Source organism: Podarcis melisellensis, assembly GCF_964234715.1.
Source record: "Podarcis melisellensis genome assembly, chromosome: 2".
NCBI classification, from domain to species: domain Eukaryota; kingdom Metazoa; phylum Chordata; class Lepidosauria; order Squamata; family Lacertidae; genus Podarcis; species Podarcis melisellensis.
In genome coordinates this window covers 60,608,369-60,896,726 of record NC_138529.1, presented here as the reverse complement: position 1 = coordinate 60,896,726, position 288,358 = coordinate 60,608,369, and the positions used below count along the sequence as shown (strand labels likewise).

Genomic DNA, 288,358 nt, shown 5'->3' with positions numbered 1-288,358 from the left:
TGCCAGTACCAGCACTGAATGATCCCTACTTGTCCAAATAGCAGATCAAGGGATTTGTGAGATCAGGCAGCACAGTTCAAATGAGGGATTTAGGCAGCAGCCCTATAACAACTTGCACAACTTTGAACCTCATGTCTGCCTGGTACGGCTTTGTGTACATTGCTTTGTACTAAATCACTCACCACAAAGGTATCATCTGATCGCTGCCTGACACCTTTTAGTCAGTTCTTTGTCGTTTATTTATTTTTAATCAGCCAGACAGCTAAAGCCACATTCCCAAAGGAAAGGTGAGAGATAGGGCTATGCTCTGAAGATAGGATACTCTGTGAAAAGATCCAGACAACACAGCCAGGAGGGGGCAGCCACCAACACTCTCAGTTCAGCTGTGTTGTTTTCTTGATGATTGCAACAACGTTTTACATTTAGCGTGAGACAGCACTCTGCTTTTTCCAAATCGGTGCTGTTTCGTCATGTCAAGCATCTGGCTCAGGGGATCAACAGAAACGGCTGTTTCTTGTTTGGTGTGATGTTTCTTTGAGACAGAGGAAAGTGAGGGGCAAAGGGAAAGTACAGAGGATTCACAAAACTGCAAGTTAAAATGGAACGCCCCGAAGCACCACAGAGCACAATCTTCAGCCCACTCCTCAAGGACCCCTTCCATGCTCAGTAAGCCAAAGACCCTGTCAGTGGCGTAGCGTGGGGGTGCAGGGGGGGCCGGCCGCACCGGGCGCAACATCTGGGGGTTAGGGTTAGGGGCACAAATCCACAGGTTAGGGGGCACAAATTACTTGCCTTGCCCTGGGTGCTGACAACCCACGCTACGCCACTGGACCCTGTGCTAAAAACCCAAACAAATCTTCACACTTCTGGACTACAAATCCAGCAAAACAAAGAGCTACGTCCGACACCATATTCATGACGTCTGTCATAGCCTCATTCTGTTGAACCAACCCAACCCAGATATTTCCATCTGAGCAAGCTTTGTTTTTCTCATGGGCATCAAATGCTTGTGAAATGCATTTGAAGATGACACCAGATATTCTTAAACATGTCATTTCGTGGAAATTTAGCTCAACAGGATTCACTCCTTAGGACAAGTGCAAGAAAAAAACAGCTGTTTTCTGGTGGCACTTAAGAGTAAATTGCAAAGCGGGGAAACAGGGTGGGCAGCAAATGAATTGTGCATAGGGTATGTTATGCATCTGGTCTTCCCATTATAAGGAACACTTGTAGGGGTTTGCTTTTTTAAAACCTATGCCCTCACTGCTCCTCAAGCATGAGTTTCCCATACAGTTGGACTAGTGAAATACTTTCTTTGCCAGGAATAGGTCAAGAGCTATGCCTGCGGATGTGATCTGCCATGCACTTTGCAAAGGGAGGACAAGCATGGTGTTGGAGGAAGGAAACAGAGAGCAAGAAAGCACAGCTGGAAGTCTGTACTGTATATCCCAACAGGGAGGTGGGTGGTCTTGTGGGATCAATGCTCCTCATGCATGCAAGTTTGCTTTTTGCTGTGTTCACATGACATCGTTGGCATCAAAATGCCAACCCAAGTTTTTCTACCACTGAACCTGAAATTTCCCTTTCTGAGGGAAATCCCTTAAGTTGTGTTTTTTAAAACTACCTGTTGCCAATTACTTTCTTGTGATATCTCAATGGCCTGTTTGTGATATCTGGAGGCACCTGGAGTCTCCTGAAAAGTCACTCCCTCTCTGTTGCATTTAACTGCTACACAGAAGCTGTTACAGGCTGCAGAATGCTCAAGAACTGGCCCATTCTTTTAATTCTATGTGTAGGATGCAGCCCAGAAGCAGGCTGAATGTAGCTGGCAAAAGAGCAGGCCAAGGTGCACCAGCAAGAACCTTGTCCCTCATTCTGTAAATCCAGCATCTGCAGATAAAGGAGAGTGCTTATAACTAGTCAGTGACCAGAAGAATCAGACTTTGCACTGTTTTACAAAAGCTGCCTGGGAAGGTGAATGAGACCAGAACCCTCCAACATTGCTGTGCTGTGCTCTGGAGATCGGAAGAAGTCATATATGCTGACCAGTGAGTGACCCACCTTTTGCATATCTTTCTCCATCTCATCCCACAAACATTTGGAAACTCCTAGCACTATTGCTTGCAGCACGTGCCTCTGTACCACCACCTGAGGCTTAGCAACAGACAATATTCCTTTCAGAGAAACAAAGGCGACAAGGCTACACTGCGTGAACAATCACTCCCCTATTGTCTCAGTTCGTGGGTTTTGCAAATTTGTGTAGCAGCGGTTAAACGCCCCCCCCCCCGCAAAACATGTTCAACCAGAGACGAAAGAAATAAGGGTATATGGCTCCACAGTGAAGCTACGCTTCCATGTTCCCACCTTCAACTCTCTTAAAAACTATTGTCTGTCTTCAGACTAAAATTAGCTTTCCAAGAATGCTGTTTTATAAGTGATGGCAGGGGATGATAAAACATGCTAATTCTCAGCTGCACAGTAAGGTACAAACTCTTCTCTCCCACCAACAAAATAAGACTCACAAAAAATGAAAAAGCAGTTCTAATTGTCCTTCCTGGGTGATGAATAAAAGGAAAGCCACTTACCTGAAGTTACTGTTTCATTGCTGCGACGAATCAAGCTCCTTGCTTCTGTCTTTGCACTCTTCTTCCACTTTGTGAAATCTTGTGGTGGCCGAGACAAAAGCACTTTCTCAAAGTAATTACTTTCAGAGAGCAGCCTTCCTCCCCCTACCCAATTACAAAGGAGCCCTTTCCCCAAGAACCTGCTTCATTCTTGACAAAGGGAGAGGTGATGAGGAAGGCTTTGACTTCTGAACATGACTGGCAATCCCTATCCCTCAAAGCTGGATGCTCTGTGATGCTGAAAGAGAGGGGGAGTGTGCTTAACCAACGGCAAAGCACAGAGAGAGAGGGAGGGAAAGAGAGAGAGAGCCAGCGGTTGCTGCTGCTGCTCAGGGATTGCTCAGCCCCCCACTGGGCTTCTTACTGAGCTAAAACATCCTATGACAGTGACCAAACTGGATTCTCTGGCAATGAAATATAGGTTACAGATAGCATGGTGCACATCAGCTAGAGCACCATCTATATGGCATTCAGAAGATCAGTGCTAGGTCTGCCCCTGGTACTGAGCAGCTTGATAGCCCTTGGCAAGATCTCCTTTTCTTTGTGCCATTATCAATGCCTTCTCATTACGTGATAAATATTTTTAAATACACATGAGGTATTATCGTTTCCTAGCTGTTGTATATCTGCAGTAACTCACTTAGGTCTGCTTGCATATTAGCATATCATAGCAAAGTATGCCATTTTGGATATGCACAATGTTTCCTACAGTATGTGATGTGCTTGCATCTGGCAGCACTATTCAAATAACTTGTTTATTTATTTGATTATTGCATTTCTAATGGCAAAGCCTCATGATTTCATTTGGAGGGGATGATATTTTCATCGCTATAATAATCCAATGTATACTTACTCAGAGGAACTCCCATTGAACTCATACAGCTTACTTTCAAGTACACATGCAGCAATCACAATACCAGAAATAAGTGCATGGAATGCAGAGTATCATGTAAACCTTTTATTTATTTATTTTTTAAGAAAAGCAATGTGGACCAGGCCTAGTTCCATTGGTCCTTATTACATATAAGAACATGAATCTCACCTTTAAGAACTGTACTGATATACACACATACCCTGTCCTTACCATTTTCAGAGTTAGGGAACTTCCACAGTTTATTGTGGGTTCACACATGCAAGTTTTTCACAGCATCTACACGATGCCATCCTCATCAAAATGCCACCCCATATCTCCCCTACCCCAATTTAATCCTGATTTACCGTTTCCGTGTTTTGTTTTGTGTTTTACTTATTAGACTTTCTGCAGAAAAGGTAAATCCAGAATAAGTGGGAAAATAATATGGGGTGGCATTTTGGTGAGGACAACGTTGTGTATGAGGCAGCCCCATAACTGGAAAATTGGTAAACGTTTGGAGGAATTGTGGCAGCACACTTGATAACAAAAGGAATGATGTGCTGGTGAATTGGATAACATAAATAAGTATCCTAAAATGGATACCAAGTTTCACCACATGTGAAATTTCAAAACTAACCAGAAGCTCCTGCCAGAGCAAATGATTCAAGGAATTCTGAAGGGGGAAGAAGAAAAGAAGATGTTTTGATAAATATATCAAAATTTCTCAAGGGGGTTGTGTGCACTCCTAACCCTGGTGCATGATTTACATGTAAATATATATTTCACGGCAACCGCATTGGTTCTCAATTGTTCTGTTATTAGATAGAAAGCAATATAAAGAAAAAAGAAACAGGGGAAAAGGTGGTATGAAGCAGAAGTTCACCCAAGATTGAAAGCCAGCATAGCAACCAACCACAGATCTTTAGAAAAAGTAGTCTTTCGAATAACAGCTATGCAGCTGAGCTTCCTGTCGGCAGGGCCTGCAGAGATACAAGTGCCCAGACTCTTCAGCTTGAAATCTAGGAACAAAAGCGGCTGCTTTATACTGAGTCAGACCAATGAGCCATCTAGCTCAGTATTGTCTAAACTGATTGTCTAAACCTGGCCTCCCAATGCCGAGTGCAACTGCTGCTTACTGAGAGCGGGGAGAAGCAAGGAGCTCAGCAGTGTGAGCACAGCAGCACTGAGCCCTTCACGTCTTGCCCAGGGCTGGATTTACGTATAAGCTAAACAAGCTATAGCTTAGGGCCCAACTCTCTTGGGGGCCCCAAAAAAATTTAAAGAAAAAAACCCCTGGATGTACATTTCCAAAATATAAGATAAAAAACAAATAAAATAAAACCTACATACAGCAAGAGTGTTTTGTGTTGTGTAGGCTCTAACAACAACAACAATAACAACAACTTTTATTTGCATCCCACCCTCCCCAGCCGAGACCGGGCTCAGGGCGGCTAACATCAAATATAAACATTGATATAAACCACCTCTTAAAAACAAATCAGAATAGAATTAAAATCTGAATTAGATGGCTTTCTGCAGGATTTGGGTTGGGAACAGTAAATGCTCATCAGGCCCAACTGTGTATGCTGATCTTATATGGGCCTGTGAGAATGCTGGGAGGCCACTTTCATACTAGTTCTTATACAGAAAGGGCTGAGCCCTGACCAAAGGCCTGGCAGAACAACTCCATCTTGCAGGCCCTGCGGAAAGATGCCAAATCCCGCAGGGCCCTGATCTCTTATGGCAGAGCATTCCACCAGGCCTGGTTGAGGCAGCTCATTTCTATATACAGTGGTAACTTGGTTCTCAAACTTAATCCATTCCAGAAGTCTATAACAGTGACAATTTGTTGTTGACAAAGGACAGCTGGACAAATAAAGGGCCTCATTACCTTCAGTAGCGTAGGGCCTCATTAAACCTAAATCTGGCCCTGGTCTTGCCCTGTCTCTCCCCCAGTATGTGGCAGTGATTGGGAAGTGAGGTGTACAGTGCTGCCCTGCCTGTCCTGTCCCACCAACTATTGCTGACTGACTGACAGCAGCTCTTCAGGACTTTGGACAGGAATCTTTGCTGGCCTGCCTGGAGACACAGTGAAGATACAGCCCTTCCCCAGTCTAGTATTGAGAGGATAAATATCAGTGCTATTTTTCTAGAAAAAGAGGTGCCAGAACTCACCATGAATGTCTTGTTCTCTTATAATGTTCTTGTTCTCTTATCATGGCAATGGCACCCACCAAGGAGCTGCAGGAACTGAGTTCCGGTGAGTTCCAGGTGAAAAAAGCCCTGATAAATAAGCAACGTAGAACCCAAGAATGAAGAGCTTTCATCTGCTTTCAAGAAACATGAGCCGACATAGCTTCAACATGCACTCAGGTGCATCTCAAGCTGCAAGCCCTTGCCAAAGAGGCAAAGCTAGGCATAGCGAGCGTCTGGCTCCAAGGAGATTGTTGCTGGAAACCTGGCAAGGGGTTCTTTGTCGGGAGAGGAGCCAGATGGTGCAACAGACAAAGGAAAGCAGCGAACATGTTCAAAATGCAATTATCCTTCCCTTTAGCACATTAGCATCTCTTTTCAAGTCACCTGCGGCCTCCAGCCATTCAGTAAATGAGCATATGCAGCAAATATAAGCGTAACCATACTTGTTAATTTACAAGGCAAGCATTACTCAGAAGTCTCTGATGAGTGCTTTAACAACAAATGGGACCATATGTACCCCTAATAAAGATCGCCTAGAGATTGCCCAAGTCTGTGATGCTCTGTAGGAATAGCCAGGAGCAAGGAGTGAATATGTCACAGCAGACTTCCAAGCACCCTAACCATATGCTCTGTCGGACCCAAGCAGCCGTACCTTCCATCTGGCAACAGCTAGACTACGCAGTACAGAATCGGCGTTCTGTCTCCATCCACCTGGCAGGCTGCTTGGATATTGTAAGCATTGTGCAGAAGATAACTGAATGTCAGTCTTTGGCCCCTTGAGAGAAGGCATTTGAGCATGAGTGCTCACTTGAGATAATCTAAAGACAATGAAGTTTAATGATCCAAAGTTTAATGGTCCGGCAAGGTTGTGTGAGAAAACAAATATACACAGGTCTTTTCACCATCAGGTCTGCCACATACCATTTAGCAGCCATTCAAATGTGTGCCTGACGAACTCGCCTCTAGAAAGCTGGTTGTGCGTTCCCCCACCTTATTGCAGGTAGTAGATATGCTACATAGGAGAGGCGTAGGAAGCGGGCAGCCTCTCTGAAGGCTCCTAACTTTGCCAGATACATTTCGAAGGGGGAAGGCAACAACTCTGTACCAGGAAAAAGCACACATAGCATTCCATCCTGATGTTGGGAGGAACTAAAAATAATTCAGGCATTTTAAAGCAAATTTGCATACATTACTTAATTTGGATACTTTAGTTTGACGGCAAGATTTTGATTTCGGAAGATTTTGTAAATTGCTTTCTATAGTAATAAATGGTGCAGAGAAGAAGTGAAACACTGAGGCTGCAATCTGTTATTCTCACTTGCGAGGGAGTAAGCCCCATTGAGCTCAATAGGACTTCCTTCTGGGTAGGAATGTATATAATTACAGTGGTGCCCCGCAAGACGAACGCCTCGCAAGACGAAAAACCCGCTAGACGAAAGGGTTTTCCGTTTTGGAGGCGCTTCGCAAAACGAATTTCCCTATGGGCTTGCTTCGCAAGAAGAAAGCCCATAGGGAAATCTCCGGGGACCTCTTTTAAATGCTAGCGGTGGGGAGCAAAGCCTTTCCCCCCCCTCCGGCCTTCAGAAGAGGTCCAGGAAGGCTGGCGGGGGCCGAAAGGCTTTGCTCCCCACCGCCAGCATTTTAAAAGCAGTCCAGGATAGCAGGGAAGCGCTTCCCGCTATCCCGGATGGCTTTTGAACGCAGGCGGGGGGAGCAAAGACTTTTGCCCCCCCCCCCGCCCGCCTTCAGAAGAGGTCCTGGACCTCTTCTGAAGGCTGGCAGGGGGCAAAAGTCTTTGCTCCCCCCTGCCTGCCTTCCCGGGAGAGCGGAGAAACGCAGCGCTGCGTTTCTCCGCTCTCCCGGGAAGGCAGGTGGGGGGGAAGCAAAGACCTTCGCCCCCCGCCGGCCTTCAGAAGAGGTCGGGGGACAGACTGTCCCCGGGCCTGGTCTGAAGGCGGTTTCCATAGGAATGCATTAATTGATTTTTAATGCATTCCTATGGGAAACCGTGCTTCGCAAGACGAAAAACTCGCAAGACGAAAAGACTTGTGGAACGAATTAATTTCGTCTTGCGAGGCACCACTGTACATGCCTTTATTCTATTCTATTTTCTATTCTGTTCTATTCTATTCTATTTATTTAATTTACTACATTAAATCACACCTTTTTGTCCAATATGCCCAAGGTGGCATGCATTCAACCCCACAACAACCTTGTGAGGTAGGTTAGGTTGAGAGGCAGTGACTGGCCCAGAGTCACCCAGTGTGCTTCATGGGATCCAGGATTTGAACTCTGGGCTCCCAGGTCCAAGTCTGGCACTCTAACCACTGCACCATACTATGCTGTAAAGTGTTTTTTTTAAACAAACAAACAATTGAACCCTACTGGAATCTTGTACATATGCCTGAGAAATTTATGAAGTGTGTATAATTTGTGGATCCTGAGGTTGACTACATCAATAGGATCAGATTCTGGCCTGGCATGGTATTCAGCCTCCTCAGAATCCAAATTCTGGTTTTTGTGGCCACAGGAAAAGGCTGAGAATGTTGGGCAATGTCCAGTCAAAACTCAAAAGCAGAGCAGAAATTCCAGCATAGAACTCCAGTACATAGCTTTCCCTACCTACACTTACCCTTCATTTCCTCATCTTTCCCTTTTCCTATTGCCTCAGTGCATTCAGTGTCCTTAGAAATTAAAATCATTAGGAGCAGAATAAATTATGCATAGTAAGTAAAGTACAGGGTATTTTGCTTAATTTCTGTATTATTTTATTTTGATCAATGAGCACAGTTTTGGGGTTCTTCATGAGAATTGAAGGGTTTTATGCAAAGTGGCTGTTCAACTCAAGTAACAGATTTACCCTTCCAGTAGCACCTTAAAGACCAACTAAGTTAGTTCTTGGTATGAGCTTTCGTGTGCATGCACACTTCTTCAGATACTTTTCGTGTGCATGCACACGAAAGCTCATACCAAGAACTAACTTAGTTGGTCTTTAAGGTGCTACTGGAAGGAATTTTTTTTGTTTTGACTATGGCAGACCAACACGGCTACCTATCTGTAACTAGATTTACCCTTGTGCAACTGGATTTACCCAACCTCATTTTCCCCTCTCACCCCCTCAAAATCTGCTCCAAATGCAGAGTACTTGTAAGTAACCGAAAGGAGAAGGAACCTGCAAGTTTCTTTTCCAAATTTGACATGCTGATCGAAACTTGCATCACTTCACATATTTATTTAGGGGCAGAGTCCTAAAATGGAATAATAGGTTTGCCTTCTGCTCATTTCACTGACAAAAAAATTATCCATACCCAAAGCCATTTGTTGGACTTATTCCCCCTTAATTGGAATGACATTTCTTCATTCAGTCACAAGAGCAGTCTGGGGTAGGGAGAATTAAGCAAGAAGGACTCTTACTAATTTGGGGAATGTGGCGGCGGTGGCGCAATACAGAATCTTGACAGCTTGGATGCCAGCAATATTAATGCAGAAACTTCTGCCAGACTACATATGTCCTTTAAATCAATCCTTTCTCTTCTCCCACAGCTAAATCGGGTCCCAGTGGAGGGTTTATCAACCAAAGATTAGATGCTGGGGGGGGGGCTAATTCTGAATTTTCTGGCCAGTAAACAAATCATATTTTGTTGCAGACTCCGAGTTGCTTAATCAGAGGGGAAGTCTGAATTTCCACCTCTCCCACAGCTACACAGGGTCAAGGGGCATGGGATATTGAGAAATCACCATGGAGCACTGATGGAACACAGAAGCCATTCCTGGTCACAGCTTTGGCCCATCCAAAAAAGGCTGCAAAGAAGGGGACAGTGAGAAGCTTCTCAATAGTGTTAAACCAACGACCTTGTTGTTTTATGTGCACAAGGCCATTACACCAGCAAATGAAATAGATGAAGAATAAAAACAAAACCTTATCACCGAGGAGCACTTCTCATTATTGCTGGAGGATAATAAACCTGGTCAAGCTTAATTTCCTCTTGATCTGCGTAATATAGAAATCTGCTGCAAGCCGCGCCACAGGTCATAAACCTTTGCCAACGCATTGATTTGCCATTGTGGTGCTCAACACTGCTGTGATTGTAGGTTACAGATAATTATCCTGACCTGGATTTCTTTTAGAAATCTCTATGCAACCTTGAGTCAAATGATGGTATGGGAGGATGGGGGGGGATGAATGAGCAGGTGTAATTGAAGACATTCTAACTGTGTGACAAGCACTCTGTATGGGCATACCTACATGGATGTCACCTAATTCTGCAACACCAAACATACTGGAGCTCTCTGTAATATACAGTGGTACCTTGGGTTAAGAACTTAATTCGTTCTGGAGGTCTGTTCTTAACCTGAAACTGTTCTTAACCTGAAGCACCACTTTAGCTAATGGTACCTCCTGCTGCCACTGTGCCGCAGCTGTGCTGCCACTGCATGATTTCTGTTCTCATCCTGAAGCAAAGTTCTTAACCCGAGGTAATATTTCTGGGTTAGCGGAGTCTGTAACCTGAAGCGTCTGTAACCCGAGGTACCACTGTATGCTAGCTGTGTTTCAGTTTGCATATTGTTTCAGAAGGTCTGAATTAGATAGATTTGGCTTTAAATGCATATTGAATTACATTTCTCTTCTATCCCCAGTGGTGGCACCGCAATACCAGCTTGCCTGGCACAGAGTTTGATGTCTTTTCAGCACCAGGTGATTTTTATTCTTTTATTATTATTTTTGCCCAGCACTCTGTGAACTAGTGAGTTCTTAGATCTGGTGGTTTTTATAGTTTTAAGCTGAGGCTCTTGTGGTACTATTGCTGTTATCATTTTTAGACCAATCTTATTGGTATGTGTTTAACTAGCAAAAACCACCCTGGAAATCATTTGATTGAAGACCTGGGTAATAAGTTTTCATCATCAATAAATACATTGGGAAGAGAATTAAAGGCAAGATTTCCACTAAGAAATCTTTCCCCCATAATTCAAGCATTGACCAGACCATTCACCTCTCAGAAAAGCTCTACTAGATGACACTCCAAAATGTAATCACATCTACTGCTGCAGAAATAGTGACCATTCTTCTTCGTTTCAGCTTTTCAAGGGTGCAGCTAGCACTGAAAACCCAAATTTGGCCAGAGAACAGAAAGCAAGCAAACATGGGCACCGAAAAAACTGCCTGAAGGCCTCTGAAAAACTGTTGTCTGACTCAGTACAAAATCTAAATTCATATTTCACCTGGTTATTATCACTTTTCCACTAAACATTCCATCTTGTGGAGAAATTGTGTCCCACAAAGTCTTGCTTTAGAAGGGGATGAGAGAGCCCAGAATTCCTAAGCCATGTAGCAAGTCATTGTGATGGATAATACTACCACCTTTCTTCAACCCCACATCCCTAAACCTGGCACAATGGGGTGTGTGTGTTTTAATATATATATCTTCCCCACCACCACCATGTGATTCTTTGGAATGAAAAGCAGTCTAAAAGCATAATCAGTCAATCATTCAGACTAACCAAATGCTTCTGCAATGACGCTGTCTACAGATCTTTGCTTCCTAACTTCACTGTGGGGTCGGGATGCATACAAGCATCTTTAATCTTCTTTGTACTGTAAAGTAATTATGATTGAATTTCTGTTCCTTCAACATCATGCTGAGAGCACCAGTCACATCCTGTGCTTCTAATTAGTTATATGAACCCCAGGAAAGTCTGTACTGTGAGAAAGCCAGCCAGCTAGCTATAGCTTTCCTCCATGATCAATTAGGGAATGATTTGTAATAAATATCCTTACTTCTAACAGGTCTGGAAAGCAACTTACAGGCTGGTGCAGATGGGCTCAAGGCCTAGCTGCATCATAAAGCTTATTGCCACTCCTTCTCTTACCTCTCCTCACCACAGCTCTCTTAATTCTGCAGAATTCTGACACTGATATAAGCCCTTCAGCACAGAATGTGCTCTTATCAGCATTCTTGTCATAAATCAAGCCTGGTATCCTGTTGTCTCTAAACGCAGTCAATACTAGGAATTAATGCAAAATGCTATAGAGTCTTGCTCTAACTTAGAGACAGGGTTATAGCCAACTAAATCAGTGTGCCTGGAAGTGCAATGGGAACTTCCCTTCCCTTTCCTCTGCCTAGGCACAGTCAAAGAGAGTTTCCAAAAGCTACAATAATATAATTCCCTATGTATTTTCCTGTATATATCATACAGTATTAACAAAAAAATATACTGAAGATGTACTGTCTTAAGGCCTGCAAGCATTTGAAAGTTCTGTGGTGCACAATGGAAACAAAGATATCGATGCTGAAGATCAATGCTGTGAACTTATAATGAAAGCTCAAAGACATCCAAAGTCCATCTGCCACAAGGAGTACTTCTCTTCATCCTACAACAAAAACTCTTGGATAATGTGCCTAATGTTTCTGTTGCTCTAAAGGATCCTTCTTATACTTCCAGTGTCAGCGGTAAGTGGTGAACAGTTATAAAAATTTACATACACTCAGCATTGTTGCAAAAGAGACTAGTTAGCTTGACAACTGTATCAACTGAACATGCAGAGCATCAGCACTTGACCTGAAAGAATTGATGACAAAAATTAAGAGACTTAAATTTTAACATCACAATTCACAAGATTATTCAAAATGATTTGCTTCTTGAAACATTTCCTTTTGTATTTGCGAAAGATAATCAAGGATTGTTGTATTATTTATTCTTGCCATTTAAAATAAATTTAGCAGTTTCAGGTTTTGCGCTTTTCATTTTTTTCTACAACATATCTATTTTTGAAAATTGAAGTTAGCAATTCTTGGCAAACAAATCAGGGTGATGCGTCAATGAACAGATCGCCTGGAAGCAGCCTTAATCCACAAAGCTGGATTCAGTTTATTTATATGTCAGACAGGCTTTGAAGGGATGCGGGTGGCGCTGTGGTCTAAACCACAGAGGCTAGGGCTTGCCGTTCAGAAGGTCAGTGATCTGAATCCCCACGACGGGGTGAGCTCGCATTGTTCGGTCCCAGCTCCTGCCCACCTAGCAGTTCGAAAGCACGTCAAAGTACAAGTAGATAAATAGGTACCGCCCCAGTGGAAAGGTAAACGGCGTTTCCGTGTGCTGCTCTGGTTCACCAGAAGCGGCTTAGTTATGCTGGCAACATGACCCGGAAGCTGTCTGCGGACAAACACCGGCTCCCTCAGCCAGTAAAGCGAGATGAGTGTGGCAACCCCAGAGTCATTCATGACTGGACTTAACTGTCAGGGGTCCTTTACCTTTACCTTTTTACAGGCTTTGAAATAGAGGGACTGTAGACAGAATGGGCAAGACCAGAGACATGCTTTGTAATACTTGTGACCATGGCTCAGGTATTAGAAGAAGGAACTGTATACGTTGCTGACACTTCTTGCCCTAGATGTGCATGTGGAATTGGGAATATATATATGAGTGCAAAGACAATTGTGTCAAGGAAAGGATAATTCTTTTGTAGAGTGGAGGCTATGACTGTCTGATGCTCCCTATCTTTATAGGGAGAAGAGAAACTACTGTTGTCTTGTTATAGAGTTATATATGCCCACTCGACCACTTCGAGCTGCAGAACTAGCGCTGTTACAGATACCACGTAATACTCATTCTGCACTTGCAAGAAACCAACCTTTTAGTGTGGCATCACCCACACTTCGGAAATCCCTGCCCATTGACATCAGGCAGGTTCTTCCACTGTGATCTTTTTGGCACCTGCTAAAAATATTTTTGCTTAGGCAAGCTTATCGGGAGATAGAATCATAGAATTGTAGAGTTGGGAGGGATCCCAAGGCTCATCTAGTCTAATCTCCTTTTCAGCTTCTTGTTCATTTTTAACTTTTTCGAAGGTTTAAAATATTTATTTGCTTGCTTGCTTGCTTGCTTGCTTGCTTTTGTTTTATTCCTTTTTATAAACTGCTTTGAGCTGTTATCACAATCAAGCGGTATAGAAATCGTGTGATGTATTTTAAAAAATGACTATCTGAAATGGCTAAGGTGTCATTTCTGTCTCTTCCCCAGTTACCTGTGCTGATGGGGAAAGGAGCTGGCATCTAGGGTTTGTCACTGAGAAGAACCACCTACGGCACGTCAACAGCATCTCACAAAATGCCACAGAGGTCACCCCAGAAGTGAGGTGAATGGGAACACCATCATCCTATCTTCTTGTTATTAGCTAACTTGCTTATTTCTCCTTCCCATTGTGATTCCTCTCTATCTTCCCACTCTTCTTCAACTTGGAGAAATTTTCAGTTGTGTGTCTGTCTAGTTGTTTGGGGTGTTGTTTGCTTGAGCTTGTAAGGTCTTTTTAATTGGGTTTGAAAAACAACTCAGTTTTTCAGGATAATGTGCCCTTTCATTTGATCTGAATCTCTGCTATGTTTCATGATGGATGTTGTGGAGAGGTATTTATTGAGACCAGAGCTTAAAGTAGAAGAGGAAGGCTGAGGAGAAAGCTTCCCCTTTATCTTTTGTGTTGTCTCCCATTGCTTTTTTCAGGGAAGATTGTGAGGGGCATGATTCAGCTAAGATTGGGCACAGTCGGGGTGTGGAGCTTTTTGGCTTTACTATAGACCCCCTACCTTTACTTCCAGCATTAAACACTGACCCAGACAACCAAAGGCCCAAGGATTCTTGGGTAGGGGGTGCTTAAAGCCAATGTGATCTGCAATAAGGACACATTAGACCAGGGGTGCACAACCTGCAGCCCTCCAAATGTTTCTGCACTACAACTTCTATCAGCCCCTGACAGCATAGCCAGAGTTCAGGGATGAGGGGAGGTTTAGTCCAACAACATCTGGAGGACCGCATGTTGTGCACCCCTCCGTTAGACCTTTGTACCTGGTCCTTGGTTCTAATACAATTTTCCATAGAACGACTAGCTGCCTCAAGCACAATATGGTGAAAGTTGAGCCAGCAGAAGTATGAGGCTAATCTTGATTCTGTGTGGTGAAACTTGTGACTGTATTTTGACTCTGTGAGAAAAGCGTCACACAGCTCTTCTAAGCAAGATTTTTGAGTTCAATACTTCTTCACAAAGCTAGTTTTCAGTTATATAAGACTGGCAAATATTTCTAAAGCATCCTCTCCATCTGTTTAATTCTGTGGGTGAATGTTATCACAACAAGTGTTTATAATATTCATTCAAGCTCTTCATAGCCTTACTCCAGATAGGCAGAAATTGCGTCACATAACTGAAGAAATCTTCCCTTTTGAACACAATAATGCCTAAATGCAATTAATTCAGCTGTTTCTGAGCACTCTTAAGAAAATTACCCACAGATGCAATAAGGGGCTATGTTGACAGAATGAAATGTGGCAGAATATTGTGCTATCAAACGATAAATGAGCCAATGATGTGATGCAGTGACAAAATAATGAATGTTATGAATATTATATCAGAGTTTAAAGAAATAACAATAGCACCCCTGGAAAAGCTCCATGGAGAACCCTGTGTTCAGTTCCAGGTATCACCGTTCATGAAGGAACATCAAGAAAAGTGTGTGAGAGAAAGGAGCACAATGGGAATGAAATGGAGATTAGAAAGCAAAGGAAAAAAATACACAGAAACTGATTATATGTAGCATAGAATAAATTGGTCTTAAGAGCTTTCAATTCTAACATATGGCTTAGGATTCACAGACTATCATTATGATCTACATTGATATCCCCCTCCAATGATATTCTAACATTCATCACTTTCAGACCCTGACTGTACCCACATTGCCTTGGTAGAGCCTACCAGCACTGATGCCTCCCTATACCAGAGAGGTTGCTGATAAATATTATAAAAAACTAAGACTTTTTTTAAAAAAGGAAATTAGGGTAGTTATGATAGGAAGAAGGTGAAACAAGGGTGCTTTTCATTCACTGAGAGCATGTCATTCAAATAAAACACACACAGTCTAACAAAGGAACAAATATGTCACAGGTTGGAAATTAAGGTAGAAACCTCAACTAAAAGAGTTGTTCCTGTGCTTGTTCTGAACAGCTGCCACATGGAAGGAGATAAGCAAAGCTGGAGATTCTTGAGGTTGGGTAACCCTAGTCCCCAAAAGGATCCAGTAGGAAGAGGAGGTGAAGCCATGAGGGATGATGGAGAAAGAGAAAGGAAAAGAAAGGAGTTGATGGAGTTGTTCATTAATAAAGTTTGCAGTTCAAGCTATACTGCTATCTTATATTTGTGCGAGAACCAAGATACAAACTTCATATTATTATTTTTATTCTAATACCCACATGATCAGCATCTGAGGCCCTCCTCTCTTCAAGACATGTTCAGAGGGTAGAACCCTGATTGCTTGCAGTTTTCACGTATTATTTTCTCCTAAAGTCAGAATTGTTCATCCTAGTAACAGTGCCATTGTCACAATGACCAAATATGGTATCATAACAATGTCACTGAAAACAAACAGACCTAATTCAGAGTGAGCGCAATGACTGCTGCAACTTCAGTGGCAACCACCCCAAACAGCATCTTCCTGGCCTGGATGTACATGTTTCCTGATCAGGTCTCTAGGAGACAGGTAACTCTGACCTTGCTTGCCTTAACTGTCTTTCATCGTCTGTATTGCTTGTCCGTTTCTTTGTTAGCTTCCTTGCCTGCCAACCCTCTGATATGATATTTCCGTACATTCTGCTTTCAATCGCCGTCAACGGCGGACCCCTCAGCTCTCTGACCTTCGTGATATTGTTGGTATCCATCTGTCTGGAGAGACAATGCAGTGCACCTCCGGGGGCGGGTAGGTGCTTCATCCTTCCTCCAATTTAACAAATAGAAAAAAGACATACAAAAAAGTTCACATGCAAAATCTTAGTAAAACTATTATAAGAATGGCAGCAATCATAAAACAGTTATCAGATCCAAAGCATCAAAAGATCAAGACATCAGAAATTCAGATTATCCCACAGCAATCTGTCCCATACATCAGCCAAATCAATATACCTGGATAAGTATTATTATTATTTTAATGTATTACCCACCCATCACCCTAAAGTCCCAATTTAAAACAGAACATTAAAAACAGCTTACAATCACAAAAACAGCATGTGTCCTAAGAATATACACCTCAGGTGTCAATGTAAGAGGTGTGTCTTTTTCTTTTTAATTTTTATTTATGATTTTCAATTTTATACATTTCAATAATTTTACAATCATTTTAACATATCAAAACTTGACTCCCTTCCCCCTATTTCTGCAATTCCTTAAATTAATTTTTTATTCTTTCTGCATATTCCAAATTAACTTAACGTAAGCATGTATTCATCTGCTTTAAATGTATACTCTTATAAAACTGAAGGTTTTTACAGAAATCCTGCCGATGTTCTTACCTGTTTAGAGTTTGTTTGTAAATATTCAATAAACCCTTTCCCATTCTTTTATAAAAAGTTTATCTTGATTTCTTATTTTTCCAGTAAGTTTTGCCATTTCTGTGTATTCCATAAGTTTTTGTTTCCATTCTTCTTTCATCAGGACTTCTTCTTTCCATTTTTGGGCAAATAACATTCTTGACTCTGTAGTCGCATGCATAAATAAATTTCTATACAGTTTACGTAGTACTGTCCCTATAATTCCCAAAAGGAAAGCTTCTGGGTGTTTGTTTTTTTACAAATGTTATTCTAAACATCTTTTCCAAATCATTGTATATCATTTCCCAGTAAGCTTTAACCTTACTACAAGACCACCACATATGATAAAAAGAACCTTCTTTCTCTTTACATTTCCAACACTTATTTGATTTTGATTTATACATTTTTGCCAGTTTACTCCAATGTAAGGATATTTGTCTTAATCCGACACCTAAAAACCACTAGCATAGTGAACAGCTTGATCTCTTTGTGTTTCAAATCTGAGGTGGCACAAAAGAGAAGGCCCTGTCCCTCATTGTTGCACCATGAGCTATGGATGCAAACTACAGTGGTACCTTGGGTTACAGACGTTTCAAGTTACAGACGCTTCAGGTTACAGACTCCGCTAACCCAGAAATAGTACCTCAGGTTAAGAACATTGCTTCAGGATGAGAACAGAAATCATGTGGCGGTGGCGCAGCGGCAGTGGGAGGCCCCATTATTTAAAGTGGTGCTTCAGGTTAAGAACAGTTTCAGGTTAGGAAAGGACCTCCAGAACGAATTAAGTTCTTAACCCGAGATACCACTGTATGAGCCCCTCTTCCTGTCTCTTCCACAGTCCTAAAAGCATAGGATGTTCCTGCCACTGTATGCAACGCCATGCTGACTTCCCTGCGCCACACTCCTGCCCCTCTTGGTAAGCAGCAGTAACCCACAGTTTTTAGGAAGCTGGGAGAGCAATCAGGGCTGTCTTACCCATAGGCGCTAGGGGTGTGGGGCACCCAGTCGCTGGGCTCTCAGGGGTGCCAGGCCAAGAGTTCGGGGCCTGAGAGTTGATTCCAGGGAAGAGCCCACCCGAGTGCCGTGACGGGCTCTTCTGCTGCAAGTTCGGGGACAACCGAGCCAGCGAGACATTGAGGCAGCTGGCCGGCTCCACCCTCCTGTGCACCTGGGACTGGGCAACCTGGGGAGGGGGACTGGCAGATCTTTGCACCCCAGCACCGCATATACTTAAGACAGCCCTGAGAGCAATGGATCTTCACCCATGCCAGCATACAAGCCACTACTAATGAGATAGCAGGTAATAGAGGAAGCAGTGCTTCAGATAATTGAGTGGGCTGCCTACCATTCTGTACTGCTATTTCATAACTGTGAGAAAATACAGCAATAGAATGTGTTACCTGGTAAGGTTATAACATCTTTTTTTAAAAATAAAATAAAATTGGACAGATATCAACAGGGAATGTCTAAGGTGCTATAAATTGCCCTGCCATAAGAAAATAGATTAAATTAGCTGTTCCAGCATCCCTCTCAGCCCTATGGCAACACCCATACAACCACTCAAGACCAGAATTTATATATCCCTTTGCCAGTGTCTTATTAAACTTATTCCTGTACAGTTTCATAACTAGAGGGATCTATACATAGAAGATATTTTTGCTAGAATGTGTGGCAGTACTCAGGTGTCAACAGTCAAAACCAGCATACAGAGTAGATAAAAGAATATGATTTTTCCTGCAGCTGTGAAAAGGGGAAAGAATCAGGCGTGGAAGTTAAGAGTGTCTTCCATAACTGCAAAGCACAAAGCACCAAGTAAAGAACAGAGAATCAGACTTTAAAAGGTTAAAGTTGGAAGCTCCAGATGGGCTGGTTCTGAGCTGCAGTAGATTAGATCAGCTGTCAGTTAATATGGCAATTTCTTGCATCAGGGAAAAATTGATTTCTGTGGCAGAATATCACAAGCCATATCAGTCTATCAGTCGGGATTCCGGCCTCTACAGCAGGAGTTCCTGAGCTGTTTTGCAAAGCTTTCTTTCAGATGCCGAGGCCTGGGCATGCTACCAATGCAGATACAATTGCCATCCACAGAATTATTTAATACACATTGTTCCTGTGTCCAGTCAATCTTTTTTCCGCATCAGATACTTTTGATTGCTGTTCTGTCAGTATCTGCCCCTTTTACATATTTCTAGAATGTTTGCCATGCAGAGGGTGGGGGGAAATAGGCAGGAAATACAGACTGGTTATTTTCTCCACTCAGCCTTCACACTGACCTCAAGCAGGTCAGGGGTGCTTCAAATAGAGGCCATCTTTGCAGCTAGACTACATCGTTGGGGCAACACCAGGAGTAGGGCTTTGCTAAAAGGTTGGGGATTTCAATGAAATGTGTCACTTGCCAAACTTCACTGAGAAAGGAGCCGCACAGGTTCTGTTCCAGTTCCGTAGCAGTCAGTACTGTATTCCAATGGACCTAGATGCATCTGGGTAAAACCAAGAGTTTCTTGATTGGAAAAAGATGTAAAGTTTTTCCCTAGCTTCCTGACTGGTGTGATCTTTAAGCCTGCATCTAGCAATTACTCTTAGGAATGCAAAGTGAACTCTATAAGTTAGACATGGAGTAATGATGAAGGCAGCAGCAGCACAGAAGAAGATTGGGAGGGTGCTGGTGCTGGCATAAACACTGCCTAAATGACAGCTCTGCACAAGACCAAAATCAGGGCTATTATTAGTGAAGTGTAAGTTGACGACTCCTTTGGATTCAGTGGCTCAGAAAAGCTGCTTGATTGACAGGCAGAGAGTTAGGATTTCCCAAAGTGCTTTGCTCACTCTGAAAACATTTGAAGCGTGAGTTGCTGCTGAACAGGTGCTTGTTGAAGGCTGACTTTTTTGGGCACCAAAACTGGAGGCAGTGCACCTGCTCCCAGAAGACCAGTAATTTCAAGGGGCTCACATGCACCTAAATCCAGGGGTGGCTCAGGAAGGGAGCAGCGGCAGTGCTGTCCAATGGTACTGCATTTGTCGGGAAGACAGATGGGGCAGAGCGAGGGAGGCTCAGGGGGAGTTCTCGGTTGGCAGTGCCCCACAGGTGCACCACTGCTAACCCAAAGTTTCTCCAGTCTTGTCTCCATCTCACCCTATCCCTGCCCTGCTGAGTGCACAACCACCACTGCCAAGAGGACAACACTGTCTCCACCACCGTGCTGCACAAACCAACCTCATGACAGGAGAAGTGGGCCCTCTCTGCCCCCCCCACCCTTACAACTTGACACTGAACCTGGGCACCAAGGCATCTGATCAATTAATTTATAAGAAGAAAAATGTAAAGGTTTGGTTTTCAAAAATCACATTTTAAAAATCCTGGAAAAAACTGTAGGAAATATGAAGCCTTTTCTTTTGAAGATCTCTCTCTCTCTCTCTCTCTCTCTCTCTCTATCTATATATATATATATGCTTTCGTAGATTTTCACGGGTACAGGAATGCAGGTTTTGGTGTCCTCGGGTGTCTTCCCGTGTAAAAGTTGGGGTGTCTAGGCGACGTTTCGACGAGGTCTCACTCGTCATCTTCAGGCTGGTGCTTTCGGCTTCTTGTTACTGGTAACAAGAAGCCGAAAGCACCAGCCTGAAGATGACGAGTGAGACCTCGTCGAAACGTCGCCTAGACACCCCAACTTTTACACGGGAAGACACCCGAGGACACCAAAACCTGCATATATATATATATATATATATATATATATATATATATATATATATATATTTCTGTCTCACTCACTCTCTCTGCCCTTGAATTTCTTGAGTCACTGCCCTTGCTGATCAAGTTAGTTATCTCTTTCACTTCTTTCATAAATATTGCTCTATAAATTCAAAGGAGTCCTGGATTCTAGCCAGGAAAGACAACGAAAGACAGTTCTTTGATTGCATGTACCACTCCTATGCATGTACAATTTGTACACTCACAAGTTCTGCTGCATCCATATAGTGCTCTAGCTATCAAATGAATCTATTTATCTAAGGGTAGGGATAAGTAGCACTAAAATTATAGGGGAGGTAAGAGCCCATAATGAAATAGGTGACCATGGGCATCCACGGTTGTGGCAATCACCCTGTAGAAGAAACTATGCCAAGAAGAACACTTTTAAAATCAGCAAGTTGAAACATTTTAATTCAGGAAAAGTGAGTATTTACTTCCAGTGAAGTATTACTGGAAAGCTAATTTTTTTATTTTAAAATAGGTATTGCATTGCTATTGGCTTTCAGCTGCTGCCAGTTTAAAATGTTTTTATCAACATACACTTTTAATTTTCTGTTTTATTGCCTGTCACTTTGGGTAATAGAGAAGCAACTATCAAGCTCCATAATAAAATATAGGCTCATTTGGTGTTCTCTGGTTCCCATGACTACTGCAGCCATTCCCAGAGTTCGTTAGTGTCTGAAATCAAGTGCTAACGTAGTGTTGGCACATCTGAGCTTTCAGATCTTTCTCCTCTGATAGTGAACACAAAAGTCCCCCTAATCAGCATACTTTCTAAGGTTTGTCCTCAACTTTCACAATGCATTTGGCAAATGTGCTTCTCAGTGATTCTAATGGTAATATACAGCATAATCCTATAATGCTTACTCAGAAGTAAGTCACATTGAGATCACTGGGATATACAGAAGGGACGCTGGTGGCGCTGTGGGTTAAACCACAGAGCCTAGGACTTGCTGATTAGAAGGTCGGCGGTTCAAATCCCCGTGATGGGGTGAGCTCCTGTTCCTGCTCCTGCCAACCTAGCAGTTCGAAAGCACATCAAAGTGCAAGTAGATAAATAGGTACCGCTCCGGCGGGAAGGTAAACAGCGTTTCCATGCTGGCCACATAACCCGGAAGCTGTCTGTGGACAAACGCCAGCTCCCTTGGCCAATAAAGCGAGATGAGCGCCGCAACCCCAGAGTCGGTCACGACTGGACCTAATGGTCAGGGGTCCCTTTACCTTTTTAAGGTTATACAGGGTGAGTCTTTTAAAAGAGGCCCTGTGGAACATGTGTACTCTGTATCCATGGGGCCTCTTTTAAAGGACTCACCCTGTCCATGATTGCAGCCTTTAGTTGTATGTTTGGCACCTCCCAGCATGCTTCAGATGCTTAGTCCACCTTATAAAAAAATAATAATTGCCACATAATTCTTTTGCATTTGTTTGCCATTAATTTCTTTTTTTAACCCAAATCTATTTTAAGTTACAAAACCACTGCAGCAATTGGAGGTAGGGTTGGGACACTTCAGGTGGAATCCAATTATTGCAGTGCTCAGTTGACCTCTACTGAAAAGTGGCAGAGCTGGTTTTCATGGAGTTTAACCTTGGACAGAAAATTGTTCAGCATTCTGTATACAACAACACCTCCACAGCAGCTTAACCTCAAATAATGTTCATTTATATCCACCATCTATGAGTGTTTTCTGCCCCAAATCTAGTTAAGGCAAACCTTGGGCTGAAATCTTGCATCATACAATCTTGACTCAATTGCCTTGAATTCAAAGGAATTCAAAGGAGCATCTCTCTGATCATCAAAAGAATAACTGGACAAACTTGTTTTGAATTTCTATTGTTACTAAAAAGAAGGCTATCTAAAATTTTAGCTGAAACCTTCCCTGTGTTTGTTTTTTTAGTTCTCATTCCATGTTATACAAAGATTTGTTGTTATGGTGATAATTCCAGTAGGGTTCCAGCACAGCACAGTTCTGGAGATGTTATTGTCATTGTTATTATAATTACCTTGCTGAAAGAAGATACCATTATCTTTGTTCTGTATTAGACTATGCCCCATTTCTGACCTTTCCTTTCTTAACATTGTCTTCAACTTGTATTGGGGATGCTAGCGATATCTTTGCACAACCTTTAAAATTAAAAGCATCTCATAATGTTTTAAAAAGTAATCATGGAGGCATTAAAACCATGTTTTCATGATGAGCAAGAAAGCCTTCTGAAAGTTTAGCTAAGCCACAGTTCGGAGCAAATTAGGGTTTCAGATTGGTTTAGATTTGTAACACAATATGAGTCAGTGAGCCGGTCATGCATCCACATTCTTCTCAATGATTGCAGCATCAAATAGCAACTTGCACATTCCATGGTTCGAGTTTTGCAGATGGAAATTTTCATCTAATCTGCATAGTAAATCCAGTGCAATCAATTAATACATTCGGTGGGTCATCAGACACTGAGAGATGAAATGGTGAAAAATCAAGAGGTGTGAACAATTGTTTCTATCTCACTTAGAGCTGGAGACAAAGCAGCAAAATAGGTTTGCCTTCAACACGCACTGTTGTGGGATGGGGAGCACAAATAGATCAACAATGAGGCTCCAAACAGAGGGATATTATGTGGATCTAATTGATTCTGGTGGAACCCACAGTGTAATAAGGATAATAAACAAATAAAACTGCATGACTTCATCTCTTTATTCTGTCTATTCTTGTACTTTAGAAGTTTCTCCACTTGCCTTGCTCTTCTCCCAGTAATGATGCAGCCATTACAATAAAGGTACTGGTACTTGCTAATTTGCCAAAAGGCAAGGGAAAAAAATTAGTGGGTTCCCATTTGTATGTATAATTATTCAGTTAGCCCTTTTGGAATTGCCCAGTTTTCATTTTAGAACTGTTTTTTAAAAAGTCTGGGCAGGAAAGAGAACCCTAGGCTACATGGAAAGCAGATTGCTAGCAGTCCTATTAACAGCTCTGGGGGTGCTGGGAGTTCAGTGCCTCACCTACAGGTCTCCCTGTTGGAGTTTGGCACGCAGCATGTATGAAATGCCCCTGCTTTGTCTAATGCCAGACAAATTCATGCAAAATTTGGAACAAATGAAGCAAACAGCAGAGAGGTTATCTCATATCGTACTCCCAGAAAACATTGGCTTTGCAGCTGAGATCAAAGCAGCACTAGGATTCCACATGGAATGCTCACACGGATTCCAAACTGTCCACAGAAGGGCTGGTATGGTAAATCTCTCTCATTAAAATGCCAGACTCCTTGACAGGCCAGCTTGTGATCTTTGCAGGAAGGAGGCCAAGCCAGGCAAAAGCTCTACATCTGTAAAGTGTACCTCTCTAGAACTAAACACACAGAGCAGCACCAAGGGTGGCAAGGCACACTACAAACATGGCAGGAGCTGTCACCCCAAAGGGCAGCCCCTTGCCAGCAATTTCCCTCCCCCGCCATCAGTGCAGCTTTGGAGAAGAGGGATTCTATTCTAAGAAACAAAACAGATAACAGAATGCATCTCGAAGATATATGCTTTATCTGTGTTAAACGGGGGGGGGGGGGGTTGAGGCAATTTGGTATGGGCCATTGCACAAATAGTGAGAGTTCCTCCCCACCTCAACACACACACCTATTCCCCTCTCTTCAAAGCCAAACATACAGTCGCCTGTACTGTGTATATGTATGTTTTCACCTTAGTGGCTAATAGCAGGCGCAAAGCTTATGCTTACGCAGTAGTTAGACCATGGTAAGCACATTGTAATGATGGCCAGGCATGGGATAAATTGAACCAAACAAAGGGAGGAGGCAATTAAATATGAGGCTGCTCCCCATATCCACACTGTTCTGGCGAGATATGCCAGCGTTTGAAATACTTGATGCCTGCCAGCTAACAGTGATGATTGATGGTGGAACTTTGGATCATTTTTGTTCTTTTATAGATTTTTGCAGGAAGTCCAGGATCCAAAGTTCCGTCATCAATCATTGTGGAAATAGGATTTGTTTCCCTTACAGGGTAGTCGTTGGTTGTGTTTTTCCTCCCTGTTTCTTTTCTTTTTCTATTATTATTTTTTTAAAGTCTTGCTTTCATTTGGTTATAAAAAGGCATATGTACCTATCTGTTTATGGGAAATTAAATTTAAAAAGTTAAACAAGGTGGGAGCTGGCGTTGAAAACATAATTTGCAATGTGTAATTTCATCATAAGGGAGGGGAGAGTCTACGGTGAGGAGCCACACAGCAGCTCATCTAGCTTGTTGCTATGCAGAAACAAATTTTAGGGATACTTTTTAAATAAGCAAATTTCCCTAATTTGAATTTTCTTACAACCAATTTGATTTATACCCCTGAATTCAATTATTAATGATCTTCCTGAAACTCAACAGTTAATGGCCACTCATTTCTTTAGAGTAAATTTCCAGATGAACTTAAAAGATAAAGATGAAGCTGCTCCATAGCCTGCGGTACAATTCCCTGCTACATATTGTTATGAGTTTGTGGGGATTCCCCTTCTAATTCATGGACCCCACCCCTTCTAATTCCTGGGTACCAGACGCTGCATTTAGCATGTTAAAATAAAAGCCAGGAGCTGGCTTGGTAATGGCTTGTTGAAAAAGAGTCATTAGGGAGAAAAGGGATTGGTTCTGTGCCAACTCAGAATTAGGACAAAAACATTTGAAGTAGTTTTTAGAGTTGGAAGGAGAGCAGCTGTTTTTAGGATTGCAGTTAAGGATGTTGTGGGCTGGAAGAAAAATAGTTGCAGTTGGTTAAATGCGGCAAGTTGGGCAGTGGGACAGAGGGCCATCACTAATTTCTGCAGGCTCCAAGACTGTGGCTATGGGAGAAGCAAGACTCCCTTGGGGTGTTAATGCTGTGAGCCCCTCCATCACAGGCTCAGGTTGTATATGTGTGTAAATAAACCATAGGCCATAAGGATACCACAGTATCCGCTGTGCCTCATTGTCCAAAAGGTAACACAAACCCCTGGGTGAGCGCCCAGAACCCCTGGAATCTTGCACCGCTCAGAGAGTGGGGTAGCATGTAACAATATATTGTGTCAGTTTTATTTGCAGTCATATTGGTATGCAGGCATAAAATTCTGTGTAATGAAAAATGTGGTGAGGAAGGTGTTTTCCTCTGCCCCCTCCCCTCTTAAAACTGGGAAAGTTGGGGTCATCCAATCAAATGAATTGACAGTTGATTCAGAAAAGTGCTCCTTCATGCAAAGCATAATTGATTTGTGTTTTTCACTGCCACAAGGTTTGTTGATGTTCATTAGCTTAGATGGCTTTTAAAAGAGTTTAGACAAATTCATGGAGGATGGACCTATGCCTCTGAATATTTGTTGCTGGTGGGCAACAGCCTTAGAGGACTGTTGCCTTCACACCCAGCTTCCTGGAGTCACCTGACTAGCCACTGTGTGAGGGATTATATAAATGCTTTTTCTGATCCAGCAGAGCTCTACGTTCGTTCTTACGAATTCCGTAGCAACTGCACTTCCACATGCTGCAGCTTGCCCTAATACAGGTGTGCCGCAGCTGGATAGAACTGAGAAGCCAGGCAACGGTTCTGAAAGAGGCCTCTTAACAAGGCTTTAATGTTTACTTTATTCTAAGTTATACAAAGGATAAAAGGCTTTAACTGTCCACGGTGCAGCTCTGACTTGGGAATGGTGGTGTTAGGGGAGCTAAGCAAATCCATCACTCAGTCATATGCTGCTATAATAACAACAGTTTATGGAAACGGGTTAGAATTACAGTGGAGCCCTCCACATTATATACTGGTGTTGCTTATTTTTATAAAGCAAAAGCAGTTCTTTTTATATTCTATGGCCTCTATGGAGTTGAATTCCACCGCTGCTATGAGACTGTTTACAACAAAGGGCAAACAATTCTAAAGGATATTGGATGAAGCCCATTAGCATTAAGCCAAATCCTTCTAGACTGAGGTTGACACTCCATCTCTCTGTTAAGACTGCTGCTGCCAAAGACATTAGTATTTTCGGACCTCGTTTTTCAGAATCCTGAGCCCTTTGCCCATTAAGGAAGAAAACTGATTTCATTTTGCATGAACCAACTGGTCTAATATGGATATACTCTGAAATTGGGACCAGATTTTAAAGCTAATATAACAAAATGCCTTGTGGTATGCTATCACCCTGACAGCAATCTTCTGCTCTGTCTATAGGACAAACAGGTAAAAGGCGACACAAATCTGACACAAAAACTGGCAAAATTCAGAAACCCATGGAAGGCCATTTCATTCTCTCAGGACACTCTGCTGACCTTAAAGCCATTATTCTTTGACAAATCAAAGGGAGAGTCCAACATGAAATTGCTGGACTAGAATTTATCGCCAGTTTTTTAGGATTCATTTGGGATGAAGACCTTTTGTCCCACTGCAAGTGGTAAATTATAACAGAAAAACTTTATTATATAACAAGGCTTTACTGTTCCTGTGAAGAACTGCTGTTGTAAATGGTCTCTGTGCTTATCTGTGCTTATACATTTTAGCTTTACATAGAACTACAACTGAATCACAAACATTGCCTCTTGCATTTTGCATCCTTTTAGTTCCATTATTTATATATCTTCCTTTACACCAGGGTATATGTTCGTGTATTATCTGCTGAGGGTAATACTTAATATATTATCTAATGAAGCAGGCTATAGCCCTGGCATAGGCAAACTCAGCCCACCAGATGTTTTGGGACTACAAATCCCATCATCCCTAGCTAACAGGTCAGGGATGATGGGAATTGTAGTCTCAAAACATCTGGTGGGCCAAGTTTGCCTATGTATGCTGTAGCCCATGATAGCTTAGGCCACAATAAACCCATTAGCCTTTAATATGCCACAAGACTTTCTCGTTTTGTTCTTTGGAAAGTTTCAGAGTGGTGCTTGGTTGCATTTTTAAGTTTTTAAAATTTAATGCTCCAGCTCTGTAATGGGACTTTTCCATCTTTGGAGGATTGCAACTGAGATGGTCACTTTGCTGTAAGTTATTTACAACCTCAGCAAAAATGTGACCAAATAAATGCCCTTGGAGTGCCAAGTGTTGAGATCTATGTTGGCTCTTAGTAATAAAGGTCTCTTTGTTATGCAGTTTTGGACTCGCTCCTAAATAAGCTATATTGTCTGGTTCACCAGCTCCAGAAGCAAAAAGTATGGATAGAAACTGGGGTTTGCAGCCAATTCACAAATGCATGTTTTTGCTAGACAAGCACAGGGCTAGTACACAGAGACTTCTTAAACTTGTGTCTCCTCCTTTTCCTCGAAAGCACTATTGAACCATGATATATAACTCCCCCCCCCCCAAAAAAGTGGACCTTCTGTGTGCTTGCCTTCTCTAGGTGGGAATTCTGCAACAAAGGAGATAATTCTTTCTACTTCCTCCTGCTTTGAGGAGACTTTCTCCCCACCATGCTTCCAAACTGATCAGACATGTGTCTGGGGGCTCCAGACACCCACAGCCTATTTTGAAGCCATCTTTTGTATTTTGTGTTAATGAAGTTTTCTTATATTTACTGTATTTTCTGCCTGCATTGAAATGTAAGTAAACTTTTTGTTTATTTTGCTGAAAACATGTGGTTCATTCTCTGCAGCGGGGTGAAGAGGCAGAGGTCAACATACCACAAATAAAAAGGATTAAAATGTGTAATTGCCTTATTGCTAGGATATAGTAAGCTGCAAAACGTACAAGTGTTTTACTCTGCTAAAAAGGCTTCAAAGCCTGCTTACTTTTTGCATCTCTCCCACATACAAGGGATAGGAGGTTTAAATTTTAATCTGCAGATTTAACCATCAGTCCATGTCTTACAAAAACAAACCTACATGTACAGCTGGTACACATGCCTTGTGGTGGAAGGATTAGCCAGAGGGAGAGAAAGAAATGAGGAGACAGCCCATTAAAATCACTGTTCTAGATACATACTTTATTCCCACAGCATGCTGCTGACACAAACAAAATGATGTTTAATGCGTCTAATGAGCTATATAGCATTTGATGGTTTCCCCCACAGTCAGTATTCTGTCTGAAGTGTGGGGAGGTTTTGAACTGATAGTAAACTAGAAGTAATTGCAAAATGCCAGATATTCTTTAGAAATCTCAGTTTATAATAACTTGCCACAACATTGATAAATGCATGGCACACAGTTTCTACTCTAGTACAGGCTTGGGCCACACTTTAAAATCAGCTATACATCCTACATTTCCAGGGTTAAATCCCTTCCAGGCCTATCCATCAGGCAGACTGAGGCAGCTGTCTTAGGCGGCAGAATCTAAGGGGCAGTGCCCCCACAAGCAACCACCACCACCAGAGAAGAAAGGAGAAGCAACTGTGGTGGCAAGATCTCTTGTGAGATCTCACCAGAACCACACAGAAGCTGACACCACACCCACAGGATCCTGGTAAGCAAGGCTTCAGGGGAGGGTAGCACGGAGGCTGCACCTTCCCATTTCAGGTTACAGTCTCAACTAACCCAGAAATATTACCTTGGGTTAAGAACTTTGCTTCAGGATGAGAACAGAAATCATGCAGCAGCAGGGCAGCGGCAGCAGCAGGAGACCCCATTAGCTAAAGTGGTGCTTCAGGTTAAGAACAGTTTCAGGTTAAGAACAGACCTCCAGAACGAATTAAGTTCTTAACCTGAGGCACCACTGTAATCTCAAAGGGCAACTGCATCCCTGTGTCTCCTCCTTTTCCTCAAAAGCACTATTGAACCATCATATATAACTTTCCCCCCACAAACCTGTGTTAAACCTAGTTAACACAGTGTTGCAAGGAAGACTTGTGATGTATAAGGCCTACCACTTATACTGCGGTCCGCTTTCCTCTTTTTGATTCTGAAAGGGTCACAACCTTTTTGGAACATAAGCTTTACATGTACAGTACATGCTGAAAGCAGTCGCAGTGCACGAGGATACAGGGTGACAGAGGCACCTTTCTGACAGCAGTGCTACAATCGCCAGGACAGGGGTGGGATGGGGTGAGGCCAGGGGAGCTCTGAGTTGGTGGCAGCCTGCAGGTGGTAGAGGCTGGCCCATTAGGGTGAAGGAGGCCTCCAATCTCAACCTGCCCTCACCTGCCAACCTTCTTACCCACAACTTGTCCAGGGGGTGGCAATGCCTACCAACTTCCTTCTTTGTTTCCATGCTGCCCTTGTAGAACTCAGCAGAGAGGAAGGCAGGACAAAAGCTAAAATCAGTTGGCTCCACCTGTCGTTGGCTCTGGCTCCACCTACTGGTGGGCTTCCTGTCTTCTGTCCTACCAGTCCCCATGGGCAGCAGTTATCACTGCCCACATGTGTGCTTACCTCAGGCATAGGCAAACTCTGGCCCTCCAGATGTTTGGGGCTATAATTCCCATCATCCCTGACCACTGGTCCTATTAGCTAGGGATGATAGGAATTGTAGTCCCAAACATCTGGAGGGCCAGAGTTTGCCTGTGCCCGGCTTGCCTGGTTGGAACAGGTCTTTGAACTGTAAAAATATTGCTTCTTGCGTGTGGTTTGTGTGTGGTTGGAATGTAGCATGCAGTACAAAGATAAGTCATATCTCTTGCTCCATCCACTTGCTTGCCTCTGGTTGTTCTCAGCACTGGCATGTGTTTCTAAAAGAAAGAAAGAAAGAAAGAAAGAAAGAAAGAAAGAAAGAAAGAAAGAAAGAAAGAAAGAAAGAAAGAAAGAAAGAAAGGTGACCCATTCCTGCAATAACATATCCTATAGAAACCCTGAAACCCTGTTAATGTTTAAAAAAGAATGCCAGTATTTCTTTTTAATCTGTCTGCAGACAGTTCTCTTGGACAGAACGCTAGAAGGCTTGTGCTATATTGCAGGAGGCTGAGATAAATAATGTCACACAAATCACGGGATTATTCAAAGATGCAATGAGCTGAGCTTGGTTGGCTCTTCGCTCTAAAGGTGTTTATTACTCCAGACATCTCAAGAGCGAAGCATAAACTATGATGACAAAGCCACCTGCCAGCAGAATAGAATTTGCATTATTGAACAATCAATTCATTTTAAAAAGTCGTTCTGGACTTGACAGGTTAAGATCCATTTAAGATATGTTAGGGTTCCCATTATTCTTGTTATCACCGATTGCCAATGACCATGTATAGCTCACAGACAAACTCTATTAAAATGAACAGGATTTTTGCTCAGAAGTGCTTACACAGCTTTGCTACATCCATCTTTAGTGTGCTATGTGGGAATGGTCAGTTGGTAGAGCATGAGACTCTTAATCTCTGGGTCATGGGTTCGAGCAAAAAGATTCCTGCATTACAGGAGGTTGGACTAGTTGACCCTCATGGTCTCTTCCAACTGTATGATTCTATGCAGCTAGAGGTACAGGGTTCCTGAACCTTTAATAGTTCAAGAGAGGACATTTCAGCTGATGCAGGTTTTTTAATGACATATTCCCACTGCTATTAAAGGTACAGAAGCCCTGTCCTTTTTTACATATAATATCTGAAGTATGGTGAGCATAAGTTTGTCAAATATATATAATGCATTGCTCCTGTACCTTTAACAGCTTATGAAAACAAACCACAACAAACAAAAGCAGCTGAAGCTTTTCACACCATGCAGATACAGAGATAGGAAAAGCATACCCTGTTGGATTTCTACATCTTATGCAGCTGATAAATGCAAAAAAGTGATTTGCTTCCCGCACAAGTCCCATAACACTACAACATTGGCAACCCTATTGTAAAGTATTTCAAATTCAACATGGTGTCAAACTAGAGTTCAAATTACCAACAGTAATGGCATCTGCATTTAAGGTAACTGGAAAGATTTATTTCTTCCTCACATCATTATTTAAGGCTCATTTTCTCTTAATTTATCTATCCATGTTTTGGGGGGAGAGCTTGGTGTAGCTGTGTTCTTTATAACTTCAATATCTTAAAAACCTGTAAACTGTAATCTTTTTACCTTTCATAAATAACACCACTTTGGCATAAATACATTTTTTTAAATTAATTGTTTATATCTGCCCTACAACAGAGTATGGTTGCCCATCCCAACAGACTCCAACATTGGTCAAACAGCAGACTCATTACAAATAAAAAGCACAATATAAGCAAAATTATTAAATCTTTCTGTACAGACAGAAATAATAAATAAAAAGCAGGATTCATCCTTTATCCGGGGCAGAAGAGGACAAGGAGTTTTTATTTGCATTTTGAACAGATCAGTAAGTCACCAGCTCCATTTCTTTTCCATCAGTGCACAGACCAGAGTAATGAGATGCCCCAATGCACGTTTACTGCTGGATCCTATCCTTTTCTCCTGCTGATCAAAAGCATGTATGATCAAGCTGTTTGTATGTGACTGCATGTGTACAGCTCAATTGCATCACTTTAATTAGAGTTGGTACATTGTGGCTTCTTTTCACACTTTAGCCTTTGAATTCTCCATTCTATCTTTTCTCCTTTATCTACTTCATAATGTATTTTCTTAAAGATGGGATCTATTTTAGTTTTGCATGCTTCTCCACCGTGTACAATAATGGCACAAGAATAACAAACAGGGGATTAGACCCTGAAGCACAACCACAGTCCTTCCCAGCAAGAATGCAGCCTAATGATAGAAAGCAGAAATAAATAAAATGAGAGCACTTAGCCCACTCATGAGTTATACAAGATTATCAGTAGGTGCTGCATATTATGGTACAAATAAGAGCGGGGAGAGACAAGCCATGTTTAATGTGGAACACAAACAATGTTTTCTCACAGAAATAATTAGATTGTTTTTATTCATTGCATTCTGAGAATCCCCCATGCAACGTCCATTCCCTCTACTGCTTCCCTATTTAAATCAGTCGTGCTTCCATCTACCTAGCCCAGCGCATTTGGTAAAAATGTAACATCCGCAGTTCATAGTTTGGTCCAACTTCACTGAGGCTTAGCATTAACTGTGAAAGGCAAAATAAGTCATTTAGAAGCTGCGATTCAATATGAGCTTAATTTGGAGTAAGCCTCATGGATCGTATGAAGATGTTAGGTTGGTGCAAACAGGCAGAGGATTGGGCTCTGAGAAAATCCAAGTGGGTAGGCTAAACCTGAATCTCACTGTAGAAAGTTAGCATTAATTGAAGGTTGGGGACATGCTGTTATAAGTTTGTGTGGGTACCAGGCCACTTTAATACATGGATCCAGCAAGGGTTAGAATTTAATCAAAGCTTGGAGTGTTAAGATGGCTGCCAGACAATTGGAGTCCTTGGATCCAGCAAGTGTTAAAAACTAAATATGGGAAGAATTAAGGAAAAAGAATAGGAAATTTACAGCCTGCGAAGCCCTAAGGGAAAATTTAATCAACATGTTTTATAGATGGTACTTAACACCTGCCAAAATAGCTAAAATGTATAAAACAAAAGCAAACCTGTGTTGGGGGTATGGTAAAGCAGAAGGGACACTTATACATATCTGGTGGACCTTAAAACACCACATTCTCCGCTGCGCCTCATTTTCAAAAAGAAACATGAACTCTAGGTACCGTAAATGCCTGGAACCTGTGGAATCTCGCACCGCTCAGAGACTGGGGTGGCATGAGCCAATATTTAGGAAGTCAAAATTATACTTTCAGCTTTTGTTGGGCAGAGAACACACCTGGATGCGACTAGTGCAAACCTCCTGGCATGCTTTCAGCCTGTTGCCTTGCCCTCTGCATACTTATATACAAAGCCACCATCCTAAGCTTCCCCCCTTTTGTGAAAGGAAAGACGATGTTCTCTTTCTAGAGGTAGTACCTGTGTGTTGCAGTCATTATGTTTTCTTCTGTTAAGAGTAATTGATATTTCTTGAAAAGGTGTGTTGCTCAGTTAAAAAAGGCGAAAATAGCCCCCTCTTCATTCATCTCAGATCGTTCCTTTCCTTTGTTTATTTCATTACTGTGGAGCAGAAGCAAGAAGCGGAAGTGCATAAATGGATGACACTAATAGACCCTCTGTTACTGTTCATGTTGGGGAAGAGGATGTTAAAGAGCCCTTTTGTCTGTATCTTCACTTAAGTGGCTGAAGTGTATAAGGAAGGGCAGATCTTGCCCCCAGTTAACTTTTGCTAGCCTAACCATGTTTCCTGTACTGCCACCTCATGGGGTGTGCAGGTACTACACCCAGCACATTATAATCATACCACAGTACCTCACGCTTCAGGTTACAGACTCCGCTAACTCAGAAATAGTACCTTGGGTTAAGAACTTTGCTTCAGGATGAGAACAGAAATTGTGCGGTGGCAGTGCAGCAGCAGTGGGAGGCCCCATTAGCTAAAGTGGTACCTCAGGTTAAGAACAGTTTCAGGTTAAGAACAGACCTCCAGAATGAATTAAGTTCTTAACCCGAAGTACCACTGTACGAGACACCTTAATGTTAAAGATGCTCTGCTTCCAAAATTATTCTTGGACATTTGCTTTACACATGGAAAATACATATGAATTTCTGTGGTTTTTAAGGGCTTCCATGGTAGCCAAACATTTAATTTCACAATTTCACTAAACATCAACTTTAAAATGTAGACAAAGACTCTTTATTAGATATGGCAGTAAAGGGAGGAAATGTCATTTAAACAGTAAGGTGATTTTAACAGTATATGACATGAATTACTTAAAACATGAATCATTTTGGTAGAGGATTATAAATCTGTGGAGAGGGTGCGGGGATAATGGGGGATAGAGGTGGGGACTATTATGGGGCTATTTTCTGTTATGTTCAAAGGAGAGAAAACGCTGTGCTTAAAAAATGGTGATACCCAAATATGCTCGAAGGTAGGATATGGGAGGTTTGCTTGTTTTGCCTGCCTATGCCTGTCTTCTGTTTGTTTCCTGTGCACTTCTGTCAGTTTATCTCACATTTTTCCACAGAGGAAAATGGGCACAACAGCTTTGGTCAAATCTGGGGTGCTACCAAAAAAAAGCAAGCCACGCACACTTCAGTATTTCCATGTTCCTTGTGGGTTCCAGGATTGGAGTGCTCCAATTCAATATACTACACATACTGCAGGATATGATTACTCTGTGAATGGCAACATTGCCTTGCTTAATTTGGGGAAATTAGCAAAAAACAATAAATGCCAATCTTAATGAATACAAATGCTTATTCACATAAAATGGCAGACTGTGAATGAGATGGCTTTGCTGCTCGAAGCGCCAGTACAGAAATAGAAAATAATGACATGGTTTGTTGTCACGAATGACCCAAGCTACCCAAGGCACATCTGCCTGGGCCATGTGCTTAAGCAGTTCCTATCACAGAGATGGAGAGAGGTGGGGAAAAAATGCCCTAGCTAGATGGAGTAGAGGTGGGCATTAAGGAACTAAGCAAAAGGCAGTGGAGTGGAGGTTTAAAAGCATCAAAAGGAAGAACACTTGGGCTGGGTGATAAAAGGCCTCCCATTTGAGCCTTCCAGTTACTGGCTCCTTGTTCCTGATTTCTGTTTCCCTGATTTGCTGTGTTATTTCTTGCCAGAATTCCCTGTGCTATTGACCCTGAACTACTGTGCAACTTCATCTCTAGATCATGTTTAGGCCTAGACTGATTCTCTGTGCTTGACCTTGATTTGTTTGGACTGTATAGCACTTGTAACCCTTCCCTTATGGTAATTGGTGGCATGGGTGTAGCAAGGATTTATGTTGGAGGGCAGGCTTTATGTTGGCAGGGGCAGAACCTCAGTTAGTTAAGTATTTTGTATTGATTTACTTAAGACGCCTGCTTCTTGGGAGAAAAGTGATGACAAAGCCTAGATAGCACCTCAAAAAGCAGAGACATCAACTTGCCTACAAAGGTCCGTATAGTTAAAGCTATGGTTTTTCCAGTAGTGATGTATGGAAGTGAGAGCTAGAACATAAAGAAGGCTGATCGCTAAAGAATTGATGCTTTTGAATTACGGTGCTGGAGGAGACTCTTGAGAGTCCCATGGACTGCAAGAAGATCAAACCTATCCATTCTTAAGGAAATCAGCCCTGAGTGCTCACTGGAAGGACAGATCGTGAAGCTGAGGCTCCAATACTTTGGCCACCTCATGAGAAGAGAAAACTCCCTGGAAAAGACCCTGATGTTGGGAAAGATTGAGGGCACAAGGAGAAGGGGACAACAGAGGACGAGATGGTTGGACAGTGTTCTCAAAGCTACCAGCATGAGTTTGACCAAACTGCGGGAGGCAGTGAAAAACAGGAGTGCCTGGCATGCTCTGGTCCATGGGGTCATGAAGAGTCAGAAACGACTAAATGACTAAACAACAACAAGCTGCCCATGGACCTTGGGGTCCCAAATTTCAGCAGTGCCCATACCTATCACCTTCCATTCTACATTATACTTGCAGTGCCCCCTGTGGCAGCCCCGAGACTCCGCTCCCAGTACAACCAAACTAGCTGTGATGCCCTAAATCCACCTCTGCCTGTTGGGCAGAATGCAGTGAAGGCTTATATTTTCTAGAACTGGGACCCTAGTCCTTGAGGGCCTCCCTTGGACAATGGGCACTAGTACATCACCTTGTAATTTTTTTAATAGAACATGCCTATGGTCAAAAGTTGTATGAGTGGGGAAGGGATTCCAGTTTGGGACCAGTGGCATAGCATGGGTTGTCAGCACCCGGGGCAAGGCAAGTAATTTGCGCCCCCTAACCTGTGGATTTGCGCCCCCTAACCCGTGGATTTGCGCCCCCTAACCCGTGGATTTGCACCCCCTAACCCTAACCCCCAGATGTTGCGCCCGGTGCGGCCGGCCCCCCTGCACCCCCCACGCTACGCCACTGTTTGGGACCAAGGCCAAAGCCCAAGTTAAAGCTCCCATTCTACCCACATCACAATCCTGATCCCAATTAGGGAACCCGCAACCACAAATTACTTTTTTATTTTAAAGTCATTCACACAATCATTTATTCATATAGATTTTTTTAACCCTGCCTTTCTAATGCGTATGCATTACTCAGCATGGCTTACAATAACCTTCAAATAAAACACAGTATCTGCCTGGCAGGCTAAATGCCTGTTTGAACTAAAGGAAAAAAAGAAAAAGTATTAACCAACTGACATAAGACAACCACGGGGGATTGGACAGTTTCATGAGACAAAGTGTTCCACAGTATTAGGAAGCCTGTTGTGTTCACCAGACACAGAGTATGACCTCTTTCTTGCCTACACCAACTGTGCTTCCACCAGATACAGATAATAGCTTCAATGCTTGATATTAATGAGCAGGCAGCTAGGTATAAGAAGAAGTGATCCCTCAGCAATTACTGATTGCCCAAATAACATCGCATCTGTTTTAGTCAGTGGGCGACTTGTGTCAGAGAAGGCATTCTGAGCAGAACAACAGTACAATTTGTTTCAACCAAGTCATATGGCTGAATGCCTAGCAGCTTGGATGCAAAACAGTTACCCCCAAAATAAGAGAACTCCCCAGGTATATTGAAATACAGACACTTGTAGATTAAAGGAACTCCGGAAAAAAGTAGAAGATGGCTTGACAAGGGCCTATTAACTTCCATATTATCTGTTTATTGAGCATCCATTCTGGGGGATTTGCACAATGCTTGCAACGTTAGACAAGGTCAAACTTTCCAGTTCCTTTTCCTACCACTTTCCTTGTTGAAAGCCATCCAATTTAGACTGCTAGTATTTTTGGATTGGACTCAATACATACCAGAAAATTCAAGTGTTAATTATTGTTGATTAGGAGGTATTGTGCAACACACCTGCATTCCCCAAAGATTTGACTTTTTTGTGATAAGGATAGCAGCAGATAAAATGGCTGGAAAGTGCAGGATATCACTTTCCTTGACTTGGCATCATCTAACCTCCCTGCAAACTAATCATAATGAATGCTTAATAAATAGCCAACATCATCTAATCTTCCTGCAGACCAATCACGATGAACACTGATAATAAACAGGGTCTCTGGGAACGTCCTTAGCTGGGGAAGTAAGGCTTCTTGGGCTAAGTGTCAAATCATCTTTAACTGTGCAACCTGAATGTGCCAGTATGGGACCAACACAGTGTCTAGAGGTGCATTTACAGGTATGTTGATGTGTCAAGCTGAAGAACAGGATGGCATTGGAAGCAGAGGACTGGCCTGCTCAAGCCCTCCTGGAAAAAGGAGATCCCTCTCCTCACCACACTGGGATGCATTTTGAAGGCAATGTGACTACACATTTTATAGAGTGAAACTCAGCAGACTCTTCAAGAGACCAAGCTCTTAAAAACAGCAATTCATTTTTGTAGAGGATTATAGATGATGGTGGGCAGGGGTGGGGTTGTTATGGAATTTTTGTTGTTGTTAGATATGTACAAAAGATAGAAAATGCTGCGCTCATACACACACATACATATGATGATGCCCAAATATGCTTGATGGTAGGACATGGTTGTGGATGTTTAATTCCTGCTTCTGCCTATGACTCTGCTCTGTTTGCTTCCCCTGTACTTCTGCCCTGTACTTCAGAACCATCAACGCCACAGCCAGCAGCTGGCTTTTGAGTCCTAACTTTCTAACAACCTTCCTTCCTTTTGGTGGGCGAGAATGATGCAAAGGTTTTTATTAGTAGTAGTAGTACCACCACAACCAGTTGCTCAGCGACACTGCCCACGTTGATGAATCACACCACCACCAAGGAGATCTCCGGCCTAAAAACAACCAGGTGTTTCCCGTGTTTATAATGTATATACAAAATCATTGTGAACAGGTCAAAACCTTGGCAGGATTTTAAACGCACTTGTAATAAAATAACAGAACGTATAGATAATTTAGGAAGATGAAAAACTGGAGAAGTACTGATATGCAGTTGAAAATAGAATTAAAAGGACCCATGGAAGGGACAGGGGAAAAGTCAGGAGATTCAGAGTAATCTCGAGATTTGGATTTTGTTTTATGTTTATATGTTTATATCTTTGAAAATCAATAAAAACGATTATGAAAACAACCACCACCAGGTGCCGAGACTGCCCCTTTCCGCCTCCCGCAAGGGCAAGCCTGGTGCAACAGCCAACCCGCCGCCTGGCGTCCTAGCCGCGCTCTCGAGACCCGCCGAGGGCCCCGGCGGAGCAGATCTCCCTCGCCGGCCAATGGAGGGCGACGCAGCCTCCCAGGGCCTGCCCCAATTGGCGGGGAGCGCCCGTCGCTCAGCTACCGCGGGGCAGGCGCGCCGTGCAGGGGAAGTGAAAGTTGGAGCGCCTGGGCCGAGGAGAGCCAAAGCGCGAGAGCGGGCGGCGGGTGGGGTTCCGGCGGAGGAGAGCGGCGTCCCCGTCAGGCGGTGAGTCCGGAGGTGGGGCTCGACGGCAAGGAGCCCCAGCGCAGCCCTTCTCCTCTCCCGTGGCCTGCACAGGGGGAAAGAGGGATTGGGGGGGGGGGGAGAGAGAGCTGGCGTCTCCGCTCTCCCGACTGTCTGCTTCGCTCCTTCCGTGGGTCTTCCGACGAAAGAATGAGCAGCCTTGAACGAGCAGCAGTTCGACAGGTGTTGCTTTCCTTGCCGTGGAGGTGTTGCGCTGCATTTTTGCCTGTAGGGCAGCTGCTAAGGTGGCAACCTCCTATTTATTGTTATTGTTATTACATTTGTAGCCCGCCTGTCCTCCAAGGAGCTCGTGGTCTCCCTCTCTCCATTTTCACCTCACAACAACCCTGCGAGGTGGGTTAGGCTGGGAGATAGTGACTGGCCCAAGGTGGCTGAATGAGGGTTTGGACCCTGGTCTCCTGGGCCCTTGTCTGACATACTAAGCTGGGGTAGCTTACAGCTTCCTTCATCTCTGACCTTTGGCCAAGTTGGCTAGGGCTGGTGGGACCAACAATGTATGGAGGGCACCCTTTCTAAGCACTACACTGCCTTTGCGTGTAGGCCAGTGGTTCCCACTAATAATACTTCTTATTCAAAAAGTGAACTCCAGTTCAGGTGGAGGAAGTCTAAAAGGCCATTAAGTTGGTCTAACTCATTCTCAAATTGCCCCCCTTAAAAATCAAATTGCCCCCCTGTGGGGTGTGTGCCCCATGTTGGGAATCATGGGAATAGGCAGAAATGCATCTGGTGCTGCTTTTCTCCTTGGCACATCTGAATTTGTAGAGGTCGTCCTAAAACTCTTTTATTACTGCTGTTAAAGGCCTAAAACAGGCATCCCCAAACTCAGCCCTCCAGATGTTTAGGGACTACAACTCCCACCATCCCTAGCTAACATGACCAGTGGACAGGGTTGATGGGAATTGTAGTCCCAAAACATCTGGAGGGCTGAGTTTGGGGATGCCCAGCCTAAAAGGACAGCTGTTTGTTTCCGTACCTGCCACATTTTAGTGTGAGTGTGCAACAGAACCATGCACACAGCTGGCTTGTTTGCATGTGTTGCAACCGCAGGGTTTTGTGAATGTGCAGGAGAGGTTCGGACCTTGGAGTCTGGAGGTTTGTGGCAGGTAGAGTGAGGAATGTATCTTGTGTCTGTGCAGGAAATGGCCCATAGGAGCGGGGAGCAGAGCCTCCGGGAAGAGCTGACCTGCGCCATCTGCTATGATCTGTTCCGAGACCCAGTCATGCTGGAATGCATGCACCATTTTTGCAGGGAGTGCATCCAGAGCTATTGGGATAAGAGCTCAAAAGTTGCCACCTGCCCCCAATGCCGGCAAAAGTTCCCCACCAGGTCCTTCCGTCCCCAGTACCTTGTTTCTGGAGTAGTGGAGACAGTTCGGAGGTGCACCTCTGAGGAACACAAGAAAAAAATGCAGGTGAGCAGCTGAGTGGCAAGACAGTGATTATTACTTCCTTTCCTCCTGGAGTGCTTCCCTCAATGAATTGTGGGGCTTGGCATTTCTCTCAGGTGGTCAACTTAGCTACAAAACAGGATGGTCAGATATGAACTAGGCAGGGGTACCTTGTACAGTAGTATGAGGGTTGCTTGGGACTGTACAGAAAGATTCAAGGAAGTGTGGGACAGACTTGTTTGGACCAAGAATTCTGGACAAGTGGAAAATTCCATTTGTCACCTTCTGATTCTATCAGAATCTCCCATCAAGCATTCTCCCCTGCAGCCTCTGAAGCAAAGACAAATAGCACTTTGACAAAGATATTTGTGTGTCTTTTTAAAATCTCAGCTCCCTGTTTCCAGCTCAGTTTGCCAGCAGATGGCTTGCCTGTCATTTGGCTGTGCAGAGCCCAGTGGATTTCTTTCCCCTGCATAATTTGCCCTACTCCTACCCCATGGTCTTAACTCCCTGGGAGTTTCAGTCCAATGGCTGATTGTATTCTTTCTGTAGTTATTCCTCTTTGCTGTCTTGGGTCATTGCAACACTATTGTTTGCACTGGACTACCACATCATGTGAGGCGCTTAATCAAAGGTCACGGGATTCATATTCTGTTGATTCTGCACAAAGGCTAAAAGGCATGTCAAATATTCTGGGAAGGTAAATTCCCATCATAGGCCTAGTGTGGGATTTTCAGCTTTGTGGATTTCAAGGTAAGTCAGTGACATTGAGCAAGTCATGCTCTCGTAGCTTAATTTACAGCTGGGGTTATTGGAGAGTGAGGTTTGGGATTGGCAAGTGAATAGAAGAGGAAAGGGTAGCAGTTGATCAAGCAGTAATAGAAGAACAGGAAAGCTGGGGCTGCAGAAGTCAATTCTAAAGGAGAAAAAGAACATGGCAGTTATTGTTAAGGGTAGTACCCTGGCTTTTATTTAAGAAACTCAGGGAGGTAGGACTTACTTCATTTTGCTCTTCTATCAACCCTATGAGGTGGGAAAGCCGGCTAGGCCAGAAGTTCCGCATCCTTGCTCTGTTTATTATTATGCCATCCTGGCTCTAAAATTGATAGGCAGAGACTGTTGCACACATAATGATTAAGTGTTCTATCTATCCATCTATTTCACTCTTAGACACACCTCCAAGAGGCATTTCAGTCTTGCCAGGTGGAGTGTGAGAAACTGATGAGAATGAAGCATGCAGCTGAAGAGAACATCTGCACCCTGCTGGTACCAGTACATTCCCCACTTTTCCTTCTGTGGTCGCTTTTGTTTCGTGTTGGCTTGCTCAGATGAGAAATGCCAAAGTTTCTAAAGGTGGAGGCTTCCCTACAGAGGAAGAGATGTGTTGCTCTTTTGTATTGCCGGTGAGAAAGGGCTGGAAGAGATCAATTGGGGAGTCTTAACTAGAGAAAAGAATGGACAAAAATAGAAAACAGCTGAAAGCTGGGCCTAGGCAGGCTTATCAAATCAGCAGGGCTGCAATTGGGGTGTCTTGCTGTTTTGTGACCGCCCATCTTAATGGTTGCTTTAAATCACAGGCAAAAAGATAAAGCCGCCAAATAAATGACAGTTGCTTTGGGGTTGGAGCAAACTAATTATCTGCCCAGATAACCATTGATCTGCTGACGCACCTCAGCAGAAAAGAAGATTAATACCTCTAATTGCAGCACTTTCACAGAGGGAGCTGAGCAGTAGGGAAATTACTTGGGAGTGGTATAGAGAGAGACAGCTGAAAGCCACTAAGCTTCAGCAAAGAACCTCAAATTTCCCCATGTCACCAGGCTTCACATGCCAGATTTCACTTAGTCAAATCCAACCTGTTGGGTTTTTATCTTGGGGAAACAAGCAAAATGCCTCTTAAATAATAGAGGGAAGAGGGAAGCTTTTGTACACCAGGGTTTATGACACAGAATTAAACAAGACAAGTTGATTTTCTAGAAGCTTCTCAGGGTCACGGACAAGGAAGGCGGGATTACCCCAAGGGCCTTTGGACAACAATGCCCATCAACACTCCCATCAGTCTTTTCCAAGCATCTTTAGGCAGGGGCATCAGAGCCACCTCAGCCTCTCCAGCACCAAAGCAAGTAAGGACCGCAGTGGGAGTTACACTGAACATGCAGCTGTTCTTAAACAGCTCTTAGCCGGACAGGTGGCAGGGAGTGCCACACAGCTGCTTGGATAACCCCCACCCACCTCCACCACCACAGCTTCAGAGTTGGAAGGAAGGAAGGGTTGGCCGCTCTTCATGCTCGCCATGGGGTAGCACCTCACTCACCATGCTGAGTGGAATAATGGAAACCCCTTAGGGCTAGAGCGTTGGTGTAATAGATGTCCTTCTTCACAGAGCACAGAGTCAAACAAGAGGCAGTGATGGCCACCAATGCAAATGGCTTTAAAATAGGATTCGGCAAATTCATGGAAAGGACAGCTGCTTGTGGCTACCAACCCTGAGGGATATGGTCTCCTTCCACTGTCGGAAGCAATATGCTTCTGCATACCAGTTGCTGGAAACCAAAGGAGGGGAGAACACTGTTGTGCTTGGGTCCTTCTCATGTGTTTTCTCAATTGGCATATGTTTGGCAACTGTGAGAATAGGGTGGTGGAGTCAGTGGGCCACTGGCCTGATCCAGCAGATACTTCTTATGTGGTGAGCTTGCAGCTGGGGATTTGCCAACTAAGCGTAGTCCCTGGCTAACATCTTGGGTTGCGTCTTCCCAGTGACTTCTGTGTATTGGCAACTTTGAGAGTTGTTGGCACTAGTGACTCTTCCAAATTGTGTTTTTCATTCACAATTATTTGTTCAGCTCTAAAAGTCCAAGGGAGCAGTGCCAAGCTAATTCAAAACAGCACCCCATAGAATCTCCAGTAAAATTGTCTGTCTGCTGCTCAGAGCAAAGAAATATGTCAGCAAGACTCCTGGCAATGTGAGCACTTAGTAGAGCATCATTAGCTGGTAGGGCAAGTCCTAGACAGGAGCCAGATGGTTCAGCGACTGCTAAAAGCAGCCGATATCCGGCCTGAGCAGGCGCTAGCTTTGGAGAGCTGCCAGTCCTTGATTAAAAAGGATCCCCATCTCTCATGTCTCATTCTTTCCTCCTTTTATGCTAGATATGTTACAATTATTGTCATATTTAAACATAGTACACATTTGAAAGATAACATCGCCCCTGAAAGCATTTATGTACACTCTTTATATATTTAAGCCTATCATGCTCTTTCCGAGCTCATTGTGCACTGTGGCTTTTTCACCAGTCGAGGAGACACAATGCAACAGTTCACTCTAAAACAATTGTCAGGGATACCTAGAATGCCAATCTGAAAGCAACCAGAACCTGTGATCAGAAAACGCAAATTTTCAAATGAAGCAAGTTATAGTAACTGGCATACAGATGTTACACACACACACAGACAGTTTGTTGGTTTCATTATTATTTTATTTTGAAGATTGACCAAATGGGCAGATAAGAGATGGTTATGTGTTCATATGTTATGCATTGAGTTTGCTTGTTCTGGAAAGCTGCTGTTGCTAGTGCTCAGTGGCATGCGCACACATGCAATAATTTTGCCACCTATGACATGGAAATGGGTTAGATACATCCTTATAGTCCCATGGAAGAAGGAAGAAAATGGTTGCAGTTGCAACAATGTGTAGTTGCTGTTCAGACATCTGTCTCTAAACTGTGGTGACCTTCTGACTTTCACACTCCCTTATCTTCTCCTTTATTTGTTACTCTGTTTATATCCCACCTTTTCTCCAAAGAGCTCAAAGTGGCATATATACTTCTTCCCCTCTCCATTTTATCCGCACAAGAACCCTGTGAGGTAGGTTAGACTTGAGATGTGTGACTGGCCCAAAGTCACCCCATGGGTTTCATGGCTGAGTGGGGATTTGAACCCTGGTCTCCCAGGTCCTAGCCAATACTCTAACCACTGTTCCAGGGTGGCTCTCTCTTTGCACATGACAGGATGAGAGTGAAAGCTTTCACTTTTGACTGAACCACAGTTTCTTGTTATATATGAATTCAGGAACTGTGGTCTATTTCAAGGGAAAGCTTGGGTGATCTTTTTAAGGTAGGATATGAACAAGCATTTCTCACACATGTTTTCCCCTTTGATCCTCCATTTGTTTGAGCCAGCAGACTTTTGGATTCTTACACTGCTTGTAGACTTCTCAGAGGTAGCTGGTTGGCCATTGTAGGAAATGGGAAACTGGAGTGGATGGAACTTTGGCCTGATCCAGACAGGATTTTCTTATGCTCTTATCTGTTTGTACCAGAAGACCCCCATGGGTTTGGGGTGGGGATAGTTAGTAATTTCCCAGGAGGCAAAGGCAGTGTGATTAGTGACACAAATGGATTATCCTGCACCAACCGTTCTAATTAGTGGGGATTGAAGGTTGGATAAAGATACCCTACCACAAGCAGGGTTGAGGGAAAAGGGAATTGAGCTGTGAGTTGGCCTAACCTTAAGAGACATAATATTGTGTTAGTTGAGGCTGAAGTCTGCCAGCAACATCAAAAGGACTTGGGTGGCCTAGTTTAGGAAGCATTACTAGGCACTGTTGACATTGGCAAGCTGCAAGTAATGTGCACTTCAGAAGGAATAATTTGAAATCAAAATGAACTCTAATCACTGATAATGCATACTGATGTTCACTATGGAAACCCTCATATGTGATGTGTAGCAAAGACTTTTTAAAAATGGCAAATCAAATAATGAGAGACATGGATAGAGGATATATATATTGAGGCTGTTTTGATGCCATCCGTGAAGTGGCTTCACCTGGGCCTTTGTATTTCATACTAGTCATGTCATCAGAAATGCAATACTGTACCGTTGGAGGTCAAAGATGGACAATGTGAATGATTAGTACTTTGATAGTATTTCTTTGTCTCTGTAGTGAAAAGACCTGAATTGCTTGCAGGGGAGTAGTAAATTGGAGAGGCCAAAGGCTGTAATAGATGGGTGGGGTATAAATAATAAATAATAAGAATAGTCAATACAAAATAACCCAGTGCTACCAAGAATACAGAAGAGATGAGGGAGCTTCTGGTTATTCTTCTCCAGTCCAAGAATAGGGGCACCACCCACCACTCCATTTCAGTCTGGTGGGCTCTGGATAGAACATTCCACCTTGTGAAATTGTTCTTCAGAATTAGATGCTTTTTATTCTTCAGAATTAGATGCTTTTGCACTACACAATTTACAAGTGCTCCCACTGGTGAGTTGCTGGAGGTTCTGCTTCAAATTCTAGACCATCTTGCTGAGAAGTTGCTTTTAGGATGGGCTTCTGGAGTGCATCTGGTCTCCACAAGACACCTGTGGCCAAAGCTCAGCTCAAATTGGGGTTCTTGCACTCCGCATAGCAGAGATGAGCATCAGCGGCACCACTTGACAGGAGAGGAGTGAGTATCTCAGACTCTCACTCATGCTGCTATATCGATAAAAAAAGAGAAAGAAATAGCAGGCCTTTCTTCCACTCTTTACTCCCTTATCAGAGACTCTGCCTCTCCCTCTGCACTTCTTATGTGGAGAAGGAAAGCTGACATGTCTATCCATTTCCAAACCTTCCTGGAGTTCAGAAAATGCTCCTATCTCTTCTTTGAGTTCTCTGTCAAGCATGGAGAGAGAGACACATGGTCTTGCAGGAAACTTTGAAGGATAGAAACAGCAGGCATCTCTGGAACTGATTACATAAGGTCAACTCCTGAGGCAATTTATCAGAAATTTATCAGGTACACTCAGCAGGAAGCAATCAGAGGAATAAGCCATAAAGAGGTATGTGGCGATCACACAGGGTCCCCGGACGTTTGATGGTCTATTGACCCTGTGGCACCAATGTGATTGCTTTCTTCGCTGCCACCAACCCGTTTCTCACGGGTACACACGGAGTCCAGTCAGTTGTTAACATTAACAAATAATCGAGTTTATTTTATAGGCATGAACAAGCTTATGGTTTCAGTTAATTTTTCTTGTCAGTTTCTTAATCTTAGTTCCTTAACTGTCCTATTCGTTCCTAACAACTTCAAACTGATTATCCCAACTAACTATCTGACTCCACCTAACAATTCCTCTCACTCTCTCACCACACAACTCGACGAACCCACAGACTGTTCCTCACTCTTCCTTCTCCAACTCCCCACTCTCAACTGATTTTCACACACCTCCGACTCTAACCCTAACTCCTCCTATCTGTTTCCACTGGCCAATCACATCACACTCATTTTAACCCTTTCCTTATGACCCACCTAGGAGGCAAACACCGCAAGGTAGCTTCTAATTAAAGCTGTAGCAGCTCTGAAAAAGTTTAATCCATGCCGAAAAGACTGGCAGTGCAGTTAAGTTTTATGAGGCCAAACAGTTGCCACCAGTCAAAAAAGACAGGCGGGCCGAAGAAAAATGGTATTGTAATGAAACAGCATCAGCAGTTTCTTGTAAACAGTTCTTGAATGATGGATGGCAATTCCCGATTACCGTATTTTTCGCTCCATAAGGTGCACCTGACCATAAGACACACCTAGTTTTTGGAGGAGGAAAACAAGAAAAAAAATATTCTGAACGAAATAGTGGATGTATGATTTTTGTGGTTCATGCTGTGGCCACAGGCATGTGATCTGATGGTGAATTTGGGGTGACCCAATGCAAAATCCTGAGGATCCATGTGGATCCGTGCTTTGTAACCACATTTTTGCACCCAGGAAACAGTGGATGTGTGATTTATTTGGTGCAGGCTGTAGCCATGGACATGATATGTGATCTGATGGAGAATTTGGGGTGACCCAGTGCAAAAATCTTGAGGATCCATGGGCTTATACCTCCCCCCTCCCAGACAGCCTCTGCTAGCGGCCCTTATCTCTCTTCTGATCCCACCGATCAACTGTTTCCTTTCAATACTCCTTTCCCTCTTGTTTGCCTTAGTGTATTAGCTGGAGCAGTTTTTTGCTGCTTCTTTTCTTCTAATTTCTCTTCTTATTGCTTTAGTCTTCCTGTTTCCCCCCTTTGCAAGTTTGCTGTCTTTATCTCCCCCTCCCCCTCCTTTATCTCTAGCGTCCCTTATCTCTCTCCCTGATCAGCAAATGATCAGCGGCTTTGTTTCAACACCCTCTTCCCTCTTTCAAAAAAAAAAAAAAAAGCATGATCTGCTTTTTGCCCCTGTGCAATTCAGCTCCAGGGACCGCACATTCACTCCATAAGACGCACAGACATTTCCCCTTACTTTTTAGGAAGAAAAAAGTGCGTCTTATGGAGCGAAAAATACGGTACACATCTGGTATGGAAGCAGCCTAGCTTTGTGGCAGCAAAAATCGCTATGAAGCCAATGAACATGGATGCAAATGTTTTATATTAGAAGGGCCATAGGCTGCTCTCCCCTTGACCGACACCATATTGTGTTTTCTGTCCCACAAATGTTTTGGCTTTACAATCCTCCTTGAAGTCTGTGGATGTGGTTGAACGTGCTGCTTTCATACATAGCCCTTTTGCTGTTTCAGACAACATCTCGTGAAATGAACTCCAAGATCCGGGCAGAATTTGAGTATCTTCATCAGATCTTGCAAGAGGAAGAGAGAGCTGTGCTGACGGGGCTGGCCAGAGAGGAAGAACAGTGGTTGATGAAGCTGGACGGAGATGCCACACGTCTCAGTATGGCGATAACTGAGCTGAAGAAGAGCATGGAGCACATTCAGAAAAAGCTTGATGAGCTGGGGAACTCATTGCTGCTGGAGGTGAGACTCATCGTGCTTACAAGGCTGAGGTGGGAGGAGTTTGGGTCATGGGTGTCGGAGGCAGATTTGTATTTTCTTGCGTTTTCTCAGTCATAGGCTCCACCCTCTCCACATTCCCAGACGCGTATCACACTGCACACTGGCAAATGCTATAGTTTTCTATGGATTGATTTACCAAGCAAGGGTATCATCTTGTACTTCATTCTATGCATTCAGGAAGTGAGGCTTAAAAAATCCTGGAGTCGGAGCTGGAATGGACCTCAGAGGTCATCTAGTTCAACCCCTTTCTAGTGCAGGAAATCCACTGTGGCAGCATACCTGATTGGTGACCTTTTGGCCTTTGTATAAGATGCAGTGAGACCTGGGAGTGGGTCATGTTTTTGTGTGTGTGTGTGGTTTGGGGGGGGGGGGAGAATGCGTGTTCAAAGAAGTCTTTCTATATTTTAAATTCCAGACTGAAAATGTTTGTCTCTATCAATAATATGTTTTTCTGCCCTAGACCAGAATTAGGCCTTGTCAATGTCTGCCAGATAACATTGTCAAAGAAGGCAAATAACTGTTGCCCTTTGCACTGAGATGTAAAGAGGTTTATCTGCCATTAAAAGTGTGGCCTCCCAAATTCCCTCTCTCTTTTAAACAGAGGTGAGACAGTGGCTGGAACACTTCTATCACCACAAAAAACCCCCAACATTACAGCTTTCTATTTGCCACTTCCCTCATAAAGGAAAACGAGTGCCTGCCATTTTCTTCCCCAGGCCCCATGGTAAGAGGCAGCCCTTTCCATCTCCCTCTAAGATTGAACTATCGCTGGTTGCTTGGTGTGATGCTTTTCCGTAGTTGGTTGCCACGGTTACTGCAGCAGGATTGTGCTGTGAAGTGACCGAGGTAGCCTTTGCTAGGAGGTTTAAGCTTGCTTCTCCAGCAGGATCTGCTTGTGCATGCTGTGAGATTCATGGTCCTTAACCTCTGACAGGCATGAAGAAGCAGTTCAGGCTTGGAGACTGGTTCTGCCTTCTCTTGCATCTCTCTTTTGCTTACAGAAGCCAATGTTTATATATCAGAACTAGCCCATACCCCTTCAGAATTTGCTGCCACCTCATTCATTCATTTATTCATTATATTACATTTATATACCAACTTTCATCCGTCATGCAACTCAAGGCAACATCCCATGTGGTTCCCAGGCAGCCACTTGAAATTGTAGGGCCATAATTATGTTTTTAATTGTCTGTACTTCAGTACAGAGGCAAAAAATGGACAGGAGAATTTACTTGAGCAGCTGCAATAAGGATTAAGTGAGGGGTTTTGTTAATTTTCTCCTCTTTTTTCTTTTCTTTTTGCAGGTGGAAAATGTGTCTGTTAGGTACGTGCCTGGAAAGAAAAAAAGCTGCTTTTGTTTTCATGAGCCTCTTATTTTACCTGCTCAGCTAACGGGGCGGGGGGACCGTTATCGCTGTAGCTTTTAAAGCATTGGAAAATAATTGTTGGGAGAGAAGCTGTTGAGGAATATAAGAGATCTCTCCTTCTGGGCATTGTTGCATAGATGTGCTGACCTCAGGGTTCAGGATGTAAATTCAAAAGCACTGAGGTACACCCAGGATTTAACTGCTTTCATAAGGTCCTCCCACATTACGTCAAGGAAATGCTCAGAATGGTCTTCTGGGGCCACTAGACATAATGTTTATGTTCTAATAGCCTCAGAATACAAGTTGCTGGAAATCACAGGTGGGCAGAGTGTTGTGCTCAGGTCTTGTTTGCCTGCTTCCCATGGGCATCTGGTTAGCCACTGTGGGAAAAGGAAGCCGGAATCGGGGCCTCTAGTCCTGCTGGCCTCTTTTTGTGTTCAACAAGGAGGGCTGGCAAATGAGCCTAAATAAATTTTGCAGGTCACCAAGCTGAATGCACCTCACCTGCCATATAATGTTGTCTGTCAGCTGCTTGAAAACCTTGCTTTTTTAATTTTATTTTATTGTAGCCTAGGAAGGCAAGGGGAGGGGACAGGACAGGTTTAATGAGCCACCCAGGGGCTGTGTTTTGGTGGCCTGCCTTAAAATGATTATCGCTCTCTCAAGTTGTGGATTTGCCAAGCTTCTCTAATGGCTAAACTTGGGCGAATCTCGCATGCACAGCCATATCCCACCTCTTGGCTGAAAGATTGCCAGAGCAGTTCGTTTCCCAGCTCACTTTGCTGGGGAGAAAGGAGAGCAAATACATCCATATAAGATAGGTTTGAGACTGCTCTTTGGCTGCTGTCAGTGTTGAGGAGAATTAGGGCATTTGGCTCATGTTTCTATGGAGTACTGTGCCAAAACTGGTGGATTCTATTTTATTATCATGCATGTTTCAATTCTGGAAGTTGGCTTCCATGGAACTTGTGTCCGACCACATTCTGTCTCTCTAGGCAGTAGGCTACTTAACCACTAAGGCAGAGGAGAACCAGTGGCCTGCTTATGTCAGAATCCACCCCACTCCAAGGTGGAGTACTGAAACCCCTAGGAGTTGCGTCCTTTTCCAAAGATACCTCACTCTTGAAATACCTGCATAAGAGGGGTTTTTCAGCAGAGATAGTTTTTTGCCCTTTGACCTAGGATCCCAGGGAGTACTTAGATTGCAAGGACAGGAGAGGCACATCTTTTGTGATGGCCTCCTTAGCTACTGTTTTTGGAAAGGTAGAAGGAAAGGGGGAAATACATGATTTGGCCCCCACAATAATTTGAGGGCGCTCCCTGCCATTATGTGCGCTAAGCGAATGGCACTGGCCAAGTCGCAACTGCCTTATTGTCCCATCCTTATGCTGGCTGAAGCACTTTCAGATTGGTTAGGAGCCACTTTCTAAACTCCAGAACTTCCTTACCTGAAATCTTGTTTTGCTCAGAAGACATTTCTTTCTGCTCCAGGCCAGCGGTGCAGGTGAAAGAGTTGACCGCCTTTAATATAGAGCAGCACAAGGACCGGTATGATGGACCTCTGCAGTTTATATTTTGGAGAAGGATGCTGAAATCGATCTGCACAGGTGAGTCGCACCTGCCCCCCAATTGCAACAGAGCATACTGGGGATATGGGAACAGGACAGAGTTCATAGACTCATTTGACGACACCCTACCCAGTTTCTTTCTTAGAATTATCATTAATTCAATTAGTTGAATCCTGGTATATTCTCTTCCTACAGCTCCTGCTCCTCTGACCTTGGACCCTGAATCGGCTCACCCTAATCTTGTCCTCTCCAAAGACCTGACGGCAGTGACAGAGAGGAAGACGCCCCAGTCTGTGCCCAGAAGCCCCAGCCGCTTCCTGCAGTGTGTGAATGTGCTGGCGAAGGAGTCCTTTGAGAGTGGAAGACATTACTGGGAGGTCTGGGTGGGCACCAAGACCAAGTGGGACCTGGGAGTGGCGGCGGACTCAGTGGACCGGGCAGCAAGAGTCAAGCTATGCCCCAAGAATGGCTACTGGGCTATACGGCTGCGGGAGAAGTCTCGTTATTGGGCTGCAGCCGCTCCCTGGGTGCGCCTGAATCCTGGGCGCTTGCTGAGAAAAGTAGGTGTCCTGCTGGACTGCAGGGCAAGGAAGGTGGCCTTTTATAATGCCGAGGACATGTCCCTTCTCTTCACCTTCCACCAGGCCAGGGCACGCAGGTTCTACCCTTTCTTCAGCACTTGTTTTGGCGATGGCGAGAACGCAGAGCCCATGAGGATCTGCCACCTGAACCTGTAGGAACATCCTGAAGTCTGATTCCGTTCAGCAAGACTTGGTGGGTCCCTCTTGTTTCCTGGGAACACATAAGTTCTATCCTGTGTGTCTCCCCGCTGTGATGAACATGTTAAGGGAAACTGAACGGTTTTGCAAAGAGGTTTAAAAAAACCACAACCCACTCTTCTATTTCATAGGATGAACACCACCTCTTAGAATGCATAAAACAATATCAACATGATGGAATGTATTAGAATAGATATTAAAGCAGATGAGTAAGAAGAATTACTCGGTTCCTGGTTCATTCCCCCCCCCCCTAATTATAATTACGTCCCCTTCTCCAGGTTAATGCCTTCTTCTGTCTGGTGTACTTAAAGGGCCTTGTGCTTTGTAGATGGTGCTGCCTGGTCATTTCTGCCAGCTGTATAAGATGGGAATACAGCCCAAAGCACTAGGGGTCAGTAACACACAACCACAACCATTGGACATTTTGACCTGCGTTCTGACTTACAGACACATACAAAAACACAGGTGTAGAAAAGCTGGAGCCAAAAGTGATAATGGCAGAGACAAGGATAGTTTGTTGGTTGTATTCATAGCTCGCCTTTTCTCCAAGGAGCTCAATGTGACATATATGGTTCCCTCCCCTTCTCATTTAATCTCCACGTCAACTCTGCGAGGTAAGGTAGACTGAAAGACAGTAACTGGCCCAAGGTCACCCAGTGAGCTTCATGGCCAAGTGGGGATTTGAACCCTGGTCTCCCAGGTCCTATTCCAACACTCTTAACGACTACGCCACACTTAAAACTACCCCAGGCTCTGCAACACATACACTCATGCAAAAGCACAGCACAACATAATCGTTCATACTAGTTGTGGAGGAAATTAGATTGTCAAAATAAGACTGGGCACAGTGAAGAGCTGAATAATGGTGCTGAATAAAGCAGTGCAACTTAACAGTGGCAACAAGAATGGCAGATTGCAGGAGAGAGGATTGGGATTGGTGCACCTTCATGGACTAAGTCTGCATTGGCAGAGCTATGCTCCATGGACGAACCATTGGATGATAGAATTGCATTGACGCGTTGCAGCACAGTACGGTGGTACCTCATGTTACATACGCTTCAGGTTACATACGCTTCAGGTTACAGACTCCGCTAACCCAGAAACAGTACCTCGGGTTAAGAACTTTGCTTCAGGATGAGAACAGAAATCGGGCAGCAGCGGCAGCAGGAGGCCCCATTAGCTAAAGTGGTTCTTCAGGTTAAGAACAGACCTTCAGAACGAATTAAGTTCTTAACCCGAGGTACCACTGTAGTTCAGAGTAGCTTGTATATTTAGCAGAGATGCGTAAAGGTCTTTGCGCCAGTTTTGGCCTGTACCAGGACGCCATGATTTGTCTTCATTATATTTCACATCATCTTGCCGTACCACTTTTTAAAAATAATAATAAATGCTTGCTTCTGCCCATTCTTCCACAAGAGTTTTCAGTTTCACAAGCTGTCATTGTTTTTGCAGCAGTGCACAAAATGCTCAATCAATCAGTCTTTTACCCAGTGTTGACACTAAAGAATTTCTTCATACAAAGAGTGGAATTTCCTTTTGCAAGGGTGTTTTTTCAGTGGGTATAAGGAGTTCCTGTTCTTGGTGCAGGGCCGCATTTTGCCAGCAGAGGGCTCTGCATGCTAACAGAAGGCGCTGAGTGATGGCGTTGATGCTCAGCAGTTGCTGCATGCCTTTCATATTTGGCATTGAATTCTTAGCCAGTTATTTGCAAGATTGTTCTAGTCTAGCATGCAGCAGCCTTTCTTTATCAGGAGCCATATAGAAAGAGTTAACAAAGTTAATCTGTTTGTCAAGATTAGCTATTTCAAAGTATAGCGAGCTGAGTTGTCCTCCTTCTGCCTCCCACTAAGATAGTCAAATTTTACAGGAACAGCAATTTTACAAATCTGCCTCTCAAATTTTACAGTAACTTCCATTGCTGCCCCCAAGACTTACTTGGTCATAAAAGATCCAAAATTCTGCCAATGTGTTTTAGAATTCTTTACTAAATCTGACAGTAGGAATTTTTTTTTTAAAAAAAATTGACAGTGTATAATTAAATTAATGGAGTTGAAAAACTATTAATTTAGTTTTTAATACAGATATATGTATATATAATTATAGTTTTAATTCTATTAATTTTTACTTGTTTTTAAATTTATTTTTTCTGTTTTTAGCTGTTCTTATAGTACAGTGGTGCCCTGCAAGACGAATGCCTCGCAAGACGAAAAACCCGCAAGACGAAAGGGTTTTTCGGTTTCTGCGACGCTTCGCTAGGCGATTTTCCCTATGGGCTTGCATCGCAAGACGAAAGCCCATAGGGAAATCTCGGGGACCTCTTTTAAATGCTGGCGGTGGGGAGCAAAGCCTTTCCCCCCCCCTCCGGACTTCAGAAGAGGTCCAGGAAGGCCGGCGGGGGCGAAAGGCTTTGCTCCCCACCGCCAGCATTTTAAAAGCGGTCCGGGATAGCAGGGAAGCGCTTCCCGCTATCCCGGACGGCTTTTGAAGGCAGGCGGGGGGGGAGCAAAGACTTTTGCCCCCCGCCAGCCTTCAGAAGAGGTCCAGGACCTCTTCTGAAGGCTGGCGGGGGGCAAAAGTCTTTGCTCCCCCCTGCCTGCCTTTCCTGGAGAGCGGAAAAGGCAGCGCTGCCTTCCCGCTCTCCCGGAAAGGCAGGCAGGGGGAACAAAGACTTTCGCCCCCCGCCAGCCTTCAGAAGAGGTCGGGGGACAGACTGTCCCCAGACCTGGTCTGAAGGCGGTTTCCATAGGAACCCATTAATTGATTTTTAATGCATTCCTATGGGAAACCGTGCTTCGCAAGACGAAAAACTCGCAAGACGAAAAGACTTGCGGAACGAATTAATTTCGTCTTGCGAGGCACCACTGTAAGCTGCCTTGAGTCCCTTTGGGGGGGGATGCAGGGTATCAACAACAGCAATCCTGCAACACAGGGTGGACCAGCTGCTCAACTGATAGAACACAATAACTTAAGTATTTAAATGAATATTTTCCCATCTAATGTCCAGTTTTACACGCTGTATTAAACCATTATTTTGGGTTTATCACAATACAAACTAAATTATCTTAGCAGCCTACACAGTTCAACCTGTAAATCGGAAATTAAAATAACATCATTAGCACAATAAAAGGATAACTATCTAATTGCAGCCTACTTTCACAGTACAAAGATGATTGCTTTTTAAGAAGGGCGCTACATCCTTTAAAAACAATTTGAATAGTACATCCCTAGCAACAGTTCTAGCTGGTAAAGTTATTCCAGAATACATCCTTATGAAGGAGTTTAATAGTTTTAAATAAATACCTACTGATTGCAACTTTCTCCCAAAAGCGTTAGGAAGGGATAGAGTCAAAGTCTGCTTTCAAGTCATTGAGAGCCGTGAATCTGCTTCTCTGTGCTTGCCAAGGTATTTGTTGATAATGCGCTTCAGCAACAAGCATTGATCAATAGTTGAATAGTCATGACTCTTCCACTCGGAGAGATTCAGTGCCTGTCTCATGCAACCCATGCGCATGAAGCCATTGCACAACCGCTCTGTGTTAAGCACACAACTGCACAAGGGAAGCTGAGAGGTCACACTCGATGTGACTGACTGAACCCCTTTTAAATGAAGGCAGTGGCACTTTGAAGCAGGGACCTAAACTGGTGCTAGGCCTTTCCCGTACCAACCTGTGTCCATCCAGATAGAGCTGGATTCCCAGCTCCCATTATCCTTGACCATTGGCCATGCTGGCTGGAGCAGATGGGGTTTGGAATCTAACCTGTGGGTTAACCACCAAGGACACACACATTGTTGGGGGCACATTGCTAGTCTCTGAGCCTGGCCAGGACAAATGTGAATGGGCGGGGGGTGGGGGAAGGCAGTAGATGCAAGAAGAGATCAGCTAGTCCCCCCCCCGCTCTTTCCCTGCTTGAAATTGCTTCCACCCCTGCAATGTGGTTCAACTGAGTTTTGAAAACACAAGATCCCATCTAGATCTGCCCCACAGCCTTCCTAGAGCAGCTTTAGTGGCTAGTGCACAACTGTACTGCACAGGGGTTAGAGGCACAATGTGCTTGTTCAGGCTCCATTGCTTCTCCTTGACCTGCTAGAGCTATTCTCCACAACTTTTGACTTTTGGGGTTTTTTAAATATAAAAAATACTGTTCTCAAAATGAAAGATGAGAGTCCCATTCGTTTGAGGAATGTAACAAATGGCGCCTGATTCTGCTATTTGTTTAGATTCCTAAGACTGAGGTTGGAGTGACAGGTTTGGACTCTTTTCAGAGCTGCTTTAATACTTGGAGGAAAGGGGCGGGGGTTGGGGATCACCTCCTGGCTAAGAAACCCTCGTCTGTCAGCAGCCTTTCTAATGGGTGAGATTATACGGAGCCTTTCTGTAGCTCAAGGCTTTCAACAAGCCTGGTGGATCCAGGCCCAGTGGGCAAAACAAACATATCCATTGGCAGAAGCCAGCAGCTTTGAGGGGTGAGACACTGGTTGAAGATACTGTACTTGATGGATTGGTCACAGTTATCTAATCTTAACAGCAGCCAGGGATTGCCAGTGTCCTATTATTTTACCCTGGCACTGAATGAAGCAGATCTGTTCGTTTCCCAGAAGCTCATCAATCTGGTTTAAAAGTGTTACAGGAAGGCCCAAAGGCTTTGTGAGAAGGCTCCTTCCCACTTTTCCCAGTGCATTTCCTAATAGGAAATGTACATTCACATCTCAAACCTGTCCTCATTAAAACTCAAAATTTTAATAAAGCATGCCAAATGTATGTGAAGTCAATGAATGTAAGCTTGATTACAAAGTGTGAACAAAAGCAGTAAGTGGGATAGACAAAAAGTGTGGTGGAGGGATTGATCCAACCAAGTGGGCTTCCTTCAGGGAAATTCAGAGGACGGTGTTTCAAAATTCAGGTGTGCTACACCTCTTCTATTTCTTAGGACAGCATAGGAAACAATTAGAGGTAGCACATTTGAATTTTGCATTACTGTTCGCTGAATCCCTATAGCGTCTGAAACATATTAGGTCAACAAATCCCCTCCTTTCTTTGGTCGGCCCCATTGCCTTTTGCCTTTCTTTGGTCGGCCCCATTTGTTGCTACTTGCTTTATTTTGAGGGCAGGTTCCCATTTTTGTTGGGGCTTTGATCACTCAATGTGCTTGTTTTTGCACAGTTTGGAATATTTTAGTAATGACTTGGAGCATGTAAGGAAGCAGGATAAATGCATTCCTGCGGCAAACAAAAGTACTAAGCTTTTCTCATTTCTGAGGTTCTACAAATGGTAGGAGTTTGTTCCTTTTTAAGTGGAAGCCGAGAAACAGGGCACTATGGTTCACCTTGGGGGGAGCGTTGTTCTTATACACATACACCCCTGCAGGTGTCCATGCATCTCCTTGCATGAACATCATGGTATCTGGCCTTGGCTCAGTCTGCCTCTGACACATGTAAGCCATATCTAAATTTTCTAACAATACCTAAGTACAGTACAGAAGAGTTTGTTGGCATATTTTTTACATTTTGCCCTCCAAGATCCCAGATGACAGATTTACCCAAGTTCCCTTCAATGGCAGATACGATCCTTGTAACCATTTAGAGTTTGAAACACTCTTAGGTCTTCTACTAAAGCTTCTGTCAATGTTAGAGAACCCATAACGGGTGGAGGAATGCATAATTTATCTCCTTAGGAGGCAGTTTCCTGGTTGATCCTTGGAGACCCTTTCAAGTGTCTACTTTGAGGGGTCTAATAAATCCAGCGCTTTATTTTCTAAAAAAAAAAATGTTTAGGGGCACTCTCATTTTCCTACTCATATTGAAATACTGCCCCTCAATGAGGCCAAATTTAGATTCACAAAATGTTTAGGGGTATGCGTACTCCCACGTACACCCAGAAAAAAGGCACTATGACCAAACAGGTGGCATTCATCATTTGAATGTTGTAACTAATTTCCCTTATACCTGCTATGATTGTGAGTTCCCAACTTTTCACTGTTAATAATTAATCATTGGTTCTACTGAGGCTGTGATTGTACACTACTTTTTCATTTGTACTTTCTTTAATGGTTGATCAAGCATAATAAATATTTGATTGATTCAATTGATTTACCTAACCCATTCTTATGGAGCAAAGTCTTGTGGAGCAAAGCAACTTAGAGTTGACAGAGATGCTGACTTTGTGTATAGCAAACCAGATTGGGTGGGGGAGAATAATTTATGGAACAATGTGTGTTGCAGATACTGTATTATTTGAAGGTTGGGGGATCTCTTTGAGGTGCATCCATGTGACTGCTACCCACGTTTTTGGTTAGGCACTGTAGAATATAGTCAAAAATTAAGGAAGAATGCTTGGGAAAGGCATAGAACCCTTTCCCCAGAAAGTGCTTAGGCTGAATGGAAAACTCACTGCTTGTGCTGGTCATGTGAACATCACCATAAAACTGAGTGGATGTATCCATGTACAGGCTAAATTCCCTTAAAACAAAACTTTATTGAAAAATTTAAAAATGATTACCAAACATAAAGTGTTGTCTTCCAAGACAAATACATGTACAGATGTTAAGTATTATATGCAGTCATACACATGGCATCAAAACAAACTTGGAAAATCTTTGTACATTACTGAATAAGTTTGCATCTACAGGGTAGACTTCAATCTAAAGCATTAAGATAATTTATGTTGTAAGTGGCTGCTGTAAGACAGAAGGGAGATTACTGTACTATTGTTAATAAATGATATAAATTGAACCATAGAGAGTCAAGCCCATCTTTGTTGTTGTTCCTCTTATCACCACTCAGTGGTGAGTTAAGCATTTCATAAGTGCCATATGCCCCACATATAGGTTCTGAAATGTGGGTTACAGACAGTGGAGAGAAGACACACTCCCAGCCACACAATAAACAACCCACAGATCTTAAGAGATAAGAATATGGACCATAGCAGCCAAGCTTCTCTTTTCCTGCTCCTGAATCATTTCATTACATTTATGTCCCACCTTACTGAATGGAACCCAAAGTAGTGTATATGTGATTCTCAGGCAGCCACCCATCCAAGCACTGACACACACACACACCCAGCCTGCTTAGCTTTGCATGCTTTCAAACCACATCCCCTCAGAGGAAGTAAAAAGAGTGGGCCATTATCCCATGGTCGCTGCTTCAAAACATCCTACATGGAGGAGCTGATCTAACCTGTACAGTGGTACCTTGGGTTAAGAACTTAATTCGTTCCGGAGGTCCGTTCTTAACCTGAAACTGTTCTTAACCTGAGGTACCACTTTAGTTAATGGGGCCTCCCGCGGCTGCCGCGCAATTTCTGTTCTCATCCTGAAGCAAAGTTCTTAACCCGAGGTACTATTTCTGGGTTAGCAGAGTCTGTAACCTGAAGTGTCTGTAACCCGAGGTACCACTGTATTAGCTTAAGTATACGTGTCACATTCAGCTTGCCAAATGGCCAAAGTCTGCCATTCCCCTGCAGTGACCATGCAATAGGCCACCATCTGTTTTCTCCAAGGTATGCATCCGCTGTGTATGATTTGTGTATGATTTGTACAAATCGGAAAGGGAGCTGCTTTTGGACAGAAGGAATACTCTCGGTGGGGGAGCCTCTGCTGGGTGTTTATTTGATTTTTCGTTCTCTCGGGCTGTTATGCTAGTGTGTCATCTTCCAAGAATCAGCTTCTTTTGTGTTAAACAACAGCTCTGAGTCTTGGCCTCTTCCTTCCAGAGTCTCAAGCCATTTGTAGCTCCACTACCCAGCGTTGCCTGTGCGGGACCTAGGGAGTTTATGCAACCCATTTTCGTCTGTGGATGTCCTGGAACAGAGCTAGCTCCCTTACAGCCTGCTGGCCACAGATGAAATGAAAACAGAATAGCAAAGGGGTTGTTTGTTTGAGATCTCCTGTGGGGAAAGGAAAAATAAAGTTCCTGGGGATGTTTTGTCCGTGTGCAGCCTGTAAGAAAAGGTGAAGACTGCTTAATTCAATGAAGAAGCTGGCTGACCCACACATATGCAGCAACAAGACTAAATCTAATCTCTCTGGAACAAGAAAAAAAAATCATTTTTTCTTTCCTGGCTGTACCAACACAACAGTGATATAGGGTTAGCCTGGGTGATTTGGTTCTGGCTGTTGCAGATGCAAGAGCTTGTTGAGAACTGTGAGCTGCTGCTGTTGCAGGCATTTTGTTAACAGCAATAATATGACTACAATGCACATTTGTATAAATTTACCTTTACAAAAGACTTTACAAAACAATATTAGCTTATGTTTTTTAGAAGCCAGATAATTTCAATCTCTGCTTTAAAAGGAGGGAAGATTGGAAATGGCTGGCCCAAGGCATTGTGCTGCCTGTGACAGAATAACAAATGCCAACTGTCCCAGTCCCCAAGTCAAGCTGCAAAATTCTCAAGGCTGACCAGCTTGTTTTGCCGCCTCCCATAATTTCAAAATCACCTGCTCACCACAATCTCCATAGTGATATTTTGTTGCTGCCCTGATCCATGTCCTGCCCTGAGCACTTCTGACAAAAGAAACAAAAGGTACCCATTTACAGTGGTACCTCGGGTTACAGACGCTTCAGGTTACATACGCTTCAGGTTACAGACTCCGCTAACCCAGAAATAGTACCTTGGGTTAAGAACTTTGCTTCAGGATGAGAACAGAAATCGCGTGGCGGCGGCACAGCAGCAGCAGGAGGCCCCATTAGCTAAAGTGGTGCTTCAGATTAAGAACAGTTTCAGGTTAAGAACAGACCTCTGGAACGAATTAAGTACGTAACCAGAGGTACCACTGTACCTGGATAGTTACCTGCTCTGCTCCCGCTTGCCTTTCTTCCTTTTTTTGTTTTTTGTTCTTTTTTTGCTTCCATCGCTCAGCTAACCAGGCGCTCTATGGTAGCCTAAGATATTTATGGAGCAGGAATTTTATGGAGGGCAATTAGGCACTGCAACACACCGGCTTGTCATGGGAATGAAATAACGCTAAGCACATGTTTTGATGACGAATAAATGAAGAGCAGGTTTAGAAAGTTTCCTTTTCTTACTGAACTAACATGATTCTGGAAGAGTGTTCTGTACTTGAATGACAAATTGTGGTGTTGGGAGAGAATTAAACAGTTTTGTGGTGGTTTTTTTTAAAAAAAAGGGGGGGCATAATTTTATGCACATTCCCTGTGCAATGGACTTGGAAGGACTTGTTCCAGTTCCCAGCATGCACTTCTTCTTTGCTCCATGGGATATGCCCTTGACCCATCTGCCTCCCACACAAGGAAGAGACTTGTATTGGGAGAGAATGCTCTTTGGGTCAGGAGGGGAGGAAGCACATTGAAGCTCCTGCTGGGGTCACTGTGAGGAAATGGGTTGCTGACAAGCATTTTTTTGAAAACAAAACAAAACAAAACCCTGCCAACATGTCAAAATATCTATATATTAATCTGTTTACCCCAGGTGATACCATAATTCGGGCCCTGTAGCCCCTTTCAGAGCTGGCAATGTGGTTGAAACAAATAAATTGTGCTGTGGATGGATTGTAAGTTTCACATGCTGTATGTGCAGATGAAATTCTGGCTTTTGTCTGTTAGAGGATGTATGGGGCAATTTTATAATCTAATAAAAATCACAGAAACAAGCACCATTCATGAACTTTTATGTGTCACCTAGTCCTACACTGAAACACATTTTAAAAATAACCCCAAGCTTTCCTGTTTTCCCATGATGTGTGCTTACTCCCCCCTGCTCCCCCTATTAAGAATGAGAATTGCTTTGGGTATCATGCAAATCCTTTTATTTTCCAAACACAGGGTTGCAATGCAGCTCTGTGGGTTCATATGCTTAAGTTAGCAAGGACAACCTAAAAATCAGTTTACCACACGCCTTTGGTGTTCTGGTGCAAGAAGGATAGGAAGCTTCTCCTATGTTTGATCTTGCTGTGATGACAGTGGTGCATCGCTACATACACATGTATCATACAATCCATAGTTTTATAGGTGGATTTTGTACACACACCAGGACTGTGCCATCAGTAGCGACCAATTTTTCCAACCCCCAGGTATGCCTCTGCCCATCAGTCCCAGCCAGCACAGTGATGGAAGTTGCACTGCAAAACATCTGAAGGGACCAGGTTGGTGAAAGATGCTTTAGGGTGCTTTCACTGAGGGCAAACATAATTTATCAGCAGACCTCCTTGGGGAGACAGCCTAGAAATATGTAGTGTGGCCTACCTGACCCTCTGTAGCAAAACATTTCTGTGGTTCTAGACAGGGCAGTACTGGAGATTGAAAGATTTTTATTTTCATTTTGTAAGACTCATGTACAATATCATTATAAAACTGGAAAATGTTTTAGTATGTTTTGTCAACTCTTCTCCTTAAAAAAAAATAATTCAGGGAAAAGTTGTAATTTTTGCTAAAAATATTTTAAATATTTTTCTTCTTTTTATTTGTATGTGTGCAAATAAAGTGTGGCCAGTTGTACAATCTCAGTTTATATATATGTCCTGTTTCTACCCCCTTATCTCTGAGTTGTTTTGCTACCCTGATTTCAGTATTAAGCTGTCTCACATTTCCTAATTAGCTACTTTGAAAAACCTGAAAGATAACAAGAATATTGTGGAAACAAAATTAAAAAATTCCTTCCAGTAGCACCTTAGAGACCAACTACAGTGGCGTAGCGTGGGGGGTGCAGGGGGGCCGGGCGCACCGGGCACAACATCTGGGGGTTAGGGGGCGCAAATCCACGGGTTAGGAGGCGCAAATCCACGGGTTAGGGGGCACAAATTACTTGCCTTGCCCCGGGTGCTGACAACCCACGCTACGCCACTGACCAACTAAGTTTGTTATTGGTATGAGCTTCCGTGTGCATACCAATAACAAACTTAGTTGGTCTCTAAGGTGCTACTAGAAGGATTTTTTTAAATTTTGTTTCAACTACAGCAGACCAACTCAGCTACCTACCTATAACTAAGAATATTGTGCATCATTTCATGTCTCAGGTCTGAAAGCACATGAAGCTCATTGCTGAAGTGAAACAGGTCTAGGTCTGGTTAGTGACTGGATGGAAGGCTGCCTGGAAGCCACTTGGGTTCCATGATGGAAGAAGGGCAGTATATAAATGTAAGAAAATAAATAAATCTCAACTCTCAAAACAGCAAGCAACTAATAGGCACTTCCAATCCTTTACCTTATGTTGTTAACTGGTCATACTGGGCTTGTCAGGGGCAGTATTTTTCAGATTATAACAACGAAGAGTTCCTGTTGTTCACTAATAGCCATTTATCTACAGCTTATGTGTAAATAAAGTCCTAATTGCTTCCCACCATTAGGTGGCAGTGTGGTAAAGCTGGGTATTGAGACCTTGGCAATTGCTTGCATGGCGTGTGATTCAGCCATTTTGCATATAACAGATTGTACTGCCAGGTGACACCTTGTCCCTGTCCTTCAGGTTGAACACAATTTGCCCCTCCCCACAGTCACACTATTGAGGGTTGCCAAGCGACCAGATAAATATGTGGAACTGAAGCCAAGTTCTCATGATCCCCCATCCTTTGCTTTCCACTGCCATCAACACTCTTTTCAGTGCAATAACTCTTTATTTCCTTTGGTGTTTTAATATATCCCAGTGCCATCTCTCGGTCTGTTTATCTCTCTGTCACACTTTTGTTACCTCTCTTTCCCAATACGAATGTTTGTATTAATTCTCACTCTTTACAGTCCAGTAAAACAGAGGAACGAAGGCATTTCAGTCTTCAGCCTCAACATCAGCTCAAAGAGACAGGAAGTATAAAAGGTGTCAAGTGATGTGAAAGACCTTCTTCCTGAGACCCTGGAGAGCCACTGCCTGTCAGATTAGATGGTTCTGGAATAGATAGACATGGTAACCTTGTTTGCAGGTAATGCTAAGCCAAACCATGGCTTAGCACAGACAAATACATGTGTGCGCTCCTGGAGAGAGGAGATTACAACCACTTTGCTCCACTTCTGGCCAGGTTGCTGCTGTGCTACTCTGAGCTAAGCCGTGGTTTGGCTTAGCATGGGGGCCAGCAAACTTTTTCAGCAGGGGGCCAGTAGTCTACTGTCCCTCAGACCTTGGAGGCTGACCATGTATGGAGGGCCACAGGTCCCTCACTCTTGCTCGGAGTGGAGCACAACCTCTGAGATGGGACAAGAGAGCCATCAATAAGATAAGCATTCAAGGAACCATTTCTTGTTGCACTCTGTTCAATCATACTCACGTGTCTAGGTGTAGGTTCCTGCCCCCTACTTTGTGTTCTGGGTCTATTGTGTGTTTGGCCTTTATTTTGGTAGTTGGCTTGAAGGTACTCTGGTTCTCTGAACAGGTTGAATCCCTGTTCATTCTTACAACTGGTGTGGAGTTCAGTTTCACATCTTGCTCCTGGAAAGGTCTGTTCCCTTAAGCCTTGCCCGTGACACTTCTGAACAGTTGCTATCTGTTGCAGCTTGTGGGGTCCGAAGGAGGAAAGGGCTTGGCTTTACAGAGTGATTGTTGGATCATGTAAAGCAGGGGTCAGCAAACTTTTTCAGCAGGGGGCCAGTCCACAGTCCTTCAGACCTTGTGAAGAGCCAGAGTATATTTGGGGGGGGAGGGGGAATGAACGAATTTCTATGCCCCACAAATAACCCAGAGATGCATTTTAAATAAAAGCACACATTCTACTCACGTAAAAACACCAGGCAGGCCCAACAAATAACCCAAAGATGCATTTTAAATAAAAGGACACATTCTACTCATGTAAAAACACGCTGATTCCTGGACCGCCCATGGGCCGGATTTAGAAGGGGATTGGGCTGGATCCAGCCCCCGGGCCTTAGTTTGCCTAACCATGGCTTAGCATGTCATCAGAACCTGGGTTCATGGTTCAGCTCTCCCAGACTTAAATAGCAAACCGTAATGCAAACATTGGTTACAGGTCATGGTTTGGAGAGAGCTAAACCATGAACCTGAGCTCTGATGCTACTCTAAGCCATAGGAGCCAACTCCTAGGAGTCTTTGCCCCCCAGTAAATATTTGAGGGGCCCCCGCACTGTGTCATGTGATTATGTGGGGCAGGGCTTACCTGCCCCCTACTCCAATCTTTTATTCAAGTTGGCACCCCTGCTCTAAGCCAAACTATGGCTTAGCTCAGTTCACCACAGCAGCAGAAAAACTGGAGGAGCAAAGTAGTCAGTCTTCTCTGGCAGGCCCTAGTAGTTGATGGGAGACATGGGAGGAGTTGGAGGAAATAGGAAAGAGGAGAAAAGAATATGCTGAGAATGTGCCTGGATGTTAAAATGAAGATCTCCTTTGAAATAAGTTATATCTATTCTTAAGTAGTTATGAAAGACTGGGCAGAGAGGCCAGAGCTACATTTGGTGCCTTCCCCAGCCCTGCTTTCTATGAATGCCTTCCAGGTCTTTGTCTCATTTATGACTAGTGTCAAGACATTGCTCAGCCTGGCCCATGAGCCTGTGGCAGTAGCCAAGACTATAGCTGATCTAATACATGAGAAATGAGAACAAGAATGGCCCAACATGAAATCCAGTACATCTCCCTCTTGCTAAATCAGAAAAGAAGCTTGTAGAGAGAAGTCTGCTGGTTCATCTGGGCATAAATAACTTTTTGTGAAGTGAAAGAAGTTGAGCCTTGCGTTTCCTACGTTCTGTAGACGTACAGTCGCCTCTCCACTGTTTGTGAAATTCATATTGTTTCTTTGATCATGGTGTCTGTTGAGTAGCTGTTTTTGTTTTTGTGCAAGAAACATCCCAAGAGACTCAGGTGACCTTTGTACTGTTCTTTAATGGAACTTGTTAGAGCAGTTCCCTGCTGACAGGCATCCTTCCAGACTCCACTGTCATCTCGACTGGCACGACTGAAGCCCCTCACCAGCAGTGACATGCGGAATGAATATAGGTGTTGAAGCAATGTGTTTTCTTGTCTCCGAAGGCTTGCTTGACTAATGGCCTGGAAAGGGAATGAATAGCAAAGCGATTAAAATGTGCACAGGAGGACCTCTCAAGGCTAGGAGATTGGGTAATAAAACGCAATGCTTAACAAGTGCAAAATTATGTACAAAAAAAACCCTCGACAGGCTTAACTGTCCTTAACAGAATTCTGGGTTCTGAAGTAGGTCTTGTCATGGAAGAGAGATTATTATTTAATTGTGGACAGCTCCCTGAAGACTTGATGCAGTGGGCTGCAGCTGTCAAATAAGCAGATGGGGCATTGGGAGAAAATATCGCAATGCACAGTGTCTGCCTCAAGTACTGTAAGGATATGACAGACTAGAAATGTGTCATGCATAAACCACATTGGACCAAAGAATATTTGCTATATGAGGCAGTGGCTTTCAGCTTAGAAGTTAAATGGAGGAGAGGGGGGGGGATACTATAGAACAGGGATGAGGAATCAATGGCCTTCCAGATGTTATGGAACTATAGTTCCCATCAGCTCCAGGCAGCATGGACAATGCTCAGGGGTGATGGATGCTGTAGTCCAGCAACATCTAGTGGGCACCTGGTTGGGGAAGGCTAATCTAGAAAGTGACAGGTTTTCTATCCATTCCATAGAAACAAAATTGATGAAGAAAAATAAAGCAAACAGAAAATTTCTTGCAATGTTAGGGGATGCAATGACATTATCATAACCCAGATTCAAAAAGATGAACAGGAAACATTTTTCTCATTGTGCACTGTTATTCTTTATGGCTGAGATGAACGGGAATTTTAGTAGCTTTAAAATAGCCATTGTAGAGGTCTTTATCGCCGACAGTATCGGTACTGGATTTGAAACTGGTTTTTTATATGCAGTTGTTTTATATACATTTTTATTGTATTGCGAAATCACTTTGAGATGCCTCAAAGGAAGCTGTTCATAAACGAAATAAATAACAGCAGTAATATTGGTTCCATGGGGATAATAGTAATCTGCGAGAGATGTGAGCATAAATATAAAACTCTTGTATGCAATGGGTGCAATCCTGTTCCTGCTGAATTCAGTAAAACAAGAATTCACTAAAACAAACATACATTTAAAAAATACTGGAACCTGTGCAAACAGGTGCAGAACTTGTTGTTGTTGTTGTTTAGTCGTGTCCGACTCTTCGTGACCCCATGGACCAGAGCACGCCAGGCACTCCTGTCTTCCACTGCCTCCCACAGTTTAGTCAAACTCATGCTGGTAGCTTCAAGAACACTGTCCAACCATCTCGTCCTCTGTCGTCCCCTTCTCCTTGTGCCCTCCATCTTTCCCAACATCAGGGTCTTTTCCAGAGAGTCTTCTCTTCTCATGAGGTGGCCAAAGTATTGGAGCCTCAGCTTCAGGATCTGTCCTTCCAGTGAGCACTCAGGGCTGATTTCCTTAATAATGGATAGATTTGATCTTCTTGCAGTCCATGGGACTCTCAAGAGTCTCCTCTAGCACCATAATTCAAAAGCATCAATTCTTCGGCGATCAGCCTTCTTTATGGTCCAGCTTTCACTTCCATACATCACTACTGGGAAAACCATAGCTTACAATTATGTATAAAGTATTTATATTAAACATGGGGGGAAAGCCCTATTTATTTGATTCTAACTAGTACATAGATTGCATGAAGGATTTTGAAAGAAACAAATTGCAGCAGAAATTTTAATAGTTGCAGAAAACAGTTCCCATGTCTCTCAGACTCACCACATTCATACTGGTGGCATACATAGGAAGGTAAAAGGATGCAGGTGGCACTGTGGTCTAAACCACTGAGCCTCTTGGGCTTGCCAATCAGAAGGCTGGTGGTTCGAATCCGCACAGCGGGGTGAGCTCCTGTTGCTCTGTCCCAGCTCCTGCCTACCTAGCAGTTTGAAAGCACACCAGTCCAAGTAGATAAATAGGTACCGCTGTGGCGGGAAGGTAAATGACATTTCCGTGCACCCTGGTTTCTGTCACGGTGTTCCGTTGCCCCAGAAGTGGTTTAGTCATGCTGGCCACATGACCTGGAAAGCTGTCTGTGGACCAATGTCGGCTCCCTTGGCCTGAAAGCGAGATGAGCACCGTAACCCCATAGTCACCTTTGACTGGACTTAACCATCCTGGGGTCCTTTAGCTTTTATATATATAGAAAGTGATTCTGAACTCAATTCACATAGCCACTATATATGACTGCATAGTGTTAGGACTGTACTCCTTCAATGTACAGTGTCATATGGTACTCCAGCTCCCATCTGCTCCAACTAGCATTAAGCCACTTTGAATGTATCTGTGGAGGAAAGTGAGAGATAAAGAACCACAGTGTGCTTGTGTTGCTTAAAAGCCTTATTTCTGCCTTTGAATCTGCTCACTTAATTCTGAACAACCAGTCTTTCAACCACTGCAGGGGCAGAAAATTAAGGACATGATACTCTGGCATTGTGCTGCCAATCTATGTTGCTCTGCAAAGGCTAAAGCAAAGCAGGCTTCACTGTGTCCCCCGCCCATCCACCTCCAATCAAGCATTTATTTACTGTGGCAGAGAAACTCAGGGTCAGAGTGCAATCCACAATATACCTAAGAAGTTGTACTAACTTTAATAGCACTATTCAGAAATAAAAGGTTGTAGGTTGAGGCTACATGGGCATATATGGCTGGGTTCCTACATACACTCAGTCAGAAGGATGCCATGTTGACCTCTGTGGGACTTACATGTGAGTAAACATACATAGGGTCAGCTCTTAGAATGTTTAATACTTCTGGGGATTAAGGGGAAAACTGGACATTATATATGCCATTGGCAACTAGATTTGTATACTGAAAATGATTAATACTACAGTGGTACCTCGGGTTACATACGCTTCAGGTTACATACGCTTCAGGTTACAGACTCTGCTAACCCAGAAATAGTACCTCGGGTTAAGAACTTTGCTTCAGGATGAGAACAGAAATCGTGCTCTGGCGGCGCGGCGGCAGCAGGAGGCCCCATTAGCTAAAGTGGTGCTTCAGGTTAAGAACAGTTTCAGGTTAAGTACGGACCTCCGGAACGAATTAAGTACTTAACCCGAGGTACCACTCTACTACTACTACTACTGGCCATTCAGAAATAGTTAAGACTATGCAGGAGGGCTTGATGTGGCAAATCTCATTATGATATAAACAAGACACAAGGTAACAGCTACAAGCTACTTTGCACCCGGCCAAATATGTGTCCCATGTTGCCACCTCATATCCATGCTGTGATCACCATTATTCCTGAAGAGGCTTGCAATGATGCACTAGATATATCCTGGAGAGCACAGGCAACCACAGCAGAACCCCTGCGCGGTATCCCTATATGTTTACAGAGGCATATCTTAACTTCCATACATGACTGCGAGACACATGGTGGGCACATGGGGAAACATGCTTTCCATGCAAAGTGTGAAATGGCCTTCAATCCTTTAAGCTTCTAAAAAGCCGGAATTCTGTTATCTGCCATCAGGGAATTACTTAAGAATAATTGTCTTCTCTGCAGGACATCCACAAAAGGATAACATCCCATAAGAATGGTGGACAAAGCCTGCACTTTACAGGCTGTCAACACCTGTAAGTCCACAAAAAGAAAAAAAAAGAAAATTGGTAATAAGCTCCGCTTTTAGAATAAGTTGGTTGTATTCTCCGGGCCAACTAGAACAAGAGGCTACTGGACTCATTGTTTTCTAGCCTAACTGCTCTTAAGTAATCACAGCAAAAGAGCAGCTTAGCCGCAGATGCCAAGAAGTGGTCCTGATCCTTGGCACAGCTTGGCTGCCTTTGTCCTTACTGTGCTTTGAATGGTTAGTGATGCACTTATTAAAGCAGACTTCTCTAAATGGGGCGGGGGGGGGGGAGGAGAGGAAAGGAAAGGAAACAAAACAAAACAACAAACAGCTGGAGGAGGAAATAGCAGGTCAGGTCCCCTAGGCGCTGGTTTCTGCAGATGGAGAGAGATCTTTCAATGACTCCCATGTGTTTAAAATGGTCTTTTACATGGTGAGAGCTACAGTGTGTGCTTATCTCTGTGTGTTTCAGACACACATATGAATCCATGTGTATGTACCTGGCCATGCAGTGGCAAAGTGATACACATACTTATGTCAAGCATTCCGTAAGTTTGTCCTGATTTGCACATTTGTAGGGCTGGGTGACCACCCCCTTCTACTCATCTATTTCTGCAGCTGGCAATATGCATGGCAAGTGTGTTTGTTAGCATGGAACCAACGTCAGCAAGTATGATTTTATAGGGTCACTTAGTGTCCCTGTCCACATGTCTATGCATTCCTGTCAGTGTACTTGCTCTGTTACTGGGATTGTTACACTGCATTTTCATGCTTCCCTTTCTCCCAGGAACGAAGGGTAGTGTACGGTTGATTTTATCTTCACAGCAGTGGCGTAGCGTGGGGGGTGCAGGGGGGGCCCGGCCGCACCGGCCGCAACATCTGGGGGTTAGGGTTAGGGGGTGCAAATTACTTGCCTTGCCCCGGGTGCTGACAACCCACGCTACGCCACTGCTTCACAGTAACCCAGAAAGGCAGGTTAGGCTGAGGGATCATGACTTGCCCAAGGGTCACCCACCAAGATAAAAGGCTGGGCAGAGATTTGACATCACCTCTACCCACTATTTTTGTTATCTATATGTCTTATGTTGCCTTTGTGTTATCATCACTACTTTTTATATAGCAGGGATGGTGGACCTCAGTCCTAGGGTTCCTCTTCAGGCCTCTCTTCACGATCTACCTGTGGGACATGCCTGCTCTAAGGCATAGGCTGCATTGCTTATCCACGTGGAATCACAAAGTCTGCACGCAGGTAGTGGAGTCCACCCCTCTTCCCATGGCTCCATGGAAGAGACTATTTCTGGTGCTTCTGGCTTTGCACAGAAAGCACAGCAGGAACTGGAAGAGCATGTTCAGGAGTGAAAAGGGATATAAGCAAGGAAGGACATTATTCTATGGCTGCCACTATTTTCCTGGCAGAGCTCCTGCTTCTCTAACACGGGCAGCGTCGGCAATAAAAATAAAATAAAATCCAACAGGTGAAGCTTTCCCCTCATCGAACGTCAGTGTCAGGAAATTGCTCATTTATGGTATTGTCCCGTTGTTGTTGTTGTTGTTAAGCGCACACAGAACCGGCGTCCTCAAAAGAGAAGACTCCAGACTCCCTTTGCCTGAGGAAGCCATTTGCCTTTATAATAATAGCAAGGCGGTGGTGGAGCCTCTCACCTGCTCCTTGCCGCGTTTCCCCCGTCCCACAACGCTGCGTCTGCCCATCGCCTCCCTCAGCAAACTTCTCGGCCTCCCACGGGGAGCCCATCATTCAATCTGACTCGCGACGTGATTTCTCCCGCCGTCCAGCCCCCTGCCCGCCAACTTCTAATTGCGCGCGCTCCCCTCACACACCTTAACGCTCCTGCCCACCCCGTCGTCGAAGAGCTTTTATCTTTCCCCACGCCCACCCCCGTCTCCCGCCGCTATCCCTTGGCGGGTGAGGGAGAAACTCCGCTTTCCGACCCAGCAAGCCCCACCCCACACTCGGTGCCCTTCTCGTCGTCGTCCCCCTTCTTCACACTCTCCCCCCTTTGCCCACCAGCCCGCCCGCCCGCCACCTTCGCTCCCCGCCCCCGCCGCGCGTTTCCCGCCTTCCTTCCGCCCCTCACACCGGCTGGGCTGCCTCGCGCAAAGACGGAGCAGCTCCCGGCCGAGCTGCTGCGCCGGGGCAAACTTGGCCAAGCCGCTCCAGCGGGATTTGCTCCCGGCAGCGGGAGGAAAAGGAAAGGGAAGCGCGCCGGAGGCATCGAGAGAGCGCGTCCGCTCTGCTTGAGGCGGACGGAGGAGGCACAGCCTTGCGCCGGCCGTCGAGTAGAAGCAGCCGCGGAACCCCCGTGGCCAGACGTGGCTTCGCCTGCTGCCGCAGCCCCTTCGCTGGAAATGAAGAGAGTGTGCACGCTCTCCCTCTGGCTCTGGATCGGCATCGTCTCCGAAGCAGGTGAGTGAGCGCAGGCGCGCCTTCGACGGAGCGCACGCCGGCGGCGCCGCGCAAGCCGAGGAGCTGCTGTGGGCTGGCAAGGGATGGGACGCGGGGCGGGTGGCGGCGGGCATCGCCTGGCTGCAGGATGAACCGGGGTGGAAAGCTCCAGCCCAGCAACTCCGCGCTCCCTCCGCCCGCGTGCGCGGAGTTGCGCCAGCGGCTCCCGACCGCCTGGCACCGGCGGGGACGGGCATCCCCTGGCTCCTCTCACCCTTCTGCTGCTCTTTGCATGCTCTCCGTGGCCTCGGTCCCCAACCTTGCCTTTTGCCTCCCTTTCTAGATAATATTTGGCACTTTTCAGCTCTCCCAGCTTTTATCACTTCTTTGGATTCTGAGTCCCCAGCTGTGCGCTCTTCCTCTGTCCCTTCATTCCCTTTCACATCCCTTTCCCTCTTTTGTTCAACTCCGCCGCTCTCCGGGCAAAGCATCTGCCAACTTAGTAGTACTCTACCCGCTTCCTTCGACTACTTGTTCATCTTTTTCGACTTCAGCTGGATGACCGAGCGCCATTCAACCACCAGAGGGCACTCTTGGGTGACTAATCTTTTCCTCCAGCTGCACGCAAAGTTCGGGCAGGAAAGGGGACTTTAGACATCCCTTTGGTTTAACCCCGCAACAGGGATCAAACCTGCGCCTGTTCCTCAGGAAGTGCCTTCTGGTGTGATCCTGTACAGTTTATCCTGCCTTTGTGTTGGTTTTTTTCTTTCTTTTCCTTTTTAATGCATTGCCTGTTGTTTTTGTGCTATGATATATAGTCTGTGTGCAGACACATAAGTTGGTTCAAGTTACTGCATTTATTACCAAAACACATTGACTGGCCCAACACTAGGGCTGCAGTCCCAAAGTGAACAAAGTGGGACCATAGGAGCCAACTCCTAGGGACTGAGGTCCTCCCTTCACCCTCCCCCAATAAAATACTGGAGCCCCCCTTCCCATTGATCGACATTGCCATTCAAATGGTGTGTGCACACTGCTTCTTGCTATTGATTATGTGGGGTGGGGCTTACCCCCCCCCCAATATTTCATTCAAGTTAGCACCCCTGAGTGGGACTTTCCTTCTGAGTAGATCTATACTGGCTGAGACTGCATGAGACGCCTGTCAGACGTGGGAGTAGGGAGGTTGTCTGCCTGCATGTCGGAGCTACTAATAAAATAAAGCTGCAGGTAACATTTGCTGAGATGCAGAAAATGTTTCCGTGGAGGAGGACTATGACACATGATTTGCTAGCGTTCAGGTGGGAGGCTATAAGGAACCAGAGAGACCACAGAAAAAGTCATAGTGCAGGAAGCTTTGCAAGCGGTAAGATCAATTTTTGCAGCATAAGACCATTTTCTATAATCACAGCTCCATGATTCATCACTGTTGTGGTGTATTGTTTATTCCACACAAAAAAGTGATTTAAAAGCAGGGTCTTAAGCATCAGAGAGGTATAGAATGCAGCACCATGCTCATTGCAAGTCCAGACAGCTGCTGCTCAGCAAAGGTGCTTTTAAGGCATAGTGCTTTGCAGCTGGAATTGGACATTGTGATGAATTATTTGTGGGTGATGTTACCTTTCTCCTACTAACCTGAACAAGGCTAATACACACTGAGTTGCTGCCTCCGGGGTGGAGTGCACACAAGCAGCGCACATGCTTGGTTTTTCATGTCCTGATACAAAGAGAACTGAGTTGATATAATGCTCCCTTCATAAGGATCAGAGTTTCTGTGAGGCAGGAGGGCAGTGTGGATTGAGAACACTACCTTTCCTAAATGAATAGCTAGAAAGAAATGAAGAATAAACAGGTGTGAGATAAATCTGGCATAGGGGCTTGAATGTGTTCAGAAAACCGATGGTGGTGATGTTCAAACCCAGGTTCAGCCATGAAGCTCACCTGGTGACTTTGGAGTACATTAGTTTCAATGGCACACAGTTTTTTATAGTAGCTTTAACACTCTCTATCTGTCTCTTATGCTATCATGAATGTCTTATGATCAAGTGCCACTATTGGCATACTTAGCTTTGATCTGTAAATATTTCCTTTTACATCCAGACAGTATTGCACCATAGTTCAGGGGTGGGGTAGGTGATTTTAGCCGGTCACTTTGTCAGCCTGTCCTATCTCACTGGGTTATCGAGAGGATAAAGCAGGAGAGATGAGGAGATCCATACATATTCCCTGGAAGAATTGTGTGTGGCGGGGTAATCATCACACATAATGTTAAGAAATGTTAAGTCTTGTGGTTTGGGTGAGCAGGTTTACAGACTCCTGTATTTGGGCTCTTTATAATAGGGATGTCTAAACTGTGGCCTTTTGGATGTTGTTGGACTACAGATCTCATCAGCCCCTGGCAGTAGTGGGGGCGGGGAATCACAGGGGTGGTTGCCCCAGGTGCAAAATTCTTAGGGGTGCAACATTTCAACACCCGGTACTGCCTCAATGCAGTGCATGCTTCCATTGGTGAGTTCTGTTGAAAATGACTTCTCCATGCAAACCAGGAAGTGTCCTCTCCAGGCAGCGGAATTATTTCTCTTTTCTTAATCTCTGCGGCTGTGATCTCCTGGGTGCCATGGTGTCATTAGGAATGTGCATGCGTACTCTGTCCTTTTCCCTCCCTTGTCAGGCCCTGGGCACTGGCAACCCACGCTATGCCAATGCCTACCAGCATGGGACAAGGCCCATTCTTTGTTGCCATCTTATTTTGTATGATAAGTTGTAAATAAACATGCACAGTCTGTTCTCCTCAGGCCGATCCAGCCACTTGGTTAAGGGTGCACCAATTTCTTTGGCCTGTAGTACATAGCTGGACTGCAGATCATACTGACTCGCCTGGCTCCATGGATCAAGTCTCCATTTACAGTGAGAGTGCTAAAAGCATCCTTTTGGCATGAGGCCAAGTAAAACTCAAACCTACCGCTTCCAGGAATGTAGCTGAGGGAGGCAGACAAATCCTTGTAGCAGACGTAGTGGAGCATGCTGACATGATTGCAGAGGGCATATGGAATATATTATTGCCGCACTTTTCCCCGATAGATCCCCAATTGCCGCAGCACCTGCTGCAAGGACGACGCTTGACACAATGTGTTAAACAGATACCCCCTGCTCCTTGTAGCCTGGGACTTGGTGCTAGGCATTCCGATGGATTGCAGCGCGATCATAATTTCTCCTCTGTGGGCATAGAAATACTTCTGCAGCTGCTCTGATATCCAGTGACTGTTTAAATTAATCCCAGGATTTTTATTGCCTCTGGCTATCTTAAAGCTTTGTTTCTTATTTCAAGCTGCTAATGAGGTGGGTTGTGTTAGTCCCGTTGGTGGATTTCTCCTAAGGTCAAAACTGTAATGGTGCTTAATGAATTGCAGTGGTATCATTGCTCCTCCAAAGTGCCTCGTCATTAAAAGGACACAGCCAGGCTCAGTGCCTAGGCTGGCTTTGTGTTCTAAGCCTGGCTCTATTGAGCGGCAGAGGAAGCCTCTCGGGCACCTGGGGCGGTGCGCCCATAGGGGCAGGCAAACCGCCCATAGGGACGGCACGGGGCATGTGGAACCCATAGGGACGGGGTGCACAGCGCCCATAGGGAGGAACAGGGTGCACGGCACCCATGGGGGGGGACAGGGCGGAGAGCACAGTGCCCTTAGGGAGGGATGGGATGGGGCGCGCAGCGCCCACAGGGACAGGATAGGGCATGAGGTGCCCTTAGGGAGGAACAGGACAGGGTGTGGGGCGCCCATAGGGATGGGATGCACCACGAGGGCCAGGGCCTCAGCCACCCTATAGCTGGGGGGGGGGGGAGGCAGCGGGCAGACATCGTGGAGCCTGTGAGTGCCCAAAACACGCTGCAGGCCCTGTAGTGAGTGCTCCCCGCCATTTTGTCACCCCCCTCAGTGGGGACACCTGGGGTAGACCGTGCCTACTGCACCCCCTTGCTACACCCCTGGTTCTACCCCCTCACAAAAATAAGTCTACATATACTCACATGCTTTGCATCCAGAAGGTCCCCCCACACTTTGCCAGTAGGGTTGTTAAAAGTCAGAAAAGTCAGAAACTCTGGAGAGCCATTATTAGTCAGTGTAGACAATACAGTGTAGGCTGTAATGGCCTGACTCGGTATAAGGCAGGTTCCTATGCTCCTATTGTGAGTGCAGACAGCTTACAAAGGGAGATTTCCAGTCCACCGTCCCACCTTATAATTCCTCAGTCCTTTTAGTTTTCTTCTTCTTCTTGCAATAGCCTTCTCATGTTACACTTGACTAAGACATTCAAAGCCAGCTCAGCACAGTTGTGGCTACTTGGCAGTGAGGCCAAACCAAGAGATGATGGAAAATCCAAAACAAGCTAGCAAGTGTCCAAATGGAATTCCAGTTATTGTGCTGCAGTCCATTGATGCCCTTCATAAAAAAGAGACAAAGATAATATTGCTGCAAAAGCAGAAGGATATCATGAATCACCAGCCACTGGAGAGACAAGAAAGAATGCAAAGTTGTGTAATGCAAAAAGGGCAGAACCTGGAGAATTAACTTATTGAATCTGCCCCCCTCACATTCTGCAACTGCAGTCATTCACTTGCCCTTCTGACTATTTCCAGTATTTTAAACAGTATTGTTTTTCCACAGTTACTCCTCCTATATAAATAATGCCTCTTTACTTCTCTCCATCTGTGTTATGAATTTACAGCAAAGATTTATCCCCCTTTCTTCCCTAAAAAACCCCAAGTTATCTGATCAGACAGGAAAAAATAATAACCCAATATGTTATTCACAGAAAAGAGAGTGGACCTTCTCAAATTTATCGTTAGACATTAGGAAGTTTCTAAAGGATACAGGGATTACCTTTTCATAGTAGTAAACCTAGAGTTCGCCAGATGTCAGTTTATTCTGTTAATGGCTTCATAATAGGAAATAACCTGTTCAGCATACTGGAAGTGTGTGAGTATAGTTGTTACATAGACAAGCAACTGTAAACCTGTCTATAAGGAGATAAAATAATCACTGAATGCTTTCAAGACATGCATATGCTTAACTTCCTGGCATGAACTTAATAGAGGTACATAGTCAACTGTTTGCTGTTACAAATGGGTTAAATTTATACACTGCTGAGACAGGCATGCACTGAACTGAAGTTGGGTGATACATTATAGAGATCAAACTGTGCCAATATTATGCTCTCTGAACTTTATGTAAAACTGAGTCACGCACTATGATTAATCCAGGTATCTGCAGGTCCCTGGCTTTTAACAGGTAGCCTGCAAAGAGTTAAGTGAAGATGCTTAGCTATGATGCCAGGCATGATGTCCAAGCCTTTGCTGGCGGAGGTCAGCAGTGGTTCATGGGAAAGGAAAAATTGGCAGCTGGGCCGGATGTCCTGCATTTCCCCTCTTCCTGCAGCCGCCTGAACTGCGGTCCTTATTTAGCTTTCCTGATGGGCAGGAGGAATCTGATGGCGGAAACTGTCATAGCCTGATAACAGTTCAGGGACCCCTTTATGATGGGTGTCTAGGTAGGCAATGGGTCAGTTTTCATTTTGGTGATATGGGGGAGGAGAACAGCATTCCTGGCCAACTCAGGCATGATTGACACTGGCCATTTAATATACATTTTCCAGGGGGAGAAAGTATCTGCACTTCAGTGTGTTGATCTGCTCACTTACTTGTACACAAATCACGCTGCATTTCTAGTCTGAAAATAATCCAACAATGAAATGATGACGTCTTTCAAGGAGGTGTTTTTCCCCCCTTTCTGTGGGCGGTTGAGCCAGCTGACTCAGGGAGGAGTTCATGGGGAGAGGGGAAAGGGGGATCCTGGAGTAGAGCCTTCTGGCTGGAGTCCAGGCCCGGGCAGAGTTTTCCACTGACTTATGGTGACAATGTGTCAGCAAGGCCAGCAATAACAATGGCATGGTACATGGTGACGCAGGGCTTGTCAGAAGTGAGAGGCAGTCAAGAAGGAATCTCTGTACAAGCAGCATGAACAAAACATTCGGACGTGTATTTTCACCATACATGGTGCTTTGATATGATCTGTGTACTAGAGTCTACGTTTGCAGTTACATACAAAACAAACCCGTATTAGAACTGCTGAAGTAAATATATTTCCAATAAAAGCAACTCCACTATATTTGTATTGACTTCTGCCATTTTTTCATGGAGCAACATGCTCCATGAGAATGGTCACCATATGCACTCTTAGCTATTCCTTTACCCCATGTATCAATCTCCATTTGGAGAATGAAACCTTCAGCATAGAACAGCTTAAACTGCAGGTCAGAGCTAGGCAAGCACTGATGATTTGGGGGGTAGCTATGGTGAAATTCATTGTGGACATCCTAATGATCACCAGTGTTTGCCCAACTTTGACTTGAAGCTTAAGCATTTCTGTATCTGTGGTTTAATTTTCCATGTGGTGACTGATACATTAAAAATAATAATCCAAGAAAGGCTGCTTGAAATAAGAGATAGGAAACGTGCTCCAATTTCCACTTCACTGAAGAGGGCAAAGTTACTCTGGATTTAAAACAGGACAAGATGGGGCATGCAATTTTGCAAACATATCCAATTAGCATAACTCATGTTGTTCACCAAATGTTGGTTTTTCTGGCTGCAGAATTGTAAACTGCACATTAGTAGGCAAACACAGGTTCCCAGTTTGCCTAATACTGTTAATGAATGGATAGGCAGGGCATTAGCAAGGGAGTGTTACTGGGCAAGAGTGAGTGCTTAAACATTTTCAGCTCACCAATGTCCCCCATAACCCTTCTCTCCCACCAGTTCCCCACCCCTCTCTTTCTCTCCCAGCTCCCTGCTTTGCCCAGGTGGCTCCAAAGCCATTCATTAGCCCATCAGTCAAGCAACAAGTCCAGGAGAATGGTTGTAGGGAAAGGCTAAGCACTTCCAGCCTCTGATTCTCCTCTGTAAATACCCGCTGCAGCATCACTGTTGACTTTGCTTGCTGAGTTAAATTGTACATATACCCCGACTTTATGTATTAACAGTGCACAGGATTGTTTGAGTTGCTTCAATAAACCTCTAAAAGGGAACATGGAAATAAGTGATTGTTATTTCCAACAATGGCTGTGCACACATTACCCTGGCTCCAGTGTGCTCTCATTCTGGAGGTACACCTGACATTAGCCACAATCCATATCTATCGTGTAGTTCTTGATGCTTGATGTGTTTTCCCTCAAACCAGTTGCCATATGATTTGAAAACATAAGCCACATTCACTTCCCAGTTAAGCTGAGGTGTGTACCTTTGAGACAACCATTGTGCATGTGCAGATGACAGCTTCACGAGGGAATTGCAGGCGAGGGAAAATGTGCATTGGATGAAGATATCCTTGCCAGGCAAATGCAACTTGAAATGCAGCAGGCGGGCATGTCTCATTGTGTTTTAAGTCACTAATATGTACATAGCCTACGTATTTTGGAAGAGCCTACTGCCTATTCCAAAGAGTAACCATATTTGCTCCAGCTTGCTGGTTGTTCTGTTTTCCTTGCAGTTTTAAATCGTACCTCATTTCCACGCTAGCAGCAACTGCAGGAAGGAATAAGGGTGATCAACCAGAATAGCTGATGGGTCTAGTCTCAAGAGTTGTAGACAGAGCAGAAAGGAACATAGCAATGCCCTGCAGAGTGTTCCACAGAAAGAAGGAAGGAAGTTTTTATTACTAGGCTATATCCTAAATTTCTTGTTCTGCACTCAATGACGTCTGAGGGACTGTTGGCTGATTGAAATTGAGAATAAAAATTCCAGGAATCACTGCAAGGGCCTAGGGTATGTAAAACGTTTGGCAAACCAGAAGTTTTCAGAAATTGCACTTTAGTAAGTTGAAATTGCACTGTTTCCACAGGTAAAACTGAGATGATGTGGACAGCCAAGGCTCTTGTGGAATATAGGCCCTAAATCTAGAGGAGGAAATAGTTGTACTTTAGTCCTGTTGAAATAAGTGGGTTAAGTTTAGCCATGGCTAAGCCTAATAAGCCTGACTGTATTAGGGCCAAAGTATACAAGGATTTAGTTGTCCTTCCTCCACATGTCTATATTGCAAATTATAAAATGTACAATTCAAGTACATATGCGATTTGAGAACCAAATGTTTCAGCCCTTGTAATTTGATTTTCTGATCAATCAATCATTTTATTTGCATGCCATCTTTCCATAGTTAAAACTATGCTCAAAGCAACATATAAAAAATGCATAACTACAAACATAAGAAAAGTAGTTATAAACAATAAACAAAACATCAAAAAGTACACAACCAAACTGAACAATTTCCACATAAATCATAAGATCCAGTATAAAGATATAAAAAACTAACATCAACAACAGCAGCAACCCCCCGCAACAAAATCCCCTAAACAGTTCCCTGGCCCCTAATAAAATGATATTTATTTTATCGGTTGGATCAGCCTTTATATTTTTATTTATACAGGCAACAACAGATTTATGTGCGCCCAAACGACATGTACACACGCACAGCACCGAACCTGGAAATACCCTAAAATGTCATAAAGACATCACAATATGGGGCAGAATGGGGTAGGGGCGGAGCAGGCTTATGTGTGCTCTGCCAACACATGGGAGGATCTGGGATATAACCCCCTGCACAAAACCGAGGATTGCCTGTATACTAGGGACTGCACCACTGTTTAGGTTTCTCACCAACCCCTGCCTGACCACTTCCCCTTTTCAACCCCTCTCATCTTACACCTGGCACTAAACCCATCCCCTTACACCTAACCCCAGCCTGCCTTCTCTCTGTTTAGTTTGTTATTCTATTTTTACTGCCAGGGGAGACTTGCTTTTGAGATTTTCTGTCTCAGATACGCAATAACTTGGTTGGCTTTGGATACTATGCACATTGATTTGTGTGTGTGTGTGTGTGTCCATTTATTGCTCCACCTTTGGGCAGCAAAATGTCCTGAGTTGGCTCTGTTTCTGCATAATGTATTAATATTTCAGGTAAAATATCCTTGAGATAAGAATACAAATGAAGGAAGCAGGGTTAAGACTTACCAAAAGGAGTGAGCGTAAAGATGGTACAATATTTGAAAGAGGTGCTTTGCTCAAAGTATTGTCAAAAATATATTTGGGAGGAAAACGCGTTTGTGTGTGTGTTTTAAAGTTAGTACCTTTCCTTGTGCCTTCCTCATTCTCGAAGAATGAGCATCCACTGCCTCATGCAGATATGTAGCTTTGGCATTCTGCTTGCTCCTGACTTTGCAGTTCAGTGGCAGAGTCAGACAAGGACTGTGCTCCCAGGGCTTGGCATTTCCCAGTATTTACAGCCCCCTCCTCACCCCCAGCTGGTTAGACAAATAAAATCTAATGCCGACTGAATCCCCAGCTCTCTGTCCTCAACAGCAATAACAAGACCTGGGTGGCATTTCAAAGAATGTATCCGTAGGAGATGGCTTGAAATTAGCTAGCATTGGAATATATTCTTTTAATTTTGGGGGCTGGAAGAGAAATGTAATACTTTCTTTGTAATAGACTGGAGACTCTGGCTTAGCTGCTGTTTAGCTAGTATTGCTATGAATTGGAAAGATTGCTTAGAGCATTGACCTCTCACTAACCCCTTCCCCAATCCCAATGAAAACATGTTTTATTGCAAGAGCAGATAAAAGGAATCATAAATAAATGTGGTCTTGTGCAAGCTCTATGCTACCTGCCCAAGTGCAAAAATATGTGTTAGCACTGACAAGTTTGATTAAAAATCGGTGGCTAAAGTTCCTGCTTGCACTACATTTACAGTTTTATAAAGTTTTAAGAGAAGAGATACTGTATCATCCGCTTTAGAATACAAACCACCAAGCTTTGAGAAAAAGATTCAGCTCCATCGCTGATACAACAGATTGCTAGAAATGAAAGTTTCTGAATTCCTCCTTGCAGCTTCAGTAGGGGGTACATGGGCCCAGGGGGAGACTAGGCCCATTTTTATAACACTAAACTGTGGTATAGTGTTATATCCAAACCATGTGTCCAATTAATTCATCAAGACAGCAGATTATAGAGTTTTTGGAGACCACATTGTTGTGGATTTCCCTATACCTTTCTGCTACATCTTGAATGAATGAGACCAGCTAGTTCATCTGATTTTCAACCCCTTTCAAGCACACTCAGTTATTAAGTACAACATCTTTGTTAGTAATTACGTTCCTTAATTGAGTCATTAGCATATATAAACATTTATCTGCTATTGTATTCTACTTGTGAGTACCTCTGGGGTTTGAGTTATTGTGTATGGAAACAATTTTAAATAGGAAAACAACAATCAGTAGAATTAGATTTTTTTTAAAAAAAAAATATTGGCAATTTATGATGGCCTGCAAACCATTTATAAAAAAATATTTTCAACTTGAAGTTCTAACTATGAAAATATGATTGATCTGAACACAAGTAGCCTGTTGAGAAAGCCATAGCATGGCATTTCAATGGACATCTTTTTTGTTTGAGGGAAAAAATGAATTTCATGCCTGCCTGTGATTATTAGTACCGGTAGTTCTAAGATGCCTGAGGTATCTGTGCAGATTCATTGACTGTCTCTTTGAACTTGTAATCATCAGGATTTGTACTCTGCAAAGGTTGCACTATTTAATTGTTTTATTAAAGGGGGAGGTAACTGAAATACTTCAATCCTGAGAGGCTTCAGAATAAAATATTAGATATGCATTCCTTTAAGAATTAATTATATGATCAAAGCATTTTCCATCCATTTCCTGCTCTCTATACTGCTATGATTATAGCTCATCTCTCCACCAGAGAATTCAAGAAAACTGTAATGTATTTATAAACCTAAATAGGGAATAATGTTTGCACATTGGGGGGAAATGGTCTGTTTCAAAGGCTATAAATTTAGCCAGTAACTCCAAAGTAATGAAAGTAATCAAGGACCAAACCAGGGATGGCACCTCCTCACCTCTCTGCAAGTGCTCGAGCATTTTTCACACCTTTGTGATGTGAACAAATTCAACAGATGAAGTGTTTCCCAATATGGAGATGATATGAAGTATCTCCTATTAGGTTTCTCTGTCAGGCAGCTGTTAAAAGAAGTCATGGGAACACTGATTTTAGAAAAAGGTCACACCTACATTTAAAGTACTTATTCAGCTTTAATGGTAATGGTTTTCCACAAAGAATCCTGTAGTTTGGTAAAGGCACTGAGCTCACAGGCCTACAGTTCCCAGCACCAGCTCCCAGGATTCTCCATGTGTGGTGCAATGAGTGCTTTGAAAGCATGGGGTGAATGTAACTAAAGAGAACTGGCAGTCCTAGAGAAAGAGATGGCTAGCCCCCTTGCCATCAGTTGTTGGCATGCCAGATCCAAAAGGAAACACGTGCTGTCAGATGTGCAAAGAGCACCCTGCCCCTCTAACATAAAAGCAGCACATATGGAGCTCAGCAGAGGGATAGAAAGGCTGCTGACAGCCCAGATCCGAGAGGAGGTCTGCAGGGTGGCCCTGGCTGACCTAGTGGCTCTGGGCCGGACATGTGGCTACCTGACAGGCTAACTTTGGCCCAGGACATCTCCTCTCTGAGAGGATGGAGCAGGGGAGGGAAAGGGCACTGCGGTGGGGCAGGGGGGAGAGAAAGGAAAGCTGACAGGGAGAGAAATGCAAACACGGCCTAGCAGTTATGGTGTGGGGGAGGTGTGGAGGAAGATGAAGGGTAAACCTGGCAAGAGATCTCAGGAAGTCAAGCTGAAGCAAAGTAAGGGGAATGATGAGATAGAGTTTCCTGGAGAGGGCTGGAGAGAAAGGCAGACAGATAAACAGCCAGGAGGACCCAAGGAACGGATGCTGTTCCCTGAGCAAAGTCCTAGAGGGCGCTACGCAGCTGGCAGCTTGCCAAGGCCTGGTTTCTGTTCTCTCTCCTTGTCTCCTTATGTCTTTTGATTTTACTTCAAGGACTTCCACATATGGCAAACATATTCGAAAGAAGAGGTGTCACTGCACCCCCCCTCCCCACTACTGTTTCCTAAACACTAAATATTGTTCATAACATCTAGCAATGTGCCAGTAATGCTGCATATTTCAAGGGAAGGCCAGGTGTTAGAAAGGTCAGGTTATATTCTTCAGCCACACAGCCATCAGGCTTCCTAAAGGCTGCAGCTTGTAGTGCTGCCTCTTATGATATCAGTGCTATATTGTTCTGTCACATCTTGGTTGCCTGTGTACACATTACTGCAGGGCTGCCCCAAGACATTTTGGAACCTGAGGCAAACCACAAAGCGGCACCCCCTATCCCTGCCAGGTGAGAAGGGGTGAGTTATAATTCCTGTTACGTTATTTTTATGAAGAATGCATAGGTTATATAATGTTTTTATTGTAAATTGAAAATAACAATGGTGGTGGGGGTTTTTAAAAACTTTTGACAAAATTATACTGACCTATAGTTACACAGAAAATTATCCAGTACAATTATACTTACTGATCTACCTCACGGTGATAATGTGAACATGGGATTGTCATTTCTCATCTAACCTAGCATTTCTACCAAAAGCTTTGCTGCAAGGAAGGATATCCAGGATATGTGTTGCCTGTTCTAATGCTGTAGGGCTCAGGATGCAACCTTTTTCTGGGTGTGGTATTCTACAGGAAATGAACAACCAGGAAAGGCAACAAAAACTCTATAGCACTTGAAGCAAGCAAGAAATGCAGGATTACCCATCTCCTTCTTGCAATGTAGTCTTTATAAATGTTGAGAAATTAGATGTATAAATGGGACCTACAACAAAACGTTGCAATATATTTTCTCTCTCACACATCTAACAATAACGTTCCTGTTGAGGGAGGGGAACAGCCAGCCAGCCTTCCTCCAGCTTCCTAAAATCTGCTAAGGGCTCAAGCAAGCCAGTTCTTTTCTCACTCTTCCATTCTTGGTTTTCCATTTTTCTTTTCCAATTGACAGTCGTTTCATGGCTCCTGATGATCATGGAGCATGCTTAGTCTGCATTGAGCTGTTTGGGGGCATGGGGTTGCCCCATTTTGGTATTTGTGGACTTTTAAATATTGTTTGTACTTTTGCAAACTTTGGGGTCGCCCTGAGCATTCTGATACCTCCCTTAGATTTCTTAGTAGCTGCATTTTCTATTGGCATGAGAGCACGTAAGTTCACCAGCCAAATGCAGGCTATGAATTGTAATCCTTGTTTTAATTCTGCCTGAGTTTTGTAAGACTAAATGAACTGCCTGTGGTGGTGTGTTCCACTGTAACAATTTCCAGAGGAGTAGGGATGTTAGTTTTCTTTAGCAAAATCAGCAAAGTCTTGTGACAACTTTATTATAGCATAAGCTTTTGAGTTCAGGTGCATGAAGTGTTATCCTGTCAATGCATCTGATGAAGTGGACTGTAGTCCACAAAAACTTATACTATAATAAATTTGTTGCCCTTTAAGGTGCTTTACTGCTTTTTGTTCTTTTTGCACTATTGGCTCTGAATAAAGGGCCTCAGACTCCACCCCGCCTCTGGAAATTTGGCATTTGTAAGGTTTTTTCATTCTGTTTATCTCCCAAGACAGTCCCGGGAGGGGTGGGTTTTTTGTTGCTGTAGTTTTGAGGAACCTAAACAGGCAAACTGATTTTGGTCTCTTTCTCCAACTATAATAATGTTGTATCAAGGAACAATTAGAGTTGCCAGATTTCCCATATTATTATATCATATTTCAAAATATCCCAACTCCATAAAACAGGCACTCCTAGATTCTTGGCATGGCCCATTTTGATCTAGTGGTTTCATGACAGTTTCATGTACAGCATTAAAATATCTGCCTCCCCTCCCCATACTCTTGCCCTAAAGTATTAAGAGCTGAGACCAAATTTCCCCATGTTGTTCTAGTAGCTATATTTAACCAATAGTTTCACAGTTTTCAGACGGGAGAGAGGCCTCCCAGAGAATATATGGGCAGCTGGTAGGTTTGAGAAATAGGACATCTGCTCACTCAGCCCAGTAACCAATTCCTTTCAGTTGTGTTTCATCTTGCCCAGCATGATGTATTGTCATATCCGTCAGTATAACTTGGGTGTCTATGCAGTAGTCAGATGCTGCGTGTCTTTATTGTTAATCCGAAAGGTCAAAGGAGCTGCCACCTCTGCCAGTTATTGATGTGGACTTCTAGCTTCGAAAAACCTCATTCTTTGGGGACATTAAAGCACTGATACCCAACTGACACCTTCCCTTTCCCTGCCTTTATCTGCCCATGCATCCCCAAACTACAGTGACAATTCCAGCTCTGAAGTTGACTGCCATCTGCATCCACCCTTTGTTATTTTAAGGAGGCTCCTTTATGACAAACTTTGAGGAGCCCAGGTTTAGGTTGCTGCATCTGCTCTGTAAGGCCTACTTTGCCACAAGAAGCAGCTCTCAAATTTGTTTGGGCTCTCATTTAGGCCACCTAGTTAGTCGCCGCATACACCAAAACAAAGGATAAGTACATGTCCTTGAATTAGGTGAATGGCCTATTCTGGGAGGGGTTGCACTCCACGAAAAGTTTAGGACTCTGGGAGTACTTCTGGATTTCAGCTTGTCACTGCAGTCCCAAGTGGTTTCTGTGACTAGGCCTGCTTATGTCAGCCTTAGGCTAGTACATCAGCTGTAGTCATTCCTAGGCTGAGAATGTCCTCACTTCTCCATGCTGTAGTGACTTTCTGCTTGGACTGCTGCAATGTGCTATATGGGGAGCTGCCCTTGAAGATGGCTTAGAAGCTGAAGCTAATGCAGAATGTTTCTGGAGGCTGGCATCTGCAGCAAAAGAGATCTAAAGTGAGATGATTAAAACCTGCCCTCTATGCTTTCTGAGCAGGGAAAGTTGTGAATATTGCTGCTTACAACACTGGATGTTCTGAAGTTCCACCTAGAGGTTTTGTGCGTTTATTCATTTGTATAAATACAGTTTTATTTTTTCCCAGACTACAAATTATTTCTAAGTGTCATTTAGCTGGGAAAAGCTCTAATCTTCATTCCAACATCACTTATATTGAGCTACTTATTTAATTAGTCAATGAGTGGACTTTACAACCTTTCAGTGGATTTTTTTTCAGAATTTTAATTTAATGGTGGCCGTTTATCTTAAAACTTCTCAATATTGTCGTTGTAGAGTAGATTCCATTTTGGAAAGAAGCCGGACATTGCCCGTGTTAGGAACTATTTTAGGATAGGTCTGGGAGCTCACAGTTTAATTAATACCATGTGGAGCAGGTTGGAGGCCATTAACTAATCCTTTACTTATTTTGTTTATCATCACTTGGGATAAACAAAGACTCTGGACTAACTCTCGGCATGATTAACTCTGAATGGGTGGGCAGACTTGACCTTGTTATAATCAACACCTTGTAAATTATGGCAAAAGTGTGACTATTAGCTATACATTAGCTATACATTTCTAAAAGCAAGAGTGTTAGCAATTAATCTTGTATGGGACGGGGGCAAGACAGTGATGGAAGACTTAAAATTAACCCCATGTGGGGCACACATGGGATACTGTCAGATGCCCTCATGTGAGAAACAGAAAAAGGATATTGGCACTGATCCTATAAAAATAGTACACAATATAAATTGATTGTCTCCCTGTGGTGTGGATTTATTTGTTTACATGTGTATTTAGTATACTTGAAAATTTTCCTCACTCACTTGCTACGACTCAGAACAGTTCACTGTATATCTCCGTATCTATACTTTACAATAAACTAAAAATATATAAGTAACATGGTTAGAATAAACCTATCTTCATTCTTATCTGTATTTGTAGAAACTTACAGGGCACAGCCTAACTCCCTCCCTCGGCAATCTTCGCGGAGCTCTGGCCCAATGGTTGCCAGTGGCTTGAATTAATTAATTTTAGAATGAATGATTTTAGAGTGTTGCTTGTGCTGCACTTTTGTATGGTTTTATTGTTGTTAGCCACCCTGAGCCCGGATTCGGCTGGGGAGAGCGGGATATAAATAAAAATTATTATTATTATTATTATTATTATTATTATTATTATTATTATTATTGTTACAGCACCCAGGAAACATTTTTGTGTGTGGAAGCAAGCTTCAGAGTTGGGGAGTCAACATAGGGTACATCAGACTAGTGGCCCATGTGTCCTCCATCGGACACATGGAGGATACAATCAAAAAGTCAGCTAGCTTGGCTGACCACTCAGACTGCAGAGAAAAGAGTTGCTCTGGAATCAGACAAGCATAACAACAAACTGAGCTCTGGTCCAAGCCTGCCAACCTTGCCCTTTCCCTCTCACTACCTTGCTTGCTCCCACTGCCTTTTCCTGCTGATTGCTACAGAAAGCATCAGTATCTGGGTTACTGAAATGGAACACTGGCTGGAGGATGCTTTGTTAATGGTCTCTAGGTCGAGGCAGTGGTGGACAGGTGAAGGAAGCAACACAGGAGAGGGGAAACAAGAGTGATGGGCTTGAATTAGTACTTGCTGGTGTTGATTGCCTTACAGGAGTTGTGGAAGCAGCCATAGTGAATGGAGCCCTGTTTGTCTTTTATTTCCGCTTAAGGCATTTACAGCCCAAACAATGTAGATCTTTATAGGTTCACAATGGTAGCTAGAACTGTAGCTTGATAGCTATATTTCCTGAAATTGTGAAATTGCTGTTTTAGCAAATGTACCTATCAAGTAGCGTCACTATTGTGCTGTTGGTTTTACCTCTTTTTTGCCCCCTAATTATAAATGTAGCTCTATTTTGTGAGACCACTTTGGGGCAGTTGTGGCTGTTAAAGTCTGAAATAAATTCTTTGGAAGGTGTTTGTCTGTGTGGACCAACTTTGTGTTTATAGAAAAATGATTTGGTGCAGGACAGGGTGGAGGTACAATTCCTGCCACTACATCTGCAAAGGAGAAGCGGAAGAACGCACACACTTTGAACCAGGAAGGCAAAATCAGTGGGCTCGTCCTGACACTTCTGGTGCTGACATCACTAGTCAGCAGTAACCTCTACTCTTGTTGACACAAGGAACAAACCCCAAAGGCCGTCTAGACATTGAGTTGGCTGCCAACTTATTCACTAATATCTGGAAATGCTCAGAGATCCACTTGGAGGCAAACCAGGGGGAGAAGGAGGCTTGAGAAGGGAAATGCCATTTCCCGTGTTATTTTTTAAAAATGGATTCCAATCCCTAGGCCAAAGCTGATTCTTGCACCTCCCATTTCCCCACCATCTGCTGACTGTGAGGTTAGAACAAATGCCAGTTTTAAAACTCTGTTTTCACATCATAGTTGCTGCTGGTCTCTTCTCTATGCCAGAACTTCTCCACCTTATGCAGTTCCTTTGGCTGATTCTCTTGCCTAATGAAGTGGGGTGGGTGGTCATGAGGAAGAGGGCCTTTTTCAATGGTGGCCCCCCAGCTGTTTTTTTTTAAAATTATTTTTTTAAAATATTTTTCTCATTTAAAAAAGCACATGCATTGTCTCTTTCTTCAAGTTGTGTTTTCTACAGATCAGTTACATTTGTTGTGAGACATTGGTGTTATATGCAGTATAGGGTTGGGAAGAAAAGAAGTGGGGGGCGGGAGAGAGGGGGTAGTGTGGTGTTGAATGCCTTCCTCAGAGAGGCTCAGTTGGTACTTGGTAGCATCTTTTGGCACCAGGTGAATATCTTTTTATTCTCCTAGGCCTTTCAATTAAATGCTCTGGTGGGTTTTCAATTCTGACATTAATCATTCTTTTAAAGCTGGTTTTATAGAGATGTTATACTACTCTGTGTTGGTTTTATGCTGAATTTTGTAAAATAGCATAGATATTATTAGTCTTAGCTTATTTTTTTATTTTGCATTTTGTTTTGGAGTTTTAAAAAATATATATATTAAGTTTTGTAAACTTCTGAGAGGATTTTGTTGATGGCAAGTATAGAACTAATGTCTAAATAAAAATAAAATAAATCTTCCGCGGATCAGTGGCAGCTGCTAACTCTGCTGAGATTGGCTGCATTTATGAATTCCTATGTGCTGCTGATCCCTGTTGAAAATCAGGTTTGTATCCAGTGCCGATCAGCTGATGGGCAGTGCCTGCAAGCCCTGTTTTCATTCTGGATCTTCCTTTGCAGCTTGACTTGAGTTCAGTACCAGACTGCAAAAGAAGAAAGGAAAGAATTGAGATCACACTTAGAGCACTTGCCCAATTCTTTCCTTTGAAGCTGGGTCAGGTGATTGATAAGTGAGTGCCCCTGCTCACTTGTCAGAGTGGCCCACATGAGTGTGGGAGCCGAAGATGTGGCTGACCAGATCCTCATCCCTAACCCCACCTGTGTTATTTCAATCAGAATGGGCCAAGTGGACTTGAAGAATGATTAGGGCTTGCTCTTCTAACCCCGTCACAAAACCAGCCCATGGTTTCATCAGACTGGGAAGGGAGTCAGCACAAAGGGCATAGTGTATACTAAATACTTCACTGAGAGGAAACTCTGTGAATCAGCAGATCTGCCAAATCCTCCAAGAGGGAGGCAAAAGGAAGTGCAAAAAATGCTGAAGCATTTTGAGACTTAGGGATGAGGATGCAGGAGAGGATTTCCTGCTGGCAGGAAGGGAAGCTTTTAAAAATGGCTCTGAAAGGTCTTGAGTATTTCATCCTCAGCTTTGAAATTCTACACAGCTCCCATTTGCTTCTGTGATCTTCCCACTTAGCAAAACAAAGAGTCCGTATCCCTCTAGCTCTGACCAAACACCTGTTTTCGAAACTGCAGAGTGCATAAATGGAATTAAGTGTGAAAGTTTCTTAGACTGAGCCGTCATGAGCTGTGACAGCTGAGTGATGATAGGTATGTGGAGCTGGGGACACAGTCATGCAGCCAGGGGTTGACTTTACGGAAATGCCCCCTCCCTGAATAACATGCACATGCAACAACCAGGAGAGCAGTGGGAGCAAACTGGGAACCGGCCCATATAATCTGTTGCTCATGGGTAGGAACGTAGTGTTTAGAAGATAAGCACAGAAAGGCAGAAATTGATCATAAGAAAGAAAACCCAAAGGCTCCTATAATAAAGGGCAGGGGATAACCAGGAAGGACAAAGGAAGAATTCTGTGTAAGCCACTCACACAATTTGTCTTTGGCAAATTACAATGAATTGCCAACATCCTTGGACCAGTAAGGAACAATTGTTCTACTCACCTGTCAGTTTGCCAAAGGGTCTTTCTGATATGTACTAGTCACTGGCCAATGTTATGCTGTGGGGTAAGGGTTCATAGTCCAGGGGTGCCAACTTGAATAAAATATTGGGAAGCGTGTGTCAGATAAACCCCTCCCCACATAATCAATCACAAGACATGGCACGCACACACCATTTGAATGGCAATGTCCATCAACTTGGGGGGGGCAGCCCCCTCAAATATTTTAATGGGGGCGAAGGGACTTTGACCCCTTGGAGTTGGCTCCTTTGGTTCATACACATAACCAGGTTGTAAAGGACCAATAGTCACAGATTGTAAAGCGCTATGCAAACTCTTTAAAGTGTTTGCATGAATTTCTGTAGCAGATTCTGCATTACGATGCCAGTGTGGGCACAGCCCTACAATTCATGGCAAAAGTATATCAGTTTCTGCTTGCAATAAGCATCAAGTTGCATCAAGAATATACTTATGCATCAAGTGGGACTACCAGAGCAATGGCACAGAATAATTGCAAAGAAACTGTGCTGTCACTGAGCAATCTGAATGTTCCCCAGTAAGTCCAAGGAATCAAATTAATGGGAAAATGGGTACCACCTAGGGAGGGCATGAGAAAGCATCCCCCTCCTCTCATGACTACATAATCATTTATCATCAATATCTCTGTGAAAGTCCAATGCTTCTTTGTAACTTGGTGTTGAATATATTCAATATCAGGACTTGAAGTTTGCTGTGAACTTTATTCCCACTTCTACCACCAAAATTTGAAATGGTACTCTTGAGGAAAAACATGATAATCCTCTTCAAAACTTCCAACTACAGCACTAGTAAAAATTTGGCCCCATTGGAGGATTTCAGATTGATATTCACGGATTTCTCTGCCACCCATATGAAAATTAAAAAATGAGATTTGCTTATCATAAAAAATATTGCAGCTGTTACATTTTCAGGTGGTTTCTAAAGATCTTCATTTACAACGTTGCAGATAAATCTGTTTGAGTTCCCTTATGTAGGTTAGAATAATAAGGGTTACATGAGGGGCTTGTGGAAAAGTAACTGCATGTTTTAAAAGAGACAGAACCCCAACCACAAGATTGATTCCAGAAAGAAACAAAAAAGTATTGTGGCACCTCAAAGATAGGAATAAGTGTATCATGGCTTAAGCTTTCATGAACTTATGAAGTGAAGTGTGGGCCATGAAAGCTTTTGCTAATACTGTAGTTAAAAGTGCTACAAGATTTTTTGCTTTTGCTGCACAAACTTAACACAACTACAGGTACCCCTGAAAGAACTCGACTGTGCATTTTCTCTCTCTCTCTTTACAACTCATGACCTGTGCATATCTTGGTATTGTTTAGTTCTCAGGAGTGTTTTCTGTAATGTTAAAAATCAACTAAAACATAGGTGGGGTGTTCAGTCCCCCCTTTACTTTGTTTTAGTAAAAACAAATTACAGTGAACAAAAAAAGTAACTGGACCACTAAATCTTGTTGCTAACATGTCAGTACATCAAGGACTCTTTCTGATTATGCATGTTGCAATCATTAACAAATGCTGTTTTAGGGAAATTATCCCCCCTTGCCCAGCAATGAGCTATCCATATCAAGGATAAAGAGGAATGGAAACATGCCAATAATGATATGGTTATGCACAAGATATCTTGAGTCAACAATCTCAATTAATAGAAGACGTTTGGTGACAAGTACATTTAAGCAATGGCAGACAATGAATCCACTTTGGATAAAGACCCTTGTCTGCAGTTTGCCCCTTTAAAAACCATAAACTGAAAGATCAAGGATAGGAATAGGAAACCCAGTTTTCCAGAAATAGACAAGGTGTCAGGAGCTACAGAATCCTGCTTCCTTTTTCAATGTCCCATCAATCCAGTTGTGTTTATTTTACTATCCTGCTGCCAGCTCTCTTGGAAACCATCTTGAGAAAACAAATATTACTGGAGTTGCTGCATGCCTTTTTAATTACACTAATTCTTTCTCCATGTTAATAGTATGTGAATATTAGAATAATATATGCACATATGAGACACAATGACTCATACTTTTTACAGCTGCATGGATGCTATATGTTAACTCGTCATCATGTATGCGTGTGAGCTCACTTGGTTTCCTCCATGAGGCTCTGGAGAAAAAACCCAAAGGATGAAGGTCACAGCATATAAATCTTGGAGAGAGAGGAAGGGCATTATAGTCTAGCAGGAGTATCTCCTTCACACCTTGGGGTTTTACTTGAGACACAAACCATCTGCATGTAAGTCAGCTGCCATTTCATAGCAGACCTCCCTGCGAAAATCAACTGTCTGGAGGGGCTTGTTGTACCTTTGCAGGCACCAGTGAGAATTTCAACCTGGTGGGGTCAACTATACAAAGTGTCTATACAAAGTGGTGATTTTGGATTAGAGGGAATAGAGTTGCAAATGAATCTGGAAGAAGGGATTTTTAAATTTGAGGATCAGATCCTGCCTTTGTGTTTACTTCCAAAGCTGTGAATGTAACAGCAAAATGACTACCCAAAGATTGCGGTCAACCCTCTGAAATGCGCTCAAGCATCCAGTTGTTGCCAGACAACCATCATTTTAAGGGGCTTCTTGTTTTAGAGCAGAGATGTTCACCTTTTTTCGCCTGAGGGGCACCCTTGGTCAACTCTCACAGTCCCCTCTCTTGAGCTGATCCAAGTAGCTGAGCTGAGTAGGATGCTGTCTCCCCAATTATCAGATGATTAATCTGATAACTAGGAAGGGGTGAAAGATCCATCCCATCAGGGTCATGGGATTCTAGTGCAGTGTCAACTTTAGTGTTTTTCTTCTTCTCTTTTTGCTGCTGTTGCAACAAAAATGGGTGGGGGGAACGACAGAGAAAGTTTGTTTGGAGGGGTGTCATGTGGCTCCTAGGCCAGGTATTTGTTGTTGTTGTTTGGTCGTTGTTTTAAAGAGTTGCTTCTCATTTAAGCAGGGAATTAGCATCGTCCAGTAGATAAAATGTTTGAATGCAGAAGTCATGAGTTCAACTAGAGATCACCTAAGGGAATCTCTTGAGCCTTCTTTGGCTTTCTATTGTAACTTTTGAATAATTGTTGTGAATATGTACAGGATAAATATTTAAAAGCATCTTCTTCATTTTTTTAAAAAATGCAATGTAACTGGTGAATAATAATTATTTCCAAACTATAGGAGTATAGAATACCATACAATGGATATCCCACCACTCACCATTATTTTTTTTATACTTAAGCACACTTTAGACCACAGCATAGCAACCTGTGTTGTTGGTGTGATGAACTGGCAATGTCACACCCTGTCATTGACAGACTTTAGAGAAGAGGTGGAGACACCTGCCCATGAAGTTGGAAATGATAATTAGAACCAATTAAGCATAAACAACAACAGCTGTTAATGTACTAATCATTTACTATTCCTATTTTAACTCTCACACTTCTCTCTTAATGAACTTTACTCACTGCCCCTCAGTTGAATTTAACACAGGCTTCCTCAACCTCGGCCCTCCAGATGTTTTGAGACTACAATTCCTAGCATCCCTGACCACTGGTCCTGCTAGCTAGGGATCATGGGAGTTGTAGGCTAAACACATCTGGAGGGCCGAGGCTGAGGAAGCCTGATTTAACAGATGTTTTAACTCCCTAGAATGCTGCTGCCTTAATTCTCAGTATCACAAACACTTTGAATACCTACTTTGAATTCAAAACATTTTGAATACTCTTGGGACTAAGCTGGATGTACATGTGATTATTGAACATGGGTTTGCCAGGGTAAGGGTTAATTTCTGAGTCTTAAAGAAGCAGTAATTGTTGTTGTTGCTGCTGCTGCTGCTGCTGCTGTTAATACCCTGCCCTTCTGGCTGGGTTGGCCCAGCTACTCTGGGCAGCATGCAACATATATAAAAACATAATAAAACATCAAACATTAACAGTAACAATCTGATCTAATATAAAGTCACCATAGATTTAAAATAACGTATATCAAATACGTAAAGCAATATTCAGTCATCCTTTAGAATCTAATAGTAAACAGTAAGCACATGGTTGACAGGAACAAAACCTGCCCTCTCCTTTACTCCACATGCTTTGCTGCTTTAATGTTCTTTCCCCTCCAGCCAGCTTACTTCTGGTATCAGAACTAGGCTGAAGGTAAAAAAGTTTTAAAGCAGCAGGGCATAGAACATACGGCAAGAACAGGCTTGATTCTTATAGGGTTTATCACTTTAGAGCCAAACTGGCAAGCATGAATGCTATAAACACACATGCATCTGGTTTGGTCCTTCCTTCAACACAACAGTACATCTTTAGTTGCTACTGGTTCAATTTAAAATGTTATATTTACAGCCCAAGAAACCATGATTCACTGGTGTAGGAATGAGTGAAAAGCTCCACCACTCCCTCCTCTGAAACCTTCCCTCTTCTTCTTCTTGTATGTTTAGCTGCAGAAGAACTTTCCTGGTTTGTTGAGACATAGTTTCCTGTGATGTCTGAATTCAGAAACTTATCCTGATCTGAAGGGAGCACTTAAATCAGTTTCCCAGGTTGACATCATGGTAAACCGTGGCTTAACAAACCAGGAAGTCTTATTTAAAGCCAAGCATAGGAGGGGGGGAGAAGATAAAACACGCAAGCTCATTACTTAAGAATGAGATGCCAGGATGCTCAAGAACAGGGCCAACCATCCAGATGTGGAATCAGAATAACAAGCCTTACTTATAACATGTGCATTTCCAGATTATTTCAAAGGCAATGTACCTAGAGCAGCAATAACGATTGTCACTAACTTATTTTGAAAGCTCCTTTTTACTATGGCAAGGGACAGCAGTTAAAAGGGAACAAAAGATGAATCAAGGAATGTAGGACACATTGATATGAGGGGGGGTTCCAAGATGACTGGTCAATACTACTGTCATCCTATGTTTCCCGCATTCCACCCCCCCCCCCAGTACAATAAATGCAGTTTATGGTGTATTCCAAAGGATAGTTTGTTCCTTTTCCTGTTGTACTTGTGGAGAGCCTCAGACAGGATACATCTGGAGGAATCCCAGAACCTAAACCTGCACAGACCGTACATTTTCTTTCTCTCCCCCCTCCCACCCCCTGCAACCCTAGTATAGTGCTGTTGCCTAACAGGTCATAAAGCTAAGAGAGGTGTCTTCAGTTTTTGTTATTTTGCATCCTTCCTAGTATCCTCCACCCAGTTCCACGGGACAATATTTGTGCCCAGCCCTCTGATCAGTTCTCATGAGCAGAACAGAGGAGCACCTATCTCTGTCCCAACCATTGTTTGCGTGTTTTGCCTTTACCTAAAGGAAGCAACATGGGTTAGTTGCTGGCAGGGACATTGTTTCTAACAATGTGTTAGATAAATAAATAAATCCCAGCATTCGTAAGGAGGAGAGCTGTTTTGCAAGAGGCCCATGAGTGACACAGTTACATCTGCTGTTTCCCCATCTTCCTGCTGATGTAGCTCCGCTCTTTGAGAGCACCAACAAAGAACCTCCAGCAGCAAAATTTGTGGAAGCATAGAGAAGGGTTTAGTGTGCAAAGCAAGATGGTGTTGTGCCTTAAATATGAGAAAGCAAGACATTTCACATAGGTTTCTAGAGGGTACTTAACCCACAACACTTAGAGCTGTCATCCTTCAGAACCAATTACCTCCCTAATACACACACGCATTGAATGCAATCCTATGTATGTTTACCCAGAAGTAATGGGGCTTGTATCTCAGTAAGTTTGTTTAGGATGCAGCTGCAGGTACCCATGTTTTAGAGGCAAGGAGTTCTCTCATTATATAGTGATAATGCCCTGCTTCAATGGGGAGGGTGTCCTCAAGCCCTTAGTACACTGATTTCAATGCCTGTTATGATTCTCCTCAGGACACCTCTAAACATGTACTGAGGGACAGTGAAATTGTTCATGTGTCAATAGTGTCTAGCCATCTGGAGCCCAGAATTTATACTGGAGGCAGATATGTCCAGCAGTAAATTGGATATAAAGATTTGTATTCAGGACGGATCAGAATTATTTTTGTTTCAAAATGGTTATATTTTCATGGGATTTCACAAAAATGCTTTCATTTATTTTCATTAACACAGAACACATTTTTTGTACAACATCCAAATGTTTTCCCCACCCCTTCTGTCTTTTCAGTCTAACTGTTTTGTTAAGTGATAGCTTCAGGGAGCAAAAGGATGCTTAACCCTTTCTAACTGTACCTCTTCCCTTACTCCCACTCAGCCATTCTGTTTTCTTTCATCCTGCACTGCAAGTTTAGAACAGGTTTCCATCTTCCATTTGCAATTCCATCTCATTGTCAGGGACGCAGGACTTGAGCTAGGAATCTTCATGTCCAGGGAAAGGATCTTGTTTTGTGAGCCACCAAGCATGGATTACATGTGCTCAAGCCACATAGACTGGTTCATGTTCATAAAGATGTTTTGCATGAGCACCCCAGGCTTTCCTATGGAGGGAATTATTTATTTATGTTCACAAGGACTGAATCCCCATTCTGCACCTCAAAATGTACCCTTTCCTGAGAAGAGACTGGGGAGGTGTTTCATGTACACTGCATCACAGCCAACTTCCCACTCCATCTACTTCTGGATATATGGATATGTTATTAATATTTATTTTTCATTTCATTTCTATACTGCTTTATATTTTTACAGAAAAATCTCAAAGCGGTTTACAACACATTAAAACATCAAATAAAACCATCCAGAATAAACATTACCAAAGAAAGTCAAATATAAAATATACATTAAAAGTGACATAATTAACAGGAAGCTAAAATATTATTTTAAAGATTTCAAAATAAAACATTGTGAAGGAGGTCAACTACATACAGAAAACATATTTAGCACAGGAAAGTTCACAAAAAAACTTGAACATTTCAAAAGAAAACATTACTAAAGGAAGTCAAATATAAAACCACCATAATTAACAAGAGAATAAAATATGATCATAAACATAGAACATATCTTCTGCTGTTGCTGCCAAGTCCTGCCCATAGTAATTCATGGAAGGTGATGGCTGCGGAAACTCAGGCTCAATGACCTGGGTCTGCACTAAGAGAGTTTCTGATGTACGTGGTGCTCTGCATGCACTTCTGTGAGAGGGGTAATACATCCTCATTGCACATGGCCATTGCCATCTTCACATTGAAATGAGGTGGGAAACGTGAATGCAGGAGTTGCTTGCACATGTCAGAATGCTCACAAAGCTCAAAGATCTACAATACTGAAAATTAGATGTGTAGCTTGGCAGACAGAACAAAGCCTCCAGATACTAGGAGCCAAGACTACGCTTGCTCAACTGAGCAGTGCGTTCCTCTTGCTTTTAGCTTCAGGGCCTAACAGTTCAGGCCACTAACTCCATTGGAGTGTCAGGGGCTAGATTTGGGTGTGGCTTTAATTGAGGAATGAAAGACACAAGTTAACCATTAAAAAAAAAAAATTAAAGCCCTTCCTCTTGACTAACGTGGTGAAAATGAAAGCCAGAAGGACTTCAAAAAGCAGAAGGCAATAAAAATTTGTAACCGTGACCCTGATTCCTTTAAAGTTAGTGGTGGAAAAATGCATGTATATAGGGACAGACCTCTCAGCCCAGTGTCTTCTCCATCTACATTATCTTTCATCTCTCCACCTCACACACTCACATGCAGCCTTGTGCGTGATGTACATGGATGCTCAGTCTTGCTCTGATTCTCCATCTCATTATTCTCTTATTACAGTTCATTGGTTGCTGCTGAGTGGCCATGTGCTAAGTGTACCACTGAGGGTCTATTCTTGCTTTACTTTACATGTTTTGCTTTCGGAAGCCACCATGAAGGATGCTACCTCAATGGTTTTGCACAGTGAACGTTTTCCATAGGGGAAAGAACCTCTGAAAACTAGAAGTCAGAAACTCATCCACCTATGACAAGTATTGGCTCCTGGTGCTTAAGGACACTTCCTGAGCTGAATGCACTGATCAAAGCTTTCTCTACTATTTTGACCTCTAAGTAGTCTACCACCTGACTAGGCCTCTGTAGTAGCTATGTTACCAGCACAACTATGTATCTGACAAGTGTCCAGGTACTTGTATGCCAAGGCCGATGGTTGACCTATCAGAGCGCTGATCTGACTCAGATCTGCCGAGCATCATGTGCTTTCAGAGCATTCATTGGCCCCTCTGGACCTACCTATGCCCACTGTGGGAAATGAACAGTGGAGGTGCTATAACTTCCACTTGTTGCATCTGGGTCCTTGTCAACTGCTGTAAAGTTTTCCAAATGGAGGGAATCTGAGCATTGTCTAAAATATAGCCCACCCTAGCAATAGGGTGATGCGTGTTCCCTCCACCGCCACCCTTCCTTCTGGAAGTTTCTTCACACTTTAGAAATCATGGTTCTAAATTTTGTGAGCAAAGTGGGGCAGGGGGGAAGCCACAATAAGAAACTTGAGAGTGGGATGTGACGGATCCACCCCCATCCTGCCATTCTGTATTGCTGCTGTGGCTCCTGTCGCTCCCATTATTACTCCTATTACTCCGGCCGCTACTACAGGAAAAGCATGGTTGGGAGACAAGCATGTCCGGCAGAGATAGAAGCTCGAGACTGCTGATGCCAGCCCAGTTTCTAAAGATATACCTAGTCAAATGACCACAGTCTGTGTGGCTTCTTGGCAGGAAGGAAATGTAAAACAATTAAAAGGAGCAAGGATGTCTACACAAAACTAGGTTTTGGACAGGTCATTCTTATGACCTGGGTGCTGCCGTGCACGTTTCTCCGCCGCCTGTGGGAAACTGCTCCCCTAATGCCTTTTCTCTTCTGATTCCCTGGTATTCCTCTTACCTGCTTTCCCAGATTCTAATTTAGCCTGGGGGAGCATGCCCTTTCTCTTCCTGATTGCCCTCCCCCTCAGCATCCCACTGTTGTTGTAAGCATATAAGATGAAGCAGCTAAGGAATGCAAATATTTTAAGTTCCTCTGGCCATGGTGTTCCTGAAAAACAAATACTGTTTTACTTATGAAGCACCATGTATATAGATGTTCGAAGTGTGATTTATTTCTTATCATTTATTAATACTGTAAGGGGATATTGCACTGCTTAACTCATTCATTAAAGTTGCAGTCAAAAGTGTTACTGGGATATGAATCAACATAAGTTCAAGTGCTTACAGATATTTTCTCCTTTTGTAAAAGAGAATGTGTGAATTTAAGGTGACAGATCTTTCCTGCTTTTGCAGGATGCCCGTAACCAGTAGACTGAAACCCGTGAAGCAAATCTTGATATACTACTACTAAGTGTTTCCTCCAACGTTAATTTATTTTCTATTTATAAAACACTTTTAAAAAACCACCTCTTTAAGTTTTGTGCAGCCTAAGGGCTTATCCACACTTACCTTTCCTCTGCTCTTTCCAGACACAATCTGCGCTTTAAAGCTCTGTGTCTGAGCACCCTTGTGGTTTTTTTGCTCTGCAGTTTCCCCCTCCCACTCTTAAAAACTCAGTCAGAGCAAATGCAATCCAAATGGACATTTGCTCCAGTTGAGCACTAAAGAGTAGGTTTGGGGTAGAGATGGGAAGGCCTGGGGTGGGGAAGAAAAATTGGGGGGAGGGGACCAGTCCCTCCCTTTTCCGCCCAAAGCCATTTTTTCCTCCCAGTTTGGAAAAAAACAAGGAGCAAACCTGGTTTTCCAGGTTTTTCCCCGGCCGTCCCTTCTCTAGTTTGGGGCAAAAAACAAAAACAAAACACACAGACACTGATCTTTTAAGTGTGGACCTGTGCCTGGAAATAGCAGGTTGTTGTTGTTTAGTCATTTAGTCGTGTCCGACTCTTCGTGACCCCATGGACCAGAGCACGCCAAGCACTCCTGTCTTCCACTGCCTCCCGAAGTTTGGTCAAAGGTAAGTGTGGATAAGCCCTAAAAAAGAACAATGTATAATTACAACACTGAAACAAAAACAAAAACACAACCTAAAACCTATAAAACAACAATAGAAAAACACATATAGAAGTGAATAAAATTAGACAAACCTGAAATATCAAACGTAGTTAGCTCATGATGGATGATTGATAGAACTACTAGAGTAGATAATAATGAGTGACTGTTGTTCTGTACTATGAACTTGTTTCTTTCTCTCCCTAGATCTAGTGAGTGGCTATTCTATGACCCCACCCACACTGAGCATCACAGAAGAAGAATACGTGATCAACGCTAAGGACACACTGAATATTACTTGCAGGTAAGATTAAAAGAACAGTGCCTTTCACAGTTGCCAGCTGTTGTGCCAAAGATTCTGAAAGACCTTTCAAAGACACTCAGTGGGAAACCTCTTTCTGGTTTCTGGACTGGTAGAAAAGCTGAACTTAAGTTGACTGGTTTGAATACAGTGGTGCCCCGCAAGACAAATGCCTTGCAAGACGGAAAACCCGCTAGATGAAAGGGTTTTCCGTTTTGGAGGCGCTTCGCAAAACGAATTTCCCTATGGGCTTGCTTCGCAAGACGAAAATGTCTTGCGAGTTCCTGCAGGTTTTTCCCTCTCCCCCCCCCTTTTCTAAGCAGCTAAGCCGCTTATCAGCTGATCCGCTAAGCTGATAAGCCGCTAAAAGCCGCTAAACTGCTAATAGCACTAATCCGCTAAGCTGTCAATGGGCTTGCTTCGCAAGACGAAAAAACCGCTATACGAAGAGCCTCACGGAACGGATTAATTTTGTCTTGCGAGGCACCACTGTACTTGGGACAGAATTGTGGCTTTCCATTTGTGATGGAGGAATACTGGGTCAGGGCAGCCAAGAACTGTCAATCATAGCCTATTATACAATCAGGGGGAACACTATACATTATGATCACAACCTCCACATTTACTGATTACAGACACTTGAGGGCTTATAGTAATATTTGACCAATGGATTTTAGTAGGCTTTCAAGAAAATGCATGGAATTAGTATTATTTTCACCTGAGCTCCAAAATTCAAAAAAGCAACAACAAAAGCAAGTTCGAGGGCATATATTATCAATGGCTGAGTGCCAAAGAACATTGCAACTCACTCTGCATGCTGAAAGAGTCTTGAACAGCCCACATAGCAATTCGCTTTGGAAATGAAAAGGGCTTTCAAAAGCGTGTAATCATGACAAAGAGCAATCGCATCTTAGTATTGCATGCTTTCCACCAGTTTACTTGGAAGGAACAGGAATTAGGTTTGTAGGTCTTTGCTGTGGCAGGCAACCATGCAGCCAGGACCTAAAAATTAGTGCCCGTTCAAGCATGCAGAGGCAATGTGGTCATGTAGCTGCACTTTCCACAGATTCCTTCTACCTAAAGCCTGTGTTGCCTGTTCTTTTCTTCCCCAGGAAACCCTGATCTGCACCTTGAAAAATGTAGCATAGTTTAGTATGGTTGAGTGCACATCTCCAACCTACTATGTACCCACTTACCTTTTTGCACATATGCCCTTATCCTAAGCCTGTTGGGTAAAACCCTTCCTTCATTGCCTCCTCCCAAGGACAGAGCAGCAACTATGCTAAGGTTATATCTTTATTTATCTGACAGAGGCTTACAGGGAGCAGGAAAGTGTCTTATTTCCAGTCTGAACTCTTATGTGCAAAGCTGCCCTTGCCAAAGCAAAGAGGCTGATCTGTTCTTTGAGTTGGCCAAGGGAATCTTCCCAAAAAGCAGTTAACTCTGTTTTGAGCCAGCTCATCTTTAAATCCCAAGGGGGATATGACCAGAAACCTGCCTCATGCTAGGATGAAAACAGCAGGAAGGAAGTATTCCTATCTCCTGCTTCCAGACCACATATTCAATGCAACTTAAAGCTGGTCAACAGATCACTGGAAAAGAATGGGGCCCATATCCTTCATCAATAGCATGGCTATCCTGCCCACCAACACTTACCTCCCCCAAAGTTCAGCTTCCACATTTTTCATTAACTTTCAATGATGTGGAAGAGCCATAGCTCAGTGGTAGAGCTCATGCATTGCATGTAGAAGTTCAGTCTCTGGTGCCTCAACCCCACAGACTAAGATCCCTGCAAACCCTGCTTGTTCTGTCTGGGTGATTTGAAAGCAAACAGCGCGGACAATGGCTCAGGGTTGTGTGGACACAGTTGATCAGTGCTTCCTGCAAACAGTGCTTTCAGTAGGGAGCTGCATCTCTTTACTTGCTCCACATCTAAATGTTGTATATGATGTCAAGCTGTAGGGCACATGGGGAAAATAGCCTTGTGGGCGAAATGGTTTCACCAAGAAGGAGATTTACCATATCATTCTTGCTTACCTAGTGCCGTCATCTCCACTACCTTCTCCCTGCAACAGCTGCTTAATTTGAATCAAATTCCTACTTGTTCAGACGTCTTTAATCTTGCCCAGCTATGCCTCAGAGTCTCTGCTCTGGAGCATAGACCATCCTGAATGGACATGGTTCACATTAGTGAGAGCCGGGGGAGTTGAAATGCAGAAATATGCAACATGTCGGCCGTGGGGGGAAACATGATTGGGAGGATGCTCGGAGGAGCCAGTAGGAGATTTCTGAAATAAAACATAATTATTTCAAATGAGTATGAAGCAAACGCTCTCCTCAGATTTCACTGGTGAATTGGAGATAGATTTGTTTGTCCATGTTGTAACTCAAAGAAGAATGTTCTGGCTGTTGCTTGTGAGCAGCATTTAAATTTACCTTAACCATCCCAACTTTCTTTGCAAACCTCTGAAGTTTTTGCCTGTTTGCACATGTAATATGATACTGGTTTTCATTTACTAAGTAGCAGTAGAATATGCACAGTACACCAACTGCTAGTTCCTGTCCAAACGTTGAATCCAGAATGACTGGATATTCCCCATTCTATTTTGTTATCATCCTGACCTTGATTCCACTCCACATGCCTCACACTTTTACTTGGAGAATTTATACAAATTAGTTTTATAACTTGAACATGTTCAGTTTTCTGTGCTCTTTGGGGTACCATATATCTCCAACATGTCCTGTGCTAGTTATTGATGTGAAGAAACTTACATGTGCATTGATTATACCACAGCATGAAAAGGAGTCTCAATGCGATTGTATACTTGCATAGCGATTTCAACTATGAATATGAGCATTGATAAAACCACAGTGCAAAAAGGAATCTGGATGTGTTCAAGTAATCACATCAGGATTCCTTTTTGTGGTATGATTTCATCAGTGTCTGCACATTGGCAACTAATAAACGGGGCAGGGGGTTATGTTGAAGTGAAAACTGTAACAATGCACAGCCATTGAAAGTCCAGGAAAAAACCCCCAGAAAATTAATCACTAACTCATCAGTGCAGCTCTGCCAACATGATTAGGTAATCTGGAACCCTGGAGAAAAATCTCTGGAGAAATTCATATGAGGATAACTTCACAAGCATCCCTAGATTAAACAAAAAGATTTAAAACAAATTCCTACATAAACATGCCTTGGGCAGCTTCATTATAGAGAGGATATAAAAGATGCATGCAATTCTTATTCAAGAACTGAGAAGTAGAGCATATGGAAACTGACAGCTGAGCTCCAATAAGAGATGCATAAGAAGCTGGTACTACCAGGCCTTACTTTGTACAACATGGATAAAGCAAGTACCTAATCAGTCAGCATTCAGACAGAAGTGTGAACTTCTGCTATCTGCAGTTTGATAATATGACTGTACAGTGGAGTCTTGTAATTGCCACAATAGAAAAGAGGGAATATGAACACACACACACACACACACACACACACACACACACACAGAGTCCAGCAAAGATAAGCAGTAGCCAAATATAATTAGTGGCATGAAATAACAGGATGGGCCTGCCTTGCAAAAGTGCCTGGAGGAATTTGCTGTTGTGGATTGTCAGTTTTCCAAACTATCAGCATCTCTAGAAGCTGGGAGCCTTTAACTGGGATACTTCTGTGAGTTGGATGACACAAGGACTGTCAGCCTTCGTAATCAGACGAATGTAGTGACCACCACTTTCCCTCTTCCTCTCAGATGATGAGTGGTCCTTGCTTGTGACATCTCACTGTACTTTGGGAATGCTCACCCACCTTCAGGGTCCAGTACAGCTGCAAGGGCAGGCCCACTCTCCTTCTCCAGCTCTAAGTTGGGAGACAGGCTTAACCCTGGAAGTGCTGGACTGTGGAGAAGCTTGCAAAGCAATGAGACATCTTGCAGCTCTGCAATTCTCTCCATGGTGGCATTACATTTGTGACACTTTTTGGGAAAAACAACAACCATATTTGCTGTTTTTATAGTAATAAATAATAATTAATGCTGAGAATCATGCACTAAATATTTCTCACTTCTACATGCTTAGTGTGCTAGATAGAAAGGGTCAAGCTTTCTGCACAGGTGAGACGTTGTCACACTTAGGCTGTGTACACCCTCCTATTTACTCTTCATCCAGTGTGCTCCTACCACTGATTTGGAAAGCAGCGTACATAGGACATGTTAGCCACAATCCACATCTATCTTGTGGATTCTATGATTCTGTATTAGAGGAGGAATGCAGCCGAATCCCTTAATTTGCAATGTGGACATTAGAAATGGAGTAGTAAAGGAATTTTAGAATGCCATACCTATTATAGAAGGCCATAGTATCACATCTAATTCTGCTTCCGTTATTCCTTTTGTTCTGGTGAAGAGGGCAGCACCCCCTGGAGTGGTCGTGGCCTGGAGGCCAAGAGGACACCGTCCAGATTGGGAAGGAGAGCGATTCAGTGGTGTTGGTGAGTCTCGACGGTGTCCAAACAGTCAAGGAAGAGGATTGTGAGGGCACTGACACAAAGCCCTACTGCAAGGTCTTGACACTGACAGGGACTCAGGCTAACGACACGGGCTACTACCGCTGTTACTACAAGTACATCAATGCCAAAATCGAGGGCACCACTGCAGTCAGCACCTATGTATTTGTGAGAGGTAAGAGGGTAAAAGACCTGCACAGCCAAAACAGATTGAACTCCAGGTGGAAGAACATATTGGCCAAACTGCATTACAGCCTTAAAAATAATAATTTTTTTTTCTAATTAAAACTCTGTATTACATGGCAGGTTGCTTAAGGAAAAGCTACTTGGAGTTAAAATCATTGTGAAGAGACAGAGGTTACACTGTTCTCTGAAAGGGAAAGGTTATTGCAGTTTCAAATGATGTAAGATTGATGTGCCCATGTGCAATTTTGCCTGCCTGCCTCTATCCTGACTTACTCTATCATGGCATGGCAGTCAATTTGCAGCGTTGTTACTGAGTTCCTACATCATGCTGTTAAGGCTTCTCTGTTATCTAGGTCAGTAGTTTCAGACCCAGGGTGCCCACTTTTAACCTAAACATGCATTTGGAGACCCAATTCTCCCCCCCTTTTTTTCCTTGTGCCATATATTTGCATGGCGGTATTGCTGCTGTTTCAGCCCACATTGGATCAGGCCACAACCCAGTCGTGGTCCCCAACCACCAATTGAAACCAAGGATTTAGGTGGCTTGGAATTACATTAAATATACATAGTTGCATATGTTGTTCTGGAAGGGCACCACCTGTACCTTTGTGCATCAGATAGAAGGGCAGTGTTAAAAGAGGCTGCAATTGCAGCTATCCAACCTATTTGCAGCAAAACTGTGTGTATGTTTACCTGAAAACTGTGTGTATGTGTATGTTTACCTGAAAGAGCAGGAATTCTACATCATGACTGAAACTCCATGCTGCCTATGCAGACACACCGTGTTTATTGCTTTATTGTGTAGAAGACATTGAGAGGGCTGGGGAAGACTGCTCTAGACTACTCAGATGTTGCCTGTGCCCTGGGCATAAGGAATGGTGGGGGTGCACAGCACATGGTGATAGAGGCTGAGGACATACATGAAATAGGTTTTTTTGTTTAGGTTTCTATGGTGAAATCGCTTTGAGTTGTTTTAGTGATTCATAAATGGAATGAAATAAATACTTGAATAATAAGAAGGGGGAACCCCAGAGTATATAGAGGAATCTGTAAGAGAAATTTGATGTTTCCCCATTCCCACCAGTTCTGAGGTGGCAAAGGTTCCTCCCGCCGTCCATCTCTAGCACCTGGTCATCCTTCAGGTCTGCAAATGCTTCTCTGTATTCTGGTTTCCTCTATCATCTGCATAACAATGGTTAAATCCAGGGGAGTTGAAGAGGGGTGTCAAGTCTTCTGCTGAGAACAAATCAGTATTCATCCTCTTGTGTGGGATTTCTGATTATAGGCTCTGACTAGGGGATTCAATTACACTGGTGCCTGGGGTGAATGTTTCTGTCAGGCTGGAATGCAGGAATTTTTAGTTCAATGGCACCCTAGAACCACAGCAGTGGCCTTGTCTAGGCTTTTTTGGTTGTTGTTTTTTTAAAGAGAGAAATTAAATCAATTGTTTAGAAGGGAAGGGTGAAACGCAGGAGCTGTTTTGAATAAAACTGAAGCAGAGAAGGATGAAAAACTGTGGTGCTAGAGTTAGAGAGAGTGTAGGAGGTAGAGATTCTCTTTTCCCCAATCACATATTATTTTGCCTCTGGCACCTGAATCATAATTTGTGCGTGATATAGCTGGATCTTCCAAACTCCCTAGATTTTTGCCAGTTAATGAAGTCATGATGTGCTACATTTTCTGCTTTTAAAAGTGTTAAAATTATCCGTTGAGTATGTCCTGTCAGTCAAGCATAATTTTAGATTAAAATTAGGAAAGATTGTGCACTAGGGGTAAAAATTCTAGACTCTCTTGTTCATATAGACCTCACTAGTGCTTTGTGATTTTTGTGACTGTGAGGACATATTAATTATCTAGATTTCTTTAAAACACAGAGGCTGTAGGATTCTGAGGACACTTTCTAAAGCATTCCATTTATCCAAAAAACAAATCCTAACCTTTCGTCCCCATTCACCAACTCTGTTTGTATGATCAAAAGTGGTTAGGTAATCTATGTTTTTATGTATTATATGTTTCGTTTTTCGTTTTTCTTTTTTTTTCTTTCTTTCTTGGCTGTGTAAGTATGTTTGTGATATGTATGTATTTTAAAAAGCAATAAAAAATATTTTTTAAAAAAAGTGGTTAGGTAATGTAACTTGAAGGAGCAATCCTAATACCCAGACGGGTTTTGCTGTGCTAGCTCTTGACTGGTTCAGCAGAGAGGTCCAGATTAGACCCCTTACCCCTTCCCCACACAGGAATGTCCCTTTCTAAGGGTTTACACTGACTACCACCAACTGCTTTTAGTGAGTGCAGTGGGGAACCAGTGGGTGGACTAGAGTTTGCTCTCCCCCCCTCACGCCAAATGAAGAGGCATATCTTCCACTCTGGGGCAGTGGATTGCATGTTTGGATTGCATGTTTGGATTGTTCTGCCATCTACCTAGTAAACTTGGGGATGAGTTTCAAAATGAGATATAATAATTCTAAAGCACAAAAATGCATTCATCTGGTTTGTGATAGCTAAGTGAAGAGCAAGCATGTGCTGTGCAGAGTGCTGTGGTGAGCCGGTCATCTCTATCTGTTTCAACACAGATTGGCAAGCACCAGAAAAAAATGGCAATGCAGTATTACGATTACATCTCGGTGCCAAAAATCTGCCTGTACAAGCAGTAATGAGAAATTAAAGGCCACTTCTAGTTCTATAGTTCTGGTGGTTACAATTATCAAAAAGAAGATAGACGTCATCTGTGAGGTCACTAGGCAGGGTGGGGGAACCTGTTGGACTCCAACTCCCATCAGACTCAGCCAGCATGGCTAGTGATTTTGGGAGTTGTGGTCCAACAACATTCAGAGGGCCAGCAGTTTGCCCAGCTTTGCTGTAAGGGGAACCTGTGCATTCTCTGTCACTTCTCCACTCCAAATCACTCTCCTAACTTCTTTCCCCCTGCACACTTCCAATTGCCTGTTCCCCCTGGCAAACTTGTATTTGGAACTGCAAAGAGAAGGAGATAGAAAGTGCCTGCATGGGCAATTTGGAACAAAGAAGGAATGAGCGAGAAGGGGAAAAAACCCTAAGCCTTGCCTGGTCTCTTCTCCAAATTCCCACCCTCAGTGCTGCTTTTCTTTATAAAGTAAACAACAGTATATTAATACAGCTTATTGACACTTATCTGATTTTTCTTTTTCACAACAATCCATTCATGGGTGGTCTTAATTTTTGCTATACTTTGGGATCAGAGTATCTGACCAAAATTTGCTGGGAATCGCAACCACATGGTAGGCTCCCATGCTGCTCAGACCAACTTTCCTTGCCAGCGTCATTGACCTCAGAGGAAGGCAATGGTGTTGGTACTCAGGTGACTCCCTCTGTATGAATGTTGAAACATGGAGCACCATGGGAACCAGGAATGCAGAAGTGGCCCTGATGCCATTCCAGCATTGGCCCTTGAAATTATACGATGTGATAAGCTGATGGACAGAGTCTTCATGCTGCACTGGCCCCCAGTCCTTGCCCCACACCTCAGCCCCCAAACTCAAAGCCACACTTTAGCTTTCTCCTCCATAATAATGTTCATCATTGCTTCTTCTCACGTGCATAAATGCATGCATACATCATTTCTTTCTCATAAGCATGTCCTCCACAAACTTACATGTGTCCCATCCCCCTGTAACTGTCCGCCCTTCAAATACTTAGAAAACAGGGAGTCAGTGTTCAAAGAGAAATTGCAATTGCTTTTGGGTTATGTGGATATTAGTGTAGATTATGGACTTTGGATATTCAGAATCCAGTCTAAATATAATATGGGCAATTAATAGTGAGCCCCTGTGGTTTGCCAGCTGAGCAACTGTTGCTGGTATTTTAAAATAAATCATTCTCCGATAACAAACTCAAAATAACAATAGCCAGAGGCATTAGAAGTTTGGCAGGAATTTCCCCTCATGAATGTTAGTTCTCTCTTAATCTAATCTGCCCTTGGTCTTTGCTATGAACATCTGTGGCTGCTCTTCAAATACATCCTGGAGGAATATTTATATAAAAACACAGAGATGGAATAAAATCCAAAACCTCTAGTCAGGAGCACTTAGCAGCAAAGAAGCTGATGTACAACACTGCCCATGAAAATATGTCTCAATCATGACCTCGTGCTACAATTGTAGGATGGTGAAATGGGTTTCTTCTCTCAGTTTAGAGCTAACTTGCTCTTTGCTAGCATACCGGGGGCCTAAGTTGGAGATTTGTGTATATGTTACAAACTTCTGAAGAACAGTGGGAGGCAGCGTGGTTAGAATGTCAGACTAGGATCAGGAAGACCTGAGTTCAAAACCTCATTCATTATACGTAGAGTCTTGGGCCAGCTGCTATCTCTCAACCTAACCTCCCTCACAGGGTTGTTGTGAGGATAAGAAGTGGGGCAGGAAGACCAGTGTATGCTGGCCTGAGCTTCTTAGTGGAAGGTTATAAATGTAATAAGTACATAAACTGTGGTCTGATATCTGAGTTGTCAAAGGGATGGGGAATGGTACATTTATTGTCACTCACCTCATAGGATAGCTTCCGCAATCTGCATCATGTCTCTAACCCTAACCCTAACCCTAACCTTAAATTTCCCTTTCTTTCTCCAACTTCTTAAGGATGTCATTGTTACAAAGGCAAGAAGTGTCTTCCTCCAAGTGCTTGCTACCAAGTTTATACTTGTTTTATCTCTACATTTAAGGGTTGTGGCTCAGGGGGTAGAAGATCAGCTTATTGAGCTAGGTAGACCAATGGTCTGACTTGTTATATAAGGCTGTTTCCTATGTTCCTACACACTGAACAGCCATTTTAAAAATATTCAGACAAATGACCATTTTTCCTGTGTGAGAGTGAGAGAGAGAGAGGATATAATCAACCACTACAACAAGTTTTATTATACTATCACAGACCCAGTACAAGCAAATTAAAATGCCAAAATCATACAGTTTCTAATATTCACTGATTTAAAATACTGTATATGGTACGATGAAAACAAATCAAGATACCAAGTAAACTGACACAATCCCTTTATGGTTCTATGCAGCAGAAAAGAGAGATCTTCCATTCCAAATTGTTTCATTACATTATTTTGTTTGTGTTAGCCAATAAATAGCCCAAATACCATTCACAGGTACTTCCTGGGTATTTTAGTAGCATATCATTAGTATATCATTCATTCTGCTCATCTCTATGAGAATATAATGATGATAGCAGCTAGGACCTTAAAAGCGTCTGAGGCCTGAGTCCAGCACTCTCTCTGCCTTTAGGGGCAATGCTAGAGCACCGCATGGACACCCACACAGTTGTCATGCATAGGTGGGGAGCTTCACTGTAGCCTGTGAGTGACAGACATTTTTAAAAAACCACCGTCCATTTTTTCTTCTGCCTTTTAAAGCCAAAGTTGTAATCTGGAGTCCACACTGACACTGGATATGACTGTGTGGGTTAAAGAAGATTGCCAGCCTCTCCACGCATGTGGAGAAGGTTCTCTGAAGCTTTCTTTGTGTCTTCATTTTAGCATTCGAATTTGTGGTTTTTTAATTGGAATTTGGGGAATAGGGGTTTTGTTGTTTCTACTAATGCTAAGCTCATGGCCACAACAATGGATTTGTATAGATCAGCCTTAACTACAGGAATTCTGCAAGGAAATCTGGCCACATGAAATCCAAGTTGCCATTCAGCTATCGTATGGCTTGCTCCCCCCGCCTCCTTATTCCGTTTTCTAAAATTCTACACTGCAGGATAATCTATTAATTCCAAATATACTGAAAAAGAAAGGAGCAATAAAAATTTCTTGAATGCTTCTGTGGGGAAAAGAGTTTTCTCTTAATGTCAAGAAAGACAATAAGCAGGAGCATTCTAAGCTTGGCTGCTGATAAATTGGATTGACAAAACAGACATGAAAGGCAGTTGGCCTACTTTCCTGATTCATTTTATTGTTCTGCAAGTCAGGGCATGAAAATTGCTGAGTTATGAAGCTAAAAAGATTGGGGAAAGGCATTATTCATGCTAAAGAGATTAGCAGTAGTACCCATATTCAGACTTATACTTAACTAATTTCCATCCTGTCCTTTCTCTGAGGGGCTCATAAAGGTATATATGGGGCTGTCCTATTCTGTCCTCTCAAAAACCCTATATATGTTATTCTGCGATAGACACTTTGGTTGAGCAGAGATTTGAATCCAGATCTCCCCCTTTCAAATCAAGCACTCTGTCCATTATAACTCACATCTGAAGTGATTACTAGGACATACGACCACAGAGCACTGAATTCAAAATAAGAATTAAGCAGACAACTTAAATTAACAAAAAACAGCTAAACATATTATAGCTACACACAGGTCTGCTGCCTGAGTTAATGGCAGTTTCCTAAAGTTTACTATGATTCCCTTTGCTTTCTGGGTGCCCTATCGTTGTTGTTGATCATGGTGATGATTAAATGAACTGGTAACCTAAGGTTGTAATCCTATACCCTTTTTGCCTGGGAGTAACTACCACTGAAATAAGTGGTACTTATTTTTGAGTAGGCATGTACTGTATGGATTTGCACAATAAGACTGTTCATACATTTCCCATCTCATATTTGAGCCTGACTCAGTACAATGTCCTGCAGATTTTAGCTAACTTTATTTAAAAAAAAAAAAAAAGCAGCAAGGGGAAAAAATAACTACAGTATATTTTCCTTGTTTTCTCCAATTCTGCGGCTCTTCTTTCATTCTCAGATTATGAGCGGCCATTTATCAATAAACCAGAGGCTCTTCTTATCTACAAGAAGGAGAATATCTGGGTCCCATGCCTGGTATCTATTCCAGACCTTAACATCACTTTGCTCTCGGTAAGAAATCTCCCTGCGGGATGACTCAGGAATCTGCCTTATTTCAGTGTGAAGGGGAACAGAGAAAACACCTGGGGGTGTGTATGTGTGAAAGAAAAACAGAAAAGAAAGAAACCCACTAAAGGTGTTGTCCTTGCAAATCTGGATGAAATCCCTGGATGTAACCCCTGTGGATGTTTCCCAGTAACAGTTGTGGTTCCCCCATTTTGGATTCCCTTGCAGTGCTGATTTCAGAGTCCCTTCAGATTGCTCTGAAACAGCCGTCCTCCAACTCTCATCAGCTCCAGCCAGTATGGCAAATGGTCAGGGGGAGGATGGGAACTGCAGTCCCAACAACATTACAGATTACCCATTCCCACTCTACAGTGTTAATGATCTTCTCTGAAGAGATACTCCAGCATTATAATATATTATAATCTGGAGAAGGAAGTGGAACTCCTAGGGAGGGGAGGAAAACATTTCATATATATATTCAGTTATCTCTAAGGCTTCATTTTCTGGCACACCAGCATCAATTTATGTAGTTCTCCTTTTCTGGGGGTCGTACTCCACTTTCTGCAGGCTGTGAGAACCATTTCACATGCATTGTTCCATCAAGTATACACTTTTCTGGGAGATGCATCCAATCATAGCCCCTGATGTTTGTTCCTGTATGATGCATGTTTTTGAAAATACATCTTTGCTTACATTTTACAGTTTTACAACCTATTTGGTGCATACCCAAATATAGCATGCGAAGCAGCCCTTTGCTAAAATGCATAAGCTGCAATCTTTTAAAGGGTTTCCCAGTTCTTAACAATGCTTGAAATACTATAAGAGTCCTGGGAAACTATGGAAAGGACCAGCACATTGTTTCATTTGCTGCTGTATTTACACTTCTCATGAAATGCAAAAAGAAACATTAGTCCTGGAAGGCCAGAACCAATTTCCATTACCTGAGGGAAATGGCAGCCTGTGCACAATGTAACCTCACCAGTGTCGTAAATTCACTCTTTGCTTCACTCCTTCACTCTTTGGGGAAGCTGTCCTCTCAGCCATTTTTCTTGCCTCTTCCTCTCCTAGAATGGCAATAGTTGCATGACCAAAGCTTCATTGGATTTATCTTGGGGGTGTCAGTAGACACCACCCCCCTCAAAATAACCCACAGGGTCACATACTGTAACAGAAAGCTCTCTATAAGTTTGGAGGGATTTCCCCACCCCCATCAGGTGTGAAATATTGGAACTAGTCTTGAATAGCTCTTCAAAGAAATGGAGGATGCAGTAGTAATGATATCACCCTGCACGTCTCTTAAAAATAATTTATCTGTTTCTAGACAACCTCTCCCATATATCCGGACGGGAAGAACATTCTTTGGGACAACAAAAAAGGAATGCTGGTCCCCACTCACCTGATCAAGGACTCCTTGTTTGTTGAGTGCGAAACTTTCATTGATATGAAGCCCCGCAAATCAAGTTTCTTCCTTGTCCACATTGCAGGTGAATTTTGGAACAGAGTCAGTCACTGTGACAATCGACCTCTTAAAAGTGCTCAGGCAGTACGACAACCATTTTTCACACATGAGGCTTCCAGCCATTCTTGCTGCAGTCCCTTTGTAATGTGATTATGAAACCTGCTATGACCAGAAGGCTTGTTTTGTATTATAAATCCCTCTGGTTTGCCTGCTACATCATCAACAAACAGATTCAATTGTCATGTCCATGGCTTCAAGCCATGATTGAAGGATTGATTTAGAAGGTGAAGAAGGCTCCAGGCACAGGCTCCAGGTGCTGGTTCTGGACCTAATCACCCAGACAATCGCCTCCAGTTCCCTCTGAGCCATAGGCCCCTACAGCAGCACAACTGTCCTTACTCTTAAGGGCTTATTAGTCTCCATGCCTGGCCAAGATGCCACTAGATGTGGATAGGCATTGGCTGAGTAGTGTATCACTCCAGGAACAGGGACTGTCCCTTTAAACTTCTCCATCCATCTCAGTGAGGGCAGAACCCGGCAACCAAGCCAAAAGTAGGAGACTTGGATGGGTTTCAGGCATCATCAGAACAAGTAGTCACTGCGGAGCTGTCTGAGGTGCTGCCACTCGAACATGACCTCCCCCTGCCCGTAAGTCTGATAGATGCACATTTGTGCCTAAGTACAATTGTGAAAATGCTAAATCTTACATGTTAAAATCCAAAACACACATGCATTCACAATCTTGGGAACAGGCAGCCGGTGGCATCAGAGAACATTTCAGAATAAGGTAGGATGACGTGAAATGAAATTAAAGTTTAAAAATAAGGAAGCAAAATAAGCAATGTCTGGGTGCAAATAAACCCTCACATTCTATCTGTTCTATCTACAATGGCAGTCATCGTTACCCCTTCAAATGGGCACATATTCCTTGTTCAAAATGCACTTTTTGATATGGCACACCCTCATTCCTATTCCCTGCATATATCTTTTATTATTCTGTAGGATGTCAATTGACAGTTGAATAAGGAAGTAATCAACAAACTTTTAAGGCAGGAGGTTTGACCATCCAGAACCACAGTAGTTTGATAACACAGACAAATGGCTACAGAATTAAGCAAATATATGGTGGGGGGCATCTTAGACCAATGAGCCTGTGTTGTGTGGTTTGATTTTATTTTTTTTATAAATTTGTTACAATTTTGTAGCAAGAGTTCTGTCCCCCCCCCCCAAGGAAAAACTGTATTTGTTTAAGTAGTTGCCTTACTTTTACACCAGGGAATGAACTTTATGACATCCAGTTGTTTCCAAGGAAGGCCATGGAGCTTCTAGTGGGAGAAAAACTATATCTCAACTGTACAGTATGGGCTGAGTTTAATTCGGGAGTTGATTTCCAGTGGGATTACCCTGCGAAACAGGTAGGAATTGACATTATCCTAGTCAGTTTTTGCTTCTATGAGTGGTTTGTGTGCACTATTTTTAATTTTGGATCCATGGAGTGGAAGCAGAACACACACACACACACACACACACACACTCCAATTCATGCATAGTTGACAAACCTAATTATACTGGTATAGTCACATCTGATGTTCCTTGTACTCTCTGCCTTGTTACTTGCATCCTTCCTTTCCCCCTAAATTTACTCCTTGCAGAGAAAAAATGAAATAGCAATGCCTTCCTGAGTACATGCCAATTCAATCCAGTTTGGGGCATGTTTGCGTTCACAATATCCCTGACACCTCCATCACTGTTGGGATGGGCTGCAGCTCTCTGGCAGAGCATCTGCTGTGCATGCAGAAGATCTGTGGCATCTCTAGGTAGAGCTGTGAATTTTCCCCTCCCTGAAACCCTGAAGAGATGCTGTCCGTCAGTGTAGACAGTACTGAGCTGGAGGAATCAATGGTTCTAACTCAGTGAAAGGCAGCTTTCTGTGTCACAACAGCCCTACTCATATGTTTAATAGAATGGGCGTAGAGAAAGACGTGTTTGCCAGCCCTGCCCCAAAGGTTGCTGTCGCCGTAGGCTCCATCCCCAACATTTCTGGGACATTTTGCTGAGCAGGCTAAATGAGATCAAAGGTTTACCAAGGAAGATGTAGAGGGAGGCTCCCGTGCAGGAGTTTCTTTGGGGAAGCAAGCTAGGGTGATAGAAAAAGGAGACTTGCCTCCTCCAAGTCACAGTGAGAGTCTTTGCTCCCCTATTGACCCACCCTGTAGACTTGCCTATGCTCGTCTTCATCGCTCCTTTTTCTTCTTGACTCCTTATCTGGGAGGTAAATTATTATTATTATTATTATTATTATTATTATTATTATTATTATTATTTATTTATTTGTACCCCGCTCATCTGGCTGGGTTTCCCCAGCCACTCTGGGCAGCTTCCAACAAAGACCAAAAATAAAATAAAATGTTACACATTAAAAATCTCCCTGAACAGGGCTGCCTTCAGAAGTCTTCTGAATGTCAGGTAATTGTTTATCTCTTTGACATCTGATGGGAGGGCGTTCCACAGGGCGGGTGCCACTACCGAGAAGGCCCTCTGCCTGGTTCCCTGTAGCTTTGCTTCTCACAATGAGGGAACTGCCAGAAGGCCCTCGGCGCTGGACCTCAGTGTCCGGGCAGAACGATGGGGGTGGAGACACTCCTTCAGGTATACTGGGTCAAGGCCGTTTAGGGGTTTAAAGGTCAACACCAACACATTGGATTATGCTTGGAAATGTACTGGGAGCCAATGTAGGTCTTTCAAGACCATTCTTATGTGGTCTCGGCGGCCGTCCCCAGTCACCATATGTGTTTGCAGAGGTGTTCGCACTTCACATCCACACAATTATGCAACACCTTATATGTCTGGAAGTTCTTCTATGCATGTACAAAATATCCCTCCACACAGCAAGCTAAAGTGTTAGGGGAAAACTTTTTAGCCTAAAACTCTCCTTGAAATGGTGGTTTTCCTATACACAAAGAATCCTCTTGTATGAAGGAACATCCAGTCATCTGAGCTCCCTTGCTAGCTGATGTGGTTTAGCCCAGATACAAGTTTACTTTACCAGCTGGGATTAGGTTTTTGACTACTCTGTCATTCCCCTTTTAAATCAGCCTTCTCCAACCTGGTGCCCTCTGGGTATTGTTTGACTACAACTTCCAACATCCCTGACTGTTTGTCTTCCAGCTGGGGTTGGTGTGAGTAGTCCAAAGTACCAGGAGGGCACCAGGTTGGGGAAGCCTGCTGCGGTGGGGAGGGTCTACTCCAAGCTTTATATTTCCTAATATCTTATATGTTTATTCTTTTCCTTCTGTTGCCTTCTTCTGGCAGATGAACCGGAAAGTCACAGAACTGCCTGAGAGGCGCTCCCAGCAGACACACACTGAACTTTCCAGCATCTTGATCATCCAAAATGTGAGCCTACAAGACCTGGGAAAATATACATGCAAGGCTAGCAATGGGGAGCAAGACTTGAAGGAGAGCATAGATGTCATCGTACATGGTAAAAACAATTAACTCAGGATAAGAAAACCTTGTAGGTGCTTCTGGTGTGTTAGCATGGTGGCAAACAGTTTAAAGGCAGCTGGTGTCTTTGTGAAACAGTGGAGATCAGACATGATAAAGGAAGCAGTGGAGAACTTCCTGTGAAGACTGCCTTTTGTCCTCTGTTCCCTGCCATATGAAAGTGTGTGTGTGTGTGTGTGTAAGTGTGTAAGAAAGAGGGAGAGAAATGTTCCTGCTAGACAACAGCAAAGGATACTGTATGTTCCCAGGAGTAACCTGACATGATTCTGAGTTAAGTCATGCTGGTACTGATACCAAACTCCATATTATCACTGAGATGTCAGAACAGATGTTTCCTTTCTCTCTAAGGACTGCCGTTTTTATAGCAGCTGAAACTGTCCACTTGCCCTCCTTATGCCTATGTCATTCTATAGGTAGTAACTATAAACTAACCACCACCCATACAATGAAAACTTTTACTTGAGCTGAAAAGTTCTGGCAAAGGTAGCGGTAAGGGTTAGTTAAAATATCCATCCGATGCAAGGTTATTTGCAGGATAAGGAATGGTAGCATTGTCAATGTTTAAGAAAGACAGGTCCCTGTACCTTCACAGAGCAAACTGTGAATCAGTGTGAACAACTGTTCTCATGTCTGCACAAACGCATGGATACACAGATTCAGTATCTAATGGGCATCTGTGCATACGTGATGTTTATTTCCAAGCAGTGCATACTTCTACTATGTGTATGGATTAATGCTATCTAATCTCTGCTGTAGCTCCAGCATGCTCATCTCACAGCTTTCACCCTGCTTTCTTCTTCTTCTCTCTTATCTGTCTGGTTTTCACAGAGAAACCCTTCATCAATGTGGAGTGGAGGAAGGGTCCAGTGATTGAAGCAACAGCAGGAGATGAAATGGTGAAGCTGCCGGTGAAAGTGGTTGCCTACCCCCAGCCTGAGTTCCAGTGGTAATGCACTCCCCCTCTTAGCATATGGGCTTAGCAGGCTTCAGGGCTGACCTTTGTAGAGAACAGGAAAAGAGGAGGAGAAAGGCCCCTGTCTTGCTGAAATCGATTTTGTGAGAGGAGTGACACTGCCCTCCCACACGGCTTGAGGGTTCTGATTTGGAGGTCTGTTTCAAAACCTGAGCGATTCTTCTTGACTGCCGTGATCCTTAAGCTTGACTCATTACCCACCATTTTAACATTGTATAGCAAAGCAGGCTATTCTTTTAACCGGAGACATAAAAATTCTTCCTCGTCTTTTCTCCAGAGTTCTGGCAGACGTTAGAGGCAGGGAGAAACAATCTTTCTCATCATTCGCTTTGTTGGCAAATGCACGCCACACAAACACACAAATGTTCTCCACCCACACACAAGTGCTGTCTCACATTCCCTGTGGCTATGTAAACACCTGTTAACACTTTCAGAAAGCTGAGGCCCTCCTGACTAAGGGAAAGTCGTGGAATCTGGTACTGAGGTGGCAAGTGTTTGGGTCTAGACTTGCACCTCAGTCCCAGTCAGAGGGGATAATAGCTGAACTCCCTGGGGGTGCCACATATATCCTGATCTCATTCTGATCAGCCAGTGGATTCCATCTCTCACAAACTCACTTCATTCTGTCATATCAGCTTGTGCTGTGTGTAAAATTATAAGTAGTATAAGCCCTTCACTTCAGCCCCTTGCTCAGCTATGTAGCAATGACTTGCCATAAATGGCACTTTTGCAAGATACCACAAGGCAGTGAAGTGTCATTTCATAAGGGCAGGACACGCCTGTCATTTTAAATTTCTCTCCTTTTTTTCCTCTCCCTTTTTTCCAATCTCATAGTCAGTTCTCCATACTTCCATTTCAGTTTACAATTTTAAAAAAAATTCTCATGAAAATTTATCAGAATTTTAGTACGCACTTCTCATATGTACATTTTTACAATTTTACCTATTAAAGACAATTTTGCAAGTGATTTTCCGTAACATTTTTGGATGTTATCTTCACTAATGTATGTATTTTTAAATGCACATATTTACCCTTGCATATACATTTTTTAAAAACATTATTTGGTTTGATAATGCATTGCAAAATTTGGAGAAGTGTGGATTTTGAGGAAAAGCTGTTTTTTGGGATCTTGTATTGTTTTGAGAAATGCAAATTAAGTAATTTGACATTACATTGCAAACCTAATTTCCCCTGCATTTTATACATCTGAATTTTGCCTTGGGTGGTTGTCAGTGTTTTCCCTTTGGCCAGAAAACGCAGCAAGCTTTTCCTGGAAGGGGAGGAATTCGTGAGAGGCCTCCCTTTGAGGAAGTGCCTCCTGCCATGGACTGAAGCCCTGTGACTGCCTTTTGGGAGGAACGTGCTAATCCACACACACCTCTCTCTTTCTCTCTCTGCTTCTGCCCAGGTTTAAGGATGGAAGGTTAATTTCCAACAGGCAGTCTCAATATTCCCTGCAGATCAAGGATGTGGCAGAGCAGAACTCTGGCTCCTACACGTTGGTTCTGAAGAACGGGCCGGCTGGACTGGAGAAGAGCATCAGTCTGCAGCTGGTGGTCAACGGTAAGGAGGTTGGACTAATGGGAGAGGAATGTCCTGAAACCCTGTGCAGTTCGACAGGTGTTTCTACCTGATGTCATTTGGACTTCTGTGGTTGTTTATTTTAACAAGTCCGTGCTATAGAGGATGGAGGCCATAGTCCTTTGCCCCTCACCCCTGGCCCCAGTCCAAATTGGCCCCATGTGCACCCTATTCACAATGGGAGGGGAGCTGTCATTGGCAAGAGGGGAGCTGGCTCTGTCTGGGAACATGGCAAGGGCAAAAGGGTTGGAACCCTTCTTCTCCCCACACAAGGCTGAACAATGAGGATGAGATTGCATCTAGAATGACTCCTTATCGGTTTGTATTATCTTTCCCTCTCTGGGATTTCTCAGTCCTTTCAGATCAGAAAGTTATAAAATGAATGCCATTGGGTCAATGGGTTTTTTTAAATAATAAAATAAAATAAAATATGACGAGTAGGGCAAAGAAAGGGTGTCAGGTTTGGAATGGGGGGACCCTCTGTTCAAATACCGTTTCCTACTGCACATAATGGCAGCAGATCCATGTCTCAGGATTTGATTGCCACCAAAATCCCTATATAAAAAGGTTTAGTGCAGGCAGGTGGGAGAAACTGAAATCTTCTCCCACCTCCATGTTCCCACCCTCACTGACACTGCATTCTAAACAAAGTTCTCTTTCATTAGGGCTTTGTTACTATTGCCAAGGAAAGGCTAAAAGGTAATTTGGAGGTGGGGAAAAGAATTTCACTTCTCCCCCCCCCTGCACATTAAATCCCCCCTCCCCGCCCTTCTCTGCTTTGTAGGGATTCAGCACCACCAGTCTGGGTCACATTTTATTTGGCCAGGGGTAGGCAACCTAAGGCCTAGCGGCTGGATGCGGCCCAATTGCCTTCTCAATCTGGCCCGTGGATGGTCCGGGAACCAGCATGTTTTTACATGAGTAGAATGTGTCCTTTTATTTATTTACCTGGGTTATTTGTGCGGCATAGGAATTCGTTCATTTTTTTTTCAAAATATAGTCTGGCCCACAACATGGTCTGAGGGACAGGGGACTGGCCCATGGCTGGAAAAGGTTGCTGACCCCTGTATTTGGCCCTCAATAGCAGCAGACAGAAGAGTGAAATGTGGGAGGGGTATGAGGAGTAAAATTGGGGGGGGGGTCTCATTCAGGCTACCAAAGGATCTGCAGTCTTCTGACTCCATGAGGTCAATGCACAATAAAGAATTGCAATAAGCGAGTTTTCCTGGAGCTAGTCCAGCATCCATAACATGCCTGGCAGTCACATCACTGTAGTGTTTATAGAGGAAGAAAATAACTTCCCAGTGTTTTAAATTAGGATTGAGCAGAAGGTAGATTGGGATCTAATGGCAGACCTTTGGATGATTTGCAGTAGATCAGCAAGGGCTTCTGATTCCCAGCTGTCTAACAATAGCAACAGTTTAAACTCTGCACACCCTCACCCCCATGCACCAAATTAGTTGAAAAAGAACACCAGGAGCAGGATTCTCCTAACAATCCCTGTCAGCAGAAGCCCTGAACAAGGACTTTTGCCTGTGCAATGGGACTTCCCCACCTCTCCTCCCACCCACCATGAACTTGGTTCAGAGGGGGCTGGAGAACTCCAAGAACAGCACACTGAGGGAGAAGAGGGGGGTCATTCGGCAAGCTGAATTGCTTGCACACTTGGAAGTCTATAATAGTGCAGTATTGAATTCCACCCAATGAATGGGTGTTTTGTGTGAAGGACTTGTGAGCTTGGTTATGGGAACTGCTCATTCATTCCTAGACTGAGCATGTGCTCAGAGGCTCCTTGTTCCTTAATTCTGAACTTACATCCACGTACCTGATCCACTAATTTGCACCTGGTTCTGGTTGGTGGTCCTTGAAGTTGTAGTAGAAAACAAAGTAGATCTCGCAAGCCTGACGCCCACCCAGCCGTACTCTAAATGCACCCATAACTTAAGCTCAGGTTATTTTATCCATTGCATTTAGTAGATAATTTCTTAAATGAGAGGTGTGCCAGGTAATTGTACATTACCTGCTGGTAGTTCAGCATTTGCTTGCTCTCCTGTAACAGTTGCCCTCAAGCAATGATGTGTAAGAGCTGTTCAACAGTGGAATTTGCTGCCAAGTGTGGTGGAGTCTCCTTCTTTGGAGGTCTTTAAGCAGAGGCTTGACAACCATATGTCAGGAGTGCTCTGATGGTGTTTCCTGCTTGGCAGGGGGTTGGACTCGATGGCCCTTGTGGTCTCTTCCAATTCTATGATTCTATGATTCTATGAAAGCAATGACTTCCAACAGGGGCAGGGAAAGACCAACGTACACTGCCTCCATAGTGCTATCCTGCTTAATAGAAGGCAGCACCAGCATTGGCCTGTGGGGTGGGGTGGAGCTGCAGATCCACCCTCACAATGCCAGCATCACTTACATTGCACCTTACCTGTATGGAACCTCCCCACCCCTTCCCCACTCTCGCCTGGTAAGCAGCAACAACCTTGCTGCTGGGAAGCTAGTGTTGCAGCTCCACCCCACTGGGTGAGATGCTTTTGGACAGAACACGGCACTGGTGAGGTTGAGGGTATACAGGAGCACCAGCTGAACCAATCAGGTGATCCCACCCTGACCTTGCTGCCCCACTCCAGCCCTGCCCAGGTAAGCTGCAGTGACATCAGTGCTGCTGGGACCTAGAGCAATTCTAAGGGAGAGGAAGGAGTATAATTACTACTACTACACAGCAGCAACACGAGGTTGGGAGGGGAGGGAGAAGATTGACGGAGATAGTGTGGGTGATTATTGGCAGAGAGAGCAGCAGAGGCAACCATCCCAGAACAGTTATTACTTACAAGGCTGATACATCAACATTCTTCTTATTTCAGTTCCTCCACAAATCCATGAGAAAGAAGCAACTTCACCCAACATCTATTCCCGTAAAAGCCGACAGGTGCTCACCTGCACTGTGTATGGCATCCCAGCACCAGAGAAGATCCAGTGGCAGTGGAGGCCTTGGACACCCTGCCCAATGTTCTCCCGTCACAATCTGTAAGTGACTGGCCTCCTTTGATCTTTGCCGTGTTCTTGATGCTGCAGCAAGGGAGGAAGACCTCGGCATGTTTCTTCATGCAAATGCATATGAGATGGTCACCGCAAGAGGGTCACTAGGGATGTGCATTGGATGAATGCCAAAGCGGGCTACTTCGGACAGATTTCAGGCATCTCCGAGCTAAAGTGGTATCCCTTCAGTATGCCCCAAACCGAAGTGGGATTTGGGGCACTTCAGTTATTTGGATATTTAAAATGTTGCTGGTTATGTTGTAGAGGTGTCCCTAGGAAAGTATGCCATTTTCATAATAAAATAGTTGCCCACAAAACCAGAGGGAGAGAAGCAAATCCCTTTTAGTTCTTCCCATTCTCAAAAAGCACCCAGCACAAAAAACATTTTGTATTTGGGCAGGTTTCTTACAAAGAGGGGGCTGTCTGGTGTATGCCATTTGCATACAGATTGCATACAAAATAAGAGGGGAGCTTAAATGATTTCTTTTTTGACCATCCTAAAATGGAAAAGCCTGCCCTTGCAGGAAAACCACTATGGCTAGATTAAAAAGTGCCAGAGTACATCCTCTCAGAAAAGGCAAACAAGAGAGCAAATTTCATACACTTCTGCCAAAAGGTAAAATAATTGTAGACAATTCTGGTTTTGTTTTTAAAGGTGCCTAGTACAAAAACTAATGGAACTATTTGGCAGGCTTTATCCACTAAGCCTTGAAATTTAATGCAAGTCCATTAAAAACGAAACTGTTTTTTGTTTTCCTATTTGTTCCTTGCAAATTTGGATTTGGACCCAAATCAAAATGGGTAGCCTCCGTGTTGCTGTTGCTAACTGTTGCTGTTGCTGTTGCTGCTGCTGCTGCTGCTGCTGCTGCTGCTGCTGCTGCTGTTACTTGCCTACCCTTCACTTTAAGGTGCCAGGACAGGCTACAACAATTAAAACACAATGTTAAAAATGGATTAAAACAACTTACAGTAACAGAAATGAAGCCATTTGTGTGCAGTGGCTTCTTGCACTTACAGGACAATATTTCTCCACACTGCCTTTTGGAGAACATTTGTAGTGGCATGGAGAGTGGTGTGAGTACCTGTCCATTTGAAGGGCATGCCATAAATAATGTTGGCCAGGAGCTAAATGCAGCCTGTTCCTTCACTTTAAAACCTATGAATAAGACCTAATTCAAATGTCATAATAAGCTGTTATTTTCACCTTGATCTCAGAGAGGTATTATTGTCCAGCATCTGTAGGTGAAAGTACAAATGGTGGTCCTTGTTGCAAGAGCATCAGTTTTTTATTCATATGAGTGGAGCAGACAATGAGGTTTACCCTCCTGCCTGTATCTTCTAGACCCAAGAGAGGGGGCTATTCATTTGGCCCACAAAATTCTCCCTCCTTATGGGTGTGAAACCTGACTACTGGAAAAGAGATTCCATGCTTCTCTAGCAACTAATTGTGCCATGGGGGTGCATTTTAGATTTCTCATGGAGCAACACAAAGGAGCAGGGGTTTAGACAGGGTTTTCTTCTGGTGTTGAGTATGTAAAAATGTTGCTGATTACTCCTGCAGAGAATTATCCTACTAGTGCTTTTTCTTTGATTTCTCTGGCCACTGAGGACTGAACTATTGGCTTAGGTCCAAACTAGGCATGCCATGGGAGATTCAAGAACTGGATGTCTCATTTTTCCAAATAAAAACAAGCAGCTACAGAGGGCTCATATTTGGATTGAAACTGCTGTGTTTGGGAAGGGAGAACATATCAGTACTGTATGGGTAGATGTACATTTTTGCCCTCAGAGTTGATTTAAATCAGGGAAATGTAATGCAGGCACAGGGGTGTTAAAAAGCAAAACAATTTCCCCACAACATGGCAGTGACAATCTGAATGAGGGGCCCTGTGGCTACTTTTAAATATTTTTAAAAGCTGGGGAACCTGAGCCCATAACTCCTGCATCAATTTCAAGTTTGGCCCTTCTGTGTCTGAAAACTGGTTAGGATCTAGGCCTAGTTTAAAATAGAGCTGAGAAGCAATTGTTCACAAACATGAACAGGCCAGCAGCTGCATGAAAAGGCAATTTGTAAAGTGGACTCAATTCAGCCATTTGACAGAAAAAGAACGAGAAATGCAGTGGTCTAACATGAAGAATCGCCTATAAATAAGTGGCTCTTCAGTCTTCACAGACATCTATCAAACCAAAGCTGCTTTGCCTGGTGCAGTTTGCACCATCTTAGGAAGCTGTAGAGATTTGTTAGCCTCTTCAAGAGATTTGTTTCTGAGCATGCTAGTGGCAGAACTCAAAACTTGCCTGCTGCTTGTCTGCAGGGACAATGAAGGCAGAAATTATTACCGTACAATGGCAGAGTTGTGAGGTTTTCAATGTGTGTGGGTTTTTCCTGCAGAAAATTTATGTAGCTGCCAGAAAATGTCTAGGTAGGAAGTGGCATCTAAGGCGTTTAATACTCTATTTAACAGAAACAGACTTAGAAAGATCGATGGGAGTCTGATACAAAGTTTTACAAAGATGTGTTTCAATGCCCTTGTTGCTTACCAGAACAATATCTCATAAAAACAAATCTATATGAGTACTGCTGTATAATTCATGCACCTCAGAAGGTTCTAGTAGTGCTAATAGATAAAGGGGTTTTTTTAATAGTCAGAATGCAGAGTGAGATGATCCAGTGGTTGTTGAAAATAAAACTAGATAAGAATATGTTTGGACCCCAAAGTGTTGGTGCAATGAAAAAAGGGGTATAATGTATAAAGAATTCCCTAGATGCCAAAATCCAGGTTTGGGGCAAGTACAGAAAAAGCTGCACAGGCAGTAAAATCTGAAATAGTTACAGTAGTGAAAGTTCCCAAATTATTGGTATAGGAACTCAAGAGTGGCTTGTTAGAGCCATGTGGCTAAGTTGGAGCAACCAGCTTAGCCTCTTCACATGCTGAGCTTCTCCCACAGACTAGGAAGAAACGATAGGCTTGATTACCTAGTTCCTCCCAAGGTGAGGGGAAGTGGGCATAACTAAGCCTGGCAAAACAGCTTACTCTATGGTATTAACCCCTTCATGTGTTAATTAGACTTAAGCAACTTGGTTATATGAGGCTGGTTATCCCACACAAAGAACTTATGTTACTTCAGTAAATTCCACAAAGGCAGAAGCTTGAAATCGCAAATCTGTCAAAGTAAAGTGTGAAAGCCTGCAAAAATGACTGAACAGTATGCTACCCCAGCAGTGGAACGTACGCTCCTGCCACCTAAATTGGGTGCGTAGGGCATGCCCTAAGGGGGCAGGGGTGGTGGGAGCCTGCTGCGCCCAGCCAGGCATGATAATGCTGCCTTGGCAGCATCCTCACACAGCACTGCCCGGCCGAGGAGAGGGGCAGCAACACTGCTGCTGTGACTATCCTCCTTCTCTCTGCCTCCCGGGTCAGACCTGGCCCAGGAGCTGGAGCCAGGCCCAATAAGGGAGTCTGGGAGGGGCGCCTAGTCATGCCCCTCTCAAAACTGTGCCCAGGGCCATGCTCCCCACACACTATACTGTACCTCTGTGTGACCCCAAGATCATATTTGATTCAAAGTGACAATGAAGCTTCAGTAAAAGCTGAGTGAATGTAGAAGTAGCAGATTCACGCAAGTTAAAGTCATAAGGCAGAATGCATGGAGCTGTTGTAATACTAAGTGATAGGAAGACTCATAAAAAGTTTTGGACTCCAAGATGCCTATGACTACATCAAGAAGCAGAGAGATAAAAAAAAGCCCATTAGATTGGGAGAAGAAGAATGTGTGAGAGAAAGAGAGAACAAGAATACAAAGCAAAGTGGTCCACTTTGTTTCGACTGTGTGGAGGGAAACAGTTCTTGGAAACATTAACACAGAATTGAAACATAGGGCAGCAGCCATTTAATAAATGAGAATTTACTGGCCTCCAGCATTTTAACTCCAAAACAAACCCCTTAGCGCAACGGTTCTGAGAATGTGAAGTAGGCCTGTCTCCAAGGAAACTTGGGCAGCTTGCTAAGAAAGGCTTGAACTGCTTGTTTTTCCCAGACTGTTTAGTATCTGTGCTTCAGCTGGGTGAGAAGCAGGGTGCTTATTTTCCCTGTCCCAAGCAATGTAGCCCAAAGAGCTGTGGAGGCTGCTAAAAAGGTAAAGGACCTCTGATGGTTAAGTCCAATCACAAACGACTCTGGGGTTGCGGCACTCTTCTCGCTTTACTGGCTGAGGGAGCTGATGTTTCTCCACAGACAGTTTTTCCGGGTCATGTGGCCAGCATGTGGCCAGAGCAGCACACGGAAACGCCATTTACCATACCTTCCCACCAGAGCGGTACCTATTTATCTACTTGCACTTTGACACGCTTTTGAACTGCTAGGTTGGCAGGAGCTGGGAGTGAGCAACAGGAGCTCACCCCATCACGGGGATTTGAACTGCCGACCTTCCGATCGGCAAGCCCTAGGCTCTGTGGTTTAGACCACAGCACCACCTGCATCCCTTGTGGGTGCCCCATAATTTTCCTTTTTCCCTTGCTGGTTGACTGGAGAAGCTTGTGGTGATTTGCAATGGCATTCAGCATGCACCAGAGGTTCTTTTCCTCATGGAGGCTCTGTTTGACCAGGTGTGACAGACTCTGGATGTGGCAAAAGTAGTTGTGGAACTGCCCTTAGAAACAAGGACAATTTATATGACCTCTATCTCTGTCTGAATGGTTATTGTGCAGGAGACAAGCTGCCTCCTGTTCCTTTGGGTACTGCTGGCAGGACATTTTACAGCAAAGGTCTATTATTATTGAGAAAGAAAGATAGAAAGAGGCCTCTAAGATAGAGAGGAATGTGACAGGGAAGCATTATTGACCCAGGAGGAAGTGGGGCATCTATAAAAATACTGATGCCGTAAATGTACTGTTTGACTGGCTGAGGAAACAAGGGCATTTCCAGTCCCATCAGAATGCTTTGTGGCCTTGTCAGGAAGGAGAGGAGTTGTTGAATTATTAGCACTGTCTCCCAAGGCCACAATCTTTATGCTTATCCCAGCTTCAGAGGATGCATCATGATTTCCTGTTGTTTAAACAGATTCTCACTCTTGTTATGGTACACTAAGTGTGCTAAACATCTGTCCCCTCATCTTCTCTAATGAAGGCATGTTGTTTGGGCGGAGGAGCACACTATCTGCCAGATGTTAATTTGGGTGCCAGAACTATCCAACACTCTCAGAAATGTTTTGGGCCACCACTTGTCCATACCTGGTCTACTGCATACACAGCAGTGCAGACACTTTATCCAGGTACCCACATTGCATTACATTTGAACCCGACTTTCCAGCAGACGCCTTCTGACACATGTTGCAGGATGCCACACCCTGTAGCATACTCTCTCTTAACTCTCAGTCAGTGTCCCTTAGATGCATATCAATCCCCTGACCTCCCACATTAAAAATTCTTTCAGGTTGTGTGCACACCATATATCTAACACGAGCATCCACACAGCACGGCATGAAGGCTATATTCTTCTCCTGCTTTTGCTCCCCAGACACTGGCACCCCATATGGTCAGGGTTCCAGGCAGAGGGAGGGGCAAGGTGCAGGGAGCTTAACTGTGCAGGCATGGCAAAGGAGCCAGTCCAGTGCTCTTGCCACACATCACCCTGCCTGCACTACCTTGAGCTTTCTGGACCTTACCACCCCACCAACTGCTGCTGGCTCCATATAACAATCTGATAGCTGTATATGAAATATCCTTTCATTTTTTACCCCCTTTTAAAGCAATCTAAGCTAGTGGTTATCACCACATGAAGTGGAGTGAATTGTTCACTACATGAAGAGAAGTGCTTATATTCCATCTCTTCTGACTCTCATGCTATCACTGGTGATCCTTGATTTCTCATACTGTGGGAGAGGGAGAACATTTTCTCTTTATCCGTTTTCTCTGTACCATGCAAAGTTTTATAAGGCCACCTTGTGCTCCCCCTTAGGCATTTTCCCTCTCCTCCTAATTATATTAGAGGCAGCATTGTATGTTAATGCCCTGTAATCTTCCCAGTAACGTCTTTTATTGGCTAACCAAATCTCCTGTTTCTCTCTGTCTCTTCTTCTTTCATGGCTTCTGGATAAATAGGAGCAGGAGGAGGACTGTCCGGCGCCATCAGCGAGACCGGATGCCCGAGTGTAAGGACTGGAAGGATGTGTCGCAGCTGGATGCTGTGAATGCCATTGAAAGCATTGACACCTGGACAGAGTTTGTGGAAGGAAGGAACAAGGTGAGGACACATGTTTCTCTTTGTCCTTTCTGCGTTGGAAAGAGGTAGAAGCACCTCGAGCTCATGAGACGGAGCCTTCTCAGGCCAAACCGTTTTAGCTGATTTTGCAGCATGAAGCCAAACTGTGAGTTGACTTCCATCGTGTGGTCAGTTATATTGCAGCTAAATGATTACACATTTAGTAATCAGTTTTTGTCTTATCTATACGTTTATATGAAAAACCAAAGCCAGTTTTGGATAACCTGTTAAGATCCTTACTACCAATTATGATACTTGAGAGAGGTATAAAATGTGAAGACTGACATTTCTGAATACATTCACATGAAATAAAAAATAGTTCACAATGCGGGGTGGGGGTGGGGGGAGGACTCTGAAGAAATGAAGGCTGCAGAGTGTGAAACTTCCATAGCTGTCATGTACTCCTAATATGGCTGACGTTACTCAAAGGTTAAGAATTCACCAGATTTATGTGAATGGCACTGGCAAATGTGGGGGCAAACATTGTATGAATGTGCAAAGGAAGGAATACTAGAGACAGTGATAATAATGATCTAAATTTGCATTGCTTTCAGTGAATTTAGCACTGAATGTATGCGTATTTAACAGAGTGATTTAAAAGGTGAACATTAAATTAGAAGGTATTGTCCACTGTGGTTGTTTAAAGACAGTTCCATGAGTCAGAGCATGGCTTTCTTCATAGAGGAATGAGGTCATCTATGAGCAAGCTGAATGGAAGGCAGAGTGCAGTGGAATATTTCAATACAATGAATATCTATGTATATGTTTATGTAAAATATTTCTAACCTGAACTTAAATACTGAACATAAATGCATCAAATTCCAAACTACCATAAAAACAAGCAGGAACCATGTTTATTTGGTGTTAGTGATATAGTAAATAACAGCAATCTTCATTCTTCAAAATAAATTCACTGCTGACATTCTATAAATGGCTGAGGAAAAACATGAATTTTGAGTTAGTGCCAAAAAGACAAAAGACATTCTGTAACTGGGGTGCCACCACAGAAGATGCCCAACAATATTCATTCCAAACTCCATTCCATAAGAATATATATCACAACTGTTTTTAAGACTCAGGCCAGCATTCTGATTATTAAACTACACTTTGTCCCACATTAAGCTAGATTCAGTGAAACTGCTGAAAAATAAATTTGATGTCGCAGTGGCAGAACCACCTTGGTCCTGCTAAATATAAGGGGTGGGTGGGAATTGGAATTGAGAACTTGAGGTGGAATGGCAGGGAGAACCCTTTTCCTATCCTTATTTTTTGCCCCCAAACTACTGTGCTTCAGCCATTTTTCTCCTGGTTGGAATTTCATAAAGCCACTCAGGGATGGTGGGACAGCTGAGGTAGGACATTTAAGGGGTAAAAAACATAGGCAACAAGAGTCCAACTCTTCCCTCTTGCTTAGGCTGTGCTTTCAGTCGCCCCACTCACCTGCCCCCTACTTTCTCTCGATTCAACTACCAGACTCAATGGGCCATTATGAACAGTTTGGCCCTGTACACTATCCCAGTACAAATATGTGGATCCAAGTGTATGAAGTGTTGCTTTGAAGTGTGAGAGGTTCCATTGGACATTGCACTATATTTCCTTTCTGGAATGATTTTTTTCCCTTTCTCTCCAGTCCTGATGCATGACTAGCTGGCATTTAAAGGCTGTTTCTTTCCATCCCCCCTGTATAAATGCCAGAGTCATGTGTGCTTTTCTATGACTAGTTTCCTGTTCTAGGTGACAATGTCAGTTACCAAACACGCGTGCATAATAGTGATGCAGGCTAAAGAACAAACAAATGGTTCCCAGTTTCCTGAAGTCACTTCCTGTTTTCATACACCCCTCCAAAATCACTTCCTGTTCCAATTTCAGTCAGGAGTTGGAAAGCAACGGAAAGGATGATGGGAAGGAGAGAGGCATGTTTCATGCTCTGATGCAGGCTGTGTTAATGGCTTATACCAAGAGACAGTCTGTTTTCTGAACCTATCCTAATAATAGACAAGTCATATTTGGTGATATTATTTGGGATAGTAATTTAACATATATTACATTCACTTCTTTTACTTTCCTTTCTCTCCTTCAACCCATTTCCCCCCCCCCTGCTTTGTCCTTTACAGGATCCATTGCCATATATATTTCTTTATTTCCTCCCCCCGCCCAAGTTACTAGTAGGGAAAGCAGCATGAATAGAAAACATTTGTAAATAACTTGCAATTCTGACTCAGCCAGTCAGCCCCTCAAATGCTTGGGCTCTGGTAATGCTCCTGGAGTGGTGAGTGGTGTCTCCAAAAGCTGTCTCGCATTTCCGTTATGTGATGGCATTTTTGCATTTGTTTATTTTATTCTTGTTAGCTACCTGAATCATATTCGGTGGAAAGGTGGGCTATATGTTTCATAATATGAGTATGCCAGTATAAGAAAATAGCTAGTCTTCTGGCCTTCAAAACTTTTGCTAATGGAATTGATACTCCAGAACATTAGGAAAGTCTCCTGTCTATGAACAGGTCGCTAGATGCAGCCCTGGGTACCACTATTTAAATTTGTTTGTTTCATTGATACCAATTCAAGTAGAGGAAGAACCCAAAGTTGCTGGTTTTTCCACTGAGCGACAGAATGGCTCTGCTTCCTTTCTTCTTCCTCTGTGGACAGTCTGACGGAATGGCTGCTACTAAATGACCACTGATGTGGGGAGAAACCTGATGGAGCTGGTTTCTCAGCAGAGCTAATGGAATGGCCCTGCTTCCCTCCTTCATTGCAACCTGAAGGAATGTCTGTTACAAGACAACAAACGAGGAATAAACTTCCCAGGGTTAATTGATTTCATTTGATGAATGAATTTCTAACCAGCCTTTCAGTTTACAAGAAGGATTCCCTAAAGCACAGACTGAAAGCCACTCCTATGTAGTTTCTGAACTAGAAGAAAGCAGGACTATGCGGATAGGTGGAATAGGCTTATAACACCAGAATAGTTAATTTCCAAGCATAGGTTATAAGACAAATTGGAAGCAATAGGAATTAAATCTAGATGATGGACATTGTGCATACCCTGTTGTGCATGGTTTTGTAGTTTTGTACTGTAGAATTTGTTAAATATTATATTATTTGGTTTATATTATAAACCAAAATATTATGTTAGTTTAATTGCACTAGCCAGCAGCTGTGTTGACATTTTGTGGACCACTGCATATATCATTAAAGGAACTGGAGCTATCCTTCCACAGATGATCTGCAAAGGTCAGCAGAGCAGATCCATCTTAGAGTGGGCTTGTCCACGTTTGAGCATTACTTAGTTCTTAATCCACCCCACCCCAATTCAAATTAGACTTCAGTGGTCTTTCCCATTCATACTAGCAGGCATTCTTTTGCGTTTGTTGTAGCCTTCTAATTTCTTGATTCTATTATGCCAGTTAAGGACTGACAGGGCATGCATGCAGGTACGTGCACCTTGTTTTGTTTTTTTGTTCCTTAACATCTTTGCCCAAGAAGTGTGCAAAAACACACTGTCAGGCAATCATAAATTTGCTTGTGCAGTTTTCTAGTTCTGTGGAAATCTGAGGGATCAAAAGAATATCAAAAGAATAAAATATCAAAAGAATACACACACACACACACACACACACATATATATATATATATATATATATATATATATATATATATATACTGTATATATATATATATATATATATATATATATATGAAAGAATGACTAGGCTCCTGACTCACTATTACTAGGATGCTGGAAAAGAAATGAAATCAATTGTAAAATTTCAGCACCCACTTTTCAGATGGCTGCCCAATGTAATTGGTGTAGAAATTTTTCATGTGCTTTGTTTGTGCAATTTTCTGGTTAATGCAAATCTGTGGGATCAAAGGCTGGGGGTGGGGTGGGGTGGGGTGAATCCTGCATTCAGGAGTACACCAAAAACAGTTACGGGCACAGCTGGAAAAGCAATGAAAGCACCGATGAAGTAGCAGGAATGGAAAGAGCAGTAGCAGAAAGTGACAATTGATTTACCCATCCAAAACACACCAAAACAAATGATCTGCAACCCTGGGTGAAGTGGTTTGCAGCCAAATTTTCCCCAGTTTATCAAAGTATCCCCATATTGCGTAAACCTAAATTTACAGGGGGAAAGCCCTGAGATTGGTGTTGTTTGAAATGTGGACTAAGCAAATTAAATGGGGATGCAAACAGCTGCAAACACACTGAACTGTAGTGTGGACAAGCCTAGTGGTCCCACCCATACATTTCTCATCTGTTGCTTTTCCTATAATTTGCACTACATCTGCAATCCTCTCTTTAAACAGGAACAAAAGATGGCATTTGTCTGGTGTACACCTCTTTGTTCCTGTCCTTGGCTTCTCCAAAATTCTGTGTCAGGTCATTATGCACCATCTGTTTGTGTATGGCTACTAACCCCCTTTCAGCCTACTTCCCTGTAAGCAGAATGGCAGCACATAAATAAAGTTTGCTGCCCCTGATTTAACCCTTTTTATTGAGGGGAGTGTCTCAGTGCAACAGCAGCATTTCAGTAAGGGAAGTGGTGAATGGAGATCACAGGACAATGCTGAATGATAAGCAAACTATCAGTGGAAACAAAATGAAGAGATAGGAGAAACTGGACATAAATTGAATGGGTGGTGCAAACATACCCTTAAATATTTCATCATGCAATTCCCCAGAGCATAAGAATGAAGCTAGAGCATCCTCTTCCTTCCTGGAAGGTTGGTAAGAAGCTGAGAAGTCTTGTGTTTCCATATTTTAAATGTCATTCATGTTGCCCATTCTGTTTCTTTACCAGACGGTCAGCAAACTTATCATCCAAGAAGCCAACGTTTCTGTCATGTACAAGTGTGCAGCCTCTAACAAAGTTGGCCGTGATGAACGGCTCATCTATTTCTATGTAACTAGTGAGTATCATAAAGCATGTATATTTTGTGGGGGGGGTCAGTCCTTTGTCTTTGCATCTGACCTTCGCTCACAGACCATTTGAATGGTTCATGAGTGTTTTTAAAAGCATTACTGCCATGATGTGCTCACAATCAGACAGCACTGTGTGTGTGTGTTTATATGGCCTCCTCCGGGACTGAACATACAGATCACTGAAAGACATGGACCTTTTAATAAGGCCTAGTGGTGAATTAATTTTTTTTCTCAGATTTCAAAATCTGTACAGTTTCAGATTATCAGATTTTTAATAATATAGGAGTTCCTCAAACTTTGTCAAAATGTTGAGTTTGAGGGTAAACCTCTAACTTTGGTTCTTATAGTTTAGTCAGTAGAGCCACACATTTGCCACCTCAATTTCTTTTTTATAATCATGATCAAAATTTGAGCTTTGTAGCTGAAAGATGAGTTTTCAAATTGGGATTTCACAGAATCATAGAATTGTAGAGTTGGAAGGAACCAACCGCCTGCAATGCAGGTGTCTCAACTAAAGCATCCTTAACAGATAGCCATCCAACCTCTGCTTTAAAACTTCCAAGGAAGGAGAATCCACTGTCTATAGAAGGAGACTGTTCCACTGTCAAACAGCTCTTACTGTCATAAAGTTCTTCCAGACGCTTAGTTGGAATCTCCTTTCTTGTAACGTGAAGCCATTGTTTTGGGTCCTAACCTGGAACAGGATAAAAGAATCTTGCTCCATCTTCCAAGTGACAGCCCTTTAGATGTTTGAAGATGGCTATCATATCTCCTCTCACTATCATCTTTTCAAAGCTAAGCATACCCAGCTCCCTCAACTGTTCCTCATAAGGCTTGGTTTCCATGCCCTTTTGAAAAATTCACTTTGCAGATGTTTATATTTGAGCATTCATCGTTTGATTTGGGATTTCATTTTTTCAAACTGGCTTCATCTGTAACAAAAACATGGGCCTCCACCTCCTTAGTAAAGTCTGCATCCAGAATAAAACATATCCACTATGAGATGTTAAAAAGCCAGGCTGGTTTCCACTGCAAATAAGAGTATGCAAGAGATATCCTGGAGCTAGAAAAGAGAAAATACAAACTCAGTTCCTCTCTCATGTTTCCTGTGAGCAGATATTTGCTAGTGAAGAGATCAAAGCTCCCTTCCACGAAAATGCTGGAGCATGCATTTCCCAAGTGTTCCTGGTGCAGTAGCACCCCCTAGTGCCCTGTCGCTGAATAGACTCTCTTGTGGTGTCCCAGTTTCATTACATATTTAGGAAGTTGGGTTTTTGTCTCTTTAACAGATTTCTTCAACCAAGTTTGGGACTACAACTCCCAGGTTTTGGATTACAACTCCCAGGAGCACCCAGTGGACTGTGCTATTTGAGTCAGCCTCCTGACACTGGTGTCACTTCCACTTCCCAGAGTAGAGCAGCACAGTGGCAAGGTTGGGGCTGCATGATTGCACCAGTGGGAGCTCCAGAGGGGCTCTGCTGGTGTGCCAACACAGCCCTGACCTTGCCACTCATAGTATAATAGTAAATCATAGTATAATAGTAAGTCATAAATCATATTATACTAAGACATAGTATAATAATAGTGATTTCCTCTTATAAGTGTTTGGATTGTGGTTTTATTCATTGGTGGCTTTTTTCATTCTTCTCTGTGTGTGGACAAAGCCAAACCTTTCATTCAACATATTTGAAGCGACCATTGTGCATGCATTTAAATAAACACATACAAGTAAGTGGTTTCTCCCATTCCTTAACCATACAGTCTTGAGCACATAGAATAGAATTCCATAAGCGTAGCCTGAGATTGAGACTTGTATTTCAACTTTTGCAATTCCGTCACACATCTGTTTCCTTGTCTTGTTTTCCTGGCAGCCATTCCAAATGGGTTTGAAATTGAATCGCAGCCTTCAGAAGAGCCCATTGAGGGGCAAGACCTGAGGCTAAGCTGCAATGCTGACAATTACACCTATGAGAACTTGCAGTGGTACCGACTCAACCTTTCGACGCTGCATGATGAAGAGGGCAACCCGCTGGTCTTGGACTGCAAGAATGTCCACCACTATGCAACAAAGATGCAAGGAGAGCTGCATTTCAAACCCAACTCCAATTATGCTGCTTTGACACTCACCATTCCAAGTATCTCACTAGAGGACGAAGGGGACTATGTGTGCGAAGTGCAAAACAGGGAGAACAGCGAAAAGCACTGCCACAAAAGATACATCTCTGTGCATGGTAAGGACCACTCTGAAAGTACTCGTCAGGTTAGTTGGCAGGACTTCATGATGCTGAAAGATGTATGGAAAAGAGAATGTGGTAGCAATGGCTATAGGGAATTTCAGCCACTAGGTTGGAGCCTAGATTGAGATATAATCTTTGGGCCACAGATTGATCCAGAAGGCACTTCTTTTTGGATCACATATTCTTGTTAGAATCCTGAAACAACATAGTTTTTACCAGAAGAAATAACAAGGGCAGGTGCTAGCCCTAATAGCTGGAGAAACATCAAGAAAAGGAGAAACTTAGATTAGGAGAAAGTAATAATTCGAATGCCAAATAAAATTGTGTCCAGTCATATGTCTGGTTTATTATTTCTGTATTTTTATGAGAGTGACTCATGATTTAAAATATCCAGTTTTACAATAATAAGGTTCATAGTGGTCCTGAACACTCCAGGAGTCTCATACTGGCAACAGCAGGAATCTTGTTAAACTGCTTACTAAAATTTCAAATATTGTTTCATGATTAACAAAATGCCCCCTGTCACAGCTGTAGTCCAGCTATATCAGAAGAACCAAATGTTTCCCACCCCTGCTATAGAGTGTTTCTTCTTGACTGTTCTGCCAAACTGTTTTTTTGTGGTTGAGCACCTTCATTTACCATAACGTCCTTCTTTTAGCTCTAGAGGTCCCCAGGTTGAAACAGAACCTGTCAAACATCTTGGTGAATGTGAGTGATTCCATAGAGATGCGCTGTAAAGTGGATGGCACACATATTCCAAACATCAGCTGGTATAAGGATGAGAAGCTTGTAGAAGAGGTCTCAGGTATGGCTGGTTGAAGATATCTGTGGGGGAGGGAATGAGTGGCACATGAATTTTCCTGCTTCCTAGTGGAGCCTTGCAAGGCTCTGGGTTGGGATATTCAAATTCAAATTCAGGCTGGGTTGTATGCCCAGGCAACGGTGTGTTGGTGCATTCAGTTCAGTTACATTTCAATTCAGTTACATTTATATGAATTACATTTATATCCTACCTTTCTTCCGTTGTGGAACCCCAGGCAGCATACATGTGGAATCCTTGTGGTCACCCATCCAGGTACTGACCATACCCAGACCTGCTTAGCTTCAGCGTCATGGGGCCTCATGTACCTTCAGCCCATCCCTTGGGAAATGTGGGCAGCAATCCCAAGGAACTATTTGCATGCATGTAAATGCTTGAGCAGTCACTTCTGTTTTTGCTACTGAAATTCTGATAACTATGGGGTAGGATAAGATTAAACAGCTTACCTCATCAGTCGTGTGCTTAAAAGCTGCAGGAAAATATTTGACTACATGCGCAATTCCCATTCACCAAAGTAAATGGTGCATTTGGACCCCAGTTTCATTCTACTGACCTACAGTGGCAAACCAATCAATTTTCAAATCTTTCTTAGAGAAGATTTATGCCATAAAGATCATGGAGAAAACAATTTGTTCTATGGTTTGTTACTTTACCATTAATGTGTGTCATGTTATACTCTTTGACCACTGAAAACCTCCACAAGCTTTTTCTATCTGTACGGCCTTCAGGAGCTATCTAACTAGTTTCTGACTTTTATCCATAATGAGGTTAGCTAAAATAAATTCCAAAAGAAAATTGGAAATTGTAAGAGCTGCAAAAATTAAGTGTTGCAGAACTGTGAATTGTGAAGCCACAACCTGTGATTTGTTTATATCTCCGTAATGGCACACTGCATTTTGTGAAAACTACGTATTGCCTCTGGGGGCTACTCTTTCACAAATATTACTTCATTGCTGGGGGATGAGGCATATGGAAGTGGCCAAGTGCTGTTACAACAGCATGTGGCGAGCAGTGGTGAAAAGGACTGGTCCCTGTTTGATTTCCATACTCTAATTTTAGTCCAGGCTTCCGCTTTGAACTAGGCCAAAGGCCTGAGGATCCCAGCCCTCCCTAGACACCACTAGTTCACACCTGAAAGCCCTTCCCCTTCTGCCTGTTTCAGGAATTGACCTGGCAGATTCCAATCAGAGGCTGAGTATCCAGAGGGTGAGAGAAGAGGATGCTGGCCTTTACCTGTGCAGTGTCTGCAATGCCAAGGGTTGTGTGAATTCCTCCGCCAGTGTCTCTGTAGAAGGTACTATTACTAACTTCAACCCCCTAAGCCTGTAGAGGGAAATGTTATTTGGAAAGAAAGCAAAAGAAAGACAGAGGGATCCCATCAGAATAAAGACCATGCCGAGACAACAGTGCAAGATTCATCTTCCTTAACCCAAACTATTAAAAAGAAATCATATTCTCCGATATTTATCCCAACTGGAAGGAAATCTGGAATATTCTCAACAATGTTTCCTCTGCTGTCTCTTGAAAATGCCCTTGGTTTTGTCATGTGCCTGCTTTATTCTCTTGCTAATTATTATGTGGTTCTTTCCGACCTGTAGGCTCGGATGACAGGACCAATGTGGAGATTGTGATCTTAATTGGGACAGGTGTCATTGCCATCTTCTTTTGGATTCTCTTAATCCTCATCTTCTGTAACATCAAGCGAGTAAGTCTCCTGTGATGCCTCCAACAGAGCCTGATTTGGTGAACAGCAAACAGAATCATGAGCAAGAGATGATCCCATAGAACCCATAGAACCTCAGGCCTGGGGCCCAAATGTGGCCTTCAATGACTCTCTATCTTGCCCTCTCCACAGGCCACACCTCCTCACTGGCCAGTCTTCATGCTTCAAGTGGTTTTGCTTGGCTGGAAAGTGTCATTGAACTCTGATAGTGCCTTTTGCTAGCCTTAATGGATGAAAGAGAGAGCTGTACAAGTTTATGTAGAAACTAGCCTATTACACAAAGGTCAAATTCCACCTCCACCCACTACTAGCATGTGGCCCTTGGAATGTTGCCCAGAAGGGAATGTGGCCCTAGGGATGAAAAAGGTTCCCTGTCCCTGCCATAGGATGGCTTTGTCTCCCTCCTCTACATTCCCACTGTCTTATGTTTGCAGTTCACCCCATTCACCTAAGGTAGAGAAGTATCTGGTTTCCAGCAGAATGAGAAATCACCTTGGTAACCACCACTGAATACAGATTGCATTGCCATGGGAGGGTAACCAAGGATAAGCCATCTTGGATGCCTTGGCAGAAAGGCGGTATATAAATGTAAAAAATAAATTAGGGCTCTCCTTTTTTAATAACTGCAGACCCATAGAATCATAGAATTGTAGAGTTAGTTTCCTTTGTTTCAACATTCTGGTTAGTTTAGCTGAAGGATGAACCCTTGTTGTGTACAATTTCTTGTGAAGGAAATGATTTAGAGGGAATTGCAATATATCCTGAGCTAATAGTAACAGTTTTGTTTCAAACATGGGCCCCTTTCTATTGGGATGGGGGACTGAGACATGGATGTTGAAATGTCAGACCATCTACTTCCCCCTTTTGCTTTGTCAAGCAAAGCCCAATGTATAGGTTCAAGGCATGAGGGAAATTGCACAGTAATAGGGGCCCATTGCAAAACAACAGATTTACCAGCATCTCTCCCTCCCCGCAGCCTGCTCATGCAGATATCAAGACGGGCTACCTTTCTATTATCATGGACCCAGGTGAAGTTCCCTTGGACGAGCAATGTGAATACCTGCCCTACGATTCCAGCAAATGGGAATTCCCTCGGGAGCGACTTCGACTCAGTAAGGTTCAGCATGTTGTTTGCTGCTAAGTGAAGAATATGTTTAGTTCTCTTTTTTTTCTCCTTTCCAGCTTGCCATTGCAAATCCAATTGCCATTTATGAAAGTTGGTTTGCACCACAAAATAACTAAAGAAGCCAGTGTCTATTCAGTCTCAGAACACAGCACATTCTAGAACAGCCCATACACCCAGCTTATTTAGGGCTGCCAGAAATGCAGGCATTGATGGAACAATGATGAAGTTCTCATACCTATGCAGTATAGCCTCACCTTTCCCATGCGCTCTGGTCAACAGCAACAAAAAAACGACACCTCATTTTCAGCTATCTGTTTCCTTCCTCTGCTTTGTTGACTCTGCGTCTGTCTCACTTCCTCCCCTCTCTCTAAAAATACAGCCACCTGGAGATGGTGAAAATGCCATTCTTTCCTCTTCCTTTTTTCACACCTTTTCTTCTTTTTTGTCCCAGTTTCCTGTTTTGTTTTGATCCCATTCAATGACTGTTACAGTCATTACATGAAATGAGTTCATCTAACTGCACCCTGGCCATTTTTTTTTAAAACGCTGTCTCTCTTCTCCCCCCCAAAAAAACTTTCTTTTTTCAGGTAAAGTCCTGGGCCATGGAGCCTTTGGGAAAGTGATGGAAGCCTCTGCATTTGGAATTAATAAGAGTAACAGCTGTGAGACAGTAGCAGTAAAAATGCTCAAAGGTAGGCGTAATAAATGACATCTAAGTATTACTTGTCTGTCTAAAGTCAAAACAAAACAGATAGGTAGCCGTGTTGGTCTGCCATAGTCAAAACAAAATAAATTCCTTCCAGTAGCACCTTAAAGACCAACTAAGTTAGTTCTTGGTATGAGCTTTCGTGTGCATGCACACTTCTTCAGATACCTATCTGTAACTTGTCTGTCTAAAAACACTCACTTGGTTAATTTTTTCTTTCTGGAAGTCCATTTCTCCATGATTTAAGCAAATTCCTCATCATCTCCCAACCCTAACCCCAATATGTTCTTCTGCCAGCAGGATCCACTAAGCTGATCTTCCTCCGTAGAAGTAATTAGCTATAGCCTTTTCTGAATCTTCAGTTTCTTTGCCTTTGACTGTTTGTCAGTCAGTAACTGCTAAACAGTGTCCCATTCCTCCCAATACAGCTGGGCAGGGAGTGAGGGGAAGGTGGCCTTCTTCAAACAGAGCTGACCTACAGAGGCTCTAAAAGTCAGATCAACATCAGATCCAATAAAATGAGGGCAGAGAGGATTCTCCATAACCCGTTAATATAGATGACCCAAGTGATAACTTGGGACCCATGGAACCAGTTGGTGAGCCAGCTGTTTATATTGGTAAAAACCATTTTGTTATTGGATTATCAGATGGGTACTCAATACCATGGTAAGTTGCCACTAGGTAAACTGTCATCTCTGTTCTCCCAGTGGGCCAATGAGTCTCAGAAAAAAATGTTACAGTGCCCAAAGATTGATTACAGGAGAGAAAAAGATCAGCTGAGATAATGCAGATGATAACAAGGAGGAAACAGATGTAAGTGACATACTCTAATGGAACAACAATAGAATAGTTATCTCAGTAGACAAGAATAGCGTTGCTCAGATTCTCCAGGTAGGAACCTTCATATAGCAGCTGTTCAGGGAAACCTCTGGGTATACCTTGCGCTGTTTGTCAGAATTAACCACGGTGCTGCAGTCAGGCATTAAGCTGTGGTTCCATCTGTCACAATCAGAACCAAAAAGAATCCAAACCCCTTGAAATTAGAGCTTTCCATAAATGTTTGTAGTCATAATTTCAAATGGCCAAGAGCAATTCAGGTAGGGATTTCTGCAAAGGCCACCCAATGTTCCTGTTCCATCTCCAGGGCTTGTGGACATCCACACTTGGTTTAGGGGACATGGGGGTGGGAAGTCTGGCTGCATGAATAGAACTTAGCACTACACTGAATTCCACCCCATATTTATAATTATTTTTCTTAAACTTTCTTATAATAGCAGAGCATGACACATTTTAATGTACTGGCACTGCCGTACAGGCCCAGTGAATGTATGATGGTGGCTGCATTGTATGGCATTCTTAAAGTTCAAGCCTATACATGTTTTCTTAGAAGCAAGTCCCATTGAGTTTAGTGTGAGTACATTTACTCCCAATGTACTGAGCTGAAAGAGGCAGATGTTTGAATAACTGGTGTCAACAAACAAATAATAACTTACTGACAAGAGAAGTTGTCCATGCTATGTAGTTGCAAAGACTACGCTTTCCTCTCCTCTCTCTTAGAAGACGGGATGCTGAATGAAGAAATTAATATTTTGTTTTGGATGAATCATATCAAGCTTTGCAATGTAACATTTGCAAACAATTTCTTAAAGCAAGCTATAGCTATCTATCTATCATCTATCTATCTATCTCAGGAATGGTTTTGGGTGACAAACATAGATATGAGCTATCAGGATGCTAGAAGTGGCAATTAAGGGATAATTGTAACATTGTTTTCAGAGGGAGCTACTGCAAGTGAACACAAAGCACTTATGTCAGAGCTGAAGATCCTCATCCATATTGGAAACCATCTGAATGTGGTTAACCTGCTGGGTGCCTGCACCAAACCTAACGGTAAATATTGCAGCCAAAGCCAGGGAGGAGGGGATTAACAGTGTGAATGCGGTTAGAAAGACATGGCACCAGCTTGGGATAGAAATAGTCACAACTCTATTGCCACAGGCATTGGGCAAGGATCCTGAATCAGCTAACCCAATTGCTGACTGATATCGCCAAAGAGTTGTACAAGGTGAGAGGGTAGCCTCCACTGATGCAAATCTAACAAGGAAATCCCACCAAGATGCCATTCAGGACGCCATTCAGCATGTTCTGTGGTCCAGGTTTTTGGATAGAACCCTACCCCCTTTACCAGATTACCTTGAGTTTAGCCTGATATTTGGGGGGTGGAACACCTACCCAGCCCAAGCTTTTGTCTAAGCAGCCAACCCAATGCCTTTTTCCACAAAAGTGACAATTGCTATGAGGAAGGCAAAAAACCCCAAACTGGCCCGATACATCTGCAGGCAAATTCCTTCCTGCTCATGAATACGATGACTGAGAAATTCAACAGCAGGGTCCTGTACATGCGCTGCCCTTTTCCCATTGGGCAAAGCCACAAAATACAGAGAGGGTAGGTGGGATATCCGTTCCGGACTGTGCTGCTGGATAGTAATGCAGCCGACTTTTATGCCACACTGACATCAGCTAGATGTGTGGGGTGATGACCTCCCACCCTTGGTCTCCCTAGTTCCGCACCAGGCCACAACTGCTGCCACTGTCTTGATCACCTTGCATGTAAAAGAAAAATGGTACGAGAGCCAGTCCACATTGTCCCTGTACAGCAGGATAGGGAACCTCAGGCATAGAGGTCAAATATGGCCCTCCAGGCCTCTCTGTCTGTCCCTTGAGACACTTCCTGATGCCACATTGCCCCTGCTCTGCTTCCTCCTTGAATGCTTTTACCAGGCTATAATGTATATTTGAATTCTGATCATGCTTCTTGCTCACCCTGATGGGGCGTGTTTCAATAAATTAACATTTGTTGCGCCACCCACTTTTGCTCCTGGCCCTGCCCACCACTCCCTGTGGCCTTCAGAAGCTTGTCTAGAGAGGAACACAGCTAGAAGAATGCCTTGCACATGTGGGTAGTATGGTGTGAAAGACAAGGCAATACAAATTTCTCACGCTTAAGACTGCCTGAAACACACTTTCTTCTTGACTTCTCTACTGCAGGTCCCCTCATGGTTATTGTTGAATTCTGTAAATATGGAAACCTCTCCAATTATCTGCGGACCAAACGGGAAGGATTCAGTCCTTATAGGGTATGTGACACATTATCTTGGCAATAATTCTAACTCTGTTTTCATAGGATAGGCTGAACATCATCATCATCATCATCATATCATTGAAGAAAAATCACTTGCTTAAGCATGTTTCAGTCCCTCTAAACACTATGGCTTGGTGTGTAAATAAAAAGGCTGAGGTGCCAGCTAGATGTGATGTTTGGACATAATTCTGATGTACAAATGTAAAGTGTCAAAAACAATCTAAAGTAGAGGAGGAGGAGCTGGAAAACTGCTGCTGCTTCCCCTGCCCTTGTCCACAGGTTTTGCCTCCTTTACTGTGTCCCCCAATTCAGTCTAGGGGCCTGCGCTGGAGAAAGGAGATGAAGGGGGTTGTGGTGTTAAGAGCGACAGGACAAACCATGATCCAGCATCCTTCTTCACCTGCTCTGCTCTTTCTGCTTCACACTTTACCCTGCCAGGAGGCCCATAGGCAGCATACCTCCAAATGTCAGTTGCAGGAGAACAACAGTGGTAGAGGGCTGCTGCCCACATGCCCTGTTTTTGCAGTCTTCCCAGGGGCATCTGGTAGGCTGCTGGAATAGATGGACATTTGTTCAGGGCTCTCCTGATGCTCACCATAATACTTTACAGCTCAGTAACAAATGAGCCTTCTGACAGCTGGGTCTGCTTCTAGTCAGTTGCTCCTAAGTGGAGGTTAGAGCTTCTGGGCTGCTTAACCTCATCTGAGATTGAATCACTGCAGCATGAGCATGAAGGCTTTTCCACACTTCCACTTGTGCCATGCCTAAAAAGTATGGATTCAAGCAGTTTTCCCCTGGTCGTGCTCCTTTCCAAAGGAAAACCCAGTGTTTAGTGATAGGTCGGAACAAATGGCAATCTGGGGGAAACCCAAATTGCTGTTTGCTCAGATTGAGCACTAAAGAGAGGGAGGTGTGGATAAGCCCACAGTCTGCCTCATGGTAATCCTTGTGATGGGGTGTGCTTCCTAGGAAAAATCTCCCCGACTACGCGTCCAAGTTCGTTCTATCGTGGAAGCTGTCAGAGCAGACAGAAGGAGTCGGTCTGGTACCACTGACAGTGCAATTCTTAATAGACTTCTGATGAACAAGAGCCAGGCAGCACCGCCACCACCACTCATACAAGAAGGTAAAGAACTCGCTGAATCTTCATGGGTGGAGGGGAGCAAGGAATTGACATTTAGGAAACTTGAAAGAAAGTGTGCAGGATTTCTTTAAGCACATGTGAGGGTTGGGCCAGTGGCAGAGTGGATAATGTTCCCTTTTAGAGACCTGGAAGCAGATGGAAAGGGAGGGAGCCAGACTTTATGGGTATTCATCACAGTTCACATGCAAGGTAGGAAGAACTTGAGGAACCAAAAAGAATGTACTGAAGAGGAAGCTGGGGGCATTGGTCCTTAGTGACCCTAGTCTGTTTAACAAGTGCAAAGGAGTACAGCCTGCACAGCAGCCTACACTGAGTTTATTGAGAGGTGCAAAGGGTAAGATTCCACTCTGTTCCTTGACCATAACAATCTAGGTTAGAGAGTATGGAACAAAGTCATGGAGGGTCCTGGACCTCCCCTTGGAGGCCCTTCACCAGGCAGTCAGATGACCATATATCATGTGCAACTTAAATGTGTGCCTTGTATAGAAATTTTGAGGGCATTAAAAACATTGAATACCAACAATATTTTTAAAAATTAAAGAGCTTTATACAGCTTTACAACTGCACAAACATAAATAATAATTGTTCTAAGTACTGCATGAGGACAGTAACAAATTCAAACACAGTCATACAAAATGCATAATGTTGATTAGTAAATATAGATCCAATTCTCAGACCTTTCCTGTTTCTCTGTTAGTCTCCCAAAGCTTTTGTAGGAGCAAAGGAATCCCTTCTAAAGAGAATGATTCCTAGGCTTTCCTAGTACAGTAAATCAGTGTTCTTACCCCATGAATATATATAACTTTCCACAATAAGCTACAGAACTACCTAAAGATGATTAGCCCCTGTTCAAATGGCAAGTTTATAAATCTACAAAGGTCAGCAATCTGCAATGTCTTAATCCGGCAGTACCTCAGCCAAGTAAAATGATTTTCCTGGAGGCAGGCAGTTTTCCTATCTGTCTGGCACTGAAATACAGTTTTCTTCATCAGGAAGATACTAAGCCCTGTCTTTATTCTCAGCTATAGGCCTCACATCTGCTTGAAGTGTCTCTCATAATTAATAGCTCTGTAGGTTTCAGTACCACCTTTCCATTTATGCAGAGACAATGTCCCTAGTGCAGAGTCCTCATCAATTATAAAGTCAGGCTGTGCTTTCAGCAACACAAATGGTTAATGATAATCATTTTTAATATCAGGCATACAGCTACACAGGCTTAATTTCTGTTGAGCTTGTACTTAACCATGCATAGCTTTGTCTTTGATTGCCATCACTGATCCCAGTTATCTGTCCCTACTTAGCCAGCAAGTCTAAGATTTCTCTAGGACACTCTAAAAGAAAATCACTTTAGTCTAGGCAAAAGCTGGCTGACCTGGAGATAGTTGTCTTTTTCACTGCCACAAACCTTCAGAATATAACTTCCTTTTTTGCACATTTGTACAGTGGATGATTTGTGGCAGAGCCCTCTGACAATGGAAGATCTGATCTGCTACAGTTTCCAGGTGGCACGTGGTATGGAGTTTTTAGCTTCCAGAAAGGTAAGCACTCCACATACTTATCCTGACTCCCCTCCCCCGCCCTGCCCTTTTTTTTTTTTTTGTCTGCTATCTTAACAGAGGGGATATAATAAGAGATTTATAAAACAATGTGTGGTGTGAAGAAAATGGGCAGAGAGAAGCATTTCTCCTTCTCTTGTACTAGAACTTTTGAGTCATCCAGTGAAGTGGACTGACAGTAGATTCAGGACAAGTAAAAGACGGTACCACTTGAGAAACCACATAATTTGTGCTGCCACAAGGTGTGCTGATGGCCATGTACACACTTTATACACATTCAAGAAGGAGCAGTCTAACCATGTTTTTTAAGCCATGGTGGATGATATTTAGTACATCCAATTTGAAAGACAGTACCCTGTATGCTAAGGGATGTGGGTGGCGCTGTGGGTTAAACCACAGGGCCTAGGACTTGCCGATCAGAAGGTCGGCGGTCCAAATCCCTGAGACGGGGTGAGCTCCCGTTGCTCTGTCCCTGCTCCTGCCAACCTAGCAGTTCAAAAGCACGTCAAAGTGCAAGTAGATAAAAAGGTACCACTCTGGCAGGAAGGTAAACGGCATTTCCGTGCACTGTTATGGTTCGCCAGAAGCAGCTTAGTCATGCTGGCCACATGACCCAGAAGCTCTACGTCGGCTCCCTCGGCCAATAAAGCGAGATGAGCGCCGCAACCCCAGAGTCAGTCACGACTGGACCTAATGGTCAGTGGCCCTTTACCCTTACCTTTACCCTGTATGCTAATTGTGATCTTGTTCTCTGAGTGTGTAGTAAAAACTGCACCATCCACAAACAAGGGGGAGGTAGTGGCATGCTTGGACAATCACAAGGCTTGCAGAAGTACAAAAAAATCATTTGAAAAAATCCATAAAGGGAGGGGGTGGATCCCAAAACAGTCCAATGAAGACCGAGCATGGTCAGTGGAGACAACAGGATGCAGACAGATTGCTGGGCAAGAGGAACAAAAAATGAAGGGGGTGGAATGGAGTATGCTGGATAAGGGCATGGCTGGCTGGAAAATTGATCCACGCCGCCATTGTGTGATTGTATTCCAGTAGAGGGCTGTTGCTTTCAAGCCCGGCCTGCTCACATTGGGTGACTTGAGAGCACTTCCCAAAGGAGCTATTACTTGTCCTGAACAGATGGATTACTAGAATATCTTCATAGGATCAATGATCTGCTTTTGACTTACTTTGAGAGAAAAGGTCTAACTGAGACTTCTGTACTTGTTCATAGTTTCTGATACCCCATCTGTCATTTCCACACTGGAATCTATATTCCTGATGATGTCTCCCCTTTGATGTCTCCCCTTTTGTTTCCTTTTCCTTTAGTGCATCCATAGAGACTTGGCAGCACGCAACATCTTGCTATCAGAAAACAATGTGGTGAAGATCTGTGACTTTGGTCTGGCTCGGGACATCTATAAGGATCCTGACTATGTCAGGAAGGGCAGCGTGAGTTGTGGGTCATAGATATGGGGAACTGGAATCGGCTTTAAAAGTTTATAATCAGTCAGTGCCTTCAGTATATGTTTGCTTATGACCAGTTCTTACTGAAATACAAAGAGGATGTTTATCGTCTGTTCTTATAGTTGATACGAAGAGGAATGGAGTAGAGAAATAAAATGGTTAAGAGGCTTTGTCTAATGCACTTCCTTGGCACAAAATATGCATTTTGTTCCGTGTAAGAGAAAGACAGTATAGAGGGTAGCACTTAGCCTTGCCATCTGTAGTGTAGGGCTACTTGATTTCACCTGTCATCTGCAATAAACATCATGCTTCCCTCACCTGAAAGATGTTCATATGTTTTCTGCTTAGCTGTGCATCCTCAACTGAATTAAAGCCTAGGTCCCTATAACTGCTTTTGCTCACAATTATTTATTGCTACACTTTGTATACAGTATTTTGAAACATGTGTGCAAAACATCAGCTTTCTATCTGTTGTGGAAGTATTCATAACCTCATTGAGTTGGTGAGTGAATGAAGCCCAAGCATCTAAGGATTGCAACTCCCATGATTCCTGGGGCTGATGGCCAGCAACATCTGGATGGCCACAGATTAACCACCTCTGATCTAGGTAGATAATATCAGGCTACAGCTTCCTAATCTGCACCTAAATAGATATTCACTTGATTTGGTGCCTGTCTGCATGAGCCACTATAGGATGTTCAGAGATTTTCCTGTGGGTTTTCTTATTTAGTTGCTATTAACCTTTTTCTGAGCTGTAATAGCCATTCACATTTATTTCTCTTCCATAGGCTCGTCTCCCACTAAAGTGGATGGCTCCAGAAAGCATCTTTGACAAAGTCTACACCACCCAGAGTGATGTCTGGTCATTTGGAGTCCTCCTATGGGAGATCTTCTCACTAGGTGAGCACTGATGAACTCTCCCCTGGGCCACCCATACTTTTAGATGCATGTGACTTTGAAGGTAGCGTGCTGGAAGGGCCCCCTAAGTCTCCTTATTTTTCCTACCTTACCACTCCAGTTACATCTATCCTGCTAATTATTTTGCGTTGTCATGCTTGTGCAAGGACTTCCACCTAAGGAATAGGACTCTTTCTCTCCACGTGAACCCCAACCTCCCCAGCTCTGTTCTGGGGGGTTCCTCTAACCATCCAGAGTAAATTGGGAGGGAGCTTGGGGGGAGGTAGAGAGAGGAAGTCCCATTGAGCAGGTAGATGCAACACTTTGCTACATGTGACCTGCAGCACACCTGCTTCGTGCATTACAAAGCCTACTTTCGGATCTTAGCACCCCTGAATGCATATCCCAGAAACCTCCTGTCTCAAATTTATCAACTAGGTTTCATTTCTATAGAATTTCTTTACAGAAAGTTAGCCTTTCCTTTTTGTGCATAGATAAAGGCCTAAACTAATATTGACTAGTTCTTGAGCAACATTTTTATTCCAGTACTTGTAGCTTTGGCCCTGTCTAAGTAGGCTACTTCAGATTCCTTAAAGTGAGTCTAAAATAACAGGTGAGACAGAGGAGCACTCACACATCAGGGATATCTCTGTGAGTTCTCTCACAGTGTAAAAGAACAGATGGGGCATTTTTGCAGATGCAAGAGTGCCTTCTTCCCTTTCATCTTTCCTTCATGCCCCTGCCTGACAATCTGTGGATTATCTTCTTCAGGTGCCTCCCCATACCCTGGAGTCCAGATCAATGAAGAATTTTGCCAGAGACTGAAAGATGGCACCAGGATGAGAGCTCCAGAATATGCCACTGCAGAAATGTGAGTCAGAGCACTTGAAAACATAGCCAGCAGCAAAAAAATAAAAATAAATACTGTGGTCAACAAAATATAGATCCATAGAGGTTCCCAAGGTCTGAAGCATATTTTCTTCCTCTGCTTTGGCTAGTGTGCTGGAGGTTCAACATGATATAGCCATTTAAACTGTTTCATTTGTTTCTGTAGTAACACTTCTGGTGCTGAAGTCCAGCATTTACCTTAAGGAGAGGCTTTCCCTTTGCAGCAGTTTCCAAATTCTAGCTTTGTATCTGATTGACAGTTATAGGATGAAGAGATTGATCAGCTTTATGCAAAGGCTTGTTCTGTTTTTCTCTGCAGTTACCGTATAATGCTAAGCTGTTGGTATGGTGATCCCAAGGAAAGACCAACATTCTCAGACTTGGTGGAGATCCTGGGGAACCTTCTTCAGGAGAATGTCCAGCATGTAAGTTCTTATTTGTAATCATAGCTCAGAAACCAGCTGCAAAAGGAGTTATTTCTTTGGTGAGCTGCTGAGTAAACATTTAGATACAGTGGAGATGGGGAGCCTTTTTGTCTGGCAGCCCAACTTTGACAGTTGAATGTGATTAAGTTTAGAAGACGAGTATCAAATCTCTTTCTTTCTTTCTCTCTCTCTATTCAGAGAGGTTTTTTCAACACACATGCTGCCCTCTTTTACCTTAGTGTCTTTCTAATTGTGCTTGGGAGAAAGCTTAAAACCAGAAATTGTTTCACAAATATATATCCTTACTTATCTTGCCTGTCTTGTATCCCAGGACATTTGGTACAATCGGACTGTGGAGTTGATGCCACCAGAAAATAGTTAAATGGGTTGGATGACAGAAGTGGGTGTCCTTACCTTTTATTTGCAAGTCAGGAGATGGGGAGATGAAAGCATTGTTTCACTTTCTGATATAAAACAGTTTGATCTATTTGCTTTCCTTATGAAATTCATCTACCCATTATTCCTCAGAAGTATGTGTCTGCACAGCCGTTAACAGCTACCCTCTTTTTTCCTGGAGGAGAAAATGGGAGCAGGGAGAGAACTATATTCACTCTCATTGTTGCTGCTTCTGGCAAATTCTTCAATTTTCCTGGCACATAACTACTTATTTAAATTCCCATTAGGAAGGGAAGGATTATATCCCACTTAATGACTCTCAGAGTTCTGAAGATGATGGCTTCTCCCAGGTAGCTTCCTCCATCCAGCAGAATTCTGATGAAGAGGAATTTGACTTGAGGATGCACTGTCACAATATAGCAGCAAGGTAAGTCCCTGCTGAATCCTGGAAGAGTCAAGCTGAGAGCTGGCCAAACTAAGAACAAAGCCTTTTAGAAAGGCAGTATTATCTCACATCAAACATATATCATTAGGCTACGAACAATATTTTCAGCCATAATTACTTCTCATGGATGTTATGCATTTGACTTGGACCCCTGCCCTCCCCAAAATACAGTTTATCTGTTGCTTGATAATAAAACAGCAAGATTTGCTCTATACATGTCCAGATAATATACATGTGGGACAATAAATACTTTTTGCTAGACTGGAAAAGGTGGGTACCCCAAGCACTAAAAAATGGAAGGCCATTGATGCACAATATTTGTCTTCATCTTGGAGATGCAAAGTGACAGTGGCTATGGGGGTGGCATAGGAAGAGAGACTTGTCATTTCCACCCAAAGCATCAACATCCCCAGTGACAGCTGGTGAATCCTGCTTCATGTTGCTACATTTAAATCACTGCTGTACTTACCAAGGTTATGCTAAGGGATAAACCAGGCACTCTATGCAATATATTTGTAGCAGTGGAAGAATGGCAGGGGGAGGGGGGTTCTTAAAATTTCCCTGCCATCCATATTCCTGTTCAAAACCAGCCCTCAACCAGCTTTTCATCCTTGAGGACTGGGAAAAGTGGCTTCTCCCAGGCTACTTTTCCTTTCCTGAAGTTACATAAATCTGTGTGCAATGTCTACTTAGGCCTTAAACATACTTCCTGAGGAGCAAGGGGAAAGGGTAATAACACATTCAGACCGTGCTAGCTTTTTTCTGCAGAATTTTATGTTTTAACTGACCCGGTATTGCTGACCAGAAGAGCACAAAGTGAAGATTTCTTTATTTAATGTGTATGTTCCACCAGTATCTTTTCTGATTCACCCTTTACTTTATGTCCTTTCCCAGATATTATAACTGTGTGTCTTTCCCTGGCTGTTTAACTGGTGGGAATCAGATAAGGTGTCCATCCAGAATAAAGACTTTTGAAGAATTTCCTATGACACAAACCATGTATAAAGCACATCCGGTGAGTGGAGCAAAGTGGTAGTGGGACAGAAGGAAAAATTGAAAAATAAACAGTTCAATGTATATTTGTCCATTACTGCAGTCTAAAGACAAGTTAAACTGTGTTTTCTGCCATACTTCAATATTCACACAAATTGCTAACACCATGATTTACAGTTGGCATGAAAGCTAGATGTATATTGAGGAAACTCTTCTAAAAATAGAATATAGGGACTACCTATCCTCATTATATTTAGGCAACTACATCCCAGATAAAGGTATTTGCTGTATTAATGGTGGTGGGGTGTGTTAATTCAAATCTGCTATTATTTTTGTGATTGGACAACATTTGGTTTGGTAAGTCTACTTCTCATGAAGAAGCACGTACACTGCTTTCAGAAAACCAAAGAATTTAAATTTTACCTTCTGAAAATGTCAGGTAATGCAACATAACAAGAACAAAACAACAACAACTAATAATAATAAATACTAATGTATAATATAACTACAAGTACTTAGCAATCATTTTTAATGATTTCTATGCAATTTTACACACATTTTACTTAACAAGCAAAACTTAATTATATTAATTTAACCATAAGATCTTTTGAATTCCAAAGTTGTGTTACAATTTTTTAGCACCCCTCATTTTTGAAAGTTGAAAAATTCAACATACTCTATAACATGCTTATAAAAATTTGTACAGGCTTCTAAGTTTTAGAGGCACATTTACAAGGCTGAGTTAAGCTCCACTCTTCTTGCTCATCATCTGCAGCTGTTCCCTGCCCTACATTTGCTTTTCAGTCTCCATCCATCAGAGGAAAGGTTCCTGGTGAAAAAAAATTCAGAATGCTTGCTCAACAAGGCTGGCACTTCTAACACTTTTAATTTATTTTTTCTGCTCCCTTGCAGGACAATCAGACAGACAGTGGGATGGTTTTGGCATCTGAGGAGTTTGAGAGGATAGAAAATAGACACAGAAAAGAAAGTGCATTCAGGTACTTGGTTATTTAGTTCTCGCTATATCTCACAGCCCTCAGTAACATACAATACCCAGCAGTGTCCTCTGCAGCAAACCTCACTGCAGCCTCCTGTAAATGTGCTGGGAGCACAGAAATGCAAGCGCATCCATTCTCCTGTAACCTGCTGCTGGCGGCAGCATTCCTGATGGCATTTGTAACAAAAAGGGTTGATTGAGCTTAATGGCTTTTGAGTGGAGTCAGTTGACTCTGTGCAAGGAAATAAAGAGAGGAAGCATATTACACAGGCATGAAATACAGCAAGAAATCAAGGAGCTTTCCAGACAATCAAGCAGCAAAGGTACAGTTCTTTCAAGGAAACACTTTTCTTGTGGAAATGTCACATATTCCCAATGCTCAAACTGCAATATAATGCCATTGGGAAAATGTGATTCTTTCCCCAGCTAGTGTGAAATGTTTCTGTAGTTGTTATGCATTTGACAGTGGATATGACATCAAATGACAACACAAACCACCAAGGCACTATTTTATGGCTACTTTTAGAACATATAGAACAAAACTAGGCTAGGTTCCATTGATTTCAGGAAGAGAATTTATCTGTTTCTCCCACTGAAATAATTGAGACTTAGGCTGCTGCCAGATGGGGAGCTCCTAAGCTCCAAGGGGAAGTCCAATTGACTTTCCATACTATCAGGAGTATTGCATTTGTTCTGTGTATACATCCTGTTATGTTTCATTAACCATAAGATTGACTGAAATAAACAAAAAAATAGGGACAAACATGATATTCACTGTAATAATTATAATGAATATGTGCTGAGTTGCAATAGGTTCACTTTTCTGATATGTCATTGCCCATGTCAATACTCTACCCTTTTTAAAAAGATGTAAGAGTAGCACTAAAGGCATCTGTGCCTGTGGAAATAGAACCACCAGTGAGAAAAGTCAGACTTTCTGAAGTCTGACAAACGAGGGAAGAATCACAGGGAAAATACAAGATTTATTAAAGCTTAAAGCATAACTCAGCTGATATTCAAAACCATTGGTGATACTTAACTGGCCTATATGGTTCCTGGCTTTGTTCAAATCCTCCAATAGAAATGGTGGGTAAGAGCAATGAAATCCTCGGTGGTGAGCATGAGATACATCACTGGTAGGTCTAAAAGCAATAAGAAAATCAGTATACATACATACATGTTTTTTTGGGTTTTTTAAAGGAAACTCCCTGCTTTGAAGAAGTGATATTGCAGTGCAATATCTATGGGGCTTACTCTCTAGTAAGTCTGTATAGGTATAATCTGCCAGTAGCTGAATCCAGTTTTCCTATATGAAATCAAGCTCCTGACAGCAATAAGGTTTACAAAAAAACTACATTCTTGCATCTCATTTCTGGTGCACCACCTTCACTTTCTCATTAGAAAGATGCTCTCTGCATTTATTTATTTATTTATTTATTTATTTATTTATTTATTTAGTCAGACATACATACATACATACATACATACATACATACATACATACATACTGCCCTATACCCGGAGGTCTGAGGGTGGTTCACAGAAGTCCTCTATCATGTAATTTACATCTTGTAGAATTACCAACCTGCTAAATGGCTAGCTGTGCTTGCCCTGAGCTTTCTGATGCTAAGATGCTTTTGTTTTTCCCCTGGACAGTCAATTAGAATACTATCTCTTACTCAGAAGAACTGACTTCCTGTCTCTTGCTCTTTCTTTCTTCCCCCACCCGCAACAGCAGTAAAGGATCCAGTCGAAATGCAGAATCAATAGTGGATCAATCAGACCTGAGGGGTAGGTGTCGGCCATCGTACCAGTCCCAGCTCAGAGGCCAGACTTTTTACAACAGTGAATATGGGGAACTGTCAGAACAGTCGGAGGAAGGCAGCTGCACTCCACCCACTGAGGGAGCCAGTCCCTCCCTCCTCCATGCTTCATTCTTTTCAGACCAATACTGAAGGGAAGAACAGATTGTGGAGACACTCTGCTGAGAGACTACACTTCGCCCCTTATGCAGCACTACATTTGTTCAGTGGAGCCCACTTTCCCTTCATCCTTGAGGAATCCGCAGTAGGGAACCCCTGTGGAACAGATGGCGAACTCCTTGAATGTGAAGATAGATGCCAAGCATTTTGATGCGGGATATAGTCCTTGCACTTGGCACTAGCACACTTCCTTGATCTGATTCTGTATTTGCCCCCCACCGCCCTGCCACCCTCAATAGATATTGGATGCAGTTCCCTGGGTGAAACAGGACTGTTCTGCCACCAGATGGATGTGTGTAGAGAGCTGCAGCCTCCGCTCAGTATTCAGCCTCCATTCAAATACTTTGCCGTAATAAGCTTCATTTCAGGTCAGATAAAAATAGATGTGTCTTAGCTGAGTTTCTTCCTGATATGCAGCCTTGTTTGCTTCTGCTCTTGTTTCAACTCAGCTATCATGGGAGGGGGAAGAAGCAAATGAATGAATTTGGGCAATGGAGGAGCAGCAGTATTTCCAGACTTGGAGAGTCCTGCTTCACTAGATATAGACATTCCCTATAGACACATCAGTACAGAACTATATATTACATACTTAATTCTTGTATGGTGTTACATTTTCATTTATGTTAGACACTAAGCCTATTATAGATTTTATCACATCACCATTCCCATGTCTGTGGTGGCATTATTGTCTGCTCTAGTACAAGCGGACCACTTTATCTCTGTGCAGTGGGGGATTATGTGTTAACTAGTTCAAGGTGGAAATTAATTTCCTTCACTCTCTACTGACATATACAGACTTGGAACCCATTTATGTGTTCAGTCATTTCCCACCCCACCCCTGAATCCCTGGTCAGCTATAAAATGTTCTTTATTGGCAGCCATCATTTTCAAAAATTTAGTGAACCTTATCATCCCACGGCAAAGTGTGGAACTTTGTCTTTGTGGAAATGAATGCAACCTTATAATAGAGAATCTATGCAACCTTATAATAGCTCTGTCCCTCTACTTATTCTTCTCTACCTCCCAATTCCTACATCCTTACTTCCTCTTCCCAGGATATCATATGTTAGAATAAATAGTACAAAGTAAATTTCTGCAAATGTATCTAATTTGCATTATTTATAATAGGAGGAATACAATGCAGGTCATTTTGTTAGTGCAAGCTGTTCTGCTTGCCTAATTAAACAATCTACCCTATCCTCTTGCTGTCTACGGTTCCAGGGGTTCTCCTGACACCTCATCCCTGAGCCAATGGGGGAGGATATGGGTCACTGAAGGGAAGAAAGCCCAATTGCGCTAGCAGAAATCCTTGTGTGGGCTTCCACTGGTGGCACTGGTTAGCTGAGCCCAGCCCTGAGTCTGGAATTTGAGGATATTACTAAACATATACACACATTTGCATTCTTCCCTGACACAGTCCTTAGCATAGTTTTCCATCTTCTAATTGTAAACCATTGCATCAATGAGGTTTTGTTTTTTACATAAATGAGAAATAAGTATAGAGTCAATCTGAACTTGTTTGTGTAGTTGTTCCCTTGCATAGCCTACGAGCCTTTCCCTCCCAGCTCTAATTCTGAAGGACGCTGCCATAGGAAAATGTCTGTGAAAGCCTTATGAAATGGCTTTTGACCAGCTTGTGAACTTCACTTCGTAATTCTGTACAGAGTCAGAGGCTCCCACTCTCAATTGTGTCTCCATGTGAAAGAATTTCTGCTTGCAGGCCAGGCTTCTGTTTATAGAACTGATAGTTTTGGTTTAGCTTATTTTATTTTTTTCATATTGGGCATATGTTTCCCCCCTCCAGATTATATATATTCCTCCATAAGAGGGCTTTATGCATTTATACATTTGTAATTATCATTGTTCATGCCTTTTCTACATTCATTTGTATCTTTATGAGTGCACTCAATGTCTTGTCCCTTTTTTATTACATTTCCTATCTACATAAGTATACAGTTGTGGTTTAGTTATTATCAGGTGTGGAAGGGATGAAAGTCTCTTGCCTCTGTGTGTGTATTACATATTCTGTAGAAAGGGGGAGGGGGACTCAAAGAGTTATATAAATGGTGTACAAATGGAAAACACAATTCTACATGGAATATTTCCTTCCTTTTTTCTGTTAGCAGAATCCCATTGACCTGAACAGCTGAGAGCTTCACAAACTGGACCCATTTCAGTTGTACTTTTAGTGCACTGAATCACTACCCAGATGCATATGAAGTCCCCCTGCCCTGAGCAACGTAGATACACTTGCAAAGCTGTAAATCTAATCTAATCAAGTGTTCCAGATTACAGGAAAGCTGAAAGATCATGTTGCAGGTGCCTTAGGACCAAACAACCTGTTCATTGAACATTCATTCTCATTTCTTTGCAGGAAGGTTATATGACCTTGCATCAAAGCAAGTGTTATCGCATACTTCCTGGCACTTCCCTTACTGCAAAAAATCTATGGGGGTGGGGGAGCAGGTTGTTGCACAGTACTTCAAAATCAGCTGTAATTCTGCAACCTGAATTTTCCAGTATGTGATTGAATTCCACTCAAAAACAGTGACAGTCTGGAATTGCTCTTAGTCTTAATACCTAGTTTAAAAAGATAAGGGACAGTGTGGAACCATAACAAGTTTAGTGTTCTATGAGCATCAATATGTGAATTGCTCATCCTGTAGTATTGTTATAGGCATTGGTGGAACTCTCGATTAAGTGATTTTGGGGTGCAGCTACACAGCATCCAGGAATTGGAGCGTTTTGAAATGTGGCATTGTTCCTGCAGTGTTTACATAAGAAAAACCCTGTTGGGTGATGCCAAAGGCCCATCTAGTCCAGCATCCTCCTCTCACAGTGGCCAATCATATAGTGTATCTGGAGGGGTGTGTGCATCCACCTCTCACAGGATTAAAATGTCACAAGGAAAGCAGCCCTCAGTGTTAATGTGTGAAGAAGCCACATTCTAGATTCCACTTCCAGTTTTATTCTCTTGCAATACTAAACTAGCAGTAGTACTTCCATTTCATTAAAATAACTTATTTTAAAAACTATCATCTTTTTTCTCTTTTCTATTTGGTCATATTCCTGTTTACCCAGAGGTGTAATTAGGGGTTTGCAAAATCAAGGGCAACACGACACTGCTATTGTGGCGAGCTCAAACGCAGGAGAAGCTTCCCATTTTTCTCACACTGCAACAGAAAGGCATGCATTTTTTTTCCACCCTTCCTCTTCACCTCACTCTCACTCCGGATGCTTCTGGTACTTGGTTGTGTAAAATGTAGGAATTTCTAATATGGTATTGTGGTAAAGTGATGGGGGGGCACCAATACAGCTCCTTGCCAAGGGTGCAAGGGACCCTTGATACGCCTCTGTGTTAATCTGCTGAATTTTACATGGCTTCAATTGCTTAAATAAAGCATTTAAAGAAATGTTTACCGATATAGTAGCAAACTCTGTAAAGCATTAAGCAAACTGCACTGGTAGAAGGCCATATCAATTCTACAGATGAAGGTGTTATCCTATTAATGCACCAATAATTGTAAACTGGGTTTTTTAAAAAATAGAAAAAAATGAAAACCAATTATAGATATCTCCGTGAGTATGGAGGGGCAATTTGCTCATGCTAGGTCAAATAACCAAGTGCCTCAGGACATGGTCAGTTCTTCCCTGTTGTGAGATAGCAGTTTCTTTACGATTTCTTGATGCTCACGGTAAAGAGTAGGCCATATAAACAGATTGTCCCCAGAGAGGAATTCCCAAATAATTACACAATTTTGGGGAAGCAACTATTTGGAGCTCCTCATCATCCTTGTTATTTTATTTTGTTCTGAGCACTTTCACTACTACTTGCCTATTACTTTTAGTATGTTACTTCTCCTGATGTTATTTGATGGGTAAAGTGATTGATGCACCCCAATTCACCATGGTCTTTTAATGGTACTGTTGTCTTCCTAAATTTGTAATTCAAAACATCCACAAAGTGTGCAGATTTTACATCTCCAAAGAAAAAAACTCTTGTTTCTCAGTTTCTCTGTTCAGGACACCAGCTGCATAAGCACAATTACTGCAAAACTGGAAATATAAATGGATAACAGAAAGATTGGTGGTGGGGCAGTATTCTAGGACATAAAAGCAAATACAGACTTGCAAAATAAAGCATTCAACTTTTCTTTGTCCACTATTCTGTTGTTTCAAAGAGCATTTTAAAGCATATGCTATCTTCCGGATGCAAGGGTTAGTCTCACTTCCCCATTCTCTGATAAAAATGGCTGTGAAAGTCTGATTCTGACTGAGTCATTCTTTAAAAGAACATATCTGTTGGAAAGATCTGGCACAGGACAACACTTCTACTCCTGAATGAAACTCCCAACACTCTGATTGGATCAGGGACCATACTTGTCTGTAAGGCAGATTATACAAGCTGCTTGCATGCTGGATATGTCTTCTTTATTTGAAGCTGCAGCCTCAAGTTTCTTCTGCAACAAGGGTGAGGGACCTGTGCACCTCCAGATATAGCTGGACTGCAACTCCCATAATCCCAAATCACTGACCATGCTGACTGGAATTGATGGGAGTTGGACTCCAACAGCATCTGGAGGACCACAGCTTCCTTACCACTACTGCATTCTACAATATATCTCTTTCTAGTTTTCACTAAGTGGAAGCATTAAAAGTCTGGGTAGTATTCATCTGATTCCCATTTCCCTTGAATAGATTTGCAGTGTTTTGAGAAACTCTGAGAAAGAATCAGTTTGCCCTCGGTATGGGCAAGTGTCTAATTTTAATGCAGACTCTAGATCTTAAATAGCATGAATATATAGAAAGGCACTTCAAAATTACAGGACTATCGCAGGACAAAACCGCAGAAAAGTAACCTCTTTTCTGTTGGATCTTCTGCCACTGTTGTAACCTCTTAAAGGCACTGTAGAAATGCATCTGTTGTCTGTATGGAGTAATATACATTTTTAATCAATTAAGATGTATGAAAAGTCCCGTGTGTGGAAAAAATACTTCTGGAGTTAATTGAAATTGGCTGGTAAGAATCAAGAATTGTTTCTTAGGCTCCAAATTCACATTTGAGAGGGAGACGGATGAGCTATTTATAGAGTGGTTATCTATAACTTGCAAGATCTTTGTTGGGCCTCTTTGGTGTCAAAGATACCCTGTGTGATTTGGGATTCTTCTCCAGTCTCATTTTCCAGTCTGTAAAATGGACAGGATGCACTTCTCCATATCATACATAATGTAACCAGATGTATGTGAATTTAAAGAAAATCCATATTTCCATAGCACTTAATAGAATTCCAAGCACAGTTCCAGAATGTACTTTGTTTTACTGCTGCTGTGTTAATTTTTATACAGCAATTCTACACTTTTATAAACAGGAACTATTGCAGTAAAGAGGAAGCCTTATGACAGTCATGGGTTTGTGGGCAAAAGTTGCCAAGCATTCTCCAGAATGTTGTTGGGTCCTCTACCACTTGCATTCCTTGGCAAATCCTTTATTGCCTTCTGAAATGCACGTTCAGCTCAAACTAGGCTAAGGAAGCAGGACAGGTTTTGCTGAAGATCCCCTCATAATGCCACACCTTTAATACGAATTTAGTAACTATATATATTCACAAGGTTTTTAAGAATGTTTTCATATTTAGTGGGGGGGGGGACTTCTCATTAAATTGGACCTGAATTAGAAAGATGAAATGAGATTTCTTTTCCATTGTCTGAATGTAGAAATAAATTACTCATAGACTCACCAGGATGATCTCAAAACGGCTTCAAAATAAGCCAGAAAGTCCTTTCTCCATCTTCATATTGAAGCTATTTTGATCTTCCCTGGTGAGTATATGACTTTAATTTTCTTTAGAACACTCATCAGTCTAACTGTGGCTTCACTAATTGTCTACAAACACTGAAAGGTGGGAGAAGGCTCATTTCTCACAATGGAATTGATTAGAACAGTGTCTACAGGATTTGCTTCATAACACTCCTTAAAAGGGCTGGAGGCTTATTTTAAAACAAATCATGACAGCTAGGAGTCTTGGCCCCCTGTGTCTCATCAGTACACTGATGACAGTCAACTTTACTTCTCTGTAATCAGGAGTGACTGTGCAAGCCCTGGCCCAGTGTCTGGATTTATTAGTGGGCTGATGGGGGCTAATAAGCTGAGTCTGAATCATGGCAAGATGGAGGCTCTGTGTGTGAATGACTTCTGGATCCAGGAGGTCAGTCAATTGCCTGCCCTAGATGGGACTATACCATGAAGGAGCAGCTACATTGTATGTGCTCCTGATCTTGCTTTGTCACTGGAAGGTCAGGTGGCCTGTGTGGCTAAGAGTGCCTTGAACCAGCTGTGGCTGGTGTCACAACTGCAACTGTTTCTAGACCACAGCAGCCCAGGCATTGGTAATAACAAGATGGAATTACTGCAATGCACTCTAGGTAGGTCTCCCCTTGTGATCTGGAGGTTGCAGCTAGTGTAGAATGTGAATGTTAGACTGCTTGTGAATTCTAAACACTGATTGATTACCTGCAATGGGCTAAAACCAACCAAACATATTAATATTAATTAATATGTATAATTTACTGTTAGCACACTTAAAGCTGGTGAAAGAGTAGCATTTATTACCATTCTTTGACTGGTTTGATTAGGGCTATAAAACCCTGGTTATTGTTCTCCCAATCAGACCTGTTAAACAGTATGGATGCCTTCTATCCTCTCAAAGCATATTGTTGATAATCCATTTGTAGTGTAATCCTGCATGTGTCTACTGAGAAGTAGCCGCACAATCCTAACTGTCATCTCAGAAGCTGTAATGAATTCAGTGGGGCTTACCTCCAGATACATGGGGTTAGTATTATAGTCATACCTTGTTTCTTGAACGGAATCCATTCCAGAAGTCAGTTCAACTTCTGAAAATGTTCGGAAACCAAGGCGCAGCTTCCGATTGGCTGCAGGAGCTTCCTGCACTCAATCAGAAGCTACGGAAGCCGTGCTGGACATTTGGGTTCCAAAGAATGTTCACAAACTGGAACACTCACTTCCGGGTTTGCGCTGTCCAGGAGCCAAAATGTTCGCGTTGCAAGGTGTTCGCAAACCAAGGTACGACTGTATGTCCTTCATAGCTTTGAACATAATGGCCAGTGCTTATTCCAAATTAATTTATGAAGACTACAAGGGTGTGCTTTTGTGTGTGACAGACACAAGATGGCTTAAGTGACTGATCAGTATTACAATCAGCAAATCACTCTGAAACTTGCAAATCAGTTGTTGTTTTTACTAGACACACATCTGGACCAGTAACTGTCCCACACTAAACTTTAATGACTTAACTCATGTACTTACCAGCTTAAAAAAAATAAGCCATAAAATATACCCCAGAATATGGCTGTTCTTGTTCAGAAAACCTAAGCAATGATGAAGTAAGCATTTTGCTACACACACCTGTGCTGAAAATGTTTGTGCACACACAAACAACTGACATAGATGTATTCAGTGTAGTGATGTTGGTGGGGGTGAGCAAACTACTTCTGGACTGGGTCACCTGCATATGCAAAAGGGTAATGTGAGACCTTTAATCCAACACACAGTTCTGAATGCTAGAGTCATTTGTGCTCTGTCACCTTTGACTGAAGCATCCACCAGTTTGGGGTGTGATAATTCAATCCAACAGGTACCATTTGTCCTTCCAGCAGGTGAGCTAAGGTAGCAAAGCTTTCCTGGGCATGGGTAATGTGTTCACTGTGGCATATATATTAGTAAATTGTCTGGACTATTGTAATGCAAGCTTTGTTGGGCTTTCCTTGCAGCTGGTCCAGAGTAGGGATGGAAGAATCTGTCTATTTCACATCTCAGATTCTCATTTTTCCAATCTTAAACCCAGTTCTCCACATTTTGCAGCAATTTGTTGAAAATTTTGAAAATTCACCAGCATTTTAGTGTGAATTTCTCCTAATAAACAATTGTATACAGTTTTCAGTAATGTACACATTTGTGCAAGTAATTTATCCTAATACATGCATTTTTGTAAATATTGGTTGGCAAAATACAATGCTAAATTTGGATGAGTGAATTTTGAAGCTGTGCTTTGGTTTGCATCTTGTTTCAGAAAGTGTCAATTTGATAGATACTTACATACAAAATCTAAATAAGCTGACCAGGTTCACTGAAAAAAGTATTCTTATTCACTGCCTAGCAAGGGCAGTAAGATCAGCTAAAGGAACTAATTTAGTTTTGCAATAATTACAGGCTTGTGGTAACATGGGCTTTTTCACTGGCAGCAGCAATGTTGTGGAATGCCCTCCCTGCTGATATATAAGAGACTCCATCAGTATTGGCATTCTGCCAGCTCCTGAAGACACATCTGTTTAGGCAAGCATCCCCTTGAACTGAACTCCTGGTTTGATGGTTTCAACTGTGTTTTTGTTTTTAAAACTGCTTTAAAAACAGTTTTTTAATTGTTTGTTTTATTGCATATTTTAATTAAGGATGTTTTGGGCACAATTGAATTGTTATTGTGTGTTTTAATGATGTATTGATTTTATTGTTGTAAAACACTTAGGAACCATTTTGGCATATACGCAGTATATATATTAATAAGAATCATAGCTGTCTATTTAGCAGCTATTTCTACACAGAGCCTCATGCACAGCACACTATTGCTTGTCAGCAAGTGTCAGATATGTTGATTTCTTAGTAAAAAAAAAATCTTAAAGCTATCTGTTAGATTGTCAGTAAATGGAAAGTACATGAGGCACGCTTGGTTCATTTTTTTATTTTACATTTACTGTATTCCCAAACAAATCTTTAAATGCTATAGACCTCATTTTCTCTTTATCCTTAGCATCAAGGAAAACCTATTATGGCCTATATACCTTTCTACTTTTCATTAAGAACTATCCACTAATCATATCTGTTCATAAAGCTTAGAGGAATTATAATGCTTCTTCAAAAGAAAATATTGTGGAGTCATTTAATTTCTGCCGAATGTCCTAGTGTTCTGATGTCTGGGCATTTAGGCGCACTCCTGTTCCTCTAGTGAAAACGATACTAGGGATGAGGCATAGAGAATCTGAGCTCATGCAAGCTACAGAAAAGATGATTACAGAGAGAATCTTGGATGACAAGGTCTTAATGGAAATAAAAGCTGTACCTGGGGAAAAGGAGAGAGGCAGGTGGAAGAAGACAACATAGAAGAAACTGGATCCAAGAGACTGGGGTCTGCCCTAGTATAAAGAGAGAAGGGGTCTAAGAATAAAGTATGTGTGGTGGGATTTAAGATATTAAAGGACGGAAGGGTCAAGAAGAGTTCAGCTCCTTTTATTCTGTCAATAGATCTGCCACTGATTTGTGTGTTTTGTTTCCTAAGGACTTTAGTTTGTTCACCAATTAAAGTACGTAATGTAATAAACACTAATGAATGCTGCTTTGCCTGATTAGAAAGACAGTACAATTGTGCATGGGGGGGGGTTATGTTCCAAGGATGGTGAGTATATGCAAACTCATGTAGTTCTGAACTACTTCCAGGCAACCACCTGTACCTTCCAAGCTTAAAAGCTCTCTGCCTTACTTAGTGGGCTCAAGGATGCTCTTGTGCCAGCTCTGAGATGTTCCAAGTTCCAGCAAAAACATCCCAGAACCTAGTATGCATGCTTAAAAGCTCTTTCCACCAGGAAAACTCAACAAAAAAGGAGCTTTTAAGCTCTTCACCTTGTGTGCAATTAATTTGTGGGATTTCAACCGGACAGTTTTCAACCATACAAGGTTGAGATCGTACAAGTTAATTGCACACAAAATGCTATTGTACTGTATATGAAAATATTTCCCATTGGACGATTTACTTTCATTTCTCTTTGCCCATGCAGGAGTGTTTGTGCTTTTGTATATAGCTGTGCTGCAGATTTACTTCTGAATAACAGCAGCACGTCAAGTTGTCTGGTTTGTTGTATGAATGCACCCAGGGTTTTTGTACCTCTTTCTCATTTTGATTTCTTAATGAATGGCTGGACTGACTTGATAAGGTGCTTTGACTCATTTGAAACAAAATAGTCGTAGAATTATTTACTTCATACAAATATAGCACCATCTGTGTACATAAGCACATGGAAGAATTATATTAAAAAGCTGTGAGTGCCATTAGGATTGTAGCCAAAACAGAGCTGCTGGAAAGCAAGAGGGAGGGAGAACCAGGAGGATTGCAAAGGAACAAAAAGAAAATAAACTATTGAGACCAACCAACCCCAATCCCCAAGGGGTTGAGATCATGCTCAATGGTCACAGCAAAGGGCTGTAGCTCAGTGGCTGAGTATCTGTTTTGCATATGGATGGTCCCAGTTTTATTCACTGGCATCTCCAGGTAGGGCTGGGAATGTCCCCTGCCTGAAACCCTAGCCAGCTGCTTCCAGTCAGTGTAAACAATACTGAGCTAAACAGAACAATGGTCTGACTTGGTATAAGGCAACTTCCTATGTTCCACAGAATACTGTTATTATTTAGTGCATTTAAAATCACTCTTCTTTCCAAATTTTTGTGTACGTTGGTTTTTTTTGTTGGGGGGGGGTTGGTAGGGTTGGTAAAAGACCAGGGAGAGTGGAGTATGGAATGGAGTATGCTGGAAGGGAGCATAGGTGACTAACTGGCTGGAGCACTGGAGAGCAACATTTTGTTGCAGCTTCCACTTGCTATAAATAATAGTGTTACAGCTATGTTGTGCTGTTGGGCTAAGCAAAGAGCTAGAGCTTTCTTTCTATGTTCTAATTGTTTGATAGTAGATAGTGAACAGAATGTACTGTATTTACGCAAATCTAACGTGCCTTTGAATCTAATGCGCACCTCAATTTTCAAAACCTTGAAACCAAAAAAGTATTTGCTGCCAAAGGTAATATGCACCATCAAATCTAATGTGCACCCTAATTTTCGCAATGTTAATTTGGCCAAAAAAGATGTGCATTACCTTTGAGTAAATACAGTATTTCCTTACTGGCTAGTCACTACTATCAGTCTTGTTGCCCTTTATTTAGTCTAATGTAGGTAGACACACCTTCTTGGAGGGAGGCTGTATTTGCTCAATCTGTGTGAAAAATGGATGTGCCAAGAGAGCTAAAATCTTCTGACGCTGACCCAATCCATGGATAATGCAAATTGGTTACAAAAGGTTATAAAATGGTGCCAACCAGTAGAACTGATCTTTAATAGTGTGCTGGGATGAGGCTAGAATTTTGTCCACTTGCTTGGGTTTCCTGCCTGCTCAGCTTGTACATTTGTAAATAGGCAGTTTATTACAAATGCCACACTAAGTCTCTAGTGTTACTTTAGCCAAAGGAAAACTGCTCTATAGAATTAAGATTTCCCTGGAACATCCCGCTATTCAGAGATTTACGTAGCACAAAACAAAATCTACATCTCCAAAACATTTCTAAAACTTTAGCTGTCACCCAGCAGAACCAAATGCAGTGAAAACTTGTTATATAAACTGTTGTGATATTCGTTACACCCCTGCTCTAGATATTCATAAGCTCTATATTCACCTATGATGCTATTCTATCCTCTGTTGCTGATATTATAGACAGATTTCATAAATTCTGCATAGGAAGGAATTTCAAGGAGACAAGCAGGCAGCTTTTGCTGCTGATTTTAGTTCTGGTGTTACTGCTTACATGAGGGACACAAGGTCCTACCGTGACATTTACACATTTAGAAAAGCAGCATTCTTCCCAAGAATTTTCTGCTTTGCATAAAAGTGAACACTGTCAATTCCACTGATGTGGTGACACTTTACAGTACAGCTGAGCTGTCAATAAAGTTGCACTAGATTGGGAGATATTATTCACTGTAGAACTGTGAAATTTCTCTACAGCAATGAAAGCACAAGACCAGTTCTGAGCAATCAGTGGAACAGCAAGGCATTTTCTGTATAACTAGTACTTTTGTTCTGGTGCCTGAGGCATAGGTGATATTTTGCAATTTCCCCTTCTGGATTGTAGTTTTGTAACCCTTTTTTATTTGCACAGTTTGATTGAGCCTTTCCAGCGTCATAAGCCATGGTTTATGAAGCCAGGAACAAGCATCAGGAATGAATGCTTCTCCTCTGCTTCTCCACTCCTCCAACTGTGCATTGGGTTCTTTGGTATGAAAAGTCTAGATGTATTAAATCAAAGTTTCCTGCTACGTCCAAACCAGTGAACTCTGTCTAAATGTCAGCAAACCAAGAAAACAAGTGAGGATTGATCCTGGCTTTATTTTCCTGGTTTGCTGATAGGTAATGGAGTACAGTATCCTGGAAAAAAGCATGCCTGTATACTGAAAAGGAGTGTAAAGGCAATGAAAAATCAGAAAAGACTGGCAGGAGAGATTTCACGTGCTTATTTAATTATTGTTAATGGTACGTTTCTTAACACAAATGTGCAGATAGCTCAGCCAAGTCTACATACTGTGCCATGTGCACAGGACTGATTCCAAACAGCAGAATAATTTTAGCTAGGCCTGTTTCTGTGCCTTTCTGCTACTGGGTGGCACCACACATCAGTTATAAAACACATGATTTGCATGTGGAAGAGCCTAGGTTAAACCCCTGGCACCTCCAGATGAAAAATAAAAAAATAAAGAAATAAAGAAATAAAGAAAGAAATAAATAATGTGATGGGGGAAATCTCTTTCTGGGATCTGAAATAACTTTTCCCAGACAGAATATTCAGTAATAGGCTAGATGGACCAAGAGTCTGACCACCTATAGTATGTAACAGGTATAAAAATATTCATTGTAGTCAGAAGGATCTAGCAAGATCTGCTAGGCATTGCAGCTGGTCACAGTCATGTGTGTGAATTCAGATACAAGATGGAATGTACAGTAACAAACACTCATTATAGAATGTAGTACAACGATAGAAAATGGATTGGTTCATTATAGCTCTATTATTTTCTTATAGCTTCAAGTAAAAGCAGATGCAAGTGGGCTAGACGTGAACTAATAAGGTTGTTCTAATTTTGCTATAAAATGCAAGCTGTTTTCCCACAGAGCTGTCTCCTGATTCCTGTGACAGAACAAATACAGGAACCCATTTTTTCTGTTAAAATAATAAGTGTATTATTTTCAATAGCAAAGACGCATGGAAAACATTAAACGTTGTCAAGCAATCTGCCCACTGTTAGACACAGTAAATATTTCTTGTGAAGGACACTAGTGAAATGTGAATATTTGTCATTTTTGTTGCTGCATAGTCCCCTGAGTACAGGATGAAGAGTTTTTGCAGAATGCTTAAAAGGCCATTAGTGGACCCACTGTGGTTCATCACCTTGCATTTCCCAAGCACGGGGGTGGGGGGTGGGGGAGATGTGATGTGAAAGCAGAACATTCAGCTACCACTTCAAAAACATTTCCTGTATTATATTGACATTTCTATAGAGCTTTTCATAAATGACATCTCTGAGGATTTTACAGATCCACAAGTTATCTGCCTTTAGTGGGTTTTGTGGGTCAATGTTTGCTCTCACAAGCACGCACAATGCGTACTGCATTTGTTGAAAGCCACCCAAGAAGAGGAGGGAAACTTGGCCCTCATTAAAGGAAAAATTAAACTAGCACAATGCAATTTGCTTCTAGATTCCTCACACTGGTGATCAAGTGTATCATTCACAACAAACACATTAGCTTCTCCAAAAGGAAACATTTAACCACACTGCTAAAGATTAATAATTGCTCTCAATTGCTTTCCATTGCTGCTAACAAAATAACTAGGCAGGACATGTCTCTGCAGAGCAGACAGGTGGTTATTTGCTTCAAAACACAAATATTTTCTGCAACAAATACTAAAAATAAAAAACAAAACAGTGTATTTAACCATCATAAATGTTAGATGGAAGGTTGCTTCTGAGTTTTCTTTTTGGATTTTTTGTGGCATCCATTTCTGAGGACATAAAAAGTGATCCGGAGTGGTTTCATGCATATTTATTTTATTTATCTGTGTACCCACTTTTCAGAGCAAAAAGCCTTCAGAAAGCAATTTAAAAGAATAAATTGGAATAAATACAAGTTAAAACCAATTAAATATAGCAAGCAATACAAAAAACAACAACCCAACAGCTATATAAAACAGGAGTCCAATATGACAGTTAAAAGGCCTTCAGACTCAGGCTAGTCTTTAGCACATACCTAAAGTCTGTGAGTGAGGGTGCTGGCAAATCTCACTAGGTAGTGAGATACACAGTCAGGGAGCCACCCCTGAGAGGACCCTGTTTCTAGTATTTCTGATAATGGCAGGGCCAAGGCAAGACCTTAGATACTAATCTCAAGATAGATTCACATGAATGGGATGTTCCATATTGATGAACAAAATTACAACTACTTTACCATTGTTACATGTGGTGGTATTATTTATGTATATGGTGCATCTGCTGGTGCACCAACTGCAACCTTCTCTGGAAAGTTCAGACAGTAACCCATGCCCTTCTCACAGGCAAGCTAGGCTTGACTATTGAAATGTGGGGGGGGGGCTGCCTTTAACATGACTCAGAAACTTTTAACTAGTTCAGAATGTAGCCACATGAATCCTGATGGGTGCTAGTATTTGTGTCATAGGACACCATTATTGTGCCACTTGCACTGGTTGCTGGTGTGCTTTCCAAGCCCAATTTGCCAATTTTAACTTTTAAAACCTTAGAGGGATTGGATCCAAGTAATTTGAAGGACCAAGTTCACTAATACCAATCTTTTCACGTTATGACCAACAACTGAGGCCATTCTCACTTGCATGCCACCAAGATGGTGGGCACAATGTGGAGGGCTTTCTCCGTGATAGCCCATGATTCCAGAATTCACTGCCAGCTGGCTGCTATACAGTTAGTACTGTTTATAAATAAAAAAATTTTATTATTAATTATTATTATTATTATTATTATTATTATTATTATTAGGTCTTCAGAAAGGCCTTGACAACCCGCTTAGTCTCAGTGGCTTATTTATGAGTGATACCTTATGCTGCCATTGCACTTCTGCAAATTATGTTTTATTCCTGGGATGCATGTGTATTTATTATTATGGCTTTTATTAATGTTGTGAGCTTTATTGGAAGTTTTAGAATTGTATTCTGTTTTAATATTTTCAGGAAATGTTTTTATGTGTTATTGTGTAAGCCACTTGGAGGGGATTTTAGTCATAAAGGCAGCCTATAAATATTTTTAAATAAGTTGTAGAAGGCTGATTAAAACTCTAACAAAAACTGTGCTACAGCATGGACAAATTCTGTAGCCTCTCCCCCTTTATTGCCAGCACAGGTGACAGCCACAAGTCTTCCCCCACCCCAGTGATACCCTGATCTTCATCTATGAAATATTGATCGGTGTATGACCAAGATGGAGATGAATCTTTAACCCCAACATTGAAAAATGTGCACCCATAATAGCCAAATGAGTATTCTGTATGTATGAAACGTGTGGATGTAGATGAAACACATGCTAAGCCCATTCTTCTGCTGTGAAGTAAATGTGTTCATTCTCCACACTCTCAATACAGTAGTCACAATGAAGGACTACTAAACACCAAGAGAGGAAAAGCTGGTTGATGATACAAGGTATAACAAGAATGGGATGTTTATATTTAGTAAAATGAATCACAGTGCAATTCTAAGTGCATTTACTCATAAGTAAATTATGCTGTGTTTAATTGTATTACTCCTAAGTAACTAGATAAGAGTCCCTTCTAAGCAAAATACATGGGATTGCACTACATAATATTAACTTATTTATGTACTGCTTTTCAGTCAGGATTGGCTCTCACACCAGGTTCCAGTCAAAACCCACATAAAGGTACAATATAATTAAGGATATATTTGGCATATGTCAGGAAGTCTCTTCTGGTTTTGGTAGCTGGTGATACAGTCCAGGCTCTTCCCTTTGAATCAAGAGGGACAGAGCAGAAGGTGCTGTATAGATAGACTGGCAGAGGGTAAATAGGCAGCTTCTGTAGCTTGACATTTTTGTGAATCCACTGTCTGGCCAGCATATTGCCAGTGGGACAAAAAGTTTCTCTTCTATCAGGATATGGCTTAAGCCACATTTAACCCCAATGAAATGTAATTTGGCATATGAGGTTTTAACTTATTAAAAAGGAGCCAGAAGAGACCTGCTTACACTATGCACTCACTAACAACTTAATACATAGGCATATCAGAAGGAGGTGCAGAAGAAATCTTGACGCCCAGGCAAATGACCCTCATGAGACCCCAACACACACACACACACACACACACACACACAGTTTAGCCCGTGCATGAGAAAGAGGGATTGGGGGAAAGCTGTTTGTGTGTCTATGTAAGAGGGATCTCAGGCTTCACCGACCTCTGGCATGTATTCCTGGTCTACACCAACCGGCAAAATCTTTGCAGGGTTTCAGAAAGGAATAGTTCCCAGCCTTACCTGGAGATGAAAGAGGCTGGACCCGGGACCTTCTGAATGTGCAGCTTTAGCACTGATTTTGGCCCTTCCGCCGGAGCAAGGCAAGGTGAATTATGCGGGCTTGAGGGGACTTGGGTCCCAGAGAAATGTGGGTGGCGCGTAACCTGAGGGGATTTCTAGCTCTCATCAGAGAAGTGAATTTGTGAGGCAATTTCTTCCTAAAATGACGGGGAGGAGTGTCGTGTCGTTAACTATTATGTCAACGTGTGGAAGGCACAGCATAATGCGGGAAGGAAAAGGGGGCTTATGGCTGGGAAATGGAATGGCCGGTGTGAGGTAAACGGACTGAGCGAAGGAGTGATTTGCTTGAGGGTGACATGACGGATGTCGCTGCCCTGCTTTCGCTCCCTCGGAAGAGGGCATAATAATGACACTCAGCTTCGATCGACTGGTAACGGCGGAGGAGAAAGGGTCAGTTTCTATTGGGAGCACACACACACACACACTAGTCCTGCCTCAGTGTCCAATGAGTGTGTGGAGGGGGGAGGGGTTGCAGCAAAGCAATATAAGGAAGATACATATAGATGTGGAGCTAGTTCGCATGCACAGCTGTCCCTGAGCCTGGCTGCCTTTTCCCTTTTCGACGGTTCAGCTCCCCAAGAACAGCGACCGCGCTGCCGCCTCTCCCTCAGAATCCAGCGCAACCCAACTATTTTTAAACTAGCCCCGCCTCCGCTGCCTCAGTCCCTGACTGTAACGCTCGCGCACCCTCCCCTAGGAGTGGGTGTGACTTTTCACTCGAGTTCCCTCCCACCTCCTCGTGGCGGTGCGTGGGGGGAGGAGGGGGAGAGGACGAGGGCGAGCAACGGGTTGGCGCAGTGCGCCTGCGCACGCGGCGCGAGAAACTACCCGGCAGGTTGCAGTTGGTGGTTCCGCCGTAAGAACCCGCCCGGGCACTGCCGGCTGCCGTTGTTTCCAAGCTGAGGGGGGAAAGGGAAAGGCTTGACGGTTGCTCGGTGGGTGGGGCTGCTGGCGCCGCGAGCTCCCTTTCGGCTGTTGGTCGCGCGGCCGGACTGAGCGACGGGGGTGGGGGTGGGAAGAGGAAGAGGAGGGACCCGCGAAGCGGCCGGAGCCGAGTCGGCCTCCATGGAGCTTCCGCGGCTCCTGACTCCGCCGCAGTCGACCGCCTGGGGCTGGGGAGGGTCTGTGGAGGCTGCGCGCGAAACTGGGCTCCGCCTCGGGACCCGACAACAAGCCTGAGGAGGGCCGAAGGCTCCGGGGCGGCCGAAGCAGCGGCGCCGAAGCGCTCTCCTTGCCGAGCCGCAGGCTGTCCTGGAAGCGGCGGCACCGTTCGCCTTCTCTGTCTCTCTGTGCGGCGACGCTGAGTGACTGCTTCCCTCCCTCGGACGAGACTGTCGGCCGCTCCTTCCCCGCGGCCGCCCCCAGAGATACGAAGCCCCGCCGGAGCGACCGCCGCCACCTGCGCTTCTCTGGCTACCTTCATCCTTCTTCTTGTCAGAAAGCGAAGCCCCAGGAGGCGAGCGGGCAGGCCCAGAGCTGCCCCTCTCTTCGGGAATCGAGTGACGGACTGCTCGGCCTCTGGAGCCCCATCCTCTGCTTTTAAAGCATTTGGATCCCAGTGCCCCCCCCCTCTCCTTCGAATAAGCTGTTGTGTCTCGTCTTCCTTGCAGCTGCTGTAGAGCTTAGGTTATTATCCCGGTTTCTTCGTTCTGATTCGTTTCTACCTTTTAAAACCCGATATATTTTTTTAAAAAATATCCTTTCCCCCACCATCCATATCATTTTAATCTTCCTCCGGTGGCTGAATGTATGGAAAGGACTAGGCACCCAGGGTGGCTCTCTTGCTTCTTGTAGCGATTCTAATTCCTTTTTATTGTGATATGGAATAACATGCATTTATGCACACAATAATCTTTTGTTCAAGAGACGTTTTGAAGATAAAATTTACATTTTTTTAGGGCTGAAAATGTTCCTAAAGTGGGTTTTGCCTTATTGGAGCTATTTATCCTCTGTGCCCATTTTGGTCCTGTTTAATTGTTACACTCTTCCAGCTAGTGCAGATAATGCTAGTCAAGCATATTATACAGCCCTCATAAATGTGACTGTACTGAGTCCTGATCGTTCAACACCTACTTTGCTGATACTTGAGCGTGGACGCTATGGACAAGATTCTCCCAAAGTAGCTGTCAGAGGCCAACTTTTGGCACCTCTGCCAATCAATGGAGGTAAGGATTTCCTTTGGTTCTTTCTCTTTAGTTTAAATGAGGCTTTGGTTTGTTAAGCTTTCCTTACAGTGCACATTAAAATTTTCACAAAAACTATCAAACCCTCTGCCTTCTCCCTTGCCCATTGGTTCTGGTTGGGTTTCCGTATTTCCTTATTTAAGCAATCTGTAACTATGAAAGTCAGTTCGTGGACTGACCTGTGAAGTACATTTGGGTGAATGTAGTACAATTTTATACATTTTTTTTTGTGTACACCTAAAATACATACACGCATGTTGAAAACACATGTATCATAGGCACTCCTTTTCAGCCTACTGGGAGCTGCCTGTCAAGTTGCCCTTCAGAAGTAAATCTGAGTTTGCTGCCATGTAATGTGTGAAATGGCTCTTTGTATTCAAGGCCATTGAACACAAGATTGATTCGAAGCCTCTCACAATCTGGTATGGTATTACACTAGGTTCAGCCAACAGGCAAGAAGTGGTGGTTTCTGCATCTGCTGCAAATTTCTACAGCCTTCCAGGTTTGAATTATAATAGTGGCAAGGTTCTTCCCTCTAAGGAGGTAAGCAACATATCAGGGAACTAATTGCAAGCAATCTGACTGTGGATGCCATCTGGCCCTCGAAAACAAAGCTGAGACTAAGGCCAGTCAGTCTTAGCTTTAGTGTTTAACTTGCTTTAAAGTGAAGTTCCATCTAGAACAGGCAGTCCCACCAATAGCAGCTCTCTATAAAAAGAATGTTTTTCCTAGTCCTTTGAAAGTTAATCCATTAATTACTGTTACATTAATTTAGACACATGGGTAAGTCTTTTTAAAAAAATCTCAACCTCACAGTCTCTTGAGTACCTTTTTAGTTCTGAAAGACCTTGGAGCAATAAAGTTCTCTTCTACCTGATATCATAAATTGATGCTTAAGATTTGTTTTAAGTTTTGTAAGAGTGTTTTGTATATATTTAGCAGATTCTTATACACAGTAGCTTGATTTTTTGTCACAGTTGAAAACTTGCTTAGAAAAAATGGTTGCTCTGGAATGTAAGCATAAGACATACATTAAGTATGCAGTGTTATAGCTATTGTAAAGTGGAAAGTGCTATAGAACTAATTTTTAAAATTGCAATTAGGACATACATGTAAGCGTTAAGTGGTGAATAAGTTCTTATTTAGTACTTCTGTGCAGTTAATTGTCAGCACTCTGAGTTATGTGATCTTATGCATGTTTGCTCATAAGCAAGTCTCATTGTAGGACTTACTCCTAGGTATATGTGTATAGTATTGCAGCCTTAGGCCTGTATCATTTTCTACTTCCTATTTTTTCTTCATACCTCACCTTCTGTTTAATTTTCTTCTTCTTTTGTGCTCTTTGCATGTTAACAGTTTGCCTAAAACCTTGCGTAATTCATCTAAATACTGTAGGTTTTTCCTTTTTCGTCCTGTGAAACTAACATTACGTGCATGCTGAGAATGACATGCCCTAAACATTTAAAAAGATTATTTGGAACAAATTTAATAGAAAACAATACGTAGTTGTTTGAGGTTATAGATGTTCTTCGTTTTATGCTGTCTTGACTGTTAAGGACCTATTGATAGTACAATTTAGATTCAGGTATATCTGAATGTCCAAGGAATAGACATGGGCACAAAGCATTTTCAGCCATAATTATTTATCTGGATTCAGCTTTAGTTAGCTTGTCTGCATCCAGTCTCCAATTCTAGCCAGACAGAGTGAACATTTGCAGGACAAGAACTGAGTGACATAAACGTATTGATAACTCTAAAGTCTGTATAAATATACAGTAGTTCTCCAAACCGAAAGGTGGGGGACCATGGTGAATAGCATCTTGTACATGGACAGCAATTCAGAAATAATAAGAAGTAGGACACAGAGTGCTCCTGCATTTTACCATTTGGGAAGAGTGGGGTGTAAGTATGAGGTCCACAAATTAGTGACATTTCATACCTCTCATATGGACAGTTTGTGCCTCTGAAGGACAGTTTACGTCTCTGAAATTATCTATTTTGACTCTTCTTTCCATCACTCTTTCCATCACTTCCTTTTTCCATCACAGGAATAGGTTTCTCCTTATTTGGGGGTGGGGTGGAATAAAAAAGGCAGAACTTGAATAATTTTTAGGGGCACTTTTTTACTGAACCCCTATTCCAGTTGGCTTTATTTTATTTAAAGAATTTTAAAACTGTTTTAAAACAATTCTTTCATCTGTTGTTTGTATGCTACTTTTCTGATACTGAATGGAAAATACTGTGGCTAAACAGCTTATAGACTGCTAGAAAAATTGTTTTATTTTAAAATAGAAAACAACTACTTTCAATTAGTCAGCATTATAGGTTATGAAATTTCACCCCTCCAAATTACTGCAGTTTAAAAATGGTATAATCATTAAAATTTGGTATCATGATCATTTACCAACCTAGTCCAATATTACTGGGAAAGCTAAATACACAGCAGCCATTAACTATTTACCACTTTTTTTCCTTGTGTGTTGCTCTACAGTATTTAGGCAGTTCTATATCAGATGCGTTGTCTTTAAGCAGTTAATATGTGAGTGAAATTGAAGTCACACATTTCAGAATAGGCATGTAAGCTGCTGTATGTAGCTTATTTTTAGTATTTTGAGTGTCAGTTAACCTGAATATGTCTGATCTCAATAGTTGTACCAGGTGACCCTTTTATATCATGCATTCACTGTTGTGAGTCAACTGTGAAAATGAATACACTCTTAACACACTGATTGGGTGCTTCATAGCAAGATACATAGTAAGAGTAGGAAAGGCACTTGAAATTGTTTGCCAGTGTGTTGTGTACATCTCCTAAATGCAAGGTTCAACCTTCTACATCCACAGTAAATGTTCAAGTGACATTTTGTGGTGGTAAAGCAAAAGTTGGGCCCTGTGCATAGGAGCAGATGCATACCGCCAGGTGGAGATGGGCTGGCACTTGCACGTTTCTTGATCTGTTACTATGCCTGTGTGAATAATCTCTGAGAAGAATGGATTTATTTATAGCATTTATATACCATGTTCTCCAAGTAGCTGAAGATGGTGTACATGCTTCTCTCCCTCCTTATTTAATTCACACAACAACCACGTGAAGTTAGGTTGAGAGGTTGAGACTGGGCCACTCAGTTTAATGGTTTAATGGTTTTGAACACTGGTCTCAGAGGTCCTAGTCTAACCATGATACCACATTCATTGTGATTAAGGATGGAAACCATCTAGATCATTTTTAATTCCATAAGAAGTCCAAGTTCTTGAGGTAAATGACATTGTCATCAAATTTACTGTCCCTGAACTTTGGTATAGGTAGTAAAGATTATGGATATGTGTTGTAGTGCACTGAAATTATTGCACTTGTTAAGTAAAGTGACTGAATTGAATTTCATGAATAAACTCTAGTTGTGAAGGCATTTGCAGTTTGTAAGAATATTAAGATTATTTGCATGTTTCCATTTCCAGGTAAACTCCTAAATCTTTTTACTGCTGTTTTATTATAATAATTTTATATAGCATGCTTGTATGTATTTCTCATTCTACCTGAAAGGTACCAGGTTGGGGAAGGCTGTTAAGTGTGATGGAGATCTCTACTTCTTGTTCTTTGAAATACTGTAGAGGGTTTTTTGTGTTTTGTAAAAACATTAGATATTCTCTGACATAGTTTTCCTTTGGAAAAGTATTTCAGACAATATCTAATGTTTGCTATGGAAAACATAATTTTAATAATATGTGATGTGATGAATCCTAATCCATAAATTGTTATGTATCAGGAAAATCTTTAAAATGTTGTCAGATAGTTTTTGTTTAATAAATCAAATTTAAGGAAAACTTTATTCAAATTGAAGGCAACCATTATCTTCAAGATTAGATAACAGAGATACTCTAATTTTAAGCAAAAGAAAATTATAAAGGCCCCAAACATATTGGTATTTGTGATGACATTTAACTGGAATAGAACTGGAGTGGGTTATCTGGCAAAAATTGCAGCTGAAGCTAGTTCTGGGTTGGCCTTGGTGTAACTGGTGCTTTTGTCAGAAGTAAGTAGTATTGTATCAGAACCATCACAGTGAAGCTTTGGCTGTTTTTTGTGGATGTGTGGATTTTTAGAGACCAGCTATTTGTATAAACCAGTGTTTCCTATCTGAGGGCCATATGGCCCCTGGGAGGCCCCAGGATATTCCAAGGGGGCTACAGGTGAAAATCACACAAATGATTTTATTTGTGTAAACCAGTGTTTCCTATCTGAGGGCCATATGGCCCCTGGAAGGCCCCAGGATATTCCAAGGGGGCTACAGGTGAAAATCACACAAATGGGGGGTCACAGCACGAGGCTAGGGGTCTACAGAGTGAACTGAGAAGTGAAGATAAAAGGAACATAAGAGATGACAGAACACAGCTGGTGAATATGTTATACTTCTTATGTGATGTCATGAATGGAGTAACTGGTTTGAGGGTGATATGAAGGTTGTTAAAATGTTGGTCACGTTGATCTGATCCCATATTTACATATAATATAGTTCGGAAGAGAAATATTTGCACTCGCATGCACATGCTGGCAACAAAAAGCTATGCTAAAAGTATTTATGTATCATAGATTTTAACTATGTTAAGTAAATTCTATTATTTTTTTTCTTGTTCCTCTTCTTCCTCTTATTATTTATTGAATTTGTTCGTCACTTTATCTTGCCCAGGGCAACCCAGAGCAACTTAAAATCAGATAGACAAAAGAACCCCACATAAGATACTTTAAAACTTAGAGGAAAAATGAAATACATTAAAAATGTCATTTCTACTTTTGTTTTATTCCCAAAGTAGCCTGGGGCAAACTTGTGTCTGTGGGAAAAGGTGCCTGGGGAGACCTGCTTAACTGCTTCCTCTTCTTCCCCTCTGGTCATTTTGCTCACAACTGCCTTCCCCAAGCTACTTTCCTTCCATAGGGGGAAAACATATGGGAACCCTACATCTTTTCTATCACAACTTAAAAAAGGAGCTGAGCATGTATTATATTGAGCTAAAGCAACTACTGAATGAGAAAAAATTAAGCAGGTCCCCACCCCTGCCACCTTGTCCCTGACTACTTTGTGTTTAACCAGCACAAGGATGAAAGAATTGTAGAACTCCTCATAACAAGTACTTTGAGCCTCAGGTGACTAAATGTTCTGATACTGCCAATCCAAAGTAGCCTAATTTTAAACTGTTTCAATTTATAAATGTGTGTTCTAGTTCTAAGCTTTTTAGGACATATTTTCTCCACAGTGCTGTGAAAACTACCACATGTACTGTAGTCATATTGCTTGATACTTTGGGCAAGGTTTTTGATATTAGCAGGTGGATGTTATAAACATTTATTTCAGTTCAAGCACTTTGGAGAGGAAAAGAGTAAGTTGTTGCACAATGCTAATTTGTTAACTATAAGCAAATAACTGCTGAGCAGTCACTGCTGCTTCCTCTTTGAATTAAGCAAATTGTACTTCCGTATTCTTCAGTAAATTTCAGTTGTAGGCAGAACTTGGGTGACTGCTGAAACTGATAACTGAGGGGAAAGGCCATAATCTGTGTTGCATCTGTCGGAAGAATTTCAGTCAAGATGGGGAACCTATTGGACTCCCAGCTCTTTTATTTCCTTTATTACCTGATGATTGGTCATACTGGCTAGTGCTGATGGGAGTCCAAGAACATCAGTAGAGGCACAGGTTCCCTATCATTGGCTTAGAATCACAACAACCAACATTTTTGAGACATTATTGTAAAATAGGAATGAGTTCTCAAAAACATTTTTTCCCAGAGAACACACATTCCGTTAAATCTAATACATGTCCCCAGTTTTGTGGTAAAACTGAGAATGAGAGGAAACAAAATATGTTCATCAGGGAATTAACCTGAATGTTTATCAAGTCAAGTCAAGTTCTTTATTACGGTCATAGACCAGCATAAGCAAAACATCTAAATAAGTAGCATAACAGTATGAATCTAAGTGAATAATTATTAAATAGATAAGAGCAAGAACCAAACATATACATAGAATACTTAATTAGGCATAGATAATGGGTGAGTAAAAATTTATAAGAAAAATTAAAAGATCGGTTAACACAGCAATATGGGGTGGGCTTCAGAAGTCCAGGTTTACCAAGTTTACCAAGTTTTGTTGCGGCAAAAGCCAGCGACACCAAACATCACAAGGTCAAACAAAAATCCACTGTGATAGTGGGATGTTTGCACATTTATGGTCCGCCTGGTTTCTCTTTTTCAAAAGATAGTGAGTAAACTAATATTTCCATGCAATACAACCAACTCTGAAATAAGTTCCATTGCAACAGTTTTACAGTACTGTACTTCCAAATAAGCTTAAAATTGAACAACATTGCTGTGTTAAGGAAATGCCTACATTGAATCTATTATATCAGGAGTTTACTTCTTTTGGTGTACAGCATCTGTCTGTCTGAGGGGACAGTGGAGGAGTGTACTTTTGGGGGTGAAGTCAAATTGTTGAAGAGTTACAGCACCTGCTGTGGCTGTAGAGACACTGGTAGGGATGAGATGTGTTTTGTTGCAGCTGAGGCAGATGAAGGCACCCTGTTGTGCTGAGGCTGATGCCCCATGGCGTTTCTTCTCTCTGTGCTCCTCTCAGAGGTCCTATTCCTCCTCTGGTCACTGCTGTGGATACACAACCTGACTGACTGTCTCCAGGCACTGCTGTCATATGCAAGGGATTCCCACACAGCAGGGCTGATGTTACCAGCCTTTATGTCACATTTGCAGTCATCTTTGTAATGCAGAGCAGGTTCTGTCAACATGCCTGGTGCTTGAAGCCAGCTCCCAGTAGAGCATGTCCTTGGGATCCTGCCATCTTCCATTCTGTGGACATGACCAAACCAGTGTTTACTAGGTTGTTTATTTTTTAAAAAAATACCTGTACCAAACTTCAGTTATATCAACTCAGATTAGATGTTTATTTTGTTTGTTTATTGCATTTATATCCCACCTTTCCTCCAAGAAGCTCATAGTGATGTATATGGTTCTTCCTCTCCCCTTTTTATCCTCACAACCCTGTGAGATAGGGTTGAGAAACAGTGACTGGTGCAAGGTCACCCAGTGAGCTCCATGGATGATTAGAACTCCAGAAGGAATCTGCTAGCAGAATGAGGAAGGGAGGCAATGGAGGGGGGCAATTCTCCTCCCTCTCATAGCTCTCTGCCGCCCCCCATCTACTTCAGGGGATTAGGGATCCACAAACAGATGATGGCATGGGACCTGCAGTGGGGAAGGGAATTGTCATCTTCCTTCATTTCACTGACAGGTTCCTTTCATTGGTGACCAACATTCTTTACCAACCCATTTGTGCAGTTTTGTAATATGTGAGCTTTCACCATTTCATCCATCCATTTGTAATCTGAAGTGATACAGATTGTCACATGGGCTGGATGATTCTGTATTTAAGTAGTCAAGAAAAGGTGTTTCAGGGAAACTTGTTTACAGAAAAGTGCACCTGCAATTCAGTTAGAGGCATGTTTGATTCCCTCCACCCCTGAAATTTATATAATGTGTACATCTCAGGTGTGGATATTTCCAGAGTGGTAAAGGTCAAGAGAGCCATCTGTAACAAGAAGCATCTGATCAGCACTGTCTGCTAGCTGGTAACCAAGATGTTGCAGTGTTATACAGAGTACTGTACTACTTTGAGATTTAGATTCTCCTTTGGAGTGGATTATGCTCCAAAATTCTGTGGACTGAAATTACTTCCCCCCCAAAATAAATTGCAACTCTCTGAGCAGAGTTTTGCTTCAGCTTACATGCTTTTCTGCCAAGTCTTTATTTCCTGTAGCTCAAAAGATGACACCTGGGGATTTCTATTTTTCTCTAATTAGCACAACTATGCAAGTTTGCCAGGTGTAACCTCAAAAGTTTCTCACACATAACACACAGAAAATGCAGAAGATTTTGCTTTAGCAGGTACAATAGCTACCAGAAAATAAGCAGTTGCATACTTCATTGGAAGGACTAGGAAGGATACTTAATAGGATGGTGAAATCCCATTTTCTGCATGTTTTGTGGGACAGACTAGTTTCTCCAAATAATCCACTACTTGTTGAGTATTAGAGCATTACAGCAACTTGTTGAGTACTTGAGTATTACAGCATCACCTGTGCTGTAGGCATTGAACACCACCACTGAATAAAAAAAGAATTAACCAACTTGAAAGACAAGACCTTAGATAGCAGTTTTGCATGCAATGTTAGATCAGATTCTAAATAATAATTAAGTTTAAGTGGCTTAGCTCTAAATGTTCTGAGCCAGATGATCTTTGAATGTGGCAGCTTGAAAAACTGGAAAGCATAGCAAATTCACTGCACCCAAGAAGTTCAGAATTCATTGTGAGTGAGCTAAGGTAGAGGACGGTTGTCAGTACAGAGAAGGTACTTGAATTTGAAATAGACCAGGTTGATGGAATTTGGCACTTTATTGAAAAGAGAAAACATTTTATATTGTAACCTTTTGTACGATTGTGAAATGACATAAATGACTTCAGATCACATATTTTTAAATAAGTGATTTGTATAAGCTTGAAATTACTCTTAAATTGCTTTTCATTATGCCATGGAGACTTTCCAGCATATATATTCAGAGTCCTCAGCTTGAGAAAAATATACATTAGAAATGGATTCTAAATAACTGATCATAGATGACAGATGATAATGGACAACTATTGACAATTAAACTTGCTGACATGGTTGTCTATGTCCTTTACAATGTTGATTGATGTGTCTGGCACTCAAGGTGTATGGTAGTATCCCTTAGTTCCAGTAAATATTGGAAGATTCTATGAGAAGCTATGAAGAGGACAGAGATTGCCAGCCTGTTTGCCTTTCTGATACATGTAGAGGCACAATTAGACATTGTACTGATTCAAAGCTACCATAAAGATTGACCATTACATCTTACTAAATTTGCCATATCAAGTTGTATACATTTGGGGGGGGGTCTTTCTCATTTTTTAAAATCATTGATATAGTTAATAAAATCATACCAAACTATAGCAAATAAAATCTTTTTTTGCTCTGTTCTCTATACTGCATATTCTTAGTTTATAAGCTTGCTTTTACAATAGGACTGTCTCCCAAGTATCAAGCAATTGGTAAAAGGTAAAGGTAAAGGACCCCTGACAGTTAAATCCAGTCACAAACAACTCTGGGGTTGCGGCACTCATCTCGCTTTACTGGCCGAGGGAGCTGACGTCTGTCCACAGACAGTTTTTCCAGGTCATGTGGCCAGCATGACTAAGCCGCTTCTGGCGCAACCAGAGCAGCACACGGAAATGCCATTTACCTTCCTGTTGGAGCGGTACCTATTTATCTACTTGCACTTTGATGTGCTTTCGAACTGCTAGGTTGGCAGGAGCTGGGACTGAGCAATGGGCGCTCACCCTGTTTTGGCGATTCGAACTGCCGACCTGCCAATCGGCAAGCCCCAGGCTCAGTGGTTTAGACCACAGCGCCACCCGTGTCCCTATATCAAGCAATTGGAGTACCAAGCAATTAGAGATTTTTAAATAGAGGTTGGATGGCCATCTGTGATTCCGATATTCCAGGTAGGGGTTGGACAAGATGGCCTTTTGAGTTGCTTCCAAATCTCTATTCTAAATTCTAAATATATACATAAATTTTGGGCAACTTAAAATGACAGCGGTACATGAACAAATTTATCCTAATGTTTTGCCATTCCTCTGACCAGGTATTGAAAATATTCACTAGTAAGTATTCTGGAACTGAAAAAAATCCTTAAGTGTAATGATCATAATGATCAAATATGGTTAACACTTACAGATTATTATTTAGCTTAAAAATTGCTTTAGGTTGTGCAAATTGTTCTGGTCTCATAACTAGAGAATAATTTTAGCCAGTGAACTGCTTTTTAGATATTTTTATCAACAAACTTTAACTGACATCTCTTTCCTTTTTTTAGTTTCAGATCGTTTAGGCTGTGATCCACGAACTCGGTTTCCAGTTCCTACAAACAAGCAGTGGGTTGCCCTACTGCAGCGAGGAAATTGCACCTTTAAACAAAAAATCCTGCGGGCAGCTTTACATAATGCTTCAGCTGTGGTAATTTACAATAATATGTCAAGTGAGGAGCCTGTCACCATGACTCATCCAGGTAAAAGCTAAGATACCAGATATTCCTTTGTTTTTAGACATGTTCAGATACATCACGGTGGATAGTTAACAGCATTTTTACTTTTTGTGATTATCAAGCGTGGAAGTTGGTCATTCATTTTTTGATTTATAAAAGTGCTGGATAAAGTGCTGAGACTGGCAGTCTCCACTAGCTGCATGACCATAGCATATTGCCATGTCTACTTTATTTGTGACAGAGAAGAAAATAATGTGCTTAGTTTAATGCCTGTAACAGAAACTAGATGGGAAGAAGGATAAGTATACGGAGTATGGTTTGTGCCACAATCCCTTCCAACGCATATTTGCATGATTGTATTAGCTGTGCTCAAATATTCTACAAAACATACATGATCTATAGAAACCCTTCATGGCAGCTTTCCATTAGCATAGTATCTGAAAATACAAGACTTGGAGCCCATATTGCGCTGTTGAACTATGATAGTATACTATTTCTCTGACAAAGGGAAATCTTCAGTTGCATTCTTCCTAGACATAGGTTAATGTTGGAAATCTTGCTCAGCCAAGTATTAGTTGCATATACTTTTAATCTAATTTTTAGTTAGTCCTCTCCTGTTGTTCCCTGGGAGCTGGCATTGAGGTATCCATTGGATTTGCTGTAACCTTCAGCCCTGGCCTGCTTCTTTCTAAACCTGCTTGTTTGCCCCTCACTGTCTGATCTTAGCTGCCTTAATGTAATAGGGGTAGTTGAGTAGACAATAAATGCTAGGAGCTTTTCCACTGCAAAATGCAGTAAAATATAGAATAGTTGGCGTCCAGTAGTAGACAACATTCAAGTAGACTATTTGCTTCTGGTGATATGTTTTTAGCTCTGGGCAAACCTTCAGATTCAGAGCCAGCATGTACCTGAACACCAATTGCTGGTGGTGTAATAATGGGAGAGGGCTGTTGTTTTTGTACTCTGTGGGCTTCTCAAAAATCATGAATGCATAAAATAGACATTACTGGCTGGATGGACCTGTGACCAGATGCATTATATTCAAGTTCATAGTCTCCGAATGCTACATTAAAGCATCTACAGAAAGGTATAAAATACTTATTAGTTCCCATGGTTGCCTTCTAAATTATTGTTACCTGGACTTGTGTAAGGGAGAAAAATATAGTTGCTAGGTTATTTGTGGCAATTGTTAAAAAATTAAGATTATAGTAGATAAGCAGCAAGTGAAATGTGACAGACCAATTGTTTGAGTACATCATTCTGTCTCCAGCATCAAAGAAAATGCTCCTATAGCTCACAATCGGGTGTGGCAGAGTTGTCCAGTGTTTTCACCCAGTATCTGTTAGGCAGAGATATGCTGTACACAGGAGATATATATACAACATTATTTTAAGTTTCCTTTCTCAATTTGCCCAATAAGCTCTACCATTAAAATTGCATTCTTTTATTGCTGCTGGATGGTTTCATTGAATTTTACTCTGGGACCTTCAGTTCTGTTTCTTGGATTGAGTGAAAACCAAAAACAATCACTAAATCTTCAGCTAGCTAGTGATTGTGTATTATATCCAATGTTGGTTATGATTGGAGTTCACTCATTTATATCAGTGGAAAATTGTTGACCATTAATTTCATGAGATTAACTCTGAATATGACTTAGTTGCTTAGTTGGATATTATCCTGTATACTTGGCTCAGTGGAACATTCGTTACTTTCTAGGTCACTCAGGAAGGAATATGATTATCTTTTCATTTACTCAAGGGTGAAGGTATAGCTTGGCCAATTCTTTTCAATGTTTTTGAGTTTCCTTTAGCCTCAGAACTAAACTGCTATATTTAGGAGGAATATAGGTGCTTCTTTTGTCTCACTGCTTTGTTCTTGGTAGATCTCAGTATGAATAGTTCATATATGTGTTGTTTTGAAATTAAATCATTTTGAACAGATGTTGGTTAAGAGATGTGCATGTAAAAAAGTGCTTGTAAAATCATGTTGCTTTCCTAATTTTCTGAAATTTGAGGCTGCTAATGTCATACTGTTTTTCATAATTCGGGATCAGCTTTTTGATACCTAACAGTTTGTTTAAATGTATATATGTACAGCCAAATGATTTGCTTCTTAATAAACATACATGTTATGTCAGATGTTGATTCATTGTTTTCTTCTGCTTATTCTTTTGATAGGAACTGGAGACATTGTCACTGTCATGATCACAGAATTGAAGGTTAAGGAGATTCTGAATTACTTGGAGAAAAATATGTCTGTCATTATTGCAATAGCAGTTGGAACCCGCTATCCAAACAAAAACTTTAGCCGTGGTTCTCTTGTCTTTGTATCAATCTCGTTCATAGTTTTGATGATAATTTCTTCAGCATGGTTAATATTTTACTTCATCCAGAAGATCAGATATACAAGTGCACGTGATCGGAACCAGGTAACTGTCTTTTGATTCTTCATATCAAATGTGTAGGGTTTTTATGTTGTGTTGATAGATTTTTATTAAATGTTTTTGTAACTTCTTTTAACTACTGTACACCATCCTGAGTGCTATGACTACAATGGAAGGGTGGGATATTAATTTTCCCTTGTAATTAAATTATAAAGTTAATACATGCAACATGTGAGCTGTTTCATACTGTGATAAAAATATATTTTGGTATTTTGCAGAAGGTCTTTATCATATGCAATTATACAGTATTAAAGGGAATATAAATGGGCCTGCGCTAAATGTTGACTCATATATATTTTTAAGACAAAAGTAATACTTTCTGGAGTAGGGGAGAAAGGAGCTATTTCCTGTAAAACCCTTAAACTTAGGTGAATGTTCAACTTGTTTTGAACTACTTTCCTGATCTGTTACTTTTTGCCTTCTTTTTTTAAATGAAGTATTCTGGTGTTACCTAAAAAGGAGGTACCTACAAATAAAAACACAGATTCTTCTCACCAAAAGAAGACAAATACAGCACTTGGAAAGAGTTCAGATTTATTGCATGCTGCAGTGTGAATAAAGAGACCCAGTTGGATAACTGCCAAAAGAAACTGGGCCCTCAAACGAAGGGTTCACAGAGCTTTTATAGCGTTTTAGAAAAATATGCAATAATGGCAAACGCTTAAACTATCCTAATTGGCTATCTTTATGTGTGTTCAAAATATGCTCTTATCTCCATATACGGTAGCTTGGCAGCAAGTTGTGGTTGTGCCTGTGAGAACCTGTTTATGCAGACTCGGCACTTAGCAGGCTGTGGTCAGTTGTGTAAGCATAGTGACAGAGGATTTGAGCATAAGTGCATGCTGTGCTGTGCTGTGCTGTGCTGTGCTGTGCTGTGCTGACTTGAGGGTCTTGACATCTGCCTTAGGTCATGACATTCACCTGGGTCCCAGGTTATGACACACAGGTATCACTGGGAATGGTCATAAGGGTTATCCCAGGCAGGTGGGATTCAGTTAATGAGAATTACATTACAGTGTTGGGGTTAGCCAAACTAAGTTGCTTGGTTCTAATATCACTGAGAGCAGCCTTCAAGAATTACTTTGTTCTCTCTGTTGGTGAACACAATCACTATCTCTAGTTTTAGTTTGTAAGCTAAGCTATTTAAGTTTCCTCTGGATTCCAGAAATCTCTTGAGCAACATTCCTCTTCAACCAGGCCTTTGGCTTATCAATATTCTATAGCCTTTTAAATGTGTCTGTGGAAAGGGGTGTGTTCTTGTTTTGCTGGGTTTTTTTAATAATTAGTAGTTACTTGTTTTTCTACTGTATTTTATGAACTGCCCTGATATCTATTGAGGGTGGTATACAAATCAAATAAATAAATAAATAAATAAGCATGACATAACTAAACTGCTGCTGTTTGTAACCTTCATTTTCATTCATTTTATTTGTATGCCGCTTTCCACAAAAAATGATGCTCAAAGCAGCTTACAAAATAATAATAATACCAGGAGTACATTTCAAACAAGTACTGCAAAAATAATTTCATAATAACATGAGAAACCAATAGCAAATATAGTAACATACAAAAAACCACTTTTCAAAAATATAACAAGATTACTTAAATAACATGAATCATCCAGTAGCAAAAACAACAAGGGAGCTTCACTGTTTCACCTTAGTCCTAGAAACACTACTCCCATAATGTGCTGGTTTTAAAAAATACAGACAATCTTCATATGTCTGAGAGTCTTAAGTAATGGAAGACTAGATCTTCAACATTTTTCTGAAATGCAGTGTGTCATTTCTTAGGAATTAATTTCAGTGTAATATGCTATAAACCATTCGGGAGTTGAAATGCAGACATTTTCCTCCAGTTGGGAGCATGGTAAATTGCCAAATATTATTAACAAGATTCTGTTCTAATATAAATTGTTGAGTGACTGCTTGTTTATGGTGTGTGTGTGTGTGTGTGTGTGTGTGTGTGTAGCTATTCAGTGTTTCTCATTCATTGTAGGTAAACTGTATTGGGGGGAATATAGGTGTGCCTTTATTTGGGGGTTCTGAAAACAAGGTCTACAGAGCTATGGAAAAGAAGATTTTTTTGGATTGAACGGTAGCTCACTGTTTCCTATTGCAAGGCAGGGCAAAGATTTTTCTCAGCCTGGATTTTGAAATGAGGCCTTCATTTTAACGTCTCATTTGCCCCAGTGGAACAAAAGGGTAGTGCCCAAACAGGATCTGAGAAGCTAGACATTGTTTCAAAATATTGGTTTTAAATACATCAGCAGGCCAGTGAATAAGTTACAATCTTAATAATATTCAGAAGAAATTAATAGCACATTATACATATTGGGGAAATAAGGAACAGTATGTGAAAATAATAATTTCATGGAAAAACAAAATGAATATGAATATGCAATTTTAGTTTAATATTTAACTTTAGTCAGAGGAACATAATTCAAATTAACTTTACAAAGCTTCATGATGGCATGCAAAACGAATAATTTTTAACTGTTATGCAACTCTATTGTTTGTTCCTCTAAAACATTCACTAGTCCAAATGACCTAAAAGCTGTGCTATGTTTTAGCCGTATAGGCACTTGTTCTAAATACTAAGAAAAGAGAAGATATAGCAAATAGCTACCAATCCAAACAGGGTAGTAGTCAACTAAGTTTTATCCAGAGTAGAACTGTTGAAATTAATGAACATGACTAAGCCAGGTACATTTCAGTATGTCTGCTCTGGGTAAAATTTCACTGAATACAACCCAGCAGTTTCTGTGGGTTCAGGGAAGAACAGAGAGATGACTGCAGGGTCCTGCTGGCAGAATCCACATGATGGAGAGAAGCTTGGGGGGGTGGGGAGGTGAAGTATATCTCAGCTTGGAACAAGCAAAAAATACATATATTCAAAGATGTCCAAATGCTGGAGCTCAGGAAAAACCCAGTTCTGTGTAGTAATTACAAGGAACAATTCTAGTAACAGAGAAGTAAAAGCTTCCCAAAACAAGTAATTAAGATTAATTGAAGCTGTATAAAAAGTATTTGGAAAACTGGTATGAATAAAGAAAAAGATCCCAGTGTAAAATTACCATAAACTGTAAGAATGGAATCAAAAAGCAAAGTTCTCTTCTGCATTCTAGAGAAAAGTTACAGGAGAGAAAGAAAAACTGCTTTTGTGAAATAGAGATGAAGCTAAGATGGGGTTCAGAGAAGAATCTGTCATTTCTCTGTTTCCCAACATCCCCAAATCTTTTCCTGCTCACTGGTTTATTTCTTTATTTTCTTTCCTCACAACTTTAATTTGTTTTGTACTGGTAAATGACAGGTCATGGGGCAAACACTTGCAGAAACAGAAAATCTGCTCCAGCAAGTCCCCCAACTCTCTAGGGAGTTGTAGGGGGAGGAAAGGAAGGGGAAGTCCCACAGTGCAAGTGGAATGGTTCTCCATTCAGTTTGAATTCCATCCTCTTTACCAGGGGCCAGTCTGGGGAGTGGGGAGCCGGACTATATTTTGGGGGGAAGGCCCCCCAACTCTCCCTCTCTTCTCCACAGCACCGGACGAGCCCTGGTGGCTGCTTACCTGTGCCTTGTGAGTGGCAGGGGCTGGCGGCAGCAGTGGAGGGACAATGAACGGCATGATATGGCTGGCTCCAGAGAGGGGCTGCTAAAATGGTGCTCGTGGCTCAACAAAGCCCAGCCCCCTTCCTCCTCTAGGCAGAGCGGGGAGAAGCCAGGAGGAGGGAGGGAGGAGGCGCCGCTGCGGTGTGTGTGGAGGGGGAATGGCGCAGCCCGAATGATCAGAATCCCCACGCCGATCCACGCGGCAATTCCCAGACCGTCTGGATCCAGAAAGCAATTGCCTTAGTTTGCCAACCCATGCTCTGTACAGTCGTACCTCGGAAGTCAAACGGAATCTGTTCTGGAAGTCTGTTCGACTTCCAAAACGTTTGGAAACCAAGACATGGCTTCAATCGGAAGCCACATCAGATGTTCGGGTTCCAAAGAACATTTGCAAACCGGAACACTCACTTCTGGGTTTGCAGCGTTCGGTAGCCAAAACGTCCTTTTATCAGATAAGCATAGTCACTGCCCTGTTGTACTTGAAACACCCAGGAAAGAGGAGGTTGTGAGATACTTTCTGTTCTGCTTCATAACCTGTGTGTTTATGCGGCTTCGTTACTTTTGTATTCCAGACTTTTGACAATGTTACAATTCTCTTTTTTACCTATCTTGTATTTGGCAGTTGAAAAGAATAACAGATAGGCAACTGATTGGACAAAGTAGCAATCCTATACATTAGCAATTTCAGGATTTCAAAAATCCACACCCGAACAGTTGCTCTTTAAGTAAAAGTCTTTAGACCTTTTTCCTTCAGAATTTTACAAAGGTCAGGAGAAACTTGATAAAACTTTTATGTGGTTTAAAAGGCTTGTCTTATTAAAATTTTATGAAGAGGTAGCAACAGCTAGAGCACAATTGGAAAAGCTTAGCTATTTTATATAGGGGGGAACAGCTGCTAAGTGATAGGATAACTGTGCATTTTAAGTCTGTTGCTGACTTCACACAATAGTTTGGAAGTAAACTACTGCTTCTGAAAAAAGGTTAAATATCATGAAGCTTGCTTTGATATGCCAATAATGCATTTTACAACTCACATGTATTCTGGAATCAAAGAAAGCATTTAGCAATAGACTGGGCTTGGTCTGTACTCACAGCCAGTAGTTGGCAAAGTATATACTCTACATCGCTGCCTTGAGTGAGCAGAACTATTGAACTTTTTGGTCATTATGGAACCAAATATGTAGTTAAAACAGCCAGCTTTGAAATTTTACCGTGTCTTAAGTTAGGGAAAACGTAATGGAAATTAATAAACAATACCCACTTCTCTTTGCCATTTTGGGGTGACCATTACCCCATTATGAGACTGACTGAAATATTTAAAACCTTTTCAAATGATACCTGTGATGTTTACTACTGGGGCAGGTTCTGCTGCTGTTGATCTTTTGGTTTTACTATTTTAAATTGGGCTTTCAGCTGTTCTGTTTTTAGTGTACTCCTAATTTTGTAAGCAACTTTGCATTAAAATGAGTTGGAGTGTAAATGGTTCTCTCCACAGTACCATCCATATAATATTGGATTAGTAAGAGACTGTTTGGCTTGTTTGCTGTATTGATTGAAGCATACAAAGGGTAGTCTTACTTAGCTTTTTGTTGCAGGAGACCTGCAATTGGCTTATCAAGGGGCTGGCTGGATTTTAATGTGTTGAAACTTGTACATTATATGGCAATGTTTAGGAGCGGAAGTATGCTGAAAACACTTGATTTGGGGACCTTTTTGCTTTTCTCTTTATAGCCTATGTGACTTTACAGTGCTGATGAGCTTCCTATTTTTCTCATATTTGATGGACAATGAGAAAAATAAATGATATATACTTGAATAATGTAGGAGACATCCAGAGGCACAAACAAGCAGAAGCAGGCCAAAGTATTTAGCACAATGGATTAATATGTTCTCCATTTCATCATCCTAAGCATCCAGTTGAATGTAAACATTGGAATGGCCTCTGATTTGGCCCTTTCCATATGTTACTTTGAAATATGATTCTTTTGATTGCTGATTCCTCCTTCCATTGTGCCCCCTGAAAGGCTGATCTGGAGGGTTTGGGCACCCTTTGGAACAGAATGGGAGATGCTGCAAAGGGCTGAAGGGGAAAGGGGAAATTAGTGCAAGGCCCCCCTCCCCATTCTAATAGGTAGCTTTATCGTATCGGGAGCCTTTCCACAGATGGAAGGTGCCTTTTTGTTTGCTGAAAGGGCACTCAGGATCTATCCCCCTATAAAGCAAAGAAATACATCTAGCAAAGATTAACACAAAATTGAATCTCTCTTTACATATTATTGACAAACTTGAGAAATTAAAAAAAATCGGAGATTTCTGGTTTCAGGTGTTTCCAGAATAGCTACAAGATGATATCAGGAAACATCTCCGTAACAGCATACTCTTCTAAATAACAACATAATTACAGTAGCTTAAAGAGCAAAAATGCTAACACATTGCTTGATCCTCACTGTATAAACCTAATCCTCCTCCTGTTGGGAGTCCTGGTTACTGAAGCAAGGAAATGTGAGCTTGTTCTATTCAAAGTGACCTGTCTCAGAAATCTATTGAATCACTTGGCAGCTGGCCATTCTCAATTGCCTTGGATAATATTGTTGAAGGTGAATCTGCACTTTAAGCGTAGACGTTCTTGCTTGCAACTAAAAGGGATTCCCATAAAATATGAGCTTGATGTTTATGGCCCAAAGAGACTTTAGTTTTGAAAGTGCCATGAACTGTGCACCTGGTACTCTTCAGAGTATAGTGAACAAGCTGTAATCACCATTTTAGTATATAACCAAAGGAGATTTAAGAGGAAGAAGCACAGTTTTTCCAACACCTAATAACTCTCTCTGTGTTTTATTCAGCGTCGACTTGGAGATGCAGCAAAAAAAGCTGTTGGTAAATTGACAACAAGAACAGTGAAGAAAGGCGATAAGGTATAGTCACCCAAATGAAATGTTAGTCACATTTTTTCTTGAGAAAAGTGTTAACACTTATCTGTGCAAGTCTGTTTCCCCCCTCGATTTATCCCAATCCTTTTGGTTTGTGGAGTCCTCCACAAAAGAAGTTGTTGAGCTTTTTTGGGGGGGGGGGAGACCAATGTTGTTGAGGGGGCGGAGAGTTCTTTCACTTCCAACAATAGGGATCCAGCGATCAACCGCGAACATCCAGGGATTTACCTGTTGATCGCGGTCAACCGGTTGGACATCCCTGATGTAGATAATGTTTTTTTGTTTGTACCCGGCCCATCTGACTGGGTTGATCCCAGCCACTCTGGGCGGCTTCCAGCATATATAAAAACATAGTAAAACATTAAACCCTATACAGGTAAAAGTGTTGACGCTTAGGGAGCTGAATACCAACACCTTACCCGTATTGCAGTTTTTCGTTTTCATTGGTATATATGTAGAAAAGGGAAGAGTATAATACCATGAGGAAAAATGAGAAAGGGTGGGTGGGTCCCCCCTAGTCTTCTAGAATAGTGGTTCCCAATTAGCTAAGTACTGCAGAACCCCTGTTTCTCAAACCCCAAACCATGGACCCCCGACTTTTGAAAATGTTGGTATATCTGTGTTAGTTTTTGTTATGTGAATGGTACCACCATACCTCCAACATGTCCCAGCACAAAACCAGGTCATGTGTCTTACTACAGGATTTTTGTGACTGTCTGCTCTAGAGATTGGTTGAATATTCACTTTGTTCATTTTAGGAAACGGATCCAGACTTCGATCATTGTGCTGTTTGCATTGAAAGTTACAAGCAGAATGATGTTGTCCGCATTCTTCCATGCAAGTAAGCCAGTAATTCCTCTTTCCTTTTTGAGAGTGCTTCACCCTTGAAAATATATGTCTTAGCTTCATTATCCTTTTTGTCTCCCTTGGGTTCACTCAACACATTAGAACTTGTGTATTAATTTTATGCACTTTTGTGTGCACACAATTTCCTAGAGTAGTGTGGGAGAACTATGCAAAAAGGCCTGGGTGGTGAAAGATACTTAGTATAGTCTGAAAAGAAAGTGGTTTGTGAATTAGGAGAATAGATGTGGTGGTGGTAGTCAAATAAGACAATCATGGTACCCATGAAGTATTTTCTTGGTGACTCCTAAGGCGCTCAAACTGATCTCTGAATGAAGATGGGACCTGTGTGTGGCCTTCATATTGCAGAGTACTTGCTGTAGCTGGAAAGGCCCACCCCTTCTACTCTAATTGGTTGTGAAGGCAACCCCTCCTCTTGGAAGGAAATCTTGAAAGTGCCATGGAGGATGTTTGAACTAGTTTGTGCAGTGGCCTGGAAAGGGAGAGGTAGGGTGGTGGCCACCACTTCTTTTATTGCCCAGAAAGGCATTTTATTTTGGGAAGCAGGAGACAGAAGCAATGGGAATGTATGTAGTATCTACGTGAGAAGGAAAGGGGCTTTCTTTTTCACTACAGAGCACATAAGAAATGCTGGAATCTGTAAAGACTTAGACTAAAATGTATTTAGAATATTTGAATATTAATACATGATGAAATTAACAGTGGCAAGACATGTTACATAATTACAATGAGCTTGGATCTCAGATTATTACAAATCTGACATCCGTTCACTTCCCTTATTAAGTCCATTTGGTATTACTGTATTTAGTTTATAAAACTACCTGACTTCTTCCCTTCATGATTATTTAAGTATTATTTTTCTGATCCATATACTTTCTCAGTATACCAAAACTTACAAGGATTTGACATCATGCTGTTGTTCTATAATTTTTTTTAACAAATGCACCTGAAGTTTTTTATTCTTCTTTCTGTCCTGTGTCCTCCTGTCTTTATCTGAATCTTTTGAGTGGTCATCTTAATATATAGCAAAGGACACAGGCATTGAACTGCATAAATAACCCAGTTCAGTTCCCATGTTCCTTGTTATATGCACACACACTAAAATGGAAGAGGAACTAAATAACGTTTTGGTATGTGTGTGGCTGTTACTTAAAACCCCTGAAATTGGTATGTTCTGTACAAAAATGTAACACAAGCAGAAGTTATAAGTGAAATATGCAATCCATACATTCTTAGATCTAAATGTAGTTTTCCTATTAAGGAGTTAGTTGTACATTAAACCCAACTCAAGGATGATTGCCAATTTATTCAAATTCCCAAAATAAATTGTTCAAAATTCGTAATATTTTTTCTTATTATGACCTCTCCAGTATGTCTGGTGTTATTAATAGTTTTGCAACTAGCATTTGTTGTGCTACTCTGTTTTCAGACATGTTTTCCACAAAACCTGTGTGGATCCATGGCTCAGTGAACACTGCACTTGTCCTATGTGTAAACTGAACATTTTGAAGGCTCTGGGAATTGTGGTGAGTCAAGTCTTATTTAAACAGTAAGGAATGTAGAGCTTTCCTTTCCAAAATGATCATAAATCAGTAAAGTCAGGTACGAGGGGACCAAAATTCCAGGGTGTTAGCCATTCTTCCTTTCTTGCATGAAATTGCAGTGTTCCAATTCTAAATATTGGAAGCATCCTTGGTAGTGGGTGTAAAAGGACTGTGGCAGAGGCACAGAGTGATTGGTGTCAGCATTGTGCAAGCCCTGGGTGTCTGCCTTCCCATTAGTATATTGTGTTTGGACCTACCTACTATCCCCTCTCAAGTATATTTGCCTCTCACTATTACTTTTGGAATTGGCTCTTTGTACAATTTATCATCTGGACACTATCAGAATATCTTATGATGGGATTACTGAATCCTTTGATTGGATGTGTGGCTGACTGCTTGACAGTCCCTGTTCCAACTGGTTGCTGCTCAGCAGTAACTGCTTCTTCCTGTAAATCACATTTCATCATTGGTCACTATTGGATGCTTGTGCATCCCTCAGATAGCCTTCTGCAGACATTTTACAATATCTCTTATGATTTTGCCAGAAGCTTACAAAAAGGAAATATATTGACTTGCCAACACTGTGTTTTCAGACAAATGTGCCATGTGCTGACAATATGGCCTTTGACATGGAAAGGCTCACCAGAGGCCAACTGGGCAACAGGAGATCAGTTCTTGGTGACCTTACCAGTGACACCTCACTCACTCTTGAGCCCCTGCGTACTTCTGGAATATCACAGTTTCCACAGGATGGGGAGCTGACTCCAAGAACAGGAGAGATCAATATTGCTGTAACTAGTAAGTGAAGTTTGGTTTTAATCTGAGCATTGTAGGTTTCATGTTGCTTTCAGATTTATGCTCTATTACTGTAACATGCACAAAAGTTTTCTATTAGTTTTAAGTGACAGTGAAAAAGACTCATATTGAACATCAAGACAATGAACTTGGAAATAGCTTGGGCAAAATCTTTTTCAAAATTAATTACCAAGTAAGAAAATAGATTATACAAGTCAATTATTTAAATGTCTAACAGTTAAGATGGTTAAGTATTTTAACAATTTTCCCCGTCAGTGAATTATGTTTGCAAATCATAATGGCTGGATCTAGAAATTCAGTAGATTGCTCCAATTATATCTGCCATCTTTTTATAATTATTTTTGGGCTTGATGCAGTCTTCAAGAAGTTTATAGTTTGAGTGCCATCAGAAAATCACATATGCCAATTGTTTATGAAAATCACGTATGCCAATTCAACAATCTACCTGTGAACACAACCTTGCATTAAATGAACTCTGGAACAGTGATCTGTGTTGAGCTAGCTGTTTGAGGTATGATTTAGGCAAAGAAGAAGACATACTATCAGGTCCTAAAAGCTAAAGAACCCTTACTGGATATATAAATAAGAATTTTGCTTCTGATTCTGTTGCACAGTCTAAGCCCCAGACAAACGGTGTAGTCCTTAATTTGTTCAATTCAGCTGCAACTCATCAAGGGTAGAACTTTCATATTTCCTGGTGCTAAGCATTGCTTGGTCTGCCTCATGATCAGTAGCAACACATGGCTTTTCTTTCTTTCTGCCTAGCAGGCCTGTGCAGAGCTTGTCTGAGGCCTGGGGTGGAAGTCTTGTTAGAATAAACTCAAATAAAAAAGCAATCGGTCCCTAGCTGGGGCCCCTGGCCAGCTTACTCCTCTGAGGCCTAGGGCACGTGTATCTGGTTGCCCCCCCCCCCCGCATGGGTCTGCTGCCTAACAGACCAGGTAAAACTATTTTATGGGGGAAATGCAGTATGCAATCTGACAAATAAGGATGAAAGTTTCTTTTAGTCCTCTATTTGCAAACTTGATGGTTATGTGGTTTTACTAACTAAATGTCTTTCATACACTATAAATGAATTGGTGGAACCTGGAGATATGTGGGAACACCTGAGCAGAAGCACTTGCATATTATTTGACCAGTAATTAAGAGAAATGTTTGGGCCAATGTGACATATACTACCACTCTGTAGTTTGGGAGACTGCTAATTTTGACAAAAGAGCTGGGTTTGCCCCTAACATTCCCCATATGTCCCACACATTTATTTAAAAACTTCAGGCATGGAATTAGTACTAGCAGGTTTTGCTTTGTTATATTCCCTCAGAAGTTGGGTTTGCAGTGTTATCATATTGCTATGTGTGAAGAATTCCATTTGTCAGTAAAATATCCCTCATGAAAATTGAGACTTACCATTGAATACTTTCTACAATCTTAAAGTGGGATATATATCTTATAGTGACTTTGACCATCTTGAGAATGAGCAGTGGTAATGCACCCATCCTGTTGTTGTTGGTTTTGATTATTGCTTGCAGGCCCAGAACATGTCTAAGAATGGATTGACAACTCTTTTTCATTGACCGGAAAGACTTATTTAATATTCATAACCACATAACTGTGCATTTAACATAGGTTAAATCTCAGTGTACAAATACTGCTGGTTGCGCGAAATACACATGTACAGCTATACATACAACTTCAAAAATACGCATATTAACTTGGCTTGAGTCCTGTTGCTTTTCCAGTCATTTAAAATGGAGATCATGATAAAGGAGAAGAAATTCATGCAACATTTCAAGCACTGTCATCTGAAAACTTTTCTGATTTATTTTAGTTTGTGTACATTGCACACATTCATATGCCACAAAAAGTTAAAATCAAAGAATGCACCTAGTTAGAAATTATGTCCAAAACAATTACATTCCTTAAAAAAAAAAATTAAGATGTACTTTTGTGTGATTTTTTTAGACTAAAATTATATTTCATTTTTTGTTATTAATGACTCCCTGTTGAATTCTACCTTTTAAAAGTGCTAGAGCACTTCATTTGTGGATAAAGGAGTGGAAGACATGATACAGGGAGGGTGTGTGCGCGCGCTGTCATGTTTCTTTTAATACAGGTCTCATTTGGAAATAGTCTTATTCCTTAACTGCAGGTAAAAATTTTGCTTATGCTTTCCTTATTTTGCATTTTACTTTGATCAGTCATTTATCATTAATGTCTGGACTCTGTGATCAATATTATTGTATCATTCCTCTTTCTCTCACTTCTCCGCATAACCTTGTTTGCTGGCCTTCTCCATTTAGTACCTACTTTGCCTTCTGCTTTCCTCTGGAGCTTCACTTCCTGGTGCCCCACATGAGTAGAATTATTGTCTTCTGCTTCTGATCTTTGAGGGCAGTTGCCATCGATTTGACATAAGCCTTCTTCCACGAGTGATTTCCTCCCTTTCCTTTGTCAACAGAAGAATGGTTTATTATTGCCAGCTTTGGCCTCCTGAGTGCCCTTACACTTTGCTACATGATCATCAAAGCCACAGCTAGCTTAAATGCTAATGAGTAAGTAAATGTTCAGATTGTGAGTGTGCCTACCCATATGGCAGCATTGTAAAGAAATGATGAGTTGAAGAATTAGAAGGAACGAGATTTGGGAAACATCCAGAATACAGCGTTCTTTTACTAAGTTGCAATATCAGATTGTTAGAACATCTGAGGATAGGTTTTCCAAAGGGAGGGTACATTTTTTTATTTAAGGGGAAGATGCGTTATCGTTCAATTTTACTTTGTATTCTGGCACTCCTGCTTTTTATTCATTTTGTGTCTGGATATGCGTGCTTGCACTCCTTGTTTGGTTAAGTTTATATTAGCAAGCCTACCATTAAGGGAGAATTGTAAGGATCATTGCCTATATGGACTTGAGTGAACAAGCCTAGATAGTGCCTGTTCAGATTTAGATAACTGAATGTTATTTATTTGTCTAGGAATTATATTTAGGAAGCGTATTCCAATAGGGAAGCTTAAGGGAAGTGCCATAGAGAGTAGTAAGGATGCTATTTTTTATTTAATATTTTTCTTCTGCTCCCGGAGAACCAAGAGCAGCTTACAATGAAAAATACAATAAAACAAATAATTTTTATCACTAAAGCACAAGTTTAAAAACAATTCCTGATAACAATTTAAAAGCAGCAATCAATGAAGAATCAAGTTAAGGCTTAGCGCTGTATGTTTTTAAATAGTTGTTGAAAGGAAAACTTTTTTTAGCTTATGTTTAGAGGAGAGTCTCTTGAATTCCTGATTCCAGCGCAGTGTTATCACCAAGCAAGTGCTGGCTTGTGTAGTATGATGTGCACGAGTTTCCTGCATTTGTGCACAGCCTCTTTGCTCTCGCTTCATTTATTTCTTTGTGCAAGCTGGGAAACAAATCAGGAAACCAGAGTTAACCATAGTTGCCTGTTACTTGCAAACTGGAGAAGTTATGGTTAACTGTAGATTCTTTGTTTCCTTACTCACATGAAGAGACAAGGGGCCTGAAGCAAAGGGGCTGTGTACAAGTGCATGAAACAGATTAAGCCTGAATTTGTGCAAACACAGCCACTGAATCTCGTGTCCGCCAACCTAATGGCCTGAGGTAATGGCACAGAGAGCAGGGCTTCCAAGGCACATCTCAAAGGTTTATATGGAAACTAACTATCCTTGAGATAGCCTGGTCTAAGATTGTTTAGGGAGATAAAGATCCAACAATGATGTACATCCTACAAGAAGTGCAGTATAGGAGAGAGCTTAAGGACGAGAATTTAGAGTGAACTAGGGGTGCACCAACATATGTGTACTTAGTAACTCCTGGCCCTGTGATCAGTCTGCTGCAAGTAAGGAGGACAAATTATGCAGCAAACATATATTGGCAAGCAAATGTACATTAATAAATTATGGTTCTCGCTACATGTGGTGAGCAGCATGAACACAGAGCTTGCTCTCGCACACTGCCCCATGAAGGAGGTATATAGGCTACATATTTTACAGTAATTGACTAGTTCACCAGCACCCTGGTCTGGAATAATCTTACAACTTACTCATGTAGCATTTTGGCTGGCTACTTTCATATTTCCAAAAAGAGACTGGAATATTTTTTAGGGATTTCACACAATATTTCCTACTGATGATAGCTGCATTAAACTAGAAGGTTCCTCCTAGATTTTTTTATCTAAAAGTAAAAAATGATGCTTGCATAAATGGATACTACAGATATCCAAAACCACTTTCAGTCATTACTTTGCCATGCTGGAACAAGATGTGCAAGTTTCCCACATAGTGCCCCATCTCTGATCTTTTGGGTGGAGGAGATGCAGAGATTGTATTTTGGACATGACACAATATAATAGGAAGCCGGGAGAATTTGTATATTGTGTTCACGTACAGTATTTTTCTTTATTTCACCCCCCCAAAGGTGTAGTAAATAAATTAAACATAGTGTGGAGGTCAAGGTGGTAGCTAGAATTCATAATTTAGTTCCCGTTTTTATGAACCATCTATTTTAACTGTAATATCTACGGATTTGCCACTTGTGAAAAAGGAATAGCTGTATGCCTTCCTTCCCATTGACTGAAAGCACTAGCAAGTTGTTTTTATTCTGCTCATAATTTATTTTAAACATTTGTGCATTAAACAGCAACAATAAAATATTACTGATAATCTCTTTTACTTTCCCACAGAACTGAATGGTATTGAAGAAACACTTTGACTAATCGCTTTGGAGAGAGAGCGGCTTATTTTTATGTATCATTTCTTGATCATGTAACACAAGCATATGTTTTGTACATTCTATTTTCATAATTTGCTAATGCTGAAGCTTTGTATTACAAAAGACTCAATAAAAGGTCAATCATAAAAAAATTATTCTGAGATTGAATTTTATTATACGCTTAACAGTGGAAAGTGGTCGTCCCCCCCACATCCAGTGAATGTTTCCACCTAGTTCTGTTCAGTGTATGGACATGTATCAGATTTTGATCTTATACTTCTCCTGTAAATTCAAGGCTTAGTTCCTTGAACTAAAAGTTAACACAGAAGTTTGCAGGAGGAAAGTTTTAGGTCCCTTCCTTTTGCCAGCATGCCTGCTCTTCTGCAGAAAGCTACACTGAAAAGTCAAGAAGGCCCTCTTAAACAACATGAGATGTAGACCCTCCAAGTGTCCCTATTTTCCAGGGACAGTCCTGGATTTGCAGAAGCCATCCCAGTTTCTGATTTGATCCTGGAATGTCCTGCTTTTCCTTAGGATGTTCCTATTTTCATCGGAGAAATGTTGGAAATAGAGTGCAGGCCTGGTGCTGCTGCAGAGAGGATGAACTGCCTAAAATTGAGGTTGGATCCTAAGATAAGTTAACTTATCCTAGGAGTAAAGTTTCCCATTCTTTCCCTCCTCTAGTAGCCCACCATGCTCCATTTTATATTATTCAGGAGGGCCCTTTGATCTTCTACAGCAGGCATCCCCAAACTCGGCCCTCCAGGTGTTTTGGGACTACAACTCCCATCATCCCTAGCTAACAGGACCAGTGGTCAGGGATGATGGGAATTGTAGTCCCAAAACATCTGGAGGGTCGAGTTTGGGGGTGCCTGTTCTACAGAATCTTTTCAGAAGTCTGAGGGTAGCAAACATTCCTTCTGTGAACTTGCTTAACTTAGTATACAAGCTGAAGCTAACTTATAAATTAGAAAAAGGCACTCACTTTATGGATTTCCACGAAACACTAACGCAAATGGGAAGCAGTTCTTGCTAAAGGAAGGAGGGCTTGATTTCTGCTTCCCTTGTTCCAGCTCCCTGTATCGTATCTCGATAATGCTCTGAAGGTATCTCAGTCCTCAAGGGTAGCTTTTTGGGGGTTGTAGTGGAAAAGAAGAGGCGAGCAATCACCTTTCCATAAGTGAAACTCCTCTTGCAATATTTGGGACTTAAATAATTATGACTCCAAATTTGTTCAGAGATTACAACTGGAAATACCAGTTATCGGATATATACTGTTTTATAGCTACATAAACATTTAGCTTGTGTTATTTCATTTTTATTATTATTATTATTCTCATACAAGCTTCAACAACATGGCATCCTCATGGTTTTGTCTTCCGTTTCTCATTCCTTAATACTTCCGCATATAAAGAATGGCAATTGTGGTCTGTTTTTAGATAAGTTATTACAAAATCTAACACTTGAACAACCTAAATTACCTCAGCTCTCTGCTGTTCGAAAAAATATTCAGGAAAAGAAGAAATTGTCTGGTTAGATAGCGTTCATTGTTGTTGGGGTTAAATAGAGTGGTTGGCAAAAACATGATGTATCAATAAAGGAATAGGTATAGTATAATGTATATAGGTATACATGCATTTATACATACTCTTTTCTCTCTTGACTCTTTTCCTGTGGCATTGGGGAAAATGGATTGGGTGGGTGTTGCGAGCAGGCCAGGATTCGGGCAGCTGATTTTGGATCAACTGGGCAGGATTCTGCTCCTCTTGCAGGGAGACCTCAATTTCAGGGTGTGGCACAGCTGCCCCTGACAATTCTAAATTTAACTTTATCAAAGATGGGGGGGGGGATTTATTTAAATAAAATTGACTCCTTGCAAACCACCTAATTGTCCCTTCTCTGCTACTTCTACATCACAAATTATTCTCGTAAGGGAATCAACACTGAACACTAATGTGAAAGTGTGTTCAGCTATTGTGATTGGAAATGAATGGTGTATAGGATTGCTTCCACAGCAAGCTCTTCCATTTCAAATCGGGTCAGTGACACAAAATCTCATGTCCCTGCTGCTTTTTCAGTAGTGGTGCTTGCTTGCATTTCCAAGCCATTGAACACAGCACATTCTTCTTCTTCTTTTCTCATAGAGTAAGAATCATTCAGCTCTTTATAAAGAAAATCCACAGTGGCCTTGTTAGTGAATGTAGAGCTGTTGGGCTCTTGATTTCCAGCCAAAAGCTAATGTCAGACTTAATGAGATTGACTATTGAATCAGGCAGACAAAAAGGCATAAGCTGGCCAAAGCCAGAACCTTTTGTGTTTTTGTTCAATCAAAGTTTAACCTACTTTTGAATTTAGTACTGTGTTTAATTAAAATAAGCCGGTTTGCATTTCTAGCTATCAAAAAAGGAGCTGGCGTTCCTTTTTTTATGATGCTTTTTAAGAAATATTGGGGCTGGGGATTTAAAAGTACTTCTTGAACTTGGGAAAGCAGCCAACATCTATATTAAAATAGTAGCTTAATTTGTAGCTGTCAGGAAACAGTCAGCTGAGAAAGCAGCTTTTATTAATTAGAAATGAAGTGTGTTAAAGTTTCCATAATAGAATATTTCAAAATGTATTTGAAACGTTCAGAGAAATGTCACAAATAAGGAAGTGACTTTGCTTTAGAAAATGTGAAAAAGTCTAATTGAGGAGGAAGGAAGTACCATGTGAATTTCCAAAACATTGTTTTGCCTTTTTTGTTTTGAAAAGCTGAAAAAATGGGTTCTTTGTATGTTGAATGCCTGCATGTAAATTTTATTAGCCAGTTTTGTAACATTTGAAACAGACCTCATGAGCGTAGTGAACCTGGTCAGTTCTTTCTAGATTTCTGTTTTGTTCATTACATGTAGCGAAGTTGCTGTGCTAGGAAACAAATAAGCTAAGAATTTTTAAATGAACGGGAGGAGGTGAAAATGTATGTAGGTCAGTCCTTTTCTTGTCTCTTGATATGGGCTTGTCTTGTGAAACCCAGTCAAAAGGCAAGAGAACCTTCAATCTGCAAGGCAACATGTCCTTTACTAGGCTCCATTTCCAGCAATTGGAGTTGCAGGGAGAGGCTATAGTTATAAGCAAGCTTCAGATTGCTTTAAGGCAACAGAATAAGCACATAACACATGTGCTTGCCTTCCTCATGCTAGTAACAGCAAGATTTGATGACAGCTTTTTCTTAGTGCACTCTGAGAGTAGGCATATAGTCTTCATCACAGAGATCAGGAAAATTGAACCAATTTGTAGTCAAAAAGCCCATGGCTGTGTTTAAATTTAGCCCATACTGCTGCTTTCACAGCAGTGAGAAGCAAACCTCTGATCGAAATCAATTTAGACTGTCAGTCAACTAACTGTAGCAGAAATCTGTTTTTTCCAGCATCTTACTACAGTGATGTAAGCAGCTTCTTTGCGGGGCCTTGGGTGGGTGGGGGGGAATACTAGGTAAAAGTTTGGATGAGAGGGATGGTAGAAATGTCTTGGAAGCTTACAACGAATTGATGAATACAGAGCAATGTGGGTGAAATGACCCAAATAACAAAGAGGAAAGTGTCAAGGATTTCCTAACAAAAATGGACAGTCTGTGTTGAAGGAAATGAATGGAGAGAGAACTTGATAGGCAAATGTGACACGAGGCAGATCTGTAACCAGATTATTGAACAGATGTAAAAGGATAGAATGGTATTAATATTTAACACTTAGAAAACACCTAAACTTTTAAGCGTTATACATATGTTTAAAGATAAGACTGTCACTGCCTGCCTTATGATCATAGGCCATCTGCCTGGTGTCGGGGAAGGGGCAAAGTGTGCTTCTGCAGTCCCAAGTAACAGGCAGTTGGAGCACAATATTCTTTCATGCAGGGTTGCGGGGAGCATTCCCTCTGCAGTTGTTCATACTGTGACTGATGAAAGAGATCTGGATATATTGCAGAAGTTCTATTTTCCAGGTGTATAATATGTAACAGCACTGACTGCTTGCTGCAGAAAACACAAGTGGCACACTTCTGCACACAGTCCTTGCGGCCCTTCTTGGCAACTGTTTCATACACAGGCTACCTTTAATTTTATTTTATTAAATTTGTATACTGCCCTTCATCCAAAGATCACACCTACATGTCATCAGCTGAGAGTTTATTAAACCTATAGTATTACAATGTCCATACAGAAGTATGCAATGGGTTTATTACCGGAAAAAGAGAGGTCTTTCTAATTTTCCAATAATTCTCATAGCCCAGATAACGATGGTTAATTTTTTTAAAAAAACTGATGTTTCTTTTGCATTTCTGTGACCTTGGTATAAAAGTAGATTGAAATGCGTAAACTTTGTTGTTAGCAGAGTCGCTTCGTTTTTTCTGCCTCGTTCCTAATAGGATTATTTTTATTGTTGCTTCTTTCCTAGGTGGCCACTTCTTTCACCGTAATTCCCTCTCTCCTCGAAGCCTGGTTTATGAGAATGACTTCTCTTCCATCGAACCTGTCTTGGACATGTATGATGAGAACAAGACCTGAAGGGGATCTGCATTCTTATTGCTTTGCTCTCTTTCCCCTTTCCTTTTCCGTTTCTCATTCCTATTGTTGTGTACTCCTTCCATGGGTGTCCTTTGTCTGAAGAAGAGCTGCCTTTTCCAGAACATGTGCCTGGCTGCCAGGCTGCAAAGGTGAAGCTCAGCTGAGGCAATATCCAAGGATGACATCTGTAAACGGATGAAGTGTGTGCACAAAGTCGGCTGTTGGAGGTTGCCGAGTGACCAAGTTGTCATTAGCAGTGCCAGCGGGATGGTGTTGGTATGCTAGAGGTTTTGCCCTACTCTCAGTTTTAATTTTGTACAACAGTCACCTCTCTTGAGTAGGCACATGATATTTCTCTTCTTTTTTTTAAAAAAAAAGTTGCAGTGTTTGCCAGCTTAGTTGCCTGATGGAGGAGGTGGTAGGCTACATGCCCAAAGCACTCCAGTTATTCTTCATTCTAACCTTGATCTTACACTGAACATCCCCATTCCAAAGGGATCTATGAGAAATGTATTAATGTTCCAGCTTTCCATTTAACAAGCTGATGGCAGAACAAGCCAACGTTACAGCAGCATTACAGCCTGCAATATTCGTACAGGATTTTTCAGGGGTGGGGGATGAGGGTTCCTACTTCATTGCTGCGGTTAAATATGAACAAAAGCTGCTTAGAAAGAATGCAAAAAAACAAACAAAAACAGCCATTTTTACAGCCTTCCTGCTGAAGGAATCTCAGACTGATGCTGCTGCTGAAATTTATAAAACCAATATTTGATCTTTAGATGATTAAGACTTCTTAAGAAGAACCCAGGAATCAGAAATAGGTTATTGCTTGTTTTTTTAAAAGGTGTGTACTTTTTCACTCTGATTTTTAAAAAGCCACTTATGTTGGTGTTACATACTGAAAGAACTGGAAGCATCCTTCATACATTTTTACCTGAGATAACTAATCGTAAAGCAACAAACACTTTTCTGAAGCTACACCTGTTCCAGAGGACATCAACGGTATGAATCCAGTATGGAGGAAATGCAGTTGCTACTTTGACATCCAGGAGCAAATCCATATTTACTAGAATGGGACAGTGGCTGTAGGAAATAAACTTTCCAACTGATGCAAAAATGGACAGCTAAAAGAACAAAGACTATAGGGTGTTTTTTTTTAGTAGTTGGCAGTGTTGCTTAAGCAAAAAATAGCAATTCAGAACAAAATTATGTGATGGCGCATCTAAAGTAGCTTTTCCTACTGTGGGTGCTGCATAAAATGTAACAATTGAGAATAGTCGTTCCCCCCCATTGCAAATCTGAGCTGCTGTAGAGATAGAAGTGGTATGCTTGTAGTGTGGACACTTAATGCTCTTATGAATCTTGATTGTTGAAGAAATTGAAAACCAAAAGAAAAGGTAAGGAATGTTGCGTGGGTGTCTCGTTCCATTCAGGCAGCTTACAGATGAAAAATGTCTTGTTTTTCTCCTGCAGAAGGCGGGCTTTCACAAGATCTCTCCTGCCCTGAAATGTGATGCTGAAAGTTTTATGCAAAGACTTGAAATTAGCTCTGTGAAGCTAAGTGTTTCTTCGTTAGCAGGAATGCCCTTTCTGTGTTGCTGAGATGGCCATATTGTGTGTCTGATCATTCTTAACGGTGATACAGAGCTTAGGGACTTAGCACTGGCAGCCGTTTTGTTTGTTATATATGCCAGGTAAGTTTTAATGTACTCCACTGAACTGTGAGAGATTCTTTACAAAATCTATTTAAAAGCACAGTCTTGAAGTATTGTGAATGAAAGTTAGATGATTTAGTGGAGAAGATCAGCAATACTGATTACATGATTACAATGATATTATTTAAATGGACACACAAAGTCTAGCATTCATTTTTCCTTTTACAAACTGCCAATACCATATACTTCTCTGATGGCAAGAAAGCATCTTATGAAAGAAGTGTATGTAAAGTGCTCTCGTATTGCAGAGTTTTTAGTGCATAGCTAGAATCTTGATTAAAAAACGCCTAAAACAGGTTCTGCCCCTGCCCAATCCCTTTTATTAACTATACATCTGCAATTATAAACATGTAATAAATCACAGTAGTTTACCTGATTTAAAAATTTTAACTAGCTGAAGTTAATTTTAAAACTGAACTGTTACTGAACTTTACTGAATTCTTACAGCCATAACATTGAAGTATTTAAGACTGGGTGTTTGGCAGGATGTTGTGAAATGTTCAAAGGTCACTGTGTAGGCCCATAGCCTGAAAGGCAATAAAATATATTAACTGGATAAACTTTTAGAAAATGCTAATTGGAAGCAAAAATACCAATAATTCTTTGTGCACAGAGGACTCATTCCAGATAAAATGTAGTTCAATCAGTGGTTGATTTCAATGAGATTTAAGTGTAATTAAATTCCTTTGTATTTGCATTTTAACGGGTGAATGGTAATATCATAGTCATGTTTTTAACAGATTCAGGCCACTATTTTAACCAAATTTATACCGTTTTTAGCAAGATCCAGGCTTCTCCTCCTCCTCCTCCTCCTCCTCCTAACAATGGATTTTCAAGCTGGAATCATTCTACATAGATGAATAAGGCAACTTATGATTTAGGGCACTGCTTGCTAGATATAAACAATGTTTGTTCTCCAAATCAAGGAGAGATCTATTGTTGAACATATACAGCTGCTGCTATAGAGTCAGATCATTGGCTCCTCTAGCATCATATTGCCTGTTCTGGCTGCCAGCTGCCCCAAATCCCAGGCCTGCTGCCCTAAATGCTTTAAAATAGAGGTGCTACCATGGATGAGTTTGGTGTCTTCTGCATGCGAAACCTATGTTTTATCACTGAGCTATGCTCTGCCCTCTCTCGTTTCTAGAACATGAGGCAAGGCAATCAGAATTCAGTGAACTACAGCTGGCCACTACACTAATATTTCTCTTTGGTATCTGGCATTGGTGGCAGTGCCTGAAGCTAAGAAAATAGAGGAATGAAAGGGAAACATGGAAGCCTTAAACAAACTGTAGTTACTATTGAGTTATCTGTCTGACCCAGAATGTTGTGCCCTACTGTGGCCGTTCAACATGTCTTGGCTCATGAAGAACCTTGACAGTTGCCACTGGAGCATGTTCTGTGTCCTGATAACTTGGGAATGGGCAGCAATCAAGAAAAGCCTTCAATTGTAGCTTTTCAAATGTGGCTTTTGTCTGAGCTGTAAATTGTAGTATCCCTCTGAACAATTAAAGCAAACAAACCAGCCTCCAGAATTCATAAGAAAGCACCCTTTGGAAAAGCCTAGTGCTGCTTAAACTTCAATGATTCCTTAAGTAGATGTCATCAAGATTGGGTCTCCTTCCCCTATAAATCTTCCCAAACATAAAATATTTTGCTATTTTGAGAGAGAATGCAGTAGGGGGGTGAGCTCTAATTTAAGTATTATGTATTGCCCTTTAAGAACAATGGCGGCTAACGTTCAGGGGCATATATTTTGTCTTGACAGTATCATTCACTCTTTTATTTAGCCCAAGATGGGCTTTAAAAAAAAATAATAATAATCAAGATTTCTGAACACAGGTCAGACCATGATGTGAACACACATTGATTCATTCTCAAGACTAGAATGTTTGTACATAATCAGCCCAAATTTGGGGTGGGTAGGGTGGGGTTGAGATGGATTTGGTCTTGTGAACCTACTATTTTGCCATTGACACTGTTGTGAAAAACAGTATTTTTAAAATAAAAAGACAACTGGGGAAATCGGCTTGCACATAAACACAAGTTTTAAAACTCCCATCCTGCTTATATTTGGCTGCACTCCAAGCAAAAAACAGCTTGCATAGTTTTTAAAGATGTTTATATTACATGTGAAATGGCTGTTCAGTCTTCTCACTTAAAAAGTGCAGCAAATACTTAGCCCAATATAAGAATTGTGCTATACATGTTTTTTTTCTTCAGAGTTTATCCCATGTAAGGAAAAATGTGAGAAAGTGGCTCTTCCAAAAGGGATTCTTCATGTGCCTTGCCATCCAGCATTGCACACGTACCCCTAGCCAACTACAGAGATTGGGTCCTGCTCTGCAACTTTCTAGAGAGCATGCATTTTATTAATATCTGGGTGTGGCTACTTATTATAGGTAACACAAAAACAGGTAATGCAGGCATGGGGGTGGGGCATGTCTGTTTCTAAATTTATTACACTCCCAAAGATTTCAGGCAGTTCATTTGAAAGATTATTTAATTGCACACATCCTTGCTCAATGTTTTTCCCCTATATGTGTATAACTAATTTACCTAGTTAATAATGCATTTTAGCAGATGTAGTACTTAAGACTTATATTGTTTTTATTATCTAATTCCCTGTCGCTTTGTTCAAGAACTGCACACGTATGTAGAGGCTATACTATTACAAGTAAAGTAAACTGTGGCTCAGTTGATAGAAGCTATGTCCTCTCCTTTTCCTGTTACTTTTCTGGGGTTTATTATTGCAACTGGAGGAAATTGTAGCAATTGATAGACTGTGGTCTGGTCCACACACTTAACAGGCATTTTCACATTGTGGAGCAGACATGTACTCTTCTCACCCACCGCATAACACCACGCATCACATACAGCGAACAGTTCACAAAAAGGCCCAAATTTCACAACTTGATTTCACAAGCCAGTTTCACATGATTTCCCCTTGCCTCTGCATGAGACACTCTGTCTCATCTTATGTTCATGGGGCAGGGGTGGGAGGGAGAGGAGGGATAGTTATAGGGCATGTCAAGTCATAGAATCATAGAGTTGGAAGGGACCCTGAGGATCATCTCGTCCAACACCCTGCAATGCAGGAATAGGCAGCTGTCCCAGATTGCGATCAAACCTGCAACCTTGGCATTATCAGCACCACATAACCAACTGAGCTATCCAGGCTGATATGAACCTTCTTCTCCAGTGTATTCACAGGATTGAGGGCTAATATATGAACAAGACCATCATCCACAAACTATTTTTAAAAGGTGTGCGTATATTAAAAGCCTGTTTCACTTGTTAATTCCTAGGAGATAGGCACGCACAATGAAGACTAACAGCCCTAAGAAAATGCGATTTTTAAAAATGTGAATAGGAATAGGAACCACACACATACAAATAGACGGTTGCAGTGAGGGCAAAAATGTGGGTAAAACAGTAACTTTGGGCAAATGGTTTGTTGATTTAGGAGTGCAAATACTTTAGTTAGGCAGAATAGTAACCCATGGACATATCCACCCTACAAATAAATGAAAGTGTTTTATACCACTATTGCTGCCTTTGTTCCAGAAAGAGAAGGGTGTATTCAAACTAGCCTGGACTAAAAATAATCATTGACTAATGCAATCAGCAAAGTGTGTGAGCATGGAAAAGGATAGTAAACGTTGGAGCCTTCCCACTTTTAAAGATGAGCATTTTTATCCATTCCTGGACTTTAGACAGCTAGTGTTCTTCCTTCCACAGGCAAACCACTTTCCCTTGGCATCTGTGTTTTTATTGGTTGTGATAAAGGAAGCTGGTAGGCTTGTTTTGCACAATTTTAGAGCTGGAAGGTCATAAGGCATCTAATCTATCTACTCCTGAATAAGTGTATTTACATATAAACCACCATAAAAAATATTTCTCTAACCTTGTTTAAAAATGCCCAGTGACAGAGACTCCCTTAGTAACTTGTTCCATTCATTGTTGCTTCCTAATTATTCCTCCTACTCAATAATTTCCCTTGCTCACTTTCTGATTCATGTTCTAACTTGTGTGCCACACCCTCCCACACCCAATAATACTGTTTTTCACAGTAGTTATGAGTCCATCTCTATCCAGAGGGCATATCAACATATTTAAAACATGAAGGCCTATACAAAGACTCTGTTTTCGCAGCAAGACTGCATTGATGTGCCCTATGTGAATGTACAGAGAATAAACAAAGTAACTAAGAAGCATCTGCATCATGGTTCCATGACGTTCAGTTGTTTACAGTGACATCTAGTGGGGAAGAAGGGGGTAAAGCAGCTCTCCAGGCATTCATCTGATGTTTAAACAAAGAAAACTCGTCATTGTTTGGCCTACATAGGAAAGAAAAACAGATATATAGCAACTTTTCAAGCAGACAATGCTGTATCCCTCCCCCTTTAACCTTTTCTTCAACTGACCTATAATTTGGTGAAATCAGCATATTATGGATGGCCTTCTACTAGGTGCTATTGGGGTAAATGAAATAGGCATAATCCTTTCTGTACAAAACTTAGCAGCTAACAAGAGAGTAGTTTGGTTTTATTGTTACTTTTTCAAGCTGTACTTCGCCTGTAAAACATTTGCAGTTAGAAGGCTTGTCTACCCTCCTGTCACTTCCGTATGTGTGGAAAGGGCTTCGCACCCTCTTAGATTGTATTTATTTATTGCAGTTGATTGGTGCAGTCAAAACTGTATTATAGTTGTACTGAAGCAGCACAACTGCACTAATGGGTAGTGCAGTTGTACCAAGGATAGCTGCTTCTCTTCAAAACAGTGCCACTTGAACCACACAGCCTGTTTTGGGCAGTGCTCCGTTTGTAAAGCTTATCCTAGTATACAGTTGCAGTGATGGGGGGGGGGGAGCTGCACCTTTTGAGTTCCCCTCTGTCACGTGGCTATTTAAAGCATAGGTTCCCTGATATTTCAGCTTAGACTGCAGAGGGATGACATCAGTTGAAACTGACCTGCAGTAAACTAGCAGTATGTAAACTCAGATTTTACTGTGTTCTGAAACTGGCACAATTAGCAGAATGTACATGATGTATTGCTATTAGCACACCTGTGCATTTGCTATAGGAGGGGCTTAGCTCCCTTTCCTATCAGTTCAGTAAAAAGATGATGATCTGGTGTGTGGGATTCACATGCACCAGGCAGGAAACAAGTGAGTTTTTGAACAGGAAATATCTAGTTCCATCCAAGCGCTAAACAAGCAAGTTATGTTCAATGCTTCTGTTTCCTCATATATAATATGGTAATAATACCTACCTCACAGGAATAGTGTGAGACTTCATTCATTAATATTTATTAAGAATGGCAAACTTCTTGCATGGATGGTGCTATGTAAATGCTTACATGTTTGTTTGTTTGCTTGTTTGCTTATATATCTTCCCAGTTTTCCCTATAGATGTCAGGCCCTCTGGGGTGCTGGACCATGTTGGCTAAAGCGTTGTGATCTGTTATTGTATCTGTACTCTGATTGTCTGCCTCTCTTTTTATTATTTAGTGTTTGTTCACTTATGCTTGATGGGCCATGCTTGTAACTCTCCTAAATGTTATTTCTTTTGATGTATCCAGACAATAGAATACAGTGGAATGGCATTTTAAAGGGATGATCTGCTGACTCACGAAATTGGCATACTCCCAATGAGTTCAGAATGTCTATGCTAGTATAAAGGGTCAATGATTCTCCCATTAGAATTGCCAGTCATGTCAATGATGGGATTTTAGCAAATGCCAGCTATTGAAGTTTTGTTCCATCAAGCACCTAGATTGCTAAAACCATGTTCTTATTATGTTGAGATCTGCTCAAATTATGGGGGGAAAGAAGATAGTGGTCCTTTATAAAACCCACAAGCCTCAACTACTGAGACTGCCCAATTTTAGTCAGATCATGGGCCCCCTGCACTCTCCCAAAAACAGTAGTGAAGGGAATCAGGCCCAGTGTGGTGTAGTGGTTAAGAGCGGTAGTCTTGTAATCTGGGGAACCGGGTTTGCGTCTCCGCTCCTCCACATGCAGCTGCTGGGTGACCTTGGGCCAGTCACACTTCTCTGAAGTCTCTCAGCCCCACTCACCCCACAGAGTGTTTGTTGTGGGGGAGGAAGGGAAAGGAGAATGTTAGCCGCTTTGAGACTCCTGAAGGGGAGTGAAAGGCGGGATATCAAATCCAAACTCTTCTTCTTCTCCTCTCCGAGCTCCCTGTAATTTGAGCACTTCTGACAATCCCTGTAAGAGGGTATAAGAACCTAAAAAACACACACCAGCTATCACATTTGTCAACACACTGATGAGGTTGATCTGCATTAACGAAAAGCACATGTCAAATAACTGTCACTCAGCTCTGTAGCTTGGAGTTGCCATTTTTCTAGCATATAATCTAATCATTTGGAATGGCTCTGGCTGCCCCACTTCCAAGGTCAGTGAAGTTTCCTTCAGTTCTGGGAACTGAAGAGAAGAGACACTTGCTATGTGGTAGTTAGGCTGTGCTGTCTTAGATATGATGGTGGTGGTTATAATTAGCAGGAGCATGATGAATAACCCTCATACCTGGGCTTTATCTGGACACTATATCAAGGATGGCTAATCTGCAACTCTCCAAATATTGTTGGAATCCAGCTCCCATCAGTCTCAGACAGTATGGCTAATGGTCAGGGGTAGGTACACCACCTCTGCTGTATATGAAGGCTTTGCCAGCTTTTTCTGAAAGAGTTCCTGTGCCTTTCACAGCTGCATGCCAGGCTAAAATGCAACTTGTACAACTTCTCTTGGCATAAAGATGCAGTCATTTTTTGGGGGGGGGGAGCTGCAGTTGCTAAGTTCCTTCTTGTCATGCAGCATCTGAAACCACAGGAGCCCTGCCAAGAAAAAGAGGGGGAGGAGAAAATCTGTGGATATTTGGAAATCAACACTTGTGGGTTTAAGAGGAAATGCTGCCACCAGAATTAAACATTTGACCTGCTTTCCTCTCTTCTCTACATCTGCACATTGCTCACTCTGGTGATTAAAATTGCTGCACTAAGCCTTATATGTTGGGAGAAAATAACTTTTCTGAAGTGCACAAAGCTAGCAGTATCCCAGTTGTTTGGTCAACTTAGCAGCAAAATAAAGGGATATCTGCTAGATGCCCTTTTTGTGCCACTTAAGGGCTATGCATGCAATCCTTAGGTTTGTGGTTATCCATAGAAATTATTTCTATGGATATTTAGTTACGCTGAACAAACAGTTTGCATTTTTATCAGCACACAGTTCAGTGGATGTGCTTAATCATGATTTGAGCTCATGTAACTACAACCAGCAGTCTTGAATCCAGACTGTTAGCCCAGATAGAAAATTTAAGTGGATAACTCTGTACGTAAGGCTCATGTGTCTGCTCAGGATCCCCAGGTACGGGCCAAGATTAACTATGCACAAAATGCAGTGAGAATAACTTTTAGCAGGTCTTTTGCAATGTGATGAGTGAAAGTGATTAAACTATCAAACAGTGTGTATGTAAAATACAATGGCAGGGCCTATGTATTTGAATTCCTCATTGCCATATTGTGAATTATACCAGTATGAACAACAGAGAGCCGAAAATTACAAACAAGCTACTAGAGGTCTGGCAAAGTGAAAAGGATTATTTGCCTTGTTTCTAATCTAGGCATGTGCAGGCAATATGCCACCCTCTTGACAATCTAAACTTTAAAATCTGTGTGATAAGCTGTAGCTTGGCAGCCACAAAAATTCTTAGTCTACATATTTTGATGTAAGTATACTACTATATTGTAGCTATGTGGTATATGCTGATATGTTAATAGTGTATACCTTTAAGTTAGGATTTGCTAATGTAATACATTTCAATAAAAAGCTATTTAAAAACAGCCTATGCCTGCTCTGTTCCATTGCTCTGTATATGTGAGAATTTCACTGCCTGGCAAATCCCGGTGCACAGCTGGTGAGACAATCTGAGATACCTGTTCTCCAGTGCCTCAAGAAAATGGATGAAATCTTCGGCACACAGAAAATTATCTTCTAGGTATCTCAGATGGCTCTTCGTGCATTTTATTTCCTGTTATACTTAGATATCATGTGATCACATGGCAGATAAGGAACCAGTGGACAAATTAAAAATAAGTTCATCTGCCTGATTCTCATCTCATGATACTTCACAAACTGTAGTTTCACATAGTCAATTTTGTGTTCTATGGTGTTCAGCAAATTTACAGCAGGCAGTTAAGAAGAATAGTAAGGCAAGATAATATAGGAAGAAGGAGCAAGCCCTAAATCATTCAGGAATGTCTGTGTATTTGTGGCTGAAGACGAGATGGCACAGCCATTAATTTGATTTTAATATTAATATTTATTGTAAATATTTTAATTCCATGGAATTAAAATGGTAATACACTAAAATAAAAGAAGCAATGAAATTTAGCACATCTAGCACATTGCATTACAATTGTTACAATAGAATTATTAAATGGTCTGCTAAGACCCTATTTAGCAATATTTAAGTGTTCCATGGAGGGTGGGGTGAGTTGGGAACCTCTGGCCTAAGGTATCTCATACCTAAGCAGTTTAGGACTTTAAAGGGAATCACCAACACTTTGAATTGAGCTCAGAAGCAAATTGGAACCAGTGCATCTATGTCATGCAGTCATTGTCTCAGTAGGCTTAAAACAAATGGCAGCTAATATTTATTCAGGAAAAGGGCAGAGGGCAGAAAGAGACCAATTCTGGTACTGCATAGCTAGAGATAGGAACAGGACTGCAGATTAAGCCCAAGATTTGTGGCTTTTGCCAATATGCAACATAGAATATAATTTAAATGTTTTCTCCTATTTTATCAGGGATAGTGAATAGCTTTAGTTTAGTGCATCCTAAGGGAGTTGTTTAATCCATCTACTGCTTTGTTTTGTGAATTGCCCTGACAAATGCAGTCATTCTGGCAGAGAGACATTTAAGTGAACACTAGGCATTTCAGAAGATTTATCCATGCCTTTTGTAAGTTAGCTTCAGAAAAACAACAAGGTGAGCAATCCTTTGTGCTTCAAGAATTGTAATAAGTACTAAAACAAAATGGGTTGTTGCAGCTCAGGAATGTTGTGGAGAAGTAACTTTGTAGGTGCCACTACATTCAGAAGAATGAGAACTTATTAATAGATATTGCAGTGCTCTAAAACAGGTAATGTGGTAAAAGAATCTGTCGCCTCAGTCGTTCAGCAGGGAATTGCTTCTCCTATGGCATCAGACATTGACTCTAATTCAGCACAAACCATGCTAACCCTTTATTATTATTATAACTATTTATTATTATTTAGCTGCCCATGCTACTGATGGGGATGATTGCAACAACAGCTTCTTGCTGTCAGAGCAGCAGTGGTGGTGAGGGGAAAGGTACCTTCCTGTTCCATGAGTGCTTCCTATATAATATTTATTTATTTATGCAGTGGTGGGAGGGGTGCTGGCACATCAAAGATGGTCACAGTCACAGACAGGTCATTGGATGGAATCAACTTTCATTTCAGTCCTGTCTTCATTGCTAAATGAAACCTGGTGGTTTCCAGTTCTCAAGCCAGCCATGTGGTTAGTTTTGGGCAGTGCCAAACTAGCACACCACCACACAGTGCTTTTTGTAGTAGTGTGCCAAAACCTTAATGCTGCCTGCGGTAGTGAATGAGCTCAAGTGGCAATGGTGCTGCATTTGTGGTCAAGAAGGAATTTTCCCTCAGATCAGATTGCCTTGTGCCTCTGGGAATATTTATTCATTTCGCCTTCCCAGGTTTTGAACGCATGAATCTCAGGTGTATGAGGCATTATTCTAGAGCAGCATTGTCTCTGTTGTTTGCTGGGCCTTTAATTCCTATTATTACTGTTAAAGGAGCAAGGGCCCAGGCAAAGAGGTGATGGCCCTGTTCTACAACTATTTCCTGTACCCTTTCCAGCTCCTCTGTCAGATGATTTGTGATTATTTTTAGCCTGATTATGGAAAGATGACTGCTTTCCTTCCAGTTGTGATTCCTTATGCTCTAATTGCCTCTATTTAACCAAGGATGGTTCTGATTTTCTGATACCAGTTCCTTATAAACCACTTATTTGTGCCTTTCAGATATTCCCAACATCTTTTTAAAATGTTTTTGTTAGCATGAGTTGATAGCTCTCTTCAGATGCTCAACCCCATGTCCAGGATCTCTAGAAGTTCTATCCACACCACCCTTGATGGCACAATCTAACATACCTACTCAGAATTAAGTCCCATTGAGTTCAGTGCCACTTACTACTAGGCAAATGCATCTGGTCTCCTGTTTTTAATCCTTGTAAATGCATGCCCACAAGCAGGGAGGTTCTACACATGCATTACCTACTATTTCAGATGGCTGAGGCCCATGTTGAGCTCCTTGTGGAATGACAATGTTTTCTAAAATACCTTTAACCCAAAGAACCACCATCTTCCTGTCCTTTAAAAAACAGTGTAGCACAAGCCTGTTGAACAAATGGATTTGGCATGCACTGCTGGAGTGGGACCTTCAGCAGTATGAAATGGGGATGGGACAGTCTCAGGTGTCAGAAGACTGGTTTAAAAGTGGGTTCCTATTATCATGTGAAGAAATGACTGGGGTTGCGTATGATACTCAGTGCTGGTCCTGCCATTAGCAGAGTGAGGCGGAGACCCCAACTAGGGCTAGGGAGAAACAGCAGGGTATTTGCAGGGCTGCATTCTTGATGTGCCAGGTAGGCTGTCCTGTATCCTCCTGAGTCTGCTGCTTAGGGGCCATTGAACTGCACCTCTAACAGCAGCGAACTCTTCCAGCCTGGACATGGAGCTGGGGCTGGAGCCATCTTGCCCTTCCTCTCATGTAGCAAAACAGCTGAGCTGGTGCGTCCATGACATTAGAAAAAGCAGGGCGTTGGTTCCAAAGCAGCTAACAGGGCAGGTGGGTCTCCAAAAAGCCACACTAGGTTGAGCCCAAACTCAAAAACGGGATTATTTTTTTTAAGTCCTAGGTTCCAAGCTGCAACAACTGAAATACCCGGATGGCGAGGGCCTTTCTCTGCGGGGTCACACAGCTTTGCCCACCGCATGACACACTCCAAGTCTCGCCAGGTGCAACGGGATTGACGGTGCCACCCTAGACAGGTCTCCTCATGAGAAGGCCCCACTGACTTCAGAGGGGAGGGGGTGTTACTCCCAGGTCGAATGGGTATAGCAGCAATGCAGCCCCACTTCCCCAATGTGTGCGTAGGACCGTGTAGCCACAGGGCGACGACCGCCGTGGTTTTAGGCGGCTTGGGAAGAGGCTGGACTCGGCTCAGCCTCGCACTGAGCGGGACGACGACGACGACAAAAATGGCCGTTTTCCCTGCGCTGCGGTGCGCCAGCCACGCCGCTAGAGGGCGCAGTAGGCAGGCAACAGCTCCTCCGGGCTCGGTCCGCGACGTGCGTAGCCCCCGTGACCCACCTGTGACTGTCGGGCCGGCCCCGGTTCGGAGACGGCGGAGTGTGCCCGGGTGGCGGCGGCGACGGCGCCGCAGCGGCAACGGCCCCGCTATGTGGCTGGGCCCGGAGGAGGTGCTGCTGGCCAACGCGCTGTGGGTGACGGAGCGGGCCAACCCCTTCTTCCTCCTGCAGCGGCGGCGGGGCCACGGCAAGGGGGGCGGCCTGACGGGTGAGTGGAGCCGCCGGTCGCCTGCTGGGCGAGGAGGAGTCGGAAGAGGGGAGTCCGTCAGCCGCCGCCGCCCGGGGCCTCGCGGGCCGCAGAGGCGCTGCTGGGAAGGCCTCTCGGGGAGAGAATGGGCCCAGTCAGGGCAGCGCCCCAAAGCGCCTTCGCAGCCGCAAGCTGCTTTAAAACGCACAGGGAGTCGGGCCTCTTCGCCCAGGGCCGCTGCGGCTTGCGGGTGTCAGGTCCAGTGCCCCCCCCCCATCCAGCCAAGTAGTTGGCTAGTGGCATCGCCCCTTGCCCGTGGGTGTCTCTACCTCCCCACCCTTTCTCCTGGTGGACCAGAGAGGATGCTTCTGGGTGCTGAAAGGGGTTTGGTCCTGCCCTGGGTGAAGGTGCCTGTGCGCAAAAGCCTCGACACTAGTTTCCCCTTTCCCCCAAGGCTTTCAAATCAGCAGGCTCTTCTTGACTTGTGATCCCGCCCCGCCCCAACCACCAACGCAGGTGAAATTTGGGGGATGTGTGCCCCGTAAATATGTATATTTGAATGTGCCCTCCCGTGTGTGCCAATGAAATACAGAGGAGGGGCTCTGTGGAGTTTCGCAACGTCTGACGTGGGGAGGAAACAAACAAACGAAAAAGATTGTTGAAAGGCTTTTTTTGATTAATACATCACTTGTACATTTTCATTTGGTAAATAATATGTCGGTATTGAAACATTTTACTTTAGAGCTTTGTAGAATATGTGCACAGTTTTAAAGGATTTCAGTGTAAACAAGGGAGCTAATTATTTTGCTTTTTAGAGGCTGACACTCTAACCCACATTATTTCAGCAGCTTAGTATTACACTTGTAACATTTGTGGTAGTTTTAAACAATAAAAGCTAATTTCAAGTAAAATTCCCGTATGCCAGTAGCACACCCACTCATTCGCTTGGCTCCCAGACACAGGCTGAATTTATTCACACTATATGCAGTACATCTGCACTGCAGATTCTTGAAGGCCCAATGCAGAGCATCTCTGTGAATTGCTGCATATCTGTTTAGCATATATTTGTATTATAGATAAATTTGGTTCCAAGACAGTAAGTGTTACCTATGTAAACACAGGAATGGCATTGCTGTGGTGTTGTTTTCTGTCACAGTCTCCCTGCATAAGTATACTTTCTTGTGTTATCATTTCATTTGCCTCAACAAAAGTTAATCTCCATAGGACAGTGCAGAGAATAGATGGGGTCCAGACTAAGACTGCAGTCCTATATCCACTTACCTAACAGTAAGCCCCATTGAACTCAGTGTGACTCAATTCTGAGTAATACATAGGTTTGCACTGTGTTGATTGTTGAATCAATAAGTCATGACTAATTTATCCCACAGATTTCAGTGGTACCTAAGTTCAGCTAACTTAGATCCGTACCCTTGGTCATTTTCATGCCTAATTGTGAATTTTGCTTGTTGAATATGCTTGGATCTGGTAATTTGTTTGATATGGGCAGAAGAAGCTAGTGATCTTACACACATGATATGTATGTGGTAGAGGTAGCTGTATCTTTGCAGCTGCAAATCTTGTGAAAGTCTGCAAAATGCTTATATATAGTGGTATTTCAGGTATTTCAGCTGCTATCTCCCTAGTGTGAAGCTGGGTTCCTTTACAGTACTTTGCATAAGAAAGGATATTTCATCAGGTTCTTTCCCTCATGTCATAAGTGCTTCAAGCATTGCAAATTCCCACATACCATATTTTTCGCCCTATAAGACGCACTTTTCCCCCTCCAAAAATGGAGGGGAAGTGTGTGTGCGTCCTATGGGGCGAATGCAGGCTTTTGCTGAAGCTTGGAGAGCGAGAGGGGTCAGTGCGCACCGACCCCCCTCTCTCTCCAGGCTTCAGGAAGCTATCCATAAGCCTGGGGAGCCCGCGGGAGTTCCCGCAAGGCTCCCTAGGCTGCGGACAGCAGATTGCTTGCCGGAGTGCGGGGCGCCCAGCTATCCGCAGCCTGGGGAGCCCTGCGGGAGTTCCTGCGGCTGGGGGGGGGGATAAATTTTTTTTGCTTTATCCCCCCCCCCAAAAAAAAACTAGGTGCGTCCTATGGGCCGGTGCATCCTATAGGGCGAAAAATACGGTATATGCATACAGGCCTCTTAATATCGAAAGAGAGATTAAGCCAAAAGTTAAGTTGGTAATGTGGCAATAAAATGCTAATATTTCTTTTATCAGGAGAAAGTGTTCATATACATGTGTGTGTTGTTTTCTCAAACAGTGTTTTAAAAGATCCCAGTTTATCTCACCACACAATCTATCTATCCATTTAGAAAAGTAGTGCATGTATAATGATTATATGTTATAAAAAGATTTATTAAAGTAAAGTTGTCATTCAGGAAATACAATTTGCCTAGCACTCAAAATAGTTTTGCTCCTGAGAACATGTGATTTCCCTCCCTCTTCTGGTTTCATTTCACTAGTTAGTTACAGAAGTGTCCATAACACATTTTAAACAGAGTCTGTGACATCACTGATCATGTGCTGTGAACCCCCCTGAGATCTACGGGCATAAGGTAAAGGTACCCCTGACTGTTAGGTCCAGTTGCAGATGACTCTGGGGTTGTGCGTTCATCTCGTTCTATAGGCCGAGGGAGCCTGTGTTTGTCCGCAGACAGCTTCCAGGTCATGTGGCCAGCATGACTATGCCGCTTCTGGCGAACCAGAGCAGCGTACGGAAATGCCATTTACCTTCCCACCGGAGCGGTACCTATTTATTTACTTGCACTTCATGCTTTCAAACTGCTAGGTGGGCAGGAGCTGGGACCGAACAATGGGAGCTCACCCCATCATGGGGATTCGAACTGCTGACCTTCCGATTGGCAAGCCCTAGGCTCTGTGATTTAGACCACAGCGCCACCCACGTCCCTAATAATGTGCTGTGAACCGCCCTGAGATCTACGGACTTAGGGAGGTATAATAATAATAATAATAATAATAATAATAATAATAATAATAATCAACAAAAGTCTTCCCTCCTCAGTGTCCATGTCATTTTGTTAAAATTTTAATATATTCTGGAATGAAAGAAAGAAAGCTTGTGGAATGCCTTGAATCTCTTAACCATAGTTAAGAAATTGGAGAGTATTCCATATGCAGTCAGCATCTACAGTGTAAAGGGACTTTTCTTTTTCTTTGTAAAATTGCAAACACATTTAAAACAACAACAACACCCTGCTCTTCCGGACCTCGTGCTTGGAGCTTATCACAGCCAGGTTTGTATTTGTTGCCAAATTTAAACCACTGGTTTATGCATTGGCATTCTTTGTTTATTTTACAAGCAAATGAAACTTGCATTCCGTAAGTTTATGTACATATTCTTGGCTGTTACTGAAAGTTGCCCCTCCCCAAGCTGGACAACACAACAGAACTCCTGTAGCCCAGCATTCTGCCACAGGTATACCTTGGCTTGCTCTGTGCTGGAATGCACAGAGAATGGCCTCTATTATGAAGTAAATATCATGTCCAGAGTTTGGACATGCTATCTAGGAAGAATTGTACCTTGGACTACACATGCACCAGATTTCAGCTTTGTGGGTGGTCTAGCAATACTGTGAACATTTTGAATTACACGTATAAGGTTGTCATGTTCCAGTAAAAACATAAAAGTCTATTGTTGCATCTGTATGTGATTTCTTGTGGCATAAGCTTTTGTGTACTTAACCAGATGCATGGTATCATTTGGGTAGGGTGTGTGAGAGAGACTGAAAGAGAAAATTGGAACAGAAATGGCCTTGAAATGTAAGCTACTCAATTTTTTTAGATTGTTTGTGTCAAGTTTAAACTTTTGGGGTGGCCTGAGCATCTTTATAAATTAATAAATTTATATTTTACCATATTGAAAATAACTTCTAATGATCCTCAACAAATCTTAATTATATAAAATAATCATAGATTAAATATACAGATCTTGCATACTTTGTAAAAACTTAGTTTTATCGTCTTGGAAAAACAAGCAGTTATTTGTTGTCTTGCCCCTCCCCACAACTAAATGACACAAATAGGAATGCCCTGCATCATTTATGGAAGATAACTCAGGATATGAAATTAGTAAATCCCTAAAGGAAGAGAGTTCTAGTTCTAAAGGGATGCATCACTGAGAGTGCCTCCCTACATGCACGTCTCTGTTGTTTGGACGTGGTATATACAAAGTATATTTAAGAGGACATTCTCAGCTGCTTTTGGAGACTACAACTTCTTTTCAGGTACACAGTGCCAATTGGAAAGCTAATGCATTAGCTTAACTTCCTTCAATATTTCATTGGCAATGATATACTGTCAGTATAATTCTGCACCCACTCACTATCACATAGTTCTCTCTAGTCTTTCTCCACTCAGAAAATGTGCAACAGGCCTAACACTGTGTAAAATAGTAAATAACATTACCGCTTACAGCATTCTGAAGGCATTTCCGAAGAAGCTTCAAGTATGCTATTGTAATACTGCATTAAACCCAGTTTTGATGTTGTATAAACATCAGTTCTCCTTCAGCTGTTGTGCCTCACGGTGTTCCTTTCCCTGTTAAGAATGCATTGTTTTAGTGACTCTGCTTTTTAAATGTTTGTGAAACCTCAGTCTCTCCTTAATGTGCAAAGTGTGGTTTGTGCTTGCCATTCAGATCAGGATTGGAAACCATGGATTGACCTTTGTTATTCCCAGTTTTTGTTTGACGGGAAAGCACAAACTATAGTTTGGACAACTAGGAAACTATGATTTGTCACAACCCCAAAAAGAAAGTGGAATTTCCCATGCACAAGGGGCAGGGTTTAGCATTGTGTCTGAACCAAGCATTTCAGACAGTTGCTTTATCTGTGGGTTTTTGTTTTTTTAAAGTGGGGTTGCTTAAGCAACCTAAGATGACTATGGGGATGATGGAACAACTCCCTAAGAAGAAAGGTTGCAACATTTGGGACTTCGGTTCAGAGAAAAGGCAGCATGATAGGGGTGTATAAAATTATGCATGGTGTAGAGAAGGTGAACACAGAGTTTTTTTATTCCTCCCTCATAATACTGGAACTCAGAGACATCCAGTGAAACTGTTGAAGACAGTATGCCCTGAATATCAGTTGCCGTTCATGGCAGGTGGGATGAATGCTGTAGTGCTTAGGTCCTGTTTGCGGGCTTCCCTTGGGCATCTGCTTAGGCACTCTTAAGAAGAATGTTGGACTAGATGGGCCTTTTGTCTGATTCAGTAGACCCTTCTTGGGATCTCACATCCTTTATAAACTTTTGTATCAATAAACACTTTATTTTAAATCATCTCACCATTTATTTCACTCTCTCATTTGCTCAGATCATATTCATTATGTTTCTCTCTGCATCTTGGTCTTCTTAGGGCTGCTTGTGGGAACCTTGGATGTGGTTTTGGACTCAAGTGCTAGGGTTGCTCCTTACAGAATTTTACATCAGACACAGGATTCTCAAATCTATTGGGCAGTGGCATGTGGTGAGTAAATACCATTCTATAACAAAAAAAATCTGTCAGTGTATGATTGCTGTCCCCCACAGCCAGCTTTTAAATGCTCTTTATCTACAATATCCTCAAAAGGATTTTTGAGCAGTTCAAGTGCTCTTCAGAGGCACATTCTGAAAAGTTTAGAAAAATTTGATTGTACATGTGGACCATGGTTGCACATCTGCATTATGGCCATTTTACTCAAAGTTTTAATCCAATATTCTATAATTGTATCAGGTGGAGTAGAAAAAAAAACCTGATTGTCCAGGATCTGTTCAAAACCAATTGGCTGATAGCAAGCAAATTTGTGTGAAGTAGAGGGTACGCTGGCAGGGAGCTAGCAGAGGTATATTAAGTAAATACTGGCTATCTAATTTAACCAGTAGTAGAAAGTATTTAATATAAGGAATAGGTGAAAGTTTGCTTTTAAGTGGCGAAGTTACAGTTAAACCATAAAAGAACAACACCTCCCACCTCACCCCAAAAATACAGACAGAGAACCAGCAGGAAGCATGATTACCATAATCCTTGAAAAAACCTGGGAGAAGAGTACATCTGATCCTGGTGCTAAAAGGATGTTGATGTTGATGCTGGTGCCAGGCAGGCTTTGCAGAAGAGAGTATTCAATAAATTGGAGGGAGGGTACAGTACTGTAATTGAAATGCTCACTGAACCTTTCTCATAGAGAGCACCTGGAGAAAAGCCTCGGATGCAGTATGCGTGTTCCAATCAGGAGATGTGTTCCGTTACATATTGGTGTCTTGACCTGTATATGGCTTTGTATGTTAAAACCAGCACTTTGAATTGAGCTTCAGAAAATATACATAGCCACTGTCATTTTGCCAGAACTGGTGATGTGGTGAGATAGCTATATGTCCACCAGCAGCCTCGCTGCTGCATTATGCACCAGCTGCAGTTTCCTAGCCATCGTCAGAGGCAGCCCCACATACACCACATTGCAGTAATCTAATCTAGAGGTTTCTAGATTACAGATTACTGACACTGGATTATCCCTTTCCATGGAAGGAACATAGCTAGACCGCCAAGCCAAAAGCTGATAGAAGGCACTCCATGCTACTGGAACCACTTCTGTCCCCAGTGATAGTAGTGGATCCAAGAGAACCCCCTAACTATCGACTTGCTCCTTATAGTAGCTCTTATCTGATTGTTTCCGAATTTCTCCTTAGGTTCATCACGTAAGGAAATAACAAAACACTGGGAATGGCTAGAAAATAACCTGCTTCAGACACTTTCTATCTTTGACAATGAAGAAGATATCACTACCTTTGTCAAGGGCAAGATACATGTAAGTGGCACCTATTTGTCATGGAACCTTTCCAGTTTTTTAACAACAGAATGGCAATCCATAAGAACTGCAGGCTGTGAATTGCTACATAAAGCTGAATGTAGGACAAATATTTGCCATATGCTATGAGGAAGGGATGAAAGAGCTGAAGAGCCAGCTATCTAGAGTGTTTTCATTTCACCTGGAACAATAAAATAGGCTGGCTAGTTTAACATTCTACCATATAGTTAAAGATCAACACTATGATTGTGCTTGAGCCAAGGTTCAGTTTGAACAGACTTCCATATATTTTCATCTATCCTTGCTTCGGCAAGGATATATACGCTGTTGCTACTGTCCCTCTGGAAGTATTTTTTCTGCCTTCCATTGCAGTTGTACGCCTTCACTGCCTGCATGATTTCTTTACAGTAGATTTGGCACTTGAGGCTTAAACCAGTGCTCTCATTAGACATGGTGAGCCCTTTCTCTTAGTGAGACATTGCGGCCCCAGAGGGTGCTACTTTAAAAGTGTTAAACTTTACTGCACTGAAATTCTTAAGAAGCTTTTGCGCAATGACGGCACAGGCACTCGCTAGGTCACACATGGGGAGCCTTTGGCAGCAATGGGGCTCAACGTACTGGTGGAAGAGGCAGTGTCTCAAAGAGCACCATGCTTTCAGCCAGCCCTGATTTAAAACTTTGCATGCAGTCAGCGTAAAACAAATAAACATAAACAACTTTTGAAGGAAGTTCACACAACGTTGGAGGCCTTGTCACAAATGTTACTGGCAGTATTCAGTATGCACATGTGCATTGGCACAACCACTCAACAAGCATAGTAGTTGTGGATGAGCTATCACATATTTCAGAGTACAGTGCAGATATATATATACAGTGGTGCCTCGCAAGACAAAAATAATCCGTTCCGCGAGTCTCTTTGTCTAGCGGTTTTTTCGTCTTGCGAAGCAACCCGCTTAGCGGATTAGCGCTATTAGCGGTTTAGCAGCTTAGCGGCTATTAAAGGCTTAGCGGCTTAGTGGCTAAAAGGCTCTTAGCGGCTTAGAAAAGGGGGGGGAGTGGAAAAAATCGCAAGACTCGCAAGACGTTTTCATCTTGCGAAGCAAGCCCATAGGGAAATTTGTCTTGCGAAGCGCATTGAAAAACAGAAAACCCTTTCGTCTAGCGGGTTTTTCGTCTTGCGAGGCATTCATCTTGCGGGGCACCACTGTATTTTCATTCTTTCGATCAGGCGCGAAGAACCCCTGGCCCTCCAGATGCCACCCAATGACAGACATTAAACTTTGAGTGTTTGGAAATTGTATTATATTCACCCAGAAGCATAACCTCAAGTGGTTGTCAGCTGTGCATAGCAAATAAATAATGCAACAAAGAATTTTAGAGGCCATTATATTTTCATCTGCTACTTTTGCTACTCCTTCCTGCAGGGCATTATTGCTGAAGAAAATAAGAATCAACAGCCTCAGGGGGAAGAAGATCCTGGTAAATTTAAAGAAGCTGAAATGAAGATGCGTAAACAGTTCGGAATGCCTGAAGTAGAGAAACTAGTGAATTACTATTCCTGCAGCTATTGGAAAGGACGTGTCCCTAGGCAAGGCTGGCTGTATCTGACTGTTAATCACCTCTGTTTCTATTCTTTCCTTTTAGGCAAAGAAGGTAAGTGGTCAGCTGCTTAATGTTTTTTTTGTCCAGCACTTCTAACTGCCCTTTTTAAAGGTGGTTTCATATCTGGTTGTACATCCATATTGTCTTAATAGTGAGGCCCAGTTGGGGCAGTGGAAGAAATTGGTACTCCAGAAGGGAGGGGAGGTTGCACTCCTGTTGTTGTTGTTGTTGTTGTTGTTGCTGTTGTTGTTGTTTTTAGTGATATTTAAGCAATCAGCAGCCCTACATCCATGCTGCAGCCCCCAAATATTATTTGAACAACATTTTAAAATATTTTGCAGGGCTTCCTTCCCAATCTGTTTTCTTTCTGCTTAAGTACTTCACTGAGCCAATTTATAATTAAAAAAAGAAAAACAGATAGGCTTCAAATCTGTTGTGTTCTAATTTGTTTAAAATGTCTGTTAGAAATCTGATAGTAATTGTTGCTTTGCGTTTGCATGTTTCCCTAGTGACCTTAATAGTCCAGTGGGTAGATGTAACCCAGCTGGAGAAGAATGCCACCCTTCTATTCCCTGAATGCATCAAAGTGAGTACCAGGGACAGTGAGCTCTACTTCTCTATGTTCCTCAACATCAACGAGACCTTCAAGTTAATGGAACAGCTGGCTAACATTGCCATGCGGCAACTATTTGATAATAAAGGGTATGTGGAGGACATGTTGCTTCCTAAGCCCAGCAAGCCTCTCAAAAATATTTCAGCACTCAAAAGGTATGTCTGTCTGTCTGTCTGTCCATCTCCCTCCCTCTCCTGCTACACTCACACACACCTTGGCACAAGGAATCATTTTAAGAATAGTTAAATATGTTCCTGGACTGGATTGTATCATTGTGTCTGGAAATCACAGAAACATAAATGTGGATTAAGTTTTCCAGAAATCAGGGTTTAGATTTTATATTGGACAGCTCTCAGCCCCTTCCCATGGATCCTATTTACATTTCTTGAACCTACTAAGTGATTCAGGAACCTTTAACTTGGAAGTTGTACTGGACATGGAAAATGGACTGTAGAAAAATTAATATTTGTGAAGTTGTTCTCTTGGTGTCATTCCAATGGAAGGATATTAGTTTTCTGATTGTATACTATGGGCTTGCACTAATCCATCATAGGGCTGTGTTCCTCCTCATCTCAACCACTCTAGTATGTAGTTTCATAAGATCTCAGTAGACTAGGCCATTATGGGGAATGGGTGTTTTTGTGCATCTCCCCATCCATTCCTCTGTTCAGGTAGTGCTGGGAGGGCTGGATGGGAAGTTAGAGGCATGACTAGACCTCCCATTCTCTATAGCAGTTTGGGGTGCTGAGTGTCTGTATGTACACAGAAGTAGGGGAGAAAAAGGTTCTATTATACTCTATGGGGATCCCTTGTAGGTACTGAACTTTTGTTGGACTAGATCCACCATCTTTGACACTGAAGTTGACAAAATGTATTTTCCTTTTATTTGAGCATTATTTTTGTCATCACCTGCATTTTTTCACAATTTATGTATTAATTTCTGTATAGAAATAATTGTAAACCACCATCTCATAAAATGTCAGGGTGTTGTGCAGCAATGCACTGGTTCTTCTCCCCACAAAAGATATTATAGAGCTGGAAAAAGTTAAGAAAAGGGCAACCAAATGATTATGGGGATGAAAAGTATTTATCATCACTAGGAATTTTTGCCTCTCATTACTCAGGCCTAACTTTGTGTTGGATGGAAATAGAATCTTGAGTAAGCTGCATTGAAAAGGGGCATTTCCTGTAATGGTTGGATAGTGGAATGTATTATTTTCCCACTTAGTATCTGGTGTGTATTATCATCTTCAGAGATTTGGATGCTCGAGCCAAAAATGAATGGTACCGTGCTTCATTTCGACTTCCAAAGGATGAACGTCTTGATGGGCATACAGATTGTACTTTGTGGACCCCATTCAACAAAATTCACATTCCTGGACAGATGTTTGTTTCCAACAACTATATTTGTTTTGCTAGCAAGGCAGAGGAGGCTTGCCATCTCATAATACCACTCAGGGAGGTGAGACACTGTTTCTTAAGGATGAATTGTCTTAGTATCTCATTGTTACTTAGTTACATGCTTATTCAATTTTTTCAGGAAATATTTGAAGGTTTGTTTTTGAGTGTTAGTAGATTGGCCTGTTGGTTAAATAATTTTCTAGGCTGATGGCGACAAAATCCAGTTATATTTTTCAGTTGCGGCTATATTTTGAGTTGGGAGCTGATAGGAATTCTGTGGCCACTGTTTGAAGAAGCAGTTTTATATACATAACAGAGTCAACAAGAGTCCAAGGGCTCCCTCTCCACTTTTGTCAGAGCAGCTTCTAGAGTCAAAGAACCAAACCATTATCTGGTTTAGCGTGAGAACCGTCTGAAATAAAGCAGGTGTTTCAGAATTGTAGAACTTAAGTAGAATAGCCTTTCTTTATCACACTTCTTGCAGCATTTCAGTTTTCTATGTTTCACATGCACTGTGGCATCTACCTGTACAGAAAAAAACTCAGTGTCTTCAGGAATATCTTGACAGCATTCACCTCCATATGTGTCAATTATGGAGTTACTAGTAAGATAACTGACATAGTTGTGAATAATCTATTAAAAGTTAAATTTAGAAGTTATGTTAATACAAAGGAGCCTGATACACCCAAATGATCCCCATGTATGTTCTCTAGGTCACAATTGTTGAAAAAGCTGACAGTTCCAGTGTATTGCCTAGCCCACTGTCCATCAGTACCAAAAGCAAAATGACCTTCCTTTTTGCTAACCTGAAAGACCGTGATTTCCTGGTGCAGAGAATCTCTGACTTTCTGCAGAAAACTCCGTCCAAGCAATCGTGTAACAATGGAGGAGGGCGGAAGAAGAGCTGTGGTGACAATGCACACGAGGTATGAGAACTGAGCATTGAAAAGCCCCTGCTTCATGGTCATGGCAAATTTCAAATATGTTTTGACATGTGGTCTCTTCAGATAGCCCCTCTTTGTAAAGCTAGATGCTTGAACCCTGGTGCTTCATTTGCTTACAGTGGCCATGTTTAGGTGCATTACTAAACCATAGCCCATAGTTAAGCAAATTAGTTTTTGCATTCAACTTGAGCTCTTCCACTAAACTCCTACCTTTAGCGACAGGAAATCAAACCACAAAGTAGATGGTTTAGTGTTACTTCTGAACCAGTACTTGTAGTTTGTTTGGACATAAGGCTAAGCCATCTGTTTCATTTCCATTTGATGGAAAGGGAAAATGGCTTAGAGTTGTGGCCAGTGACCCACAGTGGAAAGGACACTGGGTGTGTTTTTTAACTTTATCCAAAGATTTGGGAAATTATCTACTTATTCAGTCAGATATGACCTATATTCTCAATATTGAGATGAAATAGAGTTTTATATTAGTCTAAGGGAAAATGGATGAGGCAGCACTGACTGCCTCAGATGTGAGAATTAGGAAGAAAGTGGTTGGGAACTCTGACTAAGGGAAGTTGAGATCATGACTTAGTGATAGAGCAGGTGTTTGCATGCTGAAGGTTTTCTCGAGGTGCCCTGTCTCACTGTTAGTTTAATATACCTCTTCATGTCTTGATGTATAAAGTTTCACTCTTCATGTGACTATGCCATGTAAGGGCATGTGCAAGTCCAATAGAGGGAGTCAACAGTAGCATACCCTAGCTGTCCTCCTTTCTTCTGTTAAGAGATAGACTTATATCAAAATACTTACCTATCATAGGCAATGAAGATAAGTAGATGCCTAACTACATCTGACCCCTTTTGCACACAACTAACAGAGATGCCTCTGTTTGGCCATCAGGTAGTTCTGGGGAAAATGGAAGCAGCTTCCCCCAAAGCACGATGCCTACCAAAAATCATCAAGAGATGCTAGCATTATTAAAGTAAAACAGGGGCTAGAGGGACAGATAGTTTGAGCTGGTATAAAGTGACTTATTGTGTTTGTCATTAATGATTTTCTTACCTGAGATAATCTCCCTGTAGGGGAGGAAAATGTACACCATAGCTTGTGTGGCATGTGTGTTGATTTGGCTGTGAATGCACAAGTTAGGTGGCCAGTTCATCCTGTCGATCCTGGATGTGTCTGGTGGTGTAGGTGTGTATAAATTATTGGTCTTCTGTTCCATTTTGTTTAATGGTTCCACCCTTCCTCATATACTTGGTTCATGAGATGGTATGCTTAATGGTTGCTTCTTAGCTCAGTTCAGTGCTGTTTGCTCAGAGCTACACACTGAGTGAGCTGCCTAAGTGCCCTGGATTCTATCCAGCATGTTCTGCTTTTATCAGAGAAAAATGATGCATCATACCATGCTAGTCTTAAGGGAAAGCAGATTAGGCAGCACTTGACTGCCTCAGATGCTGAGCAAAGGGGAAAGTGGCTGAGAACTCTGGCTAAATTCTTTAGGAGCAACGTCGTCAGTGTTGGTTTTCCACATGGGCTAATGGGCTCATAATTCAGTGTCATTCCACTTCATAGTAGTGAACCAAATGACAGGGATGAGGACTCAGTTAATGAATAGTGTTGTGTGATGGCTTCGGTGTCGGGAGGCATAAAGAAAGATGAACTTCAGAAGCAAGTGAGTAGAGGAACACATATGAGGGGTGTAAATCTGCATATTGGTGAAAGCTGGCTGAACTTTTTTTTTTTAAGCATCCAGGACCAACAGGCTAGAGAAAATGTAAAACGAGCTGGTCACTGTTCCCACCGTCACTGATTGGTAGACTTACTCAGTGATACTTCATATTGGTTGAGATGGTGGAACAGAACAGCACTTTATATTCATAATGCTGATCAATAATTTGGGCATCTCATCGAGCGTTGATAAGCCTGTTGGTCAGTATCATCAGGCTCCATCTGACTGTTGTTGTAGTGGTAAGCTTATTGGTCATTACCACTCAGCGCTGCTTCACATACTGCCTTTTTGAGGCATATGCATAATAATGTGCTGTATGCTGAGACATAAACGTTTGCAAACACATCTATATATTTGGGAAAGTGGTTTGTCCATTTGTTCTCTTGACATCTGGCCATCTCTTGAGAAGTCACCAAATTTGGCACCAGGGTTTCCAGGGTGGGGGTGCCATTCATCAGTGTTAGTATGCGGGCTGCCATTTTGAATCAACATGTGAACCAAAACGTGACATGAGCGTGACTTTGTTTTTTGGCATAGGTTTGGCTGCCTTTCAATATATCATCAACAAAGTTGGCACAAGGGTACCAAAGGTGGGGCAGCAGACTTCATTGCCATTTGGACACCGGGTGCCATTTTGAAACAAGATGGCAGACTGAAATGTCACTTTGGTGTGGCTTTGTCCATTTTTTGACAGTTTCAACCACCTCTTGAGATACGGTCATCAAGCTCAGCAATAGGGTTCTTGGGGTGGGGTTCTATGTTGATGTTTGGGTGCCAGGTGCCATTTTGAATCAAGATGGTGGACCAAAACGTGACTTTTGATTTCACTTCACCTGATATTTGCCGTAACAGATCCAAATTCACGAATTGCACTATCCATTTTAAAATCACAGTATATTTGGTTTCTAAAAAATTAGCTGGGCACTTCCCACTAATGATTTAGACAGGGGCCAAAGCTTCCTAACAGGTATAGGTAAAGGTAAAGGAACCCCTGACCATTAGGTCCAATCGTGACTCTGGGGTTGCGGCGCTCATCTCACTTTATTGGCTGAGGGAGCCGGCGTACAGCTTCCGGGTCATGTGGCCAGCATGACTAAACCACTTCTGGCGAACCAGAGCAGCGCACGGAAACGCTGTTTGCCTTCCCGCCGGAGCGGTACCTATTTATTTACTTGCACTTTGACGTGCTTTCAAACTGCTAGGTTGGCATGAGCAGGGACCGAGCAACGGGAGCTCACCCCATTGCAGGGATTTGAACCGCCAACCTGATCGGCAAGTCCTAGGCTCTGTGGTTTAACCCACAGTGCCACCCGTGTCCCTTGTTGTTAGTGACCTTCCTGTACATCATAGATGGCCACCTCAGTGAAGAATCAAAAAAGATGAATTGAAATTCACTAACAGTGGTCTCTAATGTACCTATATTATAAAGCCTTGGAACACCTTTTAGTCACACTAAATGCCATTTAAATTGCAATGGAAGCCTGTTTGTTCCTTTATAATTTTCAGTTTGTACATTTTAAAGGAAATTTCAGAGCTGTCTCCCAGCAGCCCACTTGCAGCCAGCCCTGTCTCACCTCTGAACAATCAGCTGGCCAATTTTTGCACAGATGAAGTACCAACAGCATCCCAGGGACTGCTTAAACTGTTCGGGAACAACACTGAGGAGCTCGTTGGACCAAAAGGGGTAAGTCACCAACTCTTTTATTGGGGGAGGGGGGTGTCAATAGTTCTAAAACTAGTACAATAAAATCCTTTATAAAACCATATTTATTGAGGGGGGGTCAGTCAGATTTAATTTGCAAAAAAGAATTCAAAAGTTGTTCATCTATGCATTAAAGACATGGGTAATATTTTTTAACAAAAGCTGTACCTATTTTTCTCAACTTCGGATGGCTCAACCTTATGGCCTTTGGCAATAAATTTGAAAGAAGAAAGACCAGGCACAAAAAAACCAAGGCATGTCCCCCAAGGAGGGAAATCTTAAGCAAGACCCCGCTTAGTGACCTTCAGGATTCACATGGATTCACATGGATAGGTTTTTTAATACTTTTTAGCTTAAGACCAACATCTTGCATTGGGCCTGGAAGCCAATGGCAAAAGTTGGTTCCTAGTGCTTGTGTTCCATAAAACGTCTGTTGGGGCACTACATTGGGGTGATGATGCATTGCCTTGTATTATAAAAGTAGATATGTGAGAAAGTAATTGGGTTGATCATATTATTTTGTCTTCTGAATGCTAATATTCCATTCAGGCATGTCTGTACTAATCCTTAGGTATCCAAAAATGCTACTCTCTGAACACAGCAATAATATGCCATATAACTATGCTAGAGATTGAGTCCCAACTTAATTTTGCTGAGTGTATATTAAAGCAGATAGTCTGTGAGATGCGCTGCCTTGGTGCCTATTTTGTTTTTAAAACAAAACAAAACTGCCCGTTGAGAGGGGAGTTATTTGATATCTTGTTTCATCTTGCACATTTCTATTACAATATCTTTGCCAGTTACTATAAGAGATCGATGTTAATAGATTATTTATAGAGCAAAGTGTGCTGTGTAAGAGTGGAAAGAAAATCCCAGGGTTTGGTCATCTGAAGTTTCCAGTATTGTGATCACAGTAATGGTTTCTTTAGGCAAAGGAGACGATGAAAGAGGAATCATGGAACATTCATTTTTTTGAGTATGGGAGAGGAATGTGTATGTATCGCACAGCCAAGACCCGTGAACTGGTGCTAAAAGGGATTCCAGAGAATCTTCGTGGAGAGCTATGGCTCCTATTTTCAGGTGAGACATTATATGCTCAACAGGTTTCCCTTTTAATGGGAATAGAAGTTTTTCAGTTAATCTTTGTGGGCTACTTCCACTGTTACAATGTAGGGGTTCCCAAAGCTGGAAGTGACCTCAAGAATCATCTATAATTCCTTCCAGTGGTCCAGGGATGGGGAACACTTCACCCTCCTGATGTTGCTGGACTGCAGTTCCCATCATTGCTGACCAATGACAATGTTGGCTGAAGCTGAAGGGAGCTGGAGTCTGACAGCACCTGCTGTTCCCCATCCTTGCATTTGTCCTGACCAGTGGTGGCCCATGTTGAGTTTTCTTCTCTTGAAAGATTAATGGAGAAATAACATGCATGGATTGCAGGATAGCTGACATGAGTTTAAAAATGATACCTAAATAAACATATAACAGCATTATGTCATGCATTTAGTCCATGGTCTAGCACAACCACAAGGAATTGAAACTGACTAGTTTTTGTGTGCGTCACTGCAGGAGCCTGGAACGAGATGGCTACTCACCCTGGGTATTATGCAGACTTGGTGGAACAGTCACTGGGAAAGTATAGCCTTGCTACAGAAGAAATAGAACGAGACTTACATCGATCAATGCCAGAGCACCCTGCCTTCCAGAATGAGCTGGGGATTGCCGCACTTCGAAGAGTACTGACAGCATATGCTTTTCGGAATCCCACAATTGGCTACTGCCAGGTAAGAGAGTGGTGGTCAAGGATTAGCTTGCAGTTTGGCACTTCACATCCAAGTCCAATTAAATTTCATATTGGAGCTCTAGCTACCTATCAGTACTAATGCTGCCAGTAGTGTGAGAGACTCCCTGGTCCTGAATGGAGTAACTGTGTCCCTGAAGGACCAGGTGTGCATCCTGGGAATCATTTTGGACTCACAGCTGTCCATGGAGGCGCAGGTCAATTCTGTGTCCAGGGCAGCTGTCTACCAGCTTCATCTGGTATGCAGGCTGAGACCCTATCTGCCCACAGACTGTCTTGCCAGAGTGGTGCATGCTCTAGTTATCTCCCACTTGGACTACTGTAATGCACTCTACACCTTTGAAGATGACCTGGAAACTACAGCTCATCCAGAATGCGGCAGCTAGACTGGTAACCGGGAGTGGCCGCTCGGACCATATAACCTAAAGGATCTTTATTGGCTCCCAGTGCATTTCCAAGCACAGTTCAAAGTTTAAAGCCCTAAACAGCCTCGATCCAGTATACTTGAAGAAGCGTCTCCACCCCCATTGTTCAGCCCAGACACTGAGATCCTCCTCTGAGGGTATTGTGTTGCTTCTTGGTAGTGGCGCCCTCCCTGTGGAACACCCTCCCTACAGATGTCAATGAGATAAAGTATATACCTTTTAGAAGACATCTGAAGGCAGCCCTATATCATGAACTTTTTGATTTTTGATGCTTTATTATGTTTTATGTAGTCTGTAAGCCGCCCACAGTTGCTGGGGAAACCCAGCCAGATGGTGGGGTATAAATAATAAAATTATCATGCATGGTCCTAAGCACCACTCTAGGTTGAGCACAACCAGGGCTGATGGCTTCCCAGTCTGATGGAATGCCCCCGTCTTCCCTCTGTAGAATTTCCTGGAGCTTTTATGGAAGGGGGGGGTGAAGCATCCTCATTTCCCACTCCACCTGCTAAATGTCATTATTTCTAATAATAGCACTAATACTAGTTACTTGAAGCCAAGATGTGGTTCTGAGCTGTAAAATATTTTATTCAAGGTATCTCATTTATCATTTGTGCCTTATGCTCTGACAAACTAAAATATAAATGATTGCTGCCCTAAACAAGCTTCTCACCTAGTGTGGATTATTATTATTCTCCTTTTGCATGCCCGCTTCCTCTCAGGCCATGAACATTGTGACATCAGTACTGCTTCTGTACTGTAATGAAGAAGAAGCTTTCTGGCTCCTTGTGGCCCTGTGTGAGAGGATGCTGCCAGATTATTATAACACCAGAGTGGTTGGTAAGTCTTCCAGTTAACCTTAAAAGCTAGAATTTGTTTTTACAGAGCAATTCATTGGATAGGTAAGTTATTTTGTCCTTAGAACAGGAGGTATGCGTTGGAAGCCTTGGCCTCATAAAACCAGGTTTTGAATATATTCTTAAAATTATAGGGTGATATCTGATTTTGTGTGAGCATACAGGAGGGCAGAGAGAAAAAGGAAGCCTGCTCCACTGTTGATGGCTTCTACTAAATATCCATACAGGTGGAAAAAAGCCGAACGGGTCAGTTCAATCACCTGTCATAATACAAGATACCTTGAAAAAGACAAATCACTTGCCTGTCTAGTCTGTGATTAAAAATCTTCAAGGACAGAAGTTCTGGTATCTTCCTAACCACTATGTTTGATTCCTAATTTCTCTTGTGTGGATTTTTTTTAAAAAAGTTTAATCTGCTATTGACTTTATGCAATTTTATATCCGCTACATCCAATCCTATCTTTAGCGGATAGAATAAAAAAAAATACTTCCTTAAATCAATTCAAATATTCTAAAACTGTCAATATATTAGCATCTCCTCTCTAGCTCCTCCCTAGTTTCTTTAGCTTTTGCCTGCTTGAGCAAAATGTGCTCTTCCACTGAACTGAGCAATACCATTGCTTCACAAGTCTGAAATTGATATCATCTTCTCAAAATAATTCAGAAACTAGAGTTATTAATAATTAAATGCCCAAAATGATTGAGGTTGGCAGGTACTGCCAGGGAATATCAGTAGGACTGGTGAAGTATCGAAAATTGATTGAAGGTTTTCTGAAATGTTAAAATACATATTTGACTGAGTGAGGCAATGTAATAGGTACTGGGCTGCAGTGAGACCTTTACTAAGGCTTCAGAAATTTAAACTAAATTAAACTAAATATAGATTCCTTATATTTAGTTTATATATGGAATTGTTTAATTGTATATGAGCATACTGCTGAGTCTCCCTGCAGGTTGTGTTTTGCTCTGAAAGGCGTGGAAGGTTCAGTCATTTCAGTAAAGACACATAACATTCATTTTAAATTTAGTATCGTTCTTATCCTTTAAAGAAGCTAATAAGGGATATTTCACATATTAATACTTAACACTCAGTGATTGCTACATGAGGTAATGATGTCCCATGAGTAAAACAGCCATTGTAACCTAAATATTGCAGTCAGAAGGTTGTATCCAGTGGAATTCCACTTGGACAGTGAGACTTCCTCATTCTCTCCTTCCCATTTCAGGCCCCATGCACCCTACAGAAACGTTCTGTTGGGCTTTCAGATTTCATTTCATCACTTCCTCAAGCACAATAATTTTTAGTGGACGGCTGCTCACTCACAATATTCCTTTGCAAGCCAAGTGGTGAGTGTACAGGTGACTTCACCCTAAGGCAAATCAGTTATTCTCTGCACTTTTGTTTTGCTCTAGGTTTACCTCAGCCCCTTGTCTGTAATGTTGAGTCTATGCTACACTTCCAGTTCCATGTTGCAGATAACTCTCTCTCTCTCTTTCTCTTTCTCTCTCTTTTTCCTGTTCAGGTGCCTTGGTAGACCAGGGCATCTTTGAGGAGCTCACACGGGACTGTCTTCCCCAGCTGTCTGAGAAGATGCAAGACCTGGGAGTCATTTCCAGCATATCGCTTTCTTGGTTCCTCACACTCTTTCTCAGCGTCATGCCTTTTGAAAGTGCTGTGGTCATTGTTGACTGTTTCTTCTACGAAGGCATCAAGGTCATCTTGCAGGTATCTCTGGCCATCCTGGATGCCAACATGGAGAAGCTGCTAAACTGCTGTGATGAAGGCGAGGCCATGACTGTCTTGGGCAGGTAGCCTCATTTTTCTGTTTCACAATGAAATGAATGGTAATGGATATGGTAATAGCTACCATTAATTCTTCCTTCTTATCCCTGGCTAGTGACTGAAGCTTCTTGCTTTTCACTTGGCAGAGACCAGTTATTACAAGGATAATAATAAAAAGCCATTTGCTCAAAGCCAGCCACCATGTTTCAGTGTGTTGTGAGATATGTCCACCATAGGGAGTGAAGCCCAGAAAGATTTATTGTAACTGCAAGATCCGTTTAGCCAAAATAGATAATTTGTGTTTAAATTTATAAGTACCATATTTTTCCGTGTATAAGATGCCCCCATGTATAAGACTCCCCCTATTTTGGGGGACTTCAAATTAAGAAAACACCCCTCAGCACTATCTGTGTATAAGATGAGCCCCAATTTTAAACCTAATTTTTTGGTAAAAAAAACCTAGTCTTATACATGGAAAAATACGGTAATTTATGGATAAATTAATAGAAATGTAACTAGGAAATCTGGTTTCCATGAAAGAGGCTAGTGAAATCTCTTTCAGCCAGGAGCATGTGGGCTAGCAGGGGTCAGAAATGAACAATCACAGTGCTGACTTTGATCATCGTAATGAAGTCTTTCAAGAAGGGTTTGCTTCAGATAGCAATTCAGTTCTGCTGGAACCAGCTGTTACCCAGCCTATCCTGTCTTAGAGTAGATTACAGTAGCAACCAGCCATCTTATGAGACAGGTGCGGGGAACATTTTGGCCCTCCAGAAGCTGCTAAAGTACAATTCCCATCAGCTTCAGCAAACATGACAAGCTTGACCAAAGGCCAAGGAAAAAGGGATTTGTAGTTCAGGAACATCTGGAGGGCCAAAGGTTCCTCACACATGTTAAAAGATAAACGGTGAGTCAGTGGGTTTACTTGTACAGGGGTCAGCTGCCTTCCTGCCCTTCCCCTCCTTTGAATGAATGACCAGCTACTCCCCAGCTAACTGCCAGAAGAAAGAGGGGAGGTTGTGAGGACTTCCTGTTTTGATCATTCATATTTTATTCTAGTTTTTGCATGTTGCCTTGAGTTTTCCTGTTACATTTTCCTGTTAACGCCTGTTCCTACATTTTCCTGTTAACGCCTGTTCCTACATTTTCCTGTTAACGCCTGTTATTCAACCTTTCACCAATATAGTATGTTCATTTGGTTTCTTGTAGCATATAAACGATTTGTACAGAGATTGAATCAGTAGTAATGAGAATTAATCATCAGTGGAATTATTCAGGCTCGGTAGAACTATATAAACTATTCAGAATGGTAACCCTAAACTTGGGTTATGCATTAATCCCAGGTTCTGTCTTTTACTTTTGGTTTTCCTGTAGGTACCTGGACAACGTAGTTAATCGACAAAATGTTTTCCCACGTATTCCTCACCTCCATGCCTTATTGACAAGTGGGGATGATCCACCAGTTGAAATTGATATCTTTGAACTTATAAAAACAGCCTATGAGGTCAAGTACTGTCTTATTTTTTCACTCCTTTTTATTTAAATACCTTACCAGACTTGTATTCCTTGTTAAACTCCACACCCACCCACCCCTTTCCCCCCCTTCATGCTGCTTTTAATCTTGGGTTGTTCAGGGTAATTATTTAAAAGATGGGATTACTATTATTTTTATCTTCGTGTTTGTTTTTATATTTTGGAAGCTACTTTGACTCCTTTGATGGGGGAAAGTGGGATATAAAATTTTGTATTAATCAGTCAAACTTCTTTGCGAAACATGCACAATTTCTGGATATGGGCTTGATGTTACTTCTCTCCCTCTGCCCCACCTTTCATATAAACCTTATTAAATCTGAGTCTAGTCTTCCGAAATGTTACATGAATGGTTAATGCAATAGAAGGGAAGCAAAACCGTAAAGTTTTACTTCTCCTGTTTAGACAGTGACTTGTTGCTGCTTGCTAATGTATCTTTTCCTTCCTCTTCTGCCATTAGTATTTCTAGTCATGGCTTTCAAACATTGCTAGAGGCAGCTGTTTGGGACTACAACTCCCATCATCCCTACCTAACAGGATCAGTGGTCAGGGATGATGGGAATTGTAGTCCCAAAAGAGTTGGAGGGCCAAGTTTGGCCATGCCTGCTTTAGACAGAGATTTACTTTCTCCCCAGTGAAATCATTGCTTAGGAAATTATCTTCAAATGCTTCATCAAATTCATGGCTGTGGCTCTAAAGATGAATCTTGTTTACTTTTATTACTACAGAAATTCGGCCATTTGAAAGCGGATGACATTGAGCAGATGCGCTTTAAGCAGAGATTGAAAGTGATCCATTCTTTAGAGGACACAGCTAAGAGAAGTGTGGTATGTTGCACCCAGTTTTGTGTTATAGGTATTGGGTATGCTGCTGTTTTTCTAATTTTTACCTTTGTGGATAGGATGAGTTTTTTAAAAAGTAAATCAGGTAATCGACTGATTAGCATGCACTGAATGACACTTTGCTTAAAGTTATTCTACAGAGAGTTGTTTTGTATCACCTTTGAATTAAGGAATTGTGAGTGATGATCTTGGGGGTGCATCTGCTGCATCTGAGAAATTGCCATATATTTCTCTGAAGACATGAGAGGTTGGCCTGAAAAAGTTGTGAGAAAAAATGGGCAGGCTTTTTAAAAATAACCCTTCTACTGAGCTCTCCTCTTTTCCTCCACTGAGGGTGTGGCAACAGGAGATACTGACCTTTCTCATCCTCAGAACTCCTGTGCCATAGAATCTCAAGGGAAGAATAGCTTTCACGTCTTCTTGCTTCTGTTTCCCCCCCTGTTGTTTGTGCCATTGTGGTGTTCATTCCCTCCAGATAGGATCAGATGTCTCCAAGTGAATGTCTCTAATGCCCTTGTGGATGTTTGACAGTGAGTGGATCAAATAGATAAAAGCTGAAAGGATGAAGGAGTTGACACATTTCCTGTTCCCACTTCCAATTACAGTGCACTGAGAGCAGGAAATGCATTTAATGTTTTTGACCACTTTTTTGCTGTGTTTACCCCCTGAGTTCAAGGGAATAGAGCTACTCTTCTCTAGCTGTTGTTGAGGTTTTTGCATCTTCCTGTCTCAGATCAATAGCTCCCAAATGCAGACTTTAGTATTCTGCTCAAAATCATTACATGTTCCTTCCTTTCTCCGGTCAAGTCCCCAGACTTTGAAAGTCATTTTGTCATGCTTTGTTCGAAGTAACCTTCCTGGTGTGTTTTAATTTAACTTTTCTGAGTTCACAGCAAAAATAATTAAAATATATCTGTTTCTTTGTGTTTCTGTAGGTCCGAGCTATATCTGGTGACATTGGTTTTTCTATGCAAGAATTAGAAGACCTCTATGTAGTATTTAAGGTAGGAACCCAGCAGAAAAGCTTATTTAACAATATACAGCATAATCATAAGCATGTTTGCTCAGAAGTAAATTTCACTGGGACTTGCTCCATAGTAATCCTTAGTGTATTTTATTTACCAACGTACAGTGTAATCTTGGCATGTTTTCTCATATATAACGCCCACTGATTTCAGTGGGATTTATTCCCTACTGAGCATCCTTGCGACTGCAGCATGAGAGCAGAACCAGAATTATTAGTAACAGTATTATCTGTTAACTTGTACTCTGCTGTTCCAAGCTTAATGAATACATTCAGTTTCCGTAGCCTCTGCCGCTGCAGTTGAGAAGTAAGAATCTAATTTCACTTATCTACTTGTTGAACAGATTTAAGTGGAATTCTTCCAACTGATGCGAGCATTCATTGAAAGTTTAAAGGGCTATAGAACTGCAGAAGCAAATGCCATTTATTTCCATACCTTTCATTCACATTCACATTTCTACCTGAATCTGCATCTCAAGTTGGTGGTGTTGCTTACTGCAGGGGCAGTCAATGTGGCACCCTCCAAATGTGTTTGGACTCCCCCCCAGCCCCAGCCAGGATGGCCAATCCTCAGGGACAATAGGAGCTGTAGCTCAGCCACATCTGCTGAGAACCACTACCTCCATCTTACTGTTATGATTAACCTTTAGATGTACTGTAGTATCTTTTCTGCCTGTTGCAGTTGATTAAAAGTTATTTCCAAGCCTGAAAAATGTAAAATGGTGTTGGTGTTCAGCTCACAGGTTTCCCCACCATCACCTATGGGTTTGGGTTGGCTTCAAGACTGAAGTTTTGAAAATGTAATTATTGTCCGACCACAATAATTATAGTACCACCTTCCCTTCACAGGCAAAACACCTAATGAGCTGTTATTGGGGAAATCACACTGTATCTGCCCAGCGAGACCAGAGCCTGCCCTACTTAGAGCAGTACCGCATTAACATGGAGCAGTTCAAGGAGTTGTTTGCATCCCTTACTCCTTGGTCTTGTGGCCTCCACACACCAGTGCTAGCAGAAAGAATGTTCCGACTGTTGGATGAGAACAAAGATGCACTAATTAATTTCAAGGAGTTTGCAACAGGGATGAGTGAGTGGCTTATATAAAAGATTCAATGTACTGCTGAAGCATAAATTCTTGCCTCCTCCCCGCTTCTCCTATCTGCTGGTCAATTGTGAGAGAATGATGCAATTGCATATTTGAATGATTTCCTCATAATATGTTTGTGGTTGAAATGTTTTCTCATTATTAGGCCAATTCATTTCCCCACTCTGTGATGTAGGGTGAGAAATATAAATGGTAGTTCTCCTAGTGCCACATTCTACTCCAAATTAGCAGATAAAGCTTCTAATGGCTTGTGTAGGATCTATAGATAGATGTTCGAACCAGTGTGGTTTGGTTGTGAAGCCTGACTTGAATCTTACATTTGCCATGTATTCACTGTTTGACCTTGGCCAAGTCAATAGCTATGATCTTCAGCTCTCCATCTCTAAATTAGAATAGTGTGACCTACCTCACAAGGCTGTTGAGAGGGGAAACATAAACAAGCTCTGTGATGACATACAAAAATTTCAGTGTGGATATGGGAAAGCTTCACTTGCTAAATGTCTGCATATCAGGCAGATATCCAGCATAATAACCTTTTCAGATTTTTTTTGAAGTGTCTTCTAATGCTAAATTTATTTTCCCTTCCTCCCTATTCCTAATAGGTGGAATGTATCATGGTGATCTGACTGAGAAGCTAAAACTTCTTTACAAACTACACCTACCTCCAGGTGAACCACTTATTTCTTTCAAATGTACATTGGTGGTACCTGAATGCTGCAACCTGTTAAAGTTGGTAATAGGTTCTTTCAAATACGTTATGTCTTGGTAAGCGTTCAGTATTCTGTGTTCACTGAGGTTTCATTTTCCTAAGGTGTCAGTCTATACCAATTGGAAATGTAATTCTGGTTTATCATGACCAGCTCCTTCAGCTACATTGAGAAATGATTTTAAAATAACTTACAAGAGCTAAAGGTTTTAATTCACTTCACTGGTGTGGTTTAATCAATGAAATTAATATCTGGCCCAAGAGTTTGGGGGTCACGCGGAGTACACCTCCCTGTGGCAGTACACTTCTCCCTATGTACACTTCTCCCTGTGCCAGTTCAGTGGCTTATCTGAGTAGCCTTTTATGTTTGGGCCAGTGCTTTGGGAGATTCTCTCTGTGATTCTTCATTGCAGCTCTTCCTGTATGTGTCATCTCTTCTCCTGTCTTTAAGAAACTTGGGTTGGGCTTACTGAAATGAGTAGAGCAGAAAAAGTGACCTGAATATTATTTAGAAATTGCTATCATGTTAATCTGCCTATTGAAGAACTTGAATACTTGTGTCCATATATAGCACAGGTCAGATTTGAATTTAACAATAAACAATAGTCTGTCATTGCATACATGAGCTTCTCAAGCATTAAATCACATTTTGCTGTTAAGTCCAAACCTAAGGTAAAGGTAAAGGGACCCCTGACCATTAGGTCCAGTCATGGCCGACTTCGGGGTTGCAGCGCTCATCTCACTTTATTGGCCAAGGGAGCCAGCGTACAGCTTCCAGGTCATGTGGCCAGCATGACTAAGCCGCTTCTGGCGAACCAGAGCAGCGCACGGAAATGCCGCTGGAGCAGTACCTATTTATCTACTTGCACTTTGACATGCTTTCGAACTGCTAGGTTGGCAGGAGCTGGGACTGAGCAACGGGAGCTTACCCCGTCGCGGGGATTCGAACCACCGACCTTCTGATCGGCAAGTCCTAGGCTCTGTGGTTCAACCCACAGCGCCACCCACATCCCATAGTCCAGGAAAAAGCTTTTTTCATAAAACATGGCTTGAAGATGGCTAGTTCATACAACCACAGTTTTAGGTTCAGACATACAGCTAACTGTAGTTTGTGAAAAATGGATGTATAAGCTTTGAGTCTCCTCATTGTGGCCACGCTGGAGTGGAGTGGGGAAGCACACAAGCCCAAGGCTAGCTTAGGCTTTTTATTGTTTGTAAGCTACCTTAAATTCTTCAAATAAAACAGGGAAGAATTAAAATAAATAAAAAGGCCATGGCTTTATACTTTTCTTTCTTTGTACAGCTCTGAGCCCAGAGGAAGCAGAGTCTGCTCTGGAGGCCGCACGTTACTTCACAGAAGATAATGTTACAGAAGGTAACAGGGATTGGTTCTCATCTGATTGTAGGAATGAATATTCAATGGTGGCTTTCTTAGCTATTCCTCTAAGCAGGATTGTGTCAATAAAATGCTTTAGCCTCTGTTGTGGACTGTGAAGAGATGTTCTCCTTTTATATGAAGCATTGACTGGCTGCTACTAAGGAAGACTAAAACCACTTATCAGATGGCTTTTTCTGCCCAGGCTATTGCTCAAATCTTGTTTCCATTTTTGTTTTCCTCACTTGTTTCTGTTGCTCTGTATTTTAACTCTCTCTCGTTCTATCTTGAATTTATTCCCTGACCTCAACCCCCCTTCCTCTTCCCCCCCTCTCTCTTCTCTTTGCTTCTCTAGTATCTCCCTTTGTCTCAGAACTGGATCTCTTCCTGCATTGTGATTCTCAAGGTTAGTCTGCCCGCCCTTGCAAAGGTGGGCCACTATTGATGTACTAAAATTTACCTGCCTACTATGTGAGGGAAAGCTCATTTAAAATGGAATTGCTTTAGTGCTGCTCTTCAATGTGTGGCAGCAGAGTGGATGCTCTATGGGTGAGTCGTTCGTGTGTCCAAGAAATCAACCAGTTACCTGTGCTGCACGGTGTTAGACTCCACGTGAAGGAGCAGTCTGGTACACAGTCTGGGGGGTCCTTCTGAGTCAAGCTTTGTCAGTGGTTGTTTAGCCATTGTTAACTTCAAGATTAGATTACTGCAGTGCACTTTGTGTGGGGCTCCCCTTCCAGCTGGTCTAGAAGCTGCAATTAGTGCAGAATACTGCAGCATAATGGCTGACAGAGCGAGATCATCTGCTCAAAGATCAGCACTGGTCGTCAATTTGCTACCAGACCAAAATCAAGGTCTTAATTTTATTGGCATACAAAGGCCTTAAGAGCTTTGGCAGCCCTTTATTTGGAGATCTCCTTGTCCTTTCCTTACATGTTTGACCACTTGGCTGTGGTCTGTGCTATAGAATTCACCCCGTGTTAACGTTAGACAGGCACACACATATTGTTTCAGATGCCTTAAAAAATAGTTTAGGAAGCCTATCCAGACATATGATTTAGTTATGCATACTTGTTTTTAAATTTTGCTCCTTTTATTTGTATATTGATGATTGTGTTATGTATACTGCTTAAGGATTTTTTGATTAATAGTTTATAATTTCAAATGATAGATAGATAGATAGATGATAGATAGATAGATAGATATCATAGATTAAGCGACCTAGCTGTCACCATAACAAGCGTACTTTATTTTCTTAATCTATCATCAGTTCCTCTAACTCCATATATACCACATTCACTTCACAGACTTTTGACCTAGAAAAGGCACAATGTCTGATAATTAAGATTCATTCCACAAATGAAGTTGTTTATCTATAGCACTGGTTATCTTTTTCCTGTTTTTTATAACACTTTAAGCAGTGAGTATCGTCTTATGGCCATGAATCTCATGTTATTGTGTTTTATGTGCAGAAATATTAACTTTATTTGCCCTTAGCAAGTTATCAACCAATTTCATTTAACCTTTAGTTCCAGTAGTTTGAGGAACAGAAAAACAAATTTCTCTTAATTCACACTCACTCCACATATTTTATAACTTTACAATCCAATAGTCTGTTGTGTCTCGCTGTAGTCATTTTTTTCTAAATTAAAAAACCATGTTGCTGCTAGCTCCAAATAACTGATATATTCTTATGACATTTTGTGTCAGATTTCTACCATTGCAGATGAGTTAAACTGAAATATTTTAAAATAAAATAAAATATTTTGTTTGTTTGTTTGAGCATATGTTTTTACCATCAGTTGCTTCCTCCCCCCCCCCCCACCACCAGCAGTACAGGATCAAAGGTGTTTGGGTGTGTACATGTAAATTAGAATTCATTGGGAGGTTTTCCCCAGCTGGCAGACATATTGGTCAATAATTTGAAAGCTTATTCAAATGCCTCAGTCATGCTGTTTACCTTATTTAAAATTTTATTTTTAAAACACTAGTTTGACATTTATTCAATTTAATGTATGTTCATCTCCCCTTTTTATTTTGTTTTTTTCGTTGTTGTTTTTAAAGTAGGATTGGTTTTTAAACTTGAAAAATTGCTTTGAGGGCTAAGGAAAATAAATGACTTCACAAATTTCTGGCCGATCAGCACTTTGTGCATCTTGGTTCTGTAATAAATGTGCTGGTGGTTTCTTCTGAGGTTGATCTATAAGAAAAGGCTGTGCATCTATATAAAACACAATGAGTGTCCAATGTCTACACACAACAGAGCCATTGCTCAAATTATGGATGCACCCTTAGCTTTGTTATATATCATTCAGTGTGTTTGGTATCCTGCTGGGATAGCTTAGTCAGTAGTGCATGAGACTCTTAATCTCAAGGTTGTGGGTTCGAGCCCCATGTTGGGCCAAAGATTCCTGCAGGGGTTGCACTAGATCACCTTTGTGGTCCCTTCCAACTCTACAGTTCTATGATTTTGCTATCTTTTGTTTCATGTACTTCTCTTAAAGTAGTTGCTGCTTTATTGTCTGTTTTATTAGAAGCAGCCATGCAGGAAGAGAAAGCACCAAGAGATGGGAACCCCAAAGACCAAGGTAATTAATTATTATTTGTAATGGCTGACGTATCCCAACATTTCCTTACTGTGACTCATAAATTATCTCTCCCCAGAACCTCAACCTAGTTCGTTTCCTGGTTTTAACATTTCCCTTTAACATAGAATAAAATGCCTTGATTAAACCAACGTCTTAATAGTCCTTTCAACAGTTTTGTTATGTTTGGTGTGTGTTCCAGGCCTCAGCAGAACTTTTACTTATTGCTGCCAGTTTGAAGCAGCATATTATGGCAGAAAGTTTAAAAATAAATAAAATAAATCTCAAAATGTATGTCAAGGTCACCGAAGTCAATAAAATGCATCATCATACAGTTTTGCGTTGGTTATGCTGATTTGGTTTTCCTTTCAGAGGAAAAGGGCACCAGTCCCCAAGATTACAGATATCACCTGCGAATTTGGGCCAAGGAAAAAGATTCCAAAAAAGAAACTATCAAAGATCTTCCTAAAATGAGTCAGGTAGGAATTTATTTTAAGATCTGTTATGCTTTTTAAGATGAATTTTTGAAATAGTATTTGCCTAGATTTAAGATACTGAATGAGCCAGAAGGGTTGGTGGTTTTATCATTGTACCATATTTTACCAGGCAATAAAGGAGAGCTGTTCTAAGACTGGCATGGGTCACATCCTCATGAAGGGTTGTGTTCTCTGATTTAGCCAAGCCAGGGATATGTGGCTGATTGCTGGAGGAGGATAAAATGCAAAGAAGCAGAGAAGAAGACCATGTCTGCTTTGGCCAAGACAGGGAGCTCTTGGTATCACCATTCCCTTTTGCTGAGAGAAATGTCTCTGGGTGGTGCAGCTCAGGGACATTCTAGGGAAAGAAAGAGGGTGGGGTGGCTGGGGGCCTGCATTTCATTTTCTGCCTTCCTCAGCACCACCCAAGGAGGAATTGTCTGCTACTGTCATTACACTTCTTCATGAGCAGACGGGTGGAAATGGGATTTTCCCAACCCTTAGAAATGTGGAGTTTAGCCAAGTTAACTTGGTAACATTTAAAAGACAGCTAATTTTGGTTCTTTGCATTCAGTTTTCATATATGAAACATTAGTGCACATCTCAAGTGGAAATGCATTACATTTTGCAACATTTTCTGTGTTGTCAGCATGATTGCTAGCTTGAGATAATAAAATAATGTTTATTTGAATTTGTGACTGGTAAGCTTGTTGTTTTGCAGCATTGTCAGTTTGAATATTTTGCACCTAAACTCTAAGCAGTTGTTATAATGTGCATCTGTCTCTTTTCAAGGAGCAATTTATAGAGCTCTGCAAGACCCTTTACAATATGTTCAGTGAAGACCCTGTGGAGCAAGAGCTGTACCATGCTATTGCCACTGTTGCCAGCCTTCTCCTGCGCATTGGGGAGGTAGGCAAAAAGTTCTCCCACCAGCCTGCTAAGAAAGCTGATGACTTAAAAGCAAACAGCGTTCAGGACCCAGTAAGTGAAGAAGAGTCTCCAACATCTGACCAGAGTCAGAATTCAACTGTGGAGCAGTATTCGCAAGCTACTGCAGAAGAAAAAGCTTCTGGAGACATTCAGGTTGAGAAACAGCAACAGGAAAACCAGATTTTGGTAGATGGAGGTGGTGAGGGTCCAGGATCTCCAATACAGCTGTTTTCAGATGATGAAACTAAAGACGATATGTCCATGTCTTCATACTCCATGGTCAGCACAGGCTCTCTGCAGTGCGAAGATATTGCAGACGACACAGTGCTGGTCGGTTGTGAGGCTGGCAGTTCAGCTGCGCGATATGGCAGTACCATTGACACAGACTGGTCCATTTCCTTTGAACAGATCTTGGCCTCCATGCTTACAGAGACAGTACTGGTAAACTACTTTGAGAAGAAAGTTGACGTTGCACAGAAGATCAAGGAACAAAAGAAAGTGGAGAGGCAGTTCAGTGCATCCAGTGATTATGAACTTACCTCAGTATCAGGCTGAACTCAAGAGATAGATGTAAATAATAGAGGCAGGAGAACTAGAAACCTGGCAGATAGCTGGACACTTGTTTTTTGTTTTTTACCAACACCTACAACTACCCAACAATTAAAGTCACTTCAGCTGAGTAAGGGACTTATCACAATGACTCTTTGGTATAGATACCTCCCTGGAGGACACCTTGCTTGCTGTGCTTACATTACATTCTCAAAAGCATGAAAGCCATTAGAACCTAATAGCCTCTGTGGCCTAGAATTACTATGGTAAATTATGCATGTGTGCCTCTGCCTATCTTTCTTTAATGAAGCTTGATTTCAGTCACACTATTGCTTTAGGTTCCTTGGTAGTTGCTCACAAGAAATGCAGCCTAGCTTGAATTGCTTCCTCTATACCTTTGGCTGCCTCCCTGTGACCTTAACGCCATGTATAAAAATGCTGTAGAGATCCCCAGCCTGCCTGAGAGAGCTTTGTTAGGAACCTAGATGCTACGCAGTAACTAGTCAGAGGTAAAGGATGTTATGCTCTGTTACGCCTGGCATCCTGCCGCTAGAATGTACCAGGGTCTTGGGACAGCTGGTTTCTATCCCAGATGACATACCATCACAGTAGCATGTGGTCAACACTGCCCAAGAAAGATGCATACTAATATGTTTTAGCCCAGTTTTAACTCTTCAGTGCCATGTAATTTTTTTGGTTTTTGTTGTTTTAATATCCCGGGGGGGGGGGGGAGGCAGCACTGAGAATTGCTAAAGCTATGGAGACTGGAGAGGGTGAAGTGAATGCAACAATCCTGAGAATTGCAAGACACTGATAAGAACAGAATTCTCGGTGCTTTGGGGCATTAGAGTGTTTACTTCATAATTTTTGATGGTACGTACAAGGGCTCAGAAATGTGGGGTTTAAAGAAGTTAATAATAACATGGAAGATCTAAGCCCCATCACCAGTAAGCTAGTTATCATAAAAGACTTGCATCACTGTACAGGCTGCTTATCTGATCTGTTTCTCACCATGGTGAAAGTGGATCTATTGCTTTGGTGTGTGTGCTGGGCTCAAGTAATGCAAGTGTGTACACAATTTAGGACTAAGCAGAAAGCAGAGATTAGTCCAGTTTATCTGAACCAAGTAACCTACTGGCTACATGCTGGTCCAGAAGTTCCACACCATAGGAATCTTGCTGGTTGTACCCTCCAAACAGTGTCTGTTACCTACTTTATAATGTTGTGTGGTGTTTAGGCAACCTTCTTTTCCGGCGGCATAGAGTGTGGTTATGAGATCTGTGCTCTGAGAATCAGTTGTAGGCCTGAGGAAAACTGGAGCTCCATTTTGGGATTGATAACTTCCCTATGGGAAGGCATTCACTCTAAAGAAGCACTATTATATTTGTTTATATTTGTATACCTGCTCATCTTATTGCATAATTATTTTACTCAGTCATATGAGCACCATTGAAACAGTGTGAATGCTAGTGTGTGGCTGTTGTTGGACCAGTGATGAATATGGAACATACTGGCAGTTCAGAAAGAGCAAGAGTGACCTTGGAATATACAAGGAACACACCACATGGTGCAATACCCAGTGTTACTACAATTTTGTGGCGTACTCTGTATGTATTCACAACCAGTATTTGTTTTAAGACTGTCTTCTTAGCGATGCACCTGGAGAGCTTTTACTAATTCAGTAATTTATTGTAATTTTTTTAAAAAAACAAATACATGTGATTTTACATTGGTTTTTGTCTGATCAATCATGTATTCAATAAATGAACAGAATCACACATAAGACTTCTTTTTCTTTTATTTCACCTTCAGGACCATGCCTGTTCTCTTCCACAGTTCCTCATTTTTTCATATGCATAACAATGGCCTTTGGGAAGAATACATGAAATGAATAGCCATGGGATCAGGGGACACAAGCAATTTTGAAGTTTTCTTGTGTGCGTAGAAATAAAACTTGCAAGCTATTGAAGCAGGGCTTTTTTTCAACTGGAACTCAGTTCCGGCTCCTCTCAATTGGGTGCCATTGCCATTATAAGAGAATGAGGGAGGTTTTCATGTTGAGTTTTGGAACCTCTTTTTCTAGAAAAATAGCACTGTAATGAAGACCTTGGGTATGTTTAATGGCATTGAATCATCTTGACTCTAGGAATTGCTTGTAACTGGCTACTACATGCATCCTTTCACTTGATGACTGCAGCATCAAGTGATGAGTTTACTGCAGAAATGGGCCACTAGACATAACATTTTGATACTGTCTCAAATGCAAAAAGTTTCAGCAGAACCAGCTGATACATGCAGCTACCATTCATCAAATGTACAGTAAAGAACATATGTATGTAAGCCTATAAAGCAGAGAACTTACAGAAATAGTGCCAGCCTCACAAACTGGGATGTAAGGAAATGTCAAATCTTCACTCTGCCCACTAGATGGCATATAAACAAAGTAAAAAGGATGCATGAAGTCAGTTGCTCTGATAAACTGGAGGGGAATGGGGAAAACGTGGAACCAGGCTACCTGGGTATAAACTCTACAGGAAGGATAATTGCCATAAGCCACTCTTAGCCTCCTGACCCACCCCATCTCTCAGCCTCGTCCCTTCCACCCGTAAAATGGGGATAATAATACTCATTTTTGTTCGGTCGATTAGTCCTGTCTGACTCGTCATTACTACTTAATTAATCCTGGATTTCTCGCTACCTCCTGCATACAGCTGTTTTGCTTTTTATCACCCCCCCCCAAACGCCGTCGGAGGGTTCAAAGGTAACCAGGAAATCACTCGGCGGCCAAAACAACTCTGCCTCTCGAGGGGAGCCCTTAGTTAATGGAGGAACCGCGTCCCCGCCCATCCCAATTAGATCATGCACGAGGCCAATGAAAAGCCGTAGGAAATGGGGGGAGGAGGAACCTATCTGCGCATCGCGCGCCATTTCCCGCCAAATGTTTGGGCTTAAGGGGAGCCTAAGCGGGAAGTGGGCTGCTGAGGCGGCGCTTGCCAGTCCCTCTCGCCCCCTGGGAGAGATGGAAGGCGTGTGTTTTTCTCTCCCATGCGAGTGAAGAAGCTGCGCTGACTGAGAGCAGTGTCCCTGATGGCTCAGCAGTTTCAGGTGCTGAGGTGCTGCTTCTGCAACGTCTTCCAAGTCCAGCAGGTGAGGCCGCGGGGGAGCGGGACCTGCCGGCTGGAGCGCGCGGGCTACTTGATTGAACCCGAGCTCTGTCCTCCTCGGGCTCACAGAACAGATGAGTTGTAGAATTGGAAGGGACCCCCAAGAGTCATCTAGTCCCATACAAGACGCAACAGACATAAGTTGAGGTCTTGCAAGCTGGCTTTGCCTTCAGAGCAAACTTGGGCATTTCCATCACTGCAGTCAGTGCTTCCCCCCCCCCTTAAAAAACCCAAACACGTTTAGGGGTACTCTCACTTTGACTCAAGAAAATCACCATTTTATAGTTCAAATCGGGGAAAATAAATACAGTAAATGGACAAAAGTACAAAGATTCAGAATATGTTTAGGGGTATGCATATCCCTGCATCCCCCCACAAAAGCACTGACTACAGTTACACAAAGGTTGCTACAGGTCTGAAAATCTGAAATGGACCAAAATGTATACCAAGGGGGAGGGGAGGTGTTACCCTTTCTTAGAGACCAGTGGTCTTTATTGATGAATTAAGTAAATATAGTACTAAAAACCAGCATCTATTGGGGTACTATCAAATCATTGTGCATCACTCACTGGCTGCAACAAGTGTTCCCAAACTGGTCAACAGGCCACCTGTGGTCCATGAGCTTCATTTAGGTGGTCTGTGGTGTCTCTGGATTTGTGTTTGAAGATGAGAAATGGCACATCCATTTTATATACTCGCATTGTTTTTTAATTGTATTTATTTTGCTTCTGTATATTGTATGTTATTGTATTATAATTTGAATTCTATGGTGATACAGTAACACATGAAATAGGAAATAAAAGAAGCAATAAAAATACAATTAAAATCATACAGCATTTAGCACAGCACATTACCAATTGCTGCAACAGGCAGAAACATTAATTGGCCTGCCAATTTTCTACAATTTTCAGTTGGTCCACGTGGAAGAAAGCTTGGCAACCACTGGGCTTGAAACTCCTTTTTTATTATTTGCCATTCCATGTACTTTGACTTGAACCAGCTGCAGCTATTTATTCTGCCACTGTGCCATTCTGCAGTGCTCCTGCTCCCTGGTCAAAGCATGAGTGGAGCAACTTTTCTTCTGTCAAAGGCCACATTACCTTGGACGGAATCTGCCAGGGGCCACATGTTAGCAGTGGGTTGGGCAAAAAGAGACAGTATTATTCTGGATGTGTTTTCCAGAATAAAGATAGTCTTGCTTCAGTTTTAACTGTGGCCAAAATTAAGGAGGAAACAAACAGGAAGGAACAAATGTTGATTGGATGGAAGAATGGAGCAGCTTTGGGAGGGACTTGGGGCTGCATAAAATGTAATGCGTGCAAGGCAGTCAGATGTGGCTTGTAGCAGACTGTAGCCTGCATTGCACATGCCCCAATCTGTAGAATGGTCACTGTTGCACTTCGTCTTTAAAGAGTTGTGATTCCTTTGGCCATTAAATCTATGGATTATGATTGAATTATGGCCAGGGTGAAGAGTTCAAATGATGGTGCACAATTCTGATATACTTTTTTTATATTAGGTAATACAAAAGAATACTAAGGGAAAAAAGGAACAGAAAACCTACAATAAACAACTCTGATATACGTATAAGTGCACAGTATACACAACACTCTGACCATAGACCTGTTCTTGAGCCCCTTAAAATACACACTTGGCTTTTATTGAAAATTGATGAATAGTTACAGAAACATGCATAGTGGTGAATGTTTCACCCACAATAATATGAATTGTGTGGGTTATTAAAGAATTATATCTGCAATTCTGTCTTAGATCAAAAAGAGCCAAAAATGGAATTGCAAAGTATGTGATGAAAAGCAGTCAGTTCTAAAGGTGAGTACCCACAGTTCCTTTATTTAAGTCCTGCTATCAGTGAACTGGGGACGCAGGTGGCGCTGTGGGTTAAAGCCTCAGCGCCTAGGACTTGCCGATCGAATGGTTGGCGGTTCGAATCCCTGCGGCGGGGTGCGCTCCCGCTGCTCGGTCCCAGCGCCTGCCAACCTAGCAGTTCGAAAGCACCTCCGGGTACAAGTAGATAAATAGGGACCGCTTACCAGCGGGAAGGTAAACGGCGTTTCCGTGTGCGGCTCTGGCTCGCCAGAGCAGCGATGTCACGCTGGCCACGTGACCCGGAAGTGTCTTCGGACAGCGCTGGCCCCTGGCCTCTTAAGTGAGATGGGCGCACAACCCCAGAGTCTGTCAAGACTGGCCCGTACGGGCAGGGGTACCTTTACCTTTTATCAGTGAACTGGCTTTTTAGTAGGTGGATTCTTTTTCCTCAGATTCTCAAACTGCAATCCTACACATACTTAACTAGGAACAAATCTCATTCGATTCAGTGGGGCTTACTGCTGCGTGGACATGAATAGGATTTTGTTGTATTAGTATTAGAAATCTATGTTACCCACATTAATCTCTTTTTTAAAAAAATCTCCTTATCTTGCAATAGGAATCTGTTCACATAATCTGGTGTTAAAAATAGGTTAAGCAGTGGAATGTTTCTATTTTTTCTGGTACCTCCTCAACTAGAAGAGATTTTAATACGTTATCATGTTGATGATAAAAAATGTGATTCAAATATAGTACTATAGGAGAACTACTATAAAACATGTATTGGAAGAAGGGAGTCGTAGTAATTATTCTGATTATATAAACTATGTGGAGGTTAAAGTACACAAAGAAGAGTATCCTGCATTCTTTGCTAAAGTGTGGAGTGATAAGATGTACAGTGCAAGTCTGTTAAAGCAAAAGGTTGTATATATGTCAGATTTACAAGCAGGAAGTGCCCATTATTAAGTAATGTCCCTGGAACTAGGGCCTCTCAGATATAGCTATGATGCTATTTCCTTGCCTTTATAACATTAAAGAACTGTGAAAATAAGTGTTAACAAAACTTTTGTTACTTTAGATTTTTGGTCAGGGTTCTGGATCTGATTGCAGGCGCCATGTACAAAAACTCAATTTGCTACAAGGACAGGTAGAGCAGGGACCTACGGAAATGCTTAGGTATGGTATTAACTGATTATTTGCTGTTTTGTGTTTGTATACATTTGCAATATAACTTACATTCTAAATTGCATATAATGGGTGGTATCGAGCAAAGTCATACTCGGAGTAGACCCATTGGAATTAGTCGACTTAAGGTTACTTAAGTCCATTGATTTCAGTGGGTGTCTTCTGAGTACATCTATCACCCAATGGATTTTAATTAGAAATGTTCAGCAATTCTACAATAGTCAACTGCAGTGCAAAGATTTAATGTGATTAAAATAATGCTTCTGCTCCCACTTAGTTTATTCCAATCTGGACTAGCAAATTCAGAAAGGTGACGCGATGTCCATTAAACTTGGCTTCTGTGGAAATAGGTTCAATAACTGCTTAAAATGTTATGATTACTATGATCAAGGAGTAGAACTGTTGACAACACTTCAATTTAAATCTGAAACAATCCTTTAGACCAGCTGAGCTGCCTAAACTTATTTGTTGCAGTAATTAAGGTTTTGTTAAGACCATAGGTACTGATTTGGCTAGCGGGATTTATGCACACCATCTTAACATTTTTCATTGCATGTTGTATCATATTTCCTTTGTTCCATTATTAACAATTATTAATTACCACAGTTGCATTTTCTAAAGGTGTGGATGTGGGTGAGAGTCAAGTTAATTTTTATTGTATATAGCCAAAGGTCTTTACAATGAATGACAGAAAATAAAAGGAAAACTTTCCTCTACTATCGTAAACGTAGCCTGTAACAGTTTACAACATAAAAATAAATTTACAACATTAAATTTTAAAATTGGAGTGCATTCACATAGCTGGAACTGCACAAATTTGGTTACCGCTTGTGTAATATATAGATGTTTATCCACTAGGAGTTCAACTGTCACTTTCTGTGCAGATCGACCAGGAAGCCAATTAAGAATTGGAGATATAAATTTTCCTCTGGGTATTGTATACAAGGGGCAAATCAGCAGATAGTGTGTGATGTCTTCTACCTCTTTTTTCTTCTCCTTCTCCTTCTGCGATGAGACTACATTTTAATATTTTAATGTTTCAATATTTTAATGTTGTATTTTTTAATTTTGTTTTTAAGTTGTAATCATTTAACTTGTTTTTATTATTGCTTGTAAGCCGCTCTGAGCCCGGCCTTGGCTGGGGAGGGCGGGGTATAAATAAAAATTATTATTATTATTATACTTACCTGGCAGGGGAGACACCTTGATCATGTGGGTGAGAGAGAGAGACCTGATGCTTTGCAGTTTGTGCTCACATTTCCGTACATATGAACTCTAAAACACATACATTAATATAGTGATATAACATTAAGTGCATTGATTATTTTCAGGTCCATAGAAGAACCAATAAAGAGAGATGGTGAGAACACAATAGTTAAACTGGAAGAGAATTCGGGCAGGCAGGTAAACCCCTTTGGATTAAATAAAGTGTATCTTCAAAGTCAAAATTGAAGGACAGCCAGTCACAAGCCCTTAAAATACAAATCAAGGAAAGGAGATGACAGTTTAGCTAACCCCCCATACTCTCAGGATTTATTTTCGTGTAAATGTTTATAACAGTAATTTATCCATTTGTTTAATTAAGTAAGGACCCATTTCTCCATGTGACATTGGGCAACCTTTGTTTTTACTGAAGCAAATTGAATATTAGCAGGATTGTGTAAAGGTCATGGTTCACCAGAACACAGTTCTTCTGGATTGGGCACAGAATTAAGCTCTCTGAGCATACGTACTTTCATTTAAATAGTTTTAAATAGTTATGAGGATGGGCTTGAATAAACACAGGCAGATCCTATTGAAATCTTAGAAGCCTGGGGTACTAATTAGAAACCATCCAATGCCCTGCATAGCTCTTGTCCTTCCCCATGACAAGCAAAACCAGAATAAATGCATCTGAGTTTGCATAATTCACCAAATTCAGCTTTTCTTGGTACTTGAGATGGCTGGACAGTAGTAGTAGCAGTGGTATTAATAAAAATAATCATTATCAGGTTTCTTGCTATGATTAAAACAGATCACTAAAGCAACATTTAGTCTGAGATGGATAGTGAGTTAGGACTCTTGATAAGAGATTCTGTAATTTTTCTAGGAGGAAAAGGTAAAGTTGGTCAGCCGCTGGACTAAATATCTCGATGGAAGGTGTGAAGAGCAAGGGAAGGAAGATGAGGAGGAGATAATGGTGCATACAGAAAAACAGAGCTACTCTTCCAAGAACACACTAAGGTGGATATGTAGTAGTTTCTTATTTTTTGCATAGTAAGTAATGGTGCCTTGTTTGAACATGCCAGAATACTATAACTGAATCACAAGGCTCATCTAAGAGGTACTTGCTTTTTCTCTCCGTGATGCTGTGTGAATTCATTGGACCACTTTTAATCTTGTTGCACCTGCTAGGAAGTGTCAGAAGACCAGCTTACACAATTCCCAGGGGTCTAGAAAAAGGAGAGCTTCTGGATTTGCAGAGGATGTCCTACATTTTGAGGTATCGCTCTTTCTCCAAGATAGCAAATACTTAATGTTCTATAGTATTACAGGACCCTCTTTTAAATGTCATAAAAGTTTCACTCAAGTTGTATTCCCTGCCTTGTTACTTAAATGGGTAGAACTCAAATCTGCCTAACTACCATGGCTCTTCTCAAAGCAGCCTACCAAATGAGTAGAGCTTACTGAGCACTTTCAGTATAATGAAAGCCTCATTGAAAGTGCAAGGTGGTGTTTGTACATATTCTAACCAACTCTTTTACCTGACAAATCAACTTTACAGTATTTGTTGCCAGTGAATTGGCTTTTTACTTATCATGCGGTGGGCCTGTAGAGGTTATTACAGCCATTATATGAGGCCCTACTCTAATTTTTTCCCCACCATGTAAGTAGTGTATATCTATACAGGATGCAATGTTAATCTTGCTATGAAAGAGCTGGATTGTCAATGAGTATCAACTTAAAGAATGCATGAAATGCCTGCAGGATCAGCCAGTGGCCTATCTAAGTCCAGCATTCTGTTCTCACAATTTAATCATCAACAAACTTGGCCACCTCATTGCTCACTCCTAACTCTAGATCCCTTCTGAACCCGTTAAAAAGCACAGTCTCAATACCAATCCTTGAAGGACTCTGCTTTCTGCATCTGTCCATTCAGAGAACTGTCCGTTGATTCCTATTCTCTATTTCCTGCTACTCAGCCAATTTTTGATCCACAAGAGAACCTCTCTTAATGCTTTACCATTAAGCTTACTCAGGAGTCTTTGGTGAGGTACTTTGTCAAAAGTGTTTTGAAAGCCCAAGTACGTTATATCAACCAGATCACCTCTATATGCTTGGTGAAACTCTCAAAGAACTCTTAATAGGTTTGTAAAACTGGACTTGCCCTTGCAGAAACCAGTGCTGGTTCTGCTTCAGCAAGGCTTCTTAGCAAGCTGTGCAGTTGCTTTCTGAATTTGAGAATGTTCTGTCTTAATAACAGAACCACCACCTGTGGTGCCTGTTACTTCCCTGCAGATAGGTTGACCACTTACTTACCCACCTTAGAACAGACCAACCCATGTAGTCTAGCCGAGTGTATAACAGAGCAGAAGAGCTACACGTGCATCAGATAAAGAGTAACTTTACTTATTTGCAATCTGGCATTTCTGATTATTTCAGTCTCCTGCTTTTTATTATAGAACAGAAAAGATTCAGCCATAGTAGCTAAAAAAACCTGTGGAGATGATACATCTGTAAATGTGATTCCTGCTGTCAAAGAGCATCTGGTGTGCCAGAAGAATAAAGATTCAGAGTCAAGAGCTGCTGGACTTTCAAAGTGGGAGAAATTCCTTTTATCTGGTAAGAGTTGTAATAGTGGCAATGAAACTGCCATGATGCAAGAGAGGCAGGGAACGCTAGTCCAAACATCTGCTGCAGGGACAAGTGCTGAAAGGCCAGCAACCTTCAGCCCCTGTAATTGGCATCATGCATCCATTCCACTAGCTGGAGTGCAAAAGTTCTCCAACACTGAACATGTTCCCATAGCTGACATGCCTGTGGGAAGAGGGAAACACTCTCCTCCTTTGACTAATGTTCATCTTCAAGAAAAACTGCTTAATAGACTGCCTGAACAGCAATCTGCTCCTTTTTTAAATACTCTTATTAGTGTCGCAAATTCAAAGAATCTGCATAGAAACCTCTTTTCTACAGGAGATGACTTTGATGATGATATTTAAATGCCTTTTTCTTCTCAACACTTTTTTATCATTATTAGTCTATGTGAGATGACTTAGAAGGATAAACTGTAGCCTGACCTAAGTCACAAAGCTATGTTGTATAATAAAGTAGATTGTACTCAAATACTGTCAATATCTTTGGCATGTAGGGCTTCTATGATGTTGTTTGTCATTTGTGGTGTCGGGACAAGACTTTAAAACCAGCAAAGCAGTATTCATTGTATACTATGTATAGGCAGAAATTTCTAAAAAGGCATTTTTCTGCATCCAAGTACCAAATTGGGGCTAGCTTTGTTTTATCTTGCATACAAGGAAGGAATTTTCTTGTATCTGGTTCTGTAGTGGGAGTAGGAGGAGGAATCATGGCTCAGGTGGTGCTGAAACTTGTATGTACACTGTAGTTCAGGCATAGGCAAACTCTGGCCCTCCAGATGTTTGGGACTACAATCCCCATCATCCCTGACCACTGGTCCTGTTAGCTAGGGATGATGGGAATTGTAGTCCCAAACATCTGGAGGGCCGGAGTTTGCCTATGCCTGCTGTAGTTAATAAATCAGTGTCACTGTTGATTATCTTGTCTCATAGAACGTGACAGAATACTCAGGTCATGGGCTAAACCACAACAATGGTAAGCCTATGTATTTAAAACTCTTTTTCTGCTTCATCACACCCTAGTACCCATTTTTGTCAGCTGCCTTCATTTCTTATGACCCAGGCAGACAAGCTGCAGCCAGTTAGTGCAAGGCCTCACCAATCCCACTTGCAGATTTTTGCTATTTGTCCATGACATGTTCACCATGATTAGGAGAACTTCCTCTTTAAAGACATAAGAGCTGCTGCTTAGCTTGTGCAGCTGTGGAATACAAGGTCCTGAGTGCAGTAACCAATTACAGAAAGTGCCACCAATGTAATGTGAAATGCAAAACCACTTTTCAGCCAAGTTTCCAAAACCGTTCCTTTCCGTAAAAGCAAGGCTTGCAGCTGATTCACCACCTAAGGGGAAAAAAACCAGAAACCAGACCAGCTATCAGAACTTGTGCCTGATAGCGTCCATTGTTTTGAGTACTGGCACCTACCAAGTATCCTCTGCAATATGAAGTATTACCACAAATTATAGACACACTACTGAATTAAGTGGGGAAAGTTAATGTGAATCTTTATTGATAGTATGAACTTAGAATATGGAAAGACAATCAGACCAATGCAGGGGCCAAAAGATATAAAAAGGCAGGCTACTCAGTTGCAGCAGCCTTAACAATTTGCTTTAAGAATTATGAGTTACACAGGTGCTATTTGGAAGTTTTTGCTTGCTTGGCATACTGGATGGTATCCAGAGCTGCCCCAATGTCGTAGTTCTTGGAATGCAGCAGGTGAGTGAGCCAGCCTCCTTCATCAGAAAACCCCATAGACAACATCTGGGACAAGGATTCAATGAGACGGGGGTCTGCTTCTGTAAATAAGTAGAAATAGGATTAGTTGACCCAGCTATCCTACATCCCAATCTGCAAATCCACAGCTGCCTGTTTTAAGATGGCGTGGGCTATGCCTAGGTTGTGTTCTCTAAAAACGGGACCCTTACAAGCTTTATCAAGAAAAGTTACCAATAGGAAGACCAGCTGAGGCTGACCTTGATTAGTTAACAACCTTTCTAATTATCCTGGCAGCCCAAGTGATGGTTATAAAGCCCTGAACAGCTCAAGACCTGCAGACAGGGCTGCGTTCTTGTCTTTCTGGTATCAGGCAAAGACATTTGCTTGGGAATTTAAGCAGCTCATATAAACTAGTTTTGGGGCTATTGTTTTGTTGTATTTTAGTTGTACGTTGTCATGGAAGCTTATACCGAAATGCAGCTAACGAAATTTCTGCACACTTGAGTTTAAGTGACCAATTTGTCTTGTACTGAAGAGATGTGACTCAAATACAATCCTATGCATGTCTACTCCAGACATAAGCTCACTGAGTTCAGTGGCACTTACTCTTGAGTAAGGGGATGCAGGTTTCAGCAAGTAACATGTAATATTAGTCTGTACCCAAGGCAAACAGGATTTGATTTCCTAACATGCCAGAGCTGTATATACCCTTCCAATCTCCTTTTTTTACCTGGTGGAAGGTGAGGATAGAGCGCGGCCTCTCGCAGTCCTGTTGGTCCTGTGTTAGTGGGAGCTTCAGCTGGATTCAGAGAGCTTGGGTTGTCACTCTCTGGCATTTGTAAGGACTGCAGTTCACCAGTTGAAGGGTCTACTTCTTTTGGAGACAAATGGGTCCAGTCCTCATCTGCCCCTGAACTGCTGCTGGATTCAGCTGGTTCCTGGGATTGCACAAAGACACAATGTGGAGAGCCTGCTTTAGAATAACACAAAGTACTCCTTAAAAGGCCTGCACCTAATGAAGTTGCTTACCAATAGCACATACATATTGCTCACTGGCTATAACTAACTTTTAATTCCCCAACACTAAAGTTCTTTGCCTCCCTCACCTTAAGGAATATTGCAGATTATACTTTCTCTAGGATTTTCCATGACAGCTAAACAGACATTTGATGCCCAAGAAAACACATCAAATGCAACATTGCTAACCACAACCTTCCATGAAAATTTTAGCCACTTCAGTGTGTATTGCAGATCTAGCTTCACATCTAATACTACCCCCTTCGATACATGCTGATGTTACTAATCTGTGGCTTTAAACATACACCAGAAAAATGGATTTTCACATGTACAATAGTACTTCCTCCTCCCTCTCCAGCACCTCCACACTCTACAACACTGGGAGACCCTCCAGAACAAGTGTAAGTGAGGAGCTGCAGTGGGAAGTCCTCTTGTGCAAGTGGAAGTCCACATGTGATAATGGATTTCACCCTGTCTTACCAAACATCTGTTGCTCAATTATATACTCTTGATTATTTTCAGGATATCTAGCATGGGTTTTTTTCCCCAGTCCTGAAGCTAGAAATATACAATATGTTGCCTTTTCAGAGCCTAATGTCCACCAGGAAAACCGAACAAAGAATGCCCTGCCAAGTAACCATGCATACTCAATTCAGTTGGGCTGACTCCCACCTAAGCAGGGTTAGGATTGCAGCTTTAGTTTCTTTGGAAATAAGACATTTTTTCTGTTGTATGTTATTGTACAGAGGCTAGAAGATTACCACTACTCATGACCATCTCTAAATAAATTTAGTACTCTCTTGCATAGGAAAAGGAAAGATTGATTTATGTTCCTAATATAAAAAGCATCAGTGCTGATCTTAGTGACAAGCATACAGTGAACAGTGTGTACATCTTTACCCTACTGACTGCACATTTCGCAAGTGACAGTTTAATCTTCATACTCTTACCTCTGACAAGAGGTTCTCCTCTTCCATCTGTGTAGCAGGAGAATGTACTGCCATTTCCTGCAGCTGGTCTGTAAGAGTATCTGCATCTGCAGCTGGTTTGCTGTTGGTACTTGCTTCTGGTCCGGTCTGGTCACTGGAACCTCTCTTCTCAGAACTAGGTTCTGTACTAGGTGACACTTTGCTCCTCTGTCCCTCATGTTCCACATCGATATCAACATCAATACCTAGAAAAACAATTTAAAAGTTGGAAGCTGGTGGTAATCTGCTATCACTTTATATTTCTGTCTACATCTACATCTCTAGGGATTTGAATACAGTCTTCTTGGAGGGATTCCCCCTCCCCCTTAGAATGGCAATGGTTTGCCATCTGAAGGTCAGACAAAAGTAGCTCTCCAATAACCTTGTCCAGGAATTGTGGACAGAAGTTTCATGTTCCCACTGAGCAATCACTGGGGAGAATGTGAAGACTGATAGCTGGTTGATATGAGAGAAGATGGACAATGTGCCAGCTATTCTGTAACATTCACCTACTGCTGACTGACCTGCAGTGCCAACTTTCTCCTCGGACTGCATTGCTCTACAACAGCTTAAAGTATTTATAGTCTACCTTTGCACAGTGCAGTCATACATCTGAAGGACAATCAACTTCAACAAACTCAAAACTCAGAGCACAGGACCAGGAAATGCCCAATTTTGCCTTTATGTTTTTCCTATGTAATGGCAATCAGTATTTGAGAAGACAAACACAAATGAAACACTATTGCTAGGACCACTTCCCCCCCCACAAAAAAAGCTTAACCATAGTATTAGAAGACTTTGACAAAACTATTTTGGAGGAAAGCATAAGGCAAAATAGCCAACAAAACAGAAGGCCCACATGTCCTGTATAGCTGACAGATATCATAATGGCACAGTACTGTAACACATATCCTTTTGATAGTGACAGAAAGCAGCTAGTAAGAGACCCAACTGATCAAACCACAAAAGGCTACTTAAACCATTTGATATTTCTGAAAGCTCACATGCAGAGTATGAAGGCAAATCATAGATGAAAGCAGGCAATAATAGCCAGATGAAAGCAACGGCTTACCAAGCGGACCCAGAAATGCAGCAACACTTTCTCCAACATTCTTCAAAAAGGTGACATTGGGATCTTGAGATTGACTGCTAGAAGCTGTTTTTAATAAGGAGAAAAAAGTTACTAATAGAACTTGTAAGAGAAAAGTTGATCAGTAAAGTTAGAAGGATTCACAAACTCAGTTCCTTTTAGCTCCTAATTATGATTTGATTTATAACTCAATGTAACATTCTTAAAGGAGATCTTGAACACATCTATTCAAAAGTAAGTTCCTGAAAGCAATGACTTTGGGACAGAGTGTGCCTTTTTATTTTGCATTTACAACCACCATTATGGTCATCAGAAAGCTAAACGCATACCTTGCTCAGGAGCAGCAGTCTGAGAAGTGGTGCTACCTTGTGCCTGGCCAGGGTTTTGACACTTGCGGGCAGGACAAGGGTGACCACAGCCTTGCATCCATGCAAAAGGTGAAACACCATGTTTCATCTTACGAAGCCAGCGACCTCTGGGAAGCCACTAAAGGGTAAAAGAACACGCTGTTAGGGGTAACTGTCACTTTAGAAAATAGTTGCAGTTCATCTTAGGCAAGATGATCTTTACAGCCCCCTCTGGGCAACTGCTTTTTCCTCATGTTACTTACCTCAAATGGATGGAGCAATGGACTCTGAAACATGATCATGTTATGTTCCTTATGGATACCTTTTCCCTCACAAGTACTGCACAGGTCATAGTCAGGACATACAGTGCATTTGAATCTTGCACCCGCAACTGGGCCATCACAACCATCACAGATCACGTTGGGATGCACCATGTTCGGTGGGCGCTCCTGGCTGCAGGATTGGCGGTGCAGGTGGTCACGCTTCAGCTCCTTTTTCTCTGAAGGACACAAACACAGGGTGTTGCTGAAATATGCCCAAGATAAATGAACCAATACCCATCGAGCTGCAGAACTAGACAGTTGTAAAAGGAAGTGTGCATACTTTATTCACCCCTGCACCTCCAACTTTGTTTTGCCCAGAAGTGAACTAAACAATTTCTCATAAAAGCCTTTAGTGTCTGCCACTACCTCTCTCCCGTGTGTTTGTGGTGTGGATAACCATGAACATAGAGTGTCAAATCAGTATTTGTATACAGAGGATTACAATAAATGTAAAAGTCACATTCTGCAAAAAGTGACTGAAGCATCATTTTCAGAAATGTTGACAACCCAGCTCATCGAGGACTTGTTTGTTATGAGTGATCGTAACTTTGTTTTCCTATCAAGTTGCACCACAGAGTACTGTAGCCAACTCTGATTTTTTTTAATCTTCAAATATGTTATTCATGGCACAGTTTGTACCAGCAGACAAGATATCCATGAGTTCCAATTACCAGAGATACATATGACTTACGGTTTTTTCTATTTCCAAAGGAGAGTAGCCACTGGGTCTTTTTCTCAGCATGGCTCTTATTGTAACCTGAGATTATTGTTATTGATATATTTTGCTCACCAGCAGTCTCTGCTATCCAAGTCTGCAAAATGCCTTCTCTATTATATCCTAAGACTTTTTTAAAAAAACAGACTCATTTTTCCATCAGGGCCACCAATAACTTTTCCTGTTCTAACCTCAATTTTTGGGGTTTCAACATCTGCTCTGCAGGTAGGAATGGGCAGGGAACAATTATAAGCAGAGGGTTATACAATATATACCCATTCTGTATATTTAAGAATGTTCTAAATATGGGTGCTCATAGGTTATGAATATAAATGCTCATTCTTATTTCAGGCCTTAAAACCACCAAGTCCAATATTGGGGAAAGTTAAGAGAAGGCAAATTCTAGATCTCTTAGCCTATCACCATTCCTCTCAGCATGCTGTTCTGGTGGATACTCGCCCTTTCCCATGTGTCTGGCAATGCCTCATTTCTTGCAGAAATCTAGCATGAAACTGCCAACCTCTGTCCAACTGAGCTGTCTTTTAGTGTGTGGCTTGTGCCCCATTGGTACGCAACAGCTTTGTTAGGAGGAATTTCAAGCCTCTTGGAGCACAACAAAGAAGCCTGGTCATATTAACTTTGGCTCAACTATACACTTCTTGTTACAGTTCTTCAGCAAATCTCCTTTACTAGAGTTTCTATGGGAAAAACATAATCTCCCATTGGCCTAGTTTATGGGCTCTACCACCTCAGACTGCTGCTGCATTCCAACTATACATTGGTATTAGTTGAAAAACAAAATTACACATGTCAAAAATAGCTTGGAATAACGGTCATTGAAAGAATAAGGGTAGAATGAGAAATGGGGGAAGTCTACTTCAAGGGATTTAAATGCAGTAGCCAACAAACTCACCCTAGTACTGGCTCTGGGTGAATTTCTAGTTTTCAAGACTGGTTTTGCCAATGCAGTTTAAATTCCCATTAAGTCACTGGGGTTCATAGATTCTCACCTTACTTTCAAGTGATATTTCCTGTAGCAGCCATTCTCATGAAACACTAGCTTGTTAAAAGCTGTGTCTTAGGTTGTGTAGTGCAAAAGCTGTGAAATGCAGAGATGTTTTCACCTCTTGAATGAATTATAACTACTAGAATACATTACAAGATAGCTGCCAAAAGCAGTTAAGAGAGAATACTAAACTGGCTAAGATTACCTTTAACATAAATGCGAAAAATCCCATCTTTCACACAGGGCAGGGCCAGCTTCAGTTCTTCATCACTGGAAAAAGCAATCATATCTCCATCTTCATCTGAAATAAGAAAACCGTTAACTCACTTTGACAGCAGATACTCAGCCTTATCCTGAAATTTCTGAATAGGGCAGCAGAAAACACTGTTGGACTAAATATGTACTCTGCCTTCCTCTTGTTGGGCTGTATGCAAATCTGTTGTTAAGAAAGTTGCCTAGTGCCATCTGCATGGGTGGTGAAGTATCCTTTGGTCACACATTTATTTCACATAGCAAAGTAATGCTTTCAGAAGACAGATTTACAGCTTTTATTCAGTTACTTGAATTAAAATCTAAAGGCAAATAAGCTTCAGATTGCAGGCTATGTAATGCAAGCTAGCTCTGATGAAAGAAATGTAACCTTCCACTGAAAAAGCTATGCAGTTCTCAGCTACCAACTGAATTACTGTTCCAGCAGCTGATCTCTAGTAAAGATGCACCGATGCTTTAGGCAGTGATTTATACAAAGCTATTAAAAAGTGCAGCCTTCCCAGACCTGGTGGCCTCCAGCTGTTTTTGGACTACAATTCCCATCATGCCAGATCAGGACAGGTTTTATTGGAGGTTTTATTGTTAATGAAAGCAACAACAGACAATAACCTCCTAGCACCTGATTCTTGAGATGAGAAAATCCTTCATTTATGTTTCCTTTAATGGGAATCGGCATTCCTTTCAAGAGAACCTTAAAAGCAGCATGCACTGTCAGTAGTACAAAAAAATAAGGCATTGCTAATCAGTTCTGACCTTCAGGCAGGACTGAAAACAGCGCACAACATGCATGCAGGTACAAAAGCCATTTGCTACCTTTCCTCATAATTGGGAAGCCCAGGCATTACCAGGTTGCCTTCTGGAAGTAATACTTAAAGGAATGACAGAGCATCTGCTGCTGTAAAGGCTTGGAGACCTGTCCGAAATCCTGGTGAGCCTCTGCCAGTAAGTTTAAGAAATACTGAGCCAGATGGACCAACAGTCTGATAATTTTCTGCACTCTTGTGTACTCAGACATCAGCCTCTGAAAACTACAATACACAGTGCAGTTCTCTCTCACACTTTTATATACCAATAGTCATTGGTGGTTTAAAAAACACTTCTTTTGAAAAGTGTGCAAGACTTGCAGGACTGACAGAGCTCCCTAGAAGAAATTCTGGTTGCTACAGGAATATCCCAGTATGATGTAACTGCCCAAGTGTACAAACATGCTTAAACAAATATTTACAGCTGTGCAGTGTTATGCAATGGCACTTATTTTAAATGAATTTATGAGAAGTATCAGCGAGCTCCATAGCCTATCGTGTCATATCTTACTACTAAGGGGATCCCACCACCCTCAGGAAACACATTGACAATTCCCAAACAGAAATTTGGACACCAGTAGCTAGTACCATATTAACACCTGCAGTGGCAGTCCCCTTTTCACAGTGGAGACTCTGCTGCTTATGTCACTCCTCTGTCTGCCATACTTTTTGCCCAGATTGTTGAAGAGCATATTCAAGATAACTTAGCTTCACGCCATGGGTCCCTTGATACATATCAGAGCAAAATTCCACACCACCGCACTATGTGTATGAGTATCAATAATACAACCACACGGAACCTTCCTATTTGATTAGTGTCTACCCTCCCAGGCACTGATTAGTTGGGAAGAACTGGGTCACCCACACATTTTTGGTTATTTGTATGTATGAGACGACAAGAACTATGTTAATTGCATGGTGGGACTAGAATTGAGCAACTGAAACCAGATTTAGAGTTGGAGCACTTAAAGAGTAGCCACACACTACAGAGTCTTCCCTCTCCCCACCCAACCTCAACAGGTGAATTGAGGTTGTTACCTGCACTGAGGTTTAGTGAGACATAGCTAGTAGCAGTTTTAGTGCTCAGGCCTCTACACTGGAGGAGTAAACTGTGTGGAAAAGACTGCCTCTGAACTAGCACAGAGTGCCTTTTCTTAAACATTATCAGAGAAAGCTTTCATTAGCAAGTAAGGCTTCTAGACTAGGGTGTGTTGCTTCCTAACAGACCTGAATTCCAAATCTTATTTCGTTTAGAGATTAAGAGCTGGTTTAAGCAAGTATAGCAGAAGGGCGTGACAACTATGATAGGTTAATGAGCAAAGAATATATTGTTAGCTTTGCCTTTTATGCACACAGGCACTTGACAAAACCTCCAACTGCTTTTCCATTGCACAACGGAGTCTGGGAAACCTTGACCTGTTGATTTCAGCCCGACAGGCAGCAATAACGGCTACACAGAGCCCTGCCTCCCAGATCTATCATGAAAAGCCTTAGGACTATCAATTCACTAAAGCAGAGGCGCCTTTTAAAGGTAAACACCTTTTTTTCTTGCCTTGTTGCGGTACCCTTGAACCAGACCCGGAGATCAAGTGACTGAAAAAAGTTTCCCAGGCCGGATTTCATGGAATCATAGAATTGGAAGAGAATTATAAAGCTGGGTCATCTAGCCCAACCCCTGCGATGCAGGATTCTCAAATCCATGACAGGTGGCCATCCAACCTCTGCTTAAAAACCTCCCTTGAGGGAGGCTCCGCCACCTCTCCTGGGAGTCCGTTCCGCGATCGAGCAGCTTTCTGTCAGAAACGGACATAACTGTCTGAAGACGTACTGTCTTCCCGACGCTTAGTCGGAATCTCCTTTCTGCGTGCAAGGCTACTGCAGCGATCCTGTCGCACAAATAAATTAAAAAACCGCAGTTGGAAGTAAAACACCACGGTGGCCTGTTGCTAATGGTCCCCCGCCCCCACTCACCCTTATAGTACATCTGAAAGGCGCCCGTGGCGGCTGCGGAATTGCGAAGCAGCCCCTGGAAAAGATCGGCGATCTTGTCCCGTATCGGCAGGTAGCGGGCAGGCGAGTCGAGGGCGAAGCGGCGGATCTCGCGAGTCACCTCCTCTTTGCCCAGCAGGTAGGCCTTCACCGTCATCGGAGCCATGGCGGCGGCGGCGGCAGCTGGATCTAGTGGCGCAGCAAGAATTGGTTCACGCAGGAAGGCGGGAGGGAGGTCGGACCTGATCGCGACGACACCGCTCCGCGTGGCAGCCTCCGTTAACTCTGTCCTCGAGCCTGCTTTGCCTGCTGCTTCGCCGCTCGTCCCCGGGCTTCTTATAGGCGCTTTTGCAAAGAGGGCGGGCTTGAGCTGGGAAAGTCCCCACCCAGGGAGACGAGCAGGGGAGGAGCGGCAACAACAACAACAATAGCGGGGGCGTGCGCGACCCTTGCGCTAAAAAGCTGCTTCTAGAATGAAAGGAGGCGGGGGGGGGGCAAAAGGGAGCGGGGTTGCAGCTCAGGAAGGAGAACGCCAAGGACAGGGGAAGTGTCATTGTCAGTCGTATGATTTTTAAAGCGGGGAGGGGGAAGGCAAGCCAATTATCCTTTGTGCCCCTGGAGGTGGCGTCTCGTTTGCCTCCTCGTGAGCGGTTTGGAGGAGGAGGTTTGATCTCCCCACCGCCGTTTAGTTCGCTTTGCAAACCCCGCGTGTAAGCATTACTCAGCACTTTCTTGCTCCGCGGCCTACAGAAAGAGAGGTGGGCGGAGGAAAGCAGGCAACAAGGCGAGCTTGTTTTTTGGAGCGGGAGGTGGCAAAGGCGAGCTAAACAAACACGCGAGACGTGGAACCTCCTCCTGCTGCCTCGCCCGCTCCGGTTCCTGCGCCCGGTGTGGTTTCGGATTGCTGACTCACTGTGTGCTGGATCTAATACATACGAGGCTGGGCAAGAGGAGGTAGGCCTCGGACAGCTTCCCGTCTCTCGTTCCCAGCCGGGGCTTAAAACGTTTAGCTGAAGTGCGGTAGGAGGTTGCTCAAGGTCACAAACAAAAAGCCCCCTCCAGAATTGGTTTCTTTCCGAAGTGAAAATGACGATGAACCTTATTAATTAAGGGTTATTGATGGCTCTGTCACTGCAACACAAGGAAAGAACTGATCCCTCTTTAGTGCCGCAGTTATGGCTCAGTATGAACGCTTTAAAGCAAAAACACTCTTCTTCAGACACCATCCTGCTGTCCGGATATGCTCCTTACATTTTTGTGCCATGTTAATTTAGGTATGTCTTCCATAACCTCAACCCGCGCATAGTGCCAGTTTAAGCAGCAAGAAGGTCCCTGCTGAAGGGAGCCAAGGAATCAACCAAACTACCTGCTTCCAGAAGCAGCCATTCAGTATATTTCTGGATGACATGAATGCAACACTTAGGATGCCCCACTAGTAGCCTCCCACTATGGGCATAGCCAGGATTTATTGGGGGGCAGCAGACATTATATTAGGGGGGGCAGAACCGAGTGCAACACAATTGGTCAGTTTTTTATTTATTTACTTGCTGCGCGGGGGGGGGGGGGGTACCCTTCAGGTAACCTGGCCCAAAAGCTCATGAGGGTTTTAAAGTTTAAATACCAACATGTTTGGAAGCTGTGGCTGGATGGTTACGTGGGAACCGGTTGAAGTTAAATCCTTCAAAGACAGAGGCCCTTTGGCTGGGTCGGGACGATATGGGATTGGGGGGGGGGCAACTCCCATCTCTTGCGGGAGCGCAATTAGTGCCAGCACCGTCCGTTAAGAGTTTGGGTGTAATCTTCTACACCTCCCTCTCCATGGAGGCGCAGATTGCAGCTATAACAAAGGCAGCATTTTTTCATCTCCGCCAAGCTAAGCAGTTGGCTCCTTACCTCTCTCGCCCTGACCTAGCCACTGTGATCCACGTCACCTCCAGACTGGATTATTGTAACTCGCTCTATGTGGGGCTGCCCTTGAGACTAACCCAGAAACTCCAGCGGGTGCAGAATGCTGCAGCGAGACTCCTTACGGGGTCCCCGCTGCAAGATCACATTCACCCGGTGCTATACCAGCTGCACTGGCTCCCGGTGGAGTACAGGATCAGGTTTAAGGTGCTGGTTTTAACCTTTAAAGCCCTATACGGCCTAGGACCCTCGTACCTATGGGATTGCCTCTCCTGGTATGTCCCACAGAGGAATTTACGATCTTCAAACAAAAACATCTTGGAGGTCCCAGGCCACAGAGAGGTTAGGCTGGCCTCAACTAGAGCCAGGGCTTTTTCGGCTGTGGCTCTGATCTGGTGGAACGCTCTGCCACAAGAGATTAGGGCCCTGCGGGACTTGACATCTTTCCGCAGGGCCTGCAAGACAGAGCTGTTCTGCCAAGCCTTTGGTCAGGGCACAGCCTGACTCCCTCCTTTGGCAATCTACCCAATGGTTGCCATCAATTTGATTTGAAGTAATTTTTTAATGAAATGATTTTAAAATATTGTCTTATTTTATTGTTGTTAGCCTCCCTGAGCCCGGCTTCGGCTGGGGAGGGCGGGATATAAATAAATAAATTATTATTATTATTATTATTATTATTATTATTATTATTATTATTATTATTTAATTGGGGTTGGAAACAGGCTGGCAGTGAAGCAAGTGGCAAAGTACTGGCAGTTCCAGTTAAGTATTGACCAGTTAATATTAAGTATATTGACCAGTTCCAGTTAAGTATCTTACTGTTGTATTTTGGAACTGCTGACATTTCTGGGCCATTTTCAAATGCCACTGTATAATACTGCAGCAATTGAAAAAAGGAGCATGGATAACTAGCAGGGCTGTCTTAATCCCAATAGGGTCACATTTAGTATAACACTTGTGTCTCCAGAGACAGTAACCTGGTATTTTAGGGCAGCGGCAGGGAATATTAGACCCTGGGGCCAAATGTTGTTATTCACTCTTCTGTTTTTGGACTTTCTCCTGGTCACACCTCTTGCCTCTGTGAGCGCTTTTCCCTAGCTGGTCTGGACCGTGTCCTTTATCTTTGATAGTGGTTTTTTGCTTGCATGGATGGAGGACAGAGAGTTGTCTGTAGAAACCTTACTATAATGTTGCCTATTATACAAAGAAATGTATAAATTATTCTGCCCACTTTTGTTTCTAGCCACCCCCAGAAGGCTGCCCTGTTAAGAATGTAAACTGTTGGCCTGTAAAAGCTTCCGTGGCCCTGATTTAAAGGGGCTGCAACTCTCCAAAGTATGTTGGGTCAGAACCATCTACTAACAGTATCTCTTGGCGTGGGGCAAGCTGGGGTAGGATGCGCTGCGCGGAAACGGCGCCTGCATCGAGTCCGCTCCACCCACCGCCTCCTTCCCCTCAGTTGCAGGTACTGTGCCACCTGAAAAGGCAGCATGGGACTCACATCCACCCACTGTGCCACTGGTCTCAACCCTCAGCTATGCTAGTGAGCAGACCACATCTCTAGATAACTTGTCCCAGTGGTTTCATACAGATATTAAACAGTAGGTGGGATACAGTAAAATGGAACCCTGTGGAATTTTATACAGCCAAGAGGTACAGCAGTAATGCCCCAGCACCACTTCTTGGAATCTACGATCCAAGTAGGAGTGGAACCATTGCAACACAGTGTCTTCAGCACACAACCCAGACAGCTTCAGAGGTCCCTGGGAGGTCCAAGAAAACTAATAAGGTTGCATGAACCTGCCCTGCTCTTCTCTGGGCCAAGGTTGTGCTTCTAGGAAACCAAAGCAGTTTTGACTGAACATGCAACAGTTAAACTGAATGTTGGAGGGGAAACAAAAACCCCCACATACAGCAGTACTGTCTAATTAACAGATTAATGCAGATGTTTTAATGTTGAAGTTGGTAGTATTGAAATATAATTTTGTTCACCTGGGAGTGATTTACTCAATCTTCTGTACTATCCAACAGCTGATGGTTGGTTTTGATATTGGGGCTTGTCAGAACCGTTAAACCTATTTGCTGAAATAAAACAACATGATAACAATAGCAACATATGTTAACAGCTAAGAAAAAAATATTTATGCATTCTGGTCCTTCCCTGACCCTCTTTTCCCCTCACGCTTTTGGAACAATTTCTTAGCTAAAGCTAATACATTCTTCTGGGTGTGCAGTTCTGGAGCCTGAATCAGATAGCAGTGCAAATATTACTCACATCAGAGGTCACATTTTAGACTTCCCAAGGCTCTTGGCTGCACAATATGTTGTTCAGATAATGGCTGGCATGCTTTTCAAGTTGGTTAGATAATGTGCAGTTTACAGAAGATGCCATCTGAATCTTCTAAGTAGCTGATGGTAGATAATTGTGAACAGGACTCCTTTTCAGTGTTAATAACCTTTCTCCTTAAGGGTCCACAGCTCAAATTTCTTCGCATTACAGAGTAGTAAAGTGATACCTTGAGTGACATGGAGCCCATTTCTAAGCCAATTGAAATGGCCAAATTTATGCTTACCTAACTATGCATAGACGTTTAATTGTATTGTTTTACGGCTTGGTTGTTTGCCACCCTGGGCTCCTTTAGGAAGGATAGAAATAATAATCAAGGAGGAGGAGGAGGAGAAGTAGTAGTAGTAGTAGTAGTAGTAGTTCCGGTTAATGGAGTTAGTAACGTATTAGATATAGGTTTCTCTGTATTACACTTTTCTCTGGCCTCCAGGGTTTCCTGTTTGTGTGCTTTAAAAAGATTGATCACAATCCACTGTACTGATGGATTTCTGTTTGGGACATTGTTTCTCTTGAACACCTCCTGCGTAGAGGAGTGGTACATTCAGGGGATTATGGAGGAAGACAGTAGCCTGGATCTGCCTTCCCTTTAGGAGTAATACACCATTGGGATGGAGAGAATCAGACAAACCATTGCTTTCTTGTGAATTTTTGAAGGTTTGCTATGTTTCATACAGTGTAAGGCCTTAGTTCTAGGTTGCGATGGGGACTTTGGATTTTCAGGATATCGCAACTGCCCCCCTTTGGTTTTAACAGAAAGAAAGAAGTCCTAAATTTCAGAGAGCTTTGCAGTAAGGTGAAGGTATTGTCTGTTTAAATGAATAGATGAGCACTCCAGTGCTGTATTTATGCCACAAAAGGTGAGGAAGTGTCAGCAAGGGAGAGACTGAACCATCTGTGAAGGTGGAGAATGTTTACCAGGGAATGTTATAGGAAACTGCTTTTTATTTCTTAGTCACATCACACTTCCATCAAGTGGCAGCAATATTTCTTTATTAGCAACTGGAATATTATTTAGAACAGTAATACTGGAGTCAGTGTTTATTATCCTGCCCCAATGGAGGTCTGGGCATCTTTTCTCAGATGTATTGAATTTTACTATCCACATTTAAATGAGCAACTGCTCACTTAGATAACACTCACAAACATTTTTAATCCTATGTTAGGAGGATTTGGGGGTGAAAGTTCCTTCTTTTATCAGTGAATTCATGTTTGGTTTTCTCGTTACGTCATGCTTTTTCTAGAGGTTTCTAAAGTGAAGACAACAATTACATCATCACTTGCCATTCCACTCCAGCAGCTCTGTTGCGGCCCTTATTATCTAAAAGGAAACTAGCTCAGCTGCTAATGACTCACCTGAGTCCCATGACCATTCTCTTTCTAATTCATCTACTTCTCTCTTGCTGGCCTAGTAAGAAAATGAAACCTGTACCTGTTGTGCATAGTCATTTTGCCTCTCTGTGCCTCTGCAGCAGTGGGAAATCACAGAGCAGAAAAATGCATAAATGTCTCAAGTACAATCTACTATTTACTTAGGTATCTTACATAGCGTTCTTCCTGGGGGACAGAAGAAATTCTTCTTAATTTTTTTTTAGCTTTCATTCAATCTATACGGCCTTTCCTTCTAGCACTGTTTGTTATTGTGGATACAGTTGTTACGTCTCCTCAACTGTGCCCTGCCACAGGAATTTAGCTGCTGGGATTTTTTCCATCACTTATTTCAGTGGTGGGAGAAGTGTCATCTCTCAGTATCTGCTTATTGGACTGCTGTTCAGGACATGGGAGCATCGTCAGTAAAAAAAAAAAAAGGCAATAGGACTGATCCAAGACATTTTGTTGCCTGAAAGAGAGTAGCAAATAATGCCCCCTCCAAGATACATGTAAAATTATTTGGGCAGAAGATCCAACAAGTGCCTTTCCCTCTCACTGGCAGTAAAAATACCATAATAATAAATAACTAGTTATTTGCTGGCCCAAATCAGCTGCCTGGGGCAACCATCCCACTCTGTAAGAGTAGGGCCTTGCCTTGCCTTCCTGTGCCGTGTTACTTGAGACATTTTCTCCCAGTCCTTCTGTTATTGGGGCTGAACTGAATGAAAAGTGTCAACAGCAACTGGCAGTGCTGGGTTCTGTTCCCTTAGCCCACTTCTTGTAACAATCAGCCCTCATCCTTTCCCCAAATCCTAGCTCAGGGGTAAGCAAACCTTTTCAGCAGGGAACTGGTCCACTGTCCCTCAGACCTTGTGGGGGGCCAGACTATATTTTTTTTGGGGGGGGGGAATGAACGAATTCCTATGCCCCACAAATAACCCAGAGATGCATTTTAGAAAAAAGCACACATTCTACTCATGTAAAAACACGCTGATTCCTGGACCATCCATGGACCGGATTTAGAAGACTATTGGGCCAGATCCGGCCCCTGGGCCTTAGTTTGCCTAACCATGTCCTAGCTTTTTATGTGAATGGAGATAGGAATAAACAAATTTGCCTTCCCTATTGCATGTAGTTTGACCCTAATAAATTAAGTGGGGGGAAGTCATGGTTAATTTATATATGTTATACCGTTGTCAAAGGTATAGGATCATGCCCAGTAGGAAAAAAATGTCAACTACGTTCCAATTGAATGTGCTGAAGGTGGGCTTGTAGTGACTGTACACCAGGTTCCTTTTTCTCATGAGGGATATGGTATAAGCGAGTTAACAGGAATCTTTTTGACTAGGCGGTCTAAATGCCATCACATCCTGTGGTGTACTTTTAGTTTCTTGACTAACCATTTTGTTCGCAGACCAAAAGATTCACAACAAACTGTTGGCCCTCTGGAAACCCTTTTGCTGGGCCCTTTGGGGATACTTGAAGGAACTTACATCAGATTGCTATGATGACTATGACTCAGCTGAGTCTCATGATCATTTTCTTCCCCCCAAATCCTAAAGAGGGAGCTCTAGGCTGCGTTTCCTTGGATCTACAGTATATGCTTACTCTGTCATAGTGATTCAAGCCCTGCTGAGGCAGTCAAGGGCATTCCAGAATCTACTGGAATGTTTCCATTTTATGCTGATATTTTGAAGGGGAAAAAACCATTATGCTTTGCCTATTCCTTATGATGTTGCTATTATCCTGAAGAATTATATGGATAGTTGGAGGAAAGAAAAGCACAGATTACTGGTTTGCAAGATTTTTCTTTTATGTTAGTCTGGCCTGCAACACAGGATTTCAATCACCCACCTATTCTCAATCAGAATGTTTTCAACTAGTCTTCTTATACAGAGAAAGCATCTCTGTATCAAGAGAAATTCTCTCTCAGGCTGAAATGTTGCAATTCTCTTGTAAAATAGCAAGGAGAGAGAGAAAAACCCAAACTGGTTTTTAAGACAAGATGTGTTGAATTTTTATTTCCAAAAGTGACACTACAGTACTTCCTCCAGGTGTATCTGAAAAGTATACTTGTGGGAAGATAGTATTTTAGAGAATCCTGGCAACAACATATAGGAATACTAGGAAGTGGTGCCTATGCTTGCCAATTCCTACATCCCACCTCTTTAAAGCCTCCTACGTCCATAAGAAAAAGGGCTATTATAAATAGGAGAAAGTGAATATAAAAAGACCAGGTAGGAGGAGGATAAAACAACGTGCATAGAATTAGGATGTTGAACTGAGTTGTAGTCTTGACTGAAAGTGTAAGCTGAAGGAAGATAATAGAAGGCCTATTACTATAAATATAAACAGGATGGCTTTGTTTATTCAGAAGACAAATCTGCATTGGTGTAGGACACACAATCTCTAGTTTAGAATTTGGGAATAAAAGAAGGAAACTTGCAGGCCACATTGCTGTTTATTTGTATAGGTATTAACATGTTATTTATGTATATAGGTATTAAAATCTTGAAGCTGCTGCAGTGCTCAGTATTTAATCAATTTGGTACTAAACACCACATCCCATCGCTATTTCAGAAAATGATTGCAACCTAGAGAGAAGTCTGAAAGAGGATTATAATGTGCCTCTGAATTCTCCTTCCATTATTAGAATGCTCTGTCACGTATTTTGTCCTGTTGATACTGCTTTGCTTCATTGTTATGACACAAGGAATGTCATTTTCTGTGCTGCTAGACTGCCTCTGTTTGCATCAATCATTTTCATAGAAAAAGATTCCTCTGCACAATTATACCTTGAGACAGATAATTCCCAGTGCTGAAGGAGCTATGGAGATAGATAGTATCTTGGCACAGATGTTACATGCAGAAGGTCTCAGATTCATTTATTTTATTTAAATATTTTAAATTTACACTTTCATATAAAATATCTGTCATGGGCCCTATGTCACTAGGCGGCATGGGGCAGGAGTGGCAGGCTCTGATAGAGAAGGAGGAGAACCCTGAGACATCTCCAGCAGTGATAACAGATGAGGGTCGTGCTCTGGGGCTAATGGCCATCCCAATAGGGGAAGGAGAGCCGGCTAGATTGGAAGCAGAGAGAGTCAAGGCTGGGCATGAGTTCTGTTGCCAAGATGTGCTACCATCAGTGCAGGCGTGAAGAGACAGCCTACCCCACCCCAACTTACCCTGCTTGCAAACTTAGTCCTCCAGCTAGATATCAACTACAATCAGCAGGGTTACAGAGGACATGTGGTTAGACGATTCACTTCCTGGCATCTCCGGTTAGTAGGATCTTGGGATATAAGGCTGAAAAAAGGCATGATACCCTGGAGAACTGCCAAGCCAGAGGAAGTGATTCTGGGCTAGATGGACCTGGAAGTATAAGGCTGCTTCATATGGGGTGTGTCAGAGGCAAATTGTCTGGAGCGTTTACACCAGCTTTCCCCCAACCCAGTGCCCTACAGATGTTTTGTATCACAAGACTCACCACCGCAGACCATTGGCTTTGCTAGCTGGGTCTGATGGAACTCTGTTGTGTTTCTATTCTATTGTAATCCTTGCCTCTCCTCCACAGGACTGCCCAGGTCTATTTGTGCTTAGCTGCAGCACTTCTACATCATCAGTTGTTCTGAGGCCACCTGCTGGACTAGTTCTATCAAATTGTTGACACGATAATTTGTATAGCTTTATTTTTGAGTGTTAGCACACTTCAGGTGCAGTATCTTCTTACGATGCATTATCCTGCTTACAATGACTGTGTAAGAGCTGCAGGGAAGTCAGCTTAAAAGATACTTCCTGTGGTAGCCAGTTGGGGCATTTATTAGACAACAATATCAGAGAGCAAGGAAGCAGAGCTTTCACATATTTTAAGTAAAATACTAATGGAGGTAGAAGGCAGTGAAAATAGATTCGTTTCAAAGCTTTATGAAATGCTCCTTTGGCAAGGTGTGAGATATTCCCTACACAATTTTAAAAGGCTGTGGAGAAAATGGACTGAGAATTAAATGAGGAGGGTGAAGAGTAGTCTTTATGGAACATCAGCTCAATTCAGAAAAGCCTTGATAAAAAATATCTTAGACCGTTGAGAATATCACACATCCACAAAAGAAGCTCGCAAATGTGCCAGACAAGATGTGCAGCTAAAGGCTTGTATAAGCTTATGTGGTGGGAGTGTGGGAAGGTATCTGTATTGCCAGTGGTGGGGCTCAGGCTGACAGACAGATAGTAGCTTGCTTGCCTAAGGCACTCTAGTTATAGGAACTGCTTTCCCAGAGAAACTCACTTGGCACCATTCTTGTGGGTCTTTTCAGTGCCTGGTGAAGATCTTTCTGTTTACCTTTAAAATAACTTCCTTTAGTATTATTTTTTTTTACTGAGTTTCAAAACAAACATAACAAATATACAGAATAAAACCATACTCTAAAACGTCAGTCTCCCTTTCCCCTCAGCATCCACTGATGCTCCTCTGCCCCTTCCTCAGAGAACCTAATGCTTTGGGCACAACTACAGCATGTACATAGTACTTGGTTAAATAGCATGTGTGGTCTGGTCCTTTCAGTTTTTAAATTGGTGTTTCAACTTGGTGGTTGTGGTAAGTTTTGTCTTCCTACTGTATACATGTTGCTTCCTATTTTACTGCATCGTGGTTTATTTTGTATTTCAATTGTTTTTATATTTTATTGTAAGCCACCCAGAAAACTTTGTTATATGGGGCTGCATGCAAATATTTTTTTTATTTATTTATGAATGAGTGTCTTCGTATCCTGCTCTCCTGCAAAGCATATAGGTGTACAGCGAAACATCAGTACTGAATAAATAAGTAGTGAGCTCATGGCAAAGCCAAGATTTGAACTGGGGACTTCCTAATTTGGAGTTTACTCTTTTAGCTACTTCATTATACCAACTCTCATGGACATTTAGTGTAAAAATTGGCTTGCAGTTATGGTCTGCAGTTATGGCCTTTTGGAAAGCTGCCTTTTTGAATATGTTGAATGGCAGAGTATATAAATAAACGTACCTGAATGCACATAACTATACTCAGATTGGAACCTTAGCTGCAGTTAGGATGCCACTGGTGATCTTGACATTTCAAATGGATTGGTGGTGTGGTGGGAGCAGTTTTGCCAGAAGGTCTTAAATCTATTCATTAGCCCTCTCATTACCTGTCTTCTGCCACTACCTGCTCTGCTTACATCACCTTCCTATAATTCTCTGAAATAAATCTGATTGAGTTCAATAGGGTTTGCTCTCAGGTAAATGGGTCTAGGGTTGCAGCCAGGGCTGGCAGAAGAAATTGCACCACCTGAATCGTTATTACCAAGGTCTTCTCAAAGAATGCTGGGAAGTATAGTTTGTTAAGCATGATTAGAATTGTCAGGAAACCCCTATTCCCCTCACACAGAGCTACAACTTCCAGAAGTGGTTTAACAATCAGCCCCTCTTCCCGGGGCACTCTGGGAATTGTAGCTCTTTGGGAGAAAATTGGTCTCCTAACAATTCTAATCACGCTTAACAAACTACAGGGTCAGATTCAGCTAACTCAGTGTGCTAGTGGAAGCCAAAACAAGGACTCCCACTAGCACAACGGGCCACTAGTGCAAGGAGATTAGAATAACATTTAATAATACTAAAATAAATCAAACTCTGGTCCTACTTTGTGTACTATTTAGCAATTCTGTGGTGCAGCTGTGAGACATCTGATTATGACAACTGTTTCTATCCCTGCAGCATTGCTCCGGGACTGAAATCCTGCTTCCCTTAGCAACGCTGGTCATACTAAAGTCGTGTGATTGCAGAGTCTTCTTCTACGAGGTACTTCCTCTTACATTTCCTAGTTTTGCACTGCAAACATTGGGGGGGGGGTGTGCCAATGTCTAGAAATGCAAATCCAGCATCGCATGAGCTTTGTGAGTGCAGCTTTCTCCCAACTGAAGTGCAGAGTGTTTGAGGACTGGGACATTCACAGGGAAACCAAAATGCTTGTTTACAAAGTTACTGTACTACCAAACTTACTGTATGCTTGTGAAACATGGACCACTTATAAACGCCATCTCCAACTCCTTGAAAGATTCTATCAGCAGTGTCTCTGAGAATTTTTGCATATCACTTGGGAAGACAAGCGAACTAATGTCAGTTTACTGGAAGAAACAAAAATCACCAGTGTTGAAGCAATGATTCTTCAACATCAGCTCCTTTGGACTGGTCATGTTGTTCGGATGCCTGATTATTGTCTTCCAAAGCAGCTACTCTATTCCAAACTTAAAAATGGAAAGCGTAATGCTGGTGGTCAACAAAAGAGGTTTAAAGACTCTCTCAAGGCAAATCTTTAAAAAAATGTAGTATGAACATCGACAATTGGGAAACACTGGCCTGCGAGTGCTCCAGTTGGAGCACAGCCTTTACCAAAGGTGTCATGGGCTTTGAAGACACACTCAGGACGCAAGGGAGAAACATGCTAAGAGGAAGGCACGCTTGGCAAACTCTCACCGTGAACAACTCCCAACTGGAAACCTATGTCTCCACTGTGGAAGCACGTGTGGATCCAGAATTGGCTTCCACAGTCACTTACGGACTCGCTGTTAAGACCGTGCTCATGGAAGGCAATCTAACTTGGCTATGAGTGATCGCCAAAAAAGGAGGAGGAAGAAGGAAGGAAGAAATGCTACAAACAGAGTTGACATGACAACAAATGCTAACTGCCTGGCCGTAATGATCAGGATAGCTTTAGACGCAGCAGAAATCTGTATCCCATCTTGGATCACCTTACAAACTGCAGCTACCTTACCTTACAAACCGCAGCAACATTACGCTACCTTTTAACATTAATTTGCTGGCATAGTGGTTAAGTTGAGCTATAGTGTTACAATTAGAAATGACTCGGTTTGGAATGATGCTTCTAATTTCCACAAGAATTTCCATGAAGCGCCACTGCCTGTCAGTGTGGGCAGTGCTGAGCTAGAGAGACCAGTGGTCTGACTCAATAGAAGGCTGTTTCCTATGTTTCATCGACAATCCAGGTAGCCTTGGAGGCTTATGCCCAGCTCTGGCTGCTTTGCCAGTTTACGGCCTTTCTTAGATTGAATGGTTGTTGTCAAACAGATTTATAGACCACTGCACTTCATAAAACTGTTGAAGCACTGTACATGATTATAAGAAGAATAAGAAAGCACAAACACCAACAACAATAAAAGCAATTCAACCAACTGCATAAACAATAAAAACCATCCCTACAAACTCCAAAATCAGCAAAACAATTCCATCAGATATAAAATAGTCCATAAATGACTGAGTTAACACCTCAGGAAAAGCCTGCTTACACCCCCCCCCCAAATGTATTAAAGTAGTTGCTTAAGCATCATGACACTAGGCACCTGTCTGATTTGGGCTGCTAACTGATTCCAGAGAGGTGGAGTTGTAGCACTACCTGATTTCTAGTACAGGCTAAGCACACTGTTAGTGCAGATGGTACTGTCGGAAGTGCCCCATCTGAAGAATACAATTGCTGGAGAGGAATGTAGTGGGAGAGGCAGCCCCTTCAACAATTCAAGATGTTTGGGATTTTAAATACTGAAAGCAAAACCTTGAACCCAGACAACAACCTAGCTGTTGCATTTTGCACCAGCTGCAGCTTCCAGGTAAAGCCAAATAAATGGTATATTAACAACCAGCTGATGTGGTCTAAACCACAGAGCCTAGGGCTTGCCAATCAGAAGGTCGGCGGTTTGAATCCCCGCGACGGGGTGAGCTCCCATTGTTCAGTCCCAGCTCCTGCCAATCTAGCAGTTCGAAAGCACATCAAAGTGCAAGTAGATAAATACCCTCCAGTGGGAAGGTAAATGGCATTTCCATGCGCTGCTCTGGTTCGCCAGAAGCGGCTTAGTAATGCTGGCCACATGACCTGGAAGCTGCCTGGGACAAACGCTGGCTTCCTCGGCCTATAGAGCAAGATGAGCGCACAACCCCAGAGTTGTCCACGACTGGACCTAACGGTCAGGGGTACCTTTACCTTTTAACAACCAGTTGATAGCTATCACTGACTAGGGGATCCAGGGTGGACATTATTTTTTAGGAATGGACACACCGCCGCCTCTTTCAAAATAGCGGGCACCACCCCCACCAATGCATAACAATGCATTTATGCCCTGCCAGCTATTTTTAATTAACCATGAGTCCTCAATCCTCTGATAACCTCCATGTTAAGCTGTTGGAATGCACTCTGCTTGGGGCTGCGCTTGAAAACAGTACAGAGGTTACAACTGGTGCAGAATGTGATGACAAGGGTGCTAATGGGAACATCTGGTCGCAGGCTGGCAGTGACATTTCAGGCCTGATTTAAAGTGGTTATTATGATATGAAGTCCTAAAGCTTCCAAATATGTGAAAGAATGCCTCCTCCAGTGCCAGCTTGCTTGTTTAAGACCTGCAGAGGAAGCCCTCTTGATGGTTCCTCCATGGAGTGAGGTTCACATTGTAGGGGCCTAGAGGTGTACTTTATTTATTATGGCCCTGCAGCTTGGAAGTAGTCTACCTTATGAGGTGTAGATGGCAGGTAAAATATCCCCTTCATCCCTCCTCAAACACCTGGATAAAGAAGTGCATAGTGCATGGGTAGGCAAACTAAGGCCCGGGGGCTGGATCCAGTCACCTTCTAAATCCGGCCCAGGGACGATCTGGGAATCAGTGTGTTTTTACATGAGTAGAATTCATCTTTGGGGCCTGCCTGGTGTTTTTACATCAGTAGAATGTGTGTTTTTATTTAAAATGTATCTCTGGGTCATTTGTGGGGCATAGGAATTCGTTCATTTCTTTCCCCCCCCCCCCCAAAAGAAAATGCTGTCCGGCCCCCGACAAGGTCTGAGGGACAGTGGACCGGCCCCCTGCTGAAAAAGGTTGCTGACCCCTGGCATAGTGTTTTGTTTTCACTTTTGCTGCCTGTTTTATTTGGTGGTGGTTATAAATAGTATTATGCTGATTGATTTTGTTTTTATTATTATTATTGTTGTTAGTTGTGATTCTTTTTGAATGGTATTGATGTCCTGGGACACTTGAGTAAAGGGATGGGCTACCTCAAATAAATAAATACAATCAAATGATTTGACTTTGGTTGCATCGCATCATGCCAGATAGAAGAATGCTGTAATTACAAGTTGTTGTTTTTTTAAATGCTCCTCTACTATCAGGCTCTCTGCTTATTCTGTATGATCTAATGTTATTCGCTGGCTCTCAGGGAAGCCATACTTTCTCTGAGGGCGCTTGCAGATGTCTTTTCAGTTGTAAGCTTGAGGACAGGGATTGTTTTACTCTTGATCTATGCATGTCACCCTTGGAGCCCTTTTCAGCTGGAGAGGGGGGTACAAATGCTTTAAATAAAATAAATGCATACATTTCCAGGGGTACTTAAAAAACCCCCAATAACCTATAGGGCACTTCAAGACCAGAATGCTGGTTCAGAATGTTGAACTACTCCAAATCAGGTGTCTATACTGTTACATTTCCCATACTGATCACTTCAGGCATACCTGCATTGTAGACAAACCAGTTTAACAATCACCAGGTGATGCACAGAACTATAGCAAAGGAGAGCCCCTCACCTCTCCAGGCAGTCCCTGCCATTGCTGAACAAATCTTGCCATTGGGATGTACCCACCCCTCCATGTTAAGCTGAAATCTGCCTCTCAGAAATGTTCACCATTTACAGTCCCACTCTCTGGAGAAACAGATAGCTAAACTCTATCCCCAGTATTACCTGCTGTAATGTTGTGTATCAGAGAATCAGTGTTAGAAACAGAGATATGAAAGCTAGGAGCTAAATGGCACCTTAAACTAGGGCACAACAACGGAATGTCTAGGCGCACTTTTTAAATAACAAGGATACAAAGCTGAAAATGAGAGAACTGCAGCTAAAATATTACGTTCATTTTCACATGGTCTAGTCCTTCCCCTGCCCACCCCCTTAATATTCTTAAGAGGATCTCTTATCCAGTCTTCAGAGAGTAGCTGGAAATGGGGAGGCAGAGAAAGGTCCTCCTTTCCTTCAACTCTGCAGTTTTAATGTGAAATCCTAGGTGTAGAAACTGCTCACGCTAATGAAATTCCCTGTTGCAAAATGCGCCTAGAACAATGGGAGTTTCGAACACTGCAGAGATTGTATTTCACTGCTTTTCCTAACAGTAGCAAACAGAGCCATCTGTCATGAGTTAGTCTACTCTTTTCAAGCACCCAAGGTAGCAGCTACGTAAGTTATTTATGCATTATTTGAAGAATGTCTTCCTGTTGCTTGTCCTGAACTGACTGTTGATAAATTTAATCAGATTATGACCCTGAGTATCATGAGATATACTATATTTTTCATTCCCTCCACAACATATACCTTTTTGTACGCCTCAGTTGTGTCTTCCCATCTCCCCCTGGGCGTTGTCCACACACTCATGTTCATATAAACGCTTGATTATTCAATATTTGATGGCTTAAGGCTGAATATATTGGTATATCATGTGATTATTATATTTTTATTTATTTTATTCAAAAGCATTTCTAAACTGTTTATGTGGGTTAAACCACTGAGCCTAGGACTTGCAGATCAGAAGGTTGGCGGTTCGAATCCCCACGACGGGGTGAGCTCCCGTTGCTCGGCTCCTGCTTCTTCAGTTCGAAAGCACATCAAAGTGCAAGTAGATAAATAGGTACTGCTCCGACGGGAAGGAAAACGGCGTTTCCGTGCGTTGCTCTGGTTCGCCAGAAGCAGCTTAGTCATGCTGGCCACATGACCCAGGAAGCTGTCTGTGGACAAACGCCAGCTCCCTAGGCCAATAAAAGCGAGATGAGTGCCGCAACCCCAGAGTCGGTCACGACTGGACCGAATGGTCAGGGGTCCCTTTACCTTTACCTAATTAAGATTCTTTCTGTTTTGTTTCCAGCCCCGTAGCAAGTTGTTATTTATACTGGATTTACCCCTTTTCACTTCTAAGAGGTGCTGCACAATGGTTCGAGAAATATATTTTTTATTAAAATATATGTAGTTAGTGACAGTGGAACGGGAAATACAGTCACAAATTCTTGATCAGTAGTCAAGGCTAGCTGCCCTAGTGGTTCCATCAGGACAAAACATGGAAGCAGGACCTGGATACCACATGCACACATGAACACATGCACGCACGCACACGCACGCACACAGATAGAGAATGAACAGCAAGGCTAGTTTACCACATTTTGAAGCAAGTGAAGTGATGCACATTGTCATCTAAAGAAGAGCACCCCGGTAAGACAATTAAGTCCAGAGTCTTAAACTACCCAACAGTACCACTAAGCAAATCCGCAGCTGGTATTAGGAAAAGACAGGGCCAAAGTAAGCATCAGGCATAGGTATTTGCATTGAGGTCAGGGTGCTGGGGAGATACGAGATTAACCCTTTCCTTCCAGACAGCTTTCCTGATTAAAATCACCCCACCTCCCAGAAGCTGTAGTTTCCCCCTGTAGGCTGAAACGTGAAAGGTTTGTGTTACCTGAAGGCTGCAAATTTATACACATAGCACTAGGCTTAAGCCCGTTTAAAATCAGTGGTATTTTATTTCTGAGTAAACATACTTGGATCCAAGCTGATTGTTGGGTCCCTTTGGAGCAATTGCTGCCTCTGAGACTGAGTGCCGGCTCCAATTAGAATTCCAGTGTTTGCTGCAGAACACTGAGCACCTAGCAAGTGCCTACCGTGCTTCACTGACAAATTAAGCAGCAGTGCCATTCTACTCCCCTCCCTTCCTATCAAACAATTATTTTTGTTTGTTCGTAAGCATGTTTCCTTGAAATATTTTGTCACTCTTTGTGCTATAAACCGCGTTTGTGGTTACACAAAGCCTTTGCCAGCAACAGCCTGTTCTGTTGTGCACCACTGCAGTTTATTTCCAATTTGATGCCAGGAGCAATGAACTATTAAGAGGGTTAGAGAAAGCCCTAAGAAATGTGCTCTGGGTGATAAGGGTGATGTATTGTATTCACAGAAGGAGTGATGAATTGTGCAATGGCACAGCCTGCGCTCCTGTGCGCAGGGCTTAGTTCTGAGTAACAGAGAACACAACAGAGGCAGCAAAACTGAAAGGCGGCACTCATATTTCACAGCCGAGAGAAACATAATACCCCATTGCTTGTGTGTGTGTATACTTTGGAGGGTATGGTTCAGCGCTAGAATTACATACAGGCCTTAATCACTTTAGAAGGTTTGGAGTAGGGGTCTCCAATGTGGCGTTTATGACCACACATGTAGTAGTAGTAATTGTTGTTGTTGTTATTTGTACCCTATCTGATGCAGGTGGCGTTGTGGGTTAAACCACAGAGCCTAGGGCTTGCTGATCAGAAGGTTGGCGGTTTGAATCCCCACGACGGGGTGAGCTCCCGTTGTTTGGTCCCTGCTCCTGCCAACCTAGCGTTCAAAAGCACATCAAAGTGCAAGTATATAAATAGGTACCGCTCTGGTGGGAAGGTAAACAGCATTTCCGTGTGCTGCTCTGGTTTGCCAGAAGCAACTTAGTCATGCTGGCCACATGATGCGGAAGCTGTACGCCGGCTCCCTTGGCCAGTAAAGCGAGATGAGCACCACAACCGCAGAGTCATCCATGACTGGACCTAATGGTCAGGGGCCCCTTTACCTTACCTATCTGACTGGGTTGCCTCAACCACTCTGGGTAGGTTCCTGCTTATAAAAAA

The 288,358-nt window shown here is 42.2% G+C and overlaps 6 protein-coding genes, 4 long non-coding RNA genes and 1 pseudogene across 20 annotated transcripts in view; 6 read left to right on the top strand and 5 right to left on the bottom strand.

Moving 5' to 3' along the window:
• Positions 1-2,893, bottom strand: part of LOC309363285 (neuropeptide Y receptor type 2 pseudogene) — a 15,683-nt pseudogene extending 12,790 nt beyond the window's left edge. Inside the window, exon 1 of the transcript XR_014173442.1 lies at positions 2,586-2,893. The product of XR_014173442.1 is annotated as a neuropeptide Y receptor type 2 pseudogene (transcript). The remainder of the gene's footprint in view (positions 1-2,585) is intronic.
• A 35,914-nt stretch (positions 2,894-38,807) lies between these two features.
• LOC309364141 (zinc-binding protein A33-like) lies at positions 38,808-52,265 on the top strand (the record flags this gene model as incomplete). The annotated part of the gene is given in 8 exon segments (XM_081900916.1): positions 38,808-38,925; positions 38,928-38,995; positions 40,171-40,446; positions 41,593-41,688; positions 47,952-48,185; positions 49,529-49,548; positions 51,083-51,198; positions 51,355-52,265. Coding segments are annotated over 8 exon segments (1,470 nt in total). The 3' UTR covers positions 51,897-52,265.
• Positions 52,266-54,828: 2,563 nt separating this feature from the next.
• On the top strand, positions 54,829-58,668 carry LOC309363194. The gene is made up of 2 exons (XR_014165293.1): positions 54,829-56,733; positions 56,768-58,668. It is a non-coding gene; the product is annotated as an uncharacterized lncRNA (long non-coding RNA).
• A 12,874-nt stretch (positions 58,669-71,542) lies between these two features.
• FLT4 (fms related receptor tyrosine kinase 4) lies at positions 71,543-159,562 on the top strand. 4 transcript variants are annotated; one of them, XM_081900842.1, is made up of 30 exons: positions 71,543-71,860; positions 101,128-101,224; positions 105,626-105,900; positions 112,628-112,740; positions 114,056-114,218; positions 115,469-115,608; positions 117,506-117,677; positions 118,529-118,646; positions 120,082-120,236; positions 123,113-123,275; positions 129,388-129,529; positions 134,350-134,458; positions 136,343-136,702; positions 137,367-137,513; positions 138,691-138,822; positions 139,127-139,233; positions 140,228-140,363; positions 140,965-141,069; positions 142,860-142,973; positions 144,132-144,220; positions 145,195-145,351; positions 146,813-146,907; positions 148,249-148,371; positions 149,175-149,286; positions 150,055-150,154; positions 150,491-150,596; positions 151,280-151,419; positions 152,332-152,452; positions 153,343-153,428; positions 155,163-159,562. In XM_081900842.1, the coding sequence occupies exons 1-30, from the start codon at positions 71,803-71,805 to the stop codon at positions 155,380-155,382; spliced, it is 4,155 nt and encodes a 1,384-aa protein (XP_081756968.1). In that variant the 5' UTR covers positions 71,543-71,802; the 3' UTR covers positions 155,383-159,562. The 4 variants fall into 4 exon arrangements, with proteins under 4 accessions (XP_081756968.1, XP_081756966.1, XP_081756965.1 ...); XM_081900840.1 differs by lacking the exon at positions 71,543-71,860 and adding an exon at positions 83,888-84,131 and having other exon boundaries at positions 155,166-159,562; XM_081900839.1 differs by lacking the exon at positions 71,543-71,860 and adding an exon at positions 83,888-84,131.
• Positions 75,564-83,645, bottom strand: LOC309364105. Its single transcript, XR_014165737.1, has 4 exons — positions 83,553-83,645; positions 82,798-82,918; positions 76,714-76,850; positions 75,564-76,272 (listed from the first exon to the last, which is right to left on the bottom strand). It is a non-coding gene; the product is annotated as an uncharacterized lncRNA (long non-coding RNA).
• Positions 137,451-152,325, bottom strand: LOC309364103. Its single transcript, XR_014165735.1, has 6 exons — positions 152,226-152,325; positions 151,011-151,167; positions 142,577-142,651; positions 139,121-139,263; positions 138,762-138,851; positions 137,451-137,533 (listed from the first exon to the last, which is right to left on the bottom strand). It is a non-coding gene; the product is annotated as an uncharacterized lncRNA (long non-coding RNA).
• Positions 152,926-172,570, bottom strand: LOC309364104. Its single transcript, XR_014165736.1, has 2 exons — positions 171,800-172,570; positions 152,926-154,569 (listed from the first exon to the last, which is right to left on the bottom strand). It is a non-coding gene; the product is annotated as an uncharacterized lncRNA (long non-coding RNA).
• Positions 172,571-173,230: 660 nt separating this feature from the next.
• Positions 173,231-215,216, top strand: RNF130 (ring finger protein 130). Of its 3 annotated transcripts, none has more exons than XR_014165734.1 (9): positions 173,231-174,024; positions 183,994-184,185; positions 186,339-186,589; positions 193,056-193,127; positions 193,901-193,983; positions 195,436-195,532; positions 196,144-196,348; positions 205,526-213,306; positions 213,552-215,216. XR_014165734.1 is itself a non-coding variant. In XM_081900843.1 (9 exons), exons 1-9 carry the CDS (start codon positions 173,766-173,768, stop codon positions 201,082-201,084), a joined length of 1,269 nt encoding a protein of 422 aa, XP_081756969.1. In that variant the 5' UTR covers positions 173,242-173,765; the 3' UTR covers positions 201,085-201,249. The 3 variants fall into 3 exon arrangements, 2 of the variants coding, with proteins under 2 accessions (XP_081756970.1, XP_081756969.1); XM_081900843.1 differs by lacking the exons at positions 205,526-213,306; positions 213,552-215,216 and adding exons at positions 198,825-198,918; positions 201,069-201,249 and having other exon boundaries at positions 173,242-174,024; XM_081900844.1 differs by lacking the exons at positions 205,526-213,306; positions 213,552-215,216 and adding an exon at positions 198,667-198,809 and having other exon boundaries at positions 173,233-174,024.
• A 3,575-nt stretch (positions 215,217-218,791) lies between these two features.
• Positions 218,792-251,547, top strand: TBC1D9B (TBC1 domain family member 9B). Of its 3 annotated transcripts, none has more exons than XM_081899431.1 (22): positions 218,792-218,999; positions 224,362-224,472; positions 225,669-225,787; positions 227,212-227,440; positions 227,899-228,157; positions 229,257-229,464; positions 230,117-230,329; positions 233,597-233,758; positions 234,706-234,856; positions 235,346-235,560; positions 236,725-236,842; positions 238,383-238,668; positions 240,017-240,146; positions 240,901-240,999; positions 241,950-242,018; positions 242,888-243,125; positions 243,746-243,811; positions 245,153-245,224; positions 245,580-245,630; positions 247,759-247,812; positions 248,182-248,288; positions 249,078-251,547. In XM_081899431.1, the coding sequence occupies exons 1-22, from the start codon at positions 218,882-218,884 to the stop codon at positions 249,768-249,770; spliced, it is 3,768 nt and encodes a 1,255-aa protein (XP_081755557.1). In that variant the 5' UTR covers positions 218,792-218,881; the 3' UTR covers positions 249,771-251,547. The 3 variants fall into 3 exon arrangements, with proteins under 3 accessions (XP_081755557.1, XP_081755558.1, XP_081755559.1); XM_081899433.1 differs by lacking the exon at positions 218,792-218,999 and adding an exon at positions 220,205-220,265; XM_081899432.1 differs by lacking the exon at positions 245,580-245,630.
• Positions 251,548-252,516: 969 nt separating this feature from the next.
• Positions 252,517-270,013, top strand: MRNIP (MRN complex interacting protein). 3 transcript variants are annotated; one of them, XM_081899437.1, is made up of 8 exons: positions 252,520-252,911; positions 254,699-254,758; positions 255,834-255,931; positions 257,272-257,344; positions 258,030-258,163; positions 258,335-258,422; positions 259,603-259,762; positions 260,725-261,416. In XM_081899437.1, exons 1-8 carry the CDS (start codon positions 252,852-252,854, stop codon positions 260,769-260,771), a joined length of 720 nt encoding a protein of 239 aa, XP_081755563.1. In that variant the 5' UTR covers positions 252,520-252,851; the 3' UTR covers positions 260,772-261,416. The 3 variants fall into 3 exon arrangements, with proteins under 3 accessions (XP_081755562.1, XP_081755563.1, XP_081755564.1); XM_081899438.1 differs by lacking the exon at positions 260,725-261,416 and adding an exon at positions 269,405-270,013 and having other exon boundaries at positions 252,522-252,911; XM_081899436.1 differs by lacking the exon at positions 260,725-261,416 and having other exon boundaries at positions 252,517-252,911; positions 259,603-260,263.
• On the bottom strand, positions 261,270-270,365 carry SQSTM1 (sequestosome 1). Its single transcript, XM_081899439.1, has 8 exons — positions 270,020-270,365; positions 267,181-267,276; positions 265,195-265,430; positions 264,914-265,070; positions 264,567-264,650; positions 263,477-263,700; positions 262,240-262,447; positions 261,270-261,589 (listed from the first exon to the last, which is right to left on the bottom strand). The coding sequence occupies exons 1-8, from the start codon at positions 270,201-270,203 to the stop codon at positions 261,429-261,431; spliced, it is 1,350 nt and encodes a 449-aa protein (XP_081755565.1). The 5' UTR covers positions 270,204-270,365; the 3' UTR covers positions 261,270-261,428.
• Positions 270,366-288,358: the final 17,993 nt, after the last annotated feature.

Bases quoted from the DNA above. Each gene is read 5' to 3' on its own strand.
- MRNIP (XM_081899436.1), top strand. From the start codon at position 252,852: ATGGCTCAGCAGTTTCAGGTGCTGAGGTGCTGCTTCTGCAACGTCTTC. The intron at 252,912-254,698 runs GTGAGGCCGCGG...ATTCTGTCTTAG, and splicing joins ACGTCTTCCAAGTCCAGCAG to ATCAAAAAGAGCCAAAAATG. The intron at 254,759-255,833 runs GTGAGTACCCAC...TTGTTACTTTAG, and splicing joins AAAAGCAGTCAGTTCTAAAG to ATTTTTGGTCAGGGTTCTGG.
- FLT4 (XM_081900839.1), top strand. From the start codon at position 84,008: ATGATATCAGTGCTATATTGTTCTGTCACATCTTGGTTGCCTGTGTAC. The intron at 101,225-105,625 runs GTAAGATTAAAA...GTTCTGGTGAAG, and splicing joins ACACTGAATATTACTTGCAG to AGGGCAGCACCCCCTGGAGT. The intron at 138,823-139,126 runs GTACTATTACTA...TCCGACCTGTAG, and splicing joins CGCCAGTGTCTCTGTAGAAG to GCTCGGATGACAGGACCAAT.
- SQSTM1 (XM_081899439.1), bottom strand. From the start codon at position 270,203: ATGGCTCCGATGACGGTGAAGGCCTACCTGCTGGGCAAAGAGGAGGTG. The intron at 265,431-267,180 runs GTAATCTTAGCC...TGTGTCCTTCAG, and splicing joins TTTTCGCATTTATGTTAAAG to AGAAAAAGGAGCTGAAGCGT. The intron at 261,590-262,239 runs GTAAAAAAAGGA...ACTTATTTACAG, and splicing joins CTATCCTCACCTTCCACCAG to AAGCAGACCCCCGTCTCATT.
- RNF130 (XM_081900843.1), top strand. From the start codon at position 173,766: ATGTTCCTAAAGTGGGTTTTGCCTTATTGGAGCTATTTATCCTCTGTG. The intron at 184,186-186,338 runs GTAAAAGCTAAG...TTCTTTTGATAG, and splicing joins TGTCACCATGACTCATCCAG to GAACTGGAGACATTGTCACT. The intron at 196,349-198,824 runs GTAAGTGAAGTT...CTTTGTCAACAG, and splicing joins GATCAATATTGCTGTAACTA to AAGAATGGTTTATTATTGCC.
- TBC1D9B (XM_081899431.1), top strand. From the start codon at position 218,882: ATGTGGCTGGGCCCGGAGGAGGTGCTGCTGGCCAACGCGCTGTGGGTG. The intron at 234,857-235,345 runs GTGAGACATTAT...GCGTCACTGCAG, and splicing joins GCTATGGCTCCTATTTTCAG to GAGCCTGGAACGAGATGGCT. The intron at 241,000-241,949 runs GTATGTTGCACC...GTGTTTCTGTAG, and splicing joins ACACAGCTAAGAGAAGTGTG to GTCCGAGCTATATCTGGTGA.